Below are 288358 nucleotides of genomic sequence, written 5' to 3'. Positions count from 1 at the left end.
AGCAGTACAACCACACATACGTACAAACACAAAATACACAAAAACACTAAAAACAAACTGAATCAACAAATCCCTCAGAGTTGAGCACAATCCTAAACACATCAGGTAAAACATCTACAGCCAGATGTGGCTGCCTCGCTCCAGGTCAATCACCATCCTCTTAAAAGCGACCAATGAGTCTAGCTCAATAAGTTTCATGGGTTTCCAGACCGATCTCATGAAGTGGCGTATGTATGACACGTCAATTTGTATGCCATTTTGGCGTGTTATCAAAACACATAATCGCTTTTTAGCGTGTTTATCAACGGTGTTTGGCCTCCATTGACTTACATTACCTTGCGATTGTGTGTCAATTTACGCCGTAGCGAGTAGTATGAAATGCCGTAAATCTGCATAGGGAGGTTGGTTGGGGTGGTGGATGGGTCAAACACAGGACTTTCACCCAGGAGACCGGGGATCGTGTCCCGCGTGTCACGTTTACTAAACCCAACTGTCGCTTTCTTCTTTTCCTAAACCCAACCGTGCCGTTGTTGTCCCGTGTCCCGTTATTGTTTTCCTAAATCCAACAATCCCGTTCTTCTTTTCCTAAACCCAACCCAAGCTCCAAATGCAACGTCCCATTGTTTACGCAAAGTCATGATATCATGTTGGGGTTTCTGTAACTTGTTCCAGGTAAACTAACCCCAGTTCAGTTCTAACCTTTGGAACAGACAGAAGGAAAGTCAAGAACAGTAAAGCTACTCATCATGATTAATATTAACCATAGAGGTGGAGAAACTGCACTTATTCAAATAGTCATCTGTTTGCTAAAAGCGGTGCGTTACGTTTAGTAGTATTGTTTTGCGAGAGCACTTCTCTCCACTGGCTACATTAAACATACAGATCTTTGGTGGTTGTGAAAAATAATGAGTGCTTTGAGGCAGGCATATTTTATCCTGCACTAGAAAACCTCTAGTTAGAAAAATTGTCTTTCTATCAGTCTTGGTCAGCGTCCTGCTGTCACAGTGCATTTTTAGTTTTACCAAACTGTCTGTTGGGGTTCGTCTAGCTTTGCTGACTGTAGACTGCTATATCAAAAAGAGCAGGGGGTAGAGTAATGCAGCTCCCTGAGAGGTGAACCTTTTTAACCTCAGCACAATAAAGTGAGGCATCACAATTCAAAGGGCCGCTCTACAGTCTGCACACAGTAATCTGTTCAGTCATGCGTCACTGTCACCCACATTCTTTGTGCCATCACATTTCTGTCTTGTTGTAAATACTTCAATCACAGCATGTCTTCCCTGGAGGAATAGCACTTTCTTGAACCAAAGCGGAGGCCAGGGCAGTTTCACATTCCAGCCAACAACTCATCCATCAGATTGAGCAATAATGGCACCTTCTGTGTCCTAAGAGCAGTTTTTATAAGACACAGAAGACTTGACTTTTTGTGCACGACAACAGTGTATCAAATGGCGCCAGTGCTGCATGGCATGTTCCAGGTGTGTCTGTAAAATCGATTTCAGATAAAAGACAATTTGAAAATGGTACAAAGACGGACGTAGCGTGATGTGATGTCACCCATTCGTTTGCACCGGAGGCAGTTTGAAGCCCAGAGTTGCGGCTTACGCTCAGCATCATCTGGTCCCTCATCCTTTTTCTCCTTTTCCTGGAGTCAGGACCTCCAAAATAAGAAGTGTGGGATATTACATCCATGCTTTGGAAACAATCCCCGCTACCTTGGAGCAAAGCAAAGGCTAGCTTACGAGACTAACTACAGCTACTACTTACTTACTATTGCAGGTAATGTTAATTAAAGGACAAATCCGAAGCATTGAGAACTTTGTAAGTGTACAGACGGTTTATTAAAAAGATAGTTTGTAAAGACAGGACCGTTCACGTAAACATCTTGGGAAAACGGTCACGACCAGTCGAATGACAACCGCCGTGTAACCAGTAACCAGTAACATAGCTCAAGCACAGTGTTCAACTATCTTTTTAATAAACTGTCTGTACACTTACAAAGTTCTCAATGCTTCCGTTTACATGTAGGGACCCTCATTATGCTACTATTGAGCCTTGTTAGTGGTATAGAAATGTCACTGAATAAATACTTAAACTAAGTCAATTCATACCGACTGACGGTCTTGGTCAGCCAACAACCATAATTTAGGAAGGATGTAGTGAGCAGTGTCGTAGTTGCATACAAGTTGAATGTAACTGAAAATGACTTGAATCATCACTGCACCGTGGTTCAACTTTATGAAAGGTTCTGCTTGACAGCATGAATGCATTATCATTTGGCTCTTGTGTCAGAACAGTGCGCTACAGATGAATGGCTTTACATACACCAAAAGGTCATCTCCTCTGAGAAAGGATAGGACAGCGCAAGCCAAAACTGCACTTTCAAAAAAGGACATATGCAATTATTTGCATTGTCACACTTAACAAATAATGGAAGAAATCTTTGTTGACCCTATTTGACAAGATGAGAAATGTTTATACATTTCTCATCTTATCTTATCTCATCATATACATCCGAGTGAGGGTAAGGGTTGCACAATCGGCTGTTTTGGCCTCATTATTTTAGATTCCAACACAAAGCTGTTGCCTCCATGTCACTGCTCAATTCAGGAAACATAACTGAAACAATGTCTTCAGAGAAGATGAGGACTGAGTAGATAGTGACAGAAGAAGGCGTCTGATAAGGAGAACATTTGTGTCTTTGTTTGTGGCTGTGCTTCAGCGGGGTAACCTCCAAACAAATGGAGAGTGATAAATCTCAAATTGGACATGTGAGTCATCAGCGTAGTAGCTCTGCCATAAGATCACAGTGTACAATATGTCTGCCCACACTCAAATGATTTCACCCAAGGGTCTTGCTGCCTTGCATTATGCAAAATAGTCAAACCAATTAGTGCACCACATGTATAGTCACGCCATCTGTTGTCATGGCAATCCTTTCAGAGTGAATGGTATGAAATATTTCACCTATAGTCTTCTATACTTAATTTGCCTCCTGAGTGTGTAAGATCATATAGAAAAGCTACTGTAGCTTGAATTAAGTTAGGTAGACATTATTTCCCTAAATGAGGATTATTTCTGTCTTGATGCATTTATCCCATTTTTTTTTAGCCTGTTGTCCTTAGCCATCACATCCCTTAAATCTTTCATTTGTAAAAGTGGTCAGATTAAAGGCTAAAGGTTAAAGTAAAAGACAAATGGTAAATGGAAAAAAGTCCTTTGCCTCCAATGACATTTTAATAAGATTTTGAGGTATGAAAGGTGTTTTTGTTTGTGCTGTGTTATGTATAGTCGACTGGGTTTTCAGCAGCACTGGTGTGAAGAGTTGACACAAATCTATTTAGTCTACAAAGCCTCTCTTTTTAGGAAACCGATGCATTCATGAATGCCTCACACTCTAAAAAAAAACATTTAAATAAGTGATTTTCCAGTTTATAACCATAACATTAAGTGATTTTTTTCCATTACAAACCTGATCATTTATCCACATAAATAATAGAGCCCATCCCCAGTCCTATAATACATTTCCTTATCCACACTTGATAATCATGCAAAGTCACAATTTGAGGGCCCATTTTCCCTCCCCCACAGCAGTTAAGTCACTTTTCCTTTTCCTCAGGGATTAAGTTGTCAGCTTTATTTCCATTAAATATTCTGGACCACTGCACCATAACCTTCATAACACATTTTCTGTCTTTACATGCTTTTGGTCTTTACTGGGTAAACAAGAAAGACTTTGACTTCCCTTGTGGCCTTCGTGAGCACATTTTTTTGCTTGTTTACATTCTTTAGGGAGTCCTTACTACAAAAAAGATAGAGTTCTATATCTACACAGGAATCTGAACAAAAATGTAAGGAGGGGGGGAAAGCTTGTTTTTGGGGAAAAGCTCTTGTATTTAATGCTCGTATTATGTCGAATAAATCAGAGTATTGTGGGGATTTAGTTAATTAATCAGCCTTTATCATATATTCCCTATTGTGAACTAATTTATATGAATACATATTTTCATCATAATGGTAATATCTGTATATTATTGTTTAATTTATGCAATCGTCAAATCCATGCATAATACACAAAATAACTGGTTCAGGAATAGTATGAAAGTTTGAAAGGAAGGCAGCAGATGATCTTAGTTGCATTTCTTTGCACAAAGCTTGATGAAAGAGGTTCCCTGTGCTCTGTTAATATCCTTTTGGACTGATGGCTTGCACAGCAGACAGCAGCTTAATAAGGCAAAGTCTCTTATTTTCTTGTGAATTGCTGGCTCTAGAATTGATAACCTGCATTAAAATTCATTAGACTGCTAACAACGTGAACATTTGCATTAATTAGTTGTTTACTTTTCATTTATGTTTGACCAGCAGTGTTTTGGAATACAAAAGCATAGCCGAAAACATTTTGCATTTTAGGATGTATCCAGCAAAAATATGGGCTGTAGGCTAACTGTCCTTAAAGGTGCAGTAGGTAAGACTTTCTTACCTACTGAATATTTGCTGAAACTGTTCGAGTAGAACTACATGAAGCAGGTAATTTACAAAAATAATCTGGCTCCTCTGGCACCACCTACAGCCTGTAGTGCGATTTACAAAAATCCACCGCTCCCTGTTCAGATGCACCAATCAGGGCCAGGGGGGGTGTCTAACTCCGTGTCAATCACTGCTCATGCACATGCATATATTCTCCCTTGTGGGGGGAGGGGCTTAGGAGACCGTTTTGGGCTTTAGCAGAAAGGGGGGGGGGGGACTGAGAAGTTGTTGATGTTCAAAGTCCTGGATCTTCACAACACCTTAAAGTATAAAGACTGGAAAGCTGTACAAGAAGGCCATAGGCTAATATGCAAGGTTTATTTTATAGATACGTTAAAGGTAAGGGTGGTATGTGTGTGTGTAGTGGTGGTGGTGGTGACATGTCATTCTCAGTATTTTATGACAAATTAGTTTCCACAGTCTATTGCAATCGTGGCAACATTTGTGTAACTTTAACAATGAAGCAGACAGGCAGTTAAAACTGAAAACATATACTGTATATTTTTTTTAAATTTCAGTGAATCAACTTTCAAGTAAAGCTCTGTCTCACCTGCGTATGTTTTGAGTTTGGGTGTGGTGTTGCTGTTCCACAGCTGGGTGCACAACAGAAATTAACGAACTACTAGAGTAGGAGAGAAGTGGCAGAATGATGGATGATGCAACAGTTTGGAAAGACAAAACATGATTTAATACATCCTTGTAAAACAGTTTTGCGTACTATTTATGTTTTTAAATGTGAAATTAGCAGCCGTGTTCAAAGTAACAAATTGATGGCACGAAACAGTGAATTTTACCAGGGGAGCTTGGGCCTTGACACAGCTGGTTAAAATTTCACACCAGTCTTTGACTCTGCCCTGCACCATTGGACGTAATAACTCGATATGGATGGATTCAGCTGAAAAGGTTGCTGTGACCTTGTCCACCCTCAGCTCTGGTCCATCCTATCATACTGATGTTAATATTAATCTTGTGCTGATATTAACATTTGATAAGATATTAATCCTCTAATGACTATAATATGTTCTATTTAACAGCCTGATTCCAATCTAAAAGCTTCATCATAGCCATTCATTCTCCTGAGTGGTACATTTTCTAGTAACTGGCCTTTTCTTTTTAGTTGGTTTAAACGGTTTTGAGGCGGCAGTTCTTTTTTTGTTGTTGCAATATCTCAGGGATCATCTGATCTTGCTTACAAATCATACTTGAATACCATAACTACAAATCCTACTAGCCTATACTAGGGGTGCACCGGTCCGATATTAAGATCGGATATCGGTCCCGATATTGACAAAACAACTGGATCGGGGATTGGAAAAATGAACCGTTCCACGGGCCGATCCAGTTTTGTTAGTTTTTTTCCCCCTCTGTCGCACGTGTGTCGCATGCTGGAAGAGTTGAGTGTACAAATAAATAAGAATTCAATACGTTACATCTATGTTATTTTGTCTTAGTTAGGAAAGTAATGTTTAGTTAGGAAAGTCTGGTGCCTTTAGTCTCTTCCACATGGTGGAAGGAAGGTATAAGGTGGAAGGTATACAGAGTATTATTAATTCAACAACGGTATCGGATCGGTATCGGGTATCTACAGATACACAAAGCCCAGGCATCGGTATCAGTATTGTGACTGAAAAAGTCAGATCAGTGCATCCCTAGCCTATACCCTATCTTCATGTACAAAACTGAAATACAAAGGAGTTGTTAACCTCTTGTTCCACTTATTTTTGTAATATCCTGAGTGGTCGGTCAATCCGCAATTTTTTCATTATCCCATGAAGGTCTTTTTGTTAGGAGGTTCATTTCTATTTTCATTAGGCATAAGTGAAGGGAAAGGTGAAACAGGCAGCACTGTCACCCTTTTATCAAATGACTAAATACCTATTTCATACATTCTATGCTACATACAGAAATCATGCACTTATAATAGAGGAATAAACCAGTATATACTAGGGCTGCTTGGTTATGGAAAAAATCATAATCCCAATTATTTTTGGTAGATATTGAAATCATAATTATTTAAGACGGTTACTCATTGACTTTTGGATAAGATGTTGCATTTATTGAACCCAAAAAACAGTGAACTACATTATGTTAATATGTTCTGAATTTATTTAGCAATATATTCCATATTCTATTTATATTACATCTACAGTATATATTGATACAGACAAACACTAAGTGCCATTAGTTAATTATATCATAAGTCTGGTGTACACTGTTAACACAGACTTACTAACTCTGCTGCTAATTATTGCTTCATACTGTCTCTTTAACCATACCACTCTCACTTTACCTCGACATTTTCTGTCTACATATGCTCTTTTTCTGTGTTTTTTTCTATTTTCTTGTATATAGGATACCTCCTATTATCTATTCTTGTACTTTTTCTTTTTATCTGTATCATTGTCTTTGTGCTGCTGTAACAACCAAATGCCCCCTCTGGGGATCAATAAAGCTTTATGTTAACTTATCTTATGTTCAATGCTACTCACTACAGGATAGGGTTGGGCGATGTCCCCTAAATTGGCAGTTGACGATGCTCACAGTAAAACATGGCGATGGACGATGATATCGTCGTCGGGGAGTGGGGGGGGGGGGGTTTACAACTTGACCTACTTTCACTTAGCTAACTACAGTGCAGTAAAGTCAATCTGATGTCCGTGATCTGCGTAACGACAGTACAGTGGGACCTAATATACCATCATTACTGAGATTAAACTACATTCTCGGTTATGTTTGCACTGAATAACACATTCAATAAACAGAAACATAACTCTTGCAGCGCACATGAACAGATGCACAATATTAGCTCACACATAAAATAGCACCCTCGTGAATTAGCTAGCCTACTGTTGCTAACGTACATTCATAAATCCTGTATAACATCGTCCCGTAGCTACAGGACATCAGACTTACTTATTGATGCACGCACACAGTAGTGTTGACAAACTTAGTCCAATTAGGGGAGAAAGGAAAGTGTGATAGCGTGCCACGTTAACGTTTTTTTCTCTCTCTCTCGAGACCCCTGTGTCCAACGTTACTAGCAGGTAGAGCGAGTAGAGCAGATAGAGGGGGAAAAAAGTAGCTTCCACTTAAGGGGCCCATCTTGCACCCTGCGCAGCGCAAAGCCCGACGCAAGTGTCTTTGCTAGTTTAAGACCGACACACTTGTCAATTTCCTGTACAGCGCCCGCAACTAGTATTAGTGTGTGTCTGACAGACAGTGGGGCGCGTGGCATCTTGCATTTTTCATTGTTGCAGTTTATTTCAACTTAAGTGTAACCTATTCACGTAAAGGCCCTAACTAAAAATAAGCTCACATTCCTCTAAACTACAGGCATCTATAAGGGCAGTTCAGTGACCTGTGTCTGCAGTGACCTGAGTCCTCTTGTCCTTAGAAATTAAGGTGATATAATCTTTTTGGGGATCTTTTTTGTTTAATTGGATAGATGACAACAGACACAAACAGGAAATGTGTGTAGAGAAAGAAGAGTCAGGATTAAGACATGGGATGGCAGTAACATGACCTGTGCCTTAGAAAACCAAGTCACCAGGATGTCCATGCTTATTTATTTTTTAACAGCTAATTATATTATGTGACAGGACTTACTCTATATTAGGTAGCAGTGAAATGATGTCCTCCACTTTACAACACTGACAGATTCCTGACACATACTGCAGTCCAGCGGCGAGAAGCTAGTATAAAAATAGCTTGTGACATCCTATGATACATACTGTAGGTTGTGTAATGTTGAATCTCTTGTTTGCTCCCACATTTAATCATGTTGGATACATTATATTAATAAAACACTAGTTACTTTCCAGTCAATTTTCTTAATTTTCAGTTCTATTAGATAAAATAACCTGCAGCATAAAGATAGCCTTATACAACACTGCTGCTATTATAGTGTCTCGTCTTGTTTGCTTAAACTGCATCAAGTGATTGACATGGTTTAATCCATGCATGCTTAACCATCTCAAACACGCCCACTTCTGCTGGCAGGAGCTTCTAAGCAAAGCTCTCACACGAGAATTAAAAATGCATATGTAATAAAAATAGTTTTGGACACCATAATTTCTGTGAACAATGAGCGTTAACATCTTGTCTTCCTCTGTGCTTTTTGTTTATATATCACTTTCCCGAGAGACAACTCTGCGAATAAATTACATTTCATTTTGTCATTAAAAAATAAAGTCATGTTTTCATTCTTACCCTACAGTACTCGTGGACCAAAATTGGCAAGAGTGGTTCTCATTACTTTTGTTAATGGCACATCAGCACTAATTAAAACAAGTAGTACTGCTGTTCACTTTGGGCGGGGCTGTTAATGTTATTTGAGGCCAGCAGAGTGAAGGACACACACAGTCTTTGTGATTAACTGTCATTATTCTAAAAGCTGAACTAGCGTGTTCCCAGGCTTACGTTAATGCGGTGTCAAACTACTCACTCCAAGTCATTTCTTTAATGTCAGGCAAATGGCTCGTCATTTTGCATTCCGTTAATTCTTCATTCTTTATTTATGAAACATTATGGCTCCTGCAAATATTTATTTGCACTTATTATTCAAATTTTACAGATTGGACTGATATACTTCATTCAGTGACCGGAACAGTAGAATATGAAAGGCGTGACTAATTGTACTGGCTGCTCTTCTTTACATGCCTACATATTTTAAAAGCAATCAGTACATCAACTTCATCAAATTTGCTAATCGTTTTCAAAAGTGCTACATGTAGCCACACAAGCATGGATCAGTAAGAGATACATGGGCTGACGTTCGCTCATTGTACTTGGACATGGAGTAACATTTAACATTACAGTGTCTGCATTTTTCATATCAGTTTGGTTTGCAGTAGTATTGAAAGAAGGCATTCTGAAGGCATTTTGCCACGTGAAATGTAGTCAAAATATCCTCCCGAGCTTGTTTTCATTGGCTACCGTTAGACGCAGTATGCAATGTAAATTTATTGCAACAACATCTTGAGGTCGTTTGAGCAGCTGCTTATGTAAAGCCAAAGGACCCAGCTGATGCAATGAGTATTTACTGAAGCAGAGAACCACTAACCAAATTTCCCTCTCTGCTGGAAATGCAATATGTAACAGTTGTCATTTCCAATTACTCAGACTGAGTAGGTGGCAGGTGATTGACCCTGTAAACATATTTTGTGCCTGGAGATGTGTGAAACCAGCCAACAACAATGATAACGGACAGCCTGTGGTGGTCTGCCTTTGTCTCCGATGCTTCTGCTGCATTGGAATGATCTATGCTTGTGTGGCACATAGTTGTTGCTTGTTCTCAACTGATCCTACTAGAATGGTAGAGATTTCTCCAAGTGGGTCATTGAAGCCAGCCTTATATCTGAGATACAGGCATTCCCTTGTGAACCTACATTAAAATGAGCACAAAGAGTACCCTAAAAATATTAGTAAGTGTAAAAATGTTTGTGCAAGCAGACCTTATTAACATATGGGAAGGATGACTCAGGGTGCTCAAAAACAGTTTATGTCTTTGGCAATGATGAACACAGTATGTCTGTTCTGGCAGTGACTCAGGAGGTTTTGTTTTGTGCTTTTAGAAATTAGAAATTGTTTTCTTAATGTTTCATGCACAGTGCATTATTGCAGATCTAACCATCTAAAATGGTCTGTTTCAAGGAATTAGATTAAATTCTAATAAAACAGGATCATTTCATTTCAAATAAAGGTGGCCTAATTGGATCATGGGGTTTTAGAGTATTATTGTACAGGGAAGCAAACACTCCATATCTCCCAAAAACATTATCCATAAAGGAAAGACACAAAGCTAGGAATTAACTGATGTCATTTACTGAAATAATCTGTTGTTGAATGTGATCATTTTCACAATTGTCAGATGTCTGGTTGGTTACATTTTTGAGCCTTAGCAGAAACACTTTCATTCATGTTTATATGCCAGAGATGTTCATAAGTCATTTTTTGGAAGTCCAAGTCGAGTCTCAAGTCTTTGAGCTTGAGTCCAAGTCAAGTCTCAAGTCTTTGAGGGGCAAGGTCAAGTCTCAAGTCCATGAGTCCAAGTTAAGTCTCAAGTCTCTGTCATCTGATCTGTCCATAACACTGTATTGTTAAATCTTATGAATTGAAAGCATGTCCTGTAGCTACCATCCATACAGTACAGTATCAAAATCAGTTGTAGGATAACTTTATGGGGTCTACTGCAATGCAATCTGAAGAAACACAAATTAAGAACTCTGTTTCAATTTCATAACTGTATTTTTCAACATTTTGGTATCTGCGCCAAAGAATACATGTTTGTCTGTGTTACTAACTGGCTGTAAAGCCCAACCTCATCATGCATTACATTTTTCAGTGTTCAAAGTTTGAGGGAAACATCTGTATTGAAAGTTAATACACCAACCATGGTGCAAACATATGAGAACTGATACTTTCCGAATTGGTATTTAACAACCTGGTGAAATATTAACCTAAGTCTGTCACATCATATGGATACAACTACAAAGATATAAATACATGAATGAATTTATATTTAAAAAGCAATAATTGCATGAAAACACTCGACACTCGAGTCCGAGTCAAGTCTGAAGTCTTTTGGGTCAAGTCGCAAGTCAAGTCTGAAGTCAGCTGTTTGTGCGACTTAAGTGCGACTCGAGTCCGAGTCTCAGACTCAAGTCCCCATCTCTGTTATATGCTCAGCTCAGATTATATTTAGAATTATGTTTAGTGTATCGTATCTTTGTTGAGGGAAACTTGAGCAGGCAGTTTGTCCAGGCATGTGCTGTCTGTAGGTGATTACGTGCTCGACAATGCGGTGGTTGAGCAGGAGCACTGAACTGGGTGCTTATCCCAATTCAGTATTTTGTTTTTCTCCACTGCTGTATTCATGAAACATTTCATTTTAAATGAAATTAAAAAGAATATTATACAGTAATCTCAGCCATCATGATGGTGAAATACATGTGCTGCTGTAACCTCTAAACTCCTGCATCAAATTTGGTGCAACACTTATTTCGTCCTGTCTGCTCAGACCTGAGCGATCCTTAAAGATAATTTGTCAATTCAAGTACTTTGGCATCAGCTAGGAGTTGTGTCTGTGTGCACACAAGTAAACGGGTGCATTCTCACATACTATTGGCTTTCACACTGGCTATCAGGAAACTTGGTGCACTAATTGATTTGGATCAATTACAGCTGACTCCTGGTTGTCATCAAGAAGAAAAGATCAATATTCCAACTCATGCCAAGAAAGGTCAAAACATTTTGCACATAAACAGTACTGCCAATGTGTGGCCATGCAGAAGTGGTATGCTAGTCAATTCAACACTTAACAAGCCACGGCTTAAAAAAGTAGTGTAGGTCAAATGGATGAGGCAAAGAAAAGCTTCTATTTTTACCTCTCTGGTGTTGAAATAGCTAGGGTAGTTATTTTACTTGTTAAGTCACATACTCATTTCAAGTTAAAAATACATAATGTCCATTCGAAAGAAACCCCACTGGCTGGTATTTGTAACTGAATTAGCAGCACTTGTTAGAGTGACAGCTTAAGAGGTCACAAATCTCCCAAAACTGCTTTGAGCTCCAACAACAACATGCAAATAAGCTGTTCTTAGACAAAAGCCTTGGAAGCTAGGCCTTAGGTTACTAGATGATGATAATGCAATACAAAACATCAAATAGATTGCATCATAGGCCATGCAGATGGATATCAGAACACTGAAGCCAAGTGCTGAAACCAACCTTGAATGGAGGATGTTGTAATGGATCACTCTCTGTATTAACAGTCGTTTGTGCTCTGTAGATGGAGATTTAAAGGACAAAATTGTGCCACTTAGGACTATACGTTGCTAAAGATGACTAACAGACAACACATTACAGATTTCTACTGCTGGGATCATATCCAGTAGGTGGGGTCAAATTGTTGGCATTTTATATTTTGCAACATGAGCACCATTTAGACAGGAACAAAGCATCACAGTAAGAAGAAGAAGAGATACTTTATTGATCCCCAGGGGGGAATTACATTTTTACACTGTGTTGATATACTATATATTGCACATAGGGCCGAAAATACACACACATGCACAAACAGGACCTTAAACGTGCACTAATGGAGAGATGTCAAAGTGAAGGGGCTGCCCATTAAAGGTGCCCCGAGCAGTTGGGTGTTTGGTGCACCTTTGGGTCAAGGGCACCTCAGCAGTGACCAGGAGGTGAATCAGCAGATCAAAACAAACACCGATCACATTCACTGGATCGCCTGTCAAACAAGGTGGTCCATTTGATTTAAGTTGTGGTCTCCTCATACCCATACAGTTCTAAACTGCCTCACACTGATGCTGCCTGGCTCTTTTGTGTCTCTCACAGCCACACAGCCATCCTCTGATCTTGGGTGCTTTTCCCATAATGACGTAGCTGTTCCACAAAACTCTTGTGACTATGACACAGGTCTGTGCCATCATAGTTTACATCATTAAAGATAGAACATTGCTGTTAAAGGCTTAAGGCCGCCCTACATGTTATTGTATTGTTTAATATGCAACTTAATTTTTATACAATTTAATAACATTTTTGCAGTGTAGTAGGGGGTTGTTGAAGACCCCTGTGTAAAGGAACACTCCTACCCTTGGGAAATGCTTTTTGTACAGCCCAGCTTAGCAAAGGACTGGAAGCATGGGAAAATGGTTAGCGTAGGGGCGCTCTGGTAGCTCAACTGGTTGAGCGTGCGCCACATGTACTAAGGCTCAGTCCTTACCGCAGCAGCCAAGGTTTGATTCCGAACCACGGCCCTTTGCTGCATGTCATCCCCCTCTCTCTCCCCTTTCCTGTCTTCAGCTGTCCTATCCATTAAGGGCCAAAAAGCCCCCCCCAAGAAATCTTTAAAAAATATGAAAATGGTTAGCGTAACTTTGTCAGCAGATCCTTTCTTAAGGATTATTTTCGTTGTTGTATTGAACATATGTAGATATCGATTTAAATGTTTCTGGTAAAAAAATAAATAATTAATTGTTCTAGTAGCTGGGTACAGTGACTGCCTGCGACATCTCATATGTCATGTCAAAGCAAAGTTGCCAGCTTTTCACACATTTGTATTTTTGACTAAAATGCAGTGAATATATTTGTGGTTGGATTTTTAGCTAACAAGATGCAATACAGTAGGCTAAGCTTTTCTGATATAAGCTAAGTTGTTTCGCTTTTTTCCAAACTTTGTGCTAAGATAGGCCAAACACACCCTAAACTATGTAAGATGTCAAACACATTTCACAAAATGTTAGTGTTCTTTTAATATTGTAATTGGGCAACTTTCTTTATATGGTCTAATTAGATACATAGATCTGAAAACAATGAGGATGAAAATCACAAGGGAAGGTAACCAACAGTGAATTATCTGCATGTGAGTGATAATTATTGTTGCAGTGTTTCCCCATTGGACTCTTAACTGTGTGGCACATGCAACAGATGGGGGAGAATACAAACATTGGATTCATTCATCATTCATTAAGCCTAAGCATATGTAATGTACACATACAAATATAAATAAAATATTTTCCTCATGACATTACTATGCATATATAATATATAAACATATTTATATGAGGGTGAGAAGATAATAATAGCTTGTTGATACCAGGATAACTGATGTCCACCCACATTCACAATGTGCTTTGTCAGTCTCCTGACCCCTATGAATTAAACGTTTGGTCACCAATAGTGATTAATTCGAGAGCATCTGTGTTATTTGTAAATTACATTCGAATAAAGCCATTTGCTTTCCAATGCAACATAATTTACTATCGCAAAACTTCAACTTCCTGCCTTGTTTGTTGTATTGTATTCATTGTCAATAAATTTAAATACGACAGAATCAGGGGTTGATGCATAGACTGTGTAAGTGAAGCCAAAACATCTGGATCACCCGGCTGGCTGCAGTTTAGGTCATAAGCCCCACCCCCTCCATGTTAGCAGATGGAACATGGGCCAAACCATAGACTGTATTAAAAACAGGGCCAAACTAAAAAAAAAATCAAAGTACATGCCAACATCTTTTTTTCAAAGATGGTTTCTGTCATTTTAGGTAGTTATGATCACGCTTTTGTTCAAGTGTTCCTTTTTTTTTAGTTATTTGATGCTATAAAAACTCATGATTGACAGCTGTGATTGACTCTTGATTGGTTGGGCAGGTGTATAGGTGGGACTTCAATTTCGCAGCTCCACCGCCCAATCACTACTGCTTAGACTCTGGCCCCAAAATTGCAAGATGGCAGCGCCCATGGAATATTTTGGCTTCACTTTTGTACAGTGGGAAGAAGTGAAGACGCATCGTCCGTCTTTATGTACAGTCTGTGTTCGGCTTTACTACAGTATAGGTCCTTTACCATTCTGTCACATTATCTTTTGTAGAATTTCCAGTTGACACTGATGTAATTACACGTGGTTGTGATTTACAACTTTGATTATGGCATGACTGTCTTGTAAAAGACAGTCATGCCATAATCAAAGTTGTAAATTATCAAAAAAAACAGATACATTATTTCATAGACTGCCTGTCTCACAGTCACTGGGTTACTAGACTTAAGTTTTATGCTAGATTTAAAGTCAAGCAATAAGCCTCTAGAGTACATGCTTTCACTCACATGAACACCTACACAAAGACACACTCGCTCATTAATACAAGCTCCAACACAGACAAGCAAGCAATTTCACACAGATAAATGCTATATCAGGGCTTCTATTAGAAATATTGACATACTGTTATACACTTCATATGTCCAGCAAACAAAAGCAGTGAAGAAAATGTAATATGAACGAGATGGAAAAGCCATTGTACCTAAAAGAGGCATGCAGAGTTTAATACAGAATGTTACTGTGAATGATCTATGTACAAGTGAAATTAAGTCAAGAGCAGAGCTGACACGTTTAGCCATTCTGGCCTGGATTCCAATCTTTATGCATAAATATATTATTACTCTAGTCAGAGTTTTATTGGATTGTAGTGCATGCTGTACTGACCCCTGTTCAACTAGGTTTAAATATATATTTATTCTGACCATATTTGCAGTGTGGTGCTTATAGTATTCTGCAGACGGCATTCATCCCACTTTGGATGGAGCCGCTCTCATATCAAAAAATCTGACCAAGTCTATTATCGGTCATAAACCATGACAACCCAAGTTTGATATTAGTAATCAGAGATGCAGTGCAACGCGCTCCTCTGTGCTTCCGTTGGAGCAGTCGCCCACTCATAGCCTAATAACCACGGTGTCTATCCCCCGACTCAGATCGTTTAAATCAAAGGTAAACAAAAGAGGCGTTATACTTAACAACCTAATTGGAATTAAAACTACCACTGCAATGATAGAACAGAATAGGATATTAAATATTAAATCTCTGTCTTCTAAAGCAGTACTGGTAAACGCTTTGATATCAGATAATCAAATTGATCTATTCTGTTTTACCGAAACCTGGCTGTGCCATGAAGAATATGTTAGTCTAAATGAAGCCACTGCTCCCAGTCATATTAATACTCAAATTCCTAGAGGCTCTGGCCGAGGAGGGGGAGTTGCAGCCATATTTGATTCAAGCCTGTTAATTAATTCTAAACCTAAACTAAATTATAACTCGTTTGAAAGCCTTGTCCTTAATCTTCAACATCCAATATGGAAAACATTACAGCCAATTATATGTGTTGTTGTTTACTGAGCTCCAGGTCCGTATTCTGAATTTTTATCTGAATTCTCAGAGTTTTTATCATGTGTTGTCCTTAAATCAGACAAAGTACTTATTGTAGGTGATTTTAATATCCATGTGGACGTTGACAGCAATAGCCTTAGTACTGCTTTCAACTCACTACTAGATTCAATTGGTTTTAGTCAGAATGTGCATAAGGCTACGCACTGTTTTAACCACACCCTCGACCTTGTGCTGGCATATGGCATCGAAATTGAAGATTTAATAATATTTCTGCAGAATCCTTTATTATCAGACCATTTTTTAATAACTTTCGAATTACTTACTACCCAACTATACGAAATCAGATAAAAGCTTCTACACTGGATGCCTATCTGACGGTGCTATAGCTAAATTTAAGGAAGATATTCCAACAGCATTTAACTCAATGTTGTGTTTTAATATAACAGAGGACTCTTATGTTAACTTTAGTCCCTCCCAAATAGATAATTTTGTAGACAGTTTTGTGTTTTGTAGATGGCATTCTACCAAACTGGAAGAATCTCGTTTAGATTGGCAAGACAGTCTGAAAACATATAGGAAGGCCTTCAGAAATGCCAGATCAAACTATTACTCATCACTAATAGAAGAAAATAAGAACAACCCAAGGTTTCTTTTCAGCACTGTAGCCAGGCTGACAGATAGTCACAGCTCTATTGAGCTATTGATTGAGTTATCTATTCCTATAGCTCTGAGTAGTGATGACTTCATGAGCTCCTTTAATGATAAAATTAAAAATATTAGAGATACAATTCATCACCTTTTGCCCTCAACTTCTAACGGTTCACCCTAAAACGCAGGACTGCTAGAAAGAACGACACGACCTGACATGTATCCTTTAACGCCCACTTAAAACAAATCTCAAGAACAGCCTTTTTTCATCTTCGTAACATTGCCAAAATTAGGCACATCCTGTCTCAAAACAATGCAGAAAAACTAGTCCATGCATTCGTTACTTCCAGGACTACTGTAATTCCTTACTATCAGGTTGCCCAAACAAGTCCCATAAGACTCTCCAGCTGATCCAGAATGCTGCAGCGTGTGTTTTGACAAGAACTAAGAAAAGAGTTCATGTTTCTCCTGTATTAGCATCTCTGCATTGGCTTCCTGTAAAATCCAGGATTGAATTTAATATCCTTCTCCTGACCTACAAAGCTCTAAATGGTCAAGCACCATCATATCTTGAAGAGCTCATAGTACCCTATTGTCCCACTAGAGCACTGTGCTCCCAGAATGCAGAGTTACTTGTGGTTCCTAGAGTCTCTAAAAGTAAAATGGGAGCCAGAGCCTTTAGCTATCAGGCTCCTCTACTGTGGAACTAGCTCCCGGTCTGGGTTCAGGGGGCAGGCACCATCACCACATTTAAGAGTAAACTTAAAACTCTCCTCTTTGATAAAGCTTATAGGTAGGGAGTGAGGAATTGCAACGTTCGCCTAGACCGGTGGGGGAGGGTGTGTAACCACAGTCATGGCGCTCCCCTCCCTATCTCTGCTTCTCTTCATAGAAAGCTTACGTTTAGGGAGTGAGGAGTTGCAGTGTTCGCCTAGACCGGCGGGGGAGGGTGTGTAGCCACAGTCACGGCGCGCCCCCTCCCTATCTCTGCTTCTCTGCAGCTCTTAATTATGCTGTTATAGTTTTAGACTGCCGGGGGACTTCCTTTGACACACTGAGCTTCTCTCTCCTCTCTCATTCCATTTGCGTGCATCCATGTCCCAGAAATGTTTGTTACTAACCTAGCTCTGGGGAGCTTATTCCCTGGAGTCCTTATGTTTTTTTTTCACCCAGCATGTTTCCTTGGATTAGGGTGGCACCAAAATCATGGTTGCAGCTGTTGCCGTGGTCCTGCTGCACTGCCTGCTACGCTCTGCGGTGCCCTGCAATGTCCTGCTGCATCCTGCTTGACTGTCTATTATCTGCATTTATAGTGCGTCCTTCTCCTGAAAGAGTGGCTCTGAAAACAACCTTGTATGGGATCGGTTGATTGATTGTTAAATGCTCTCAAGTTCAGTTTCTTGGGTCTCACCTTTGGCTTTTTGTTCATCTTCTTGAAGTATGCCATTGGCAGGATGTTTACCTGTGCTCCAGTGTCAATTTTCATTGGAACTGTTACTCCAGCCACACTCAAAGTTGCTATCCATTCGTCGTCATTGTCATCCATATCAGTCCGTGTCACTGCTTCCACATACAGTGGTTCTCCGTCCTCACTGTCACTTTCCTCTTTTGCCTGCCCAATCACATGTAATTTCTTCTTTGTTAAACAGAACCTGGCAAAGTGATTTTTTCCCCCACACTTCCGACAGTCTTTCCCATATGCCGGGCACTCTTTTGGGGCATGCTCACTCCCACATCTCCCACAGTCTTTGCCCTGTGGTTTCCATATGGGTTTCTGTGACTGCCTATTATCTGGCATCTTTTTGTAGTTTTGAACTGCATCCACTGTGGTTGATTCACACTCATTGTCAAAGGACTTTAACTGTATCTTTGTACTATCAGCAGCCTGGCAAATATTAATTGCCTTCAAACTAGCTCAACACCGCAGGGAAGTTGTCTCTTTCCTCTTCTGAAAAGGCGAACGTGTTGTACACATCCAGCGTGGCACAGCCAGCCACGGTTAGCAACAGAGCTATCTTCCGTCGGTCGTTCCTTTCTTCCAGTCCTATTGCCAGCAAATAAAGCTCAAAACTTTGCCTGAAGGCTTTCCAGTTTTTGTGAACGTTGCCCGTTAGTTTCAACTCATCAGGCGGACGAATATTATTCATTACACTCATTTTCCAGGTTTACTCCTGGTACCATGTATTGACTAGACTGCGAACACCGACTGCCATTTTTAGAACAACTTTATTGCCCGTCTTCTTTACATGCAACGTAATGCAACAACATGTACAAACAGCGCCCTCTATAGGTTGGCTGTATAGCCAGTATCAGTACAAATAGTCTATGCATTTTGACTTTATTAATACAAACAGGAGAAGATACCTTTAATTTATTCCAACAATAATCTTTCAAATCAAATAGGAGAACTTTAGATCTATAAATTGTCATGAACTGGTTCTCCATTTTGCATTTGCCTATAAAACTTTTTCTTTAAAGAAATTATAACCGTGGGGATACAAGGAACTGCAGAAACCTGAATTGCTTTTTGAATTGAACATCTTTAGCTGTGGCGAGCTTGTCTTGGCCAAAAATCTTGTTGATCAAAGTTACACTGCACTCCTGAAGGAATTGTATGAACTCTGGGTGACTTATTGATCACGTAGCTTGCAAGTCAAGTCAAAGCGATTTTTGGCATATATATGCACAGTTATAAACAAGTTTCCTTGTACAATGAAATTCTTCCCTTGCTTTTCACTCTGAATGCCGTTTGCAATGTGAATGCATTGTAAGGCCTCCTGCACACTGCCTGCGTGGCGTGAGCGTGTCAGCTGCGTGGCGTGTCCTTTTTTATTTCGGCTCCCATGTTAACAGGTTAGAGCTTGCACACTGCCTGCGTGACATGCACGTCTCAAAAACACGTGCATGCTAGAAACAGAACCGACGCCTATTTTTCACGGGACACGCAAGCGTGTTGGAAGCATTTCCAGGCAAAATAGAATACGAAAAGATGTTTATGTCATTTTGACGTGAATACATTTAATACATGACATTTTCATATTTGATTATATTAGAGTCTCTAGGTTTTGACATAAATGTAATTTAAAAAAAAAATTCTAATATTGCACCTGGTCAATACAGAACAAAATATTCTGTAGCCTATTTTGTTGTCAATACTGCGGACTTTGTCTTTGCTGTAATCAAATCAGTACATATTTATGTTTAACATGAAGTATACTACTGCTTGAGTGCATTTAAACGCTCCTGATAACAAAGCAGCTTGGAGTGCAGCCGAGTAATGCTACCACGCTATCTTGTGTACATAAGATGTGTGTGAATATGTGTACAGGTGTGGGTCTGTTTAGTAAAAGAGCGGGAGATAAAGCATGCAAACAGGGCAAAGAGGGTCCTAACTGCTGCAGAAAGACACAAGTCCATTTTATCACTGCAGGCATGCAAACTTGGGTCGCCAGCTGTGGCACTGGTCTTTTAACTGATTTAAGAATGCAGCTTACTGGCTTTATACACAGTGCAAAAAACTAACACAAGCAAGGCCCACGGTGTGGGACGACACAATCAATGTAACGTTTTGAGCACACAGAAATGAGCAGCAAGCACAATGATTGAGGTATTTCAAAAAACGGCAACAACAGGACTCAGCAGTCCGGTAACTTTACAGCAGTTCAGTACAGCTTACACAACAATAAAACTTACAGTAAACCCACTTTCATTAACCTGTCTCCGCCCAGACATAAGCCTCTTACTTGAGATCGCTTCAGGTAGCCATTAACATGTGTTTTTGTCTGTGTGGTGTGTCCAGCGGGGTTACTTCATGGTCATACAATGATGGGGACTTTGTATTACTTTGTCAGCAGGTTTAACAGCATGCTGGTCCTCATATGGCAACATCCAGCGAGGTTGACTGTTGCCCAGGCTTAATAAAGTTTTGACTAAAACAATACACCTCTTATAGCAAATTGCGTTGCAGGGGAAAGGGGCTGTTGAGTGGACATGTTGACTTTTATACCGTAGTGATGTCATGGCCACAATCTCGTCCAATAGAAAACCAAGTCTCGCACTCCGGTGAGATTTGCAAGGCCTGACAGGGTTTCATTGATTAGGCTTAGTTTTTACATGTAGGCCTCTCTTTTGTTTCCTTACACAGTGAGTCCCAACACATTACTATAAATAAGAAATTCATATGAGTCAATTTTAGGACTGCACAGGTAGAGCCACTTTATTACAAAGTCCAAGTGGCAATTGCATGCTTTAGCTTTAAGACACATGCATTCAAAAATGCCCTTTAAAACTGTTCTGACGTGAGAATGAAAAGCTTTCCTGTCATGTTGCCATAATAGCCATTTTGAATGTCCAATTGGCACTCTATTTTTAAAGTGACCTTTTTAAAGTATTACATATACGACAGTAATTTTGAGTAGAGTAAGTATTTCGATTAGTATTTTCCAACTACAATAAGAATATACAGTACTTTGATGATCCTTAGTGTTCAAGACATCCTTTTTATTTTGATACCCAAATAAAACATCCACCATTTTTAATATTCCATCTACCAAAATTAGAAATCCAAATACATCTATGGTCTTCACTGAGCTAGACAGTTTATTTAGCCAAAAGCATATATATTTTGGAGACCAAAAGCTGGTAAGAGTACAAACTCTTATTTCCAACAAGTAGATTTGGAATTGGCCTTGACAGTGAGGTGAGTTCCTTCCACACTGGCCAGATAATTGACATTGATTTGTGGTTAAGGCCATGATATCAAAAACAAGTTTCAATACCAGTTGACCTTTTCTGGAAAACGTAGAACTCAATTGCCTTTTATGAGCACATTATTTACTCTGCTGTACCTAATTCAAAGCTTTGAGGGAGCTGAAGAGACCATGACACATTGTCAATAATTTAAAAAAATTTAATAACTTGTATTACAACTTGTATTGACAATTTAGGTAACTTTTGGGAAATGACAGTTTAGTAGTTATCCAGTACTGATCTCAACTCAAGAAAATCCTGATTATAATTCATGCTTACATTTGCAAATGAAATGCATGACAAACAAGTGACAGTGGCTGCACTAATAAAGAAAAAAAAAAAAAGTTGCTGCCGCATCAGCTATCCAGTCACTCCGGAGTATTTTTCACTGCCTCTGCAAATTACAATAGGCCAGTTCCACCATTGCTCTGCAAAGCTTAAAAGAAATGAATGAAAGCCAGTCCTTTCAGAAAAATGCAGAGTTTTTTTGTGATTGTTGCGGGCAAAAATCCTTGATTATGCGGCACGTTTTCTTAAAAACTGCGATGGAATATGTGGGATATTTATGCAATTTTATGCAATGAAATTGCGGGAAATTGCAAAAATTGCGGGAACTTGCAAAAACTGCGGTTTCATCATGGCTTCATCGCGGGGGTTTGCAGCTTTTCGATGATGTTCACGTCGCGTAATTACGTCACTTCATAACGTTCCCATGGCAACAGGGGAAATGGCTGCTCTTGTGTGAAGTAAATGCAACATTTTTCAACTTTCTGCTAAGATATATGTGACTTTTTTGCAACGAAAATGCGGGGATTTTGAAATCATGCAAGCCCTGCATATTTCACGCGGAAATCAGCTGTGAATATGCTGTGAAAGTGCGGCGTATTTGAAAAAATGCGGCCCCGCATAAATATGCGAGATATATATATATATATATTTGACTGATTATGCAATGAATTATATCGATGGGGGGGGGGAGACAGATTTCCTTCAGGTGTTGGTGTAGGTCAAAAATAGAGCTAAAAGAGTGAATGTTGGACTAAATTATTCAGCTAGGTGGCCAGAAATATGACTTCAAAGTAATTCTAATGTTGCTCCATATCTACTGGATGTATAAATGGGCAACTGTTGGCAAAAAAAGTTTGTAGTCTTAAAACCGTGCATAGTGTAAGTTACAGTGAGTACGCCAGTTTAAACAGGTGGGTGTTAAGGTGGGATCTGAATGATGTTATGGTGTCAGACTGACGGATGTGTGGGGGCAGGGAGTTCCAGAGCCTGGGAGCAGTGCAGCTGAAAGCCCTCGCACCCATGGTGCTGAGGCGTTGGAGATGGTTAGGAGACCAGCAGAGGAGGAGTGCAGAGAGCGGGAGGGAGTGTAGTCCTGGAGGAGGTCAAAGATGTAGATTGGGGCTAAGTTGTGAAGGGCTTTGTAAGTGAGCAAAAGGTTTTTGTAATCAATCTGGTATTGAACAAGGAGCCAGTGTAGCTGGATGAGAACGGGGGTGATGTGGTCAGAAGATTTTGAGCGGGTAATGATCCGGGCTGCAGAGTTCTGAATGATTTGAAGCCTGGTGAGCAGTTAAGTGGGAAGGCCAGAGAGAACAGCATTACGGTATTCGATCCGGGATGTAACAGGGCGTGGACCAAGACTTCAGTGCTGGATTGGGATAGGCGGAGTAGAAGTATTTTATTAGTAGGATAACCCCTTGAGATGAATCATCTCATTTTCGAGGGGGTCTGGAGATATTGCGAAGATGGAAGAAAGCAGTCTGGGTGATGTTTTTTATGTGAGGTGCAAAGGAAAAGGTGCTGTCCAGGGTGAAACCGAGACTCTTGACTTGACTTGGTAAACGTCCCTGGTTGTGTGTGTGTGTGTGTGTGAGAGAGAGAGAGAGAGAGAGAGAGAGAGAGAGAGAGAGAGAGAGAGAGAGAGAGTGAGAGAGTGAGTGAGAGAGAGAGACGCGTGAGTGACAGAGAGAGACGGAGGAGAGCAGGGAAAGGAAATGCAGCTGAACGAATGTTGCGTGTTTAAAATAGAGTTAAAAAAAAATGTTTAGTAACGAAACGCAATGTGTGGTGCACTGACACAACAAAGTCTATGTGTGGGAAACACTGGAATACCACTTTTCTCTGTTTTCTCTGGCAATGTACAGTAGCACCAAGCACCAATTTTACTGCATAGCCAGCCCAGTTTTATGAAAAGACCCTCTTTTCAGCAGTAAAATACTTGTTTAAGTAACCTGATCAGGCACCTTATAAAGAAGTGTTGCCTTTGACTAGACATGTGTTTCAGTAGCAAATGTCTGCACATGAAATCACACTGATCCAGTGTCTTATACTGTAATTAGTCTAAGCACATAGACATGACAGGGTCCCTGAAGACTGGCATGCAAGTGGCAAAGTGCAGACGCAGGTGGTAGAACTACAGATGACAAAGGTGCAATTAGAAGGCGTTAAAGCATTTCACTCGCTTCACAGTAACACAATGAAGTGCAACGGACTGTGACATAATGCTTAACAGTATAACAGAGTTTACAAGTTTTTCAGAAACTAAAACAAGTGAAACATGTCACAGCAAAAATTAACAGATAAACAACACACAATAAGCATCGTACCATTTTTGAAAGTGATAGCTTTAATTGGTTTTTCATAGTGAATTAGGATGAGAATAATAATTTTTTACAATGTTTAGTCAGTAACTGTAGTTAGTTAAAAGGAGTTGAATTAGTTAAATCAAAAGAAGTTGCTGACTAAATCTCCAGAACAGCAGGAATATTAGTACCAAACTCGCTAAGTCCACCTCTCATTCTAAGGGCATAAACTGCAGAGTAGAGTGGTTAATGAAATTGTTTATCTAGTATTAACTGGAATTACTTTTTCTTTTTTCTTTTTTTACTACGTTTTAAAATTAGTAGATTATTTATCAAATTCTAACATTTTTATTAAAAGTGTGTATATGAGTGTAGAGACATTTGAATTGTTTTAAAAGAGTGGAGAACTGCAGGATAACAGACAGTATGTGTTGGTAATGGAAGAGGACTGAGAGGAGAGAGATGTGGATTGGAGAGATGCGTTTTTAGTGTAAGCTGAAAGATGAGTACTGCCTCTTTGTGTTTAAGAGAGGGGATATTGAAATGTCATAAGAGAAATGAAAGTTGGGAGGAGAGTATTTGCCACATACAGTGATTACAGGGGCCTGTTCGGTTGCTGTGCACTGCAGGTCACAATATGGAACACACAGGTGTTTTAGAGTTTTAAGTTTATCCTGGTCTATTAATTTTAAATGTAGAAAAATGCATAACGTAGCTTTTTTTTTTACATAGTTTTGCCATATTGTCAACTCATACTTTTGGAAGCCCGCCAATACAACAGAGAAAATAGAAACATGTCATTCCAGACCACATTGTGACATCGTGATTGACAGTCTTCATATTTTCCACACTGGGTCACTTCCTCTAAATTGTGGCATCGCCGTAATCCAGTTCATGGTGGAGGAATAAAATATTAACATATTTGTCATCAATCAAATGAAATGCACTAGACTTTTAGACACATTTCGCAAAATGTACGAGAGCTTGTTGAATCCACTGTAGTCAATTATGGGCAGGTTTGAGTGTAGTCAATAATGGGCAGGTTTGAGTGGGGTAAAACATTAGGCTGTTTAGCATTGAATTTAATGCTCGATTCTGGATTGGTCCTCATCTTCTTTTGTTCGATACAGTTATAGCTTTTCAAGGCTATAAACCAATACCAGTGTAAAAATGGCAGACATTTTGAAAAGATGCTTGACAAAAACATTCCTATTTAGTGCATTTGCAGCTGAGTTTGGAATGCGTATCTTTCCATTTTGCCTTGTTGTCTTCAGTCCTCCTGTTGGCTCAGCCAAGCTGCATGCACACCAGATGTACTGTATTGTCTAAGTTTGTGATTAAGATAACATTTTTGACATGTCAATGATGAGAAGTTTTCATGAAAGCTCATTCAAAAGTCTACGTAGTTTATATGCCTCTGATCTGATTTTGTAACTAGCCATGTTAGAGTTGAAAAAATACATCCATAGTTTTTTGCTGTTCACACTAATTAGAAAACACTACGGCTTCTCATATGAGGGCAGTACATTTTGCTGTTTATTTGCAGCACATTTGGTCTCTGCTGTTTGAGGCGCAGCAGCGGATTCTGTACAGCTGGCTCTAAAAGACAAAAAATGCTGGACTACTTAAAAGTAATCACCTTTGGCTGACTGGTGAATGGACAACCCAACAAACTGTTAGGCCAGGTACTTACTAGAAGATGGGGCCGCCACTTGTCACTCCCAAGTTTGAAGGATCACATCAGCAAGGTCATTATGGAGCCTCATTGCCCCTACTGTAAGAGGGTTAGTGTCCCCCTGCTGTCCCTTGCTTCTGGCCTTGTTCCGGATATACCGATTATTATCAGAAATGTTTGGAATTTTTTTTGACAGTTGTTAAGCAAGTCATGACGGAAATTAGGGTTGGGATTAGCTGTCCTCTGACAAAATGTTGTCTGTGTGTCTACCCTAAGATACAATTGGTTGGAACTAGGGCTGAAACGATTCCTCGAATAATTCGATTACAAAAAATCCTCGATGCAAAATGATTTGCCTCGAAGCTTTGTTGAATCAATGTTACCAACGTTGTATTGCTGACGGACGGTGTTTCCACACGGATCATTATTATTGTCGCACACCAGACGCTGCTCAGTCTGCTGGCGACACATGCCAGAGCATAAATAGTGCGGGGCTAAGAGAAGAGACAGGCTGGAGAAAACGACAGAAAGTTTGGAATCAGTTCAAACGTAATTAAAACGAGAACTCTGTACAGTGTGTCTAATGAAAAACCGAACTAGCTTACCACAATAATATTGCATCAAATTACATTTGTTGTTCAATCTCTAAAGAATCAAATATGGGGTTGTTTCTGTCTCAGACTACAGAACCCGCTTGGGTATTATTAACAAAATGTGATGTGCACAATCTGTCACCATTCACATCATCGGCCACCCTGTGGGACTTCAGTCCTCCCACACTTGGCCACTTTTCAGGTCCAAGTATTGTGTCCATGCTCTGCAATGCTCGTAATTGATTCCATGTGTCGCTTTCTATTGAGTAGAACTACCTCATGATATGCTGATCCAGTGCACCACTGGACAGTCACTATCTCGTCCACAGATGCAATTATGGTATATGTCATGCTGCCTGAATGCACTTGGTGATTGAATGTTTAATGTATAATTGTATAATGATTTGAATGTACCTCCCAAGCATAAATCTTGCAAGCCGCTTGTGTTACAGTATGAGGTCTGGCTTTGCACTATCAAGTTGCATTTTAAGGTCTTTTTTCTGCTAAGTTCGTGGCTCTCTGCTGAAAGGTGCTCACAGCGGAGAGCTACGTGACACATGCCACTATATGGATGAGGACTTGTGGGTTAAATCGGCCGTCCTACACACAGTATATTAGTGTGTTCCATTTACCTCGGAACTCGGAAGCCAGAGCTGGGAATGATGTCACACCCGAGTTGAATGTGTTCCATTTACAAGTCAGATTTTCATTGTTTTCATTAGCTCTAGCCCGGTTAGCCATTGTTAGCAATACCAGTTGATAACGCATTACGCCGTTTTTTGTTTTTTGTGCATACAAACAGCGTAACATGTCCACAGAAGTTGAACATGCCTGTGTGAACGACTGATTTAGTGAGACACAAATAAGACAAAAGTGCTTATAACTTTGTTACTACAGCTTTCACAGCTGTTAAAACAGGGGGCAGCCATGTTGGATTTTGAACTTGGGCTACATGTGAGGTTGTCCCGTTTCGAGCTCGGAAATCCGAGGTCAGGGGGCGTGTTTCCGACTTTCACTTCGGAAAATCCAAGTTCCGAGTACAAATGGAACGCATTATATGCCTGGTAGACACAGCTGACAACTCGCAGGCGGACGGATGTGAACTTGTGTCGGTCGCATGGACGCGCAAGCAATTCCAGGAAAGTGGCTGCATGCGTTCATAACTATGCACGAAACATCGTGGCTGCGCTGTCGGTACAAGTCTATCGGTCAGAAAACAAAATCTAAATTAGCATCCCTAGTTTTATTCACTCAGTTTAATCCTCCCATCAGGACCCCTGTTGGGTAATTGTATACTTAAAAACATAATATTTAAGATATTACAGTATGCTGTCAAAGTTACATTAATGTAAACTCCTTTGAAAGTTTTGGCTCCTCATACATTTTATCTACAGCAGGGGTTCTCAATAGGTGAGGCGCGCCTCCCCTGGGGGGCGCCAAAGAGCCACAGGGGAGGCGCGACACGTGAAGAAAAAATAACTATGCAGCTCTATTGATATCTGTAATTGTGCGTGCGTGTATTAGCTTTAAAGTGCATCGTTTCCTTGTCCCAAGTCAACAGAAGTCAGCATTAAGGGAGGAGACAGGACCCAGCAAAAAAATATGAGGAAAGGAAATATGATCCTGAGTTAAAGTTAGGTTTCACCTGGTCGGGGTCCGAGGCTGCACCTCTGCTGCAGTGTGACAGAGACCGGGAGAAATGCCGATCACGCGTTATGGTTGTCTGTGGAGAGCGAGTTCCCCCAGATCTCCACTAAGGCTATGAAAGTCCTAATCCCCTTCACCTCCACCTACTTGTGTGAGTGCGGGTTTGGCTGCAGGTGGAGGACGACTTGCGTTTATTTCTCTCTGCAGTGCAGCCCCGCATCCAACACCTCTGCGCATCAAAAGCGCGGCCTCATTGTTTCCACTGACAGACGCGGCATCAGCTGATTTTGCCGGGGCTTCAGCCCCGAATGTATTTTGAAAAGTTGACTGACAAATATGAAACCGGACGTCGCTTAGTGTCCACTCTCGCTGTAAAAAGCTGTGCAGGTTCAAGTTTATGGATGCGCTCTGCTGTCGACATGCTGCGGTAGATGTGTCCCGTTTGTGCTCCGTGTATTTCTGCCGTAGTTTTGGTTTTCCACCTCCGATGTAGAGTAACGTACAGCCACTTCCCTAAACTTTGTCTCATTCAGAGACCAGAGACCCAAACGGGGCTCTGAGTCTGTCAGACGGTCTGAGATCTACCGTATCAGCAGAGCAATCACGTAATGCACAGCAGGCTATGGTGCAGGTAGATTATTTTCTGAAATATAGTGACTGTATTTTTGTAATAGCCTATTATCACTTTATTTTTCTCAAAATATCACGACTCCTCCAAATCTCAGAGAACACAGATGGGATGAGATATATTTGAATGTGAATGTGCACAAAGTTTTGGACATGAGCAGAAATCTTGCTCAAACACCTGAAATATTACAGTCCAGGAGTTTATTAATAAATTAAAATGAATAATGTATCATTGAGGTAAATAATTGTCATATGCACATTTAAGGAGGTTACTTCCCCAACAAAAGAAGCAAAAGAGGAGGGAGGAGTAAATGATGCCTCTAGGCTACATGTGTGCTGACTCAGATATAATTAGAAAAGTTGATCTACAGGAGAATAAATAGATGAAAGCAATACAGAATGCCTCAGAGCCTTACTGCTAAATATTCCATTATGTTTTTAGATTTTGATTGTAATCTGTTTCCCTTTACATAAAGATATTTCCAGCATATTGATTCAGAAAAAGGTAGAAATAGGTGCATACAAATTCACCAGAATGCAGGAAATGAAGTATTTAAAGCTCAAAATGTTCAGGGGGTTGACCCCCCCCCCCCATCATAACACATGTTAAGCATGTTTTGTTGACTTGTGGATAGGCCCACTGATGTTCAGTGATTTTAAAAGTAGCCTCAATTAGGCCTGCATGAAGTTAGAAATGATTTGCTGTTGCAAAGAATCGTTTATGAATGCACTTTTTAAAAAGTTGTGGAAATAAAATGTCTTCAAATACAATATTAAAAAATATTTACATTTTATCAGTTGTTATTGAAACTTATCATTGTCTGGGACACACAAAAGATGGCATGTACTGCAGAGGCATGTGTGGGTTAGGGCAGGCGGACGGGATTTTGGGGAAGGGGGGGCTCGGCTGTCCTTAACTACTCTAAGGGGAGGCTCACATTCACCCAATTTGAAAACCCCTGATCTACAGTATTCTGTGTAAAACTAAACAGAATTCAGAGTAATTAAAAAAAAAAACTTTGTAGTGCCTGCACACTATGAATGCAACTTATGCAGGCGGCCCTCTATATTATATCTGCAAAAAGATTAAAGGTATAGTAAGTTAGTATTTCAAGTCATGAAATATTAATTAATTATGAATTGGGATCAGTGCCTGTGTTTCAGTGTTCCACAATAGATACTATTTTGCATAGATCCAGCAGATACAAAGTTGTACATCTTTTGTCTGACAAATTTTTAGCAACACTATAAAGGCTATGAGAGTTACCATGATGGTGACTGTCATAGTCATAATTGCACATAATTGGAGTTATTATTCTGCCACCATTACAGGATATCAACATTTCTTTTCCCCTTGTCAGGGTCACATAGTTACTCTGCCCTGGCACCTGCACGGATAACCTTTGCAGTTGGCAGCTCATGAATAAATATTATTTCAATTTAACAGTTCAGTGATTGTTTAGGGAACCTTTGGATTATGAAGTGTATGAAGCCTTTGATGAACTAGATTGTCCGATTGTGAAGTCATTATTCCATTATTGTAAATATGACTACATCTGTATTAGTGAAACTCAAAATAGTGCACTGAATTTACACTTATCCTTGCATGTGGAATACTGTGCTTCTAAATCCAGGCACTGTTCAGTTGGTACCACAGGGATAATATATTTTTAGACACATCTTTTTGTATTGTTGGAGCCTTGAACGTCCTTCAACTGACTGGATCCTCTGTCGTTGGTGTTCTAGTGGAAAAAGGCTGACTGATGGGGAGGATACATTGATGAGTTCGGCCTCTTTATCTGTGACGGGTCAGGATGAGCCAACATGTAACATTGGTACCAACAAGGTCATAGCCACGAGTACAGAGGGGAACGTTCTGATCATCCATCATATACACGCCAGTGCTGCTGAACCATTTCCTGCCATGCTGTCACACTCATTCCTAACATCTGTTACAAGGAGACGCAGGGGGAAGAGAAAAAATAGATCTGGCTCTTGTCTTCCTTAAATACATATATTTTATTTATTCCTTTTGTTTTCTCATAAGTGTATGTGCCTACTTTTACTTTACTACTCTGTATCAAATTTAAATGTTTGACTGAATTCAGTAACTGCATTTGACTAGCTCTGATAAAAGTATTGAATTATCTTCATTGACAGAAAGGTTGGCTCTCACACTTTCTGCATGGTTTTATGTCGGTTAGCCTAATAGCTGGTTTGATTTGCATTGAGAGATGATTTTATGTAAAGTACCCCATGCCAATCTCTAGGTATGGTGAAGGGTATGTGATGATGTTGGGCTATTTTAATTCCAAAGGCCAAGGGCACTTTATCAGGATGCATAGTATCCTGGACCCATGAAATAACTGGCCTTTAAAAATTAAAATCTGCCTGCCTCTATGGGAATTTAACATAGGGGTGTACTCACTTTTGTTGCCAGCGGTTTAGACATTAATGGCTGTGTGTTGAGTTATTTTGAGGGGACAGCACATTTACACTGTTATACAAGCTGTACACTTAATACTTTACATTGTAGCAAAGTGTAATTTCTTCAGTGTTGTCCCATTAAAAGATATAATGAAATATTTACTAAAATATGAGGGGTGTACGTTCACTTTTGTGAGATACTGTATAAATTAAATAAACTTCAGCTGGAGTCCGATACTATGGCAACACTGTTGACTGCATCAGTGATCTCTTTCCATTCCACATTCTTTCTATAGCCTTTATGTGGCCTGGTCAAGAATGATGAGACCGAACACAAATATAATTATTTTTGTTGTGGGTTTTTATTTCCCGACTGAGCTTAATAAAGAACAGCGTTAATACTGATTTTTTTTATTTTTGTGAATTTAGGACAATTATATTACAATCAAACAGAATACATTTTCCCTACTTCCTTGTCTGACAAAACCGTCAGCTTTATATTGCTCAACTTCATTAAACTGAACCTCAGACGTTAGCTAACTCTAGACAACAGTAGTGGCACCTCTCTAAATAAAGAAAATAAAAAAAAAACATTTGTTAAGCACATTTGTAAAGCCACACAACTCATAGTCACTTCCAAATAAAATACTTCGATTCCATAAGAAATATAAAAATACATTCTTACAATTCAGAAACAATTTTCAGAAGAATATAATTAACTCACTTTTACTCCAGTGTGCAGCCTATGCTCCAAGACACACACACCTGGATTTCAACACACATATATCTCCCCTCTAGATTAAGCAGAAAACATACAAATGGACATAGCTTATTTTAACAGTCAGCATACATTGTTATGAGATAATTCTGCTTATACATGTACTTTAGCATTACTCACGCTAACCCCACTGTTCAGTGTTGCCCTCAGCGTGGCGGAGATACGTACACAAAACTCATTTACAGATCTACAGAAATCGTCAGGAATACAAAATCATCATCCATCAACCTTAAATCTTCTAAATTAACCATTATCCCATCTGCTAACACTTATAACCATTTTCATATTTTACCGAACTTTATATGGATATTTACCTTACACGTAAACAGAAATCCACACCACGGCAGTCAGTCACTTACTGGTACCGCCACTTCCTTGTTTTTGGTGTTTTCGCAAAACTAGGCGCTAACGCGAGATTTGCCTTGCCCGCTACTCATGGTATAACAATGCCCCCTTGAGGGAAAAAGAGCGCTACTACAGTACTAACCCCACAAACAAACTACCTAACACTTCTTAAGGAGGAAACCCTTGTTCACCTGGCTACATTCTCCCCTGCTGCAAGTCAACGTCCACGGTGACTTCTTAAATATCTATCACTCCTTTAAGTTTTGAAGTGTAGAGAACCACACCTGCTAGCACTTGGGAGAATACATCTGGGCTAAGAGAAACAGCATTGCACGCTGACGTGGGCAAGTGAAATGGGTTTTTGTTTATCCCTGCTGTTGCTCTCTGACTTCTGCGTGGAGGGGGAATAGGTACGTCTGTCCCAACTTTTCCCTCCTTTCTCTTCCTTGGAGCAGGCACAGGCCTCAGCTCTGGTTCGACAGCTGGTAGGTCAACACTCTCTGACGTGGGATGTGGACCCAGCACTGGCTCTTCCTCCAGGTCATCATCGTCACTTACATCCTGTTCGAGTGCTTCCTCAGTTTTTTTCACACCCTCAGCTACCAGACCAAGATGGGCCCCTGACTTGTCAGTCATCGGCTCCAAACTCTCGGGTTCCAGATTTACTGCAGTTTCAGTTCCAGATTCAAAGTAGGCTTGTCTGTGGCAGAGGCTGTATGGTGACGTCGCCTCAGCACTGGTACTGATCCCCCACATGGCCGCAGGTTTGATCTATGCACCCTCTTTACCGGCCCTCCCTCCAGTGGCACCACTGCATACGTAGTCCCCTGCACCTCTACAACTTGGTATACAGTAGCTGCCCAGGCGTCTTGGATCTTATTCCTTCCTGGTGGTCGATGGCGGAGGTACACCAATTGACCCACATCCACAGGCGGACAGTAAACCTTCCTCCGTTGTTGGGCTACTCTTTCTGCAGCCTTCCGCTCAGCACACTCCCTTGCTCTTGCATGTGCATGCTGGAGACGCTCCTGGTGCACAGCCAACCAGTCAGGCATGTCATCTTTCCCTTTCTCCTGACCTAACAGTGCGTCAATAGGGAGGTGGGGTTGGATTCCAAAGAGTAAGTAGTAGGGTGAATAGCCTGTGGTTGAGTGTGGCGTGACATTATACGCATACACAAGCTCTGACAGGTGTTCAGGCCAACGACATTTCTTTTCAGGGGTAAGTGCACGCAAGAGGTCGTGCAGGGTTCTATTGAACCGCTCACTCTGTGGGTTTCCCTGAGGATGATGGGGCGTTGTGCGGGTTTTCTTCACTCCATACAACTTGCATAACTCTGCGATTACTGCGCTTTCAAAATTTCTGCCCTGGTCAGAATGCAGGCGTTCAGGCACCCCATATTTCAAGAACCACTCTTTTAGAATTACTTTAGCAGTAGTGTCTGCTTTTTGATCTCGTGTGGCAAAAGCTTGACTGAACTTCGTGAATACATCGGTCATCACAAGTACATTCTCCCGGCCATCTGTAGCACGTTCAAGCGTTGTGTAGTCTACAGCAACTACCTCAAGTGGGCGAGTAGCCAGGAATGGCTTTAGGGGCGCTTGAATCCTGGGCTGTGGCATTTTTGTTAATACACACCTCTGACAGCTCTTCACCCACTGCTCGACATCTTCATGCATACCCCCCCAAAAGCATCTCTGTCTCACTAGACCCAGGGTCCGCTCTATACCCTGATGCCCCATCCGGTCATGCACGCTTTTGAGCACTTGTTCTTTGAGGCAGGCTGGCAACAACAGTTGGTGACACTTTCCGAGATGAACATCCTCCATCACACGGTAAAAGAGTCCATCTTTTTCTCTAATCCAGGGCATCCACTGTCTCAACAAGGAGCGCACTGGTTTAGGAAGAACTGCTTTCTCCTGGTAGGTAGGTTTCTTTTGTTGCCTCCAAAACTCTATTAACACCCAAAAGCCCAAAAATGACCTAAGCTCTTTTACAGTGCTAGGGGTGGGCCACAACTTCACTGCACTTATTTTATCAGGATCGGTGCCTAAACCTTGGGATGAGACTTGGTGACCAAGAAACCTGACCTCCGACTGAAGGAAGTGACACTTCTCCACTTTTACTTTTAGCCCTGTCTCTCTCAGCCTCTTAAGGACAGTCTCTAGTCTCACTAGGTGATCCTGAAATGTTGGTGAGAACACCAGCAAATCATCCAAATAGATTAACACAATCTGTAACACTAGATCACTCATTGTAGCTTGCATTAGGCGCTGAAATGTAGCGGGCGCATTACACAACCCGAAGGGCATCCTCAGATACTCATAGAGGCCAAATGGCGTAGTGAAAGCTGTTTTGTTCCTGTCTTTCTCATGTACTGCAACCTGGTGGTACCCGCTTGCGAGATCAATTGTTGAGAAGAATTTGGCCCCACTCAGAGCATCCAGGCTTTCATCAATGCGTGGGAGTGGAAACGCATCACGCCTGGTCTTTGCATTCAGCCGTCTGTAGTCTACGCATAGCCTTAGAGTCCCATCCGACTTGCGCACCAAAACGATAGGTGAAGCATAGGAGCTTGAACTCTCTTGAATCACTCCCTTTCTCAGCAGTTCAGAAATGTGCTCCCTGACCTCTTGGTATTGATTAGGGGGTATGCGTCGGTAGGGTTGGGAGACAGGTGTCTCATCCACCACAGGGATTTCATGTCTCACCTGATCAGTATATCCTAGGTCCTCGTCTTGAGCTGCAAACACATCTGCATATCTCATCAAGAGCACTCCTAGCTCTGCCTGTTGCTCTGGTGTACCCCCTAGATGTAGTCGGTCCAGTAAGCTCTGCATGCCACTATCACGTTCTTTATTATCCTTTCGGTTGACTGTCACCTCCTCATGGTTAGAGGAAATACGTTGAAACTTCACCTCATAGGGGTCACCCTCCATACACTGACACTGGCTAAGAATACCTAGTCTAGTCTTAGGGGGCAACCAGACATCCTCCTGGGAAAAGTTGATGACTTGGACTGGAAACACATGACTGTTGGGTGAGACCATGGTAGGGACAACTATCAACCCTCCAGGCAGGGGAGTGTTCCCTGGCTCAAGAAGTATGTTGGAGTCTCCATCAGACTGTCTCCTAAGTCCCCTTGTAGGGATGGTGACAACAGACAAGGCTGGTATATGCACTTTGTGTTTGCCTGCTACACGAGCTGTGGACGCCTTTTCAACAAGCTCCGCCTCCTGTACTCGCTGGAAGGCCTCTCTCCAAACAGAATTTAACCCTGCACCTAGAGCTGTGTCAAACTCTGAGAGTACTAACTGTCTGCACCGCTTGGCAATGTTCATTCCAATAATGCCAGGTGGAGAGGAATTCACGTCTTCCCCATCTACTTGTCTGCGAGCATAGAAAGCATGTAACAGTTGTGGAGTAGTGCGCTTCTCTCTAAAGGCCCCCCTCAAGTACGAGAACAGATCACTGGGTTACTTAGCCTGTCCTCCCATACATAGTTTCACCTCCTCTAGGGCTGAACCTTGTAGCAATGAGAGAATAAAGTCTACTTGTTCCTCTCCATGCAGATTCCTTGCTCTCATCACCCTCTCCATCTCCTCTATAAACTCGTCTACAGTGTGAACATCTTTCCCTGGTTCACCACTAAAAGGTACAATCTGTTTTTCTCTTGGAATATAAACGATAGACCTTGTTTGAACATTACCCAAATTAGTAATACTTGACATTACTGCATCATGTTTTTTATTCAGTTCCAAAATCTGTGACTGCAGCTGCGCCAAGGGATTACCTCCATCAACATGTAAAGAAGCAGCTGGATTATCTTCATCCTGGCTGGTTCCTTGCCTAGGAGCAGCTGCCCCCTCGTCTTCCTCCGACATTCTGAAGTGTCTCTTACACTGTCTTTATTGCAGCAAAATAACAGTCACAACTGGTTCGATGTTCCTCTGTCCCGCACTGTCGCAGAATGTGGCGTCGGGTAGTCCTCTCTTCCAGCCACCTGCAGACACCTCTCGTCCTAGCCCTCCAGCCACAGGTCGCAGAAAGACACTCCAGAACACCACATGGCCGACGTCACCCCCTCGGTTACCGGATCTGGACTGTCCTTCACCACTACTGTTGTCGAGATGCTCACTGTCCCTATCCAAACTAAATCCTCAAACTCTAACAGGGGATCCCACTTCTGACACCAAAATGTGTGGCCTGGTCAAGAATGATGAGACCGAACACAAATATAATTATTTTTGTTGTGGGTTTTTATTCCCCGACTGAGCTTAATTTGATTTTTTTTTATTTTTGTGAATTTAGGACAATTACATTACAATCAAACAGAATACATTTTCCCTACTTCCTTGTCTGACAAAACAGTCAGCTTTATATTGCTCAACTTCATTAAACTGAACCTCAGACGTTAGCTAACTCTAGACAACAGTAGTGGCACCTCTCTAAATAAAGAAAATTAAAAAAAAAACATTTGTTAAGCACATTTGTAAAGCCACACAACTCATAGTCACTTCCAAATAAAATACTTAGATTCCATAAGAAATATAAAAATACATTCTTACAATTCAGAAACAATTTTCAGAAGAATATAAATAACTCACTTTTACTCCAGTGTGCAGCCTATGCTCCAAGACACACACACCTGGATTTCAACACACATATATCTCCCCTCTAGATTAAGCAGAAAACATACAAATGGACATAGCTTATTTTAACAGTCAGCATACATTGTTATGAGATAATTCTGCTTATACATGTACTTTAGCATTACTCACGCTAACCCCACTGTTCAGTGTTGCCCTCAGCGTGGCGGAGATACGTACACAAAACTCATTTACAGATCTACAGAAATCGTCAGGAATACAAAATCATCATCCATCAAACTTAAATCTTCTAAATTAACCATTATCCCATCTGCTAACACTTATAACCATTTTCATATTTTACCGAACTTTATATGGATATTTACCTTACACGTAAACAGAAATCCACACCACGGCAGTCAGTCACTTACTGGTACCGCCACTTCCTTGTTTTTGGTGTTTTCGCAAAACTAGGCGCTAACGCGAGATTTGCCTTGCCCGCTACTCATAGTATAACAATGCTCCCTTGAGGGAAAAAGAGCGCTACTACAGTACTAACCCCACAAACAAACTACCTAACACTTCTTAAGGAGGAAACCCTTGTTCACCTGGCTACGTTTAATAACAGTTTTCAGGCTGCCAAATAGTCCACACGTTGGTGCAAATGAACCTGAGATATCAGGGTTTCAATCTCCACCTGTGAAAAGTGCCGCTTCTTAGCTGGATTACGTCTCGCCATGTCGTGAATTGTAGGGGTGAGGCCTCAAAACCGAGAATACATTGGGGCGTGATATTTAAATTACGATCATTTCCAGCTGCTGCATTTATCACTGTACGACCATTCTTACGCTCTGATTGGTGTGATACGAACGTTTCATGAATCACATGTGAAGCCTGCTGTAAGATGATTTCTGCGTGCATATCTGTATCAAAATTGTTATTACAGTGCTTCTTTTTTACAGTATAAAAACAAAAATAAGAAATGGAAATAAGGATAAATAAAAAAAAATTAAAAAGAATTTACAAATGAGAGGCCCTAATCCCTACCCGCAATACCCCACCCCTGGGACTGCGATCAGGAAACTACTTGTCCTGTAAGATAAGATTCCAAAGGTCACCAAATGTTCTCAAAGTCTTTTAGTTGGTCCTTAAGGATGTTCTGCGTGCATATCTGCGCTGGTTTCTACGTTAGGTTGATAAATGAGGGCCCATATGTGTTGTGTTTGGATAACAAAAGACACCAAAACTCTGCTGTGATATTGGATCCTATGCATGACATTATTGGCTGTGATCACATTAGAGTTTTGCAAACCTGTAAACCTGTGAAATAAGAAACTTTGCTTATGGCAGATTCCAGTTCCTGTAACTTTATACAGGCAGGATGGAGTTGTCTGCACTCTTTACTGTAATGTGCCTTTCCTACTGTAAACACCAGTTGAAAACGTTCATTGAATTAAGAAATATCACTTTCCCAATCCCCTTAAAAACCACATTGTCCTTTTGGTCAGATTAGCAGAGGTGGGACAAAGTCATTGTTATGCAAGTCACAAGTAAGTCTCAAGTCTTTGCCCTCGAGTCCCGAGTCAAGTCGAGTCAAAGATGAGGCAAGTCCCGAGTCGAGTCACAAGTCAAAGCCAACAAGTCTCAAGTCGAGTCCAAAGTCCTACCATTTTAGTTTCGAGTCATTTCAAGTCCTTTTACCACAGAAATAAAATTTATACAAATCATGTATGTCTGTAAGATTTGTATTTATTTAAACCTCTTTTTATACAATGACATTAATCAAATAAGGGCCCGCATGTTTTGCAAATTGCAACTCTTTTTTTGTCGACTACCTCGTAATTTTTATAGCCAAACGAAACTATCTTCGGTATCATTTTGCCAACTGGCGCGTTGTTGCTTGTGCTTCATTGGTTGTCTTGCAATGTGCCTGCTTAGATGCTGTCGAATCAAAACAACGTGGGACTACAGTGATTGGATGTTGTGCAGGCAGCGCGCGTGCTCTCTGCATGCATACAGGTGGTGCACATTTTTTTCACAGATGCAGATAAACTGAGAGCAGCGCGGCCGTGTGAACATTTTCTTCCCCAGTTTTCATGGGAAGTAGCAAGTCTTCTCGAGTCAAAAGGTGCAAGTCCAAGTGAAGTCACGAGTCATTGATGTTAAAGTCCAAGTCGAGTTGCAAGTCTTTGTACATTTTGTCGAGTCGAGTCTGAAGTCATCAAATTCATGACTCGAGTCTGACTCGAGTCCAAGTCACATGACTCGAGTCCACACCTCTGCAGATTAGGTCCTAATATCATGCAAACCAGTTTACTTGGAGGACTTGTGGGTGTCTCGGTGTGATTATTTAGTGCCATCAAAGTTAAAATGCCATTTCATACATGCTCAAACAAAAGTAAATGATATCGAGGTTGAATAAACTGGTGGGATCATGCACACAGCAAGTGAGAGAACTACTATTTTGCATTTAGTCTGAAGAAATAATGTTGGGCAGTCTGGTTCATCGACTGTTGTACAGTACAGCTGCATTTCAAGGTGCCTGTAACAAAGTACCAACAGTAAAAAAAAAAAAAAAACATTTTTAACAGTCTTGCCCTAGTCCTACCAAAAAGTTTACCTCGGTATACTATTGTGGGATATTATACTGCACATGGTTTTGTTTTAGTAGACATGTTCGTGGAAGTAATTACATTGGTAATCATCACTCACAGGCAGACCATAGGCAGAGACATGAAAACAATTCCTTTGGTTTTATGTTTCACTCTGCCCGGTAAACCCTCTGGTAGGTCAAATGAATGGACTACTAATAGCCATATACACTGTTGCAGAGTAATTCATCTTGAAGTTATCAGCGATCTGACTTAGATTGTGAAAGGAATATGAGAATCTATGAAACATTTTCAGACAGCCTCATTGGCTCGGAGAATTATTGATTACCAGTTCATACCGATATTCCCCGTTATGGAAGAATGAGCATTGTTACACAGCTATTACAGTCTTACATGTTGTGGCTACATATAATGACTGAGACAAAATTTGCAGCGGTGCCTGTTTTTCATGTAAAGCTATAAAAAAAAAAAACAGTCAGCTACATTCGAGTCCTCAATTGTTTGTGTTCTGCAGCACTGGGTAAACGGCATCCAAATACTAGAGCACATATGGCTGAAAACCACATTTCTATGGTGGCACGTCTATGCCACTTATGTTGACATCATTGAATGCAGAATTGTAGCTTTAGAGGGCCCTGTCATATCAAGGGTAAACACTGTATTTTCTGTTTTAATAATTCATGAGGCGAGCTGTAAACAAATTGCTCAAGGTAAAGTGTTGATGCATGTTAAAATTCCCACATGAAGTCTATTTTTTACTTTGCATTGTACATGGAGGACAGGGAGAACCCTAAGCTAATAAATGTGTTTTATTACTAGGGAGACGGAATATTTATTGACCCATCAGTGAATCCAATTGTCTTTGAGGTGTAGAGAAGTCGCACCGATATTGTTTTGTATCTCCATTCCCAGTCTGACAGTGCGTAAGCAGTACAAGCGCTAAAAAATGAAATTTGCCTTGCCAGTCAAAACCAACCAGGTCTATTCTCATTTTGCCAAAAGAACCGTCTCATAATGAGATTAGATACCTCAGCTTGGGAAGACATCTTGAGTTTCATTTTTATTTATCAATCATGCATGAGGTCGCAGAGATAAGACCAAGGTCAGCACTCCCCTGGCAAAGGGACTCTCCTATTAATACTACTACGCTGATCCGTCTTTCACACTCACGCCAGCCATGCAGTAGCTGCCTTGTTTGAGGTGGAGACTGTCAACACAATAGCCATGCAATTACATGTGCAAATAGTGCTGCCGTATCCAGAAACATTTTGTTTCACAGAACATTTCATACTAGATGAATGTCAAATTTCATCTTTACATTTCATAATATGAAAATGATAAAAATAAAATATATTGTAGATTGCTAGTTTAAACAAAACCTCATTTTACTTATATAGTTTGGTTAGTTTTTTAACCAATAATAAACAAACTGTATAGGATTTTTTTGTTAAGGTGTCCAGTCAAATGTATTTCAAGATACCCACAGTTTCCTAATATATGGGTTTGTAGCATAGTTTTTCAGATAGGGTTTTACTCTTCTGAAAGCTACAGTAATATTAGAACAAACAAAACAAGGACAGCTCATTGGCCCGGTCCGTATACAGATTGGGAGACAGTTGGCCTGGCCCAAATCTTGACAGGTTTTAACCTTCTGTGGCAGGAGGAAGCCCACTTTCCATGTGACAGACAGCCAGCTGGTTCAAACAGACGGTAACGTGTGCATACATTTAGAATTTGCAATTATTTGCAGATTAATCTCACGAGAGTGGCAGCAAAGATTACACATGTAATATGAACTCTGATGATTTTCTCAGTAAGTTTAGCCTAAACACAATGCTCAAAAATCACCTGCCTGTGGACTTGTCACACTAAATAACTCTGACTAGTCATGCAAAACAAGATATGCTCAAGGCAACACTGTCTGAATTAAGAAGTCTTGACTACATTATAATTGAGCACATATGGCATTCATTTGATTGATTTGTCTAGTGGCTTTGAGGTTAGTATTAGCACAATCACTGGCAATTATCAGATAAATCTCAATATACAGAGTTCCTTAGATGTATGTAGCTGCCTGAAAAACTGGCTGAAATAATGAGAGCACAGCAGAGCTGCATTTAAGAATTGACTTCCACTGGAAACTAACAGTAATGCTAATAACTTACACAGATGTCCATGCAGTAATTTTAAATGTGTCTAAAGTATAAAGAATGACTTGTTTTCTGTTACAAGTCCTCCAAACCATACAAAGATATACGTAGGTTGTTTATTCCTACCCTCTAATACAACCCACAAGAGCATTTGATAAATTAGCCCAGCGGTGACAGGAAATGCGACCCACAGGAGAGTTTTCCGTCTGCCTAAACCAGAGAATATAACGGTCACGGTTTTAAACATGTCATTAACGTTGTGAAACGGTCGCAGTTTGGTTAGGTTTAGGCACCAAAACTAATTAGTTAAAGGCCCCATATGGTGACACTTAAACTTATATCTGTACCGTTTGTGTCTATTAAACACTAATTTAATAGTGTTAACAAAAAAAAGAGTTGGGATGATTTTCCCACACTTTTCTGAGAGCCTTTTTTGTCCCCTCCCAGCGGCACGAAGCCAACGTTGGGAAAAGGGGGTGGGGCTAGGTCGATTTTGGAACACAACACCCATTGGTTACCCGGTTTCTACGTAGCAAATACATCAAATTCTAACTGGCCCGTTTAGCTGGGAGGCGCTCTAGTTTTATGGGGGGTGGAGAAATGGCGTCAGTGAGCGATTTCACATGTTCACAGCTTTTAATTTACACCCCCGAGCCTATATGACACACAGATGACACCTTTTAAGTTTAAAAAAAGATTGTGATTTGGGTTAAAGTCAGATGTTACTTCACTTTCTGTTATGCACTTGACCCAGAACGTGATGTAGTTCTGTTTGTTCCGTTAAGTTAAAACAAACATTGCCGTTTATTTTTATTTTCAAACAAGACGTGAACCCTGGTCTCTTGGGTAGGCCTGTAACAATCCCAAAATTTGCTGCAAAAAATTGCGATTAACAGTCTTTTTAGATATAGTGAAATAATACTTTTTTTTTGTATTACTTTTTTTAAACAAATGAAAGTTTAAAAGAATCCCAGGATACATCTTTAGTTATATATCACTGTTATGTGACCCAGATCGTTCACAGCCTACGAAGTAAACCACACCTCTTTATTATCATAAAACATTGTATTTTTTGCTTAAATGAACAAAAAATTGAAAACAGAACATTCATTCCCTTCAATAAAATACAAGGCATTAATCATACACAAAAAACCGAGCATGTTTAATTTCTCTAAATTCTGTCCTGGGCTACTGCCCAGGACGTTTGGAGTTGCTATGCCGCTAGCATAGCTTTAGTTAAAGTGTCCGACCAATAATCACTTATCATCTAAACAAAATCAACAATTACCATCAACAGTCATACCCTTTAGGACCTTAGCAAAAGTTAACAAACAAGTTGTTCTGTACAGATTAGAAAAATAAAAGCACAAATCCCCATGGAACTACGTTAGCATAATGTTAATGAATGACGGCCATTTCCGCCACGGCGTCGTCATTTACAGTAATGTTACTAATTAAACAAAGCACCATAGTAGACTAAACACCACAGACGGACTAACTACATTACTTAAACACATGTAAAGGTGCTTTAGTGAATTTTTAACGTTCGAAAGCCGACTGGACTTGCAACTGCGGGTTGGGGCGTCCTAGGAATCCATAGTATCATAGGCTAGCTAACATTACTGTTAAGTGATGCTACGCAGATATTGCAAACGTGTTTGATGGATCCAAACAATAGTGTGACCAATCTCATAAAAAATGCTCTCATGCTTTAATTGCGGTTATACAAAATAGCTGTGATTATGTAAAAAAAACCCATTGTGGTTAGACAATTATTTAATAATTGTTACAGGCCTACTCCTCTGTGAAAGTCCTGTGTTTGTTTGACTCATCTACCACCCCAACCGGCCTCCTCATGAGGAACTTGGTGCTCTTATACTTCGTCACCTTACTTTCTGCTTTTCTCCCGTCATAATTACTACAGCCACTAGAGAGCGCCGCTCCTATAAACGTAAATATGAGTTGTAATTGTTGCTTGAATAAACAGCTTATGTGGCGTTTTTTTCGGGGGAGAAAAGTCTTTCCTGTAAAATATTGAGGGTTTTCACTGTTTTTTGAGTCTTGCACAATGACGGTGAGTCCATCAGAGTTGAATGACGTTTTAGAGGTGAGGGGCCTCGAATTTAAGCAAGTCCTATCTCTGCCTTTACTCGAGCAATTTCAGCACCCGATTAGAGATACCTCTTCTGTTTCCCCTTAAGACTGGAAGGTTTAAGCCGCCATCTATTTCCAAGCATCTAACACTGTCAATATCTCCCTAATTCCTCTTACCCTTCTAATGTTCTTTGTTTTTCTCCATCTCTTTCTCCCTCTATCTCTCTCCATCTCTCTCCATCCCCCTTTCCCTCTTGTATTTGTGCTTTGGAAATCACTGATGTGTCTACAAGCAACGAAAGACGCTGCCGGTGATTATCCTAAACCACTGGAAACAAAATACTATTAAAATGTTTTTAGCTTTAGGCCTAATAAAATCATACTTGGTAACCAGAAGTAACATCACAGCAAAATGACCGTCAAATGCACGCAATTATAAGCACATAATAATAATAATAATAATAATAATAATAATAATAATAGCAAATGCCCTCTGTTGTGCTGTTGAAACGAAGACAGCAGAATGTGCAGGAAGAAAGGATGGAGCATAATATAGAGAAGGAAAGCTAGGCACACACCACAGCTTATAATGGTAGTTTTACTGAAGTAGAAGTATAGATTTGACACACCTGAACTAGTAACCACCAATTTTGTCCTCATTAGCGTCCTCATTCGTCTAACCCTTACCCTCACAAACCTTTCATCTTCTCACAGCATTTCAACAAACTTCTGTCTCACAACCATATTTGACAAAATGATCCTTAATTTGACATTCACTTTTCATGCATGTCCCTTTTGCTCCTGGCCCTTTAATATACTGTATAAATAGAAATCCTTAAATATGGGCAAACAGTAGATCACTAAGACAAAGCTTGAAAAATCCATTTTCTCTCCCTTAATTGCATTTTTCCTCTGCTCTCATATTTATCTCTCCTTCTTTGCTCTGTGCATGTCTGTTTGATCAGTTTAATAAACACTGGACTCTCCTTGACCTACAAGAACACGAAGCACTGAATGTATTCCCAATCATCTATTATGCATAAAAAATAATTAAAAACTAGTGCTGTCTTTTTCACATTTAATTTGCCTTTTTTTACTCTCTAGAGTTCTGTAATGCACTTACCAAAAAGAGCACTTCATTCCATCATTTTCATAGACAAGTACATACTGCAGTATTTTGTCATCACCGTTGATCAGGGGAGAGTTAAAAGGTTTGTAGCGCTTGCTATGAACATCTTGATGAAGATGAACTCGATGTGCGAGTAATTTTCTGACTCCAGGGACTTGGTGGCAGTTTTTCATTCAGTCTCCCTCTGGCCCATGTCTGTTTTTACAGCTGGCTAATGTAGTCTTTTTTGTGGATGCAGAAATAGTCCACTGAAAACTGATCTGATTGGAGAGCTTGCTGTATTTAAAGGAAAATAGCAGATAGATAGATTGAAGATACTTTATTTATCCCTGTGGGAAAATTCGAGCTGGTGGATGATATAGAGAAAGGCAATTGGGCGTGATGCTACACCAGCAAATTAGGTCAATCGGCCGATTACAAACACCAGAGTGTTCTTCGGTGGCTTTCCATCAATGCATAGTCTCTGCAAATGTGAACATTTTAAAACTTGTTGTAAATAATGCTTAAAACGTGTCGAAGGTCATGCTGCTCTGCGACTAATTTAACCATCACTCATGTTCCACCATGTTGTGGTTATTTAGTCTTTTCTGAAGTGTACCTGATCAAACCTCAACCATTTGACACTCCAGTATTTTACTTCTTTATACTTGGGAACATTTTGGCTGCTGATCTGATGATGTGGTCAATTTGGATGCAGGATGGTAGAAATATAATTTTACTAGGCAGCCACTAACAGTATTGTTTATTTGAGTACCTAAAAAGGATTCAAATGCCAAATAGCTAGTGTAGTTTCAATAATGCAGTAAAGAGCATGCACGTACACTGATACAGTTTATGATATTTTCACTTGCAACCAGATGAGCATATGGGACCAATTTTCAGAGTAATGTTCAGTTTGCAACTCGTAGTTGAAAAAATATGCATCACAACATTAAAGTAGCATACACACTGTAAAAAAATGACACTGTGACACAGTGATGTGCTTGCTTTTCTGACGGCTGCTTGCTTTTTCTTCTCCTGAATGGATTAAAGCAACACTAGACAACTTTTTGTAACTTAAAATAATGTTTCCAAAATCATTTCAGTGGTTCATCAACTCGTAATGTCATTCCCCATCTCTCTCCCCTTTCATGTCTTCAGCTGTCCTATATAAATAAAGGCCTAAAATGCCACAAAAAAAAAACCGAGATGTCAATTATTACCAAAAATGTTGCAAAAAGTACTACAAAAGCAGATTTTAATATCTTACATAAAACTGCTTCTAATGTTGCAGGATTTAAAGAGCCAATACATAACACATGCTTTCCTCCACTGATATTTTCCCTGTAGTCTAAGATTATTTGTGTTCCTCAGAGTTAGATTTAACCCATCTTAAATCAGAGCCTTTATTATTCCAGTTGTTGGCAAAGAGCAGGTTGGGACTGTCTGTCTCCAATGAAATGTTTTCTCAGCTGCTCTCTCTGCATTACGCACGCCTCCCCAGGCAGCGGACAAGAAGCAGGGCCCTACCCCCTCTGTCAGGACAAGCCCCTGGCTTCCACCCGCGGGAACCACTTGGATTCAGGAGGTTTATTAAACTGGTTTAAAGGATGTTGTACTTTCTGTCCGAGTCTAAAATAGTCCTGCACTCTCCTTGTGAGTGTGGTAACCTCACGACTGGCGGCTGGGGGTTTTGACCTTATCATGCCCCCCCCCTCCCTTCTTCCTCTTTTTAAAAAAAGGACATGTATTTGTTCTGCTATGGGATTTTTCTTTAGGAGAAGTGATAACCGATAAGTGTATTTCACATAGTTTTGTTTTTCTCCATTTGTGGTTCCTCCATATTCTTTAACCCCATTACCTTGTTATCAATAGTCTGTTCTTATTGTCCTAGTGACGGAATTACACTTCCATTAGCTGTGGAAGAGAGATTTTTGGATCAGCGTAAAAGGAAATATCATCTATGTCTGGTGATATTGTTTTTTTTATAGAGTCTAGTTTTGCAGTCATTTAGTGGCGGTCACAATTCCTCACTCAACTTATCAGCTTTTAAAAACCGCCACACGCTCTTATCATCTGTTGACTATTTCAGCACTTTAATTCGTTCCAGCTTTCCCACATTTTTAGTATTTGCAGCTCATTTTATTGAGAAGTTATTTACACCTTAAATTAAATTGGTGACCTTCTTTGCAAACGGTGCTCTAATGCTTACATCAATATCACAGGACATTTATGTTTGCAGGAAACGGAAAATGTTTGAAAACAATTTCCTGAAGACCAATGAATGCTGTTGACCAAAAGACACCTTGGGAACGGCTGTAATCATTCCACTACACCGGGATAGACGTTGCGTGTGAGAGGATGGCATAATCATCAAAACCCTGGAGGCTGTTGTCAGAGGAGAAGGCTTATAGCAGAGGCGGTTTTGAGCCGAGATGCCCCAACTGTGTCACGAGGGTTTCACTTCGGCCACGCCTCTTTAGGAGACCAGGTCCTGAGTGTACTGTTTCCAACGGGAGAAGTGAACGTGAACACAGATTTTGACCGATTCTTTAATGTAGGCTACTGATGTACAACCACATCGCGCACTGTAAAGTTATTTTATGAATGAAATAGACATATTACATACCAATTTGGGGTCGGTTTGGAATCATTTACAATCCCGTAATTGTCTCCATCTGTTGAAAGCCTGACCAAGCTGTGGCTCAGGTTTCGCCCGTTGTCTTTCACTTTCCCTTTTAGCTTTAAGTTGTTCTTCATTTATTTATTAATAGATAACTTCTAAAATAAAATTAAAATACAATTGGGCCTCTATAAAGAAATCTCCTGCTACCTTTTACCTACATACCCACTAGCAAAGGCTTTTCGGCTGGTACGCCAAAATCAAAAAAAAAAACATTGTTCTTTTTACTGTTAGTCTCGTTTGCTGTTACAAGTCTTTCATGATCATCAGATGAAAAATTATACAGTTTCAGAAACATTTAAAAGTTACATATAGTACCTTTAAAGTTGTGAATTTATGAGAAAAAAAGGAATGTTTTCTGAGAATAAAGTTGTGAATTTTACAAGATAAAACTTGGCTATTCTCTGGCATTAAAGGAACACGCCACTGTTTTTTGAAATAGGGTTATTCACCGTCTCCCCTAGATTTAGATAGGTGGGTCTCAGTGCAACAAAAATATAGTCCCAAGTCAATATCTGCCTAGGAAATTGTCTAGTCTTAATCTGCATTGCTATTTGTCCTTGTTGTGAATTTCGCAGGCCACAAGAAGCAATAGGTAAAAGGATTTTTTTGGCTCACTTTTACTCACAACATGCTTACCGGCAACAAAGGATATGAATCACCATATTATCATAAGCACCCAAACTTTAAAGAGACATCAATGTGAATTGTGCTCCAAACGAGTTGAGGTAGGTTGAGGTAGTAGAAAGGGTCTTTTCAACATTAAATGTCAACCCTTGTGTTCTCTGCTGCCATTATTTCTGAAAGGCCTTTCCTTTACACTGGTGACTCTCTTTACAGCCATCGGAAGGCAGCAGGTATCTGATCCATCTGCATCTCTAACTGAACTGATGATGTCACTGTCAAGCCAACTACGCACGGCAAATCAGCTGGTTACATTTTGTGTAGTCTCGCTTTGCCAGACCCTCTCCAAAGCGCACTGAAGGAGGTTCTGGCTACTCCACATAGCATTTGGGAATGGGAGAAAAACATGCTTTGGTTTAATGGCAGGTCTTTAAACCAATCAGAATCGTCATGGGCAGTGCTAAACTTTGCACCGTACCGCTGCAAAATAGCCGTGTGAGAGAATACTCAGATTGGACAGATAGTCAACCAACCATTCCAATTTACCCTGCAGAGATCTGAGGAGCAGTCAACCATAGTCCTCATAAATCCACCGGAGTTTAAAATTCCAACACAAAGAAAGCAAAAGGAAACGGAAAAGACATGCATCCGGCGGAATTTCCTGCAGCACCGGAGAAAGCCCGGAAGTGTAACGCGAAGGATGAAGACTACATTTTGTGCAACCACCATTAGACTGTTGTAAAATAACCACAGATCCCCCCCCATGCTTGTGTGCACATCAAACGTGTCTTTGGATGAGTTATTCAACAGTTTTTTGTGTGTGGCGTGTTAAAGACTGACGCATTGAAAACAGTTCACAGAGCTCCACGAAAACTTCTCACTCTGCAATAAGTCCCTCCAGACCGTTGGTTCCTGCCGGTGTCTCCGTCCTAAAGAGAGTAACCTAGATAATGATTTTATAAATCTGATCTGAATTTGTATTCCAGTGTATTCTCTTACTCCTTATAATGCTATTTTTTTATTTATTTAACCTTTATTTAACCAGGAAAATCCCTTTGAGATTAAAAACCTCTTTTTCAAGGGAGTCCTGGCCAAGAAGCAGCAAAAAAGTTACAAACATACAATACGATTACATATACATTATGAAAAACAATTACAAAGGATCGACTCAAGTGCTCTCAATCTGGACTTAAAAGCGTTCAATGAAAGTAATTCAATCAATTTCCAGTCTTTTTGCAACATGTTCCATGTGTGGGGGGCTGAGTGAACAAAAGCCCTTTTTCCCAGTTCTGTACGGGCAAGTGGAACAGTGAGCAACAAAAGATCATTTGAACGCAAACAGTGAGAGCCAACACTCCTCCGTGAGATTAAATTACAGATGTAGGAAGGCAAAAGACCAAGCATGGCCTTATAAATGAAAGTATACCAGTGACCCAGCCTCCTGGAGGACAAAGAAGGCCATCACAATCGAGAATACAGTTCACAGTGATGGGTCAAGACCTTGCAATTAGTAATGAACCGCAGAGAAGCATGATATGCAATATCAATCTTGTGGAGACATTTAGCAGAAGCATTCATGTACAACAGGTCTCCATAGTCTAAAATAGATAAAAATGTTGCATTAACAAGGCGCTTTTTTGCCTCAAAAGAAAAACAGAATTTATTTCGAAAGAAAAAGCCCAATTTTAGTTTAAGCATTTTCACAAGATTGTCTATATGGGGCTTAAAAGTCAGGGAGTCATCAAACAAAATACCAAGGTACTTGTAGATGTGAACCATCTCTATGACATTTCCCTCAAGAGTGGACACAAAGGGGATACGTTTTTTTTTCCACTCTGTTCCTTTAGTCGTAGGCCTACTACTGTATGCTTTCTGCTTATTCTGTCTTAAATTGTTCCACATTTTCTTAATTGTGTTGTGAAGGATAGTGCATCATTTTCAAATATAGCAAGTATTAGTGATAGCGGTAGTAGTAGAACAGGTAGCAATAGTAGCTATAGTATTAATATAAGGAGTACACGTTTCAGGGGTAGTAAAAACAGTCGATGTGCAGTAAGAGTGTAGCAGTACTGTGCATTTAGTAGTAACACTCTGAACAACAGTAGCACTGTCCGCTCAGTGGTAGAGCGGTTGCCTGCCAATTGGAAGGTTGGTGGTTTGAACCCTGGCCCTGCAGTCCCATGTCGAAGTGTCCTTGGGCAAGACACTGAACCCCGAGTTGCCCCCGATGCTGTGCATCGGAGTGTAAATGTGTGTAAATGTTTATCTGATGAGCAGGTGGCACCTTGTACGGCAGCCTTGGCCACAGTGTATGAATGTATGTGAATGGTTCCTGTACTATGTAAAAGCGCTTTCAGTAGTCGTTAAGACTAGAAAAGTGCTAATACAGTCCATTTACATTTAGTAGAAGCTAGTAGTACCAATTATAGTACTGAAGCATGAATGAAGGAATGAATTGTTTTATTTTCGTGTCTGGCCCCTTACACGGCCCATCCATTATAGGATAATTTAGATACATTTTAAATAAACACTTTCCTAGTGCCGGCACAAAACTAAATAAATACACAAAGGGTACAAATATAAAATTGACAATTCAACACAAAAAAATACAAGTAGGGTACAAACACTGATTTAACATAAAACACTTTTAGACCAGAATAAATTATGACACAAGCAGAAAATTAACAGTTTAGGCAAATACTGTAGGTATTCCAAATAAGTAGTAAGAGAGGACTAACTGAAGAGAGAGCAAGAGCGAGATGGAAAGAGATTAGCATTAGTATTAGTACTAGTAGTTACAGTTATGGCAATAGTAGTGATATAGTAATGTATCTTATTAAATCCTGTATGACAATAAAGAATGTAGAGAAAGAGAAAATGGTCAGAGGGAAACACTGAAGCACTCATTAGGTATAACAGACTGAAGGACGTTGTTATGATCTCCCTGGAAGACTCCAGGCTTCTCCCTACCATTAGGCGTATGCGCAGCACCCAAGCCGAATTGATGTAAAATCAATGGGCCTCATTCATCAAACGTTCTTAAGAACAAATGTGTTCTTAAACCCCACTTGCACAGTTTTCACGAAGATTCTGGCATTCACCAATGTTTTTCTTATTTGGGATTTGTTCTTAGGTAAGAACAGGATCTACGCACACTCAAAAGCACTCTGACGCACAATTTAGAGCTGACATGTTTGTGCAAAACAAGTAGCTATACCGTTTTCATCCGTTCTAATTTAAAAATTAACATTTCTCTCCATTTTGTAACTAATTATTTTCATTATTTTACACCCAATTATACATTTGTTTGTTTTAATAAATACACACTCCTGCTCATTTGTAAAGCACTTTGCATTGCCATTGTGTATGAAAAGTGCTAGGCCTATATAAATAAACTTGCCTTGCTTTGCCTTCAATTCCCATCAATTATGTTAACAGGGAACTGTGCCATCCAATAATAAGTGATTGATCATGCTGTTTATACGCCAAGAGTACCTTTTTTTGCCTCAAAATTTCAGATCAAACCATTTCTTTTCTACTTCATCGGTTCTGTGCCCCTCCTCCTCTGGATACAGCGTTCACTGCAGGAGTATTTTCATTCCATGCATTGGTTTTTTATTTGCTGCTTAGTATTGCTGCTTAGATGTTTCGTTTTTCGTTAACTTCTTGCAGCAGTACCTCCACTTTTCCTTTCTGTTGGAGTTGAGGCCTCCTCTGTCTTTGCCACGTCTTTTGGACATTTCCACAGGACACGGCCCTGCCATCTCGTGCCCTTTTATGGGACTTAACGGGGCGTTAACCTATGCTAAATATCCGCAACGGGCACAAGCTTTCAATTTACGAAGACATTGGGATTCATCATTCTGAGAACACACCTGTGAACAATTCTGCTGTTTAAGAACATGTCATGAATCAGATGTAGACTTTTCTTAGGGACTTTCTTAACAACGTATTTAAGAGAAAACTTAGGAAGATATTGGTGAATGAGGCCCAAAGTGAGCATCAAAACTAACTAAATGACTTTTCTGTTCTAGGTTTTCCAACGTTTTAGACACAGGCATTGTAATAAAATGATGTGAAATTGCATTTATTTTTTTAATTGAAAAACCTGTTGAACATTTTCTAGAGGGATGGCCCCTAAACCCCCCGCCAAATACAATATGTGCACCTAAGTCTTCCACAAACCTAGGGAAAACACAGGACTCTACAGTTCATAAACACTTGCCAATTTCTGACATTTCTGTCAGGAACATTGTTCCCATACTGGTCTCCTTTACAGATGTATACTGAGTTACTTTAACCACTTTCAGGAGTGCACTGCACATTTCACATCAAATGGCCATGCTGTGATTGATCAGATGTGTGGTTCCATTGCCGAGGTAGCCTCTGTAACAAGGTGGTGTGTATAGTGTGTCATGTAAGCTCCCAGCCATTATCTCCCAGCCAGTACAGACGACCTCGCTGTAACCCAAGCGGCTCTTCTGACCCGAGGCACTCGGCTCGCCACTGCCCAGCTCCCACTTGGAAATTAGTCACTGTCTGACAGGTGGGGATGGATGCCTGTGATCCTGGCCAGATTCATACGCTTTTTTCACCCCCATCTATCATCACCCACGGCTCCCTTTGTCTCAAACTCCCTCCTTCACCATTCCATTTCTGTTGTGGACGGTTTACTCTCTGGACATGAGTTGATTACCGCTGGTGTTTGGCACATGAAGTAATGAACGTAAGAATGTTCATGTGCATGGATGCTGCCCATCCTCATTATTTGCTCTACATGTGCTCACTTATTCACCTGTTTCCAACCCCAAATACATACAGTGCAACTCTTATAAGACTTGAAAGAAATCAATGAATGTGACTTTGCTGCTACTCAAATTATTATAATGCTATATTTCACCCGTTTCACTGTGAAGCTAAAGCTGTCTTAATGTTGAGGAACATACTCCAAGCTACAAAACTCAAAAAGACAGAAGAAAAACACAGGTTTCGAATTGTAGACAGTCTTTTTTTAGTTACAAATTAAAACAGGAAAAAGCATAATTATCACATAAACATAAACTTTAGATTCTGGTGGTCTATTGTCAAAATGTGTATTTAAGCCAATATCTTTTATGTACTCGCTAGTACTGTATGATGCAGACAGTCTGTTTTGCTTCATGGTTATCACTATAAGCTGTGTGTGTGTGTGTGTGTGTGTGTGTGTGTGTGTGTGTGTGTGTGTGCATATAACTGAATGTGAGTGGGTGTAAAATGAAAGTGCAATGTGAGTAATCAGTCATTTTTCACTTTATTAATGAGATGTGTTTTTAAGTAGCTTAAATGGATCTGTCATTTTCTGGCACTCTGTGCAGTGTTCAGGGTGCATTTTCTCTCCCACCTATGGCAATATGGCTCTTTTGAGATTCACACAGTGTGGGCTGATTATAAAGAACTGAGTGTTTCACACCCTCTTAAAGGACTTTTTCCTCTTAACATAGTTGTAATCAGTCTGTGTTAAGTAAGAATACATAATAATAATATATATATGTCAGCGTGATTACACAGCGGTTACAATGGATTCCAATAGTGACTTGGAAATAGGGCTGCAGCTATCGATTATTTTAGTAATCGAGTATTCTACCAATTATTTCATCGATTAATCGAGTAATCGGATAAGAAATATTTAGTAAGAAATACTTAGTAAACAGCTATAGTAAATATTTATTATTGCTGTTTACTAAAAAAAAGGAAACCTGTCTTTTGTATATATACAAATACACAAACATTTTTTAGAAAAAGCAACATTTTCTATTGCCAAATTCCAAGACCCTTAAAAAAAAGTACATTTTTGGTGGCCCAAATGTTAATATTTTTCACCCCCTTCCCCTTCTTGCCTCTGGCTCTTTGCACTGGATATGCTAAAGAGCTGTTCACTAACCAGAGGGTAAATGTGACTGTACAAAGCTTACAGCAGGGCTATTTAACTACACTGTTCTGGGGGACACATTTTAAGAAGCCTAATACACAGTGAGGAGAAAGAATAAAGAATGTAGACATCACCGGCATGATGACGTCATTCACGTGCATATTAAGTGGCCATGCTGGGGTGTCTCCGGCAGCAGCTAAGTTTCCAAAGATTAGTAGCAAACTAATAAACAGTTAGACTACAAACCGACAGCTCTCGTTTTAGCTTGTTGGTAAAACATTGCTATTTGCAGAGTAGCATGCTGTAGGCTAGTTGTGTAAAAATTGCGTGGAATGGATAAGGACACTGGATGTTTTCTACAGAGATGATGTAGCAGCATGTTTGCAGCTTAAAATGATCCCAAACTTTCTGTTGTTTTCTCTCGCCTGTCTCTTCTCTTAGACCCTCGCTATTTTCGTCTTCCTTCATTTGTAATCTGGGCCATCAGTCTTGTGTCTACAGAAGCGTCAACGTGTTGTGCGCTAGTAATAATCCTCCGTGCGGAAACACAGTGAGCCGTACAACCTTAATTACATTGATTTAACAAAGCTTTGAGGCAAAGAATTTTGCTTCGAGGATTTTTTGTAATCGAATTATTCAAGTTATTCGAGGAATTGTTTCAGCCCTACTTGGAAAGTCGTCATTGCAGAAAAAAAGGACCATTCCCCCAGCAGCATCCACTTCTCCACCATCCATTCATATGATCAATATTTTCCAAAATCTTTGGGCAAACATGTCTAAAATACCCGCTTTCTCCTATTCCCCCGGTCGAGCTTGTGAGAAGGCGCATGCAAAGGTTTCGGCATGCAGTTCATTCGTGTTTTATTCTCAATAGATACATTTTGTGTGGAGTGTTACTTTAAGGCATACTGCAAATACATCACATCTGGGGCAGTGAAGTCATGCATTGGGATATGACCGCAAAAGCTCAGCTCAAAATCAGATGCTAATGAACTGTGGCACCATTAAACAGAGAGCAGAGGGCTACTTTTTCACCAAAATGCATAAAGAAAAAGCCCTTTTTGTGTAATTCACTTGCAGGAGAAATTCTCAAAAGCTTGCTTTGGAGCACAAAAAAACCCCACCTGAGCTGCCTGGTTTTTAATTACCTGGTCTTGAGCAAGCTAACCCTTTGACTTAAAGAAGCCACAGATGCAACAGCCTCCTCTCCCCCACTTTTGGTTCCCCGCATCTTCGATTAGTATTAACTTGATCAAAAGACAGTGGCTGGCCCGGGGCAAGCTAATATGCTCATTAGCATTGACGAGGGTTCCTGGGAGCAGTTCATGTGCATTAATGGAGTAAAGAACTGAGCCAAACAATCGTATCCAGCTAGCTTTGGAATGCACAGCCAGCCACACGCCGGGCTCCCTAATGACCTGAGGATCTGAACTTGGGCAGAATTCAATAGCCCGTTGTAAAATGGCTTTGTTCAACAGCTCTGTGCTGTTATCATGTATGGCTTATGGTGCTTTTGTAAATCCTGTGAATAATGTTCAACTGCCCCAAGTCGGATTTTATTTTCAAATGCAAACAAATGACAATGGAACAGCCTCCCCTAACTACATATTGTTCCACTTGCAACGCAAGAAAACACTGAAAGAAAAAGAAAAAAAAAATAACAATTTTCTCTGCATATTTAGATATGTTACCCCAGGGATATGTTTAATTTCCATGGATGAATTGCCCCTCACATTTTCCCTTCCTAAAACTGACTCACTGAAACAAATTAGTTTTCCCTCTTTTTCTTGGGGATAAGAGGTCATTTCATTACATTTTCTATCAACACCATGGATATGCTGTGCTTTATATTCTGCAGCCAAGATTATTTGAATTGATTGACCACTGACATTTTGCAGTTCTCTGTGATGCAAATTTTAACTGTAGGAGATGGCAAAGGGCATTATTTTCAAAGTATTCACACCTGTCTCTTCCATCTATGGAGCCAGGCTGGGGGCGCAGACTCGCCACGGGGCCATAGTTTGCCACATGACCGTTTGAAAGATGACTTTATCAAGGCCATCTTCAGTTGTGAGTATGGGTGAGTGCAGACAGCGTTCAGGTCAATTGTTCCCTGTGTCCATATGTGCTGCAAGGTATCTGGACTGCCATACAAATTGCACTCTCCCTCTCCTTTTCACCTCATCACTTCCTGTATCTATCTCTCTTTCTTTCTCCCTGGCTTTCTCACGAATACACATGTGCACAAAAACTGTATACAGTGAGGAAAAAATATAGTATAAACAAGGCTTTACAGCTTAGAAGCAATATGCAGATATCCCCACAGCAAAATGTGTAAAGCTGACAAAATATTTTTGTGCATCTAGATGAAAAAAATATATATCCTATTTGCTTCTGTGATGAAGAGCTATTGGCCTTAAAAATGAGAGGCTTTATGATATCGAAAGCAATTGGAACGCCTGTGTGTGAAGTGGTGATAAAGCTTGATGGGTGCATGAAAATGAAAAAGTCATCTTTCATCAAGAAATAAAAATACACAAATGCTCTGCATGCTTCCACTATCTACTGCTACTAACCACCATGTGGGGCCTTGTTAGTCAGTAGCTACACCAAAGTGCAAGCAGCATGCAACCTCATTTGGCAGACACACTAAATTAGATGCCTTCCGTTCTTTTTTTTAAACCGATGTTGCTCCAACCAACAAGTTGCATTTGTGCTGTAGCTCATAGAAAAGATAGAGTCTGAACCAAATGATGGATTTTGGTTCCACCTGGCTGACCTTTGGCCGAGGTTATCAAGCATTTGCAAAGGTGGTGCTGGTCCAAATTGAAATGAGAGAGCAGAATGGAGCTTCCCCAAGCATCATGACCTTTGCTAGCCACTCCATCAGCTACTCGTCACCGTAGACTCATTTATCAGACACGGCGCTCTCTGAGGAAGCTCACAGGTGCTGCCCTGGATGGGGTCTCATGACATGTCGGGTCATCTCACACGATCTTTGCTGGAGGCAATAAGCGAGTGGGCGGAAGCACAGTCTTCACTGGTCAATACCGAATGGGATTGAGCTCTTCTGCATCGGTGCTAATTTGGTACAAAACTCACATAATGGCAGATGCTGTTTTTTTGCGGATGAAAATAGTTTGTTTCTGCCAATCTCTGACTAGTTGTCAACACAAGGACCTTTCGATTGTTCAAGGATTTGAACTCGATGCAGGGAAACTGAAGATTGAAAAGTCTTAACTCTTTCTGACAATCTTGCAGCCTCTCTGGAAGTATACATACTGTACTACCACAGGTTTCTTGTAGCACACCTTGCTTTGGGGGGGTCAAATGTAAAAGATAAAACAAAACCACAGAAGACCATATTGTGTAAACTGCAGGCAATGAGGGAACAGTCAGTCTTTCACAGAAAAGATATTGTTGCAATTTGCATGTAATCTTACATAAAATACTCTGCATATAACTATACATGTATTCAAACTCTGTCTGCTGACTGAGCATTTTATTTGTGCCACTGAATTGTATTACAGAATTGTGTTATGCTGGGTTGTAGCAGTGAGACTGGCTGAGCAATGGATAGATCACATACAGTACTATATCTGCCCACTGCATCCTGGAATAAGCTTTAACAGGGAAAATCCCTTCCCTGGATAATTTAAGGTTTAACTACAGTATTCATGGGGATTTTCTTTTTTTTTTTGTTACAAATTTAATATTTACAGTTTCACATAAAGGCAGAAAAACACTTTAGAGTTATTGAAACCAGTGTCACAACATACTAAAATCTGATCCTTGAATAGCTATAAAACAGATGGTGGTTTAAAGCAATCTGCATTATAAATACACCATTTTAAAAATGTCCCATCTAAGTCACACCGTTTCCTTTTTATAATGCTGTATTGTTTATACATTTCTGACAGTTTAATTAGACATTTAACCTACGATTCCAGACATGTGGATAAGTCAGAATTTCTTTTTTTTCAATGTTTAAAAAAACCCAAACAGTACCAGTCAAAACATAGCTGATTTTACTTCGAAATAATGATCTTCCTTCAAAGTAGTTTAAACCTCTGATAAACGTGTCAAGCATTCCCCCTTCAATGTATCATCATAAACTAAGACATCAATAGCATTCTTATAATTCTTTCATCATCTACTAATGTCAAAGTCCTTATTAAGCACGGACAATAATGAGCCGCTCAACATAGAGGACAGAGCTCCTTAACGGGTATTTTTGGCTGTAATTAAAGTAATTACTGACAGGAATGACAATTAGCAGTGACCCCACACAGTTCAAAAGTAGCAAGATATATAAAGTGAGAATGGCTGTTCATGCTATGAAAATTATATTCAAAACCATTTATATCTGCTGGTGACTGGTATTCTAATTTTGAGAGCGCACACATGCAGACTTGTAAGGTTTAGGTTGGTATTGGTGACTCTGTATACACTGATTCACACACACAATAAAAACCACGGTCACACTCTGTGAGGCGCTTTGTCTTGTGCACAGTCTCTTGGCCAAACCATTTATAAACTGGCTCCATTGAATGCTAACCATGAACACATGGGGCAAGCTCAAATTCCACTCAAGCCCTTCCTCATACTGCTGAATACTCATACTGTGGTATCAATATTGATGTTAAAATCTGGGCTAGTACTAAATTAATAACTCAAAATATGGAGAGAAAAAAAAGCAGCTCATTAAAGATGGTATCCCACAATGGCAAAGATAATAGACGTCGTTGCTTGGTTTCAAGGCATCCTCAAAGGTTGTACATTAAAGTGCCTTTGCAGGTGACTGGAACAGAACGATGATTTAGAAGTGCTAATGTGTCCTGCATGAGACCTGCACCTGCCTGGGCTGTGTCTGGGTTGTAATTCAGGTTTTGAAACTGGAAAACACATGGTTGTTGCCATTGATATGATATACTTTGTGGCTTGTTTTCTCAAAATAGGAATTGGTGTCCGAAATAATTTGACAAATGGGATATGGGTACTTTTGGATCTGCATTGCCTATTTGAAGTAGTTTGTCATGTGTTGGAAGAGTTTAGTAATTGTCGTCATCATCAGACAATTACCCAGCCAGCTTGCTGATTTGACTGGCTTTAGCTGCCAAGCTCAGTTGATTAACAGGGCTTGTTTTCGAGGCTTATACTCCATGAGAATAACTGATCCTGCAAGATTTAGGCTGGCTCTGCTAGGTTATGTTTGTGCTTCTTTAGGCAAGAATTAAATGTAAACGTATCCTTGTTTTGCCAACCTAAGCCACCAAGTACAGCAGATTGGATTAGAGCTAAGCATTCCCATATCTAGTGACTGAGTCAGATCTATGCTACTGTGGATGGATGCTTAAGGTCTGAAAGCAGCTATTGACACGTTACCTACCGGAAGTGACATCAAATCAAAATGTATCTTTCAATAACAAAACTGCCTCATTATTAACAGTGATCAAGTGAGTGTTTCATCCAAAGAAAGCTGGAGCCACGAGATAGGGTGCCTTAATCGTCTTTTTAGCGCCAGTTTGGTGAGTTGTGTCATGTCAGGTCCACTGATACTGTGTTAAATTATTTGTGGTTATTGAAATGACTTTTTCCTGCTGCATTGTTTTTAGATTTAAAAGAGTAATAGATGGTCAATAAATTCAGCTGCAAGCTTTGAGAGGACCTCAGTAAAGTTTGAAGCGTGCTGCTATTGTTTTATTATACTAACACAGTATCTTTAAGTCTGTCGATCAGACTAGAGTTTGCAGTTGGTGTCTTTGGAGACTGTCGTCTAGGTAATAACTGTCCACAGGTGGATTACTTGCTGCTGTGTTTATGTAACTTTAATGTAAGGAGACCAAAATGTAGGAATAGAAGATGGTGGTTCAACTATCAACCAAGACATGCAAATTTACTATAATTACTGAATACTCACTTTCACGTATACATGCGGGCGCCGTCTTGGGAAAATGGTCACGACCAGTCGAACGACAAACAGCGTGCAACGTGAGCTGAACTGTCACTTGAAATCTCCCACGGTCAGGGGTTTCCCAATGGGTCGATAGGAATTACATTTGTGAAATGTAATTACATGGAAATGCATGAATTATATCTGTTTATTAAAATATATGGGTGGCGTTCGTTGTTCAACTGGTCGTGACTGTTTTCCAAGATGGTGCCCGCCTGTATACGTGAAAGGTGCTGCCTTTATGAACTATCTTTTTAATAAACTGTCTGTACACTTACAAAGTTCTCAATGCTTCGGTTTACATGTAGGGACCCTCATTATGCTACTGTGGAAGTGTGGTGCTATTTTGAGCCTTGTTAGTCGTATAAAAATAGCGTTTTCTTTTTACTTTACCCTCTGCCCCAACGACTAGCGTTATAAGCTAATTAGTAGTTTGCGCTAAAACTGGTCACATTTGATTAGCATGAAAACATATCCCAGAGAACGGTCGACTCGGTACACGTGTTATTAACCCCTAGGTTCATTTTGCGCCGGGTTTGTTCTTTAAAGCAATGTTGTTTTAAAATTTAGCCTTTCATTGGTATTTTAACTGAAATTAAGTATTGATTTTACATCAAGACAGTTGCTGATGGAAATGTGAATGTTAAGTTAGAAGATAGTGTCTTTTTTGTCAATTAAGTGACTTCAGAGAATGAGTCGTGCTTATGTTGTTATTAAAGCCTTAAGTAAAAGCTCACACAGTAATATGACATACCATAGCCTATGATCATATATGCTGTCCATGATGCCATATGTCACAATAAAATCCAAATAATAGTTTCCTTCCAGCCACTAAACAAAACATTCATAGAACAATAAAACTTAAAGATAGCTTCATTGTGCTGCTTACTTTCTAAAATGCAATGTAGTATAGCGTCATGTCTTCCCTATTTATATTGCACACACTTGCTTCAGTATCATATTTTTGGAATACATCTGTTCTTATAATACATTCTGTGTCCACAGCCTGAGGCATCACAACCCATATGTTAGGCTGTGACTCAAATCAACCCCTGTAAAAGTAATGATGGGCGGTTCGTGACACGCATGAAGACTCTGTTACGGACCACACTCATTTACAAGCGAGCTGCTCAGCTCCCCTGTATATGCCCGTCATAACTCAGCCATTTTGTGAGGGACGGTGCAGTGAGGTCAGACCACAGACGCTGCTCACTGGCTGATAATAGCTGATGCCTTTGAGTGGTCTTTAGAGTGGGATCTAAGCAAAAAAAAGAAAAAAAAACCTGATTACATTCATATTCAGATCATACACCATGAACTCATCAAAGGCCTTTTCTTTACCTCTGAATGAGGCAGCACTCTGCTTGGAGATGGTCTCCTTCAATTGTCTCTGATCAATTGCAGATGGCTCAACAAGGATCTAAGTCTTTCTTCTACAACTGAAAGAAATTAGATGAGAAAAAATTTAATATTCTTGCACTACTTTATGATGACGTATATGTGAGTGTCCATCAGGGGCGGAGCGAGGCGGTGGCTTTTGTAAGATTGTTTTTTGGGGCATTTTAGGCCTTTATTTTGGAGACAGATGGAGACATGAAAGGGGAGAGAGAGGGGGAATGACATGCAGCAAAGGGCTGCAGGTCGGAGTCGAAACCCAGGGCAGCTGCGTCGGGAGGTAAACCTCTATATATGGGCGCGCGCTCTACCAGGTGAGCTACCAAGGCGACCACGAACGCACCAAATCTTTTAGGGTTTTAAAATGACTGCGTCATTTGCCCTCAGTCTCTCTGACTGGATCGGCAAATCAACGGAGCAGGAAATATCTCGGAAATATCTCCTTTGTTTCAAGATGAGTAACGTCGTAGTCTCGCAAAAATGTGCTCTGGTTTATTGGCATTTCTTTAAACCAATCACAATCATCTTGGGCAACGCTAAGCCCTGGACATAATGCCTCTGCAAAATAGCCTCGGGAAAGATCTATTTTTGGTGGAACGTGTACGTTCAAAAGTTGTTTTAGTCGTGCAACAGAAAACTCAGATTGGACAGATAGTCTAACTAGCTGTCTGGATTTACCCTGCAGAGATCTGAGGAGCAGTTAACCATAGTCCTCGGAGGTTAGAATTCCAACACAAAGAAAGCGGAAGGTGACGGACATCCGGCAGAAATGAGGGACATCTGGCGGAATTTCCAGCGGCAACTGTACAATCCCAGAAGTGAAACGTTGTTGATTTAGACTAGTAACGCTGCTTTCGCCAAATTCCTACCCTGCCTACGTTATGTAACTTCAAAATAGTAACATGAAACAAATCTTTGCCTCTTTTTAGATGTCAGGAGTGAAAATAAGACATCCTCAACATTTGTTGTGTTCTGGTTTTAGAGTGATTAAGACAGCTGGAGAACAATTAGATACAAAACAGGATGTCGGCTCTACAGGATCAGACCGATTTCATGAAGTGGCGTATGTATGACACACAATTCGTATGCCATTTTTGGCGTGTTATCAAGACGCATACTCGCTTTTTAGCGTGTTTATCAATGCCGTTTGGCTTACATTACCTTGTGATTGTGCGTGAATTTACGCCGTAGCGAGTAGTATGAAAGCCCGAAAACCCATGTAGGGAGGTTGGTCGGGGTGGAGGACGGGTCAAACACAGGACTTTCACCCAGGAGACTGGGGATCGTGTCCCACGTGTCACGTTTACTAAACCCAACCCCGTTCTTCTTTTCCTAAACCCAACCCGCGTGTCATGTTTCCTAAACCCAACTGTAGCTTTCTTCTTTTACTAAACCCAACCGGTTCTTCTTTTCCTAAACCCAACCCGTCCGCTGTATACGGCGCTCAAAATGTGTACAGATAACACGCCACTTGGCTTTAGAAAGTCATGATGTCATGTTGACAGGATGATGGTTTTCCTTGGCAACTATCACATTTTTTCCCAAATGATATACATATTTTAAAGCATTCTTTTATCTCAAATGGTTAGAAAAATAGTGCAAACAGCTGACCCCGGAACCCCTTTAAGTTTGTTGGTTTCCACCCCTGTATGAGCTAATTTATAATTCTGTATAGCATCCAGCATATTTGCATGCATCAATGCATAAGCTGCTGTACTTTTCCAACAGCCTGCTTCTGAAGGTGTCTCTGGTGACATGCTACAGCTATTTTCTGCTTAGGGCCACATATTAATAAATGTCAGTAGTGGTGAGCTGGCTTAGGCACTGACTTAATGTAGTGCTGAATTGGTGAATTGACCTTAGACCCTGACACCACACTTCAGCTCCTATTAAGACAACATGGGCAGGGCGCTGAACTGCAACTTGATTTTGACGGACACGCAGTCGTTATCTCTGTTGGCGTTCACTAATCATATGCCTCTGCAGAGTAATGGCTCAGGTCACAGGGATGACAGAATTGCAAGGGCAAAACTCACCCAGCATTTCTGTTTCAGACCAATAAGCCAGCCAGTGTGTTAACCATCACACAAAGCACAATGTGACCACAATGACACAAGGTGCAATATTCTGCAGCATTATAAAGTCAATAAAAGCCTTAATAAAGGGCTTAATAAAGGGCTCAAGTAAATCTGTCCAACGGTAAAGACTGGATGACACTTCAGGGCGCTAACATTATCTTAAGGCCCACGTAATTGCATAATTGCACAACACAGCTGAGAACATGCTACTCTGTAAAAATAGTTACCCCCTCATGTCATTCTTTATTTAGTAGTATGACCTTACAGGATTCCTACTCATTCAACTTGACATGAATACTCTACAGGAAAACAAAACTGACTATTTGTGTTTTGCATGTAAGAAAGAAAATTTCTATGAGCTAAATTCTACAACCTTTGTCTTTAATGGACAAATCCTAAATAAATATATATAAGATTGTAATTGAAAGGCATGTTATTATCCTTGTATACTGGATTACGCTAATATAAGTCGAACCTAAATGTATTTATGCATGACGGACAAAGCTAGGGCACATGGAAATGCTCTTAATTGTTGCAGCTTCCAGAAGAAAAAGTTGTTAATTGGGTTTGTGTAAGGCCATTTGTCTTCAATCAAAAAACTGTCATATGTTTCCTGAGGGCTTTAACAAGGACATGTTCACTAACAGTGGAAATCAACACTATTAGCACATAAATTCACAGACATTTGACAGCCCAAATCCTTTTTCTTCCCTTTGCATTTTTCGTTTCCTTTTTCCAAGTCTTATTTTTCCCTCACCTCCGTAAGCATTACTGACACTAGCTCTCCTGAGGAACGAGAATAGTCCGATTGGAAATTATTGCCTGCTTGTCCTTGTTCCCATGTCTCCAAGACTTTCTCACAAACATTTCACGTTATCGTCATTCACTGCAGCAATCTCCTCATCTGCATGGTGGCAGCCCTACTGCCAGCACAAGGACAAGAAATTGGACCTCAGCAGGGAGCTAAATGTGCCTTCAATCTCAACAATCCTTTTAATCTTTCATCAATCATGTGGAAGCAGCCCGGAGTCCTGATCCTATTACGGTGTGAGGGGAATAGCTTGAATTGACAGGCACGAGAACTGCAGTGAAAGTTTGCCATGCGAGAAAGTTTTGATGGAAGCTGGGGTTGGTTTGGCAATTTGAGGAGAAAACCCTAAACTGGTATGCTAAAATTGAAAACAAACAAACAATTGGAAGTGGTATTCCACTTGCTGTCAACACAAGGATCTTGAGAGAACATGAAAATAACAGAGAAGGCTCTAAAAATTATTTTCTTCAGCAGCACTGAACGTGGCCATCTCCGAGGCAGCAGGTCCAAATGAAATGTAAACCCTAAACAGGGTCTAGATTTACAATGTCTGCTCAGGCCAAGTTTCTCTTAAGTGGCCGATTTAGGAATAATGCTGAAGAATAATGGGCAGTTCATCACAGCTGAAAGTTACTCTAACAGTAATTTACCAAACATTTTAGGTCCAAATGTGCTCCCACATCAAGACTAATGAGCTGGAAAGGTGATTTAGAGTTAGTAAGGGTGCTCTTATTACGGAGATGGTGTTGCTGCAGTGAGCACATCACATACTGTACTTGTTGCCTCAAGTTTGTATAGCAGAGTGTAACTGAGATAATGGTAGTTCTTAGAAATCTTTTATTGGGTTCTGATATTGAACCGATAAATAATATGAATTCCAAACCTCATCAGTTTTAAGGGGCAATGCTAAATGCCGAGTTGAAGGAACTGAGGGTTTTCTTTTTGAACAAAAAATTCTGAACAATTTTGGTTTTTAGTTTCAAAGCTAAATAACATTGCTGGAAACAGCCTGCTTATGTATTTATTATTTTAAGCATCCCCTCTGATATAATACTTACTACTAGCCTGACTCCGCCCTCCTACGTACTTCCACTCAATTTTCATTTTCCTTCTGTACTCCGTCTGGGTTTGTGGTATATTCGCGGGTTTTCTCCGACCAAATATTTGGCGGTCCAATCAGCGAAAAGAGGGAGTGGCTGAGAACGATGACGTTGAGGTTGTGTGCTAGTTTGAGTTGTAGTTCAGTAATGGCGGCGGAGAAAGATGCGAGCAAAGCCATTCGGTCCGTTGTGGCAACGCTGCCGAATATCCAGAAGTTATAGCCCGAGCAAGAACAATCTTTGCTGAGTTGTGTTGGTGCCCATGATGTTGTGGCCCTCCTCCCCACGGGGTTCGGGAAAAGTTAGATTTTCCAGCTCGCTCCGTTAGTGGTGAAGGAGTTAGCTAAGGCTAACACTAGTGATGCTAAGCCGACGTCACGACCAAGCGATTGGTTATGGCAGATCCAGAGTGGCTCTGGGCAGATCCAATAGTTTTAAACTTCAACAGAGTACCCGCCTTCAAGGAAGTTCTTCAAGAACACTTGTCAATGGAGAGTGGCCAGACTCTCTGTACAAATGAAATGTACCAGAATTTGGTAGGACCAGGCTAACTTATTACATGGAACCTCTTCAAAATTGGATTTTCTGTGCAGTTGTGTGCCACGGTTATATTTCAGTGTCATCTTAACGTGTGCTCTTTCTTCTTTTCTTACAACCATTAAAGTCAGCTGTGTTCAAACCGACATGTAATATTAGGTATCCATTCAAGCACAATCTTAAATTGATGATGTAAAATATGACTGCTGACTCAAATGAGAAAATGTAATCGCAAATCTGTCTGTAGCAGTACCGGCATATTGTGGAAATTGCTAGCCTTACACTGTTATTAGCATTCTTGCTCCCAAACCGTAAGGCAGCCATCACAGTTTTGACACTAATGCACTGAATCTCACTCATCAAGAAGAGACTATAATTTATAAATTATGTGAGGTTTTATTAATCAAGCTGAAGAAACACTACGTCATGTAACTGCTAACAGAACCATCCCCACATTTCCATGGGGCATAAGCCTTTGGATGCTAAAATGTAAGCTCATGTGTACACCAGATATATTGGTGGCTGGATGGCTGGTAACAAGAGGTAAATGTTTGAGATTTGTTCAGTTATCTTTTAGCTGTTTTATACAAAAAAAAAACTCCAATGTAGTTTTAAGTCCAGTGACAAATATAAATTGTACTTATATCCCAAAATATGTTGTGCTGTGGCAAATAAGATGCTATACAACAACATTCGTTACAGTGTTAACACATCTCAAGAATGAAGAACCCCACATATGCTTGTGTCTTCTAATGAGGAATTCGTTAACAAAGAACTAGGAAAGTGAAAAGGAAAAGAAAAAAAGAAGACAGCGAGTTATGGTACAGCATAGCCAAGCATCCCATAATTAGGAGTTTTATGGGGCATATAATTTGAGTCACAGCACTAAGCCTTGATTCAAAAGCAAACGCATTTTTTTTCTTTGGATATTACAAGAACACAGTGCTGCAGACTGGAATCTCACAAGTTCTTTGCCACTAAGTTATTCACAAAGAAACTGAAATCTGCTATATGCTATTGATTAACAACAGTGGGAATGCTATGTATATGGCTTTAAACAGTTTACAATTTATATTGCCTATAACACATTGAATAATTCTGACAGTAGTTTGAATGTCATTGATCTGATATTTGATAACTATCTAATGACTGAGTGGATTTGGGTCTTCAGTAACAGTTAAAAGATGCGTTCAGTGCATACTGTCTCCATCCGTATTCAGTGTACAGTAGGTTCCAATTATAACAGTGATTTGAAAGTAGACAACCATAATTGGCACTTGTCTGAACAGGTACTGTATCTCCATCTGGAGTTCTGATGAGAACAGCTGTCCAGCTGTGATATGAATACATTTGTTGATGTATAGGTCCTTGTTCTGTCTTTTGTATAAGTTTGAAGCTTAGCACCGATTTCGTATTCTCAGTATGTTATACATATTTCATTCATCTTATTCTTTCCTCTGTTTGATTGTGCTGTAGTTCTGACTGCCAGCAGGACAGCCTTATGTCCAGGTGTAGGACTTCCAATTGACAGTCTATTTTCTAGCCATAACTACTGAACTATTGAAACTAATGGAGTTACAGACTTCATTTAAGATCTTAAGGGGATGGTCAAGAAATCAATTAAAAATTAAGTGACAGGAATAATGTTCAGTGTTGGCAGAGGTTTGCACTCTCTAAGTGCCTTCTAGTTTCTGCTGTGGATATGTTCTGCCGGTACTTCTTAAATGCAGTATTGCTTAACGTCTGCCAATGTTTTTACTGTTACCTGTCTACGTTCAAATTATTGGTTTATTCTATAATTTTTATTTATATTCTATTTCCTGTGCTTTTTCGTATCACTCTTTGCTGCCGCAGTGGCCCAATTTCACCTCAGAGATCATTACCGTTGCATTTTATTTTACTTTAAACCTTCAATAACATATTTCTTTTGGCCATTTAGGGGCAGCTGGAAATATAGTGACACATATCATCACCTTTAAAGTTGATATGGCCAACAGCCTGCAAACTGTTGCTTATTTACACTTCCAGTAGATGTAAGCAACATTATCATTCATTTGAAGTCACATCTCTGGCCATCTAGCTGGAAAGTGAAGTCCGATATACTTTCCTTTTTTAGCTTTGGTCTCTGTCAACTCCAAACCAAAATATCTGTCTCTGTAGCTGCTGAATGCTTCTCTATGTTCACCAGCTAGTCTCTACCGTCTGTCTGCCGCTTATGGTGCTGAGCAGGTAGTGTTTTTTTTTTAAAGCTATTTCTCTAAAAACATCCGCCTTTGCGGTAAAAAAAATGGCGCTATGTGAGCATTGTGAGTGAACCAAAACAGTGAAGTTGCAGGCCGTACGGATAAACGATGAGCTTAAACTCTGTATAAAGCTCTGTAAAGCTGAGGGGAGCTGCAGAGTTCGGGTGATAAATCTCTGCAGGTTCATCACTACCAGCGACCCCTTTCACAGTGTCATTGTTTACACATTGTCATTGATACAATGAAAATAATGATTACAGAAGCTTTAATGACGGGCCTAGACTTTTTGAATTAAGCTTTAGTGTGTAACTTTTTTATATTAATGAATGTCTGTTACATCAAGTCATTGCCAAATGAGTTGATACAAAGCTAGAGGGGTTGGGGTGCGCGGTCGTGGAAGGCCTGATCATGTGGACGCGCCGACAGTGTTATTAGTTAGAATTCCTCATGGGGGCGACAGAAACTACGCACTATAGCTTTAACTTAAACAGCAAAGTTCCTTAAAGGAACACGCCGACTTATTGGGACTTTAGCTTATTCACCGTAACCCCCAGAGTTAGATAAGTCAATACATACCCTTCTCATCTCTGTGCGTGCTGTAACGCTGTCTGACGCCCCAGCATTAGCTTAGCCTAGCACAGATCATGCAGGTAACTGGTTCCAACTAGCAGACTGTTCCGAATAAGTGACAAAATAACGCAAACATGTTCCTATTTACATCTTGTGATTTGTAAGGTCACATGAGACACAGCCATATTGTAACCGTATACTAAGTGGGAACTATATTCTCCTAAAGTGGAAGCACTGCTACTTGGGCGGAGTGATTAGCGCAACGCCGAAAAGCACAGTTACTTCCGTCAACAAAACCAATATGAATAGCTAGTTAGTAGCGAACGTGGTGATCATGGCATTATTTGTAGACCCTGTGACTATACAAATCACAAGATGTAAATAGGAACATGTTTGCGTTATTTTGTCACTTATTCGGAGCAGTCGGCTAGTTGGAACCGGTTACCTGCATGATCTGTGCTAGGCTAAGCTAATGCAGGGGGCGTCAGACAGCGTTACAGCACGCACAGAGATGAGAAGGGTATGTATCGACTTGTCTAACTCTGGGGGTTACGGTGAATAAGCTAAAGTCCCAATAAGTCGGCATGTTCCTTTAAAGTGCTCATATTATGCTTTTGTTTTTGCTTTTTCCCTTTCCTTTATTGTGTTATATATATTTTTTTGTGCATGTTATAGGTTTACAAAGTGAAAAAGCCCAAAGTCCACCCCAAAGGGACTTACCATCTCCAACAGAAAACACTGTTCACAAACTGCTCCAAACAGCTCTATTGTAGTCCAGCCTTTACTTCAGAGACGAACGTGGTCACTTTGTAACACACGTTATAATGCTCGCCTAGCTGCTAGTGTGGCACGCCCTCATACTCTGCTTCTGACTGGCTAGTAGTCCTTACCTAGCTACTGCGCATGTGCGACTCCCAACAAAGATGGAACGGAAGTGAGATGCCTCACTCTGTAGCTAAAACAGAGAGCTCAACACACGGGGTGAAAAGGGGAGCTGCAGCAATGTGCAGTACAACAAAAATATGGTGTTTTTTGAAAATTAAACCGTGTAAACCTATTCTGGTACAACCTCTAAATACAATTATGAACCTGAAAATGAGCAGAATATGAGCACTTTAAAGCAAATGTTTTTGATCAGACACAAAAATTGAAGTTTGTTGTTGGCTGAATGGAAACAGCCCCGTAGGTGTATCATGCAGGTAACAGCTTTACTCAGCCTTTAAATATATTCTGTTTATTTACATTAGAGCTTTAAAAATGAATCCATCGCCATCTATTTTGATAATCGATTAATCGGATCAGAAAGAAAATGTAAAATTCTCTGATTCCAGCTTGTTGAATGTGAATGTTTTTTAGTTTCTTCACTCCTCTGTGACAGTAAAACTGAATATCTTTGAACTTTGGGAAACGCTGATCGACATTTTTCCCCATTTTCTAAAGACCAAAAAACAAACTGATTAGTAGGGAAAATAATAGACTGATTAATCGACAAGAAAAAATAATCATTAGTTGCAGCCCTATTTTCAGATATGATGTGAAATACTCCATCAGTCCTGTTTGATGGTTGAGTATAGACTACCTCTGTAAGCGACAAGATGTAACCTGCATCAATTTACTTTTCGCACATTGGGCCACATGAAAAGTGATGCATAACCAGTGAATTACAGCCTACCACCTGCAATCATAAGTGTGAATGCAGCTTCTCAAACTGAAACGGGCCCCTTTCCTCCTGTTGCCTGGGTCAACGGCAAATCTCACATTCCCACAATGACACCCCCACAATACCAGGCCAGTCTTCAGTTTTACATTTGAAAGCATATTTAACTTTTCACTCATCCATTCACAGCCCGTGAGCAGTAAGACTCTGAGCCTGGCCAAGATTAGCTTTTGGCAGACAATGCAGTGAATTAAAGGCCACACATGGCCCCCCTCTTGTTCTCTGGGTGACCAAACACACTTCCAGGGCCAGGAACTCTTGACCAGTCTTTTTAACCCACAAGGAAAACAAACTAGGAATTGGAGATAAGTCTATGGCAATGGATTTAGGATCAGAACTTGGCCAGACAAAAGTGTAGTCAGATGGAACAAGACAGATGGTCTTTTTCCTCGCTAACCTACCAAATTGTAGTGTCAGAGGTTTCAGTAGAGGTTGAAGAAAACACTTGGGCATATTGTCAAATGCTAAAAAAAAAATAAAAAAAAATAAAGTATTTAGTTGTGAACTCAAAGATTTAAGGACAGCCTGTTAGTATCTTGATGCTAAAACATGTTCCTGCAGACTATTTGACCAAAAACCTTCCAGTTTAAACAGAAAATAGCTCATACATCGCAGTTAATGGTAAGCAGATGTTGCTGTTCCTTCTTACATGTTTATCAAGAATTCACAAACAGGTCAAACATGTACAGCTAATTATACATTAACCCCTGACATTTAAGTAGTTAAATAAACAAAAGAATTACCAAAGCACATCCCTGCCAGGTAAATAAATAGATATATGGGGGGGAAATGTACAATAGTTAAAAAAAAAAACATTCTCAGTAATTATTTCTAAAAAAAAAAAATAATAGCACATCAAAACTAGGACTTTGTATGATGTTTAATTCATGTTTGGCAGATTTTTTTTTTTTTTGGGCTTTTCTATCTTTATTTGATAGGACAGGTAGGGGAGAAAGGGGAAAGACATGCAGGAAAGCGTCACAGGTCGGATTCGATCCCTGGACCTCTACATCGAGGCATAAACCTCTCGGTATATGTGCGCCTGCTCTACCCACTGAGCTAACCCGGCCACACATTTGGTAGATTTTATAGAATGTTTGTTGAAAAGCTTATTTTGGCTTTTTAGAGGAAATTCCCCATTAGTCAGTTAACAATTAAACCCATTACAGAAAGTCATTTCACAAGAATTGCGGGCACCCGACCTGTCATAAAGGTATGACACAATTAAAGTATGCAACACCAAGTCCAATTTTGATTTATTATGACCTTATAATTGGCAATAGTTATGCAATACTAAGTCCCAATTTTGACAAGTCTTAATAGGAGTTTAGGCTTACTCCACTCAGTAAGTATGTTTGGAAGCAGTTCAAGGTTTTGGCCCCCCAATTTGTTCAGCCATTTGTATATTTTCTATATACTACTCTATTTTCCTAGATGGAAAGGCCTTCCATATATGGGGGAAATAATACAAAACAATGTGTTGAAGGTTAATAACGTTTTTTCTTTAGCGAGGAGAAAAAAACGGAGAGGAAAACCAGAACAGGGCAGATATTTGGAGGGACTATGGCTTAGTACCGAAGGGGGCGACCACGCACAGCCGCACACTCATCCCTGCTCTAAACTCGTAATTGTACATCGTGAGGGACCACGCAGTCATTCCCCAGCATATCGGCCGGCGTGGCACCTTATCTCCCACTGTGTGTCCGGGGACTATTTCACATATTTCTCCCGAAGGATTTTCACGGCGTTCAATTTGGTGCGTGCGTGCTAATGGACGTGTTGGACGGCTGCCTGTCTCATCCATGTGTGGCTCTGTGAGTGCGCTGTAAGCAGCAGCAGCACCTTGGAACAGCAGCAGCAGGAGGCGGAGGAGGAGGATTTCTGCCCTGCCGTACCGTGTCGTGCACAGTGGAAATACACTCTGCTGCTCCGGGTACTACCAAAACGGAAGGGAGAGGAGAAGGAGACGAAGTAGAAGCATAAGGGCTTTTTGGGGGCTTCTCAGACTATATTGGTGAATTGTCAACGGGACAGGCCTGCTACATTGGATGTGTCTTCAGAATGGTAAGGCTCATTTTAGTGAGATTTTTGCCGGTGTTGCAGAAAAAAAAACCAGAGCTGCACACAAGCATCATGCAGTAACGTCAGCGGAGCAAATACGGAGAACTAACGTAGGGAGCCGCGATCACTTTCACTACACACGGTTGTATTTTATTTGTTTTTTTGGCATTAGTTTTTGTTGTTACATTTACACTGTATGTTTATGCTGTCTTGTTTTTTATTTTTATTTTTTTTACATATCTGCCCATTTGCCCGCACGTTATTCCAATCCTCGGACAGGGAGAGATTTACGGCGCAGCACGGTAGCCTACCTGCTCCTCGGTTTTCGGCAGCCTAAAGGGTTTGTAGACCGCCTTAACATCCCACTGTGTGCATTTGATAGCTAGTAAGGGATCAAAAAAGTCCACAGTTGCCTTTCAAAGCAGGCTCAGGAATAGGAATGGCCGCAGCGCGCGCTAAATTATGTGGGATAGGTACATAAATAACGGATGAAGACTGGGAGGACTGGCTTTCTGAATTTAGAGGTAGGTTAGAGTGCCCTGCTGTATGAAGACCGAATATGTGCACACACCTTGTCTTCTATGACTGTGTCTAGGCTGCGAGTTGCATGACTGTAAACGTTGCTGTTTTTACTTAAAGGCGTAACAAGGGAAATGTAGATTTGTTATGGCTGGGGTTTGGACTTTAGCCCCCACCCCCTCCCTTTTTTTATTATACAGGTGAGTAAATATTCAACTTTATAGTAGTTTCTATATCGTAGTGTGATAGCAGTACCAATCCAGTAGATTGGGTAGTGTCTGCTGCTCTTGTTTTAAATGGAGAAATGCTTGGCAAGGATTAGGGGAAACTGCATAGCTGATAGTACAGCATAATATTAACAATAATAAATGATACCATTCACAAACGGGCCTTCTTCCAATAAATACTGTGGTTTTACCAACATCACAACAAATAATAAATCAATAACTAACTACATTATTAAAGTCATCCTACATTACATTTTAGATTTACCATAATTTGATTAGTTTTTTATTTTTTTAAATTTTTTTTACGATTTTGGCTTGTTAAATTTATGAGGCAAAGCCTTAAAAACGGCATCATCACATGGGGTCACAATCAAACCAATTAAGTTGGATGAAATAAATGAGGAAACCTGCCCATTTGAATGTTCTGCAGTTCACAGACATTTTCGGCTGGACGAGTAAAAGCGTGAGTAGGACCCGTGGGAGTCATTGTTGGGGCCCTACACACAGCTCAAACCAGCACTGCACTCTGATTGGCCAAGTTGTAAGACTAACACACACACACACACACACACACACACACACACACACCTCTGAGTGGAGTGATGTAGGAGTCCTCATGTTGGTAGTAGATTTTGGTTTTTATGCTACAGTGCATTACACCAATATAGACCATTGATGTTGGTTATACGTATTAATGGAGAATTTCTTCAGCGATAAACAAAAGTATACTTAAGAGTCGTGTGAAATGTTAAGATGGTAAATCAAGGGGAACTGATCTTTAACTAAAGAAAAGTTTACACCTTTGTGTCAAAACAAGTCAATCAAGAAAGTTCCCATCGTGATCTATGTGAACGCTTTAAAGATTTATTTTAAATTGAAAAAAAAAATAACCCTGGGTTATTTTCAGTCTGTATAAGTAGTCCAACTTTTCCCAGGACATGCTGCAGACATCAGAATCACTAAACAACTACTTTTTGTTATGTGTGGGTCATTTCTTTTCCATTTCCAGAGCTTACAAGTGCCGCCAACGGCCGCAGCAGGTTGCATGCCCTCAGATATTAGAGGTTAAATCCAAGGGAATCCAGGGGCCCTCTGTTCTCCATGGCTAAGTGTTTGGTGGAGTCATCAAATGAAAAAATCTGAAGTTGTTAGGTCCTGCCGAGGTTAACCTTTGTAGAACAAGGCTGCATTCTCCCAGTTGTCTTTGTCGTGCTGATGAGCTCTGAGAAGCAGCCTCAGCTCTAGTTCTCTGCATGATAGTAGCCTCCCTTTGTGATCACAAGTGAAAAATCTGTAGCTTGTTTTTTCTCCTTTTGTTGTTTTTTTTTTTTTTCCCATTGTGAACTGAACGCACAGCTAATTCTCCAAAGGAGAGATTTCTAAAAGAGAGATGACATGTAAGTGGCAGTTGGACCTTGTTATATTCCATAAACGATGGTTGTGTTTGGACTAACGTTGGCAGCGTATGGGGGCAGAACAATGACAGAGAGAAAACAATGAAATGCCTCTGTCCCTTTGGAGTTTTCCAGGGGGATATTGTGTATTTCAAGTAATAATTGTTATGAAAACTGAACAGTCATCCAGGGAGGGAATGGCTGCTTTTGAGGGAAATAGATACTGTGGATGGTGAAGACTTCAGTATGTTCTCTGTGATCTTGTGTGGCTCAGTGGGCAGAGCATGACAACATAAACGATGTCATGTTAGTTATAAATAAAAGATAAGCAGCATTTAACTGCTTTGCATGACAGAAACCCTTAACAATTAAATTGTTCTCTGTGTCCTTGAATTGAAAACTACTATATTTGATATTTACATGTAAATTGTACATCGGGTTTTCCCGTTACTTTGTCCAGTCAGTGATCCTTAAGTACCTGCTTTTTCAACGTAGCAGCATTCAGTGCAACAAAAGGAGAGGGTGAATGTTCTAGCCCGGAGCATTATGTTTAGTTGAAGCTGCAGTCTGTCATCTTGTGATTTATCACACATAGAACTAATGGGTAGCTGTCAGAATTACACCACTTTATTGGACATGAAAGCTGGGCACTGCACCCTCTCTCTCAGACACACACACACACCCACACACACACACACACACACACACACACACACACACACACACACACACCAATTTTTTTTTTTAAATGTTGACAGCACAGCTCCAGACTTTGTGTGATAAGTTGAGAACACTGCAGAAATCAAAAGCATGTGGTGTTTTCATGTTACCAAGTGACCAACTGATTGTTGCAATCACCATTTTCCTCCTCAGTGCAGTTGCCTCCGATAGCCCCCCACATACAGATACAGAAACCTCAGATTTATGTCTGCAACATTGCAACACTTCTTTTCTTTGTGCTTTTTATGCTGCATCATTCAAATTGGAAAAGCAGAGAACTAAAGTAAAAGTTATTTTTGTGGCCATTGTCGACCTGACCTGGGTTTTAAAATAGAGTTCTGTTTGTTTGATGCAGTATGTGCGTTTTGTGTGCCTTAGCTCTTTCAGAAATCGTTATGGATTCCTTGTGAGATGGTGAATCACAAAACGGACTTTTTTAAATAACTAAAGAGCCTGAAATTGTAATGCAGAACAGCCCCTAGTCAATTTCACCTTGGTGTTAGCGCCAAAATAAACGTATATCAAGAACTTAACTTTTCTGTATTCATACTATAACACTGGAAACATTGGAAACCACATCAGTGGTTAACCAAAGAGAAATCCAAATTCTCTTGGAAATGTTGGATTTTGTCTCATTTAATAGAGAAAAAATGAAGGGAAATATGAAGGGAACAAAGAAACATTTGATCTCACACCTAAACAAACCCAATACTTGATTTTTGTTTTGCATTTTGATAAGTCTTTATAGTCTTTATTAACAATAGCATTAAACAACCAATAAAAATATGTTAAAAATAAGATTAAACATAGATTTGGGTGGATTTTTTAGGTCTGTCTTCACATTCTCTGTATTCCTGGAGAATTGCAGTGCTCTCTAACACTATCAGATCCATTTTTCAAAGAACTGGAATCTTACACCTGTTTGGTGCCCTGAAAGTCAGAATCACTCAAACAAAGTACTTGAGGAGTGAGGTTGGGGTTGAAATTGTGCACTCGAGCCCCCAGACACAGTGTAGTATTTCTCCTCCCGGCACACAGCAACAGACTCCCCTTTGTGTCCGACATTTCATAGTACGCATGTAGCAATTTTAAAGATGACTCTCATTGCTGCCGCAGCTAATGACAATCTGCAGGTGTGGCACTCATTATCCTTACATACGCTGCTGCGCTGCTGCTTAAAATCCGCTATGCTCCCCATAAAACTTGAATATTTCACAGAGCAGAAACATCATCCTCAGAGTAGAGTGGGGATAGTCAAAGTGAGAGCACATCTACAGTCATGGCCATTGTTGGCAGTCCCAATTAATGCATTAAACCTGCAGCTCTTACATTATTAATGCAAACAGTCCTGACAATTTTGTATATATTTTTGAAGTAAAGTTTCTTACCAGTTGCCAGACCTGCGTTGTATTGGACGAAAATGTGTTTTTTCACCAAACGCTTGATTTTGTTTGTGAAGGATGAATAAATGAAGCCCTCAAACAGATGTTGTTAAAGAAAATACAACCTAATTGGCTCCAGATGTTGCTCCTTGTAGGTCCATTCCCTGCTTCTGTGGGTGTGTGGGTGACACATCAAGATCACCAACACTTGTACTCTGGAAATGCTCAGAATTATGTATGACAAAAGGGTGTGTAATAATAATGGCTGAAGGACATTCCTCTCAGATGTATGAAATCTTAGACAAACAAGACAGAAAAGAAGGGGGAATTCTCACATGCAAACACCAGAGAAATGGCAATTCCAAAGGAAGCAGATTCAGATGCAAGTGGTTAGAGGGGCAGTTGTGAAAATGAAAAGTGAACAGTGGTTAAAGAAGCTGTGGATTCACTTAACAAGGTAGTTACTCTCCAGTCTTAGAATTACCCCTGAATTAAATCAAAGTACCTTCTCTACAGTCTTAAAAAAAGAACGCTTGTAGGTTCAACAGGGCTGCACAAATACAAACCCACAGTGCATTGCCTGTATGTATCTTTGAATCTTCTAATTTTCTATCTAATAATTTGGGGTGTGTGTGTGTGTGTGTGTGTGTGTGTTTGTTTTACTATATTCGTGGGGTCCAAAAACCGGGGAATACAGTATACTTGTGGGGTCTGCACAGCCTTGTGGGGCCCAAAATGCTGGAGCCCACAAGTTTAAAGGGCTGTTTGAGGGTTAAGACTTGGTTTTAGGATTAGGGTTAGAATTAGGTTATGGTTAGGGTGAGGGTAAGGGTTAAGGTTAGGCATTTAGTTGTGATGGTTAAGGTTAGGATAAGGGGCTAGGGAATGCATTATGTCAATGACGGGTCCCCACAAAGATAGTGAAACAAACGTGTGTGTGTGTTTGTGTTTGTGTTTGTGTTTGTGTTTGTGTTTGTGTGTGTGTGTGTGTGTGTGTTCTGTCTTTGAAATATCTCATGAACCGTTCATCCAACTTCACACTTGGTTTCCTAGGTACCCAATGAACTTGGGGTTTGGCTTTTGGAGCCATTTGGACAGCATTGGATATTAAAAACTTTGAATAAAACTAAACGTCCGAACAATAAAGGTTGAGGAGAAAATTGACGTAAAAACAAAAACAAAAAAACGACTTGCTGACGCAGCACACAGCAGGCTCTTGACACGCTTTGGACAGCAGCGGGGGTGGGGGAGGTCTACCGGCTTTGACTGCGGTTCACTTTTTGGCTGCTTCCAATGTTACATGATTGCTGGATATAGGCTACCAAGCTAACTTTTCTTCACGTTCATGGAGCACGAGCAGATAGCTGACAGGAACATCGCAACTGTTGCGTTGAAAAAGGTTGGGGGAAAAAAGGCGCTACGTAACGCTGGCTTTTCCGTGTGTATTATTTCGCCAAGAGGAAACTCAATTAAAAAGCCATTTGCCAACACTATATATCAAACAAAAGCCAGATGCTATATCGTATTAAGTTGCTGTGCGCTGTAAATTCGCCACTTCTAAACAGAGGCAGAACATAACGTAATCTCTGAGCTTCCTCCGCAGCAGTGTGCAGAAAGGTCTGGCAATGTTTGGAAATGAACACCTGTGCTCAAGTGTTAAATTCCTTAACGATAATACGAAACAAGACAACACCGCCGCCATAAACGCTCACTGTGGCGATATCAACATGCAATATTGTTGACGAAAAAGACAACACTAAAATGCAGTTGAACAAAAACTCTTTATTTGCATTGCCTTCCACCTTTTCTTTCCGCCCCTCTATCTCACTCTCTCTTTCTCTACATACACACACACACACACACACACACACACACACACACACACACACACACACACACACACACACTCGCATGAATGTAAGTCCGTCTCTACTTGGTCCGGTTCTGGTGGTTGACTAACGCAGATATGTGCTGATTAGCTCTCATAACGAGCTGGATGGGTAGTGCACTGCCGTGAGCAAAATGTCTGGGCAAATGTCTGATTACTCCACATTTTCATTGGGATATTTTGTGATCACATTCTGAATCTGCAATGTTCTCTGTCAGGTAAATGTAGTAGTACAATGTCTTCCTCTGATGTAGACGTAGCATACACTGTAAGTCAGTAGCAGGCTATACAGTGGAGTTTCATATTAAGTGGTTTGGGGTCCTTCTGTTAGTAATTTGGGGTACTATTTGGTTCTGGAGAATTCTACAAGCAGCAATACCACTGGCCAAGCAATCGGTCCGTTCCAAACAGGCACATTTTCAACGGGCACTGTACCAGTCCATTAGAGCAGTTTGGAGGTAGAAAGCATAACAGTGCCTTTGACTGACAATGTTGTGTTCCCACTTTTAAACATGGTTCTGGATCAGTAATGGGATGGGCGGCCATCTTGGGAGGGTCATTAGATCTGATGGTTGCCTTGCATGGTTGTTAAAAGCCAAATAACATAAGGCCATTTTACAGGACCAGGTGCACTCAGTGGTGCACGCTGGTCTCTTAGCATATCCCCATATTCTCAGAAGTAGTAGTTTACATGCACTGCAGAGCTGTAAATCAAATGTTGATGATGTTAGCTAGATCATAATCGCACTAGTGTTGTCAATTTCAGGCATGACTGGGCGAGGCTTACTAAAATTGTACTCTTCGATATTACAGACCATTTGTAAGGTTTTTCACAGTGCTTGTGAAAACACCTTGCCAGATCTCATGCTAATTTGTTGCTGTGAGTTTAAGCTATGGTTACTTTAAAAGAGGTGTTTTTAAAGGCTAATGAAAGTGACTAAAACATTTTTGGGTGTTTGGCAGATTTTGCTCAAAAATGCAAGTGAAATGGTTGACAAATGTGCAAATACAATGGAGACCTGTGGCAAGGAAAGTCTAAAACCAAAACAATGCTTCAGAAATTAAATGTCAAAGTAAATGTCATCAAACAATTTGCTCTAATAGCACAGAATTGGCGTTGCTAGTGTTACAAACCTTTATGTTGGATTGCCTATCACGCATTAAAAGACTGTCCCCTGATGGAGAGAAATTGAGGCTGATCATTTCAAAGTGCTCCCAACTACTGCTCACAGACGGACTCTGACCAACTGTCGGGTCAATGTGTTTTACACCACTAGAGTTAAATGCACTGCAGCAAATTGCCCCACTCCCGTTGTTTGTATACACTGTGGCCTGCCGCAGCTATGGACAGCAGATAAAGAAGCTAGCAATTTAATGACTGAAGTTCAACTCTTGTTCAACTTGAAAAAAGCAACAGAAAATAAGTTTTTTGAAGGTCACATTATGATGGGGATTTAACTGACAGGCATCACATTCCTTGCAGCTATCAGACTAATAAAGTGGCATTTTATAATTTTTTTCTGCATCTTTGAATCCTCCCATCAGAACCTTCTCCCTAGTGGCATTTCATCATGACCTGGATAATCTTATGCAAGATAGTGAAACGGCAGTTAATTTGCAGGTAATTAAACCCTAGTGATTTACAGTTACAGTACAAAGCAACATACAGTAAGGCTGCAGTCAGTATGGCTGTGTAATGTTAGAATATATGATAATATGGCTACAGCACTATCAGGACTTTTCATTTTGTACAATGTAACAATGAATGTTTGGCAATGCAAACTTACTTATATCCAAAGCAGGATAAGGAATTTTTGAGGAGTGTTGGCAGCTCATAAAAGTTGATATCTTCTGATCTTCTACTGATACGGAGTTGTGAATGTGGCATTTTCCCTATCACAGCAGTGAGTGGTGGGTTTAATAAACGGCCGGGATGTCTTCATTTTCAGCAGAACTGTCAGCTCGTCACAGGAACATAGGATTTTGTCGTAGAAGCTGCGATTCTTTTTGCATGATTGAGGGAGTAATTGCTTCTGTAGTTTGTAGTTGAAAAAGCAAAGGATGTTTGGAGGTCTGTGGCTCTAAAAAGGAAACTGATATTGTAAGGATATGCGAACATTTTACAATGGGGTATTGCATTCATGGTTTCTGTTCAAAATATACATGTTGGCAGACTACCCTAATGGGAAAAGGCCAAGTGCATGACTGTGTCATGAAGGAGTCCTGTCTGAATCAAACATGGCTGATATCTGGTCAATGCTGAACACTGATGTTTCAGCTGTGTATAGTGCATGAAATCTGATCTGTTGCTTTTTTTTTTTTTTTTTTTAGTAAGTAACCCCAATACAATTAAGTTGTTTTGATTATTTAAACATTGTGTAGCTTTTGCCGTACACATAGCTGTGTTTGATTAAAAAAAGACACTCATGGATGTTTGGATATGTCATACCATCATGTTATAAATCTTGGTTATTTAAATCTTTATAACATGCTATAATTTAACTGCAAGCATTTAATCTGGAGGTCATTCATGGTTGTGGCAGTGGTTACATTAGATGGACAAACAACATGCAATTTTTATACGATCATAACACATTAATGACTATGCATGTATTTGGTTCTAGGCTTTCAAGTCTTTCAAAGTAGACTTCATGAAATGTTGCAGTGTTGTCAATTTCAGACATGACTGGGGGAGGCCCACTAAAAAAGTACTCTGTGTTTTAGACCATTTGTGAGGTTTAACTTAACACAGTACTTGAATTCTGGTCAGATCTCATGCTAATGTATTGCTGTAAGTTTGAGCTGTGATTGCTATGCCAGAGTTGTTTTTAAAGGATACATTACAAATCATGGCTACATTCAAGGCAAGGTGCAGGACATTAAAAAGCTCATCATACTCCTCACTGATTAAGCCCCCTCTTAAGACATTAAAACATTTTCAGATCAGAGTTGTTTTTTTACCGTATAAGGTTGGCATCTGCTTCCTGTTGGTATCTGTTAGTACCTTGTCTTCCAAATGTCATGCGAGTGATTTCACATGCTTCTAAAACTGTAGTGAAAGTTACGAAGTAGGGCTGCACAATTAATCGCAATTTTATCAAAATCGCAATATGAACTAGTGCAATATCCAAATCGCAGGGGGGCGCAATATTTGTTAAAGGCAAAATATGTGTCAAACCATTCTAAAGTAAAGTATTGTGGTGCTGCAGAGACATCCCGGCCTACAAATCGTATCCTACGGACTAAAGAAAAAAATCTTTGTTTGGTACAGATCTTCGCAAAAAATCACACTTCAATCATTTTTTTTTTATATTTTTCAATGAAAATGAGAATAATGATACAAAAATGATCATTCCCTCCAATATCATGAATCATATCGCAATATCAGTCAAAATAATCGCAATTAGATACTTTCCCAATATTGTGCAGCCCTATTACAAAGTAATATTACTATTTAACATGACATACTAGCCTATTTGTATTTAGCTATGATTAAAGGGATTTGGGAGGTTCATTTCTCCTTTTTCCCTATTACCCAGTTAGACGATTACACATATTTTTTTTTTGTGTCACTGGATGTGCAGCTTGAAGGCATGTTAATTCAGCTCATGGATGTCTGTAAGATAAAGTATCAGCTACCTTGAAATACAAGGAAATACACCTCCAACACAGGGGTTCATTGCCAGCTGCTCCCTGAACCCTTAAGGCTTAGACATGTAAGGAATCGACATAAGAAGGGCATCTTGGGCGCCCGGATGGCTCGGTTGGTGGAGCGGGCGCCCATGTGCGGGGGTTTACTCCTCGGCGCAGTGGGCCCGGGTTCGGCTCCGACCTGCGGCCCTTTGCTGCATGTCATTCCCCCCTCTCTCTCCCCTTTCATGTCTTCAGCTGTCCTGTCAAATAGGGGCCTAAAATGCCCCAAAAAATGATCTGTAAAAAAAAAAAAAAGGCATCTACTCGTTTAAGAGCCCAATTGGAAAGAAAACTAGTGATAAGCTCTCAAACTGTATGTTTTAAAATCAAATAGGATAGAGCTCAAATATGAAATCGAATACCACAATATTTTTGACCAAATCATCAACGTCGATATTGCGGCATTATTGTAGGATTGACAATTGGTGCCTTCACAAAATATTTACAAAATGAGATTTTTTTTATAAATAATCACGTTCAACGTGGATAAAATGGCTAAGTGGGTAAAGGCAAACATAGAACAGCTAGAACAGTCTGGTGAGTTCAGAAAATGACTTCACTTTACTGTAATGCAGCCTTTAAAACCAGGAAACTTGTGTCATATTACGATATTATGATATCCAAAATGTAATACAATATCTAGTCTCATATATCAATATAATATCGATATACTGCCCAGCCCTAAGCTAGGCTAAAAAGTTAATTTGAACACCAAAGTACACTTGGTAATCATACTGCAGTAACCGCAGCATCATGGGATAGCATAGTCTGCCTGTAGCCATGAGGATGCCTCTGGAAACGTTTATTTGGCCAAAAGAGTGATGAAATAATGTTGCGGTCTGTATTCTGTGTCTCACTAATCCAAGCAATCAGATAGCGTCTCACGAAGGAAACGGTCTCCCTTTGATTATGTCCATGTGCATGTCACTCCACGTCAAGGTTCAGCCGTACAAGTGTTTTAAGTTTGACAAGAGACAAGTTACATGAGAAGATTTTTTTTCTGTACTGTAGAGGTCCGGGGCCAAACTTTTGCCTGAAAACTGGCTCAAACTGGCTGGCTGCGCGTGAGACATCAGAATGCTGCCAACAGGGCCTGTTCTTTTCATCCAACCAAACACCAGGGTGACATCCATGACATGATGTCATGGTTGTGTCTCATTATTTCTATTTAGTAACAACAATTTTCAAACCCAGCTTTGAAAACTGACTTCAGCTTCCCCAGTTGTGCAAGTCATTAAATCAAATGGGAGCAAAAGTCTTTTCTTTGTTTTTGCAGGAAACTGACATTTTTGAAACCTGCGTAGGAAGGTTTTCAGGGGCAGGGAAGTACTGAAAAGGAGTTGTCAATATATTTTGCAAGTGTAAGGCAGCAAAGTGGAGTGATAGCTCTCAGCGGGGCTGGCCTTTAGCTGTTATTCTATAAATATTAATAAAACCCAGTGGCCTGCCTGGAAGGAAGCTAACAGTTTGCTCATGTCACAGTCTCACTTCAATGTGACAAGTTGTGAAAAGAGTGATGAGATGACAAAGAGGTAGGAAGATGACATTTAGTGGCAGGCCTCATTTTTCAAATATGAAATGGCCTCACTGAAAACAGAAGCTGAGTCTGCTGACCTCTCCCTCACAAAACTGTGACCCAGCAAACAGTACCTCCGGTGGGTTTTTTGTTTTGTTTGTTTAGTTATTGATTGATTTATTCTTCAGTCACATAGATGATTGGAAGAAGTTGCCAAAACATTAATTGACTGATCAATTTTGAATGCACTTGGAGACGACTCTAAAGAAATGTAAGATGCGCTGGTTCATTTGAAGAGAATGTTTGGAGCAACTTGAAACTTCATGAAATATTTTCCGGATTTCATTTCTCAAAAAATTGCAAAAATACAGTACACAATATGATTACTCTTAGATAAGTCTGCCAATTTATTTCAAACATGTTTGAATAATCCGACAAGTAACCTCATGTCTGACCTAAAGCGTCTGCAATCTGTTTACTGTGGTTTTTACTTTTCTTGCAATCGGAGTACTTGAATTTCACACTGGCCTGTTTATCCACATGCCATGCAATGTAGATTATACATGGAAGGTTTTGGCTGCTGCTGACTTTGCTCTGCCAAGATGCACTTCTTGAATGCAACCAAGACTAAGCAGCAACCCAGTGTTTTTGGCATGCTAATAGATGTAGAGTGTTTGCTTTCTTTGTATTTCTTTCATGCTCTGCAGTACATGCAGGTATTGTTTCCGTGAGAGAACAACACATTCAAAACTATCTGTGAGAGCAGTATTGATAGTCATACAAAGGAAATGAATTGATATTTATGAAAAAGTCGCAACTGCTGTAAGTGGGATTGTTTGGGCTCCAGTTGGCCCCAATGCTGGCATTACATCCAGCCTGCCGAAGTGTCAGTGAGCAAAACACATTAGGGCCACATTCAGAGGCACAGTTCTGTAGCCAAGAATAGAAAAAAAATGTCAGAAATTAGGATACCATTGCACTGTACCGTAAATGTGCTAAATGCAACTTTTGAGACCTGAAGTATAAAGGGTTGATTCATGTTTCTCACCTTTGCTTGGTCAAGTTTCTGCCACATTTTCACTGTTCTTTGCTGCTTTTGAATGTTGTTGTTACTGGCTTGCATCCAAGTCAGGAAGCTAGCTTAGTAACATGCGTTATCAGTAGAGGTGTGACGAGATCTCGTCCCCACGAGATTACACGTGACGAGATTTCTCGTTGAGGTAAAAAGTGTCCCGCGATATTACACAAGTGCAGAGCAGCAGCCTTGAAATTAGCATAGAAAATCCCCCGGACATTTTCCAAAATTTGACTCCGAATTTACTTTTGCAGAGCGATAGCGGAAGGAGAAAGCTGCCTGTAAAGCCCAGCATTAGAACGTTAGAGAGTACCGCCTCTCTCCCTCTCTCTCTCTTGGCCGAGACACACACGCGTCAGCAGCGTGCAGTTCACCGTGGCGCTGTCTCGAGCAGTTTCTTTCTCTGTTAAAATGAGTCGGGAAGCGGACAGAAAAACCTAAATTTACTGTTAATGATATTAAACAAAGAGAATGCTCTCCCTTCGTCCTATAATGGTCATAAATCGATACTAGAGTAGCCTACTTCCTTGTTTAGTGCTGCAATTAATAAAATGCAGAGGAGAAAATAGCATCTGTCTTCACAGAAATCATTATAATAATTTATTTGTGCTTTAGAACCTAATCATTGTGAAACAATAGTAAAATAAGCTTTATTTCTCTCTGTCTACTGTGCAATGACAAATTCAAGTACAACTACTGCCAGAAAACGCTTAGTTATGTTGTAACCTTGGTTCTCTGAGTGAAGAGGCTATCTCTCCACCGTACATATGGAATAAGTTACAGTGAAACTGCTAGTCATACAGGAGAGAAGCCAGTTATCGGAGTTCATGGCAAAACCTTTCAGTGTTCGGTTTTCATTTTGTGACTTTCGGTTGAATAAAGGACTATTAGACAGTCTTATTTCTTCATTGAAGTTTTATGTAAAATAGTGTTAAAATCTCGTCTCGGCTCGATCTTGTGAACCCAATCTCGTGTCTCGGTGTCTCGTCACACCCCTAATCATCAGTAATCAGAAGAAGTAGTCCACCAGGAAGATTCTGGCTTAGTAGCAGTGTCCTCAAATTGTGTTGCAGGATACATTTTAGCCTATCAATTTATTTAATAAATATTCAAATGGTAATGGTTGTTATATTAAAAATAATACAAACTCAAAATGTGTACTATAGCGTGGTTAAAAGTGTGTGAAAATATGTGGCCTTAAGCTCGATAGAAAGATGAAGTTGCTAGGAGGTTATGTTTTCAGCTTGGTTTGTCTGTTTGTTGGATTGTTGGCCCGATTTTTATGGAATTTGCTGGAAGGGTGTACCATGGGCCAAGGAGGAACCCATTACATTTTTTTTTTTTTTGCTGGGTTGTGGCTTTATAGGTAGCTCTGTATATTTTGGCTGTTATGTTTGCAGCTGCGACCCAGGATGCCACAGATAGACACTCAGCGGCGATGTTTAGTTGATGAGTTTCAGTTTGTGTGATTGATTATCATTATCATTTATAGGACCGTTACACAGCGTCACCCTCATAATGTGCATTGTGCAATAAGTGTAACAGTGGTCCTGACTGCTGGTTCTGCTGATAAATACTTAAATAGTGATCACAACATAACTTTAACCCTCTGGGACCCACAGGACCGCCGACGATCTGGGCCGACATCACTGTCTTTAAGACGCTGTAGCTGTGGGCTCAGTTTTAAAGCTAGAGTGAAGGAATCGGAATCATGTTGGCCTTGGCGGAGTACTGCTCTCTGAGTGCCTTCTAGTCTTCTGTTGCTTCTGTGTATGTCAACAGTAGCAGTGATATTAGCTTTGTTCTAGCATGTGCAGACATCTCCTGTATCCTTGCTTTTCTGCAGAATTTTGACGTTACAAAAAACTAAAATAAATCTACATGGGGTTCCTCACTATACATTACTTCCTAAGATTAACTTCTAAATAGTAATATGCCACGTGTATAGTAAAATAACACTCATACCTGTCAGTTATCAAAAGCCATTCATGAATTACTTACATTTTGATTTACCAGTGGACTGCTATTAGGCCTGTCACGATAGTCAATAAATCAATTAATCGCACGATAAAAAAAATGAGCTTGATAATTTTTACGGCCGCGATAATTGCCATTTGCATGCTTGTTTGTTTTCCTTGTCTCTCTCTCTCTCTACCAAAGAGACTGGAGGACCACGCTTGGTTCCTTAGCGTAACGAGGAGTGAACCCTCTTGTCAGTCGCATGGTCTTTGTGTGGGCGGGACTCTTGGCGGAGAGAGACAGAAAACGCTAGTTGTTTGAGCAGGGTTTCCCGCAGCACTTTGCAGTTAAGGCTCCGTCAAAAAAAAAAAAGTATATGAACGATATCCGCCATGTTACTCGGCGTCCCATTTTCTCCCTTTCATTCCTAACCACAGTTGACAACATGCAGGTGGAGGTGGTGGAGACAGGCTCGGACATACACGCCGCTGTGGCCTTGTCAGTCTCACAAGCGGTTTCAGGAAAGTGGCTGCATGTGTCCGACAATGCACAGAACATTAACGGTACAAGCCTACAGCTGTCCGCGGACACGGAGTGCGGAAAGTGTGTCAGAGTTGCGCCAGTGTTTATGTGTGTGTGTGTGTGTGTGTCAGCCCGCCCCCACGAAGCTCCGACCTGCAGAGGAGCAGAAGCTGCACCATCGCCAAAATGAAGGCTGAAAAACAGAACTATTTTGGTACAAACATTTACTTGCCATGTGGCAAATAGCCATATAGATAGATTTAATTTATTAATTATATATTATTTAAATTTAATATTTAGTGTTAAATAATTGTTAAATGTAGTACAGAGTCTGTAGTCTATCGCACAAACACTCGACAAATGCTGCAAACATTTGACAGCCAGTATGAATTGCCAACAGTGAAAGACGACATACTAAAGGAGATCAAAGACATATTGTGTATATTTAAAATGTCTTCCAGTTCCAGTGTTAAATATTCTTTAGAAATAAAAGTGTATTGATCTTTGAAAGGGTTTACCTGCATTATTATGCCATTATCATTATATTAGATGAAAATGGTCTCAGAACGACAATATTATCATTTATCGCAATAATTTCTGGGACAATTTATCATCCAGCAAAATTTGTTATCGTGACAGGCCTAACTGCTATGTCAGTTCATTAGGCTTTAGGCTGCATTGATACATTCTCAATATTTACCATTTCACTTACTCACTATGCCCTGAGGTTATCTGTGGAGCTGCTTTTAGACAGAGCCCATGTTCATGTTTGTTTCCCCCAAAACCAGGAATGCAATTCTTTTATTTATTTTTTTGGGGGCATTTTAGGCCTTTATTGACAGGACATCCTAAGACAGGAAAGGTGAGATTGACATGACATGCAGCAAAGGGCTGCGGGTCTGCGGCCGCTGCAGCAAGGACTGAGCCTCTGTACATGGGGTGCACGCTCAACCAGGTGAGCTACCCAGGCGACCCTATGAATGCAAATTTAACATAGCCAAACCAAACTGCAGGACATTGAAAGATATATTTCTCTCAATTGTCTATACATTTTTTCTACATTTCTTTTCATATACCCATCCCACATTAATATTAGTGAACCAAATGAAATTGTCTTTGTCTATAACAGCCTGGTTATTTCTTTCCTCAGTGTTACCGTTTGTACATTACATGGGTCCATGATTCAGTTGCTCTTATCCACTGATTAAACAGTTGCATTTACAGACATGTCTTTGAATATGGCAACCATTATGCAAAAGCCTAGTTCTCTCAGCTTATGGTATCCAAACACATTTGTATTAATGGAATTTTCACACCAGTGAGGAGATAATTCCTGTGTGGTAAGGTGTAAAATTTAGCAGCTTTGATGTCGAGCAGTGTATTTAAGATTCAAGATGAGGGTGTTAATCAGTTGACAAAAATCTTTTTGCTTCTAAAAGCTTTTTTTCATTAATCCCTCTGGCCTGAGATCAGGTTGCTACATTTCAGTTTAAAGAAAGCCGATATAAACAACGGTAAAGGCAGTCTATCTGTATACATTTTTATTAATATTAAGATCACAAAATCATCTTTAGGCTCCCTTATTTTTATTACATTCATGTTCAGAAACTTGCCAATGTGACTTGGATGTAATAGAACATTGCTTATACCAAATAGCTCTTTGTAACTAGGTTGTTGGGTATGAGTTGTGTATGGAATAAGCCATTTCTCATGAAGGCATCCACTGTCAAAAATGTGGAATGCTAAGACACTGTAGTACAATATATATGTATATAAATATAAGCAGCCATCAAGGTAGACCAGTAAGTGGTAACATTTGACCAGACCAACTATCCATGGCCCTTTTGTGGATGGTGAAAAACCTGAGTGTATCATGACAGCTAAATACACCGCAGGTCCAGCTGTGATATTTAAGAGCTCAGGGAATATTTACCTTGACCACTTGTCTAGGCAAGCAGTTCCCAATGTGCTATACAGGAGTACTGTACATAAATAGAAGGGAACAATTCCTAATGTACCATGTAACTATGCCAGCCCTGGCTTTTATACTGAAAAGAAAGGCTTGTGTGTTAATAATAGCAACATGTAATACAGTGTTCCATACTCATATATTGTCTGTACTGAGCGAGTCGAGATGGAGATGTTCTTTCATAATATTTAGAGGGAATGCCGGGCAAAATAACAACACAATTCCTAGGTCGCACATACTGTAGCAAAGCAGCTAATGAGAGGAACTATGGCCACATTGAATGTTAAGTCCATTGTCTAGCGTACCCACTCTCCTTTCTAAAAAAGATTGTGGATTCTCTAACAGCAGATATTCATCCTGCTGGGCTCCTGTACTGTGTCAGATAATGAACAACCATGATCACAATGCGGACACAGCACTGCCATTGTTTCCACAAAAAAAGGCAATAGACTGCTTACTTTGGTGATGTGATGGAGATAAAGTAGTCCAAACTAAGTCCCTGCACTTCTTTCTGTAACCGTGGCAATTTTAGCTGCATTGTTTCTTTCATTCATTCCTTCCTCCAACAGAAAAGTGAAGCTCATGGAATGTCTTTTATTTGTAAGCATTTACACTTACAGAACACTTTGTAATAGCTCACATAGCAGGGGGTGAATCAGAAAATAGAGCTGCTACTATCTGTTAGACCAAATTAAGAACTAGGAATGTAGCAGTAAAACAAAAGAACAGAGACTCAATACACATTACGTTGGAGCAAAAAAAAAAAAAAAAAAAAAAACACCTACTGAAATCTAAATATACCGAGTATCCACACAGTCCACATGCTGCGCCAATCCATGACGTCCACAGAGTTTTGTTGATGGCAGGAACCCATCATGGCTTAGCCATTCTCCCAAGGACCGTTATGTCGTGCGTCAGCGTGGTCACCCCCTGCTGTGAGGATGCAGTGCAGTTTTAGAAGTTAGTGTGCAATATAAAACCAATGGAAAAACAACATTACAGTTGCATATCATTAGCCACTTTTAAATCTCCAGCTGCAAGGTCTTATGGGAGTTGTATAAGTAGCCTATGCAGGGCGAACAATAGGCAACAGCTGAGCCAGACCGTCAAAGTGAGAGACTCGCGTCTTACTCACCCTGGATCTGTGTTGCTGCATTGCATTCTGTTCCGATGAAAACCTACGTAAAAGTTCCCATTGTTAATGAGGCAACTGCAAGTTTTTTTTTTTTTGCTATCATATTTCATTACAACTACTCTGCAAAGAATTTAATGCAATGTCACATCTTCAAGCGGCATGGATAAAAAAAAAATAATAATAAATTGTCCAGAACAGCTGTTTTTTTTTTGGATGGCATGGTTGCATATTTTGAAATATAAGCAGCTTCAATGTTTTCACATCACTGTGTGTGTGTGTGTGTGTGTGTGTGTGTGTGTGTGTGTGTGTGTGTGTGTGTGCGTGCATTAAAAATCAGCGATGAAGAGAGAGAAAGAGAAACAGAGAAACGGCAGCTTATAAAGTGCTTGCGTCTAATTTGTACCTCAGCGTCTTGACAAAGACACGACAGAGCTGGCGCAGGAGGTAATTCAAACAGGCCTAAGGGTCTTAAGCGGCATTTTTTATTTTATTTGTGAAATTGAATAAAAACACGGTTACTGACGACCAGTGTTTTTTCTTCTTCAGTGAATTCATCTAAATGGCAGAGTTTGGGAAAGCTCAGAGGACTGGCATGTTATTTACTTCAATTTGAGCTCTTTCACAGAAGACAGACACTTCTTTTGGTAGTGTAACATGTTCAACAGCCTTAATGTAGGTATTTCTGGAAAAATATTGAGCGCAATAGTACTTAGTGACAGTTCATTAATGTGATTTAGGATACGTGAAAAGAAAACGCATTTGACGAACATGAGGTTTTGAGAAGTGTGCGGACATTGCCTTCTGTTGTCTGTGCTGAAATTTTTTGACAATGTGCTGTATCTCACGGGGTACCCAGATGTTACAGTGCATGAGGCGACAGATTGCTTACCTGCCTGTGGAATAAAGCTAGGACCAACTGCTTCCATGCTATTTTTTTGTTTTGATATTTATATACACTTAGATAAAATATAGAAAGCATTACTGAATTTTTTATGAATTGCACTTAAGCATAATGTAACATTAGATTATGTTATTGCACTTGTGTAAACGTGCAGTTCATCAGAGAGTTTAAAGATTAAACTTAAGTATCGTGCACTCTTAGTTATTTGAATATCAAACCCTCCCTGTAGGCTTAAATACATTTTCTTCATATAAGATTCAGTGTAAAGTTGCTTTAAATATTAAGCTGACCCCTACTTAAAGTTGCAGCTGATCATGTTCAGAGAATGGAGAAATTGCCCAAATGATTCCACCAGCATTGATGTGTTGAGGGTTGTTTTAAGATGTCAACGAATCCATAAACATTTCTTCATCAATGGAAGCGTTTAGCGTTAGTGGACATCAGCTCCTGAGTATATCTCATCTGCTCTGGCATCATTTCTGTTTTGACAAGTGGTGTGAAAATTTTCTACATTTACGGTAACAGTAGTTTGAATGCTTTGATTAATTGAACAACCTTTAGGGCAGAAAACACAAATAAGCTGAGCATCGCTGTTGCAGGAAGTTACTGAGCATAGAGGCCGTTTGACGGTCCTCTGCATAGGCGTGTGACCTTTTGCACAATAACGCACTGTATTCTTGGATCAGAGAACATATTCTGGATTTCACAGCCAGCTTGCATTTTCAAATATCCTATACTTGCATGCTCAAGTATTTTGCTTTTGTTTGATATGTAGTACATGTGCACTGTTGAATAAGTAATGGGGTTGCCACAGCATGCATGCATTAACAGTGTAGATCAACACAGTTGCTCAATGCACTTCAAACCCATTGACTCCCAAGTGCCCTTACAGCCTTTTCAAGTTGGAAGCATTTAAAGCTGCACAAAGTATTTTTATGTTAAAACATACATACATGTAATCATAAAGTGGCACTGCAAAATAGCAAAACGCTTACTCTGGTAAAAGAGATGGCATACCAGGAGAGCGGTAAATATGAGCGAGCTGTTTGCACTTCATTGATGTCACTTTATGGATATACTGTACATGTATATCTTCCTGCCTTTTGTCCTACCAACCTGCAAAATCCGTCAGTGCAGCTTAGGGCTGGGTGATATTAAGAAAATCAAATATCACAATATTTTTGACCAAATACATTGATATCCATTTTGCGGCGATATTGTAGTGTTGACAATTGGTGCTTTTACAAAATATTTACACAATGAGATTTTTGATAAATAATCAACAGTAATGTGGATATAATGACTAAGTGGGTAAAGGTAAATAAAAGAACAGTCTGGTAAGTTCAGAAAATGACATCACTTTACTGTAATGCAGCCTTTAAAACCAGGAAAAGACAACACTTATGACATATTACGATATTACGATATCCAAAATCTAGGATGATATCTAGTCTCTAATCACGATATCGATTTGATCGATATATTGCCAAGCCCTAGTGTAGCTTATATATGTTAGTTTTGGTGATCTGGCAGTTTTACCTGCTGATTATATGATTCACTGGTGATGCCAGGTATTCATGTGCTCTAGTGTAACATAGTGGATACTGTTTGATGCAGCCTCTTGATCTCCATGGTTGCCATGTGGCACCATTTTGATTGTGAATCTATTGTTAAAGTCACTCCATATCCAGCCGCTACTGGTTGGAGCAGAACAACAGGTCAGAGGCCGTCTGCTCACAACACATGTCCAATAGAAGCTGATTTGAGAATTTGAGAAGAAAAAATGCCACATTGCAGGTAGAGGTTTAAACATTAGCCAGTATTCTATGCGGCTCCATTAAAATGACTACTTGTTTTGGATCAGCTTAAGATTAGGGAAAGTAAATCAACAGCCTCAATTTTGTCTCTTATTTTTCTGAACATGAAAAAAAGAGCTGTATTAATCAGGAGGGAAAGAGCTCTGGCACATCTCTGTCTTTCCCTCTTTGCCCACTCTGCCACCCACACACTGCTTCATGTCTCTGTTGCTCGGCTTCCCATTGTTCAATGCAGTGTTGTGTAAAATGAACGACTTGGTGGAAATGCTTTCTTGCTTTTTGGGCTCATTTTAAAACAGGGATTTTGCATTCCTCCAGTTTTTCCTGACTTAAGTTTAGCTCTGTTTGGGTTGTAACAGTAATATGAAGCAAACATGAAAGATATCAGTTATTGTGCATGGGCCAAGTGGGCCGGTAGCATGGGAAATTTGCTATCCCCCGCAAAAAAGTACTCTCTCAGTTTTCATCTGAATAGTGATGGTAATCAATAGTGATGGCTCTGATGTATGTAAATGATCATCAAGCCAAAATGTGTCACAGTAATCATTTTGTGGGGACATGTTACGCATAGAATGAATTATTCCGTTATTTCAATTTTGTCACCTGCAAGTAGGTTTTTTCACTTTAAATGTAAAACAGGTGTTATACAGGTCAACCAGCGATGCATTTGATGCATCATATCACACGTCTTACTATCACCTGATTCTATTTCATAGATAGGCTCTATCTTTCTCAATCAGGCTCTAAAGGTCAATGCACATATGCTATTGTATTTGAATGCATAAGTTATCTTTGAATCAATGTATTATGTGTTGGGGTTGAGCTGTTAATTGGTTCTTTTGCGTCAGTTTCTATATTGCAATAACCTAAGGTCGGTGTATTTCAGAAGACTTACAAATGTGGCACACGTCCAGAAACAATAAAGACCAGATGTTACTAAGGGCGCTTTCACACCTGCCTCGTTTAGTTCGGTTGAATCGAACTAGAGTTGGTTTGCTCCGCTGGTGCAGTTCGTTTGGGCAGGTGAGAACGCGGCAATCAAACTCTGGTGCGCACCAAAAGCAGACCAAACAAGCGTACCGAGACCTGCTTGAAGAGGTGGTCTCGGTACGCTTTCAGTCGAACTCTGGAGCGGTTCGTATGTGGTGAGAACGTGATCCGTACTCGAACCCCACCAACTATACACACTCCGCAAGTCTGAGCTAATGTCTCCTGTAGTCAGGTGTGTTTAGCAATCTGCGATGCAGAAGAGCAGCAAACTGTAGCAGCTTGCAGTGTTTCTATCACAGAAATAGACTGCGGTCAAGCTCGCCGTCCGTGAAGAAGAAATGCGCACTAGTCCAGAACACAGGACCTTCTTTCTGTATTTACTTGCTGTTCATAACACTATATACCGTAGGTACCATGCTTTATAGGGGTGTGCAAAAAAATCGATTCACATTCGTATCGCGATTCAAGCTCTACTGATTAAAAATCAATTCATAGAATTCCAAAAATCGATTAATTTTTTTTTTTTTTTTTTAAATTGTATGTCTACTGCAGTCACATGGGAAAAGTAACTACATTGACATACTGTGAATCGTTTTTTTTTTTGTAAGATTATGTTTTTGGGCATTTTCAGCCCTTATTTGGATAGGACAGCTGAAGACATGAAAGGGGAGAGAGAGGGGAGGACGACATGCAGCAAAGGGCTGCAGGTCAGAGTCGAACCCGGGCCCGCTGCATCGAGGAGTAAACCTCTATATATGGGTGCCCGCGCTACCAACTGAGCTATCCGGGTGGCTGTGAATCTTTTTTTTTTTTTTTTTTAATGAAATCGATTTTGAATCGAATCTTGAGCCTAAAAATCGATATTGAATCGTGACATTTTCTGAATCGTGCACCCCTAATGCTTTAGATGTGGTGCTAATGTCTGTGTTTATAAAATGTGCAAAGTGAAAAGAGTGTGAGACAGGAGTAGGGCTGAACGATTTTGGAAAATAATCTAATTGTGATTTTTTTTTCACCAATATTGCGATTACGATTTAATATGCGATTATTTTTTAAGTTCTTTGTCTTCTGTATTATTCAACAAAGACAAACAATAAATAATGACATTATCTGCTGTAGCCTATTATTTAACAAAGACAAACAAATGATTGTATGACATATAACATATGGCAATTTAATTGCAAATGCAACTAATCGTTCAGCCCTAGACAGGAGAACGTATGAAAAGGGTGAGCTGTGAGTAGAGCTCTGTATGTGCTTGAAATGTTTTAGTTTGAGCCCGACCAAGCAGAAACATTGAAGGAGCTTATGTGATTTAGATCAGGACTGGGAAGCCTGCTGTAGTGCTTAGCTGGAAGAATATCACAGTAAGGAAAACTGCTGTGCTATAGTCCACCGCTTGACCCATAGCAGGGATTATTTATTGCTGTCAGCTGAAAAGCTCATAACTCCTCTTTTAGTTATTTATTTTTATTTGTTAACGTCAGTTCAAGGACTCTGTGTTGCACTGTGGGTTGAAAACAATCTATGTCTATGAACGTTTGAGTATTAACTTCCCTAAAAACAAAGTGCATGGCAAGATAAACTGCATTTAATGTATTTATACCCAACATCAGCGAGACTGGTCTAGAGCTGCAAAAATGAATCTGTTAATCGATTCGTTTTCAACTATTAGATTAATCGCCAACTATTTTGATAATCGATTAATCAGTTTGAGTCAATTCTTTTTTTCAAAGTCAAAATTCTCAGATTGCAGCTTGTTGAACGTGAATGTTTTCTAGTTTCTTCACTCCTCTGTGACAGTAAACTGAATAGCTTTGATTTTTGGACAAAACAAGACATTTAAGGACGTCATCTAGGGCTTTGGGAAAGGCTGATCCACATTTTTCACCATTTTCTGACATTTTGTAAAACAAACAACTAATCGATTAATCAAGAAAATGATCGACAGATTAATAGACAATGGAAATAATAGTTAGTTGTGGCCCTAGACTGGTCTATAACTGTGTTTGTTCCCTCTGTCCGTCAATTATCTGTAAGCGCTCATCCTTGCTGGGGGCTGAAGCCAATCCCAGCTGACATTGTGCGAGAGGCTGAGTGGGTACACCCTACCCTGGAGGACAAGTCACCAGTCAATCACAGGGCTGACACATAGAGACAAACCAACATTGATGCACACATTCACACCTACGAGCAATTTACGGTTGCCAGTTAACCTGACCTGTATGTTTTCGGACTGTCGGAGGACATTGACACGGGGAGAACATGCAGGTTTGTTCCTTATTATAGAAAAAGGAAATCTGAACAGTTTGGGCTGATCTCAACTAAATTAATTCATATATTAATAGTCATAGCATATCAGTTAGTTGATTTGTAATGTTTGCCAAGCAGCTCAGGCCCAAAAAGAGGAGAGAGATTTGCGCGGAGCTGACCGTCTTAATTAGCTTTGTAGCAACTCATTTGGCAATGGCTTGAATGTAACAAACGTTCATTAATATCAATAAGTTATGCACTAAAGCTTTAAGTTATAGATAGTGATATTGGGCCTGTTTCTGCCAGCAAGGTCTAGTCTGATCTGATCTGCTAACTGTTTCTTAATAGAAAAAAAAGGATTGCATTATATGCATTATAAGTCAATAAAAGTGCTTCAACCATGCTTCAAATAGCTCTCTCCTCCAAATAGTCATTGAAATTGGCCTTTTATTCTACCACATGGCCCTGAAAATGCCTCAGTAAAAGTAATCTGTATCACCGGAGTCTGTGGGCCTAAGAAGTGATGTGGTTACATTAAGTGCAGAAAAAAGGCAACAAATCATTTCAAATGCAAAGATGTTCAGAGAAATGTAAAAATCTATCCTGGCTATAATAAACGGTGTATTTAAAACGGTATATTTAAATATGTGTGGTATTGCACTAAGCATCCACAAGCAAACAAATGTATTGTGTATACATTACTGTAGTAGAGTATAGGCTACTTCAGAATTAGTACAAAACATCATGCTGCATTATGAAGATTTACTGTAGATTTTCCACAAAAAGTTTCTCGCCTCAGCCTATCACACTTCATTTTAAAAATGATTTATCGATGCGGAGTTGTTGTAGGAAGCATCTGTCTCATTTCTTGAGTAGTTGTGGTGTGTGTCCTTTATTGAACTACATGTGTGAGTGATGATCTGCCCGAGTTCATGTTGTAATTTCAACATTGGATAAGAACAGATCAGTCTGGACTCATAAAATCTGCTTCGGTGAACATAATCTGCTTTCTGTTGACTGTTTTCTTGTGTTGAAGGTGAAAGAGCAAATGAGCCAGCCAAAGAAAAGATTATTAACATTATTCAGCTTAATTAAGTTGGCCAGAGAGGGTGTCAAATTCCTTGTACATGTGTCGTGGTAGTCACTATTAGTGCTGAAACAGTCATGAGTAACAAAGATAATCAAGAAGAGGTTCATCTCTGCTGTGTCATAAAAATACATCTTTGCATGTACCAAACACACTTTCAATTCAAATATCCAGCCTTTGAAAAATGACATTTCCTCTCCAATGTTTTTTTCCTTTTCCACAGAACTTGTATAAATGAGAGGCTATTTTCTTGCATAGTTTTGATCCTGACATGCATGGCCATTTTAAAAAAAATTAGCTCATTATCGAGTATGAAGGCAATTATGAAACAAAGGATGGGTTGCTGATTCATAATTACCTGACTTTGAAGCATAATATGCTACAAGTCTTGTGTAAAAAAACAGCTACAGACTAAATTCATACAATTGCATCATATAGGTAAGTTTATCTAAAGGGGCTTTGCCACACTGCTTCTTTTATCCTTCTGCTTTTTAAATCGGGGCAGTGCCAGGTGTAAGTTCTGTACAACCGTAATTGTTTGTTTGATTTAAGTAATATGTTTAATATTCATTTCATTTCAGGGCCACATCTGTCTGCATGCTTTCATAGCAAGGAAGGGGAAAATGTTTAAACTCTAAATGTAAATTAGAGTGTAATGCAAATGGTTGGCAAACTTTTAAGGAAACAACAGAGGTAGGATAAAAGGACAAGCCGATACTTGGACAACAGCCAAAACTAATGTTACTGGAGTAGTCAGCGGTGGCCTTGACACTCAAATGTACTTTCATGTTAACACAACACTGAGACACACTGCACGAATGGGATGGCTTTTCAAAGGTGCATCGTTGAACTGCGTGTTTCTTCCTAATTTCATAGGAGGAATTAGCAATGAGAGATATATTGACGTGTACCCTATCTTAGACATTTAGATGACCGAATTGAGTGCGTTTCAGTCCATTTAACGTGAGGCAGCACAGAGAAGAAAGAGGAGCGTAAACTCCGGGATTCTCTCCTGCTGTCAAGGAGAGGTTAAACACACTCCAATGAGGATTTGAAGGAAACCCCTGCTTGTTTCCAAACTTGTTAAAACACAGAGATGGTGTTAACATGCTTTGTTCCAGCACTATTGCACAACCCCCACCTCCACACACACACACACACACACACACACACACACACACACACACACACCCTCCTCCACTACCATATCCAAACACTCCTCCTTTCCAAGTTGAGTAAACCTGCGGAGTAACAGTGGAGGAAGCTTGGCCCTGATTTCAGTGCAATGGAGGAGCTGGGTGGGCCCAAGGGACACTCAAGTTACCAGCATCAAATCCAGCAGTATTAGCAGGTCACAGTGAAATAACAGCCTGTCATCTGGAACCTATGTGGAAGCCATCCTAGCCTTGCAGCGTTCAATCACGCTGGACTCAATTGAGTGTTATTTGTTCAGTTTTTTTTATTCACGTCTTCGTTTGCCTCCAGATCTTTCTGTCTCGTGCAGTAATGTATGCCGCCCCCCCCCCCCAAAGCTCTGTGTCAGATCTGGAGCGATGGCTAGAGTTTAGGTTTTCTCAGCAGGTCCTCCACTCTATATCAGCTTTTCCATTAAACTTTAAGCATGTCCACCTCATGAGAGGTTTCAGGAGAGAGCATCTTAAGTGCAGGGGGATAAAGGCTTGTCTTTGTGCTGGAGAGATGCTCCGTGGTATGCTGGGTTAAGAGGCTGTTTTTTGGTGAGGCTTCATGCTCATGACTCAATGTGGTCTTTCTTGACCCCACTTTAAAAGGAGACAATGAGCACCCGTGAGTAGGTCCTTCCTCTTTTGAACCTTGATGCTCCTCACCATCTTCAGTCCTCAGGGAAAATGTTACTACAGGTATGCTATTCATCGTCCGTGTGCTTTTCTGACAACAGTTAAGATACATAAAGTTAATGTCCTCTTAACCAGTCCTTATCAAACTTGTTCATGTCAAGGACCCTTAATCCGGCACAGATTAGACCAGGGACCCCCATCTGATAGGCTTTTTGCTTTTAGATGTTTTATTACAGGTTGTGTATGAAACCCATGTCCAAAATACTTCAGTACATTATACATTCTGTCATTGTGTCACTTATAGATGGAATAACTGAAAATGAATTATTCCCCTTTTGGCTGAGGACTCCCTACAACCCCCTTAAGGACCCCTGGGGGTCCACGGAGCCCACTTTGAAAACCACCGCTCTAAACCACTGGTAAAAAAAGGCAGTATTGGTAGACTTAATTATTATAAAGATCAACTTTTCTTCATTGACAATTTGTAAAATGCTCACAATCTTTTTCATTCCCGGGTTGCACTATATTTACTTTTCCAAATCACAGTTTTACTTACTGGAGACTTGAATTAAAAGAATCAAATAAGATTCAATATCTCGCATATAAAAATATATATTTTGAAATAAACTTATATTTAAAAAACTGATTTTTTTTTTTTAAATCATTCATAATCTGTATTTTATGGAAATATCATTGGTTTGATTGGAATTAATTGGTTTTCTATCAATTGGACTTGTGATTTAAATCAGACCAGACAGTATTGTGGATTTGACTTAGAATGGATCCATTCTACATGTGAAATCAGTATTAGTGTTTTGAAACATGACTTTGGTCTGAAGCAAACTTGGTAACAATTCTCTGATAGCAATTCCAAATGTCGAGTATTTCAATTTCAAAATCGGTCTCAGTGGCTACATCAAACCTGCAGTTATTACACTTTACAAAAAGTAAATTTTAATGGCAGTTCCTGCCCACTTAACTCCTCACAAATTGGATGTGGTCTTCTCAAGTGGTCTTCTTTCAGCAATTTCTGGATTTCTTACAAGCGAGGCAGAGGTTTGCTCGCAGGAATGCTTTCATCTTGTGGATGCAATTAGGAGCAGTATTGGGGTCTACTCTTAATCGGGGTCTATTATTGTGACTTCAGCATGGGGGGGGGGTGTAGCTCTCAAGTGTAGCTCTGTTAAAAATGAGGTAGAAAAATGTAATGTCATGAATCCAAAAAAAACAGAGAAATGTCACAATGCATTAAAAAAAAGGAACAAGCTATGGAAAAACGGGCAACGCTGTGGTGTGAAACTGACATGGCTTTTAATTCAGTAGTTCACATTTGCAGTTAGTATCCGATAATATCCATTCACGTTCCCATCCTGAGTTCATCCCTGCTTTTCTAGTTTAGTTACCAAACTGATCTGTCTAGTGGTCGGTATTCTCAAACTTCATTGGAAGTTGAGTTAGGGTACGTGTCCACAGGACCGCCATTTCCATACTTCCCGTTTGTTGTCTACGTAAGCAGACGTGCAATGCATTCTGGTAGTGTCATGGCAACTTTCGAAAGATGAGGTGTTGAGTTGCCTGGTCCTCATTTGCAAAAAGGTGAGGTCTAGGCTACTTTATGCAAATTGGGGGTGTCTAGCTCAACATGCCGCCTTTGAAAACTCATGAAAGTCTTTTAAACGGACCGTTGTCGATTTAAAATGAAGACAGATTCAGCAGCTGGATAGCTTATTTCTTGCCTAACTTTTTTTCAAAACCACATTTCAGCTAACTTTCAAATGAGCCGCCATGTTGGTCCGTTTTAAAATCCGGGAGCAGACAGCCAACGGGTGAGGCGTTTGTCCAATCAGGTGCAGCCATCACAGTTGTAGGAGGGTGGAGCCTGTTTTCTTTGCTTGTTAGTGGTCATTGAAGAGAATGAAATAACTGCTAGTGGCGAGCCCATCAAGCATCCGATGCTGGGAACGGGGAGAGATCCCTCCCGTCAAAAAACGCCACAGTGGACAAGTACTGTCAGAGAACATGCAATAGAAATGCAAGAAGTAGATTACAGGAGCTGAGGAATGATTACATGTTACTTTAATTGTAAGAAAAACTAGATATAGTACATACGTTAATAAACAATGCTATGTAAAGCTTTTAGTTAGGATTGACATTTTAAAATGTCTTGAATTCACAGAGAATCAACAAAAAGACACTAAACTGCACATAATGTAACAGCAGCCTGGGTTGACTGGAGATTGATCTCTTCCACGTAAAAAGAACTAACTATGAATTTGAATTTTTACATTGCAGCAACTACCAATTATGCGTAACTAATCAGTAAAGTTTTATCATTCAGAGATTTCATAGTTTTGTGCTTTTTAGGTTTCATGCTTTCTCGCTTTTAACAATTTCATTGTGGCTCAAGAGGTCTAGTTTGTTCTTTATGCAGGCAAAATATGTAAAGGAAAGATGAAGCTTAGGGGGGAGAAAGTATGCCGCTGTTCTAATGGCGTGGAGATAAAGTAGAGGGGATTATTGGTAGTGGCGTCCATACCAGTTTTAGCCCATGAGAAAATAAAATAGGCATTTTTAACTTAATGTATTCGCACAGCCTATAAAGTTTTTATTTAGCTTATTTATTTTTGTAAAGGATGAGTGTTCATTTTAACCGTGTCTGTCACCTGCACCACAGTCAACACATGTCAGCTAAGCCAAAAAGAAATAAGAGGCTATGAGCCTCTATCTTATCTGTATTTACCTTTTGTGATGAGTGAGCACTGGTCAAAAATTGCCCGGTGTTTTGTTGCACGCTGTCAGCATGTCAAGGTGCTGGTGGGGTGCCAAAGATCCCAAGGAGATACAGGCTATGCGATTGGCATTTTGAATCCTCTACTAAATATCCCCTGCTATCAGCGACAGGCCTCAACAGGAGAGTAGGCTTTTAATGGCCGTAGTGACACATCTCGGGAAAAAAATCCACAACAGGTGACACGGGGAGTGCTGCGGGTGGCTCCTGAGCACGCTGTCATTTCACAGTGCTTTCTGTTTGCACACGGATAACAGGATGCCATCACTACTCAAATATAGATGATGTGTTAAAAATGTGAAAGGCTAAAAAACAAAAAACCCTGCATGAATCAAATCATGTTCTTATACTTATTAATATTGCATTCCTCAACCAAGAATTGTACATTTTATCTTAAAAAAAGTAGTCTGCATGAAAACGTACCTACATTTTACAATAACTTAATATCAAATGGAGAAGCGGATTTCTCTCTGCCTATGTTGTTAGCATATACCAAACAATTTCAGTTCTAAAAACAGTTTACCCCTGTATCCATTTGGTTAATAGATCCATTAAGCAGCATGGCGTGAGTGGAGTGCGGCTGCTGTGTGGAGTGCAGAATGACGTGTTAATTCTGGGTAATTTATTACCCTGGGTGTCGCCGGGCGAGGAGCTCCTGACAGATCCTGTCTCACTGGGATCCAGAGCCAGCCAGGCTTCTATGGGCATCGCCTGCTTAGCAGTGACTCAAGCAGTCGCTGCTCACATACGCTGATGCAAGTATGATGTAAAACCCTTAGTGCAGGAAAACAACAGCAAGGATGCACAAAGTGTGGCATTATATCAGACTGGCAGTCATTGAAGGAAGGAGGCTAAAAGCACACCTGTGGAGAGGGAGAGGGTAATCAAATTTCCCACCTAGTGTTATGGGCACTTGCTGGCTCTCATATGGTTTTTATTTATGGAAGTATCCTTTTCTGTCTAGGGCCGGGCCCTGATCAGATCATGGATGCTGATTGTGGCCTAGAGCTGTGGTGATCAATCCTAATTTACTTGGAGAATTAAATTTATACATTGGAGGATGCAGTGCCCTGCCCTGATAGATGAAAGGGCATTTCCCTCTTATGCATCAACAATAAAGATGACAGGGAAAGAAAAAAAAGACAACATGTATCTTTGAATTTGTGTTGTTGCATGTTTTCGTAACATGTGGCTTTCCATAGGGAACAGAAGTTGCATTAAAGACTGACCGTTGAAAGCCTGAAAACTAAATTGCACAGGCATTTGTGCATAAGCCTTTGCACCGTCTAATGTTCAGCCATCGGGATCGGTGAGGGCAGACCTCTAGTTCCTTAGAGGCAGAGGAAGGGGATTGTGCAGGTCAACACAGCACTGCCAGGCTACCCATCAGCCATTTCATGTCATAATCAGTTAGGGGCAAATCAGCATACACCAACTCTCAGTGCCCCAGGAAAATCCTCTCAGGATTGTTGTCTGTACTGTAGCACTGAAAGGATGACAGAATTAATTTCATTCTTCGTTCTCTAGAAAAAAAGGTCTTTTTTTTTTTTCTTTTTTCTTTTAGTGTGATGTTGTGATCCTCTGTTTTCAGCTCTGGAAAACAAGCATTGTGTGTTTACAGTAGGCCACTGCAGCAGCCACGCCTTCCAGGCATAGCATCTTTATAGCCGGAGCTGTCGTCCAGTTGATGATGAAGCTACAGAGTGATTAGCCCCACCCAGACGCCGCTGAGATGGGAGATGTGGGAGGTGTGTGGTTGTCAAAGCAGGGCTTGCGGAGATGACTCAGTTAGGCACTTAGAGTAAGATCATTACCATGCAGGAACCCTCCGTCTATAGCTTTGCTGTGTGTGCTTTTTTTTTTTTTTTTTTTTTACTGTTAATATTGAACAGCCTCTGGTTTTATTGTCTCTAACAACAGAGTTGTGCTTGCTGCTTGTTGTGCATCGGGTTATCACATGGTGCTCATGTTCATATCGTCTCAAGCCCGCCATGTTAGCTGATTTATTTCACTAAGCCCAGCTAGGATCCATAGTATTGCTGTTGTGGGGAAACCTAATTAGTCCAGTCTATGTGGTTGATTGACGCTTTTACTTGAAACAAATACAGCGCTCACCTACTGTTTGGTAATTTACTTTGATTGGGGTTGGGGGGGAGAAAATGTCATTTGTTGGTGTATATAGGTCTACTGTATATAAGTCATTGTACTAGGGCTGCAACTAACGATTATTGTCATTGTTCTTTAATCTGTTGATTATTTTTTCTTGATTAATCGATTAGTTTGGTCTAGGAAATGTCAGAAAATGGTGAAAAATGTCGATCAGTGCTTCCCAAAGCCCAAAATGACATCCTCAAATGTCTTGTTTTGTCTACAACTCAAAATGTTCACATTTAAGATGCTGGAGTATGATAATTTTTACCTTTTCATATTCAAAAAAAATTACGTAAACTGATTAATCGATTATTGAAATAGTTGGCTATTAATTTAATAGCTGACAACTAATCGATGCACCTTTGCAGCTCTACATTGTACTGTTTCCTGCAGCGTAGATCAGTTCACACACTGTGACTTGATGAACAGCAAAAGCCATGCTTTTAAAATTTAAATTGAACAGCTAAGTTACTATATATGATATGATGCACAGAAAAATCCAGCAAGGATATATAAGGAAAGTAAATTTGAAAAGAAAGAGCTAGTTCTCTTCGGCGGTAGGAACCCCCTGCCTATGACAGTGGTGATTGATGATTGGAGGATCTTACTTAGTCTGTGATCTTTGCAGTGCGCTTCCTCACTCCGGGGCCAACACTAGTTGCGTATCATGAGAAAATCTCAGGACCACCATTGTAAGTGAGTTGTAATTGGTATCTGGCAGTGCAACAGTACTATCTCACAGTCTCTGGGCACACAGTTGCCATGTTTTGCCTTTCATAACCTGGAGGATGTGGAACGCGGGCGGATTTCCACTGGGCAGCTTGACGGTGGGATTCATTTAAGTCTGCGACTGTGGTCACACTTGAAAGAAAAGCTTATATTAGGTGACCTGATCACGAGTGGACAGCTTTAAATACAGGTGTGACTAGTATTACACCCACAAGGCTTTGGGGACACATTTCACATTGAATATGTTGGAGCTACTTTTGGAGGAATTCAGGGATGCATGTGACAATGCGCTGTATGTTGTGCACTATGAATACAAGCTTCATTTGTAGTCAGTTCTTTTTGGCCTACAGAAATTGAAGTGATTTGCATGGTTGTTTGCATATTGCAAGTGAAATCCAAACACAAGTGTTCACTTGGGACACATTTGAGACCAATTCTGATGCCCTGAGTCAACTGAAATCTGGCGTGACTCAGTCTTGACACTGTCTGGATTTGCTGTGCCGTTCATGTATATATTTGATTGGGTGAAGCATTTTAGTTTTTTCCTCTCTTTTTCTTGTACGCATTTCTTGTATTCTCTTCATGTAAGCATGTGTGCAGGACAGTGATTGACACCATCTCTACTTGGATGGGTCAATTATTTATTTCCATTTTTCTTTGAACAGATGTTTGTTTCCTAATGGTTTAATAAGTAAAAACCTGAATTCAAGCAGAATTAGTGGAATTTATACCTACATCCCTGAGTTACTCTGCTGAACATTACTCACGCACCATGTTTGGATCCAATAAACTGCAGGATCATTAAGGTTTGATAACATCAGTGACTAATTTTGTGAATATTGGATTTTCCAAGAAACTGCAGACATTTAATTTTAGTATTTAAATATAATGACAATAGCATGGGAGTTACCTGCTTTAATTTGTGTACCTTCAGTACCGCTCAGTGTGTTTTAAATTACCTAGGTAGCCTTCTCTCGGGGTTGAATGGAAAACAAATAATGTGCTGGGGATAAAAAACAATAAACATAAGCTTTCACCTCATTTTGCATCCTCTGTTAAGTGGCGACATAAATTGCATGAATACTTGAGGCCACTGCAAAGCAGGTCTGTACGATGCAGCCAGTTATGTTATAACGAGACCAAGGCAAGTATTATTTAATAACCTAGAATTAACTAGAATTTTAGAAGCTAAGCCAAATGGAAGGGGCAACATTACATTAAAATACAATGTGCATAAAAAATCCATGATGCACAGTTGGTGCTATCATGAACATTTGTCTGGAGCTCTTCTGTGCAAAATTACAATTAAAAATGCAAGCTACTATAAGAAAAAAGATATCTATAAAAAAAGTGATTTTATGGTGTGGGTCTATATCCATTCAAAAACGTTGAGACAAAGGAAAGCACAAGCCACACTGGTTTGAGCTCACTAACCTGCCAGCAGGACATTTTAGCAAAATAAATGAATCATTTTAACTGTTACTACTAGCTATAATGTGGAATGTGTACACATCATGTTTGTCTACAGTAAGACAGTGATGGTATTTCACCAGTTACCAAAATTGAATAGTTCCCAAATGGAGCTCCTAAGTTGATCTAATGTCCAACAGGAAAATTGCTCATTTTTATCAGTGATGATCAAAAGCAAAATGAGAGCAGATCTCAGCTAAAGCAGTCCAAATAAAACATGAATTAACTGTCTCTGCTAAAATATGTTCAGATGGCCAAGTCATACATTTAGAAATGTAATCAGCTGTTCCCAGCCACTGTTGCCAAATAGCAGAGGACCTCCAGTATAGCTCCCAGAAAGCTTACAGTGTCACCTGGAATATGTTGAATGTCTGGCTGTTAGCTAGAGGAGTGTGTGGTCCAAACACGGCTAGAGGAGACTGGAGGTAAAACTGGAGTGCAAAACCATGTACTGTACGGGCTGTCACCACATAGGATCTTAATAATATTTGATGTTGTCTGTTTTTATCCTCACCACTAAGTTTTGGGGGTTATATATGCGTATATTATAATTTTTACCTCAAGCACTTACTAGCGATACAGATTTTTTTTCTTCTGCAAAGACCCTGAGATATGTGTCTCTGTGATTTCTGCCTCCAGCCCAAATACAGTGGAGGTAAATGGAGTTTTGTTTGTGGACCTGTCCATGTGACGGACCTTGCTGTCAGCAGTATTCAGGGAACCAGGTAGTTCCAATGAAAACTGCTGACACCAAGGTCTGACCATCATTCAGATAAATTGCATTCTGGGAAGATGTTGCTGTTCATTTTCTTAAACTGTGAGCACCAGAAACTAAATTCCGTTCTTCTCCATCTCCATTAAGTCTCAATGGCAGCTATCTTAAAACCTGGCATTTGAAACAAACACAAGTTACAGACAAAATGTGTGTAGAAAATGTGTGTTTTTGTAATTCCAGTGAACCAATGCTCAAGGCTCGGGAACAAATGTAAAATATTTTTGTTGAGAGCATCATTTATTTGCAGCATTTCAGTCCCATAGACCGTCCTCAGGCTACGGCTGCACAACTCCAACATTTGTAATAGTAAGTTTGATAGAAGCAAGTTTACAGTTAAGTTGATTTTTTGCTTAGTTGGTATTAGGTTTAGTTTCCCCGCAGGCCAAACTATAAATCAAACTCAGGTCTAGCCTTTGCAGGATAATGAGCATTATTCGTGGAGTAATGAGCGACAGGTCACCACTAGGTGACCCCTGCACTCCCCAGCCATGCTTGGGAACAGAAGCACTTCAGCCGAGTGGAGAGGTCCTATTTTCAACCTTTATGAACCTCACATTCTTTTGTCTCAGTTGTTCCTCACTCAGTATTAAAGTTAACATTATCCACAGTCCAGATTTCTTATTTCCATCAATTCAGTTTTGGATTCAATTCTCACATGCTAGCCTTTTTGGACACCTATACTGCAGTGGCGAGCCGGCAAAGCACACAAATGTATTTCATTGTGTTTAAGCATTGATGTTGATAAGTGGACATTTCATCCTGACATGCTAACATTTAGCCGTTTATTTGGCCAAGGTCAGGGATGTACATCAATGCAGAAAGTGAATAAATAGACTGCTTCTCCTTGTTATTTACCAGGCGAGTTTAACGGCATTATTCCATTGCCTGCTCCCTCTGTCAGAACCAAACCTTGAATTGCTTACAGTGATTAGTAGCAGGGAGGGTGCTGCAGCAGCAGTCCCAGGCTACTTTTGTTAATGTTAAGGCTTTTACACATTCTGTTTTATTCGCTGGTGGGGCTCGCTTTTGATCCCGGAAGGAGGCGGCTGTGCTGATCCCCCCCCCCCCCCTCCCCTCCCCAGGTTGCATTAGCACTACATAATTCAGTTCTGTTTGGCAAGCTATTCAGCCCCTCCCCCGCCCCCACTACCCAAGTCTTTTTTCCTCTATTGAAAACACACCTTTCTGTTGACCGAGGAGGCTTTTCTATAGAGCCCAGGCATGTGAAAGATTTCCAGAAAAGAAGTAAGTGGTGCCTGTGTGGAGCTCTCCTTGCTCTCAATGGACCCTGTAGACAATGTTGTTGATATCTGCCCAAATTTCCTCTCTGTTGTGCTACAGGCTGCTTCTGTGTGTAGATGTTTGTTCTGCAGTGTTGTGAGCCAACTGTCACTAATCCTTTCACTACGTGACCAGCTTAGATAACAAAAAAACAGATTGGATTTATTACGTGATATTAACATTCATGCTTATTCACATAAATGGTATATCAACGTTTTTGTTTGGTTTCCTTGAACCGAAAAGCTATAGTCCTCCATATCAGCAGTCGTTTGTCTAAAAATGTCATCACTCATCAGTAACACATTATGTCTCAATCTTAGCGATAGTAATTATTAATAATACTAAGTAATTAGGTGATTTCACAGACAAGTAATCTGTAATCATTTTAAATTATGCTCCAAGGAATTTGCCAAACATTGTGCATGCGTGTTACTTGTCTTTCCTAAGAATGTTAGTGTTTAGTTTTAGATTTTGCATGGACAATCTATGAGGTGTAAAGAGCAGCAAGCGGTTAATTATCATGGAAAACAGGGTTGTGTGCAGAGAGAAGGCTAGATTTATATGCAGCAGCACTGAATAGCAATTCTCAGCACACTGCTAATTGTTTGATGGATAGTACAGAGCCATTTGCATTTATATTGTACCCCAAATGCCTCCCACGTATTTAGATCCCATATTTAACTAGCTCCTGACACCGGAGCAATGGTCACAACGATCTGCCCGGCAAAAACCTCGACGAGTGTTTTAACAGGGGCTTCTGTAACCCGCCGTTCACACTGTGGGGGTGGGCGGGGGGTTGTTTTATGGGTTGGTAAGCACTGGTGCTACAGAGGTTGAAAGTGTTGTAGCACAGGCGACACAATTGAAGCATGAGTATAAAAGTATCAAATAAGTCTATTGTAGTTCGATTGAGAGTTCTGTTGGGGGAGTTTAAAAATTCATTGTCCATGACCTTTCAAATTAATATTGTACTGAAAAAAATGCAGACATTGTTTTAAATATCTAAGAATATAATATATTATTCAAGCACATAGCATGGACGGGGGAAGTAGCGGTGCTGAGGGGGTGCAGCAGAGAGAGAGAGAGAGACTTTAATCATGAAGCCGATTGTTGCTGTACAATTCTTGGGTTTATATGAACTACACTGCAGTGCAGACTGAAGTGACCGCTGACTCATATGAGCAAGTCCAACACGGGTTGAATGCACATCGGCTGGTCCGCGTCGCATATGTCTGGTGTATGAAATGGCTGTATCTTCACTGCTCTGCATTATTATAAACACACCTGACGCTCGCATCCAGGTGCCGTCTCACTGTCGCACAATAGACCACAAGAACCAAGTAGAATAGCGATCGGTTTTTAACCCTCACCTTACACAAACAAGCGGCTCTGTCTCACACACTCGCAGCACAAAGCTGTATCGCACGGGTGCTACTCTGGAATTTTACAATCATTCTTTCATTCAGTTATTTCGCACTGTACAACCCTGTATTAACAAGTACATTGTTTGCATAGCAAGCATAAAGAATAGAACTGGGTTTTGGACAATTGGTCAGAAAAAACAATTTTAAGATGTAACCTTGTCCTCTGGGAACTCATAATGGGTACATACATGAATACATGTACATACATGAATACATGTATGTGGTTGATGGCTGAGGTTGTTACTTTCCTTTGGCTACTGGCAGCAGTTTTACGATTTTCACTGCTGCAGCATAAGCTCTGCTTTCTGTCCGCTATATTCAACTGGTTTTAATCTTTCATCATAGGCGGTGAACTCATACACACAGCAGTAAACTGTCAGTACCAGACAGACAGTTACTGATCATATGCTCTCCGTAGAAATCTGATTCGTACGTTTTATGGTATTCTGTGTGTACTGTACAACCAAATGGTCATGAACTTATCTGTGATGACCTATTCAGAACATGAATTGGCTTAACATGATTTTTTCTTAGTTGATTGATGCACCATTGAAACCTTGCAAAGTGCAGAATAGGTCAGATGGTAACTTCTACCATGGCCAACGTTTCTCAGGTGATTCACACCGGCTGTGTTGTTCAACCTGTTTTTCATTTAGTTTGAGTCTGCAGTTACTGCCTCCACATACACTTTTCAACAAGGATCTTATGCAACATCACCGTATCTGTTGACTCCAATTGACACAATTAATTTTTCACTGCTCCCTGCGACACCTTCTCTGCAGAACCACATAATTACTCTGCTCACAGCTGCTATACATTTGCGTTAACAACCACAGACAAACCTGACTCTACCCTGGCCAATTGGAGACAATGCAATTGAAAAATGTGTGCACTTGTTTTAAAGGGGAAAACAGACCATCCATCATTTCTTTTGTCTATCCAGAGAGACCTCAATTGATTTTGGATCATTTCATCGATATGCAGTTAACTTCTTTTGGCACTGCTCGCACTCTGCAGCCTTAGAGGAACTTTGTCTTTGAAATAAAAGCACATGATTGTTATCTTCATTTCAATCCATGGCATGGTCATTTTTCACAGGTCTTTGTAAATAACTTCTCTAACTGAATCTTTGTGAATGTACCCTCATTAACCTTCTCCTTCAGTGTTTCATGCTACTTCTTTCAATTCCTTGTGTCTTACCGTGAGATGATAATTACACTTGGTCCCCATATCACTTAAATAGTCCTATCACTTCTTACTGTTGAGACATCTTGGTTAAATTAAACCTTCTGTTATTATCTTCACATATCCAGAACATTAAAATAATATGTTTTGGATCCTTGTCACAGGATTTAGATCTAGACACATGAACAAGAACAACAGCTTTGCTCTCTGGCGCTGAAACACAATGATAATACCAGATGTAGCCTATTTATGAAGAACAACGCTGTTTAGTTTTACAGTATGCTTTGTTTTCAAAGGAATTCTGACAGCTGCACCTAAGGTGGATATGTTTTCGAGGACCTAACATTTACATCCCATATCATCTGTCATCGTGTATGGCCGGTTGCTTTTTTGAAAGACTCCTCTGGGTTTCCCATGTCCTCAAAGGTACATCTCGTTGCATACCAGCCGATAAATAATGAGGAGGAAGGGCTGTGCAGAAGGGAGATGGCCAGAGCCCTGAGCCCAGTTCTTTGGAAACAAAAACAATGCACTTTACAGAGCATTCTTGAAACTTTAGAAAGCTGCTTGTTGCCGCTCTCTCGCATTTGCATAGTATCAAGGATCTTGAGCAAAAAAGGTAAAAAATTAGCAACCCATGCAAGAGGCATCTGAAATCTTGGGAGCAGCTGAAGTGCTCTTGCGGCTGCAGAGTGGGAGCATCCCCCCCCCTCTCTCCCCCATGTGGCTGAGGTCCTGCTATTGAGGCCCCAAGTCATTAATCACCAGGATCTTTTCAGCTGTCAATACATACAAAATAAACCCCCAAACCCAACAATGCTGTCTTCAATAAAACGTTTCTTTGTTTTGTTTTTAAGCTGGCGCAAATATAGTTCACAAGGGATTATTGTTTATTGTTGATCTCATACAGTATTCATAAAGAGCTTATCTTAAAAATCCTTGTCTGAAGAACACAGGCGTATTGTCAGTAAAAACTCACAGATTTGCCAGGAGTAGTTTTGATCTCTTTCTGGAAGAGCTGTGTTCTCTTATCCAGTGACTTGCATCCCATTTTTTGCTTATAGTGAAAAACACATTCAAGTGTGGGAGCAAGTAGTATAGAAGTAGAATCCTGCAGCATGAATGATAAGGTAGTCAACTCTTTTCAGACATTTAATTATGGATATATTATCATGGCATTGGATTTGGAAGAAGCGGGGCAATATATTATATTGCTGCAATATCTGGCTCACTAATTCCCTATGCTCTTTAATTGAGCTTCAAAGTAATCAGTGACCAAGCCTTTAATCAAGTTATTATCCACATTGACATTTGTTAATCCAGCTCAATATCTTTAAACCACGTGTTCACAGAAAGAGCTGTTTGCCAGGCATCGTCAGTTAACTACTGTTATATTACCCATTCATTTACATTAGTTGCACTGATAGAAGAGATAACCCACACAATTAGACCTATGCAGTGTTTCACTTTGATTAGATCACCTTCATCAGAGCATTTGGTCTGTTAGACCATAAGCTAAAAATAAAGACCAACACAGCAGAGATCTAAGTGTGCGGATATCTCTTCTTTCAGCTTGGACTCATTGATGCTTCCAGTGCCTTAGCTAAGATTAAGCCGGGTTGGGCGGTGGTCATCCTGCAGTATCATGTAACACTGAAACAGCAAGCTCTCCATTCATTTCTTCCCCGTTTTACCTTTTTAAATGAGAGTATTAGTAGGCCTATTGTATTTCAGTATATTCAAATAATTTTCAAAGTATGTTTCTTTAGTTCACTTCTATATTTTGTCCTTCGAGGCAAGAAAATAAAATAGCAGAATGCTAAAATTCCCTCTCTCTATTGATCTTGTACTCTGTGTGCTATTTGACAGTTGTGGTTTTATGTTTCAGATTTTAATCATCTCTGCCGGTTTGGCGTAGTCCTAGATTTGTTTGGCTCCTCCATTTTCAGCTGGTGATGATTTGTAACTTATGAACAACACAATTCATGGAAGGACACCTGCCACTTTTACAAATGCTGGAGGCCCAGCATTTCTATACGGCACATAAAATTGAATATTTGTGGGAGACTTGCACCGTAAACTTTATAGCTGCAAGATTTGTTGTGCCATATTTTATTAAATCTAATCCTGGTGGTTTTTCGTGCTCTTCCTGTGTGTGCTGAGCCATGCATACACTGCTGCTGGTTCGAAACATGCAGTTGCATTTTATTTATTCCCACAGTTACTTGATAGTGTCTGTGTGGTATCAATGAATTCTACTTTAAAATGATCAATTGTTTTCAACATGAACTAGCATTATACCTCTTAAAATCATAGTTAATCATGGCTGCAAGTGATTATATGTTGAAATGATGTATTTTGAAAGGATTACATTTAAAAAATTAACACTGCTGTCATATTTTTACACATTTTCGTACATCAAATATTCAAATTTTCTCTTGGCTGTGTTTTTCTTTTGCAGAATCACTCAAACTGAACTGGCAGTGTAACCCACATTTAATGTTGACAATAGTGCGGAGGCAGCCATGGAAGTGAAGGAACGTAGACCCTACCGCTCACTCACTGCCCGGCAGGACACCGAGCGCCGTTACACCAGCTCCTCTGCAGACAGCGAGGACGGCAAACCCAACCCCAAATCCTACAGCTCCAGTGAAACACTAAAGGCCTTTGACCATGACTCGAGGATGGCCTACGGGAGCCGCGTCAAGGAAATGGTTCATCACGAAGTGGACGAGTTCAACCGGCAAGGTTGGCCTCAGCTCTGCCAATATTATGAAATACTGTGCTATTATGTCAATAGAAGAGGGTATCATCATCATTCGTGTATAAAAACATTAGCAGTGCACAATGACATGAACAATTCTGTTATTAGGTTAAGGGCACGTTACTGCCTGGTCTCAATATATGCGCCATTGCTTTTTAATGAGGAGTCTCTAGGTAATTCACATTCGGTCGCTGTACAGGTCACTCCACATTTTGACTATTAACAGAGGTGGCCAGGGATTGAATTTACCATGCCGGTGATAAAAACTGCATGGAAGACAAGCATACCATTACCCGCTCTTTGAAATATATTATCGATCATCAAATCAGATGTGATGACACTGTCGAGGTAGCCGTAACCCCTTAGCATTCCGCCCCTTTTTCTAGGGGGGTAGCAGTGGGGGACGGGATGTTAGCAGGTCAACAGTAGATCACACATCATCATCACAGGAATATTGCACTCATTGAATCCCCAAGTCTTAGCTTTCCAGTCATACCCAATCTATGCAACTACCAAGGATCCCCAGGATTCAGAAATAATCAAATACACCATTTTACAGTAATATAGGCGAAAATTAACACATTTACTGTACACTGCATGAGCATTAGCATGAAGTGGGCATGTCTGTAGAGGGAAGACTCGTGGGAACCCATAACATCCATTTGAATTCAGATATCTTGAGGTGTCTTGAAGGTATTGAAAATGGCTGTTTGGAACATTATTTAGGTTTATGGTTGGTACCATTGGAGTGTTCGTCTAGTTTCATAAGATACCAATATATTCACTCCATCTTCAACTCTGAGCCTGCTACAGCCTCTGAAAGACAAAAAGGTCTACCAGGCTCGCCAGTGGGCTGTCCAAATGGCAAATGGGTTAAATCCAACTGAAGCATGTCAGAAATTTTAGTAAGAAATGTGAATTTTTAATCATAATGACACCGGGCATTTCCTTTAGGTGGTGCACTGAAGGAAAGAAGCAAAAACCTTGTGTCTTATTACATTTTTAACAGTTACAGATCTAGTGAGATTCTCTGTCTGACTTGCAGTGGTCATTCGAAGTAGTAGATAACTTAGAAGAGGGGAAATGGAAGACAGATGTCGTAGTTTTCAAATACTACATGTAAAGACATAAAAGCTGTGAATTTGGTTAATTGAAAACTGATGTTTCTTATGAACAAAAGACTAATGCAAAACATCAATTGTATTTACTTCCAAGCCCCAACGTGTAGGATTGAAATTGTCCGACTCCTCCTGTTAGGAACAAGACTCAGATGTGACAGCAGCACATTGAGATGAATGTGGGGAAAGCAACATATTGAAAGATGCTAAAGATGCTATAATCACATAGCAATCTTATACATAGGAGCTTTACTGTAAATACTAAATTAACCTGCATTTTCACGGTGCTCCGAAACTATTGCATGTGGAACTTTTACTATAACTGCACCTCTCGAGGCCAGGTTATTGCTGTCATCTTTCTTTCTGTAATGAATACAGTTCATTATGTTGAGTGATGCAGTAAGTAGCATAATTAATTACCACAACTTGGTATTTATTGGTTTGCTGCAGGGGCAGACTTTAGAACTTTGTATTTATTGGTTTGCTGCAGGGGCAGACTTTTCCCTTCGAAACCTTGGCTTCGGAGAGGCCCTCCCATCCCACGTAGCCACGTACAGGTCTGAGCTGGGGATGCCACACCGCGAGTACTCAGTCAGTGTGGGCTCAGATGCAGACACAGAGACAGACGGTATCATGTCCCCGGAGCATGCAGTCAGGTTATGGGGCCGCAGCAACACCAAGTCAGGCCGCAGCTCGTGCCTCTCCAGCAGGGCCAACTCCAATCTAACTCTCACTGACACGGAACACGAGAACACAGAAAACGGTAGGACATTTTTCTCTTTTACTTTTCTCTGCCGGTCCTTCAAGTAAGCTGATTTTCTTTTTCGATGTTGATTTGATTTTGATGTCTAAATAGAATATGATTTTGTGTGTGTGTGTGTGTGTGTGTGTGTGTGTGTGTGTGTGTGTGTGTATGTGTTTTAAGCATGTTCCTTTACACTAAAGCAGAATTACCTGTTATGTCTCTGATATGAAAAAAAAAGCTAAGCTGCTCTGATGATAATGTTGGTTTGGACTTGTTTAGTTTTTGACATTGCTCGACTGAAATCTCATACAACCACAAGATGAATTGCGTCTTTTTTTATGTCTTTGTAAATGTCTTGGTACATGTTGACACCCTGGCATGATTTTGGTCTGACCAAACTGAAGTTGACATTTTCATTAAGCTTTTCAAATATATGTTTGCATTTTTGCTTCTGAATATGGCTAAAGACCAACACATTTAGGATTTTACCTCTTAAAAGAAACGACAATTACCAGTGTCTCAGCACAGCCAGGGATTTGGGATACCATTACTCCTGCTGTTCTTCATTCCTAGATAATTTCATTCTTGCTTTCTTCTTTTTGTTGCTGTGTGTGAATCACAGGGATTGTGTGGTCTTAGATAGGAAATGGTTTGGCAGGTTTCTTGGTGACATCAGTGCCAGGAAGTGGGAAGCCATATGTATTATATTATATTCAACTGTCTGTGGCTTTGGTGTTTTCCCCAAAGGCCAGATGAGCCGGTGTGCATGCTCATAAGGTCACTTGAACTCAGGGAATATGTAACTATGAACCATGGCAAGTGCCAAAAAATGGCAGAAGATAATAGTTTCTTTAAAATTGTTATTGCTATTAAGTCATGATACTGCAAAAGCAGAAATTCCATTTGCATATTCAGCTCAGTCCCCTAAGCGCGGTAAACTCAGGCACAACTTATTAATTGCTTGGATAGTGTATACACTGAAAGAAAAAGCTATTGGAGAGAATTTAGTGCAGTGTGGAGGCAGAACCTGGCAGACAGGTTTCCTTTACCTACAGTACATATCCCTTTTGTGTCCATAATGCCTACTCCTTACTGCATTCGTTTTCCTGAATATCTGCCAAAATGGAAAATTTTCCATTTTTCTTTTTGACACAGAGGTGCTATGTGGTGAAATTTAACTTCTGTTTCACATTATGCAAAGTTGAACTCAAACCTAAATCGTGCATATTAACTGGCAGATTTATGATACTGTTCCCAGGATACTTCAGAGATAGAGGAACTCATCAAGGGCCCAGCGGCAAAATTGTAATTGCCCATACACCGCCTTGCAGAGGAACTTTTGAATAGTTTTGCATTTTAGAGTGTGTCACATTATGTATTAGCTTCTTATTATAACTGACAGAAATGACTCTTGGAAGTGGAATCCATTTTCCCGAATGACTCAGGGAGAGAACGTGGCATCCCTTTGCTTGATCATCTCAGATGTCAGGGGACTTGACTTTGGCTGCATTGTACATAATTAAAGAGAATCTCCTTAGATGGCTGTTCAGGGGTTGGTACGCTGCAATGTGTTGAGAGCACCCGTAGCTGCAGCATCATGCGACATCCGTGACACCCAATCAAGATTCTAAGTAGCTTTTTATTCAACTCACCCGAGCAGAAAGAGCACTTGAATTTAGCATTTAATTCAGTAATGCCTGATAACATACAATTTATATATGGCAAGTTAATTACAATCCATTGAGCGGGCTTGTGTGTGTGTGTGTGTTAATCTCTTTAAATCAACAAACCATTTACTCTGCTTTAATGTATTCAAGCCGCTGGGCAGTTCTCCCCCTCTTCACATGCGACTTACTTGACCCTGGTTTTAATGTATGCAAATAAGCAATAGCGATTTGGGAAAACATTTCTTGATGCTTAAGTGATTCTCAGGAACCTCCATAAATACTATAATTATAAAAGCCCTTGCTGATAATAACATGCTACCTTTACTCTTGGTCTAATCTACTACATGATGGGTAGATAAGTAACAAATGAAAACATAAGTAAAGTTGCAAAGTGTTTCACTATAGACTGTTCACTTTCAATCGCTGGAATTTTGTACTTCATTTTTGGATTTTTGGTCCAGCACCGATTGTTAATGTGTTTATGTATGCATTGTGTACATGGACGCCCCATCCATAAATATAATACTAATATGTACTTTATTAGTAATGGTAAATGGACTGCATTTATATAGGGCCTTTCTACCTTATACTGGACAAAGTGCTTTACAATTTGCCTCTCATTCACCAATGCACACACACATTCATAGGCCGATGGTGGCGGAGCCATGCGAGGCGCTGGGATCAACTTTGGGTTCAGTGTTTTTCTCAAGGACCAGGAGGAGCCGGGGATCAAACTACCAACCTTGGGATTAAAGAACACCCGCTCTATCTCCTGAGCCGCAGCCACCAAAATTATCTTTTATCACTCCGCTGTTATTTTCTCCATTTAAACACACAAGCCTGAAATACATGCACACAAAGGACCTACAGACATGCATTCATGTGCAGAGACGGTGTGATGATGGGGCTGCCGCATAGTACGGAGTCCTGAGCAGTTACTGTGTTCAGTGCCTTGCTCAAGGGCACCCCGGCAGTGCCCAGGAGTTAAACTGCTACAGCTACCAGTCCAAACCCTGTATCGACTGGCCAGTGTTGGACGCTCTATGATGTTTTTTGCCTCCAACGGCGCCTTCCAGGTAGCTAACCCTAACCTTAACCCTAAACATAACCATTGCCGCGCTGCCTGGGAGGAGACGTTGGGGGCAAAAAACACCAAAGACCGTGCTGGACCTGAACCGGCTACTCTCTAGTTCTAAAGCCAAGTCCCCACGGACTGCTCCTACTGCATGTGTATGGGTTGGTTAGCATTTAAAACGCATTCATGCAGTGTGTACAGGTATGTGTGTGTGTCTACTACCCAGCATGCCTCTAGTCCCTAGAGAGCCCCTTGAGGACACTTCCAGCAGGCAGCGACTGCTGAGTCATTGCACATCCTCCAGAGGCTGAACAGCAAGGAGGCCAGTCCAACCTGCTGGGTTTGGGAGAGGGCTGCTGTTCTTGGGTTTTACCCTCTTACAGCTTATCCAGATGTGTGCTCTAATCCCAACTTACCCCCACTGTTATGGCTAGACTATTACGTTTCTGTAAGCATGAGAACCGGCAGTGGAGATAACCACAAAAGCCTGCTGAGGGACTGTTGTTATTCATGTGTTGCATAACCTGCAGAGAAAAATAATGCGACTAAGGCCTACACAGTTCCTGTTGATAGAAAAGTGCTTGTGTGAATGACACTGGTATTTTTCTACAGACAAAATGTAATTAGTTTCAGTGGCCGGTTAGTTGTGTACTGATTTGGCTTTACCTTACTCTATCCTCCTGGGAGATCTGTTCTATATTGATTAAGGAGGAGATACAAGAAAATGTATGTGTATATATATATATATATATATATATATATATATATATATATATATATATATATAGCCAAGCTTTGATCTTACACTGAAGTGCCATTTAGCAATGCAGTTTGTCCCTCTGAATTGTAATATTATTCAGAGCAGAATTGTTTTATTTAAATATTGTAGGTAATTTTTAATGCCAATGAATGGCAGAAAATCATCAGTGTGGGACTCATCTGTGTGATTTTTAGTTTTAGGAGTTCATTATTTTTTATTATTGCTCATTACTATATACTGGTAGCTTTAGGCATTGCTTCAGGGCAAATTCTCTAGGAACTCCAGTGAAATCTTCTTGTGAAAGTCCATCCACTACCTTTTAGAATCAACTCTTATATTTGTAAAATTCATTTTAACTTTTATTAGCACACAGCCTTGAATGTTGGCTGTGTTAGCACCAACAAAATCATCACTTTAGTAGCGATACTACAACTACTACTACTACTACTACTTTACCATTTATCTCCAAATTTTTTTTCATAGTTTTTATAGGGGTGTCACTTTCGATTTTAAATCGAAAATTGATCGAAATGAGCTTTCGATTTCGACTAGTATGTTTTATCTCTCCACCCCTACCTACGTGCACGTCGGAAGAAAAAAACTGCTGGTAGCATGCAGCTAAAGACACAGTGTAACGTTAGCTTAGCGGTAGCCTGCAGCTTGACTTTTCCAGACACAGTGGCCGCTGCTGGAGTCGGAGATGACGGAGAATCAACGGAACAGAAAATCCTCCTGCTTCCCTGAAGTCACCGCGTGGCAACATTTTGCCTTCCTCGTGAAGTTATGTAAACAAGCAATAATGGGACTCAATGACGCCTTCAGGTACAACTCGTTAATCTAATGGTGCAATTGCCATCCAAAAAAACCTCTGAGAAACTCAAACTGTTGTTTTAAAGTACCCTTCTGCCATCTAGTGACTCTTATTGTGGAATACCCGTTCCTGTTGAAAAAAAATGTAATCAAAAATGTAAACAAATCGTGACCCAACAACCAAAAGTCAAATCGAATAGTAGATTTGGAGAATCCTGACACCCCTAGTTTCTATGTATTTCATTCTATGCTATATTAGTTTATTTACCTCTTATTTATTTATGTTACACTCTATACTTACTGTATCTGTATTTATTGCTGTTGTTTCTGTTGTACTGCTGAAACAACCAACCCCCCCCCACTAGGCTCAATAAAGGTGTATGTTAATTTTAAGGTCTTACCTTTGCGACCGTTACAACTGAAATATATAAGTGTTCTTAGCAAGCAGGGTGGCAAGTCTTGAGCGATGGACCCAGATCCATCCGTTCTGTTGATTGATTGATGGATTTTCTTTGAACAGCAGCCATTACATACATTTAAAAATCACAAAGGATAAAAAAACAATAAATCCGAATTTCCATTGTGGTCCTCAAATAAAACACTTTGCAACAAGTGCAGGCAATACAATCAACATAAATAAATAGCAGGCGGCCGGGTAGCTATGTCAACATTCTTTAAAAAGACTCTTAAACCTGATTCAGTAATTCTCGCAGGTATCCAGAGGAATGATGCAAAGATTGGTGTGATGTATTCTAGGTGTCGGTGTCAGTCCATCTCTGGCTGCTGCACTGTGGATGAGAAGAAGAGTGGCTTCATGATAACGTAAAGGGAAGTGCATTCAAGTAGACTGGACATAATGGACATAGAAATGACAATTTCCAATTGTATTTTGAAGAGAGGACCAATTTGAACTTGGAAATCCCCCACAGACTGAAAGAAGCATGTTTGTTGAAAACATTATGGTATGATTATTATCTTAAATAAAATAGTACCTGTTTTTGTATAAGCCTGCAGTAGACTTCATAAGAAGTTTAAAATCTTCAGTTTGTCCATACTTGTCAGATAGCCATGTTTTTATCACACCAAGCAAGTATGGGAGCAGCATAGATTTAAGGCTCCTCCACTGATACATGAGTACCAGTACAGTATGAATGATGGTTGGGTTTCTTAATTCAATTCTGTTTTTTGTTCTCCATGATTGAATACGAGTCATTAATCAGCATTTTTACCTTCTAAGAACACAGTGGCTAATGTGCTGATGTGATCATGCTTTTAGCTGGGGTAAGAGCAAGGCTTATTGATGTTGAGTTGTCAGATGAAAAGCTGAGTGGCTTCACCATGCACAGCCCATTTTCAGCATTTCCATACAGATTTGTGTACAGCTGTCAAGATAAGATTTAGTTCTGCCTTGCTGCTAATAACCTTACATTTTTATATTGAGATATAAAGTGCCTTACTATTATTCAGGTTGTAATATGTTAATGCGGCTGGTCTGCTTTGCATATAATGACACAAATCCTAAAACTACTAGTATGAATAATGGCTATAAATAACTACGTGTAGCAATATTTTACTAAAACAAACAAACTACAACTTCTGCAATTTCTTCTTTTATTCTTCTGTCTTCTAATCTATATCTTCTTAATACAGTAATAATAATTAGTATTGCTGTTCTTAACTGAGTTATAAAACAGACCACAGAACAAAAACTCTTGCAGTAAGTGCAACCTCCTCAGTGACGATGATTTATTCCCTTCCTGTTGAAAGATTGAGGTTAGCTCCAGGGCCGTGCTCAGTTACTGAATCTTTGAACCTAGCATGACTGTCTATGAGGGACAGGTGTTCCTCGTAGAAACATGACACAGCCCCAAAATGCTGAGGGGCTTTGAAAAAGCAAATCTCTCACAGATTTGAACCTGAGTGGAGCGGAGAACATCAGCCCTGGCCATCAGACATGTTGATAGTGATTGACAGCCACCTTTCCCTTGCATAGAAAAGCACCTATTGAACTTGAGGGTAATTGTCCAATGTATTTATTATGAAGAATCTACAGGTTTTACTGAATGCTTAGACACTAAAAGTGAATGCTTAGACAAAAGCATCAAAACCCCTAACTTTTGTAACCATGTCTTAAACCAGGGATCTTCAACAGGGCGGCCTCCAAATTATTGTTAATTTTTGAAAGTTTTTTCAAAAATGTAAAAAAGTCTTAACATGAATCCAATATATTATTAGCAAATATAAATCCCCACTGCTTACTGGCCTATAGTCAAGGTAGTCACTAAGGCCATCCACAGATGTGTGCCACATGTATGTTTAACATTAAAACATGATTTATAAAATCATGCCAACAATTATTAGGCTATTTGAATAGCTTAGTATTCTATGCAAGAAATGTATGTATAAAGGTTTTAGGCCGCCCTTACAACTTATTGTAGGCCCAGTTTAATATTCAACTTAATTCTATACAATATATGTAGTAGGGGGTCCCTGCTCCATCTCTCTTTCAGATAAGGGGTCTTTGGCTTAAAAAACGTTGAAGACCCCTGCCTTAAAGGACAAATCAGGTGCAAAATGAACCTAGGGGTTAATAACACGTGTCTGAGTCAACCGTTCTCTGCTTTTCATGCTAATCGAATGTGACCAGTTTTATCGCAAACCTCTAATTAGCTTATAATGCTAGTCGTCGGGGCAGAGGGTAAAGTAAAAAGTGTGTATTGTTTTGGTGAAAGAGTCAGTTTTTCAAAAGACAGAAGACAGGTTTTGAATACAGTGTTTAATTTTGCAAGGGAATTGTGGAGTTTTGACAAAATAGTTCTTTTCAGTTTTGTGTTTTGAGAATTTGAGCTATAGTTACAGGAAGCATTGTGAAATACTGGAATAGTACATGTTTTTCTGTTGAATGCAGTGTTTTATTTCTTAAATAGACCCAGGCAAAGTAAATATCAGAGTTTGCAAAAGACAGAGAAACATTAGTGTTGCAATGTCTAAATGTACATTGTTTTGTAGCGCTCCCACAGTATGACTAATCAATGTTTTCTAGTTTGGTTCTTTGGATCATTATTCCCTGGACTACACATGAGTTATGACAGATGGATGAAAATGAGGAATCACATTAGTCCCCTCTGCATAATGACTCTAGTGATTTCTCAAAGTAACCGTGAACAAGCCGCATTGTTACACTTTGATACAAAACTGTGCACCTTAATCTTGTACCTCATAGACTGTACAGCCTACAGACAAACCAATGCTGATGGCCACACCCTCCTGAAGTAAATAAGCACGTTTATTTGATGCACACTCCACATTTAAGATGTGTTTATATCTTTGAACTGATTCCCCAGAGCTTATTGGAAGCCTGTGGGGTGTAGTGAAATCAGACTTCCAATTAGACAAGCTGCTTCCTGTATTACAGGGCTGGATTCATTAGGGCATGTTTAACAGCAGTGTGGTAGGACCACAGAGATGGGGTTTCTTATTGTGACCTTGGAGTAGAAGTAACATGTTTGCACATGCACACACACTCTCTCTCTCTCTCTCTCTCTCTCTCTCTCTCTCTCTCTCTCTCTCTCTCTCTCTCTCTCTCTCTCAATTTTCAGTTTCAGTTTGCTTTATTGGCATGACAAAAAAAAAAAATCATACCAGCAAAATCATATTTAGCTGCTAGCCATGCAGTGTTTTTATCTTCCCCTAATAGAAAAGGAAGCTTTTCGTCCTCACTGTAGGTAGTGAAGCCTGGTATATGTTTTTCAATCTTTTGGAAATATTTGGTTTTTAAGTCTTCACATTTGGGACATGTACATAAGAAATGTAATTCTCTCTCTCTCTCTCTCTCTCTCTCTCTCTCTCTCTCTCTCTCTCTCTCTCTCTCTCTCAATTTTCAATTTCAGTTTCAGTTTGCTTTATTGGCATGACAAAAAAAATACATCATATTTAGCTGCTTGCCATGCTGTGTTTTTATCTTCCCCTAATAGAAAAGGAAGCTTTTCATCCTCACTGTAGGTAGTGAAGCTTGGTATATGTTTTAAAATGTTTTGGAAATATTTGGTTCTTAAGTCTTCACATTTGGGACATGTACATAAGAAATGTAATTCTCTCTCTCTCTCTCTCTCTCTCTCTCTCTCTCTCTCTCTCACTTACTCACACAATCGTCTTGGGCGGTGCTAAGCGCCGGACAGAGCAAGGGGGCCGCTGCAAAATAGCCTCAGGAAGGAACTTGTTTTGGTGGAACATGTGGACGTTCAAAAGTAGTTTTAGTCGTGCAACAGAAAACTCAGATTGGACAGATAGTCTAGCTAGCTGTCTGGATTTACCCTGCAGAGATCTGAGGAGCAGTTAACCATAGTCCTCAGAAATCCACCAGAGGTTAGAATTCCAACACAAAGAAAGAGGAAGGTAACGGACATCAGCGGAAAGATATGCATCCGGCGGAATATGGGCTTGAAAACCAATTATCATATGTGAGAGCAATATTGTTATCAGGTCTCCCTGGTTTTTGTTTAAAATAAAATTGACAAAAATTCCCAATCCATGCAAAACAACAAACATTTTATTGGTGTTTTTTATTTGAATGATGCATTTGATAAGGTCTGTAAAGCCTGTCTTGTTTCAATCATTATTGTTTTTATACAGAAGCATTTAATAGTAACATAAAACCGTTTTATGAGATGGTCTTATGTTAGTAAATTTGGAGTTGTTACAGCTCTAAGCAGCATCAACCTTATTCTGCTTGTGTGTTCTGGTACATGTTGCAGGTCGCAAAATATAATATATACAGAAATATCTGCATGTTTTCATGTTAACAGAAATGACAGAATGAATAAATATCATCACCTGGTAACTGTAAAACATTTAATAAACTATTTCTCTTTAAATAGCTTCTTTTCATAACATATGGGTTTCATTTTTAAAATGTTTATTTTATTCAATGTACAGTGCTGCTTTCCATAAGAAATCACTCCCATATAAAAAATGTCAGGGTGCTGGTTCGAACAAGTCGCACGCTTGTTCAAAGAATCAAGATCAAATGAAGTAAAACAGTAAGAGCTATTTATACAGATGATAATTGCCTCTCTCTGACAGACATCTTTTGAATTTGCTAAGTTATAAAATAAGTGACAAATGTGTAAAATAGAACAATATGTTATAAAGAACCACAGAAGCAATCACATCTTTTATACAGAGGGGATTGGTAATTATATCCGTTTCCCAGTAGAGACAAATATAATCACTTTTGTAAAACATTGGCATTTTGATGCATCAGTGCTAGAGACAGAGAGACTGTGATCATTTGCTACAGGGAGACAGTACTTTCTGTAATATTGGGATCTGTAATTTCACTGAATCCACATTGAGCACAACATGAGAGCTTGCTCTGAAACGGTCACGGCCATCGTAGCAGCAGAATATCAGGCAAAAATGATGCTTCAAAGAAATCACTAGTGGCTTCCCAGCTCACAGTCGTGCTTATTTCCTCCCGCAGTATTTCTTGTGAAGTTATTTATTTGTTTACTTTTTTTGGCATCTCGCAGAGTCTCTGCTCAGATCATGGATTAGTGGAGATATTCTCTTGCTCATTTGCAAGCTAATTTGCTGGGTTTAGAGGCCCTTGTGGACAGTTTTGGTCTGTTATCTGTGGAGTTGCATACCCGCTCCCTGCCAGTGCCTCTGACAGTCTAAACCAACAGCACATCAGGGCCCATCTTCCCACCAAGGCTCAGGGGCTGCAGTACAGCTCAAAGCACGGCATGGAGCAGGATGAGCCCTGCTCCATGGAGGATCATCCTAACCCCGTCTCACAACTGCTGTCCCTCTCTTAGCAAGATTCATTTAACATACAGTCAGTTATCTATGCTCATGTTATATTTATGTGGTACAAATAGCAAGGCACTGATTTAATATTCTGGATCTCTAGCGGTGCACATACTGACCTTATTACAGTTTTCTTTTTCAATCGCTAACAAGCATCAGGCAATGGACTTTTTTCACAGCAGACATTTTGACTTGTCATAGTAGGAAAAGCACAGCTGAAATTGATAACCTTAACGATGGCTCAATTCCATCAAGTGTCCCAGTAAAGCCTGGTTCACACGGCAGGATAATTAGGCCGATTTTAGCCCCGATTCACCCCTTCCGACAATCTTAAGGATGCTCAGATTATCGTAAAATAATCTGATCAGATATTCCTGCCGAGTGTGGTGTGTTAAGACTGCTCTCGTCTGCTCGGAAGGACGTCGGGACCGCTCCGATCTCAAATCGGGGATATCCAACATGTTGGATTTATTTGGCCCGATTTCTCCTCGTGTGTGGTGTCCCCCGGGGACAAACGAGCACGCAGCCTGTGGACTGTGGCGTGTAGCCAATCAGAAAGCGAGGTGACGAGGCGGCGAGGAAAGCACCGGGAAACAAAATCAAAACAGCTGGCTTCACGGCGCACCAGAAAGTCCGGTGGACGTCGGAGAAAAGTATAGCAAGTATAGTCCATGCTTGCGTTGTCTCCACTTCTTTGACCATCGCTACAAACCAACTACAAACTATCGCCACTGCATCCTCTTCGTCCGCCATGATTGTTTACTCTGAAGTCACGTTTGATCTCGAGGGATTTTGCAATATTTCCCGTCTGACCTGGGAATGCTCGGGAGTCAAATCGGTCCGTGTGTGATGTGTTGATTTTGCCGTGTGCTGCGCACCACACACTGTACGACCAAAACTGTTAGACCTGTGATTTTTTATCGCCATGTGTGGAGTCTCTCAGGATTGGAAAATCGGCTGACAATTTTAAAATCGTCCCGTGTGAACCAGGCTTTAGCTATTTCAGTGAGTCAGCATGCACAATACCAGGGCCTCTCCTAAGTGGAATGCAGCCATCATTAATGGTTTTGAATACACATGTGCTTTTCCTACTATGACATGTCAACATGTCTGCCGTGAAAAAGGTCTATACTGAAGCCATGCTCTTCAAATACTCAGCATTACTTCCATGCATCTTGGCCAAACAGTTAATCTCACCCCCAAAACTCACTCCAACCAACAAAACACTTCATACATGTCTCAAAATAAGCTCGGTGGACCAAAACACTGGCAACACCTCTCACTCAGAAAGCATACATCGTCATCCATACCACACTAGCCTAAAAACCACTGATAACACAGAGCATATTACCTAAATGGTCAACTTTGAAATTTGAATGTTTTTTTTTTTTGTTTTTTTTAAATAAATCCATATTTTATTATAGAATAATAACAGCTTTTCACTTTATTGACTGTTCTAAAGTAGCCTATATGTAACACAAATGAATCAGAAATCTGCTTTAATATCCTTTTTTTCTATATTTTTTGCACATTTGCACATATTTTGAACATGTTTTAATAATATATATTTTTCTGAGTGTATATATATATATATATATATATATATATATATATATATATACATACATATAATATATACTCAGCAAAAAAAAATTTAAGATTTAGTTTTTTGGGCATTTCAGCCTTTAATGGAAAGGACAGCTAGATATGAAAGGGGTGAGAGAGGGGGAAGAACCCTGGACCTTCTGCGTCGAGGCATACACCTCTATATATGTGCGCCTGCTCCACCAACTGAGCCAACCAGGCCACCGTCCTGCCACTTCCAACTGCTTTTATATTTTAAGCAAACTTAACATATGCAAATATGTGCATGAACAACAGTTGTGATTTAACAACAAAGACATAAACTGAACAATTTTCACAGACATGTGACTAACAGAAATGGAATAATGTGTCCCTGAACAAAGGCGGGGGGTGGGCAAAATCAAAAGTAGCCCTCAGTATCTGGTGTGGCCACCAGCTACATTAAGTACTGCAGTACATCTCCTCCTCATGTACTGCACCAGACTGGCCAGTTCTTGCTTGTTTTTGCCATCCTGTACCTGTCCCGCAAGTGTGATATTTGGATGTACCGATCCTATGCAGGTGTTGTTACACGTGGTCTGCCACTGCAAGGACGATCAGCTGTGCTTCCTGTCACCCTGTAACGCTGTCTTAGGCGTCTCACAGTAGGGACATTGCAATGTGTTGCCCAGGCCACATCTGCTGTCCTCATGCCTCCTTGCACCATGCCTAATGCATGTTCACGCAGATTAGCAGGGACCCTGGGCATCTTTCTTTTGGTGTTTTTCAGAGTCGGTAGAAAGGTCTCTTTACTTTCCTAATTTTCTTTTAACTGTGACCTTAATTGCCTACCGCCCTTAAGCTGTTATTGTCTTTTCGACCGTTCAACAGGTGCATGTTGATTAATTGTTTATGGTTCATTGAACAATAATGGAGAACATTTTTAAACCCTTTACAACGAAGATCTCTAAAGTTATTTAGATTTTTACAAAAGTATCTTTAGAAAAATACAACCTTTTGGTCTGTTGCATTTTTCTAAATAAATTATTGCTTGCGTAATGGTCAGTGTGTGGGACTTTCTCTAAGCTTTTGATCTGCTACTTTTGATCATATCCTACGTGCCTGCCCAACAAAAGAGGTGTGCAAAAAAGCTTTCCTACGTTACAAAAGTATCTTTAGTGTCCTAAAAAAGGGGCGTTTCTTTTTTTGCTGAGTTTTATAATAAATTAAAAATAACCAATAAAGAACATGTACATCTCATCACAATCTTCCAAAATTATTGTAAGTGATTCGAATAAGAAATTCCCATGTTCAAAAAGGAGTAGGAAAAACTTTTCTGGTCTATCCCCTTTTTCTATAATTATACTTTAGTTAAATACAAAACAATTTGACGCTTCACTTATTCATACATGTTTACGTACACATACATGTACTGTATCTCTACCTGAACGCACATAAACACATGCATACATACATGCATACACACACATACACACACATTTACACGTTTTTCTTTTCCATCTATCTACTTCGTTTCCCTCTATCTACATCAAACCGAACAATAACCCATTCAAACTAGACTTAGTATATAAGCCCAGGAACCATACAGTCAGTATACAATACTTTTACCTCAAGTCCTTTTTCGTATCCATTCAATATTTTCATTTTAAATTCATTTTAAATAGTCTCGTAAAATTGCTCATTGTTGTACATGGTTTCATCTCTTCACTGCAGCTGTTCCATGAATATTTTTTTCATTAAGTCAACAACTGTTTGTTATATAATTGGAAAAATGTGATTTTACAGGCCTACAACAATATCTTAAGTCCTCACAAACCCAAAGAGACAGTTGGTGTATAAACACCTCTCCACTTGTATTTATGAAGTGTGGTTAGAGTCCAATCATTTCCACAGAGTGAGGTAAACATATTTTTAATTTAAAAGGAAAAAAGAGCACTGGTATCAGATCAATATTGGCCTTTACCCTGACCGAAAAGTGTAATTGGTCCCTAGATACAAATTAGTTGCGCTCCTGTCCGTGAAATCTTTGGTGTATTTTTCCCTCATACCCCATTCCACTGAGCCACATTACAAAAAAAGTAGAATCTTATCACATCTTAATTATCATTTCTTACTTCTATCTATTTTTTTAAAAATGTTTTTTAACATGGTACGCTATCTTCTCTGAACAACCAGTTATCTCTAGTGAAAGCAATTAGCGGTTGTTAACCAGGCCGAGGAAGCAGAGATCATAACATGCTGTTGCCCTCATATCAGATAGAAATAATTAAACTTCCATGCTGAGATTTCTCTCATTACCGGTCGCCTCGGATATGTATAAGTCTCTGATACAAATCCAGGAGCAGAGCGTTCAGGCTCGCTTGATTTACAAAAGTTTCATCAGTAAACACCATCTCTGGTAATGTAAATGATTTTACTTTTGTCGGTCACTTGATCCAAAACTGGATAATGCTTATGTGTTTTAGGGTTAAAACATACATAAATGCAAGTAAGATACAAAATTTGTTTTTATCATGCTTGTGTACATATTATCTTCATATGCATAGCATCTATGTGCAGACTATTTATAACTGAAAAACTATAACAAGTATCTAACGACAAAGTGTGAGTATGATATAGAGGTGTGAATCTTCACTGATCTCCCGATTCGATTATGATTATCATGTCTTCGATTCGATATCTCGATGCATCACGATGCGTCAAATACATTTTTTTCTATTAAAGCCATATAGGATATTTAATTCATAGCTTTTCAAGCTTCAAAAACAAAACATTCTGCAGTGCTCTAATACTAAATACATTGGATACATAAAACTACAGCACTGAGCACATGGCACTTCCTGAATGTGCAAAACATAACAGAATATGTAAACAGAAAGGTTGTTAGGCATACATTAAATTGTAAACAGAAATAATCGATTATGGCCCGGCCGATTATCGATGCAGCATCGTTCATGTCCACGATTCGATGCATCGATTATTTGATTACAGCACAATAAAATTGTAAATGTTCAGAAGGTACAGATGCAAGGTGTGACAGTAACTGCACAACATCCATGCTTCTTTTTTTGTTTTTTCCAAACTGCATGGAATACAAGATTGTCTGTGTGATAACTCAGACGATCGTCTGTGAGCATAACGGTAATTTATCATTTGCAACATTCCCACTTTAGTTCTCAGGCTTTGTCAGAACTGCATGATTCAAAGTAATATAAGCACACTTAAGTATAGGGGTGGTGCACACATATGATTTTCACATACATAAAGACCCTGCAATTCCAGAACCTTGTTGTGCTGGACAGCTCCAGTTCTTCCTGGATTATTTCTCTCCCAGTGAAAGTGGCTCGGCACAGGGAAATTTCACATCCTGTGCATTTTGAAGAAAATAGCTCAGGACGTAAGCTTTAGATTTTTTCCCCCTCTGCCTTCAGTGGTTCCTCTAAAGTACTGCTGTCACACTGGAAACACTAGTCTTATCTCAGCTGTATGAATTGCCAGCTTCTGCAGCAGGTCACACCACAACTGCATGCACTCTGTCTTCAAACCTCAATGCTTGCACTGTGCGAATGACCACATTTTGGCATAGACAGCTATTTAGTTGATTTAAACAGACTAGCTGAGCAGTTATGGAGGTTGATAGTTGGTTGGATGTGTAACAATTTTAGCTTTTCATTTCGTGCCAACGAGATGTCCGGGACAGTCAGAAATTTTAGACAAATTTTAAATTAGACAACTGATTTCTGTCAGTCAGCTTTCTGATAAGCAGTTACATAAAAATAAAACATACATTGGCTGTATGACCCTATAGAATAAGACTGGTGCAGGACTGAGGTAACACTATTGTAAGGCTTTTGCAGAGATGAACCTGGAAAGTGAGGACAAAAGAGCAACTTTTTTCTTAACCTTGTTTATATTGTTGAAATGGCATTAAACTGATTTTGTTTTCAAGTCTGAGAGATGACCCTGACATCCCTGATTGCCCAAAAGTCTACATGTAATTTTGACTTTGTGGAAGTTGTAAAGAATTATCTCTGTATAGTTCACCTAGCAAGAGGCTGCAGGTTACAGCTTGTTAGTGAACACCACTAATTGGTTGCTTGCCACTTTCGATCCTGGGTCAGAGTTTAATTGTTGTGGTTTTTTAATTGTACTCAGTTGCCACCCTTGTAATAGATCATCACATCGTCTTTTTGACTGCTGGAAAGACCGTAAAGATGCAGCATTGAAGATGCCGCATTGAAAAAAGTGATGGGAAGGGCCTAACATAATTCAACCTTGGACTCTGTCTGTGATGATATATTTCAGTTCAAACTTCACAATTGCACAGCTATAAAAAGTGATTTGATTAGGGGTCACAAAATGCTGCAAGGCCAGGATTATATTTCCATTAATTCAGTGAACTTTTATCTGTACAGGATGGTCCAGTGAGAGTTGTTGACTGTTGCATGTGCGCCCTATGTACACAGGACAATAAAGCAGAGGTATTACATGTTGCATTTATGAGTGCAAACAAGAAAAGAAAAATGTGTATTAAAAAATGCGCAATTAAAATGTAATATGAAAAAGTAGTATAAAATTAGAGTTGTTATGCACCCTGCTGTCTTGCTCAATCTGTACACATCCAAGAGAAGTGTCAGAGAATATGGCATGTTTCATGACGAGATACCTGCTTTAATTAGTCTCTGATACTGAGCCTGCTGTCATTTTTAAGCATTCAGAAAAAATACATTTATTAAAGATGCAGAACATTCTAAAAAACTCTGACAACACAATGTATAACGGGTAACAACACAACCCACTGCAATGCAATAAACAAGGGAGTGTAAATGGATCAGGCTTCATACAGCTGCTACTGATCAATAAAAATTTGGTCGGCCTCGATTCTGATCCTGCAGATCATCTCAGGACATCACATGTACAACAACATGTACATGCAAAAAGAACCAAAATATCAACACAAGTTGATGAACTGGCTTTACTGAGGTAAGGGATATCTATGCAGAGAGATACATACTTTAACAGGACTAATATAATATATTGTTTCAGTGTTGTATAGTATTCTGTTTATTATGTGGTGAGTGCAGCATATTGGTGCTCCTGACTACAGTTACCATTATTAAAAATAGCATGTTGATGTCCAATATTCAGCAATTGAAAAATACATTTGAAATGTGCATTCTGATTTATCACTGGTTTGACAGAGTATTAAAGGATAGTTCTTGTGATCATGTTGTTGCGCATCTCCAGTTGCTAGGACTCCATCTGCCCCTGGCAACTTTATTTCTATTTATCGCCTCAGTGGAAATTTGTAATTGAAATGGGCTTACCTCGTTTGGTCCAAAGTCTCTAAAATTACCCTCCGGAAAAGGTGTTCTCTATCTGCATATAATACTATTTCATTATTACTTTGTAATATCTGTGTTGAATACATACTTGGAATTTATTTCCGAAAGAGAGGTAAGAGATGCACCTAAATGGTTGCAGAATGCTGATACTAGATCAAGATTCCTATTTCTGTTCAAGTGATGCAGCCAGTCTTATATTACCATAGAATTCTTCAAACTACTTCTATTATAAACACGCCTTATTTGCCATGTTTTAAACTCAGTGGCTTGAATTTTACCATGGTTTGAATTATATAAGCACTTAGAAACACAAGCCTCTTGGCAGCATGTATTTTAAATAACCCTTTGCACTCAGTGAGAGCTGAGAGACACACCAATCAATTCTTTAACGCTGACAAAGAGTGAAATGAAAAAAAACAATGGGCTCTTATGTAAGCTATGGCGAGAGCATGATGAGAGGAGGAAATAATGTTTCGACAGAAGTATGCTTCTTTAAGCATACATATTATTATGATATTCATGCAAAACATAGCAAATCTGCACAAATTAAACAAAGGTGGCCTTCTAAGTACTCAGTACCACTAAAAGTTTGATTACAGAAGAAAGTTTGGAAAATATGAAGGTTTTCAATCGTTTTTTTTTTTTTAAAGGCAATGCTTAAGCTCTTCACTGTCTTTTATTGGGAATGTAGCTGTTTCTTCTGGGTATACTTTAGAATTTTATTAGGCCAGGCCTAGAGTGTGCTGAGGAATGACAGGATTGGGATGGTGCCATCTTTGTTCAGCAAGGCCCCAGGCAAGCCACATGTAGCCCTAATGAGTCACTTACAATTTCAGGCTCTGCTTGCTCTCAAACACCAAAAGTAAACTTTTGTCTTTTCCCCCCCTCACTATTCGGGGACCTTAAGAGGATTGTGGGGTCATTATTTATTCATGCCATTGTGTTTATTCGCCAGCTTCTGTGTGTGATGGGAGAGGGAATAGAGCAGCCAGTGCAGACGGAGTGAAAGCTGATAATTATCCGCTATTAGCATTGTTTTTTCGTCCATGGTTTAAGTCGGCTCAGTTGATGATCGAGCTACGATAGAGGTCCAGAAACATCCATTTAAAGCAGATTACCACGCGCACGTCTTTGAAGTCTGGAATCCTCTGCAGAGGACTTGCTGAATGGGTGTGGATGCATTTATAAGCCGGTTTTTACGCCTCTTTTTCTGTGCTGTTAAAGAAGCTATCCCGTCATGATGTCAGTTACTGGTGTTGACCAGGAGATCCTTAAAAACAGCAATCACAAACTTGCAGGATGTTGTTAACATCGAGAGGTGAGGAGATGGGAACCTTTATTTTTTATCCTAGAACAAAGACAGCCCCAGGGATGCTTGAATGGGGCTGCATGGAGGGATTTAGCGATGTCAGAGCTCGTCAGAACTAACATTGATTCAAAAGACTAGTGAAGTAAAGAGAAAAAAAAATTTGGACGGGGGTTTTTAAGACGAAGGAGTCTCGAAAATGAATCAATTAGTGATTACTCAGTTCTAAAAGAACAGTTAGAAAAATTGTCTTTATTGTAGTGCGTCAGCTAAACTGCCTTGACGAGTTCAGCTGGGCTGCACATTGTGTCCTCCATTTATCATAGGTGTCCAATGAGCATTTCTTATGGGTAACACTTAAAAAGTTGCTTCTCTCGGACTTTTCTCTATGAAGGTGGCAGTGGCTCAGTAGTGAGGTTTCTCCTCAAACAGAAAGACATTTCAGTTTGTTTATGATTTTGCATTTCCAGTCTGATTCATTCTTCTGTTTATCACAGAGGAGTCAAAACAGATGGTGTCTTTCGGCTGGATTGCAGGGCACGCACACAGAGAAATGGAGTGGACTGAATGGATGAGAGTGGCAGAGGCCAGGCAGGGATGTGGGTCGAGGATGACTGGGGAGGGAGTCTGTGCTTATAATCACCCAGAGAAGAAATGCTATCTCTAGTCTCAGTCACTCTGCCCCCCTTTTCATCCTCGGAGGTGATACTCTTGAAAGCCACTGGTATCAGTACTCTGCTGTGTGCTAAGGCTTGTGTGCTACTGCTGCCTTATTTTTCTCAACTTTAGTTGGATATTTTCCTCCTCCTCCTCCTCCTCCATGCAGAGGAATAGATTAGCACCGAGTGATTTCATCCTTAAATTGGTGTAATTTAAGTTGTGGGGTAGAGGTTTGATCTATCTGAGGCCCACCGCCTGTGAACATGTTTATGGAAGTTGTGGCAACTGCTAATTTGATTTAAGTCACCCATTTCTTACTATTTCTACCATCCAAACTCTTCTGCAGGCACCACAATATCTGTATTAATGACCAGAGAATTTTTTTGCTTGTTTTCTGGATTTATTCTCACCACCCGTTTATAATTCGGCATCTATTTAAGAGCATACAGTAGTTGTAAGTAAAGGATGCTGGGTTTAAAGTGCTGATAGAAATGTTGTGGGTAAGCCTTAAATGGTTTTGGTGCCTAGAGTGGTAATGTTTTTTTTATTACACACAAATATAATTTCCATTTTCTCAGTAATGGTCATGTCTATAAAAAAACATTCATGGGTATTTACAATTTGTTTTCAGCCTCATTATACATTATGTTCACTCTCCGTTATTGTGATATTGATTCCTAGCAGGTAAACAGCACTGTCAGAGGAATTGTTATCATTTTTCCAATGTTGGATCATAAAAGCTCATTTCCAGCTTCCTCTGCAAATGTGTCTATGTGTCTGTTTGGATTTTTTGTTGCATAGTTTGGGGTAGGGTGTTGGACTATGTGCAGTGTCCTGCAGAATTACAGTTTGCCTGACCAATGAATTACAGGGCATCACCTTGGGACATGCTTGTCATCCCGCAGCAGGCATCGTTTTAGCATAACCTTGTGTAGATGATAGAAGTGAAAAACAAACATTGTCTAAAGACGAAAAGGCAGCTTATCACTTGCGTTTGCTGTATTAGGCTTATGACTTTTTCAAAACCGTCCCTTTGAGCTTCACACTGTCTCATTTGGGTTTTTTTTTTGGTGTGAGATGAGATCACCTATCAAGTGTTAATTTCATAAAAGGCTAGTTATGGCTTGCAGCTGTGCAATAGAAAACAATTATGTCAATTTGGGAATCCTTATAATGCATAACCAGAATGAACCATCTTGTTTGTATTGCCTGGAGAGAGCTGATAAGAATAATTATTACCTGAGCACATACACTTATAACTTACAAGCACATCAGTGTTCCCAAAACATAGAAGTAAACAAAAACCTTGAATTCATTTTATAAATTGTTCAGGCACTATAATGAATCTAGCTCATTTTATAGCATCATCTCAGTTTTTGAAGCAGCATCATGTTTACTTGCCATTTCAACGGCTGTTACTTTGTCTGTCTGATAAACATATAGTATGTGAATTATTGATAAATGAAGTCCATTGCCTTTATGATAACATGTCCTCAAGGAATGTTCTGCAAAGAGTGTGAAAAGTCTGCCTCAAACCAAATGTACAGGGAACATTGACATTAAAACATATTCGTACTGAAGAGTGGAACATTTAATTTCTTACTCTGAGGAGACAATCAGCCTTCCTGTCACTCTGTATGTGTGCAGTTGTTTTGTTAACATCATTTCTCATTGCTTTTTTGCATAGTGTTGTTATCAAGCCATTAACAGTGATGAATAGTTTTCACTAAATTTGGGAGGGTTCGTGCAATTCCTTCTGTCGCTGAAAGTGACCTACAAACAGGGCTCAAAAGAAGCACCATTTACCAGCCAAATACTTGTAAAATATGCAAGTGGCTGGTAGTTTTGCTTCACTCACCAGCCAAAAAAAACCAATGGTTATCTATTGAATGGCTGGTAAAGTTTGAACAAGTACTAGCCATTTGGCTGGTGGACGAAAAAGTTAATTGAATCCTGCGTACAAATCACAGGCTCAAAGCCAAAACAGAATGTACAATATAAAGTAGCCAAAACTAAACCAGAATTAGTTCTGCTTTGTCTTATAACTACAAGTTAAGACACACTGTAATTCAAGTCAAATATAGTCTTAATCTTTGCTGCATAGCCACGATTATATATTGTGAAAATGTACATTTTCTGGACATTTGATCGAAATATTATTTAGAGGTAAAATAACCAGTTGGGAACCAGTGAATTAAATACCTGAAACATTTCTTTTTTTAAGTTACTAAATGTCCTGTATATCTAATATCACCTTATTGACTTGCAATATTGCCCATAGTGTCCCAATACACCAAAAATATGAATTCGCAAAATCTCTGATGTTTGACAGTACACTGTATATAGTCATGTCACCCAGCCCTATCCAGTGTGTTGGTCTGTGAGCCAATACGCACCACATCTTTCATCATGTTACATTGCAGAAACACCACTACAGGGCTTTGGTTCCTTCATGCACAAAGACGTAGAATTTCTAAGACTGTCAGTGACACAAAGGCCTGACTAACACTGCCTTTCCACAGTCTTTGAAGTTCAATCCAAACCAAGAGCAGTGATATAGTAGGCAAGAGGGCACATTTAATCAGTCATGGCAGAGCTCAAATACTGCCAGTCAGTTAGAAAAAAATCAAAAGGGCATCAAACCTTTCATGGGTTTAGCAGCTGCAAAGCCCTTGTATCGCCCAACATTTCTAGGACATCTTGATCATGACTAGGGAACATTTTTGTTGCAGACTTTAAACATGGTCCCCAGAGCTGAGCAACAGGACATCATTAAGGGGACAAAGTTGAAATGCTGAAAAGGGAATTAATGATGCTCAGGCAATTTAAAAGCTATTAGATATCCAATTAAGGTACCTTGTCGGCCAAAGTACCTCGTAGGTAAATATAACTCAATTAAATGACCATTATTTGTATTAGGTTTGGCATGATAAGCTTTTTTATAAAACCAACTGTTTTCTTTCCCCCTTTGAACAGACTTTCAATGCATCCTTAATGCTTCATCGCATACTCACACTACAGTCTGAATTAGTTATTGTGACTTAGTGTTCGAGTAAGCAACTAATGGCCTATTTTCACTAAGAACTACAGAATACACACTGCTCATGATTCATTATGATTACTATAGGGAAAAAATAAATTGCATGGATTGCATGTAGGATTAACATTAACAATAGACGATGCATTCATAAAAGAGGTCTCCAACACTCTAGATTTTTTTTTATTCCACAAACTGTGCAAGATTGCCAAGAATACTGAGATATAACTGACCAGTTTAATGTGCACAAGAACACAAACGTTTGTGTGCCACTAAAATTAGACACTGCTGAAGGAACTCATACCTGCCACCATTTACATATCTCCAAAGGGAGTTTAATCAACTGAAAGGGAAGGCCTTCATACATGAAAGACGTCGTTGCTGATGCGGACAGATGCTGGTAAGAAGCAGACATTAATCTTTTGCGTGCCTTCCTGACTTCGCTCCCATTTCTTTTATCTGTGCAATTAGATGTCTGCTGATTGAAGAATGTATAATGAAAGTGAAGCAGACATAAAAGGGGTCTGTCTGATTTTGGAGAGGGTTGTAAAAGTGCACCTTCACCAATTAGTTTAAATAGCACAGAACACAGGTGCAGGAAGTGGTGTGCTTGGTCGGAGCATGCAGGCAGTGGACGACGCAAAATGTGGTAAATCTTGATACCAAAATTGCAATACGCTGCTGTCGCACATTGGTGATTTGCACTGCAAAATACCAAGCAGACACAGGTGAGGAACAAAACCCACTGATCCTTCGGAAATAGCACTTTACATGATGTACCCTGTGCCCACACAAAAATAGAGCCGCCCATTTGGCTTTGACCTCCACATGCAAATCAGTACTGTAAGAACAGTTTCAAGAACATGAAGGATCAGAATAACTGTTCACAGTCTGGCCCTCGATGGTGGTCAAATTCAACAGATTCAAACAGCTGAAAATATGACAAGAGCTTTATACATCACATCTTGGAGTGAATCCCACTCCACCTACACTGGATGGCAAAATTGGTGCCAGGAGCAAGTTACGCAACATTTCACTGACCTGCCAAACTGCCAACCTTTCACACGCCCCTGTCCAAATGCTACTACGCAACTGTCCAAGTCAATGTAGTAACACACAGTATTACAGATTGTTTTTGTGTTATTTGCCCTGGCGTCATTGTAGTGAATATTAAGATGTGAATTTAGCATCAGAATCAGCTTACATAGCCAAGTAAGTGTGAACACGTACAAGGGATTTGACTCCTTGCCTTTTTGTTGCTCTGCATTGGCATTTTACTGACTAAAAATGTCCTTATCTCGACGACCTGAATCCCAGATCCAGACCGTCATGCTTTGCGCTAAAATGTAGATTCAACACAATCTGTGTTTTACAAGAGAAGCAGTGTGATGATGACACTCAGTCCCCGCTGAGACTCTGAGTCATTCCTCTGCATCCTGTATGCTTTGTGTGCCACATGGCATCAGTTGATGGTACAGGACAGGCGCCGAGATATTTTTTTTTTTTTCTTTCTTCTTCACTGTTCATCTGCAAATAGACTGCATTTTTTTTGTAGATGGTGCCTGCAGCTTTAGTCCTTGGGCAAACAGATAATTCCTGTTGTCACGGTCAGGACACACATCTGCTTCACCTTGCTCGCCATAGTTGGTGTGCAGTACATTTAACTAGGTAGTCATAGATTTTGTTTAACAGGTTGTGTATTTGAAGAATGACAACCTATTATCTCGTTGAATATTAATACATTTTCATGTATATGTTCAGAATGTATAGCAATTGGAGGCCAAATTGAAAAGATCGGCGAGGTACAGAGGGACAAAGAGAGAGATAGAGAACTAAAAATCAGGACTCTCCGGATGAAAGATGTTGACTCTTAACAGTCAATTTTCTTTTCACTTGAATACATCCTCACTCTAAATTATTTTCTCTATTTACCCGATTTAATTTCTCTCTCCCTTTGCCAGACAAGCCTTCTCAAATAAAGGCATTTTCAAACATAAATGTTCGTACGTGCATATTCGTACAGTGATAATGACTGATTCTGCCTCTCTGCCATGCAGAAAGATGATCATTGGGATTAGGCTCATAGTTTCCAACGCATGATTCTGCATTACGGTCCCTACATTAATGATTGCGGTTAGCGTGGGTCTGTACATCTTAAGCAGGCGTGCTGATGTCTCCTCCTGCCTCATCTCGTTAGTCAACACATATTCCCAACCAGACGCACACAGACACATACACCGATTGATCACATTAGCATAATATACAGAAGTTGTCAGCTGTCTTCGGAGCACAAGGTGTATCCACAAATCCTTTTGAAGTCTGTAATTATTTATTGATTTTAGCACTGAAGCAATTAGTTGATTCATTGATTGGTTGATTGACAGAAATAAACTATTTAAAGAATTGAGTAATTGTTAATGTCATTATTTGAAGCTGGCTCCAGCTTTTGAAATGTGAGGATGTGTCTGTCTCTCGTTTGTCTATAATAATATAATCTAATTGAATATCTTTGGGTTTTGAACTTGATTTTTGACACCTCAGCTTTTGTCCATAGTAGGACAAAATATCTAATTGCGATTTTTCTGACAGATATTGCGATAACGATTTGATTTGCGATAAAAAAAAAAAAAGTTTAGCTTAAGTTCAATATTCACTGTGTAACAGATACACCATGTTATGGCACATTATAACATGAGACACCAGCAAAACTGCTCTATATTCTTAAGCAAGGATGAGAACAATAGCTGCTTTCCGACCGGAGGGATTTTTGCAGTTCCTAGAACATAACGTTCCTAGAACCATTTTGTTCTCGTGTTCCAACTGGACCAATTTGGGGATTATTAAGTTCCTCTGGCCACAGTTCCTGTAACTCTTTCAGCTCCTACTTCAGGACAGGGTCTTTTCTGCATAGTGGTGGTTAGATGGCTGTGTTATAATAACAAAAGGTCAGTTCCTATGGCCACTTGGCCAGTGTGAATGCAAATGGGAAAACCGTTTTTGGGGGAGAGTAGTTAGTAGAACTGTTTAGAAGTGGACTGTTCCTATAACTACGTTCCTGTAACTACTTGGTCGGAAAGAAGCTATAGATGTGAACTGCCAACAATAAGTGTTTTTCCTTTAGAAAACATTTAACAGTCAAACAGAACATTTATCACAAAAGCTAAAGTTTTAATAATAATAAAAAAACAATTCCAATAAAAAATGAAATCTCTGATCTGCGTCAGTACAACAGCAGCATCTACATATGGCACCTTCTACCATCATATTAAATAAAGTTATAAAATATAAAGGAAAAATCCACTGAAAATAGGACATTTCTGTAAACAATCTGTGATATGTAACATTATTCCAGCATTTAACTTATGAAAAACAGTAAATCTAATAATAAAGAGGAATACAAAATATTAAACCAAACGTTACACCAAACATTCAACTAAATATTGCACATTCGATTAATCGCGGTCTTCTCAATTAGCTAATCGCATTCTTTCAAATCACGATTTGAAAACGATTAATCGTTCAGCCCTAATCCATAGTATAAATAACTGTTAATTGCACCCCTAATTTTCTTACGAAGCTGTATGATTACTACTAAAGTGACAGTGACGTTAAAGGTGTGCAAAGACATACTGTAGATACAAACTTTCAATGACAATGTGCTTGGACATTGATTTTGAAGGCAAAACATGTTTTATATTCATGCTTCGATTGGCTGATGGTTTACCAATATCCAATACTACGACCTCTTTAACAATGTAGCCTCTCCCAGAAACTGATTCTTGGTGCTTTGGGAAGCGTCACTGACACAGCTTCAGGCTATACAATATATAATGTGAGACATGAGAACTTTGTAAACCAGTATAGTTTTTCTTTGCTTTGTTCTTTCAAAACTACAACGGTAGCTATCCCTTCAATATCTGTAGTTTTATTATACTGTTGCAGTAAATCAATTAACAGGACTGCTTCATAATTATATTTATATTCAGTATTTTTTCACACGTTAGCTGAAACAAGACATTCCCATCTGGTTATATTACCTCTAAATTATCTCTAAATTGTGGCCGGGTTGGTTCAGTGGGTAGAGCAGGCGCACATACACTGAGAGGTTTATGCCTCGACGCAGAGGTCCAGGGTTTGAATCCGACCTGTGATGATTTCCTGCATGTCTTCCCCCTCTCTCTCTCCCCTTTCTCGCCCAGCTGTCCTGTCATGTTAAAGGCGGAAAAGCCCAAAAAATAATCTTTAAATTATCTCTAAATTGTGTTTCCAGAAAATATAATATGTCACAATATATATTGCTACATGATATAAAATAAATATAGAAGATTATGGAAATATATATTTATCATATTGTCCACCACTTTAGGTCATTATATTTACTCTGCATTGCAGCCACTGTCTCGTTATAATATCAGGGTGGTGCCATATCAGGAGAAATGACCTGCAACCAAATGATCTCACGCTGCTTCTCTGCAACAGCCAATGTTTGCGAGTCAAAATGCCATGTGTCCTCTCATAGTTTTAAGCACAATGTAGAGCACCTATTTCATGGAAGTTGAAAGGTTGCAAAAATATGGATGCCTGGCTGTCCGCCCACATTCGCGTGCTTCTGCTGCTGTTGAGCTTGTGTTTCTCTTACCAGTACCACATACTGTTAGCGTTTTCCCCCTCGTCATTCTTTAAACTCTGGCTTTGATGTAAGGTTTACATCTCTTGAATTATTGCTGCCTGAACCACTTTTCTTATGTTTTACAACTTGATAATGTGGAACTATGATAAAAGTTTGAAATTATTGTTATTTGACAAGTCATTTTGAAATTAATCTTATCAAAGTGACTCTAATTCAATAGTGTTCAGAATGCAAGTTGTCATTGAATCTTTAGTTATAGAGTTAATATACAATCTCTGTTGGATTACATTGTTACACCTTTAGTAGATTCCTTTGAAACATCAGTTATATTCCGAAATGTATTACAAGACACAAATTCAGCAGTTTCTCTTGGGTAAAGGTGTTGCACTGAACACTACATTATCATTAGCGGTTACCCTTTCACAGTCACCAATTTATTTGTTCATTCCTTTAATTGAGCTGCTAATGAGTTGATTAGGAGCATTAAAGCAGTGGGTGGTGGTCTGTGTTAGCAGTCAGGCCAGACCAGGCAGTCATTGTCACTTCCTGGAGCTGTCAGGTAGTAAAGCAGCATGGTCCAGGGGCTCCTAAGTAAAGCTCCCCTTTTGCGGCTGTGATATAGTGAGTGAAGGCAAAGGCAATCAACTCTGTCAGCCAGGGAAACGTCTCTGGCCATCTCAAGCTGGGGCTTCTCGCCTGTGACTTTAGGTGCGTGTGGCTCGGGCATGAAGTGCACAAGCCAGCATTAATTAAACACGGTGAGACAGTAAAACCTCTGTGCTCAAGACTAATGGCTGCCGAGCAGGACTACCTTGACCTCATTTAGGCTATGACTTTGACCATTTTTAGAGGACTTTAATCTTTTCTTGTCTCACTGACGACTGTTCTCTTTGAAGTAAATGCTGTAATATCCAGTCCAAGACCTGGTGCAGCTCATTTATATCTTTCGTGTCAAATATTTCAGTCTTGCCTCTGGTGCTTCATAGCGGCGGATACTTGAGTTGTGCTGATACCGATACCATAACTTCTACCATCACATAATTTAGCAACAAAAAACTACTTTAAAGTAATTAATTTAAGTCATTTTCCCGTTATGACTGACTGTCAAACTGGATAATAAAAGAAAGTTCTATGGCATTCATTCTCTATATTTCTTTTTCGTGTTTTACAAATGGTTTAACCTGAGCCAGGTCGTATAAGAATGATAGCAATCACATCACATCCATACAGGGTTAGTAATATACAGCTGTTATATTTATATTTAACACACTGGTATTGAATCGGTACTTCGTATCGGCCGATACGCTATATAACCAATATAACCCTAACCCTATGGGGAAGGAAAAATGGTATTGGAGCATCTCTAGCAGATACTTGCTCAATTGAGTGGTACTCTGTTGTGTTGACGCAAGTGTCTTTGCTATTTTAAGACCGTCCAGCGCCCACTTCGTTTAAATAGCAAATGCACCTGCGCCCATCTGTGCGCCCATGGGCGTGCTGGTCTTACAGGGAGGTGTGTTCAGGTGACTCAGGTGATAGCGTATTGCTATCTTGAGGCAGCGGGAATTGATCGAGCCATTGACCGACAAAAACCTGGTCTAAAGTCAATAGTGCAGCATTTCATTGTTATTTTAACAGCCCATTAGCATGCGCCTAGGCTCGAGCACAGCAGACGCACACTATCCTTGTTACACACACACAGGGACGCGCAGCAGCACACAAACATGCAAAAGATTACACATAAAAATATTACGGGGTAAATCCACCATCATAATAGCAATGCTCCGAGGTCCAAACGCGTCTGGCTTTTAAAGGGAATGGGAGATGACACTCTGATTGGTTTATTGCATGTTACACCCAAAACACACCGATGAATTAATGAAGACACTAAGTACAACCCTTTTGTACTAGCAAAAGTGATAATTCGACACGCCCTAAACGCACCTGCGCCATGCGCTTCACGCCGTGCGCTTAGATAGTTAAAATAGGGCCCTAAATGTGTTGTCTTAGATGTATCTGAGGGATTCTGGGAATGACTCTAATGATGCTCTTTTTAACAGCTTCCTTTACCGGTTGCACATTGCTATTGCTACATATATAAGCACAACAGTGTCACGGTCATTAACCTATAGCATGGCCACTGGGCCTCTGCAGCCATTACCTGCACCAGCATTAGAGGATTGAGAGAGAAATGAAGTGTGTGGTGTGAAGTGACTCTCTGGGGCAGTGGACATTTGCTGCTTGTGTAGGGCGGTGGCTGATTTGTTAATATTACTAATTGTTTCCTAATTAGATGCAAGTCAGTGAGTTGTATTTTAATGCTCTTCAGGGATCATTACAGAGTGAGAGGAAATTTATTTCTCCTGATGGATGGCAATCCAGTCAGCAGGAATTTCAACATCAAGACTGACGGACTGATGGGAAGATGGGGAGAGCACCAAACTGATGACTTTGTGCGCTGCAGTCGTGTTCTTTAAGTATTCCATTTTCAGCGTGGCGCAGAGCTGCATCAAAGTTAATCACACATTAATAGGAGCTCTGTGGAGATTTAACATTCCATGACAGCATGGGGATTGGAGCCAATAAGCCTGAAAAGAAGAAATGGTATGGTATTCCTATGTAAGAATTAGGGTTGCGTATTGGTATATAACAAGGGTCTATAAATATTCCAGATCCAGTCTGATCCCTGCTGTATTTTAAATTACTGACAAGTAGGAAAGCTGAGATGGACACAGAGTACAGAAGAAATAGGAAGGATTGGTTCAGGTTGGATTCATTTCTTGGCTGGCAGGTCTTATATGTGTTTCCACAGGAGGGGGCATTAACAACCCCGACATATGTGGAAACATAGTATTCATGTTCCTTCTGCACAGCACACAAATTTAAATCTGCTAGTGTAGTTTTTGTAGTTTGTTGAAAGGCAGCTTTGTAAAACGGTGTTATTTTTAAAAGAGTTTTTAAACTGAGTGGAATCTTGTTGTATTTCAGTTGATGTTTCTGACTTAGGCTATAGGATATACTTTAATGTATGCATACGCCCTTATCAAAAAAAGCTCTGCTTTTTCCTTCTCTGTTCTATCTTTTTTGAAGGTTTGCACATTCTAACCTGAAAGTGTTCTACTTTTTTGCATTGAACATCCCCAACAGGTGTTTTGTTGTTTTTATTTCTCTAAACCAGAGCTAAGCATTTGCCTTTTCGATTCTATCTCAAAGTAATTTTAGTTGTTTGCATTGTTCTCCCCAGCTGGGGGGAGGTGGCGGAGACAAAAGCAGATGTTTCCCTGTTTGTTTTTGAAGTGTCAGAGTTAAGTCTTGCGGGTGTGTGTGTGTGTGTGTGTGTGTGTGTGTGTGTGTGTGTGTGTGTGTGTGTGTGTGTGTGTGTGTGTGTGTGTTTTGCTCCTATGTGATGCTGCCTGTGTTTGGGTGTGTTTCATTCCCCCCCCCCCCCCCCATGTGTTGTCTCTGTTTGTGGTCCACAGGTCCTCCGCTGCATTGTTCATCCGCCTCCTCCTCCCCTGTTGAGCAGCTCCCATACCCTCCCCCTTTCATTGCATCCAATGAGAGCCAGGGAGGGTTGCTAGGTAACTGTGCGGCTCAGCCAGCCCAGGACTCTGACTCTGAGGATGAGTTTGGCCCCAATTCATTCTTAGTTAAAACTGGCTCAGGGAACCTGTTTGCTCCTGGCACTGCAACTGCTGATGGTGAGTTGGTTTTCAAACTACTGTTGCTTTCTGGAGGTTAGCCTTCCCTTGCTCCTGGACATGTTGTGTTATAGGTCATGCAGATGGCTCTGGGCAAGAATATGTCCCATTTTTTTTTCTTTTCTGAGCACCATGAGAGAGAGAGTTGAAACTTTGAGTCGATAGCTAGCCTCAGGAAATGCACAGAACTCTCTGAAGCTAGGTCTGCAAAGTTCAGAGCATCACTCAAAGAGATGGACGGTTTTAGTTCAGTAGGAGATTTTTGTCACCGATATTTCTCCTCAGTTTCAATGCGTGCTGGTGGGAGTAACCATCTACAATTCTACTATATGATTTTCAGAAACGGCAGCCCTGCATGCATCCTCAGATAGGAAGTAAGCAAGAAATAAAGACAGTTACATCATACCAGGTGCAAGTCCATGTTTAATCATCATATATCACTGCAAGGACTGGCTCCTTTGAAGTCATAAAACAGTGTTAGACCCATTGAAGACAGTGTTTTTTTATATTTTGATATCTTGAGTTAGATTAGGTTTGAAAATCCCCTATGTGGTTTCTCATTAATAAATGGCAGCTACTCGTTCCTCTTGAAACACTCAGTGTCTCCTGCTGTTGACTTAACACTCATTCAGACTGACAGAATGACATTTGCGTGCAAACTGCAAACATGGTGTTGACCGTTGAGAAAGAATCAGTGACTGTAAAACATATACAGTACATTTACTAAGCAGCAGTTAAAGTGTGTTACACAAGAACACACACATGGAGATTGGCATGTAACTGCACACTAATGAATTGTGTGTGGCAGAGAATATAGTTTGGTTGGTATATGGGGTGACATTGTTTTGTTGAGTTGCTATAATATTATTGGTTTGTTGCTGTATAATCCATTGCTATATATTTATAGGCATATTGTGGATTAAATACTGACTTGGAAGGCCTTAATTCTCACTCATTCCATAACACCACAAACACTCACTGCATGGCATATGAAAAATGGATGGACATAAGAACATTTCAAGTGTTTCCTCAAGGTTACCTTAGGAAACCGGATTTATTACGGTCGCAAAATGGAAGTGTAGCAGGTTATATATTCCTGTTTATGATCCATTTACATGAAAATATAAAATGTTGTCATTGAAATTCAGCGATTTATGCCGCGTATCTCCCATAAGTCATCACTTTGCATGCTGAACAGGGTCTTTTTTGATATTGGAATGTTGATGCCTTTCAAATACAACAGCTACTTGCTTCTCCCACTGGCACGGCAAACACAAAACAAAAAAATAAAACGCTCTAAATAATTGATCGAGCTTCCAAGTTAACTACCCAAAGGGTTGAATTACATCAAACTCCAAAGTGCCCAAGCTGCCTGCTCAGAAAGGCCGGAGAACAAGTTATTAATCCCATCGCAAATCTCCCCTCTCCTAATTCCACAGTAGCTACACGCTGGTCACCAGCAGTAACATGACTGTGCTTAAGGGGACATGGGTGGGGGAATGGCCTTTACTGCGGCAGATTTGTCTCATAACAATGACTCTGATTTGCATAGGTGCAGCATTTAGCTTGGCCTCGGGCTGTCAGAAAGGGGTAGGAGCAGGAATGTCCTCAGCTCTAGTTGCAACCTTAGTCATCCAAAGGCTTTGTGAGATTCCTTTTTAAGTTCCAAATTACAGCATGTTTCTGTGTGTCTTTTCTAGGGGTGGGGGAAAAAAATCTATTTTCTGTGGCAATACTGTATCGATACACAGACGCCAAGTATCGATCTATTATTATATATGTGTTGGTCAGTCTGTCTGCTTGACAATCCCATTTTGCAGCAATAAAATTGAAGTGAGATGAACAAACTGAGAAACGTATATTTTTAGATAAAACAGATGTTGACAAAGTTTCCTTTTGGGGACATAATTTGAAATTGGGAAACATTTGAAGTTGGAAAAAAGGTAATAAATTGCAATATATCCCAGAATATTGCAATATGTTTAAAATCACAATAATATCGTATTGTGACATCAGTTTCGTGATGATATCGTATCGTGAGGCCTCTGGTGATTCCCACCCCTAGTCTTTTCCCACTTTTATATCTCAGCAACATGAAATGAGTAGTCTTGCTAGTGATGCTCTTGTCCATTCTGAAGACCTTTCACCTTGCTGCAGTTAAACAAAGAAAGAAAAAACAAGTTTTACTTTGAGATTCTGCAATGAGGTTCTTCATTCATTAGTTCTAGACTATCTCTGACACTAAGGAGCCAATTACAATCAGATAAAGAACAGAGGAGAGCCACCACGGTTTGTTCATTTAAATCACCTAATAAGCTTGCTCCATGCCTTCTTGCACATTTTCCACATCACATCCAAATACTTTATAAGCTTGCAGGTTTTGTTTATTCAAATCTGCTTGTCTTGCATTTTGGGTTTAGATGTATTTTGAACACAACACAATGTGCTCCCATTGGCTGTTCTTTGAATCCGCCGCTTGAATTTGATGAAAAAGGGACTTAAACAGTTTGCATGGTTAACCCTGATTTAAGTTCGCTATTGTCTTGTATTTTTAGTGTTTGCTTTGGTTAGTTTGTGTGTTGATTTTCACAAAGGGAAGAGTGATGGCTCTCTATGTAACATATTTCCATCCCCACAGCTAATGTGGAAAATAATATATATAACTTATTACCTTAACCCAGGCTGGTTTCCCCATTTCAGTGAATTGAAGGACTTCACTAAAACTTGTTCCCTTCAGCAACATGAACCTCATTTTCTCAAGGTGGCAAAACCACAGTGAGCCAGATGATGCTGTGTTGTAGATTTGGCATACAGAACAGGGGCTACACTGCATAGCCAATGTGATTACAACAAAGATCACACATTTCCTGAATTGCCTAATCAAATTTATGGAAAATGTATTCTAATGTGTTCTGTTTCATGCAGAGGTAGGAATTGGAAAAAAGGCGTCATGTTGCCAAATGCAGTGTAATCTGAAATTAAGTATGCATCTCAGGTTTTCAGTGAGAATTACATGAGCAAAAAAAAGAAAATTTTCAAGCCACCTTGGTTAAAAAAAAAAAAAAAGAGCCAGAATAGCAACTCAAATCTCTTTGACATGCAGGTCAGTTATTGAAGAAATATTCAAATTCAGAGTTGACACGGTGCAGAAAATATTTACTTTTTTTTTTACTGTCAGTAAACAACCACAGAAAACGTGTATGCCTAAAATAATTGGCTCACCGTGTATCTGTTGCACTGGAAAATACAGGTGGCTTTTTATCTCTTCAGATTACATTTGCTCAGGGTCATCTTTGAGCCCACATACAGGACTTAAAATGTTATGCTGGATTTTGAACAAGTAAATGTGCTCAGCAGCATATCATTATTCACATTAGTACCCTCCAAGGCTGCAGTGTTTATTTATGTTTTTCAGGATCTTGTTTCCATTTGGAAGAACAGTAAGCCAGAGTTTCTGTGAGGCTGACGAGGCCGCTCGCTGAAGCCTGCAGTCCTTTTTGTGAAGCATGTGTTTCACTGTGGCCTTCAGCTTTCTCTGAGGGGCTTCTTCCTGGGGAGACTGCCAGTGGGAGCCCGCTGCCATGCTGAGCTGCAAGATCTGAGACACTGCAACCTCCCCCGTATTAGCATTTCTTAATGCAAAACAGCATGGGGTCGACCAGTGTCGGCTTTCAGCGCAGCCGCGCTCCCTGGTGAAAGGGCCAGCACACCACCACCTCACAGCTGACCAAGCAGGAATGCTGAGCCGGGTGGAAGGCTCGGGGACGTTGTTGTGTGTGGATTCAAATAAGTCTTCATTGCAACTGCTTAATCATCCCCCCTGTGTCCGCAAGGTTGGGGGAGATGTGGTTAAAAGAGGTCGCTCCAGAAAGTAATTTATCCAACAGGCACCATGAGGAATGAACTATCTGAGGCTGAATAATAATTTAATGAGTAGCACATGGCACCCTGCATGCCATGCCCCTGTTTTTCACAATATGTGAGATTTCAGTTCTGAGTTGACGTATCAAAAGGGATCGCTTTCTTTCGATGTTGATGTTGAGTTATCAATGAACTGGAGCCAACAGACAATTTGTCCACTGCCATTCAACTTGCTGTTCATCAGTGCACAGGGACCATGGATAATGCATTTTGCATACCTACATATCTTCTTTTCATTGACATAAATTGAGATGCATTGCTTTCATTCCATGATAATTGCCAACCATCTGTGCCCTCTAACAAAATCTTGAACCTCTTGATGGATATGCAGCAGAGTGACATACAGAACAGAGCCCACATAACCACTTGTCTTGTTCCTGCAAAGGCAGCCCAAAGATTGACAGAAAATCCATTTGATCTCAGAAAGGGAGACAGAAGCATATGCCAGGACTAGTCCTAATGGATTAGGTTGCAAACAGCAGTAAACCTCAGTTTGAAAATGTTTCTTTTAATTGTTTTCTTTTTGTGTCATTGTGCTATTTTATATTTCTGTTTACTTATTCAAAAAATAAGGCCTTAAAAGTATTACATTTCGTTTACAAAGGTCTTTACAGGTTTTTTCTTGTCCTTTTGTAGGATTAAATGAATACTTTAACGTCATAAATAAATATTTTGTGTGGGTAACATTTAAATTTATTTTATTTTGTAATTTTAGTTTCATAGCATATAAGAGCTCCACATTGGAGTGCGGATCTGGCCGTGTTTTTCTGTCCGAGCCCGGCCCGCGTCCGACAGAGCAGTAACCGAACCCGGCCCGAGCCCGACAGGCATTAAGATATTTATGTCCGAGCCCGACCCGAGCCTGACACAGTTAAAATCTCATTTTTTTTCTCATACTAATGACACGTGCACGTTTGTTTGTGTGGAAAGCCCGCTTTTATTAAGCAACTGTAGGAAGGCATTCGGAAATGTCAACAGATGACACGGGGCAACAAGGGCACGTTAACACAGGCGCGCACCTACATAATAAGCTTTTTTAAATTAAATTTAAATTTAAAATGTTCAATGCCTGATGTGACCGAGCCCTACCCGAACCTGAACATCATTTCTAAATATCTATCCGAACCCGGCCCCTCATTCGGGTATCCATCCTCTACTCCACATGCGACAAATACTTTATTAAAGGTGCTCAACCTGCCGACCTGTACGCATTTTGCGTAGTATACGCAGACCGAGACACAAAGTAAACACGCCTCTCTGACCGGTACCGGGGGGATAGCGGTTAAACTGAGCAGAGGAAGTGCGGAATGTGTCGGTGTCTGTCGGAACCTGGCTGGCCGCTCAGTGCCTTCAGACAAAGCTCAAACTAACAGGTTAACGGCTTATTATCTGCAAAGATAATAATCCGCATTAATCTGCTCGGTGTGCGTCTTATAACAAACAGAGCGAGCAGCCGCTGGACTCTAACATCTGTTGATCCGTGCAGGACTTCATTGTGAGCGGACTGTTTAGAGACGATGTGACCAGCAGGTAACGTTAACAGTTATCTGCTACTGTAGCTGAGCTGCAAGTAAACGCTGAACTGAGCTGTGTGTTTTCAGGGTAAACACTGCTGCAGGTATTCATGCACGACTGTTGTTGGTGATTTACAGAGGTGGAAGACTTACTCACATCATGTATTGCAGCAAAAGTAGAAAAAAACAGTGTTGTAGAGTTACAAATTACTTGTCAGTTACAAGTCCTGCATTCAACATCTTCCTTAGTAATAGTATTCATCTTAGTAATAGTACAAAAGTATTATCAAAATATACTTAAGTACCAAAAGTAGAAGTGCTTATTATGCAGTGTAATATCTTATTTTATTGGATTATATTATGATCCAATACATTGTATTAAATATGACTGATAATTTAAATGTTTTATTTAATTCAAGTAGCCTACTTGTACATCATTATTTTCTAGGGTTTAAAATGTATACAGATTTGACATTTTCCCCTCATACTTCTGTTGGAATGGGTAAGAAGTTGAATTTCATTTGAAATGGTATTAAAAAGGTCTTAAAAAGCCTTGAATTTAAGTTGGAGGATCCTGGGGGTACCCTGTTATTGTTCGTGTTTGTTTGTTAAACGTGACTTTTTCATTGTAGCCTAGCCATCACGGTAAAAAATTATAGGAATTGTATAGTAGGCCAATTTTGGAACAATATTATAGTAATTTTATAGAAATAGGCTACTATAGGCCTAGTATTTTGGGACATACTTTAAAAGTATTACAGTATTTTGGAGACTATTGTAAGACTGTAGGCTACTGTGGGAACATTAGGAGGGTAAGGTTATTATAGAGATCATAAGTAACCTGGGCTATGACTAATGACTACGTCCTAGGACCAGGTGAAGAATACATCAAAGACAGCGGTAATGGCACATTTTTTTCCACGTGCGTGCCGCCGTGTTCATGAAATGGAACTTCGACAATAAGTTGCTACTCAAAAAAGTTTTTCAAGGTTGGCAGGTCTGCATGATGTAACGCATTTTTTAGGCTACAACATTTTTTGTCACATACAGCAAACATCTCCTCACTATCTGCGAGCTGCCTGTCCCCTGAACACACTGTAAAAAAAACACGCTCTCTGTAGAGAGCCCAGGCTCCACAAACGGCAACAAAAACTAACTGTACAACAGTCTTCCAGCGTTCCAGCCAATAACCGACAAGAAGGATTTGGGGGTTGGGAGGTTAGTGTGCGGAAGGGAGGAGGAGGGGATGGGATGAGGAGGAGGGAGGGGCGAGCTAGCCTCCGTTTTGTTTGACAGTACTTCGAACGTCAACAAGAAGTGACGTCACCCAACATCACTTAGAGCATGTTTAATGTTATGTAATGTATGTGAGTACAAACACACTTCACAAAAATGTTTTATTAAATTCAGGTAATGTTACTCGGTAACTACTTCTTTTCTCCAGCCTTAAAATCCACACTGTTTTTCCATTATATGGCCGTGAAGTTGGCATTCAATTTCATTCTAGGTGGTATTAAAAAGGTCTTAAAAAGTCTTAAAATGAACTTGAAGAATCCTGGGGGTTCCCTGATTTAACTCCACATGTGCATAGAATATATCGAAATAAACTAGTTATTTTAGTTTCATACCTCATTTGGTGTTGTCGGTGAAAGGTAGTGCCTGGATGTTCTGTACAATAGCAGGTTTTTTCTCCTCCAGTTAGTGGTGAAGGTGAGCTTATATTCGGATTCAGAAGGCCCCCTTATTCCCATAGCTCCCACTCTAAGAGCCAGTCAAGAGCTTAACGTTCTACCCACCTTGTGTTGTTTGTGGTACCTGTTACCTCTCAAATGCGTCCAGGAAAGACAGCTAGTATTCCCGCATGGCTCTTCCCTTCAAACTTTTCTAATGGTGTAGGAAACAGAAGGGCCAGCAGAGAGAGGCAGCTTCAGGGAGCCAGGAGACGGTGCAGCTTCACTGCCTTCATGACAAATTCTATTTGTATTTTTATAGACAAATGCTACTCAACTGGAAATTTTGCTACTGTGATTAGCCATAGGGTTTGTAGCAGTGAGCAAGATTTAATGATTTATCTGGGCGCTGGATAGCTTTTGATTAATTCTGTATCGACTGGCTCACACCTCAGTGCATTGACTGTCTGTGGCATGTCATGTCATATCATTTTATTTCATCAGGTTTGACCATTGGTGTTATCCACTGTCCTCGTTCAGAAATAGACCTTCTCCCTGGACACTGCACAGAGTGGCAAATTAAGTCGGAACCCAGCGTTCCTCCATATGTAACCAAATATGGCAAAAATGAAGCCACTGAATTTTTTTTAATTGTATTTATTTATTTAACAGGGACAATGCTCATTAATCAACAGCAAAGCAACTGTGAATGAGCCAGATTTAGCTCAGCAGGCTAATGTTCATCTGTTGTCCCTGGCCAGCTAGAAAATGGCAACCTAAAAAAAAAAAAAAAATACAATAAAATGGCAATACAGCCAATACATAAAATCAACATACACAGACCAACATAAAAAAAACAACACACAACAACAAGTAACAAACACAACACATCATCATACAACAAGCAATCTGCAGGCAGGCAGCAGGTTAAAGGCCCGGACACACAGAGCCGATAATCGGCCGTTGGACAGTCTGGCGAGGTCGGTGACTCGAGTCTGTTCGGTGTGTTCCGTGCCGTCGTCCGTCTGAGGGGCCATCGTCCTTCATTTTGGCCGATTTGACATGTATAATCGGCGGGGCGGGCACTGCCGGCAGTTGGACTCAGATGACCCATCTGATTGGTAGAGTGCTAACCCGGAACCCAAAATCTGACGAAAATCTTTTAAACTGACCTTTGTCGATCTGAAATGAAGACAGATTCAGCAACTGCATGTCCTATTTCTCTCTTAAAATGTTTTCAGAAACACGTTTCGGTGAACTATTTTAGTAAAATATGAGACCGTTTTCTGAACAGAGAAACCAGACCCACGTGATGCGTTCGTCCAATCAGTTTGCCGGTTTTCATTTTTGGGCGACAATACAGATTAGTGCCGCCTGCTGTTATGGAGACGTATTACGTCTCGTCGCTTTGGTGTGTTCCGAGGCACTTTTTTCACCAATTTGGGGAGACTGATCAGTCTAACTGCCTTTTCTGCCGACGTTTGGCCGTCAGCTCTGTGGGTCTGGGCCATAATGTGCATATATTTACTTCTCTTATCTGTATTGGCAACATATTTCAATGTCTTTAGATGCTGTTACAGAGAACACTGACTGACCGAAAGCACTTCTTCGAGTGGGAATGATACAGTCCCCTCTTGTGGTACCTCTGGTAACCTGAGAGAGTGCTCTCTGAACAACAAATGTTTTCAGGAGTGGCGGAGCAGTGTTGTGTAAGATCTTATAAACTAGACAAAGGTTACTCTATTTAGTTTAGATTTTCCCAACTAAAAAGTGTGTCTATTTAACATGTGACAGCTGTGATAACGGTTGGGTTTCTGATCAAGAACTTTTAGAGTACATTTATGCAGAATTTCAAGTGGTTTCCTTGTGGATTTGTCAGCCTGAGCAAAGCTAGTCAAACGATAAGTAAAATGTGAGATAATCATGGCATTCATATACGTAATAGCAGTTCCAAAGCTTTAAATGGTTTCTGTGTAGTGTTTCCCATACGTAGGTTCTACTTGGGCGCCCCGCCCAGGTAGATAAAATCCGAATAACATTTTTTTCCAATCAACGGTGTATTTTTTACAGCGCGCAAAGACCAGCGGCCTCCAGCCCCTCCCCCTTGTGAAGTCGCGCGTTGCGTGCATGACAGCGTCAGCGCTACACTTCAGGCTCGGAGGCTGTAGCTAGTTAGTAGTTGTGTGCTGCTGGTTGTCTTGTGGGTAGGGTTGCACGATATTGACAATATGGCAATATCGATTATGAATATTGTGATATAGATATTAATTTAGATATTAGTTAACATATGTAAAATTACAAAACTTATGGGAAAACGAATCAAAATAGATTCATAACAAATAAAGCAAGTTTTCTTACAACACAAGGTTTATTTCAACTGAAAGTCATATTGGACTGGTCCAACATGAATAAATAAATAACGACCATGTCTACAGAACACGTTTCACTGCTCCTACAGTATAAAAACAATAAAAAAAAGAGAACAGGACATGGTTTACTGGTTGTACAGTATAAAATATAGAAATAAAGAGGACAGGACACAACTTTTCTTTCGCTTCTGTGATTCGTTAGGTTTTGTTGTCTCTATCAATTTCTTCACTTACACTGTCACTCTGTCGAAATATGCACACACGTGGTACGCTCCATAGGGTTTGTCACATAGTGGACCCGTGCGCTGACGTGCAATAACATGTGCAAGTGGCACGGTAACTGGCCAATGAAATGATGATCATTATAGTGTTTCAAGCGGGCTCTAAATCGAACACAAGTAAGCCACACAGTCAACGGACGGGACTTAATCAATTTGACATTTGACATAGCTTACATTGATTGCTCCTTACAACTTAAGTGCTGCATACGTACTGTACAACAGCTACCATCTGGTAGCTAAGTATCCAATAAAATACAGTAAAATAAAGGCTGGTCCTTTACATATAGATTTACTGCTTGTTTCCATGACTACTGTTGCTGATTTTAGTCAGGCAGGACAGCTGATGTGGAGGATGACATCTGCAGGAGTACTTCTCAGTGGTAAAGTGGCATCATTACTGACAAGTCAATGTTAAAATGCTATAGTGCAAAAATGTATTCCCAGAAACAGGGTTGTCTTCTAACTAACTCATGCTAGTTGTGTAACTCAGACAGTTGGCGTTCACTGAAATCACTGACACAAGAAAATGTACTCCTCATATAAAAGTTTAAACATTCTTAAGCATTCATGGCTGTTCATTCTACATTTTGATTGAAATAGCTGAATTGGCCAAGTACAGTAGAGTACTACACGCCTGTACCAGTAAGAGATGTATGGCCATCCCATGGATGAATCAGACTAATTATCAGATTTATGACATTTTGAATTATTTATTTGATGGGCTTTGTTGATTTGCATCACCTTTGGATATAACGCGATACATCCATCGGTACTCCATGCTCTAACCATATTTTGAAATGTCTGGTTCGGGATCTGCATCAAAACACGCACAGTAATTCCCTATCATGGGGTACACGTGCCAGATCTTTTTAAATTTAGGTAAGTTAAGTAGTCAATGAGCAAACAGTGAACATGCTCAGAAAATGTCAAAGTTAACAATTACTTCTATTCTAACTCCTCAACCAAAAGAAAGGAGCGTGTTCCTCAATCCATTTTTGTTTGTTTGAAACATCCTGTCATGTTCTGTTTTCGTGAACACCTTGTTTGATACCTCACAAGTGGGACAGTTGTCTCCCAGACCTTATACCGCCTTACCATTAGACAGACATTGGTGTTATCTCTCATGGTGGGGGGTGGAGGTGTCTGGCTAATGAAGTGGATTTGCCTTAATTACTTGTCTAGAATAGTGTCAGGAGGCCTTAACCAGTGCATACATCTATTAGGAAGAAAAATGAAAAACCCACATTCTCTGACTGAATGGATATCTTTTGGCTTCTGTTTTGAATGCCATGTGAAAGTTTGGCTATTGTAGCAAAGTCCTCCTTCTCTGTCTCTCCGATAACAAATGAATCTCCCTTTCTTGCCAATTTCGTTGTGCAAAGCAGGTCAATAGAAAACCATTTATTTTGTCTGTCCTTTGGATAGTAGTGAATAATTGTTGCTGAATCAACACATCTGTGGGGGTTGTGTTGCTCTGCGCTTTGTCTCTTATTAACTGTCTCGCTTCTCGTCTTACTGTTCATCTCCACAAGAATCACCATGACTACTTACCTGGCTGTTACGGGGTTGTTGGTGGGACAAGGGGAAACATGCATACAGTCAAGTAGTGAATTTAAACCACGATGCGGTGCTTTTTCAGTTCTTTTTCTGTAGAACATGTTCTACAATGCATTGTAATGGTGATGGCTTATATGCAAATAAGTAGGCCAGTTTACAGCAGCAACACTTCTGTGTAGACTGTAGCATTCTGAAAGCACTGCATGTGTAAAATTAGCTTAGTACTTCACAATAGTGCATGGTTACTGAAAAATTATAAAGCATCTGTACTCTTTTATTTTCATTTCAAAAATAACTAATACAAGTAAATATACAAACTTACAGCAAATAGCAGAACTGTATTAAAACTTGACTCAATCCAGGCACATTTGAAAACTTTATTTAAATGTGGATTGGATTGTAATCTAATATTTATAGACCGTTATGTTACCTCAGCCTGCAAAGCAATTCATTTACATGCTAAAATAACCAGAGGAGTCTACAAGTTTGACTTTTCATACGTTTTCAATATGTCATCTTGCTGATACATCCAGTTTAATAATCTAGTTGAATTTAGAATGAATACAAATTATTTGATACATTCTCAAATGAAATATATAAACAACTAGTTCCAGTTGTGGTGCTTTACGAGGCAGGGAGTGGACAAAATAACAGAAACACTTAACAGTATATTGATAGCCCACGCAACAGACTTGCAATAAATACTACTTTTTGTAAAGCTTACAGTTTAAAACAATATATATAATAATAATAATAATAATAATAATAATAATAATAATAATAATAATAATGTATACTTTATTAATCCCACAAGGGGAAATTACAATGTTTTCACTCTGTTGTTATTACACACATGGTCTGAATTATACACACATGCTCAGTACCAGTACCTATACATGCACTAATGGAGAGATGTCAGAGTAAGGGGGCTGCCCATGGAAAGGCCCCCCGAGCAGTTGGGGGTTCGGTGCCTTGCTCAAGAGCACCTTGGCAGTGCCCAGGAGGTGAATTGGCACCTCTCCAGCTACCAGTCCACCATATATGTGTGTATATATATGTATATATGTATGTGTGTGTGTGTGTGTGTGTGTGTGTATGTGTATATATACATACACATATATATATATATATATATATAGACACACACACACACACACACACACATATATATGTATGTATGTATGTATATGTATATATATATATATATATATATATATATATATATATATATATATATATATGTATGTGTATATATTGCAAGAATGGTGTTACCAAATGTTTGAAAAATAAATCAATTGTTGCCACACATTTGCTAGATGGTCATGGGAAGTAAAGTATTTGTTTACCGAGCAGTAAATGCATTCCAGAGCGGTGATGCATTTGTCCTTGTGATAAATTTCTCTGTGTATGTCTGTCTGTGCTGTCCCTGTATCGAATTAGCATAACCTTATTAATGGCTTTAGGGATCAGGTACATTACTGAGCAGGAGGGAGGTCATCAACAACGATGTGGTTTTACTTCACATCAGTCTATTGTTCATCAGGACTGTGGTGTGCCTCTCGCACAGCGGCTCAGCTAATTACCAGGGCAGCATTGTGCAAAAGTGTGCTCAGCATGGAACCATCTGTCAGTGCGACACAGGCATGATATAGCACTCTCTCCAAAATGAAAAAGAAATAAAAGCTATTTCTGTCAGTGGTTCATCCTATAAAACATGTGAGCCAGGTTCAAAATAAAGCCTAAAAGTCAAAATTTGTGTTCTCTCCTTTTTTTAAATTTCTGAGCGACTGATCCTCCATTGTTTGCACCTCTTACTGTTATAAACGTGTGTTTTAGGTAAAGCCTTAAAGCTGTCTGAAACCCACTGTCAGATTTGTGAAAGCTTTATTCCTTTTTGTGTAAAAGGCAAAAAAATTGATTTCACTGTTTTTTCCCCACATCAAGACCAGTGAAATCTCCCTTTATTGCATTTTCATAAAGAAAATACAGCTTTCACAAGTCTGAAACTGTTTTAAAGTGCTCATATTATGCTTTTTGGCTTTTTCCCTTTCCTTTATTGTGTTATATATCTTTTTTGTGCACGTTATAGGTTTACAAAGTGAAAAAGCCCAAAGTCCACCCCAAAGGGACTTACCATCTCCAACAGAAAACACTGTTCACAAACTGCTCCAAACAGCTCTGTTGTAGTCCAGGCTTTACTTCCGTGACGAATGTGCGTCACTTTGTAACACACGTTATAATGCTCGCCTAGCTGCTAGCGTGGCACGCCCTCATGCTCTGCTTCTGACTGGCTAGTAGTCCTTACCTAGCTAATGTGCATGTGCGACTCCCAACAAAGATGGAACAGAAGTGCGATGCCTCACTCTGTAGCTAAAACAGAGAGCTCAACGCACAGGGTGAAAAGAGGAGCTGCAGCAATGTGCAGTACAACACAAATATTGTGTTTTTTGAAAATTAAACCATGTAAACCTATTCTGATGTAACCTCTAAATACAATTATGAACTGAAAATGAGCGTAATATGAGCACTTTATAGAATCTTGCGCCTCTCTGGAATAATGTAGTCCTGATTTGACAAGTCTAGGTATAGTGGTTTTCAATCTGGACCTGGTCCAATGTGGTCTACATTTGAAAAAAATCAGGGTGGTCTCCCTTAATTGCATTTTCACAAATAGAACAACGCTTTCAAAAATGTGTCTAACACACTTTCACAACAGTAAGAAGCTCAAAAAAATGGAGGATCAGTCGTTTAGCAATGTAAGTTAAGCTTTCCTTAATCTATATCAACAACGTTTCATTCACGGGATAGTTCCGGTGCCGCTAGATGTCCTTCATTTTCGGCCGGATGTCCTTCACCTTCCGCTTTTTTGTGTTGGCATTCCAAACTCCGGTCGAGTCGGGAAACATCCTCCGAGCTAGAACCGACAATCAAATCATATTCATTTTTTTTATTTTTGAGTAAAATTCTCATCACACACTTGACAGCCATTTTAATTCCAGAGCTCACCTCCCTACATGTTTCGCCAAAACAAGTTCCTTCCCGAGGCTATTTTGCAGCGGCACCGTTGCTCTGTCCAGCGCTTAGCACCGCCCAACACGATTGTGATTGGTTTAAAGAAATGCCAATAAACAGAGCACGTTTTTCTCCCATCCCAGAATGCTGTGTGGACTAGTCAGAATCTCCTCCGCAGTGCTGTGGAGGTCTGGCTATGCGAGACTATGCTTTCCTTAAACTGCCGGATTGGACGCTGTGAATTTAAAAAGCTAACTTCAGCGTAGTCAGGAATATATGGTAACATGTGCTCGAGGAGTAAATGCAGCACACTACATTTTGGTCTTGTTTTTCCATGCTGAGCCATTTCGTTAGCACCTAGTTACCTGAGAACACAATGGGCTCTCTTTCCACTTTCCTAAAATGCCTCAGGCACTGAAGCTTAATGCTACCTTTCTCAGTACAGCCAGTTTTGCACCTCAACAATTTGTTTATCAATCTGCCTTGCCTGACACATGTTGATAGAGAAGCTCCATGTTCCTGACCCATAAAAAAATCTGAAATGACACTAAGCTGACTGGCGGCAGTAGATATCGCTTTAATAAAGGCGCTGATTATACAAAATAAGCCTTCTGTGTGTCTAAATTGCACACTCTCTGCTGTAAATTGGCAATTTAGTGTTGGGGATATCTGTGAAATAAAGGAGGCTTGCTGCTATAAAGAAAAGCCACTCTTTCATTGTGTGTAAAGCCAGGAGTTCATTGATTGATGAATGGCTTAACAGATGTGGAAATAAACGGATACAGAGGGCACAAGGACATTGGTCTTCTATCTTGAGGGCAGGAGAGTATCACAGTATCATAGTGCATATAGGACCACTAGTTACAATCTGTTTCTATATACTTCATAGCTAATAGTTCCAAATCCTCTGATGTAAAGTGACAACTGAGCTGGTAAAAGATCTAAAAAAAGAAACCAAACCAAAGTTGCTAACAGCTCTGGAACAGTATCTGACCACGTTAATCACTTCTAATAAGGATGGACCACTGCAAATGTGATAATGACATGCATTGCATAAATGCAGATTGTTAGCAAAACAAGTAGCTAATGGTGTTACTTGTTGGTTTCAAAACTTAGATTTGCTTCAGTTGAGCTGCAGTGGTGGTAAAACATTTTACACAAAACAGGGGGAAACAGGCTATTGTTTATTAAAAAAAAAAAAAAGACAACGCATGCTCAAACATCCTTCCCTGCCCAAATAAATGTAATAAAAAAAAAAAAAAGTTTGTCTGTTTACACAGGAGCCAGTGTCCGGTCTGAGTAAACTTTCACAGGTCTCTGTGGGAGGCAGAAGGCACACTTTGATAGAGACCAGTTTGGAGAAATAATGAGCAGAAGTGGGACTTTATTTAAAAGGGGTTCGTGTAAGGGCTTTGCAGCTCTTCAGTGAAATTAGGCTTTAGTTTAGGTGTTAATTTATGTGCTGTTGGTGAAACTATGGCAAATAATTCATATACACACACACACACACACACACACACACACACACACACAGCACGAGCTGAGGGCTACACCCTGAAGAAGGCTGTTTGTGCTGCTATGCGTGGGTTGTTACTCAGCTCTATTTTAACATGTACTCTCACAATTTCAACATGAAATAACCCTCTAAATAAAGGCTTTTTAACTTTTTGCCAGAAGAGTGCCTTGGAACTTTTTTTTTTTTTTTTACTTTTGTGTTGCCTTCCAAATAGCACCTTCATTATTTGTTTGAAATTCAGAGCACTCCGGACCTTTTCTCCTCTATTTCTTTTTAATTCCTCTAACATGTTTTATTTCTTTCTTCTTTTGCTTTCAGACGGAGCCTTTCAAAACCATTCACGGCTGCGGACGCCTCCTCTACCGCTCTCCCACTCCCACTCGCCCAATCATCAGCACCATGCGGCCTCCATTAACTCCTTGAACAGGGGCAACTACACACCGCGGAGTAACCCAAGTCCCGCGCCCACAGACAGCTCTGTTCCTCCTGAGGGTCCGGCCAGTGGCCACGACACACAGGACAACTGGCTACTCAACAGCAACATCCCCCTGGAAACCAGGTACTGGGCAACTTGTCTCCCTGACTACCGTATGTATAGAGATGTTGGCCACCCTATGCCTGAGCTGCTGCCATTGAACACAGCTTTTCATGCTGTCTGCTCCATATTAAATTGCCACAGTGCTAACAAGGAGCAAAGCAATAACATGGAAAAGATCCTGCTAGGGGGCAAAGGCTTACATTTGTGATGAACAGGATTTTGTGGCAAACAAGAGAAAAGTGCTGCTTTTGGGTCTTCGTCCAATTTTAGCAATCTTAACAATGGCAGCTATTGAGTTTAAACAGCAGGGTAATTATGATCATGTTGGATATGAAACAGTTCTTGCAAAATTACATCCAGGCTCCCGTGAGCAGGCTTCATAGCTCCTCCACTTCAGCCCTGAGTTTTATTTATTTCATATTAATCAGTACTCAGTTCTCTAGCACATTTCTCAATAGGAGGCCCTTGTGTGAAGTACTGTAGATATGTCAAGTGTTATTGTAACAAAGGGAATATCTGTTGCATTTCTTTGGCTGGTCTTATTGCGAGGCGGTATGAAATCAAGAATAGCAAGGCATCTTATCTCAACACTCATAATGATCACATTATTCTGCTAAGATTACAACGTTAGAAAAACTCCTCGAATAAACCCTAACTTCTCTGTATGATCAGCCAGCCTGCTGAGCAAATTGAAATAAAAGCCATTGTGTAGCCATTTTGAGGAAGGCGTTATAGATTTTTAGGTGATTTGATTTTAAGAATTTGTTCAAAGCAAGCCAATGAAAAACTTAGACCACACTGTTGTCCATATTGTATATAGTAAACACGTTGCCATAAATGAAACTGTTGTTGACAGGAGAATAGCTAATAGCTAATTTGGCATGGCTAAACACCAGCCATGAACAGAACCACTGTCTCTTCCTTTTGTTTTTGTGAGACGCTTCAGTCAACAGGAAAATGAGCATCAATTTTAGCTGGTAGAAGGGCAGTTAGTGGTATAATGAATGATTACATGTCATCCCGCTCCCAAGTTAATCCTGCACAGGTATTCCCTGTGGAGCAGGAAACAGATGGTGAGGAGAGTACGTCTGCAGCAGGCACGAGTGCCGCTCAAACCACATATGTAGTCTTTATGACTTATTGCCTTGAAAAAAAAAAGATCAACCGCCAAAAGTTCCAATAATGAATTTGAAACCATTAGTAAAATCCACATGGGCGCGGAAATATTTCATGTCATCTTTACTTGGTTAATAGTATTACAATGGCCCTCTCTCGTCGCCTTTGTGAAATGTAATGGCCCTGATAAATTCTGCACTTGTAGGTCTTATCCTGCTCCGCCACTGGAGAGATGCCAGCAGTTGGATGGTTCTATCCAGTCTCAACATTTTCTTTAGATATTCTGCCAAGCATCCCTCCCTCTTTATTAAAAGTTGCGTTCTTCAAAAACAAGGCCTTTCTCTTGTACCACTGAACGTGTTCAGCCTGCCCATTGCATGTGGACAGTTCATTCCTCCATTGCATTGCTGCAGTATTTCCTTATGGAACAGAGCTCTCATCTTTCAAACTATCCAGTTTGAAAACTATGCAACTTTAGAAACACATTGATTTGTAATTAAAAATGCCGTTAAGACGTTTAAAAAAAAGGTGTTTTGTCTGAAATAAGTGTTAGAAACCTTAAGGTTCTCATTTGTAAGTGATGCATTGTTTTCTTCCAATCACAACCTTAAAGGAGCCAGAATACTCTAATGTTTATCAGAGAAGAGCAAGACGCTTGCAGAGAAGGGCAGGGCTCGTACAAAACAAGGTATGGCAGTGCCCAAATGAGGGGAACCAGAGAGGTAGATGTTATTTGTCTCACACCTTCAGTTCGTAGAAATAGTTCCATAAGGGCCTTGGTTTCTTTGTCCCACGCTGTCCGTCTTGATCCCCATTTGTCAGTTGTTGTTGTTGTTGATGTTGCTTGGTGATCACATACTGTATTGGCATTTATGTTTCTTGCACGCACATCTCACACTAGCTTCATATCCATCTTTCCACCTGTATGTAGAAACATAGCAAAGCAGACATTCCTAGAGACTTTACAGGACAACCTCATTGAGATGGACATTCTGGCATCAGCCCGCCACGATGCCTCGTACAACGACGGGTATGTTGCATGTTTGCTATCTGGCTCTCACCCTACTGTCAGAATCTGCTTTGCCATGAAAACAATAGTGATGCCTGCTCTATTTTTTTTCCCCATCAAACATCCTCTATTTTGAAATGTTGACATACACTTCAGTCTGTCTCCTGCAGTGCTAGAATCCTTGCTGTACTTGTCCCTTCCCTGTTTGATACAACTAACAATTTGCACTTAGTCACATTGTTGGGTTGTATTGCTTTTGATTAATGTTAAGCATGACCGCTTTACGAAACACAAATGCCCATGTTGTCCCCTATTGCGAGAATAGGACATGTCAGAGATTTGTCCTGATATTTATAAATCAAAAATATGGTCGCAGTGACTTTCCACCACATACATCGTAATGTGATATTCAATCACGCACATGTCACTGTCGCTCAGGAGCTTCTGGTAAACTTGTCAGTAAAACGGCCTTGACAACAGCGCCGTTGCCACTGACTCTCTGATGGGCCCATCATACGGCTCTTGGACATGCAGCTCTGCACATGTTTTCCGACATAGCCAGCCATGTTCTTCAAGGGAGAATAAATGTGCTCCACTCTCTGCTGCAACGTTATATAGTGCATCTCTCCTGTGGACAGCCTTGACATAGTTACTGGGAATTACTTTTCGCCACGCTGGCATGAATACGTAAACAAGAGCCAGCTGCGGTCACAAGTCCTGTAAATTAGATTTAATATTGATTCACAGTTTCCACAGAGCAAAAGCCAGTATGCTTTAGTATTCTTACTAATCTAACAGGAGCGTGACTATGCTTACAGTATTAAATGTGCTTGGAAATTACCTACCAGTGGAAGGGACTGCACTCGGATAGACAGTAACCTACACTTTTATGATGATAGATATCCCTGAGAAATAAGTGTTTTCTGTTAAGAATTTAAAAAAAAAATCATATTTTTTTTTCCAGACACTTCCTGTTCAAACCAGGTGGAACATCACCAATGTATTGCACGACATCACCAGGATATCCTTTGACATCCAGCACGGTGTACTCGCCCCCCCCACGCCCTCTGCCTCGAAACACCTTCTCTCGACCCGCCTTCAGCCTGAAGAAACCCTACAAGCACTGCAACTGGAAATGTGCTGCTCTCAGTGCCATCCTCATCTCAGTAACACTGCTCTTCCTGTTGGCCTACTTCATCGGTGAGTCACCTCGGGTGCTTTCTACACACCGGGGGCGAGCGCCTCTACCTACCCGCCCCCCAGCACCACCCTTCACTTAACTGCAGACACAGGATGAGTCCATGCTCTGTTGTGTTCCCTCTATCATCCCTTTTAATAGTGTTGAATCTGCACTCTGCGCCTCATATGAGCATAGTTATATAGGGACTCATAGATTGATTCCTCGCCTGCGCACACCTCGTCCGAAATAACATTATCATTCATAGATTGGGTTGACTGAGTCTGCAGAGATGGGCAATCCAGTTTCTTGCTCATGTGAATAGGTCAGATAGGGAGTGAATTAAAAAGACATCAGCAATCACACATGAAAGAATATTCATCCCATTTGATTTCTTCGATTCCCAGACCACTATATCCAGGTCCCAGCTGGGTAAGGACTATCATCTGTGATATGCGAGTTATGATATTAAATCTGTTCTGCTCTTTTTAACTGCTGTCATTCCTGAAGGTAATGATATTCATATCTGATGATACAGTCATATCTCTGTGATGTATATACAAGACACCATTTCACTTGTAAACAGTCAAGAGCCAGTTGATAAGACACAAAATGAAAAACTAGAAAGGGGAGTTGAAAGTACTTAGTCAGTACAAGAGTGGATTCTGCAAGTAACTGCTGTGATGTTGTATTTTCTCCATAATTCTCAGAGATCACATGTTCAACTGTGTCCCTAACTCTCTGTTCTGACTCGGATTTTATGTTGATTTTCTTTCTGGTCTGTTTAACCTTCCCGGCTATCACTTATGCTAGCTACCCAGTTCATCTTTTGTTTATTCCAAGCAAGCTGCTGCTCTGCCAGTAATACTAGTAACACTTAATGAGTCGCACAGATAAAGTTTTTATTTCTTCACAAAAGTTAAATCACTATGGTTAAATAAGTCAGTGAAAGCATTGCAAAATACACATAGACAATATTTCTTATTATTAGGACGGCAACTAATGATTATTTTCATTGCAGATTAATTTGTCAATTATTTTCTTGATTTGTTTTTTGTTCTATGAAAATGGTGAAAAATATCAATCAAAGCCCAAGATGACGTCCTCAAATGTCTTGTTTTGTCCACAACTCAGATATATTCAGTTTTCAGTCACAGAGGAGAGAAGAAACCGGAAAATATTCACAATTAACAAGCTTTTTCATAAAAAAATGACTCAAACCAATGAATCGATTGTCAAAATAGTTGCTGATTAATTTAATAGTTGACAACTAATCGATTCATCTTTGCAGCTTTAGTTAATTATTAATTTAAAAAAAAAACCCTAACCCTAAAGGAACGTTTGAGGTCTGGATTTGAATATTGTTGAATATATGTGTTGCCTCGATTTGCAGAAAGTTCCAAGGATTTGGTGATCTACATGGAAAAAGCTAGCAGGACCTTTTTTATTTAAGTAATGAAAGTTTTGCCTGGTCCATTGTTACAAATTCAAATAAGGATTTGATACATACTTCTGTGTAATATATATGTCCCCATATAATTGTCATATGAATGGCTTTGAATACCTTTTTAACATATAAATGGTTACACTGTTGAACTCGTCCTGGCACAGATTAAGAAATTAAAGGATGTGAGATCGTTGTATTTCATATTCATTAAGTCAATGAAAGAACAGCCAGATCCTTTTGTATGGCCTTCATCAGTGAGATAAATGAATTCTTCATTAAGGACATTTGTTATAAATATCCATTATGCCGTAACAATCACAAAATCAATCGTTTCTGCCTCTCCTCGAGGCCAAACGAACTAAAATCTGATTATAAATTTTTTTTGTCACCAGAGCCATTTAAATTGCTTAATTTGGAATTCAGAACAGTGCTGGATTAAAAGAAAAAAGAATCAGCTGGTTGCTGGTCATGGTGATTATCTACGTATCCAGCAATTTTTAATCAATGATGGTTGGTGTGAGAAAGTTCTGGATACAGATACTGTCTAGATACAGTACGTGTCAACAGTTTACTGCTTTGACTTGGCCAAAAGCCAGAGAGCCCCATCAGCCTGATAGTGCTTAATCAGACTGTGTAATTATACCCCGCCAAACTCAGACCATCTCCAGATGCACTGCAAGCAAACATGTTGGAGACCAAACCTCACCCAAAGATCGGAATTTCCAATCAAGAACGAGAGCCATATTTAATTAAAGGCTGATGAGAAAATACATTTAATTTCAAGTGCAATTAATTATTGAGGCCTGTAATTGGGAACTCTGGGTGAGATGTCTAATGAACCCAATTATGCCTCATGACAGATGTTTTGACTTGCAGCATGGTTTTATTTTGTCACAGCTTTGTAGATCGGCACATTTTGAAGTGCAAAAAAGGTTGGGGGTTTAAGATGGCTCCATTTTCTCGGTAGTCGCTCGCTCATTAGCACATTGTTATATGATGCTCATTTTAAGGTCATCAGTATCCTCTTGTGTTCCCGTCTATTCACCCTGGGTATCTAGCCACGGACAAAGAGGTCGGGCCCCAGAAACTTTTTCACTGCATGATCATCCAACCCAGAAAAAGCTTCTCTGCAACACATATTTTACCTGTTTGTCTGCCAGTACTTATATTACTGCTTTGTTTGATTTGGCTTGGATACAATTTGTAGTTTGTGACTCTTTGTAGTTTGGCTTATTTGAAGCTAATGTGCTTGCACTTGATTCTTGCTGTCCGGAGTTTTTACTTTCATGGTTGAAAGCACTTAATTGGAAGTCGCTTTGGGTCAAAGCGTCAGCTTAATGACATGTAATGTAAAATGTAATGCTTTTCATTATCCCAATGTGATATTTTCATTATCTAGATTGCTCAATACTGATGAAAAATGAAAAGTGCTCAGTCGGCAAGAAAGTATTTACGTGTTGACAGGCAAGCTTTATTCACAAATCCCAAACGCAGGCCTGACTTTGTCCTGTTGTGGTAGTTGGAACGGTTGACTGTAATTGTGATATGGTCAGGGCACAGAAAATATGGCTCTGGATTGGCTTTCCATATATATTAAAGGTATGGTGATAGGGCTGAAACTTAGCATTCATACTAGAATACACTGTGGCATTTGTCTTGAGCTACACTGAACTAATTCTCAAGATGTAAAGGCAAATCAAACTAATTAAAAACCATTATGCTTTCAAATACCTACTGTATATGCCTTCCCATTTTGGTTGTATCCTTTATCAGCCATTTCTCACTGGAGGGATACCAGAAGAAATACTCCCCATTGCATCACAAGTGTAAAACGCTTGTTTGATGATATACTAAAAATTAAAGTATCAGCTGAAGCTTAAACTGAACAAAAGCATAAACTCCAGTCAGTTATATAAGATGTTTTAGCAATTTTTTTTGGAGAAATACAGCATGGCTGCTATATCTCAGAACTAGAAACCAGTTAATTTACTACAACAATTTACAAACATACATGGAAATATATAATTTCTCTAATAAAGTTCTTCCCAGCATGGATATTGAAAAGATTAGTTTACACCAGATTTTTAATGGCCCAATTCTGATGGAAGGTAATACATTAGGCTAAAGCCAGACATCGCCAAAACTTACATTTGGTGTCCCATTTAGTCTGTCATATGTTTACCTTTTTTACAATGCTTTGTTTTGAATAAATACAGCATGTCAGTGATTGAATTCTGTGGTGCTAGAATGACGTGTGGCTGTAAAAGTTATTTGCCTCAACGTTATGATCATATCATAATGAGAGAGTGGTGATTTACAGCATAGACTGCCAATGTAAGAGAGGTGTAAATGCAGTTAGGTGAGAAATGAGCAACTGATGGCTGCCATGTTTAACACCTATTTAAAAGAGATTAATTAACCATATGGTTAAAACATGTTTCAGTCCAAGGTGTAAATGAGACTGCAATCTATGCTGGCTTTTTTTAAATACCTCAAGATAGAAGAAGATGCCTTTTTTAGATGCTCACAGTATTTGATGATTTTGACCAGTAGGATGAGAAGAAATGACTCTACTCATCATAGCTTCCCTTGAAGTGTGCACTAGTTGGAAAGTGCTCTTCAGATCAGAGGATAGAAGCACAGGAATGCTGGCAGATGACCCATAGCATTAAGTGCTGACTTCCTCAGATTGGCTTAGAAGTCTTCTACTACAGTAACTCTGTTCCCTAATTGGCACATGGCATGACCCAACTTCCTGCCAAGAGATAACCGAAAGGAGGACACAACATGTGCTCAGGACAAAATGGGCGATGCTACGAAGTGCAGTACGCTTGACAGGTCAGTGGCATCGCTGGAACACAGACACAGCTTGTCTCTGCCAGTGGCCATCTCATTAGAAGTAGCTTGTTATTCTGACAACCTGTCTTCACTTTGCAGCCAATTGCAGCAGCCTTCCGAGTGTCTTTGCAAAATGTTTGCAAAGTTGGAAAAGCAAGCAAAAAGAAATCAGGAGGTTCTTCACTGGCTCGTGTCCAATGCTCTGCATATCATAGATACCAAGAAGGCATTGAAGTTAATCTTTGGATTTAGGATGGGAGGGGGAGGCCTCTTCAACTATTTTCCATCAGAGGCCTCAGGGACGGATGGGATGAAGGATGGGGCTCAAAAAGACGTGATTACTAGGACACTTGGAATGACAGCGTGCTTGGTGACTTGGTGTGTTGGTTCTGCCAGCGACATACAATGACTCTTTTTCCATTTCGCCAGTCAATGTAAAGCTACAAATCAAAAGGAATGTCTTTCTGCAGCTCACAAAATGACAAACAAAGCCATCTGTCTCTTCACTGGTTGTCCTCCACTGACACTTTCAGGCACTTTCACAGGCACTGGACAGACACAGAACAGATGCTGGTATTGCAGTTGAACTTTCATCATCTTAGGGACAGTTTGTGTTGGGTTTTGCCTGAAAACCACACTGTTTACTACATATCTTTTTTTCACAAATCCATCCAAATATGTCACTAAACACGTGGTACTGTTTGTGTAGTGTGCATCATTAAAATATTAGGTATATTCTTTGAATGTTTGTTCAGAGGTCCTAATCTTGGGCCAACTGCTCATAGGGATCTAAATAATAAATTCATCAGACACTATGGCTTGGTTCGATCTGCACTCGTCAAGTTCATATGGTGGATTCAGTCAATTTGAAGTTAATAGCTGAGCCTGGACAAGTAAACCATTTTGAAGTGGAGAGATTTGATGAAGCAACTTAGGGGCTTCAGTTTGGTATTAATAAAGCACTTTTTTAGACTTTGTTGAACACTGTAGTGTTGAAACATCAGGCTGTTTGCACTATTAAAGGTTGCAGATCAATCAGTGTGCTACAGTCCTTTTTTCATCTGAAATTTGCCACCTCTTTGAGAAGCACCTGATTTACTTTGCAAATCGCTAGAAGATGCACAGAGAAGCACCTTTCGTTTTTTTTTAAGTGTTTCCATTAAGAAGTTGCTCAACAGTTGTGTGCAACATATTCCGTAAATAAAAACAACAATAAGAGCCAGGGATGCAGTGATTTATCGGCCGATACCGATGTTCTGTCGATAAATCACTGCATCCCTGGCATATTCGCCTTGTTGACTGCCATCGGCCTGACGGGAAATAAGATGACATTCACCGATGGCAGTGGCCGAAGTTTATCTGTTGTGTTGCATCAGTTTTGCGCTGGCTAAAGGTTGTGTTGGTTATATGCGGTCAGCACTCGGACAGCAGTTATAGTGTATGCTGCACCTGCAGCTGCTGATTTGGAGAAGAAGCAACTGGCTGGACACGACTCTGGCATTAACCACATGTGGTTTGTTTTTGCATTTGTTTTCAGTGGACGGCTGTTCAGCTCTCCGTCTCACATCTTGGATGGGAAGAGAAATAGACTCAGCGCAAAAATGCAGAGATGCTTATCTTTGTACAGACGAACGTGCATCTGACTAAGAAGTAGGCTGTGAGGTGCCGGCGATTTTTTTCTTTTCATCATTAATATTTGGTAGAGGGGGCCCACTGTATGGGAAGGCTGTTTCTAAGAGGCCAATTTTCGTTTTTATTAAGAGGCCCATGTTCAGCCCCATGTTCCAGCCTTCTGTGGGTTTGTGCTCAATGGAAACACAAGACAGTTGTAGTCTGTGTGGAAAAACTCTATGAGTTAGTTTAAGTTCCCTGTGTCTTTCCAGGCTTTTAAGGAATTACAAAATATTTCATTAGCAGACATGAGACTGCAGGAAGCGGAATAGGTGTGTGTGTATATGAGTGTGTGTATGTTGCTGATGGCCAAACTAAATATTAAGGACCCCAGTCATTGTGTTCTCACCACACTCTCTAACTTTGTGGGATGACTGTGACTGCTAAACAACATTATGTTGAACAAAAACACTACATGAGTCCATTTGACATTTTTCACTAAAGGAATTCAACACAAATAGGCAAAACTATGCTTGTGAACCAAAGAAAATACACTTTAGGTGCAATCAAACTCTGAATTCATGGATAAAAATATAGGTTGTTCTAATGTATCCTTGTGTTGCAGTGGTACAATAATAAGACCTGTTGAGATAAGACGGGTCTAAGTTTAACTTAGTCTAAGACTAAGTTTGACCTGAGCCACTAACATTAGTTTTTTTCTATGTATCCAAGTAATGACAGGTTTTTTCTGTGTTGTCTGAACAGTCACTGACAGGCTTATTGGTGACATAAAGTAGTGCATGCTGTTACAAAATGAAAAAAAAGGAAAACACATTTGAAGAAAACAACATTGAGAGGACTGGCGAGGTCTTACTCCCAGATCATTTCACTCTTTATAATTGGATTGCGTGGTTATTTACTCGAGGAGCTTAAGAGAACCAACAAACCAATAAAATAGCTATATTGAGTTTCTGGGCCTTTTCTGCTGAATGTTGACTTCCAAGGTGGCTTTTGCCTCGCTAAGCTGATCTTGTCCATTTTCTTATTGGTGATCTGTCATGGTCAGCCCCTCCTCCTCTGCCCTGCACTCTGCTGCCATTGTTCCAAAGGACAAGTCTTTTGTCGACCTTGTAAAATATCAGCATGCCTCATCCACTGTGTTCACATTGAAACACCCGGGTGTCTCCCTGCTGATGTGTTTTTTTCTTCTTTTGTCCCCTAGTTTTGCAAGGGAATGGAAAGGTAATGGGGTTTGGAAAAATGACACAAGGCACTGGGGATGGTCCCTGCCTTGTGTTGGTGTGGTGAGACAGATGTTGTCCTATGAGGTCAGGATAGCATTCATCTTCTGATCTCACTGCTCAGCACTTTGGAAAGAAAAATGCCATTAACCATTAAACCGTGTATTGTTCTTTGGAATTTACTTCCTGTGACTTTATCTCACAGCTGACACCTTTGGATAACCTTTGGGGTTGCTATGTATGTCATTTAGAGAGTATATGATTTTGCTTTGATGAATTGCAAAAAATGAAATCAATTCTGAAGTTGTCCTATGTTTAATATTTCAGCCATGCACCTATTTGGATTGAACTGGCACCTGCAACCCATGCAGAGACAGATGTACCAGCTGTCAGAGGACAATACAAGTGGCTTACCTTTTCCTACTGACCTGAGCTTGCCACCACTAGGCAACACAGGCTTGGAAATATCTGACCGCAAGGGAAAAGATGAGAGTAAGTGCAATTTTTTATAAGGATAATGTATTTTTATTCACTACACATACCTGTTTTTTTCTCCAACTAACACTTAAGTAAACCTACCTAAAGGCATCTGATATTTTCAGGATGATTTGCGTGACTCTTAATTCATTGTCATGAACTGTTGCACCCGTGTCAGAAAAGAACAACATTGCGCAAGAAAAACAAGTTTTTTTTTTCAAATCTTAAAGTTTACAGATGACATTTTATGAGCTCAAGCAAGTTTGTTATTTATTTTGTCATCCAGTTTCACATTGTGTTCACTCGTCTCCAAGGTATGCAAAGAGATCTGCATTGTAATCCTATGAAAGTTGTTGTAAGTGGGAACGTGTTATTTGTTCCTGGAGGGAGAAAATGGGGCAGCTGAAGGGACTGAGTATCCAGGGGCTGAAAGGGGATTAGCCACTCTGTCCTCTTCAGAACGGATGTGATCCTTTCATCTCCTAGTCTGGGCTGCCTTTCCTGGCAGCCAAAGAAAGCATGTGCTCACGCCCATGGTACCAACTGCTCGACTCGAGGAAAGTTTGCTCTGTTCCATTCCTCGAACAAATGGGCCCAGATTTAACCATGTGATTTGCCACTGGCAGACTACAATAAGTAGAAGATGGGGTCATTACCATATAGATGAATCCAGGAGTTGTCTTTTTCATTTACCAGACAGCAGAAAGTGTGTTTAGCTAACAACACACATGACTACAGCTGAGCTTAGACCCTGCATGGCCGCCGTTTGCTGATAGGAAATCAATAGCCATGGTTTTCTAAATAAGTCTCATTCTTCAGTGCTGTCACCAGAAAACAATGATGAGCTATCTCATGTTTTATCAAGGCATTGCAGATGTGCACCGTGTTGAAATTCAGACTAGTTTCTCTCTTTTGGAGTCTTGTCTTTTCATCAAAGCATTGTTGTAGTTCAGCTTGCAGAATAACAGCCATTTATTTAACCATGAGGCCCATTATCACTGTTCTCGGCTTATGATTTATTTAAACAGCCTGATGAGTACTCTCCATTAATGTGCTGCATAAATACAAACACACCCCAACATGTGGGAAATGAGTATGTGTGTTGTCACATTATGTACAGCCCGGATCTGGGAGAAGGGGAGTGTGTCCTGTCTATTCTGATAAAAAACCCATTGCCACTGATGGACTTTTGAGAACACTGCCATCTGCCGTACCACGTGTAACCTAAAGCTGTGTCTGCCACCAAGTCCTGGGGGTAGCTTGTATGGACGTCTGCTTTAGCAGACATCGGTGCAGAAATTAGCTCATCTACATGGGCAAACAGATGTTGCCATTTCCACCGAGTCCAATATAAGGTGTATTATGGAGCATATGGACAGTTTTTGGCAGTGGGTGTGCTAGTACCTGAGTGGCTACTAGCATTGGAGATCCCTCTTTACTATAATTACAATTTTCACTTTATTGCTTTTACTTCAATTATAACTGTATTTTATCACAGTATTAAACCAGTTGCATTTTCCAAAGTATTTTTCGTACCATTTTCACTCCATATGTTCAACCAATTTAAATCCTACTTTTTAGAACCTTTCACTTTGATGAAGATTTATGAAATGGTGTACAGATCATAAAAAAAAACAGACTTGCCATGTTTGAGCCAGCAAACTTCATAAAATGTACAAAGCGTGATCCCAAGGTTAATGATGGGATGAGGCTTTAAAATAATCAATGCTACCATGTATTTAAACATATTTCATCATTTAATTTTAAACAGACTTTTAAATAATGATTTGCCATTTGAGAAAAATCAACACAAGTCACTTCGGGATGTAACTAGAATTGTGTTTGAGGACCAGACTGATTCAATTGGATTATTCTTAGTTCTGTACTCCACCCCACTGGAATTGGGACTGGAATTGCTGGCAGTGGTCAGAGGGGTCATTCATAATATTTGTTCCTTCCTCTCGCTGTCAGGGATGTGATTGAATATCTGTGATATGGTCAGACTATCATGCTTCGGCAGTCTGACTCCCTCTGCCCTCCACATGCTAGATTAATGATGTGATCTCTTTGACCGATTTGCTTTGTGTGCAATGCAGGCAAATTGGACAGCTTGTTCCCAGATGACAGCTATATAGATATGGGCGAGATTGACGTGGGGCGCAAGGTCGCGCAGCAGATTCCTCCTGGTATCTTCTGGAGGTCCCAGGTCTTCATTGATCATCCCATGTACCTGAAGTTTAACGTGTCCCTGAGCAAAGATGCCTTAGTGGGAGTCTACGGAAGGAGAGGCCTACCTCCGTCACACACACAGGTGGGGAACATTTGAATGTCTCTTGACACTCATTCATTTGTTACTACAGTTAATCTACCGCATTCTATATGAAAATGAACATTTTGAAAATCCAAATGTTTTGTGGACTTTAAGTTGTTATACTTCTGTGTTTTCTGTAACAAATCACGATGTCTTCTTTGCGTAAGACAACAGTGCTTTACGTACAATAAATGGGAGGCTGCGTGAAACAAATTACAATCATGCCTGCATGGTATAAGGATTCAACTTATTTTTCCATTCTTCTTTCTGCCACAGAATATACATTGGAATATTGTTTAAAAACATATATCTAAACATGTAGGAAGGTTTCATTAATAAAAACCCATTCATAAATCTCTCTATTGTATTATGAATCACTTTCTTGCAGAAAAGGATTTATGGCAAATTTCTTTCAGGTTCAATATCACCAATGAATCACACAAAGATATGGGACTCAGGGGCCAAGAAAGGGAGATTTTTCTTTACACTAATTTCCCATCTATGAGCAGCACAGAACCAGATACATCATATTATTTATCATGTCTGACTGCTTGGTTTACAGAGATTATATTTCTGCTCTAAATGTAACTGGAGTTCTACAAATTGCTCATAGCATGATTTTTGTTTGCATTTAGGTCCAACGTAATTTAGTTTCCTGTCAAAAGATCTTGTTTATCTCTTTTCTCTATTTTTGCTTCAAAGGAAATAGTTTAGAGGGAAGTTTTGGTGCTGTGTCTGATAACACATAGTGGCAGATGAGTCGAGAGTCCCTTCCTTATGTAGATCAAAAATGAAATGCTGTCTCATTGGTATTCATTGAGTCATTACTGATATGAAGCAAATCGTTGCAGATGGTATTTGGTAAACACTAACTTACATCCCACCCCCACCCAAGTTTCCATTTTCTCCCTTTAATAGTTTTACACAAGGCTTTCATATAAGATATGTGGATTAGGAAATTATCACAGCCCATCCAGCCACGATGTGCCAGGACTTACTCAAGCCCCACTGGAATGATGAGTTATTCATGCAGCACCAAATGATGCTCCGCTATAAAAAGAGCTGAAAGCACTCAAGTCTCATATGTCACTCTTAATGGCGTGTCTGCGGTCCACCTATCAGTCTTTCTCACTTTCTGTGTGTCTGTCTGCAGTTTGACTTTGTGGAGCTTTTGGATGGGCGGCGGCTCCTGGCCCAGGACGTCCATGGTCTGGAGGGGCCTGTGGCTCAGCAGCGGAGTGTGGTACTCATCACCACACACGACACGGGCTTTATCCAGTACATGGACTCGGGCATCTGGCACCTGGCCATCTACAACGACGGAAAAGAAACTGAAACTGTCTCCTTCCTCACCACCGCCATAGGTGAGCGCCCTGGGCATGACCTGCTGCTGAAACCTGTAATAGCAATCCACATAATCCCTATAATACCAACCAGCAGAACCCCACAGCAAACAGCCCAGACTTAGGGCATGAGTCAGAGGCACTTTTTTTGGCAGATTTCAATAGCCAAGGAAAGTGCAGGTTAATCAAGGTGAAGCTGAATATTACAAAAATCAGGACATCAGTGCTATCCTGCAATGCCCCTGAGTAGGGCATTTAGAGATCATAATATCCTCATTAGCCTGAGTGTCTTCCGAGCGAATCAGGGGTCCAGCTTCTGGGAACCATTTGCATACAATTCAAAGTATGATTGTACCCTCCTGCTAGTGCCATTTTTGATCATGATTTGCTCCAATTTCCATCTACTTTCCATATATCAAAGTAAGATATTTTTCTCCTCTGATTAACTGTGTGTGCCATGCAGCTGTGTTTCAGACATACAGTACGTCCTCCTCTTGTGGAGGTGATTCCGTTTTGTACGCTCCTCTTTGTTCTGCCTAAAGCGCCTTTGATTGGCACTGCTGTATCAAGCAAGGTGTGAGAGGGCCCGAGGTGTCGACTTTCACAGGGATGGCAGCTGGGAGCTGTTCTCACATGCTCTTTAATTAAAAGCTCCTGGGCCAGAGTCCATCTGTGACAGGGGCCGTGCCAGGCAGCAGATCGATAAGAAGCTGTCCTCAACACTAATGTAACACCAAGTGGAGACAGGCAAGAGATGCCACCCCCCCCCCCGTTGCTGTGCCAACAACAGCTGTAATTCAATATTTAATATACGATATGACACAAGGAGGGGGTGTCAGGGCTGCATGTTTACTTTTCCTTTTTTCTTCATGACTGGGTTTGCATGAAGGCCTCCTGTGGTTTGCATCAGAGAAAACACAACTAGATAAGGTGTTCTGTGCAACAGATGGGAATGGGGAGGGGCGGAGTTAGTCAGATCTAAAATTCTGCCTCTGTTCGTTTGTATCAGAGCTGATCTGCCCATAGAAGCTCAGAGGCAGGCAGAGGGGCCCTTTCTAAAATGGGTCACCGGTTAAGTGCCCTTCAGCAGAAATTGAATCTCACCAACTGCCTGGATTGTATTGAGCCGTGGAGGGATAGCGTTGACCTTCAAGTGGAGCAGCCCAGGCATAGAAATATATGCGAGCAATATCTAGAACAGGCGCACTGAGAGACACAAGCAGCATTGTTTATAAGACACTAAAGCTACATCCACACTAATACGTTTTCATTTTTAAAGGCTCTGACACACCAACCCGATGGCCGACCTTCGGCAGAAAAGGCAGTCGGACTGACTGCCTCCCCGAGTTGGTCAAAATCAAAGTGCCTCTGAGCACACCGAAGCGACACCAACTTCAGCGTACGTTCTGCGCGTGCGCGAGACTTAATACGTCTCCATAACAGCAGGCGGCGCTAATCTGTATTGTTGCCCAAAAAATGAAAACCGGCAGCTGATTGGACGAACGCGTCACGTGGGTCTGGCTGCTCCCGGATTTTACAACCGGGCATAATGGCGGATTCGTTCGGAATACGATCTCATATTTTACGAAGACAGCTCACCGAAACGTGTTTCTGAAAACATTTTAAGCGAGAAATAGGCCATGCAGTTGCTGAATCTGTCTTCATTTCAGATCGACAAAGTTTAAAAGATTTTTGTCAGATTTTGAGAGGCGTTAGTCAGGCTCATCCCGCTCGTCATTTCCAAGTTAGCGCTCCAACAATAAGATTGGCCATTGAGTCCGACTGCCCGCCTTCCGATTCAACATGTCGAATCGGCCCAAATGAAACGACAACGGCACGGAACACATCAAACAGACTTGAGTCACCGACCTCGCCAGACCGTCCGACGACCGATAATCGGGTTGGTGTGTCAGGGCCTTTAAACTGCGTTTCCAAGCCCCAAAAACAGAGACTTTTGAAACCCCTGGGATTTGCGTTTTACTCTGTACAGAGAGAAACATAGACCTTTGGAAACAATGAAGCAGACACCCATGATTGGTTCTTATCAGTCACGGCCCTATCACGTGACCCTTTTCCGCAAGAAAATAAACTACATCAGCCTTGACTACCGGTGGTTCCTCCATTCACCTTGATGTCGATGCTAGCAGCTGTTGTGCAGTTAAAGTCCACATTTTATAATGCTACTGCCTACATGCGCAGGAGGCAAGCTATTATTTGAGCAATTTGCGACAATTCCCGTGTCCAGTGGCGTTATCAGCCTTACTGGCACACGCATGCCCAGTGTATGGGAACAGTCTGTGATATGTGTTTTCAGCCATGTTATTATGGATGGAGATTAGTTGTGAAACAATGCTAAAACGCTCATGAGGACCGTTTTTTGTTTTAAAAATGAAACCGTAGTTTAGTATTTTAGTGTTTCTGACAGTGTCAGTAAGAAAAACGGTCTTATTTTATCGTCCGTGAGGCACCGCGTGTTCCTTACATGTATTAAATGAAAGGTTTGCTTGTTGCACATAGCCATGCCATACTACATCTGGGGGGATGGAGCATCCCTGTCTTTAATCTGGGCTGCTTCTCATTACTTGGCTGTGGCTCCATGGCAATGTGATATGTGTCCCACTGAATGTGTTGTATCGCAGCCCTCTGGAGCATGAAGCCATTTGTCCCTGCTGCCTGGTGCCAGACATGCTTCAACCCAGACATGGCTTCCTATGCAGGGGAGCAAAACGAAAGGAATCACAGAGCCAGCACCAATGTCTTACTCCGTATCCTGTCCCACTCAATGGCAGAGCCTCTCTCTGTACACAACCGCCCATCATTCAAAGGTGCTGAGCATCCTCGGAGAGCATGGCAAGGCGCTGATTAAACCTGCCTACTGCACGCTACTCTGTCCTCACCGACTGGAGAGACTCACACAATAGTTAGCTCCCCTGATGTGAAAGGGTAATGAATTTCAATGAAGCTCTGCTTGAATCCATGATTTATGCGTTGGCCTATGTCGAGTATGTGGCTAAGAGATATTCATGGCCTTCTCTCCCTGCTCTCAGAGGAAACGCAGCCAACAGACATGGGAACTGCGTAGTCTACTAAACTGTGTCAGCAGCATTCAGAATGGGAGCACTGCAGTTCACGATTACTCTATTTAATATGTTCAATTTGACCGTTTGCTGTTCACCAAAGAAAAACCCATGATGGGGCGCCCGGATAGCACAGTTGGTAGAGGTTTACTCATCAACGCAGCAGGCCCGGGTTCGACTCCGACCTGCGGCCCTTTGCTGCATGTCAATCCCCCCTTTCTCTCCCCTTTCATGTCTTCTGTTGTCCTATCAAAATAAGGGCTGAAAATGCCCCAAAAATCATCTTAAAAAAAAATTATTTATTGTAGAATGCCTGTCAGAATATGTTGATATGTCAGTGGAATGCAGTTTAACTTGGATCTTGCAGAGCCTTGGTTGGTGGACACTTAATTACAATCTGCTTAGGTTTTTTATTTATTCATTTATTTATTTTTTTGTCCCTATATACGTGAGCTGCAAGACTCACGCCAGAAATCTCTCCTGCATAATTGTACTTCTGGGAGGAATTTCTTATGGACACACACAGACGCACGCACGCACACACGCACACACACACACACACACACACACACACACACACACACACATACTCACACGCTCTCGCTCTCTCTCTCTCTCTCTCTCTCTCTCTCTCTCTCTCTCTATGTCTCTCTCTCTCTCTCTCTCTCTCTCTCTCTCTCTCTCTCTCTCTCTCTCTCTCTCTGCTGGTTTCAATAGCTTTGAGCAAAAATGCCCAGCTCTCCTACTGTAGGTACATGTTCATGTTGGAATCCATCAAAACCCAACCAAAATGCTGATTTGCCTCCACCACCTCGGAGGATAGTCTCCCCTGCATCCCCTCACTATCCCTCCATGGCAAATCAAGCCTGCAGCACAGAAAACATTAGCAGCATGTCTCTGTTCACTCCCTACCTCTCCCTCTCTCTCTTTTCACTGTATTTCTGGTCTGCCTCTATCTCTTTCCCCCCTCTCGCTCTGTCTCTTTGTCTTTTCTCTATGTCTTGCCTTGCATCCTCAGTGCTGATTGACTCTCCAGAGTAAAGGCAAGCTGAATCCATGGCTCACATTTCTAGCCCTTTTGGGGAGCACAAGAGATTCTTTGTTCAGTAAGTTTTGCCTCAGAGCCTCTGTTGCCTGATAGCAATGGACAAGACTGAATATTTTTCAACACCATTTCAGGCTTAATTCAGTGAGTATCATGTTTCAGAATTTTGCTGCTGTCAAGCGCCTCACTGGTCAATCTTATTTCTAATAAAAGTGTCATTACACAGTAGTAGAAATAATTATTTTGCCTTTTTTTAAATTTAATTAGAGGGATGGATAAAGAAAATGATGGAGAGTGTTGTGCTGATTGTTTGCATCACACAAAAACGCTGTCAAACACAGAAAGATACAGTAATAAAGCCACTAATCACCATCAATAGGAGGCAATACAATATGTAAACAACATAATGCTAAATACAGTATAACTTCCGTTGGAATTGTATTGGATTCTTTTTATAGAAAACATGTATTTCCATGCAAGTGTTTGTAGAAAAAGGGGAGGGGGGACTTGTTAATTCGTTACGTTTTTTAGCATATGATATTCTAAGAGCATGAAAGATAAAGAGGGGACGGAAGGGAAAGCTTAAAGGGGTGCTATGCAGTTTTGGCCATTTCTTCGCTGTTTTCTCGCTTTTTGCTGGCAGGTTTCTCTATAGAGCTCCCCCTACAGCTTCAGAATAGATATTTGGCAGGTCCTATGTTTACTCGTGTCTGACTCCTCGCTCAGTCAGTCTGCCGTTTCCTCTTTCTCTGTTCCTCCGACAATGCTTTCCTAGCTTTCTGCTTCTATTTTGCCGGCTCAGCCATGACAATAGTATGAAAAACTCCATTGCCCTGAATGGGCGTATGTGTGCTGTTCAGTTAAGGTAAATTAAGCTAAAAAACTGCATAGTTCCCCTTTAAGCTTTTAAAATATTTATTGTAATGGCTTAAAAGCTGGACACAGAACAAAAATCATTTCTATGTTTAATTTGAATGTTCCACTATTTTTGCAGTTCTAGCGGTTGCATAGTAATTTTTTTTTGTTTCCGAAGACATGCTAAAAGACAATACAGCATTGTGTCTTAACAGTGCCTGTTCTGTGCATATGGTGAAGCACCAGTGAGTGTGTGGAAAGTGCTTTTTGATCAGAGTGAATGGCTGGGGTCTGGGATAAAATCACACTATTTGATTGGAGGCCAACTACATTTAGAAAAGGTGCCAAGATACATTTTTTATATTCCGTTAAATTTTTATCGTTTTCCTTCAGTTAAAAAACATTTTTTTATACAAAACTGGTGGACAAGTTGTTTTCAAAGACCCGATTGATAATATAATAAAAGAACACATTAAAAAACAGCGTATGTCAATGGCCCACAAAAGGACATATGCTACACACTATAGTTTGGGAACTCAGGAAGCGATGCAGCAGTGACGTTGTGGATGGCTAGCAGAAACAAACCTCCTGGAGCAGAAATGGACAAAGAAAGGGGTCTTTTGAATGGCAAGTTCAGTGTCAAAACCCTTCCAGATGGTTCTCTCCACAAGACTACAAGTTATTTGCATGCAGCAAGCAAGCAAAGTTTATTTATATAGCTCCTTTCACAGACACCAGTCACAAAGTGCTGCACCTTCAAACAATACAACAAAACAAAATAAAATCCAATAGAGTCAAGCAACAAAGCAAAGAGAAAACACCAGACAAAAATGTACGTGTTGTGTATTAATGCCTGTCTGAACAGATGGGTTTTTAGCTGCTTTTTGAAAGAGTCCCCAGTACGGTTAATGTGCTGTACGTCGAGTCTCAAAAACCACTTGAGCAATAAAAACTTGAAAAATATCCCGTTAAAGTACACTTAGAAACAGATAAAAAAGGAAACAGGAGCACAAAGCAGTCTGCCTGGCCTGCTCATTGTCTCTACCAATACCTAAAGCAGACTGAAAATCCGACCATTACCCATGGCAGTGGGGAAAGACAGGTTCCAGTCTTCAGATCGCCTGGTTTCAGTGTGCCATCAAAGCATCAAATTGGGTTTGTCAAATGATGCGTGTTACTTGTTGCATCCAGTGCATCTGGAAATTCTGAGAATGTATTGGCTTTATGAGTTTTGGTTGAAGCCCAGGTGATCAGAAGGTGTTTACTCTTTTAGTGAATTCTACCATTCGGGTGAAATATTAGTAAGGCCGGTTACACACTGCCTGCGTGGCGTGAGCATGGCGTTTCTGTTGTGTGTCAGCTGCGTGGCGGCTGCGTGGATTTTTCTGTCTTTACACACCAGAAACATGTCTGACGCCGCTGCTGCTGCTAGCCTTGTCTGTACACATGTATGTTTCCCATTGATAAAATGAAATGTCATGTTTAACATAAATATAGACTGATTTGATTACAGCAAAGACAACTTCGGCAGTATTGACGGCAAAATAGGCTACAGAATATTTCGAAAATTTATTTATTTTTTTTAATTACATTTATATCTGCATTTATATCAAAACCTAGATACTTTCAAACATCAACATGTCATTTATTAATATGTATTAGTGTCAAAATTACATATAAACATCTTTTCCTATTCTATTTTGCTTGGAAGCGCTTCTAACACGCTTGCGTGTCACGGGAAAAATAGGCGTCGGTCTTATTTCTAGCATGCACGCGTTTTCGAGACGTGCGTGTCACACAGGCAGGGTGTAAGCTCTAATCTGTTAACACTCAAACATGTTTTGCAGTGAAATAGAAATGTTGACAGGATTGGAGCCTGTGCTTATTACTGTCATTAGCAAAGGCATAATAATCAAGCCAAAGAAAATGAGTGGGAGGAAAGTTGTTTTTTCAAACCACATTACTCAGAAAAGCTCCTGATTGCTGTCTTGCAGATTCCATTGATGACTGTCCCAGTAACTGCTTTGGAAACGGGGACTGTGTTGCTGGAACATGCCACTGCTTTTTAGGATTCAAAGGACCAGACTGTGGGCGAGGTAAGTCACTCCCATAGCATAATAATGTCTTTATTGATCTACATCATTCATACATAACGTTTTAAGGGTGCCGACCGAATTATATTCACTGCGTGACCAGAACAAAGCCATTACAATCTTACAATTAATTTTTATTGTACTTCAGATCTTTCTTATTAAATTAGGCAGTTCTCCTGCAGACGATTCATTTTAACGTCTATCTTTCCTAATGGCGTATTGTGTTGCACGTAAAAGAACTCTTGAATAGCTGTATAGAGAAGAGGGCTTTAGATTATAGGGCTGGTATTGAATCATTATTTCAATTAATGACACCAAGGCTGTGTTCATTTTCCACCAAATTAACAACTTAGAATGATAGCAGTTTGTTTTAGTTGCATCTTTGCACGTGCTGCCATGTGTTATTCATGTGTTGATTGGCACCACATTTTACACTTTTTATTCAACAATTTTTTTCAACAGCTGCACAACAGCCATTGTGTTGCTATAAGATATGTGTTGTTGGTTTTTGTTAGAATTGGGTCACATCTGCACTGGATGCCAAAGTGCAGTAATGTGTGCTGCATGTTGCGCACGGGGAAAGGAAACCTTTTAACATTTTGGTCAGAAGCTCATTGTCAGATCGAGGCTTTAGCACATACTTACTATTCTTTGAAGCTATGGTTGGAGGGGTCCATTCAAATGGTTGTATGCTGTCTGCTCTTTTCAAAGCTGCCTGTCCAGTGCTATGCAGTGGGAATGGTCAATACCTTAAAGGTCGCTGCATGTGTCACAGCGGCTGGAAGGGCTCCGAGTGTGACATTCCCACCAACCAGTGCATTGACATCACATGCAGTAGCCACGGGACCTGCATCGTGGGAACCTGTATCTGCAACCCAGGCTACAAAGGGGAAAACTGTGAAGAAGGTGATTATTTGATAAGCGACGGTAATGTATCCTAAATGTATAAATTCCTACATAATATGGCTGTTGTAACCACCATCATAGCTTGTTAGTGCTAGATATTTTAATGCAATCCCCATAATGGGAACGGCTATTAAGTGGGTATGGCTTATTTAACAGTCTATCCAGTAATATAAAGGCAGGACATCCTTTATGAAGATCGTTACAGCCATAACACTTACCAATATGCATCCTAGGTGACTTTTCCTGTATAAATCATGGATATAAGGCATTGCGGTAATCGAAACAGTCCATTTACTGCCTGAAATTCAGACACAAAGTCTGATGTTAATCCATTAGGAACTCCACATTCACGATGCTGGATAAGGCTTGACCAGATAAGATTGAAGGAGCCATTGTGTTTGCCAGCTCTTGAAGGCTCTCATTTCAAGATGAAAAATGGCCCTGGGAGTTTGATAAATGGGGGTTTGTGACATCCGTAGGCCCCCATTCTATTTTAGGTGGAGTGTAAGCCATAAGGAGTGGAGGGGGAATGTGGACGAGGGCCCTTTAACATTTTTACCTTTCTTCCGTGCGACCTTCAGCCGCAATGATTAATTGCCAGGAGAGAGTTTCTTGTCAGTTAGCCTCTGATCTTTGTGCCTTGTGCCCAAACCATCTGCTAAGAGGCGAGAGATCCTGTTTGTCTTACTATGACGGCCTTTATACCCATTTATGTCATGGTTAAGGGGAGCTGCCATGGCGCGGCCTGCCGCTCTCAGTGGCTAGACATTGCTCCTGCTTGGGGCCCATTTGCCATCTGCGTGTACCATGCAGATATTGTCTGGTATTAAGAATGTTCTTATTTTTGATTGTATGCTCCCACAACTCCTGTGCCTTACAAAGTGAGCATTCATTTAATAATATGTCAAGGGAAGGGATGCTATAGAAGCAGCTATTAGTTTGATATGTGCATACCAATTGAACTGATACACTGTGTACTGTGTACACTGATGCAGTGCACAAAAAAAGATGCAGCAGAGGGAAGCCAGGGCAAGGCTTCCTCAGTCACAGCGATCTTCAAATAGTCTGTAAACTAGTGTTGAGGATGCCTAAAAGAATTTTCCTTACTTACCCGTTTTCTCCTTTACATTCTGGTAATGTGGGTTTTGTTTTTCATCATCATGGCTTTCATTTTCGAGAAATATGCTTCTATTAAGGCACCTTCCCTCTTCAGGAGGAGTTTCCATTATGAGTTAATAGGACCGTGCCAGCAGGAGCGTGGGCAGTACTCCTAGTTTGGTACCATAAGCCTCAGTGTGATTTAATTAGTTTGACTGTAAATCTTGTCTCGGGTTTTAGAGAAAGTATGCTGCCATGCATCGTTTTCTGTGTTCCTTTTTGTACATTCATTGTACTTGCACTAAGGCAGCTGCAGCTGAGCTGCGGCCCACTGCAGTTGTCATTCTACTCAGGCTCAAATAGAGACGCCAGGTTGCCTCTGAAAGAGGGAAACAGCAGGTGACTGGTGTGTCTGACGCTGTCTCTTTGGAACCCTTTTAGTGGACTGCTTGGATCCGACATGCTCAGGCCGAGGGGTGTGTGTCCAGGGAGAATGCCACTGCTTTGTGGGGTGGGGTGGGCCTGGATGCGAGAGCCCCAGGGCCTCCTGCATGGACCAGTGCTCTGGACACGGAGCCTTCCTGGCAGACACGGGAACCTGCAGCTGCGATCCCAACTGGACGGGCCATGACTGCTCTACAGGTGAGTGCTTCCCTCAGACGAGAGTAAACATTGGCAGAATTTCCTTTCACAGATCAATGCTGATGTAGCTTTGATTACCAAGTAGAAGCAAAAAAAAAAGTCAATGCATTCACAACGTTAAATAAAAAAAAAATGTTGCAGTTTCTTTGCTGTTTCCAGCATTTAGGTCATCATCTTATGTATTTATTAATGTACAAAAAGCATTATATAAAAACAAAACATAATTTAATTATGAAGTAAAGTTTTATCACAGCTAGTGAAACCTCAGTCGTATCCATATTTGTAGTTATACACTTCTCTCTTGTGTAATTCTTACATGTATCGATCCTCAACTACTTTTTTTTTTTAACAGTATCTTGTATACAGTAATTTAGTAAGCTTCAATATTTACATTTTTATTTTAATACCCCACAACTGACAATAAACAGCGACGTGTATTAACCTTGACATCTCTGTCACTATATCTGGGATAAAATCCTTGCCTTTTTGTCAGAATTTATTTCACTGCTTGATTCAACATAACTTTGATAATTGCCACGCCCCTCACAGAAGTAAACATTTGTGATTATGTTGAAATAAAATGGCCCACATGAACGCCTCAATTATTCACATCGTCAGTTGGAGGTCCACAGCTAGCAATCAAACTCTGGTTGATTTTGCTCTAAATTGACTTCTTTTACGAATGGCTTCATCCTCAAGCTCCACACGGTTAGCTGGCAGCCAGAGTAAAGAGGGAAACACGCATAGCAGGGGTATTGTCAGGGGAATGATCTAATGCATGTTAATGCTCTTTCTTGAGTTCTGGCTTTCTTCACGTTGGCACAAGGCTCACAGCTGATGATAGCTTTTTCTGCTCCGGAGGAATGTTCCCATTGTGTTCATTTTGTCCATGGGGAATGTCTTCTCTTGGTAGTCAAGAATAGGCTGAGCATAAGATACAGTTTTACACCTAGAATTTACCTTTTTGAGGCAAGGATATTCAATTTATGTTTAGCTGTGACAGCCAGCCGCCTGCCTGCTCACATTCACCAATGGAGTATTTTGCTGAAAACCCTCAGAGAACTCGAGCTACATCTACACTACTTTGTTTTGGTTTAAAAAGGACGTTCATCCATGTGCACGTGTTAATATGAACGGAGATTAGTTCTGCTACTGGAGCTAAAACTCTTGTGTGGACGGAGATCGTTTTTGTCTCAAAACGCCACTTAAAAATGAAAAGGCAGCAGTGTAGATGTAGCCTCAGTGGTGGATTGTTAAAGAGCTATCATATGTAGGTATCTAACATCACTTACTTGCAGTGTTGGCAGATGCAGATGAAAGCAATTCCCCTCCCCCACATATAAATGATCATATGAGACTGTATTCATGTTTTACGGTTATTCTCTGGCAGATTTACGCTTTGGATAGGCAGTGACAGCTGCAGCCTTCAGCTGCTTTCATTTAGACATCATTTGTATTCTCACAAATATTTCTGATAATGAGAGTTTTAGTCCGGCAGTCTCTTGGATCCACAAATCCCTTTATATTCCAAGCAGACACAATGACCTATTAGGTAGTCCCAGGGATTTGGAGGGAAATGGGCAGTTAGTCTGAGTTTGCCTCGTAGAGAAAGAGCTCTGTAAATGATGACGAGTTGGCTCTTTATCCGCCTTTATCCTGGTCATCGTAGAGCTTTCTGTGCTCTAATACAACACTAAGCTTGGTGGTGGGGTAGTTCAGCTAGCAGCCTGTAACCTTGGAGACTGGGGGAAGCAAAAGATGGAAAGCTTTCAATAAGTCGTTCAAGATTCTTTAATCCCCCCTCCCCAATACTTCAGTCACAAACTCATTTTCTCATGTGGCTTTGGAACAGTACAACCTGGGTGTCCACAGCTGGTAGTAATGTTGTTACAAGCCATAAAACAATGCCTGAGGTTTTATGTCCTTTAATATGTGTGTTTTTATGTCATTTTTGCCATTCTCTCACCCAGAGGAAAGTTTGTTTACACGGCCCTTTAGTGCAAATGGTAACGGCCATCAGGGGGATGGGGTATTTCTCACTGTGGACTCCTCTGGCCACGGATAATGAGGGTTTGCCCGCAGGCTATAATTGCATCTTTCCCATGTTAAAGGTTTCTCCTTTGTTCCGAGTGACCGAGTTTGAGTTGTCTCCCAGTCAGTTTGAGTCTGTTTTCTCTGACCATTATGTGTTCTAACCATTCTGAGAAAGGAACTGGTAGGGTCAGTTTTTGCTTCTTCTTTTTTTTTTTTTCAACTCATGCGCTAATGAGATCACTCAAGATGTTCATTGTGTTAATTAGCACCTCCTATTTAAATGTGTTAATATTGTCTTAGAAGGCATGATTCCACAATGAATAATTATTATATAAAATGACTGACAAGCAAACCTCTGTACCTGAATCCTAATCTGATTTTCTATGTTTGCGTGTGTGTAATGATGTTTGTTGTTGTGTATGTTTTAGCAGTCATAGGGGGCGCTGATTTAAATGCTGCTAGCATACTGTGCCTCTAAATTAAAAGTCAGATGTAAAATTAGCATTTGCAACAAAGTGCTGGGGAGAGTGATTTAAAAAAAAGAAAAGAAAAAAAGCTTTTTGAAATGGTAATGTCATGTTATGGTTTGTGGCTGAAAATACCACTCAAATGTAATTTGTAGCAATGACAAAATAGGCACTGTAAAGACAGTAATTGACTTATTAAAAGATTTCTACCTCCAGTTTGGCCTCCCCCCCTGTAGTCATATTTGAATTGGCTCGGTTAACAATCCAGGAATACATGGCTATTGTTCCTCATTGCCCATACAGTACTGCTAAGCCCCTTTCTTTTTTTTTTTTTTTACATAATAGTTAATAAAGAGGTTAACATTTCAATGAGTTTCATAATAAATCTGTCAGTGTTTAATTTCTTTGAGCTTTCGTCTTGTCATACTCTCCCTGGAGTTCATGAGACGTGGGTAATGTGTCACAGAGGTCTTTCAGCTGCCACACAAAAGCTCCAGCCGAGCTTTACTGTGGCTCTGTCTTTCAGTCTCCTTCATACTGTGAATGCACTTCCTCCTCTGGTGTACTGAACCTAAATAAATAAATAAAAACAGCATATTGACATAAAATGCCTTGAATACATTTGTGGAGCCTTACTTCCTGCCTGTTGCCCATGTTGTGGCTTGTTGCCTGGAGGTAAAATAGTTGCCCCACAATGACAAGGTTGGCGGATCAATCCCAGGCTCCCTCTGGCCACATGTCAAAGTGTCCCTGAGCAAGACACTGAACCCCAAGTTGCTCCCCGGACGCTGTATGTGTAGCTGTCCACTGCTCCTAATAGCCTACTTAGGATGGGTTAAATGCAGTAATAGAATTTCACTACACTGTGTGTATGTGACAATTAAGGAACAAAGTTTGTTGTTTTGTTTAATGTGGCAAAGCTATGAACACAGCATGTATAACAGAGGATATATAGTAACTTTAATAGTTTAATCCAAATAATGGTGCTGATGTCGTTGTCATTGCTACAAGAAGTTCCAGCTGTGGATCTCCTCTTTACCCCCTTTTTTGTCAGAAAGAGGTGAATTTACAAAAAGGAGAAGAGGCAAGGGCAATAATAAGTCTGCTTAGGCCTCCACATTCCATGTCTTTTCTTTATAATGGACTTATTAGATTTGTATTGTCAAAAAGGATTGGCCCCTTATGAGGTGCAGGAATTTCTTTTCAGCTGCCATCAGACAAGGTAGTGGAGCGTGGCTGCCTTTCCTTGACAATAACTTCTGGATTTGTCTTTTCTTCACCCCTTGTTGCCTTGTCCCATCAACGCCTTCTTTTCCCTTTCCATCCCATTTCCATCCCATTTCCCCCCCCCCCCCCCTCCTTCCTTTCTGTCTGTCTTCCCCCACTCTCTTTTTTTGTCTTTTTCTATGCCCCTGTCTCCCACAGAGATTTGTGCAGCGGACTGTGGTGGCCATGGCATTTGTGTGTCGGGCACCTGCCGCTGTGACGACGGCTGGATGGGCACTGGGTGTGACCAGAGGGCGTGTCACCCTCGCTGCAACGAACATGGCACTTGCAGGGACGGCAAATGTGAATGCAGTCCCGGTTGGAACGGAGAACACTGCACTATTGGTAGGATGAGAAGAGGATTTGACTTTGTGTGTGTGTGTGTGTGTGTAAGGCCAACAAAGGCGTAGGTTGTCTGTCTGTCTGCGAGTGTATGAAGCGCTGGGTGTGAGGGGAAGGGTCCATTTGGAGAAGAGAGAGGAAAGCATGCTTAATTGAATTTGTGCAACTCGGTAAAGCATGAACAGGTTTACTCAAGGATCTGAGGCTTGCCTTCATGCATTTTAATGTGGGAATGTGCTAAGGTGTCCTTTCATTTTGCTCATCCTTTTCCTCATCGCTTTCTTTTCTCCCTTCAAATTTACTATTAATTTCAAATGGTGACACGTGAGTCATTGTGCGCAGGTCAACCACCACTTTTAGCTCAAAAACTTTGTTCATCTTCTGTTAACGCTTGCAGACGTTTTCAGGACCTTGACTGAATGTCAGAGCTTTCTGGAAACCTTGGCTCACTTAAACCTAAAAAAAAAGTTTTGACTGAGTCATTAAGTGTTCTGTGTTTTGCAGAGTATGCCAGCAGTGGTTCAAGGGTTGATATAGTTGGCTCTTTTTATTTATTTTGTTAAAATCCCTTACAGAGAAAGTAGTTAAGAGACAGAATGAGCTGACTAAAATTTGAGAAGTGTACAACACACTTTATATTGAAATTATACTTTCAATATGCAATGTTTTAATTCCTGGAGAGGTTGGAAGTAGTGACTGCAGTAATAGGTAAATATTAGCAACAACAGACGTAGCCAAGCTGTAATCAGAAGTAAGCAGTAGTTGACCTGTTTGTTCCCTGTCTCTGTTGGGAATGCCCACTGGAAGATATTTCTGAGTTATGTTGGTGGATGTTCTGAAGTCTGACAGTTTCATTGTTAATGTGTAACTTGAGGTCATTAAGACAAGTGTTTTAATGTACTTAGCTTCATGATATTTGATGTCTAACCTCCTTTGAACATCAGATGAGACCATCCACAGCCCATGCTATGGGATGCCTGCTTTGCAAGACTTCAACTTTATCATTCTTTACCTGTTTTGCATCAATTCTCTTCTCTTCACCTCTATCATTTTTTCTATTTCCTTTTTATTTCTTTGTTTTGTTGGTGGAAAGTAACAGAATGCATTTACTCAAGTAGTATAATTAAGTACAGTTGTGAGATATTGGTACTTCACTTGAGTATTTCAAATACATTTCTTTCGTCATACTTCTACTCCACTATATTTCAGAGGGAAACATTTTTGACTCCACATTTATTTGAATGTTGTGGTCATCAGTTAATGCATTTGCATGCTAAATATGTGGCAATCATAACATGTGATGCATTCATCGGAGTTAAGCTACCCAGCCACTGCTTTGTTGACAGTTGCCAGCTAACATAGTAGCTCACTCATTATCATTCTATGACCCGACCAGTCAAGCATCAGAGAGGAAGCCAGAAAACAATGGATATCTCTTCCCCCTCTGCCACAGCATTTCACTGGACAGAAATGAAACAGAAACTCCCACACATATAAGTCACTGGGGACATGGGACAAAAGTTGAGTAGTCTTATATTACATATTCAAATAGATGAAGATAATCTTTCTCACAGTATTCTCGTGCATATCTTTAGAACAGAGCTGCTTGAGTACAGAGCCTTGACTCAGCCTGTGAATGTTTTATATGCCCGCCTTACATTATTGATGGGCCTTTTATAAGTGCCATATTGAGATCCACACTCCCTCGACAAGAATCTTCCTCAGTGTCATGCATTAAGAAGCCAAAGATCTCAATTTAAATCAATTTTCATTATTGAGACGCTCTGCGTTTGGCCCCAAGCCCCATGCTGTGGAGCACAGGAGGTCCAATTCAGCCCCCCGTCATTGCCGAAGCCTCTGTTGACCTCATCGTCTGTAGAGCTGTTTCAAGATTAAAAGTGCTTTTTGTTGAACATCCTGACCTCCTGTAGGATATTGCTTGAGAGATTTAAAGGTGGTAATATGTGCATCAATCACGCTGCTTTTGAAATACTCCCCTGAGATATTCTGCCGATCCCGGCAGTTGATAAATGGGGACAGATTCAAATGTTCTTTCTGAACATATCCCTTTTTTTAACCTCTCTTTCACTCTTTCTTTATTTCTCTCTCTCGTTCTCTTTCTCTGTGTTCCACAACCCCCCTGTCTTTTTTTTTCATCTCCATCCCTCTCCCTTTGTGTTGGATTGTATTTGTTGTGTTGCTTGTAATGCATGATTTTGCTTCATGCCTGCACTTTTCCTTTTTTTATTTACCTTTTGTAATGTAAACTAACACCTTGCCTTGCTGTCTTGTCATGGAAGTGGCACTGTTCAAACCTCCTTTATATGTCCTGTCTTTTATCTCCCAAGCTCACTATCTGGATAAGGTAGTGAAAGGTATGGCATTCCTCCTTCCTTCTATTTTGCCCTCCTCCCATTGTAACTCCAGCCAGCATTAACAAATCATGCACACACACCATGCTCTTCCCCTACATTGACATATGCAAACACTATGCACCTCTTGTCGCCCCAAACAACTCATTCTAAAGATCCCCACCTCCCATCAACTTTTTGCCATATTGTCACACAGTAAATAATCTCCACTTAGCACTTTCACACCTGGCGAGTCAAGTTGTGCTGCTTTCTATACGTGTTGAATATTTGGTTTGTGTGCGGCCTCGCTTTCTCAAAAGGAGAGAGAAAAAAGGGCTTCATAACCTGTGCCATGCATTATGGATGAGTGCGCAGCTGTGAGCAGGGCCTGATAGGTGCTGAGGCCGCATCCTCTCTAATTAAAAGAGTTCATGGTCTGGTTGGTGCAGGGCAAGCAGGGGGTGGAGGCTCTGCAGCAACCCTGCCTTTCTGCCTCCAGCACCCTCGCTCACTCTCGCTGTGTCCTTGGTAATGGACCACCTGGCATGAGCGTGGCTGCCAGAGGAGTCCTTTGGACACGTGCAGCCTCAAGTTTGGAGCTGTTTCAGGCAGGGCTCAGCAGGGGCTCATCTCTGAAAGGGCTGCCAATTAAGTTGAACTGGGGCCAGCAGAGAACGGATCTTTATTTATCCTTGTGATAAACATTCGGAGCTTACTAATCATCTGTCTCCACTGGTCTAAACCAGAGTTGTTTTGTCCATTTGCTCAATAAAGGACGGCTAATGTCCAAACGTGTCTAGGAGGCAAGACACTTTGTAATGGCATTAGCCTTCAACTGTGGGTCCCTTTCTTCAGGGTAACGAGAAGAAAATTGAGACAGGATAATTTCTTTTTCTTACCATTTTTAAATGCTCCACAATTTATCCCCATGTTAGTTACTATTTTCTTTCATTTCTTTTTTTACATAAATTCAAAGGAGCACTTGCCATGATTCGTTCTTGGACTATATATATATATATATATATATATATATATATATATATATATATATATATACAGTGCTGCTCATAAGTATTCATACCCATGCTAAAGTTGACTAAAAAAAAAAATCATCTTTTGGAAATTGATCTTAATGCCTTAATTAAAAAAATGAGGAAAAATCCAATCTTTAAGGACACCAATTTTCTTTGTGAATGAATAATGTATTGTAAATAAATAAATGTTCTTCCTTAAAATACAGGGGCCATAATTATACATACCCCTATGTTAAATTCCCATAGAGGCAGGCAGATTTTTATTTTTATAAATAAATAGCTGGTTTGATTTGCATTGATATGGATCTTATCTCAGTTAGCTATTAGGCTAACTGAGATAAAACCATGCCAATCTCTATGGTGAAGGGGATGTGATGATGTGGGGCTACTTTAATTCCAAAGACCAAGGGAACTTTATCAGGATGCATAGTATCCTGGATCCATGAAATAACTGGCCTTTAAACATAAAAAATCTGCCTGCCTCTATGGGAATTTAACATAGGGGTATGTATAATTATGGCCCCTGTATTTTAAGGAAGAACATTTATTTATTTACAATACATTATTCATTCACAAAAAAATTGGTGTCCTTAAAAGGTTGGATTTTTAATTAAGGCATTAAGATCAATTTCCAAAAGATGATTTTTGTATTCCTCTTTTTAGTCAACTTTAGCATGGGTATGAATACTTATGAGCAGCACTGTATATATATATATATATATATATATATATATATATATATATATATATATATATATACATACGAACACATGAGAACAGAAGGGAACCACAGATAGGTTGGAGATATTATTTGGCAATATTTTGTCAGAGTTGCTCCAATAACCTGAAATGTCACTAGTTCTGTTTTTACTTTTTTAAATCCCCATTTATGAGGCATACATGTGCAATAATATGCATAAATGTGGATGGTTCATTGGTCCATGGCTGTATTATCGCTACAACTGATGCCTTCCTCAGCTACCCATCTATTCTTGGTACTGCTTCTATCTTTTTAGCTTCCTAAGTACTTATCTCCGTTTCCTTCTCATCACTGTTTCTTCCCTCATCTGATATTTCTCCCTTTAATACATGCCTCCCATTCACCGTAACCGTTTCTCTTTCTTTCTAGCTCGATCGTTCTCCCACTCCTATTCTCCCTGTGTGATGTAAGAGCATTGAGACAGCCGCCCCAGTCTCTTTAGTTGATAAAATGGGTCACCCTAGCATTCTCCCTATCAAGGCAGCTTGCTAACAACACAAACTGTGACAGCCTTGTGCGTTTGATATCTTGAGATGCTACCCTCTGCCTCAGCGAGGGGATATGAATCACGAGCTCCCAGATAAATGCCAAGCAGCCCTAGAAAAATGGGCAAGATAATCCTCTGATCTATGTCCTTGTGAAGACCTATCCAGAGAGAAGCAGAGGAATGTCTCACCTGTCGGTCTGCTCCAGACTGCTTTTAGATCCCCTGGGATCACATGCCCGGGGAACACAGAGCAAGCAAAGTCCTCCCCTGCATAATGCTATCCAGCTCATCCTTATTCACATTTTATTTAGCATTCTGCTTCGATTAATGGCAGAACACACACTCTCCCTGAAGGGATGATGCTATTGATTGCTAAGGAAAAGGTCTGGAGACAACTTATCAAAACAGAAAGCAAATGATGATATTAAGCTTTTTTTTTTCAGTAACTAATGCAGTTTTGTTTGTTGCAGACAACAAAAGCAGAAATGCTATGATCATCATAATGGCCACATTGGAAAAATCACATAAAAACGGATCCAATTCTGTGCAGGAATGCCAGCATCGACACCTCTGCTCTCATTCTCCAGCTGTAGTAGCATAGATCTACTGTAGTAATGAGTGAATATTGATTTAGAAGATCCCTCTTATCTGACTGGACTTCAAAGGGATATTAGAAGCTTCACAAAAAGGTGTATTGAATTAATCAACTTCAGCTGGGAGTCATTATAGCAACCCTCACCCGTTTACAATCTTAACATGACTTTAGTGTTGTAGTGACCCCTTTGCCTATCAAAAAAAAAAGGCCAACACGGCGGCTGATTGATAGCCTCTTTGTTTAATAATAATTATAATAATCCCGTTTTATTTATATGGTGCTTTTCTACTCAAATACACTTTACAATAAAACATTAAGTACATTAAGCACACAACAAGCAAATAACTGCAGGTGAAAAGTAATATTATGAAATGTTGAAGGCTAACCCAAAGAGGTATGTTTTAGACGCATGCAGTAGATGACCATATAGGTATACGTGCAGTTTAGTCTCCCAAATTATTTTCCAAAAACTTGAGTGTCCCAAATGATGAGGGTCTTATTTGAGACAGGTTGCCCTAACCCCAACCCAAACACCTGTTAAACAGGTGGTTTAGCAGGTTCATAATTAAGGACATTAGCCTCTTTCCGACCAAGTAGTTACAGGAACGTAGTTATAGGAACAGTCCACTTCTAAACAGTTCTACTAACTACTCTCCCCCAAAACCGGTTTTCCCATTTGCGTTCACACTGGCCAAGTGGCCATAGGAACTGACCTTTTGTTATTATAACACAGCTGAAGTAGGAGCTGAAAGAGTTACAGGAACTGTGGCCAGAGGAACTTAATAATCCCCAAATTGGTCCAGTCGGAACAGGAGAAGAAAAGGGTTCTAGGAACGTTATGTTCTAGGAACTGCAAAAATCCCTCCGGTCGGAAAGCGGCTATTGTATGGGGAATTTGGGACACTAAACTGCACGTAGTAACTCCCATAGGGAATTTGGGACACTAAACTGCACGTATACCGACCATATGTCCAGTGTTAACAATACAAACCCAATTTATCTCTTATCGTTCATAATCAACAGAGTACAGCCGCTTTATCTCTCTTATTAGTCTATTTCCAAATCATAGACAAACAAAACGTACCGTCATTACCGCATGGTTAACAAACACTTTGCTTCTCCAGTGTCAGCAACACCTGTGTGCAGTTACCTCTATAATAATTATACCTTCAGTGTAATTGACAGTGCGCCAAGTGGCAGGAGGTTCAAAACAAACACAACCAAAAAACATGAACCAAAATGGCTCTTACAAGTGTATTGCTATCAGAGAAATATTAGCAACACATACTATTGTCATCAGCAAGCCCGCATTGTTGTCGTATTTTGATTGTTGGTGTTTGTTCACAAACAATGTACAGTAGGCTGTTTAATCTGTTCCCCGTTAAACCGGCTTGATTTAATATTCAGTGCTGATCTCTGTCATTGTCCTTTTTTGTTACACAGAGGGCTGTCCTGGTTTGTGCAATGGAAATGGTAGGTGCACTCTGGGTAACAATGGCTGGTACTGTGTGTGCCAGCTGGGCTGGAGGGGCACTGGCTGTGACACCTCTATGGAAACTGCCTGCAGTGATGTCAAGGACAACGATGGAGGTAAAATCACAAACAGCACACAGCAATGCCTTCTGACACTGTCCAGACATCAGCAGGGGCTCTTAGCTAGACATGATTAGACTTCTAGAAAGAAGCACCTCTGTGCTTGAGAATATACTGTACCCGCTTCAGGCTTTCCGGTTGTATTCGTATGCAGGTGAGGATGAGGAACTCAGTCAGTCAGTCAACTGGACAACAGGTTTTTATTAAAAAGCAGAGTAGCTGGCCTGAGGCCTCGAGCGTGCGCTGGCCCCAGGAGGAAGTCCCTGCTCTGCCCTCTAACTAGCCCCGAGCAGAGCCAGGCACACACACAGACCCAGCCAGGGGGCTGCGCCACTCAGGGGGCCAAATGGAAGACGTGACTTCCTTTTTTCCAGACCTTATTCTGGGTTTGAGCAATGTGCTAGAATCCCTTATATATACAGGGGCTGTTTGTCATCGTCCCCCCGTCCGTCCCCCGTCCCCCTACAATCACAGTACAGGGCTCTCCCTGGCAAGGAAGGGGTGTTGCTGGGGATTTGACTGACTCCTGACAGCAGGGTTTATTTTTATCACCCATCTGGCCAGATAGGCCCCTGAAAGCAAAGGGTAGGGAGTCCAATGACCCACTTTAGTAAAGTAAAGTGCATTGCACAGCAGCTCTTTTTTCTTGTCTTGTGTTATTTCATCCAAATTACACACAGAACACCGCAAGCAATTCTAGAGGTGTTCAAATGTTCTCCACAATGAGATGTACATAGCATGGTTCCAAGTATGTCGTAAGACAACAGCCAAAGTGAATAATGCCCCAGTGACTCCAATATATATATCCTTAGTTTCTTTTGCCAGGTGTGTGTCCAGGCTGTTGTTTAATTAGAGAGAGTGTGTGTGTGTGTGTGTGTGTGTGTGTGTGTGTGTGTGTCTGTCTTGTTTGACCTTGTCAGATGGCCTAGTGGACTGCATGGATCCAGACTGCTGTCTGCAGGCGACCTGTCACACCACCTCTCTGTGTGTTGGCTCCCCGGACCCCCTGGACATCATCCAGGAGACACAGATGTCCTCTGCACAGAGCAACCTGCAGACTTTCTATGACCGCGTGCACTTCCTGGTGGGCAGAGACAGCACCCACGTCATCCCTGGAGCCAACCCCTTTGATGGAAAGTGAGTGGCTTGTGCATTACTCTCACCAGACACCCCAGAATTCTCTTTTTTTTTTTCTGCATCGTCATTTGTTTTTCATGCGTCGTGTTCTTGTGAGATCCTTCTCATTCAGTTGAGTCAGTTAAATTAGTCATTGCTGGATTTAATTTGTTCCACGTTTGAATTCAGCTACTCAGGATGCTTGACATTGATTGTATACGCAGTTGTGTAGCTCTGCTCATTTCCATTGGAGTAAACAGTAATCTTAACTGAATTTGCATTATAGCAAACATCCCTCTTCTTTTTTTTTTTTTTTTTAAAGTAATGATATTTCAGATGCAAGCACAAATCACTCGGTGGTTTTCATTACGAAGGCCAGCAATTACAACGCTATTGTTATTGCACTGACAGATCTTAGCGAGTGTAAGATATTTGCTTCTTTTTTTTTTTTTTTTTTAAACCCAGAACAAATTGTCTGTGCGATGGAGGGGGAGGCAGCTTTAGTCAGTGGAAGCTGAAATGGGCAGGGACTGGTGGCATGCATAGCTAGAAGGATGATGGACAGATGATGATGGACAAACATAGAATGTGGCAAAAAGCAAGAAGCGTTCCCTTGCACGACAGGCATCTCATATTCATGTATTGTGATTACTTTTACTGTAATCCATCTGAGTCCCACTCCCAGAGGCAGAGCCCACGACACCCCAGCCATGGAATCTGAGGCGCTTTCATATCAGGCAGGAAGGCTGTCAACGTCCCATAAGATTCCCCTGCCTCTCTTTTCCTTTGTCTCCTTCTCTTTTCATCTTTAATCGCTTGTGAGGCTTGTGCGTCACCTTATTTGCATCCCACTTGCTTATGGATCTCTCTCATCTCGGCCTATTATGCTCCTGTGAAACAAACAGGCAGCACTCAAAACAAAAATAAATTGAGAATAAAATAAATTGAGTATATATTTCTCTGGTGATACATTTTATAAAATGGTGTCAAAAACAGCACACAAATCAAACAAACTTCACAGCGTGGTGTTGTTATTTGATGCTTTTTTACTTCTTTTTTTCAAAGATATGGCAGAAGGTTGTAGTTAAGACATAACTATTTTTAGTCCAGCAGAGCTGTAGCTCTGTTCTTGAAGGGAAAATTGATTTCAAAAGTGTCCCTACTCAGCAGGATCATTTCCATTGGTATCATTTGCAACAGAACACATTAGTATTGCTATCTAAATGTGAATAATGTGCTGTTAGCCACCCCACTGCTGTCCATCTTAGCTCATTGTTTGCAGTAAAACATGTTTGTTTTTTTGTTTTTTTATCTCTCCACTGTCCGTATTCAGCATGTGGCTCTTTTATTTCTAAGTTAGTCGTTTGCATATGATCAGACATCAGTAGTCAGTTTGCAGTTGGAAAAAGAAAAAGAATATCTATATGAATTACATCATCTGGCATCAATCTCCAAAGCCTGTTTTTAAACTATTTGTGTGGTAGTGTCAGCCGATACATGAAAAAAAGGTGCTTGTAACACACTTAGTGACATTTTCCCTCATTGACATTTTTCTGGCTTTCAAGAACCACTCAACATTTTGCATTTCTTCACTGGACAGGGGGAGAGGCGTTGAGTGAGGGTTGAGTAATACTCTTGTCTCTCTCACAAGAAGCTGCAGCCATAAATAAGTAAAATCAGGAATCCAGAGACGAGCTGCAAGATTGGAGGCCTCTGCTCACCTAAAAATATCAGTGATGATCTATTATTCATGCTTGGTATTCATTCCCCACCCACTGACAGATATGAGCGGTTATGACAGGGGGCTCTGGGCTTCAGATGAGCCTTAAGGGCGCGGTCTCAGCATCTTCCTGATATGCCTGCACTGGTCACCTGATCATCCCTTTATTGATCCATGAACCACTTCCTCATGCTAGTAGACATGTTGGAGTGCTATTTCTGATGTTTCCCACCACAAAAAGCTGCAAAGGTGCCACTGAATAAAGCATCTGCCACTGCATAAAACCTCTCAACTCTCCACCGTGACACATAATACAAGAGACTGCCAAGGCCCAGCTGTGGATGCTGACTAGAATAGTGAACAGGAACTTAGTCCATGGAACAATTTGGGCAAAGATTGATAGCTGGCTTATAAAAGCGAGGCAGAAGCCATTCGCTTTACAGGCTTGCACGTTCATCATTTTATATATAACTCTTTTGTTAGCATTAGGCCATTAGTGTCAGAAAATCTCTTGTTTGTTTTCTTCTCAGTGAGCTCTATCCTTTTTAGCAGCGTTATATATTTGGAGAGCTCTACATCTCTTCGTTTTACACTCTTCTGTGTGCTGGGAGAGGGCTGCAGTGACATGCTTATATTTGCATCAGGGTTTACCCTATAATCAAGTCATTTGTGTGGTTAATGATGTTTTTTGTTGCTTCTGCGGTGATGGTACCATTTATTAGCCTCGCTCATTGAAAGTTCTCTCTACTTAAGTCTGGCTTGCCTTTTTTATTTTGTCTGAAATACTACTGAACAGTTTACTTAAAATTACACGCTGATAAAGGGGGGTATTTTCCAATTTTGCGACATATTTATACTGTGTGACTGTTCAATTTTTTCAGACCAAAGGTTCAGTTTTATTAAAAGTCCTTTGTTTTCCAGAACTACACACCCACCTCTGCTGAAACAGGCAGTTTGTGGTTCATGAGCAGTAGGAGTAAAAACTCTTCTTCCATGTGCAATGACTCGGCTTAATATGCACATGTAATGTAGAATTTTTTAGAGATTGCTCCTGTGGTGTAAAATTGCGTTGTATATATTACATACATTTTACAACATTTTTGTACTTCATGTCTTTGTATTGGTGTCCTGTTTATTTGTATGTTGTTTGAATGTGTGTTTTTACCTTGCACTCCTGACTGCAGATCAAGTTTCCCATTTGGGAAAATAACGTGACTGAACTGAACACAGCGAAAAGTTGAGACAGATTCAAACTTTTAGAGAAGCGCAACCTGACGTCATGCTGCGGTGGCCAATCATGTGACCGGCGATCCGACTTGTCGGTCCGTTTTGAGGCGCCGTGCCTTCATGTGCGGTCGGAAATGTCGAGATCTATGAACGATCTGACGCAAAACAGTAATTGTGAAATATAAAGTCTACTTGTGCTACATTGGGGGGTTAAATAACAGGATGTCACATAAATGGCCCTTTTAAGTTACACTCCCACCAGTGTAAACCCTGCGGCGAATTGCCGGATCACTTTCTTTGGTCTAAACATGTGTGCCATAAGCATTACTAGCCCTCTTCATATCCAAACAACATACAACCTTGATCCTCGCACTCAATCAGAAGAGGTAGATACAGATAAAAAGTTAGTGAAGTGGTGCGGGGTACCAGTGTCATACGTTAACATAACTTACTTGACTTGACTAGACTAAGGCTGCGTCTCATTTCTCTGTCTTACCCCTTCCCCTTAGTTTTGCGCGTTCACGTGAGAGTAAGAGTAAGCCTTGCCATCCATAAAATTCCCTCTTTAAAAAACATAAACTAGAGATGATTTCCTGCTGAGTTCATTTATCACTACATGTCCTCCCTTTTCCCTGTATGATAAACTGGAGCTTGGAGATATTGTGAAGTCCCTTTCGACTTTGCGAATCCTCTTGGACTAGTAAAAATCTCCTACGGACGGGAAGTTTCTGCAGCGAATGCTTCACGCTTCCTTTGCCGCTCTTTCTCTCTGTTTGATGTCAATATTTAAATCATTTGTCTTGACAGCGAGGAATCATCTCCCCATGTGGCTCACAGAGGCAGGAAGGAGATAGTTCCACTTTTGCAGCTCCATCTGAAGAAAATGGGGATGATTGCCTCTTCAAACAAGACTCTAAAATAAACTGTCGGCATGAATGATTAATCATAGACAGCCAGGCCAGTGCTAGGTTAACTTTAGTAGTAATTCTATGTAAATACATCCAGATAGATCTTTGGGTTTGGGATTCCGAGCAGTATCCCCTTGCTTGTTTACAGTGCAGTGGTGGACAGCCAAGGTCTTCTGAAGGAGACCCGGCCTAATTAACATAAAACTGGGTTTCTGGGGACCCTGGGTAGTGTGGGGTGAATGCTCTTGCCTCTGGTAAGGACATGATGAGGGCAGCTACTAACACACTAGTGTTAATTGTTTCCAGTACGTGGCAGTGTTTAAGACCCAAATGTATTAAAAATAGCCATGGTCTGATGAAGAAGTGGCAGTGAGGCATTTGTTAGGGGACCCATTTTCTGCAAACGACTACAGAAACGGTGGCCGGCCATGAGTTGGGCCTTGCTAATGACACGGGCAGAACTCGCCGCGAGAGACGTGATACAGCAAGGTCTCAACTCATCAGTTCGGTAAGATTAAGAGGTGAATTTGGATGACTTCCCGCTATTGATTGGTGGGGACTGATGATCAGATCTAATTTATGCAGCTTCTGGAGACCTGATGTCAGTCTGGAAATCTGTCAAGGTCTTGATAACCAGCCAAGCAAGTCTTGCAATCTGCAGTCCTATTATTTCCCTCCCGTGCATTCTGTAATGGAAAAGATAAATCCTCTTTTTTTTAATTAGAGCGAAAGCAGAGTAAAGCTTCCTTATCTCATTATCCTTTCACCCTGGATAGAAAAACCTTTAGCGACACTCTAGGAGGCGTTAGGTTGTTCTGTTTCTGTACGCCTGTTTATTGTGTACAGTATTTCCTTATAACATCCATACTTACTGTATGTTGTTTTTTTTTTGTTTTTTTTTTACACTCTACTGTTCTTGGTTAAATTTCGAAAAGTCTCCATCATTGTAACTGTGTTGGTCTTTCTCACTCCCATGCAGCCATGCTTGTGTCATTCGTGGACAAGTAGTGACATCGGATGGAACACCGCTGGTTGGCGTCAACATCAGTTTCATCAACAACCCGTCCTATGGTTACACAATCACTAGGCAGGATGGAAGGTAAGAGCCCTTAGACACGCACATTCACACACGCACACACACACGTACACACACACACACACACACACGTAGGCACATGCACGCATACACATACACATGCACACACACACATGCACACACGTACAAACACGTACCAACACGTACACCTACGCACACACGGACACACACACACACACACACACACACACACACACACACACACACACCGAAACAAGGGATGCAATCCACATCCCACTAACCACTGCCTAAATATGTTGTACAAAGATGTGACAACGATATTTATAATATTGTCAAATAGTGTAGTTTAGCTGTGCTGAATTCTAATGATGGAGTAAAAAAAAAACAGTTGCGACTGCAAACTATGCTGCCATTGATCTGCTTTGTGCTTTCATTTGGTCCAATTTCCCAGTTCTCGGCTCAATTCCCAGAGAAACCAAACAAAGCCTTTCTGGTACACTCATAAGTTATGCTTCAGTAGCAGCAGGGAGGGCAAAGAATAAAATATGCCAATTCAAAGCAGCTCACTGGGGCTAGGAAACATAGTGCAGATGGACATTATTTATTTGACAATGGAAGATTTAGAGAATTAAGTGAGACATTGAAGTTTAGGCCACAGACCTGCTATTCATTTGCTTCGCATCTATCTCCTCTCTTGTTGTGGCTTAAAAATACTTTTTTGCCGTAGATGTCGTGGGTGAAAAAATAATCCTAAAGTTAATCAGTGGTTGTTATAAATCTATGTCCATAAAATAATACAAACAAATGCACGGATTGACGGAGATCATTACCACTATGTTCCTCAGGCTATTCCACAAACCTTCTGCCTCTGCAAGACACACACAACCTTGTCAATGAACTCATTGTCAAGATTCTTGTTGTTTTCTTTTTATCACAGTAACACAAGAACCCCTTTGGAGAAGTGTTGAAGTGTTCTAATGAAACAAGTGGGAAAAGTCTGAGTTTGCCTTTCTTTGAGCGACTCTATGCCAGCTAGAGTTTTTCAGCAATCTAGACAAAAAACTCAGACTCCTTTCCACGTGTTTCTTGGCGTGAAAGACAAAGGCCTGAGAGAAAAACGTTGGGTAGCATTGAATACGTTAACATGCACGTTCCACTATTATTCCAAATATGATAATATTCCAGATTTGGTACGGGTCATGTAAACAGCATATTCTGTTTGGATATTCCGAATAAGGCCTTTTTCCGAATATAGCATTTCCTGATTAAGACATGTGGGATATGCCGGTATTATTTAGGTTTTAGAGGCAGTCTTTGGACATGTATAGAGCACATTCGGAATCTGCGTCCTAATCATGGTTTTTACTGCAGTTTGTGACAGTTTACGGCCTCTTGCCTGTTTACGGCTTGCGTTCAGCTCTGTGCGTTGCTATGGTTGTTGGACACAAACCAACTAGCCAACAGTTTGCACGGCTGCGGTAGAGATGCATGCCCAAAGTAAAAGACCACACCTCTGGTCGGAATGGAGAAACACAGCTGCTTTTAACATTATGAAAGACTTTTTTCGATATGCGCAAACATCGCAACGCCGACCTTTTCTAGAAGGTGGTTAGAGCAATGAAAGAGGGAGGCCGTGTTTGCACGGTCGAACAAGTCCACCACCGGTTTTGCTGTCCTGTTTTGCACGGCTGCATGTAAACGGGAATATAAATTTTTTATTTTCATTAGCCATCCAAACGGAATATTGTCTATTTCGGAATAAGGGCAAACACTGGAATACTATGTGCATTAAACGTAGTCCGTGTCTCTATAATTTCTGTTCTTTTTTTAATATGTTTTTTGGATCAGGTTGCACACACATACAGAACACACTCACAACCTCCAATTCCTCCATATCTCTGATAGTAGTCAGTGTTAGTAAGGCCTTGTGGCAAACCAAGCCTCTCTATCACAGCACAGCATGAATTGGTGTTTGCTCTCCAAGCCCCACTTCCTCCTGACACTTTTATCAGTCACTGACACTCTAAAAGCCCACATATTGCCGCAGGTTTGATCTTGATCATTTTTGCTTCTCCTCATTTCTTCCATCTTTTTATCAGTCTCCCCTTTTTCCAACTTTTATAAAAAAAAAATCTCTCATCTCCACTATTAACCTTCCTTACTTATTTCATCTGCTCTCCATCCCTTCACGCTGTTCCTCCTCCAATCTCCCACTGCCCTTAAGCCTTTCCTTTCTGGGCACTGCTCTCTCACTTATGTCCTGTGCTTTCCTTAAGCCCAGGTCTCATGTCCTTTCCACTGCACTGGCTTCCCTCATCTCTATCCTTTTCCCATTTATGTTCCTTTTTTTGTCATGCATCACTCCGTTTTTCCCTTCGCAAAGCTCTATACTATTTTCTTCCTTCCGGCATATGTGTAAACACTACTCCATCTCCCAAGTTCCCCTGTAAACATGCCCTGTCTCCTACAACTCCCCTACAATCACTGTAAACTGGCTCAGTGCAGCGTGAAATCAGAAATGCACCTGTTCAGCCACTTAGAAATGGGAAAGCTGTCTCAACTCATTTTTATGATGTGTTCTTTATTGTCCAAGGGCTTAGTTTTTAAATTACCTTTTCCACTATCTTGAAAAGTTTTCTGGCCTAAATAAGATAGGTTAGTTTAGATTCTTTACAGCTGTGTAGCTATTTTTTCTGACTGGCTAAACATTGACACACACCTAATTCCTTTTATGTTTTTCTCCAATAATGAGAAGCATGCTGACGTGGATTCCAGCTTATTACATTATTGCATACATGCTTGCAAGAACCTCTAGTAGCCATTATATACATGGGAAATGCAGTGTACACTTGACTACTTGGCAATTTGTACAAAGATTCACCCTAACGTCCCAAGATGGCACTGTATAATGGCCACATCTCACATTTACTCATAATTATTATACTTTTTTGTTTCTTTTGTCATTGATTATATCTTGTATACACATGGCACCTTTGTCAAAGGGGCAGCCTGGTCTCACAGAATTCCGTGAAATGATCATGAACTGTTAACACAGCATTACGTGGTGGTGGCACGGAATGTATGAAAATTCCGTGTGGCCACCACGGAAAACAATGCCAATGTAAAGTCAATGAGAAGATGACGTAGCATTAGGAGCGACTGCGGTAGCGAGTAGTATGAAAGCCCGAAAATCCGCGTAAGGAGGTTGGATGGGGTGGTGGATAGGTCAAACATAGGACCTTCACCCAGGATACCGGGGATCGTGTCCCGCTTGACACGTTTCCTAAACCCAACCGTCCCGTTGTTGTCCCGCATATCGTTACTGTTTTCCTAAACCCAACCGTTTATTGTTTTCCTAAACCCAACCATCCCATTCTTCTTTTCTAAGCCCAACCGTCCCGTTGTTGTCCCGTGTGTCATGGAAATGTAAGCCCACCCACGACCTTTTCTTTAACTTAAGGGGCCGTGTTCATTTCATGGAATTCTTCCGTGGGCCCATCATGGAATTTTTTGCGATTCTGTGAAACGGCCACAGATTTTGCGTTAAGGGGCCGTGTTCATTTCACGGAATTCTGTGAGATCAGGTTGCAAAGGGGACACCAATGTGTTTACGTTTAAAGCGGAATTTCTCTATTTTTCAACCGGGACCATATTTTCCCATGTTTTTGTTTCTAAGTGACTAATGTGAATAGCATTTCTGCCTTTTAATAAATAAATGGTTAAAATGGCTACTGCAGAGCTGATGAACTATAAGGCGCAGTATATGGACCGGAGTGTTAGGATCCTTATCGTAGCTGGAGCACAACTAGCCACAACTTCAGCCTGATCGTATCCAAAGGTAATGTCTACGAAAGGCTGTGTGAAGTGTAGCTCGACATTTTGTTAGCCCAATTCAGAAATGCGCAATTGAACCCCTTTTTAGATAACACAAAGCTTCTCTTTCTGTTCTCCAAAACAACAAACTCACCCAGAACTCCTCTCTCCCCACTCTCCCACTGTCTTCAACATGTCACCTCGCGAGATTTCAGAACGAGACTTCACCATTTTCCCCCCAATTTAGTCAGACACTTAGAATAATAACGTGACCCTGTCAGTGGCAACAACAAGAACTTTAACGGTGCGCATATGCCCTATAGGGTTACATTACAGCCCTGTTCACGGCTGTTGGCTACAGGGCTATACTGGACCAATTTCAAAAAATGATGTTCCTGATGTTAGTCTCCTAAACACAAAAACATGGGAAAATAGAGCCAGGTTAAAAAATACCAAAATTCCCTTTTAAATACGGTTTATAAGTGAATGCGAACATATTGTAGTGGAGGCCACACTAGTGAATGAGGCCATAACTGAGGTTTTTATTAGTGAGGAACTAATACTAGTGTACTCTCACCCACTTCAAACACACATAGAGTGCCTTCCTCACCTATAACCATAGCATTTATGCAGTTTGTATTCCCCCCCTCCCACATGTGTGTCCTTGATTCACTTGAACATCAGTTAGATACTGTCCAGTTCATTATAAGTATACAATGGCTGAGAAATGATTGCATATAATCAGCATGAGCCACGCTGAGTTCATTGGCAGGGTTAACTCTTTGAGTCTGATGCATTCCCTGAGGGCACAAGCAAACAAGGCTGTTGTATGTAGTCTAATACGTTTTGTCACATGGCTTAAGGCTGTTGTCATGAGTGATAACAGCCAGTGAATCCCTTCATCGATTGGCCACGCTGCCCATGGTTACCTGTCCAGATGTGTTTTAAGCGTGTGTAGCCTTAGCCTGCGAGGTGTCATGCAGACTTACCGGCTGCAGTTGTATGGCTACTGACTGATCACGGCAACACAAGGGTGCGACTTTCACAGCCCCTCAATCACCACTGCAGCCTCTACTAATGGACAAACCCACACCCAACCAAGAGCGGACCAACCCTTTGTTTATTGCCACAGCCAATCAGATGTTTAGCCTCAAGGGATGTTCCATTGAGCAGATTCTTTATATAGTAGCTTAAACCAAGAGGGAAGTTACCGGATTTAGAAGCCACTATTTGGACCTGCTTCTTTACCTTTAATTTTGAAAAAAAAAAAGAAAAAAGATGCCTCCCGTGTGAGCATAAGGCCCTGTCTCAGGGGCCCGTGGGTGACCAGGTGCTAATTGGCTCTAAGAGAGAAGTGACAAGAGCTGCAGAAATCCAGTGCAGGTGCAGGCGTGCTGTTGTCACCATGCGGCAGTTAGAGAGGATGAAATCGCCACAGTGCAGCCTGTTTACTGAGACCCACTCAGGTCAGACCAGAGGCAGAGGCCCTTAAGCAACAGTAGATGGGATTGCATTGCAGGGCTTTTAGACTGATGTTAGAGTGGACAGCCTTCATCTAAGGGATCGATAGAGAAGTGGCGGCTGCCTCCATCCTGCAGCACAAATCTCTCTCTCTCTCTCTCTCTCTCTCTCTCTCTCTCTCTCTCTCTCTCGCTCTCTCTCTCTCCCTCTCTCTCTCTCTCTCTCTCTCTCTTACACACGCACACACACATAAATGTGAGCACAGGGGCAGTGCATTACACACGCAAAACAGTGAAACGGCGAAACAGTCATGTCTGAACTTACAGAATGCATCTACTATTTTCCGTTCTTCAAAGAAAACCTACAAATTATGATGTTAACTAAGAGATGGGCTTCTAACATTGTGATTAATCATCCCATTGTATGTTCAATGTGTGTCTGAAAGATAATGCTAAATAGTGGAACAGCATCCTTTCTTAACATCCGTCATTTAATAAAGCATGGAATGTATTACTGTTTGATCTGTTATAACAACCCTTAATTAGAAAATAATCATTATATTCACAAGTAAATTGTTGGTTTAATCCTCAACACACAACAGATTCCATGCATTGCTAATGGGATTTTTCACAGTATTTATTTTTGAAAGAACATATAATCCATCTTCACTGTATGTGAATCCACATTCCTCCTCTCTGACATTGTGCACATCTGTGTTCCAGTTTTGACTTGGTGACCAACGGGGGCATAGCCATAGCCCTGCACTTTGAGCGGGCTCCATTCATCACCCAGGAGCACACTCTCTGGTTGCCATGGGGACGCTTCTTTGTCATGGATACCATTGTCATGCGCCATGAGGAAAATGACATCCCGAGCTGTGACCTCAGCAGCTTTACCCGGCCCAGCCCCGTCGTGTCCCCGGCTCCGCTCACCGCCTTCGCTGGCTCCTGCTCCGAAAGGCGCACCGTCGTACCCGAAATCCAGGTGACTGCTCCGCTCTGCACCCCACCCTCTTCGCTGCCTTGCAGGTTGTGATCTACATGGGTCTCATCTCCAAATGATTCATGCCACACATCTGGGAGAGACCTTGAAAACTATTCATCAAGTACACGTGTACTAGTAACTCTGGCTCGTGGCAGTGCTGTGATTTTATCTCTCTGGTGTAATTGGTCTGTGGAACTTGGGCGATTTACAATGTGCATTGTACTGTCTCACTGCAAAGTGATGGTGATTACTTCACACACAGTAAACAGCCTGGACATTTTTAATTTCTCCTGGGTTGGAGTCTCCTACAGTAGATTAAGCATACAAGTACCACTGGAAAGGATTTGCTTTTAGTGTATACTTATGTCTACAGGTGCAGTGTTTTCCCTAGGTTTGTGGAAGACTTAGGTGCATGTATTATTATATATCCTCCCTTAAGAAAATGTTACGTTTTTCAATTTTAAAAAACAAAGTGTGATTTCACATCATTTAGGACCATTAATAATACCGTAGCTGTGTCTAAAACGTTGGAAAGGCTAGAACAGATAATAAATAAATAAAAGTTTAAAGACAAAACTTGCTAAAGAAGTCCACTGGGGACCAACTACAACCATTATATCTGAGAAAAATCATTCAATTAGTTTTGATGCTCACATTGATTTTACATTCATTCAGCTTAGGTGCTGCCCAAAATGGCTTGGGTGCTGCACCTAAGCCTTATAATGGTAGGGAAAACCCTGATGTGTAGTGTATGTGTCTTGTTTGTGCATGCACACACTTGCATGGGCTCGTGTGCTCAGGTCAATGTGTGTCTGCTGTATGTCTAGAAGGCATCTCGGTGCCCTTCTCTAATTACTTTGTCTCTGACTTTGCTTCAAAAGATTAATGGCATATCAGTGAATTTAGTATGCAGCCCTGTCTATGTATAGTAGCCTTGTTTTTGCTATTCCTTGAGCTGTAAGAGTAAGAGTACCATACAGGGACATCATCCTATTTACACTTGTCCTCATAAAATGGAATTCTGATCAATTAACCTGGCATGGCCACACTGTGAGTATTTATAAAAATAAAAAAACACATAAGTGGCATGTCCTCTGACCAATGCACCGTTGGGGAGATGTTTAATTGTTACTTGACATCTTGTTCTGTACCGCGGAGACAGGCGACAAGAGGTCACTTAATCAGAGCAAAGAGAAGTTGGTCAACCAAACCAGTGCTGTCAACCCTTGGTCTGAAATACAAACACTGTACAATGACTGCTGACACCTACAGTACTCAGCCCCACTACATTGTATGGCTAAGGTGCAGCACCTGCTTTTCCAACGTTTTAGACACTGACGTGGTAGTAGTAATAACGGTCCAAAATGATGTGAACATTTTCTTGAGATGTTCACGAACCGAGAGAAAACACTGGTACTGTTGAATCAAGAGGTTACAGGTCTGACCTCGGTGGAAATGCCCAAGGCCACATTGTCTGTTGTCTCTTTCTAAACCGATTTATTACTCCTATAAATTATCGCAGTGCCAGCTCCGAGCTCAAGGGCACTCCTGTGATGCCATCATCATATGGATTGCAAGGAAGACTGTTGTCCTAATGAAGGACTTGCCGTTATTAATTCAATTATGAAAATACTCACTGGAGTACATAATGAAGAAATCCTTCACTGGATTCCCTGTAACGCATGAATGTAATTGTCCTCTAATTGATGTCTCTAATCTTCCCATGGGTCCAGCTATTTGGCTGGAGGCAAGGCTATGAAAATATGTAACAAAGGTTGCAGTGGCCACTGACCAAAAGGAATGACAAATTGATAATCTGCGTCAAATAAAGGACATGCAGAGGCATGTTATTAATCCTACCTTCGGCACTGAATAAATGAGATTTCTAAGCTCTTTGATATTTACATTGTTTGCTTTCTGACATTTATGAGCTGCCTTTTCTGTCCACAGTCTCTGCAGGAGGAAGTGCCCATACCGGGGACAGAAATGAATCTCGGCTATTTAAGCAGCAGGACTCCAGGTTACAAGTCAATATTGAGGGTGACCCTCACCCACTCCACAATCCCTTTCAACTTGATGAAGGTTCACCTCATGGTGGCTGTGGAAGGCAGGCTGTTCAGAAAGTGGTTTTCTGCAGCCCCCAACCTCTCGTATGACTTTGTGTGGGACAAGGCTGACGTCTACAGCCAGAAGGTCTATGGCTTGTCAGAAGCTTTTGGTAAGTTACTTCTTACTCTGCTTCTACTGTTTCCTCATTGCAAGTCTGGGTTTAGCTGTGTGTGTGTGTGTGTGTGTGTGTGTGTGTGTGTGTGTGTGTGTGTGTGTGTGTGTGTGTGTGTGTGTGTGTGTGTGTGTGTGTCTATGCCCATTCTGAAATTCTAGTACTGTATTTGCAAGCTAAAGGTGTTCAATTTCACTGTCCAGTGCCAGTAAATGATTTTACAGCGGCAGAGATTAATTGATTAATCGATTAGTTTTAAACTATTAAATTAATCTGCAACTATTTTGGTATTAGATTAATCGGTTTGAGTTAAAAATCTCTGATTCCAGCTTGCTAAATGTGAATATGTTCTAGTTTAACTATATTTGTGGGGGTCCAAAAACAGGGAATACAGTATACTTGTGGGGTCAAAATGCTGGACCCCCACAAGGTTAAAGGTCTGTTTGAGGGTTAAGACTTGGTTTTAGGATTAGGGTTAGAATTAGGTTATGGTTAGGGTGAGGGTAAGGGTTAAGGTTAGGCATTTAGTTGTGATGGTTAAGGTTAGGGTAAGGGGCTAGGGAATGTGTTATCTAATGTGACGGGTCCCCACAAAGATAGTGAAACGCAGTGTGTGTGTGTGTGTGTGTGTGTGTGTGTGTGTGTGTGTGTGTGTGTGTGTGTGTGTGTGTGTGTGTGTGTGTGTGGGTGGGTGAGTGACATTGTCTCTGTTTTTATAATGTTAAGTCTTCAGCCTGCCGCTTACACATAATCTCATTGTGCATGTGCCCTGCAGATAAGTACCACCATGTCCACTCAGTGCCTGGCTTAGATGCTTTTAGTGTAACATTGAATTGATATACAAATAAAGTTTGTTTGATTGATTGATCGATTGATTGATTAATAATGCATTTTTATTCAATCCAAAATGTGTGGTTGACTAATGCTAGCTTTATCGTTGCTTCTTCCCCTAGTATCTGTGGGCTTTGAGTATGAGTCATGTCCAGACCTTATTCTCTGGGAGAAGAGGACTGCTGTTCTACAGGGCTACGAAACCACGGCCTCCAAACTGGGAGGATGGACTATAGACAAGCACCATGCTTTAAATATCCAGAGTGGTGAGTCAACTAGTGATCCCTTCTTCTTTTTTTATTCCTGTTCATAGCCACTCGTTCATTAAAAAGTCTACTCAAAAGATCATTTGATATTGCAAGAAATCTTAATTTTAGAATGTATTCCATACATACACCTGTGTGCCATTGCATTTGTACCTGTTTAAGGAATCTTCTAAGAATTTGCATCGGCGATGAAAAAGAACATGGCATAATGCAGATCACTACGTTAATATCAGCGAAAATCAAGAGACAACTATTTATGTTGATTTACATTGGAAACAAGCATCTGGCATGTATTTAACTAATAATGAATTTAAATGTCATTCAGACTCAATAAAAGGCTTTACTTGTTAAGATGGAAATATTGCATGGTGTAAGTCTTCACATTTTACACATACAGTCTCATTGTGCATGTGCCCTGCAGATAAGTACCACCATGTCCACTCAGTGCCTTGCTTAGATGATGCTTTTAGTGTAACATTGAATTGTCCTCCCTGTCTCCACCATTTTTAGGCTTTTTCAATTCAGTCATGTAGCCTCAGAAAGACTTTTTTATTACCACTGTCCGCTTTTAGGTGAGGAGGGTCAATTTTGTCATTGCAAGCAAATTACTCCTGGAAGGCAGGAGTAGGAATGAAGAGAGGAAACCTTTGGGCAGCCCCTGTCACTAGCTAGGCTTCACAGTCTGTTTGTGTGTGGAAGGGCTAATCAGAGGAGATGAGGCATACTCATATGAAAATTGCGCAGGAAGGTGGCAGTTTGATCCGTCACACTAAACCTGCTGAGTCTGAACGTGCTGTCCGGAGGAGGGAGAGAGCGGCTCGTTGCCCCCTCACCATCTCCACCGCCAGTTTGGCTTTGGCACGTCCATGTCTTGTTCATGCCCAGCATTTTAAGAATCATCCCTAATTTAATTGCTGTCAGTCTGCTACTCCCAGCAGCAGCAGCCCCACAGATTAAATCAAGTCCCAGGAAGGAGATGCTTGGCTGATCTTTTCTGATAGACCAAATGCTGTGCTGTTCAAAGAACTCAGGTCACCAAGAACCATCAAAAGTATGAAAACTACTGCAGACACGCAGATGCTGCATTTCAAATATGATTATATTGATTGGGCAGCAGGAACATCTTTACATTAACATATTTGAACATTTTCCAAGAGTTGATTGGCAACGCTAATGGAAACATAGCGTGCATGTGTGTGTGTGTGTGGGTACATGCCCGAATGCCTTCACATGAACTGCACTCATATGTCTCTATATTTGTTGATGCGCAAAGCAGGTCAAGTTAGAAATTCAGGCACAATGCCATTTTTAATCGGGGAGAGTCATTTTTTTGTGATTGTGCCTGTGTGGTCATTTTCTATTCCACTTGTGCCAAGGGCTTTTTGTTCCCTATTTTGTTATGAAATTGTGCCTGTGTTTCCATCTGCTAAGACCACCTCTTATGGCAAACAAGGGCACACAGAGCAATTTCTATGGCTTCAGTTGGCAGAGGTGCACAAACAGACCTATTCAAAATCACATCAGATTCTTGGCTGTGTGTTGACTTTCACTCTCTTTTAAAAATGTTCGTCTAATATACTTTACTTAATTACTCACTACTATACTTTTTAAACTGCAATAAACAATATGGAGCCACTGGGAGACAGAGACTTGCAGCATTACAGCACTAGAAAAGTCTAAGTTTCCCAAGTTCTCATCAGTAACGTGTCAGCAAGCAGAAACAGAGCGACATAAACATCTTGTTTTAATCCTTTTGCCTCCCACCTGTCAAACACACATCTTGCAGCATGGGTATGTATAATGTTTGCAAATTCCATGTCAGAAGATTTAATCAATTAATGAATTGATTAAATCTTAAATCTTAAATTACACAGCCCTCTACGCATCTCTACACACCAGACTGGAATGCTATTCTCTACAGATTCCAAGTTTTTATGCAGATTTCTGCAAGTATAGATGGCTGCTACGTGTAAATGTAGTAAACAATTTTATTTAAGCAAAACTCCAAACAGTAATTCGCCTCTACAGTCAAATCAGAGCTCTGTTGTGTGAACAGGATTAATTTGGATCTGTTGGCTAATGCAATTATGTGAATTGCATGAACAATTTGCAGAAGTGGAATTGATATATGCATGTACAGTAAACATAACAAACAAACTAACAACAAATTGGTTGCTACCTTTGTAATCACTGTGGTAAAAACAGTTACTAATGGTAACACTATTTTTTGTAGTTGTATAGTAAACTAACTGTATTAATATAATGTTCTTGTAAAAATAGGTTTGTGTACATACATCTGGACACATCATCTGTCATTAGTAACATATTTTGGGTGCTGTATATTCATTACTAGGCAGCTGTATAATAATGCCTCTTGAAGAAGGTTTTTCTTGGGAGAAACTGGCCTGGATGCACTTTCTGACATATTAGGAAACACTCTGCTTCAAATAAGATGAGATAAACTGATTTAAGTGCCTATTGTTTAAGCCACCCTCTGGTTTCCAAAATTGCAAAAAAAAAGTAGCCATAACCAGTCAGATCTGTTGTCACTTGCTCCACTAGTCTTGCTCCATGGCACTGCATCCCATTTAAGAAAAGCCTAAACAGGTTGCATGTGTTACGGTTCCCTGTGCCCTCATCAGGTATTCTTCACATGGGCAATGGGGAGAACGTCTTCATCTCCCAGCAGCCTCCCGTAATCGGCAGCGTGATGGGGAACGGGCGCAGGCGCAGCATCTCCTGCCCCAGCTGTAATGGCCTCGCTGACGGAAACAAGCTGCTGGCCCCCGTGGCTCTGGCCTGTGGCTCAGACGGAAGTCTGTACGTGGGCGACTTCAACTATGTGAGGAGGATTTTCACCACGGGGAACGTCACCAGCGTCCTGGAGCTCAGGTAACGGAGTAGCCTACCACCATTCACCCAGGGCCGTGAGCTTAGATGGGCTCGCACACAGGTCATAAACCACTGAGGTCAGTTGAGATAGACGGAAGTGCCCTGAAGCCTCAGGATTATTGGTCCTGCCTGTCTCATCCACCTGTATCAGCTGGAGTTGGGCCCTGATACGGGCTGAAGAGGATATTAATGGGGTCTTAACAGAAGATGTTCCAGGGAAAAGATTAATTTCCTTGTTAACGTCAGCAAAGACGAAGGTTTGAGTAGATAAGAAATACAATATTTTGTCACGATTCTCCTTTAATTAATTATGTCCGCTAACAACTGTTTTACTTAATTCTATCCACTAACAACTAACATTTCCTCTCTGTTCTCTTCCTCTCTCATTTTCTGCTGCTTTTGGCAAACAGAAATAAAGACTTCAGGCATAGGTAAGCCATGCAGTATTTGCTTAAATAAAAATAAAAACGGGTACAGTCCACATACTTGATGTCAAAGTGCCCTTTTCAGCCCATTTTTGACATGCACTTTTGAGCAGCGAGAAGATCTCATCCTATAGTACTGACTCGCTGCGTAAATTTCATCTTCATAAAGCCGTAGATTTAGTGGTTAATTAATGGTTTATGAGCTTACTTAATCACAGTGCCAACTTAATCACAGTGCCATGTTCACTACAGGGTTTTTGCATCCGTATGTGTGATTGCAAAGAGAGAATGCAGCTGATTGTTGGCTCAGTAGAGGCTGCACTTTTCCTCAGGATTTATTATGGGGGTCAAATTACATGGACCAATATAGGTATATAAGTATTGAGTAATCTAGTATTATGCTTTCTAATATATCCGTTTAATTGAAGTGGTTGTGGAATTGCCATCTGTCAAGCGTTCTCAACATTTCGAAGTGGGATATAGAACATATGTTGCATTGCCAGTTTGTTAGGAACACCTTGCTCATTGTACATGCATTCCAACACTACCGCACTGCAAGAAATCCAACCTTTATGAAATGCATCACTTTCAGTTTTTTTGTCAGAGAGGTGTTAATGCAATTCTACAGTCAATAGGAGAGTGTAGTTTAAGTTGCTGAATTATATTGACAAGTAAAGGGTGCCATAATTAATTTGCTGTTATAAAATACAGATCAATTGCAATGCACACTATAGGTAAAAAATGATCCCCAAGTTAAATCAACACCTTTCTGACAGTCTGGTGTGGAGAGACTGAATATAACAGTTTAAATGAATGTAGCTAGGTGAGACTAAAGGCTCTGACACACCAACCCGATAATCAGCCGTCGGACAGTTTGGCGAGGTCGGTGACTCGAGTCTGTTCGGAGTGTTCCGAGCCGTCGTCAGCCGGAGGAGCCGTCGGCCTTCATTTGGGCCGATTTGACTTGTTGAATCCGGTGGGCAGTCGGACTCAATGACCAATCTGATTGGTAGAGTGCTAGCCCTTGACTAGCGAATCAGTGCACGAGAAAACCGGAGCTGACAACGCCACTATCTTCTTATTACTAGCCATCGTATTTTCTTCCGTTCCGTAATGACAACAACGATCCTTATTGACTACTGTCAACACTCTCTGATGAAAACAATGACTGACGACAGCGTGCACTGTGTTTACTAGGTCTAGAGAAATGTTCCGTCATTTCCGGTTTTCATTTTTTTGGGCGACAATATACAGATTAGCGCCGCCTGCTGTTATGGAGACGTATTACGTCTCGCGCACACGCAGAACGTACGATCAAGTCGACGTCACTTCGGTGTGTTCCGAGGCACTTTTTTGACTTCGGGGAGCCGACTGATCAGTCCGACTGCCTTTTCTGCCGACAGTCGGCCGTCAGGTTGGTGTGTCAGAGCCTTAATAAAATGTCAACTCAGTGTAGATGTTATCAGTGGCTTAAGATACAAAGACCTCATTTTCCTTGTCAGGTGTTGGTGAGGGAAATCTTTGCGTGCTGTCCTTAGATACCATGTGTCAGGCAAAGAGCTATTGATTCATTTTCTATCAGAGGGTCACGACTTCAGCTGGGGAACATGTAGTCAAACTGAGGATGAAAAGCCAAGTGATGCTGGTCAGTGGCCTCTATTTTCAAGAATAACCACGTTAACAAAACACTCAGAAGCTCTCTATTGCTTTTTCTGTCTCTCTACAACTATCTTTTGTCAGTCTTTGTATCTCAGTCTACATCTACACTACTGCGTTTTGGTTTAAAAAACGAATATATTTTGCTATGTTTGGGCCTCACGTCCACACTACTCCAGCTTTTTCTGAGCCCCTAAAACGGAGACATTTGGAAACACTGCTGCCGCCGTTTTGGTTTGAAAACTCTGTGGTTGCTTTGTAGTCTGGACGGGCACAAACGGAGACCTTTTGGTGAGACTGATGCACGTCAGTCAGCCTTATCGGTTAGGTAGCTTGCATACCTTTCAGTAACAGTTCCACTTCGTTGTCAGTCTAAGCTAATAAATCCCTGCTCTTACTTTTCACCATGGTTGTTCTTTCTTCAAAATAGTTTCTGTATTTTCAACTTACACATCCATCATTTTCAACCACAGAGTAACAGTCAGTCAATCTGCTTCTTGTTTACACTGGCACGCACATGCCCAGTGTGTGAATGGTCATGTGATCTGCATTGTCAAACGTGTTAATATGGACGAAGATTAGTTCTGCTACTGGAGCTAAAACCCTTCTTTGGACGGAGATCGTTTTTGTCTCAAAATGCCGCATAAAAATGAAAACGTAGTAGTGTAGATGTAGCCTGGAATGCCTTTGTGCTTCCCTACACATCATGCCCTGTTTGCCAGAGCAAAACAAAACAAAAAACGTCAAAGCTCTGTCCCTTTGCTCTGTCTTTGCTCCGAGTCCATTTACATATTAAAAAGATTTATGTTGGAAAACACAGCATGTGTCTGTATAAAATGGGTGGCTGCCTCCTGTTCATGTGTGAGCTAGCGATTGGACTGGGAGGTGGCTGATCTCACTGCCATGTTCATTGACCCCCCTACTAAGGATGTCCCCATCCACTCCAACCGTGCTCCCTTCGTTGCTGCGCCAGCATGCAGCAAAATCCAATTATCTTCTACAAACTGGATGTTGTCAGTGAATATAGATAGATGGAGTATATGGCCGTAGCTCAAGGTCAGGGAATAACGCCTCATAGTTTTCAAACACTATGGGGGACCAACACCGTTCTACATGCAACTGGGAGCCGATAAGCTATCAGCCGATTGCACATGGCAGATAGAATGCAAAGTAGAATCCAGTTATCGAGGCTTGCTACTGACCTACTCGAAGACAGCAGTTGTTTTTTCCCCGCCAGCCGGTTGTACCTGCACCTGTACTATGGACGACACATCAGTCAACGTGGTCAGTGGGCTGACTGTGACACGTGTGTGCCTGCCGGAGGTTTTGCTGCAGTGTCCTGTCATCACTGATTCACTGAAGGTCGATTGTCATTTAAAATTATGTACCGGAGTTGACAATTCCACAGACCCACTTCTCGTTGTGTTATAAAAATATAAGCTTTGGCGCTGTCATGCCGACCGTAAGCCCTAAAAGAACCCTCAAGGTCAGAGTTGAAATTCTGTCTTAATCCACTTTGAGTGACACCCTGCTGACAGGTTTCTCTGTAATGCTTATCAGGTCTGGCAGAGCTGCGCTGTATCCTGCCCCGATAGCTCTGTTCATCTTTAAGGTGGCACTAAACACTACAGTACATTGCTAAACTGCTTACTAAGTCCTTGTTTTGTCAGACCAACAGTCAACAACGACAGGGAAATGCAGCAAAATTATCGCATTTGTAAAGCTGGAACCAGCATGCGTTTTGCATCGTTACTTGATAAACGGTTTAAATTATGTATTGGTATTATAGATTAGCCAAATTGTTGTTGATATATTTGGTTACACTTTACTTGAAGGTATCTACATAAGAGTGACATGACACTGTCATGAACGTGTCATAAACATTATAAACAAGTCATAATCGTTTATGACATAACGCTTCTGTCATTAAGTGTCATTCGGTTTTTTAGTTAGTTAGGGTTAGAGTTCATGTGTCATGACAGTGTCATGTCACTCTTTTTTTTTTTAAAGATAATTTTTTGGGCATTTTTAGGCCTTTATTAACAGGACAGCTGAAGAAATGAAAGGGGGGAGAGAGTGGGGGGAATGACATGCATTGCATGCAAAGGGCCGCAGGTCGGAGTCAACCCCGGGCCGGCTGCATCGAGGAGTAAACCTCTATATATGGGCGCCCTCCCTTCCAACTAGGGGTGGGAAAAATAATCGATTCATAGATGCATCGCGATTCTCTCTAGAACGATTCGATTATCGATTCTGATAAGTTAATAATCGATTTTTTTTTTTTTTTTAAATGTGTGGATTTTTATTTAAAAGTTACTGTCTCCTGACAAGTACAAATCAGAAAAGACTTAGACTTAGACTTCTCTTTATTGATCCTTTTGGGATGACTCCCGCAAGGAAATTAGATTTCCAGCAGCAGATTTTAGCAGCTTACACAAAACAGAGTGATAGAAAGAGGATGGGATAATGGACAACAACTTCGAGTTTAGGCAAGAGTGCAGGAAAAAAACACACACAACAATGGCCAAAAGGAAAAAAAAATTCAATTCTGTATATATACACATGATCTAATAAGACATACATAAAATAATTAGGCAAAACACGTATAGGCTGTTCATCTACTTTATCACGTTACATCTGACCACCTCATGTTTCATGTTCTAAGAAGCCAATTCTCCACCTTTAAACATGACTGAGCCTCTGACATGGAAGATTACTGGGAGAGAAGGGGACTTTCACAAGCACGTTTAAGGCTTCAGCATGGAATGACTACAAAATAAAAACCTCAGTAGACAAAACATTTCATTAAAACTTGTGCGTGACAAATACTGTATATGTCAAAATCTAAGCTTTGTCTAGCTGCTTTGTCTAGGAAGTGATTAGCAAACTAGGGATGTCCCTTTTTTTAATGTAGGTGGCACCTTTAGAGAAATAACCTATTATCCAAGTACAATGTGAGCACAATAGTCAAAACTGCCACTTTCAAAATACGATCCTTCCTGCATATAGTCACAAGCATCCAGTAGTGTATAGTGCCATTGGGCTTAGGTGTTTTTAGTTACAATCTGTCATTGTTTGATTTTTCACCAGAAGATCATGTGTATATTATATATAGAAATAGTCATCTCTGTCTCTTCATTTGTACTCCCATGGGTTTGTCTACAATCATCTTTGTTTTCTGTGTTCGCTGACACCTATTCTGACTACGAGTGTGCCAATAGATTGCATGCGTCCCGCCACAGCAGGATTGGTTATATTTGGTTCTATTGTCTGTCTGTCAAGTTGGGGAACCTCCTGTGGATACGAAGGATTACTTTGCTGACTCGGTTGGAAGTTCAATAGGATATTTCTTTCTGAGCTGTTATGTCTGCCTGATGTATGCATAGTGCGTTGCTGCTTCAGCTATGCATTAGTGTTTCTCTAAAAGAAAGTACCAAGGAAAGAGCAAGACATACTTGTTTATACTTCTTTTAGCAATAATCAAAAAGATAATATTTAAAATTAAGATTTCTGTACCCCAATGACTAAGTCCCACTAGACCCTGGTTTCTCTTTGACTTCCAAACTCTGCAACCCCTCCAGCATTGCTACTATTTCAATAAGTTGAAAGAAACTAGACATCTTTATCTGTATCTATACATATTCAGTATTTTCGCATATGTCTACTGTGTATACGCATACATTCAGACAAGTGGAGTTTCCACTCTCTTTTGACAGCAGGGATTTCTAACTAAGCCTGACTGTATTGGAGATGAGTTTTAAGCGCCGGCATTATGTCATGTTTAATCTCATTTTATTTTGCCATGTTTAATCTCATTCTATTTTTCTTTTTCCATGTCTGTGGTTAAAACTGTAATTGTTCCCATTTGACTCTCTAAATGGCTTTTGAATCCATTTTAATTGTATTAAACAATAGTTCTTATAGAAAGCGCTGTACCCCTTCTAGCTTTATTGACTTGGGCTTGTTCCTCTCTTTCAGCAACAGCCCTGCTCATAAGTACTACCTGGCCACCAGTCCAGTGAACGGTGCCGTGTACCTTTCGGACACCAGCAGCAGGAAGGTGTTCAAGGTGAAGTCGCTGAATGTTGTAAAAGATGTGGCCAAGAATCTGGAGTTGGTGGCGGGCACTGGAGACCAGTGTCTCCCATACGATGACACTCGCTGCGGGGATGGAGGAAAGGCCGTGGAGGCCACTCTCACTAACCCCAGAGGTATTGTATGGATGTTATTATAATCAATGTGTGCACTTTTAAGTCAGTTTGGGGTCTCATCTCCTCTTTTTTATTTCAAGTAGACTAGATTGCTGGATAGTTGAAGACAGAAGTCCCAGAGGCTGGATCAATACTCTTCAGTTTTCATGCATTAAACTATCTTATCTTACCTCCATCCCCTCCCTCTCCAAAGTGTCTCCCCTGTGTTTTCTGACCACAGTCTGAAAGTTGTTCACGGAGAAGGAAAACCCAGAAATGAGTAGGGCGAACTGTGACGCTGCCAAGGCCGAGCGGACCAATCACAGTTATGAAGCCGCGACGCTTCACAGTTGTGAAGTTACATTTCTGGGGAGTGGCACGTCAGGCACGTCTACGTGTACCTACACACAGCGTAGATTTAAGGCACAACCATAAATCTTGGGCTTAAGCCCACTGTGTGCTTGAAGAGAGGCAAGGCAAGGCAAGGCAGCCTTATTTGTATAGCACATTTCAGCAACAGGGCAATTCAAAGTGCTTTACATGAAAACAGATTAAAAAATTTAAAACAGATAAAATACAAGAATAAAAGTTACAGTGCAGTATAAGAAATGAAACATTGAAGAGCAATTAAAACAGTTAAATATATAAAAGCAGATAAAATCGGAATTTCTCTTTATATGCTTATATAGATTGTCATACAGTGTCAACAATGCAACTTCAGTATAAGAAATTAAGTTATTTAAAGAAAGGCAACATCAAATAGATAGGTCTTCAGCCTTGATTTAAAAGAACTGAGAGTTGCAGCAGACCTGCAGTTTTCTGGGAGTTTTATGTGGAGCATAAAAACTAAATGCTGCTTCCCCCTGTTTAGTTCTGACTCTGGGGACAACAAGCAGACCTGTCCCAGACGACCTGAGAGGTCTGGGTGGTTCATAGTGTACTAGCAGATCAGAAATGTATTTTGGCCCTAAACCGTTTAGTGATTTATAAACCAGCAAAAGTATTTTGAAATCAATTCTTTGATGCACTGGAAGCCAGTGTAGAGACTTCAGTACTGGAGTGATGTGATCCACTTTCTTGGTCTTAGTGAGGACTCGAGCAGCAGCGTTCTGAATCAGCTGCAGCTGTCTGATTGATTAGGGAGACCTGTAAAGACTCCGTTACAGTAGTCTAGTCTACTGAACATAAAAGCATGGACAAGTTTTTCCAAGTCTTGCTGAGACATAAGTCCTTTAACCCTTGATATATTTTTAAGGTGGTAATAGGCTGACTTTGTAATTGTCTTAATGTGGCTGTTAAAATTCAGGTCTGAGTCCATGACTACACCAAGATTTCTGGCTTTGTCTGTTGTTGTTAACATTATCGTTTGAAGCTGAGTGCTGACTTTTAATCGTTCCTCTTTTGCTCCAAAAACAACCACCTCAGTTTTTTCTTCATTTAATTTAAGAAAGTTCTGGTCGTTAATTTGTTCAATGCACTTAGTCAGTTGTTGTATTGGACTCTAGTCCCCTGGCGATAAGGTTATATAAATTTGTGTGTCATCCGCATAACTATGGTAACTTATTTTGTTGTTTTCCATAATTTGAGCCAGTGGAAGCATGTAGATGTTAAACAGGAGAGGCCCCAGAACTGAGCCTTGGTGAACTCCGTACGTCATATTTGTATGCTCAGATGTATAATTCCCTATAGACACAAAGTAGTCCCTATTCTTTAAATAAGACTCAAACCACTTTAGTACTGAGCCAGAAATGCCAACCCAGTTTTCCAATCGGTCTAGTAATATGTCATGGTCGACCGTATCAAATGCAGCACTGAGATCAAGTAATACCAAGACTGAAATTTTGCCACTATCTGTGTTTAAGTGGATGTCATTAAAGACTTTAACAAGAGCTGTCTCAGTGCTGTGGTGTGGTCGGAAACCCGACTGGAATGCATCAAAACTGTTGTTTAGTGACAAGAAAAGGTTCAGTTGTTGAGAAACCGTTTTTTCAATGATTTTACTTAAAAATGGAAGGTTTGATATCGGCCTATAGTTGCTCATTAGTGACGTGTCTAAATTGTTTTTTTTTAAGAGTGGCTTAATGACTGCAGTTTTCAGGGCCTGTGGGAAGATACCTGAGAGAAGAGACGAGTTTACAATCTGTAGAAGATCTGTAGCCAAACAATTTGCAACATTTTTGAAAAGGCCCGTTGGTAGAATATCAAGGCAGCAGGAGGAGGTTTTCAGATGTTGTATAATGTCCTCTAGGTTTTTACGGTTAATCATATGAAATTGGGTCATATTGGAATCTGTTTTGCCTGGACACTGTGACAACACATACCCTGTACTCGATATGGAAGCACTGACTGTTTGTTTAATTTTCTGAATTTTGTCATTGAAGAAGGTGGCAAAATCATTGCAGGCTTTTGTGGATAAAAGTTCAGATGCTACTGGTACTGGAGGGTTTGTTAACCAACTATCTTATCTTACCTCCATCCCCAACAGAGGAGGAGAGGAGCAACAATGGAACACATGATCAAGCTTGCCCTCTCTTTAAAGGAGGATTCATCCAGCAGATCAGGAGGCAACTGCTTGGCTCGAGAACTTAATACATTAAAACTACCTACATGTAGCTCACTAGCTTCAGTTATTTTTAAAACTCAATTTATTTTTTATTATAGCGTGCCTTTCCTTGTGTTTCCTGAGGTCTTCTTTGTCTTGGTGCTTCCATGTTTGGATGATGCATTAGTCACTAGATCACATGCTTCTCATACTTGTTGGGATGACATTGTGAGTCATGCTGTATGTACTGAAATAACACTTAAGTCCCACTAAAAAGTGCAGTATGTACTGTATAGTCCAGGCTTGCGTTGAAAGTAGAACATTTTGCCGTGATAACTGTAGACTAGATGTTCATAGCTGCTTGAATATTGTTTGACAGACCCTGAGGTAATAGAAAAATACAGAGACGTGCATTAGAAAAGGTTGGTATTCTCAGCGTCATTGTTGTTTGAGGCTGAGAGAGCATAAGAGAAAGAGCCTACACTGATGGAATTATAGTTGTAACTGAATCAATACATACAGTGCTCTTCATCTATTTGATGTGTCTATTGTTGTCCATTATTGATTTAAAAAATCAATCCTAACATTAGCCTTCATTGCCGTGATTAGTCTTTAATTTTTATCGCAGTGAATAGCGCTACATTGTAATTTAGTGGTGTTCCGTCCTCACATAAAGTCACAGATAAACAAAATAACTGATGGATATTTTCCTCTTCTGTCCATTGGGCGACTTTTATCTGCAGGCATTACGGTGGATAAGTACGGTGTAATCTTCTTTGTGGATGGGACCATGATTCGCAGGGTTGATCAGAACGGTATCATCTCTACTCTTCTGGGTTTCAATGACCTGACCTCGGCCCGACCTCTCAGCTGTGATGCTGTCATGGACATCTCTCAGGTACCACCTCTCTGACCTGGGCAGCCTGCATGTGTCTGCCTGTCTCTAAACTAGGGCTGCACCATGTGAGGAAAATATGCAACATTCGATAACGTTGTTAAATATCGTGATAAGGATATTACATGTGATAAATAGTATATAAGTGTACTCAGTTCTGCTGCTTTCAGTGTTCTGCTAAAATACAACAAATTGCTTGTGGAATTTAAAACAAATGAAAGGAAATCAAACTTTCTTTTATTGAACAAATTGAACATTGAATTGAATATAAAGGGCACCACTAAAAATATGTCGCAGCCCTTTAAGATATGTTTATTGCTTTGGTTAATATTGTGATGACAATAAAAAAAAAACGATATATTGTGCAGCCCTATTCTAAAGCTATACACCAGCCTCCTCGACTGACCCTCGTCTTCAGGATGCTAACATCTATGTGTGAGCTTTTGTTTCTGTAGCTGGAAGCTGCGGCCGGGGTCTAGTGGCCCTCGGCTTAGTTTTGATCCACATTTGTTTATCAGCTGCATGGTGCCAGCTTGTAGATCCACAGGACTTGCAAAAGAAAGGTAGGGGAAGGCACTTAGACCCAACAGGCATCTACAGCACTCTGTTGGGATTCCACTGCCAGTTTTCAGACTTTGAAAGAAGATTGACAATTTAGGAAAGCAGCCCCAAACACAGCTGTACTAGCCCCGTGAATTACAAATGTAAATCATCCTTTAGTTAATAATAAGTCAATACAAAATGAATATGAGCAGTGGGCTCAGGGAACACAGGACCTGCAATCAACATAGCACCGGGGTAAAAAGCCATGCTAAAATCAGAGGTGCCAATGTAGTCCCCGGAGCTTCCCTGTCTGTGTCAAGTGGCCATACAGCAGCAAATGCAAAGGGCCGTTGACCTATAGCTGTAGGGGGATGATGAGGATGACCTGTAACCTCACTGGCTCTCCATTCACACACACATGTTCACTGATGCACGCAAACACACACACACACACACACACACACATATGCACCAGATTGCTACCGCAGACAGAAAACATTCCCCAGGCAAGGCCACTGCACTGAGGTCACATCACTCTCTAGCTCAGTGACTTCCCTTTGGAGGTGACGAGACTTTTTCCATACTCTAGCAGCCTTCTCATGTTTTTTCCTGACATTATAATTTTCAACCCAAGTAATTAGCGTTTGTTTTGCTGTTGTTGTAATTAGCCAAAAAAAAAAACACCAACACCCACTAACATCTGGCTTTTGTCTTTAATGGGTAAGGATATAATCGGCATTCATTCCCGCCACAAATGACTCAGCCGATTTGGCACTGACAGAATCATGACACCCGGAAGGACACGCTAATTTTGGCCCCTTTTCCGGCGCGATGCTAGGACGCATGTCACCTCCATCGGTAACTTCCTTCGTGTCGGCCACAAATTCCGTCCGTCTCCGCCCCAAGCAGCACTTGGATTTTGTTCCAAATTAGTCGGCACAGACTTTGAAAGAGAGACTGAATAAGTATCCGATTTAAAAAAAAAAAAAAAAGCAACCGCTCATCAAATTGTCACTAGCCTCCATGATGCTTCCTAGTGTTTACTAACCCTGTTTTCTGCCGCGTTCGTGACGTTGAACGTGACACACCATGAGAGACACCAGATAGGCAATGGGAAAGGAGTCTGTCGGCTATTTAAAAAAAAAAAGAACTGCATAAACAAGCTAATTTTGGTTGAAAAAAGAGTACTTGTGTATTGAGGTGGAATTTCCAGATAATGAACTCATGCTATGTAAGTTGAGACAGTGGTACCCAGGTCTCATTCAAGTCAGTGTCCAACATAAGCTCATAACCTTTCCAGGCAGAGGAGTGCTTCAACTTTGTGCGTCCATAGATTCAGGGAATCTCGACAGCTGCCTGATACAGGGATGTTTTGTTACAGGACTGTCTCCTTTTGGAGATCGGTGGGCCTGCCACACTTTTGCATACTTCCCAGAGAGAGAGAGGCTAAACTAGGCTTTAGCATCTGTGTTTTAGGCACCTGCAATATCGTTGTTTGCTTTGAAGGTTCAGCTCAACTTTACGCCTCCAGCATGATACACCTTCAGGAAGACAGGAACGTCAGGGACTTGGGATGGCACCCACACTGTACTGTATTTTCAGTCCTTCCAGAAAAATGTGGAGTTTTTTTGTGATTGTTGCGGGCAAAAATCCTTGATTATGCGGCACGTTTTCTTAAAAAATGCGATGGAATATGCGGGATATTTATGCAATTTTATGCGATGAAATGGCGGGAACTTGCAAAAACTACGGTTTCATCATGGCTTCATCGCGGGGTTTGCAGCTTTTCGATGATGTTCACGTCGCGTAATTACGTCACTTCATAACGTTTCCATGGCAACAGGGGAAAATGGCTGCTCTTGTGTGAAGTAAACGCAACATTTTTATAACTTTCTGCTAACATATATGTGACTTTTTTGCAACGAAAATGCGAGGATTATGAAATCATGCAAGCCCCATATATTTTGCGCGGAATTCGGCAATTCTGCGGCGAAAGTGCGCCGTATTTGAAAAAATGCGGCCGCCGCATAAATATGCGGACTTTGGCTGATTATGCATTAAATTATGCGATCACATAATCGCGTTTTTCTGGAGGGACTGTATTTTCCTAATTTCTCCTCAATTGAGTGCTCATTAAATGCTCCTGTGTGATTCATCAGGGTTTCACATACATGAAGAACACGTATAAATGAGTTATGCTGCTCCTGAGTTTTTCCTTAACATGTGTTTTGTGGGTTGTCGAAAGTACCTATAATTGTTTTAGTTGTACTATGTACTACTTCCATGCGAAGAGCATTCCTGGGCTTTAATGTTTAGATTTAATTGATGTCTCAGTCCTGCTCCCTGTGCATGCGCTGGTCTGTTTCCTACCCCATCGTGTATGTGAAGTAGTACGACGGGGCCTCGGATGCCAGTGGAGAGAAGCTTTCTGTGTGTCTGTGAAATGATGTATTCAGTGGAGGGAGCAAAGCCTCCAGCTGCCCATTTCCAGCCCCGGGGGAACTCCACCCCCCCGCCTTCATGACCCGTGCTGGCTGCTCTCTTACCCCCCCCTGCACACAAACACAAGCACCTATAGATGCTCACTATCAGTGAGACTGGCTACAGACTGGCTGCAGCTCCACAACGATGACAAATCGCACCAGCTCTGCCAGAGACACTCAGTCAGTAAAAAGCATCCATTAAAAATTCATCCAGGGCACATAGCTTCCTACTTCAAACACTCCCCAATCCCTCACTTAGGACCAGAGTTTCTCTAGAGAAGGCTCATCACAGTGGTCATTACTTTTGCTGTAGCTCACCTGTTCGAGGCAAAAAATAATGTCAGATTTCTCTCTCTCCTCTGATGAGGTTATTGTTATCTTACCACGCCATCTGTGCAGTGAGCGCACTGCAGCAAAATTCACTCTTAATTCCATGTGCAGCTCCATGAGCTTTCCTTCTTTTAACGTTGTATTATGATGCAAAAGGACAAGAGTTTGCCTGCTTTCAGTAATCTTTTCATGTGTTTATACCTTGCTGTTTCAGAAATCTGTTCCATTTTATGTTTCTCGTGAAAATCTTCTCTGCCTCCCCCTGCTGAGTTCAAACTTAAATAGAGGGAAACCAAGTCTTAAAACAAGATCACTTGAACATATTTCAAGGGTGTTAGCAGCTTCAGAAAGCTTTATAAAGACTGACTGTGACATTCAAGAGGGACTTCAAGTAATGACATATCACTTCTTCAGACAGGCATCATGCTGGTCGGGGCAAAGAGTTGAAGAGATTGCTAATGGAAAATAACTTTATAGTTCTAATACAAGTTCAAATATATTTAAAAATAGTTTTGTGTTGGTGCCAATCCGTGGCTTGCGTCCTTGGCTGATGAGTGCAATTTTTTATTTTTTGTTGGTGGCGTCTGTGTCAGACAGGCACTACTGACAGCTGCCCCACTGCATAAATGGGAGGGTCCGATCGGGTTACAGCATATGGGACAGCAGCTCGGGAAATATCCCCTCATCAGTCAGAGTGGCGTAAAAACCTCCTTACAGGCAGCTCCCCCGAGTCACTCCACACTCTGGCTCATGAAATATTTAACCACCAGTGTTGACAAGAAATAGGTTTTAAGAAATTGAAAGTGTGCCCTTCTTTTCCCAAGTAAATGCATTTTCTGCTCCCTGAAAGATGACATGTATCCACCGCCAGTCCCCTGTTTGTTGTATGTGCCCCGAGATTTGTCCTATTATATAAAGCTCCTATGTTTTGTTTGGGGACGATGGTAGGTTTATGGGATGTGAGCTGTGTGTGCGATGCTCAAATCAGTTTTTCAATCAAAGGTGGACAAGTGCTCTGCTTGTAAAGAGTGGCAGGGATTCAAAAACATGACCAATGTCAAGAGTCAAGTAATCATCTCCATAGAATCCCCCAGTCAGCTTTGGATGAAATATTTTGCCAGCATTGCCCTTTTAAATTATAATTAGGAATGTGTGCTGGTAGCAGGTAGATACAGGGCATTATATGGCTGGCAGACTTTTACCAGAAAGATGTTGGTTGTTAGCAACCTGCTCCTCAATGCTCTATTGGATGTCATATATTGTGTTTCAGGAACTCTGTGGTTTGTGCTGTGTAATGCAGAGTAGCATGTCAAAGGAGCTGAATATAATGTGTCAGTCTTGACTTTTTTTCCCACATGTATCAGTGGAAACCATTTCCCTGAGCCATTTTACATCAAGATACCTTGATTTGTTTATTGAAAATTGTTTGTAAGCATCTCTATTATCCCTTTTTTTTTACTTTAATATACACTCTTACAATGAACTCAGCATGTTGCATTGGTCTATTTCTTTTAGCTTTATACTCACTTGGTTTACCTAAAGTATACAATTTATGTAGTTTCTTTTATAAAACATGTAATTAAAGAGCAGGATGTGGTGGTCGAGGTAACTATTTCTTTAAAGTGCTTATGTTATGCTTTTGGGATTTTTCCCTTTTCTTTATTGTGTTATATATCTTTTTTTTGTGCACGTTATAGGTTTTCAAAGTGAAAAAGCCCCAAGTCTGTTGAAAACTCTGTTCACAAACTGCTCCAAACAGCTCTATTGTAGTCCAGCCTTTACTTCAGAGACAAACGTGCGTTTGTAACACGTTATAATGCACGCCCTCATACTCTGCTTCTGACTGGCTAGTAGTCCTTAACTAGCTAATGTGCATGTGCGACTCCCAACAAAGATGGAACGGAAGTGAGATGCCTCACTCTGTAGCTAAAACAGAGAGCTCAACACACAGGGTGAAAAGAGGAGCTGCAGCAATGTGCAGTACAACATAAATATGGTGTTTTTTGAAAATTAAACCATGTAAACCTATTCTGACTGAGAATGGCCGGGTTAGCTCAGTTGGTAGAGCGGGCGCACATATATAGAGGTTTACTCCTCGACGCAGCGGCCGCGGGTTTGATTCCGACCTTTGGCCCTATGCTGCATGTCATTCCCCCTCTCTCTCCCCTTTCCTGTCTTCCTCTGTCCTGTGGAAATAAAGGCCTACAAAATCTTTAAATACAATTATGAACCTGAAAATGAGCATAATATGAACACTTTAATGTTAAAGATTGCATGCCTGATCCTCAGGAGATTTCTCCCTTGTCAATTCTAGTGATTAGGTGGATTCTGCAATTTGCATTTCCAGGTCATTAAGACAAATGAGTGAACCATAGTAACAGCTACATGAATTCAATTACCTTTCCCATTTCCCAGATATTGGACAAAGTATCCAAAACAATGCTAAGGCCACTCTGATCTAATAGGTTGCCTACAATCTAAAACTATTCTGCTCTGCATTTTGGTCCAGGTCTCCTTTGTTGGTGCTCCAAGGCTTCTATTGAAATATGGCACTTCATATTATGTTCCCAGGAGATCCCCCGGGATCATAAGTGAGCGGGAGGCCAGTAAATTGGATGAATCCAATTATTCCAATTTGTTAAAAGCCTGATATATTGTTAGCAGAACAATAATTTAGGAGGCCAGAGGCAGGCTAGTCTTTCATTTGGTAAGTGTGCTCCAGTTTCTTTTCAAGGACTCGTGCAATCTCTTGTCATTATATTATTAATAACCCAAAGCAAGGAACAACAGTGTCTCTGTAGAGGTGAAGGATGCAGAAGCGCAGTTGTTAGGTGTCTACAGTTCTCATGATGAGCTGCAGTGTGTTTTTTTTCAGTTAATCTGATCACTGATCATTTGAATGATCTCCTCGTTTTGCCCTTCCTCACCGCTATAGTTATCATTTTTGATCTTAAAAATCATGTTTTTGTGTTTCCCCTTTTAAAGGTACGCCAGCCGCTATTTTCCTCCTTATCAGATAATAAATCGTTTCAAAAAAATGTTTTTGCTTCCAGCGCGAGCTATGAGATAGCCTACCTTTTTCACAGCAGCATCTTTTTTTGTGAACAGTTTTCAATGATTCTTCCCTTGAGGGACTGTTTACCTCTGATAAAGTGAAAAATGTGTAGATCAATAAGAGTATGGTCTGTTTTTGTGACCCAAAGCTGATATTCTTGTGTGTTTTTTTCCTCTTAGGTGCGTCTTGAGTGGCCCACAGACCTGGCAGTGAGTCCAATGGACAACTCCCTGTACGTCCTGGACAACAATGTAGTACTCCAGATCTCAGAAAACCATCAAGTCCGTATTGTAGCAGGGCGGCCTATGCACTGCCAAGTGCCTGGGATTGACCATTTCCTCATGAGCAAAGTAGCCATCCATGCCACCCTGGAGTCCGCCAACGCCCTTGCTGTGTCCCACAATGGCGTTTTGTACATCGCTGAGTCAGATGAAAAGAAAATAAACAGAGTACGACAGGTGTCCACCAATGGAGAGATCTCCCTGGTCGCAGGGGCACCAAGTGGCTGTGACTGCAAGAACGATGCCAACTGTGACTGTTACTTTGGCGATGAAGGCTATGCCAAGGATGCTAAGCTGAATGCACCCTCTTCTCTGGCGGTGTGTCCAGATGGAGAGCTTTATATCGCCGATCTGGGCAACATTCGTATTCGCTATGTGCGCAAAAACAAGCCCTATCTGAATCCCCTCAGTATGTACGAGGTGTCCTCTCCCATTCACGATGAACTCTATCTGTTCGACTCCAACGGCAGCCACATTTTTACTCAAAGTCTGACCACAGGAGATCACCTCTACAATCTGACATACACAGGAGCCGGAGATCTGAGCGCCATCACTGATAGGAACAAAAACGTTGTGAACATCCGACGAGACACGACAGGAATGCCTCTGTGGCTGATGGTCCCCGATGGGCAGACGTTCTGGTTCACCATTGGCACCAACAATGCCCTTAAAACTGTCGCTGCCCAGGGTCAAGAACTGGCTGTAATGACCTACCATGGAAGCTCAGGACTCCTAGCAACTAAGACCAACGAAAACGGATGGACAACCTTCTTTGAGTAAGTAATAACATTTTACTCATTTGGAAAACCCCTTTATAATCCTTATACCCAGAGTCTGCATGCCAGTTGAGCTGATTATAGATTACTCCTTTGACCCAGAAAGCAACTTAATAGATCTTTTAAATCACAAACATACTGTTTGTCATTTCTGGAATACTGTATATGAATAGTGACATTTTTTTTTCTCAATATTGTGTCATGCATAAAAAAATATGCCCAGGCCAAGACACCATTATTTACAAAAAAGGACCAGATACCAAAGTAGCAGCATAAATTACATGTTATATTAAACTTTAAACTTTTTGGTTTTTCCCATGCTTTAGAGACTAAGGTCGCCAACTTATACACATTCAATTTAAACAACCACTCTACTAAAGCTTTAGTGCGTAACTTTTTTATATTAAACGTCTGTTAAATTCAAGCCATATCTTCTTGGATGTTTTAAAATCTACCAACTTCAAGGGCAAGGATTCCTGTTCTCAACTGAGCCACTAACGACTCTGACTCCTCGATAAGTTTGCTGTAACACAAAGTTCAGGAATACCTGAACTGGAAGCTCTGTATTCGTGGTGGTACTGAATGCTAAGGTGCTTTAGTGAGTGAATGTTTAGAGTTGAAGAGCTCTTTGACATCTGACTTCAGTATTTTGGCACAGGAGCTATCTTCTTATGCGTTGATGTCGATGTCAATCGCACTACAAGACCTGTGGAAGTATGGGTGTAATCCTATTTGCTATTATCATACCAAATAGGATTACTGGATGATATGTTACTCATCTGCACCCTTGCTTGCAGTCACAGACTGCAGACCATCGCTTGTTTGGAGTCGTCGGGTACAGGAACAACATATTTCTGCTGGCAGGCACATTTTACCTGCAGGACTGCGACGAGGCCCGGCAATATAAGCATAACGGAATAGCCAGAGGTAGTAATTGATCGAGGCACAGCACACATTGTGAGGGAACAATTGAAAACACTCCCACACGCTGCAGCATTGAAGGCTTAGGATTTCATGTTCTTGTGACTTCTATGGAGCAATCTGTCCCTTAGCTTAATATACTGTGCCAAGGGATACTGTGCTAACTGGATGTCATTCCAAAAACGTGTGATTAAGCTGGTCAGACATCTGGTACACCTCGCTGCAGAAATATAACACTGACACATAATCAGACGCTCTGTTTAATCTGGGCAGACATTTATCACCTGTGTTTGATTTGGTCGTCACCTGAGCAGTTGCTTAGGCATTTCTCAAGGTGTAGAGAATTGCCTAAGGCTTCAACCAATCCAGTGGGTGGTTGGAATTCTGGAATTATTTCTCTTTGACTTGCTCTGGTTTCTGTTAATGCTGTTAATGCTGTTAAGATTTGAAAACAATCCTCCCTATTATGTAAAGAAAAGATATTATAGCACCAGTAACACAAAGGGGCTTTTTCAAGATGAAATACAGTACATACAGTGGATGCCCATCTCACCTATACTTAACAACATAGAAAATAATGACAGCGTTTTCAGGATTTGTATTCAGGGTTTGAATTACAGATTTTGTTTAATAACATCACAGAAATAATCTGGAAGAAATAGGGATACTGTGGCATGTCATTCTAGAGATGTTCTGTCATAGCATCTGTAATGAAAGAGCTACAGTATGTATATCAAATGTCAAAATGGGCAAAAGTGAGAAAATAGTGTTCAGGCCTGTAGTACATACAGAATATTGCAGGAGGCCAGTTTCCAAGAACAAGAACAAGAAAAAGAAATGTCAAACTGGTTGTGGAGCCATTGCCAATTTCCTTTTATAAACGTGCATGGCAGAGAGTACAACACACTTTCCATCTAAAACATGCTTATATGTTTAGCGATATATTACAGTTTAAATGAAGAAAAGGAATTATTCAATGTTCTGTTTTTCTCTTTCAAATTAAACGACTTCATATTTACCTACGAGGAATACTGTTCTCCATGTTTCATTTAGACCCAATAAAGAGTGTTTGTTTTTCTTGAATAATTAGCATTAAAGGTCACTCCACCACCTGAGGGTCCAAACCATACAGTAATTTGCTATCAGAGTGAAATGAAAAGGAACCTCCATTTATCTCTGCTCAACAAAGTGCACTGCTTAAAGGACAAATTCAGCGCAAAATGAACCTAGGGGTTAATAACACATGTGTACCGAGTTGACCGTTCTCTGGGATATGTTTTCATGCTAATCGAATGTGACCAGTTTTAGCCCAAACCGCTAATTAGCTTATAACGCTAGTCGTCGGGGCAGAAGGTAAAGTAAAAAGAAATCGCTATTTCTATACCACTAACAAGGCTCAAAATAGCACCACACTTCCACGGTAGCATAATGAGGGTCCCTACGTGTAAACGCCGTGCTTGAACTATGTTACTGGTTACGGATTGCATGGCGTTCGTCGTTCGACTGGTCATGACTGTTTTCCCAAGATGGCGCCCGCATGTATACATGAACGGTACTGTATTTCTAAACCATCTTTTTAATAAACTGTCTCTACACTTACAAAGTTCTCAATGCTTCGGTTTACATGTAGGGACCCTCATTATGCTACCGTGGAAGCGTGGTGCTATTTTGAGCCTTGTTAGTGGTATAGAAATAGTGATTTCTTTTTACTTTACCCTCTGCCCCGACGACTAGCGTTATAAGCTAATTAGCGGTTTGCGAATAAACTGGTCACATTCGATTAGCATGAAATCATATCCCAGAGAACGGTCGACTCGGTACACATATGTAATTAACCCCTAGGTTCATTTTGCGCCGGATTTGTCCTTGTCCCATATAAATTCATGTGTACTTGTGTCCTGTTGCCTGTACATTCAAATCAGTGTGGATGAATGCAGAAACAAAAGGCAAAGGACTCACTTGAGAACAAAAGACATCTGCTACACTGTCTTTCTGCTGTAACCCTTGGCAACCTCATTTGCTCTGACTGTATGTACGCAGATGCTCTGCTGACCCCCTAATGTTTTTGTTGTAATGATAAGTGCTTTGCGTAAGGGTAACTGTAAAAATATTAACTCATGTAGCATTCTGAAGACTTATTCTCTTGGCCTCTAATTAGCAGGGAAGCAATCCTTCTAGTCACTGGGTTCAAGCAAATGTTCTGAGGTTGATTTAATACTCAATCAATAATAACAGTGAAATCATGTAAAACAACTGTTAATGAAGTTGAAGCAATCACATGGCTGTTGCCCTTATATCATATGCACAGTCATCTGTCACTTGTGTTCTGAAATTCCCAGGCAGCGAGAGGAAGGGAAAACGTGAGAATAGCTGTGCATAAGACTGAGGTTAGCTATGCTGGAGGGGACGCTGATATGAAGTGTCTGGCCTATTGTTGGGCCCCAGCGTGAAAGGTCATGGAGCTAGCATGTGACACAGAGGTGATACAATCCGAATGGACTTATGGCCATCCAGGGGGAAAGCAGTCCTCTCCCTTCTGCTGAGCTCCCTGCCCCTGCATGCCCCTTTTCTCCAGAGAAAGCAAGCTAATAGGCAGCTAAATTGAAGCAGGCCAGAGCCATTAGATGCTCAGCGGTGAAGCCCGAGGAATGGCTCTAGCTCAAGGCCCTAATTGAGACTGAGAGAGTTTGGGTCAGTGATCAAGCTGGGGGCACGCAGCATCGCTCTAGAATGAGATTTCCGTCTTGTGGACTCTGTCTTTTGTGCCAACGTGAAGGCAAACAGGAATACACGCCTTGTCCAATGAAGTGAACAGTTGAAAAGTGGTACACTGCACATACAGTAGCGTGAAACTTCTAGTGCTTTCACTGCAAAAACTTTGATTGTACGATGAACACAGGGAGAATAAATCTTGCTGATAAAATATGAGCAGTATCAAAAGAAATGAAATGCTTTAGATATGAATTACTCTGCTATTTAGTATTTCCTGAAGTGGAAGACTTAAGTTGAAATGCATCTATGAATTCCAGTCCCTAGTGCAGTTAAGATCAGATAACATTTATCTCTGGGAGATGATTCCTCTCCCACTCTTCCTTTCCATCTTGGATATTTGAGATGGCAGCGCTGAAGAAATATCCGTAAACCAGCACCCGCCATCTCATTTATTAGAGGCTTTATTATGGCAGGCAGCAGCATTGAAGAGGGCTTTCCAATTTGTATTCAGTGCGCAGATTAAAGTCTTCATTCTAAGTAATGCACCGTTCACTCACTCCCATTCTGGAACACTGGCGATCTGAAAGATTTCAAATTGTTCTATGCTTACGTGCTCTCTGAGCGAAATGAAACAATCTGGCCACTCGTGTACTTGTATGTGATGAACTGACTGATTTGTAGGCTAGTGAAATGCTGCATCTCTCCAAGGATTCACACCTCAGTGCTCCTATTTCATAGACTGTATAATGAGATTAGGTGATATCACTAATCTTTTAAGCTAATAAGCAGTATTCCAAATGTGAAAAGGTTTGTGCTTCCTCGTCTTGGCCATGACAGTTTTTCCTTGTCAATAGTTGATTTTTTTGTTTTTGTTGTGTGCTTCCATCCTTTAAAAGTTACTTACAAATAGAGATGGCCCGATACCATTTTTTGCTTCCCAATACCGATTCTGATACCTGAACTTGCGTATCGGCCGATACCGAGTACCAATCCGATACCAGTGTGTCATATATTTTATTATGTTTTAACAACTATATACTACTATCCCAGTATGGATGTGATATTATTTCTATCTTTGTTGTCAGTCTGGCTCAGGTTAAACTCTTTGTGAAACAATGCATGCCACAGAACTTTCTTTTATTATGCAGTTTGACAGTCAGTTATAACGGAAAAAGAATATAAATAAACTACTTTAACGTAGATTTTCTTTAGGGCTTTATTACGTGGTATCGGATCGGTGCATAAACTCCAGTACTTCCCGATACCGGTACCAGCGATTTAGGCAGTATCGGAGCCGTTACCGATACTGGTATCGCTATCGGAACATCTCTACTTACAAACTGAGTACCGTTTACTGTATATTACATTCACATCCTGTTGCAAAAGCTAGACGTCCAACTTGTTAGTGCTCCCACTCTCTATTCATGGATAGCGAAATGCTGTGGACATTGCACAACTTTCTAGAAGTTGTGTTGGTTGTGCTTCAGTGATTAGATCTGATAGTTATGAGTTTTATTACCTCAGACTGCCAACATCGATGGCTTCGCTGCTGTGTTTACTGCCTGTGTTGACACATTTCCACAATTTGTGGCACCAAGTGGGAAATATCAGACTCTCAAAAACTCCAATTCCTACTTGTAATTACCACTAGAACAGTATATCCTAGATAGCAACTCATAATCACAGTAAATCTGAGATGACGCAGCATTAGTCACATTTATGTACCAGTTATGCATACCTGACCTGCATTTATGCTTATGATTGCCTCCTTATGATTTAACAAATCTCAACAAGGCTCAGTATTTTTTCATGCCACAGCACTGTTTATGATTCTGCACTAGTTACTGTTCATACACTGTTTCAGATGACATGCCCCTCTTTGCCTTCTTTGGCTCACGTCAATGTATTTCTTTGTAGGTATGACAGTTACGGGCGTCTGACTAACGTCACTTACCCCACGGGCCGTGTGAGCAGCTACCGCACAGACAGCGACAGCTCAGTCCGCATCCAGACAGAGGGCTCCAACAAAGAGGATATTACCATCACCACCAACCTGTCAGCCTCTGGCACCTTCTACACACTCATGCAGGGTACGTGTCTGTTTTTTTTTTTTTTTAAAGGTATTTTGTGCCAATGGAAGCCAAAAGCTTTGCTTTAAACAACTAAACATATTTGTTTCTGGTAGGGCTGTTAGATTATGGAACGAATCATAATCACGATTGTTCTGGGCAATATCGAAATCACGATTATTTTACACGATTGCCCGTTGACTTTTGGAAAGATGTTTCATTTATTGAATTTACTAAAAACTGTAAAACAGTTAAACAAATCAACAGTGAAAATACCTTGAACTGTGAAATTTTTGTTTTTGTTTTTTGTTTTTTGTTTTAATTTTAATTTTTTTTCATTCAGAAGACAAAATAAGAGTTTACTTGCAAAACCAGGTACTGTAAATATCATAAAGAGGATCTTCCTGCATTAACCATATCAGAATCTCTACTTTATGGGATAAAGAGGTTTGTGTGTCCTTCTGATTCTGGAAGCTGTGTTTAAGAGGCCCCCAGGTCCTTGTAGGATGTCCAAGACTATCTAGTGTCAGACAGCAGACAGTAAGCGATACAGAGATCTCTGTGGACTGTCACTTTGGGGTGGGCCCTCATTGAGCTATTGACGCCCAGTATGGGAGCTTGGCATGGCAAGCACCTTCTGGTGAGCCCTGGCTGGTTCTATATGAAGGTAAATATGGTGCAAAAAGGGAGAGCTTGTAGAATACAATGTGAGAACTTGCAGAACAAAAATCTGAACTTGTATGTTAAAATTTGCACTTGTAGAAAATGTTCACACACCTGTATTCTGAATGTGAAGTTACAGAAAAAAATATTCACAAATGTGTAGATTGATATTTACATGACACAATGACAGCTGCAAACTTATAATGCAACATTTACTCGTATACTTTTTTTTTTACTCTGGTTCATTTTCCATCACAACCACAACTCAGTGATTACAACCTCTCGAATCTGTCACTGCAACTTCACATATGTGCTCTCTCGCATCACAAAGTGGCGAATCTGCGCACCTCGACTTTCACAACACTTGACGATACATTTGGTGCAAAACTAATTTGTACCTGTGGACTTAGGCTGTGGAGCTCTGAGCTAACAGAACGGGAAAAGCCTTCTTATATACAGTCTATGGGAAAATCAGGGTTTCTATCGCCAGATGAGGGACAACTCTGTCCGGCTTATTTATGTAGCATGGAAACTTGGTGGATAGCATGCTAGCGTTAGCTAGCTAACTAACAGCCAGCCCGCTTCTAAATAAATACCTTTTAATTATCTAAACACTTTTTAACAGTCAAACTAAAACACTGGCGGTGAGCTCCAGGGCCTGCAGCCGCAGACGGACCGTCATCAGTGGGGATCGACCAGCGTAGCAACACTGCTTTTGCCAGAAAGCTTCGCTGCCGACCTCGACCTGTAGTCGGAGCTCCAGCGGGACACGGAGAGCCCCACATCCGGTAGCAGCGGCCCATCCCCCGGCCATGACCAGAGCTTGCTTTGCTGATGTTGTGCATCCCTGCTAAGAATTGCACCCGCTTGGGCAGAAACAATAATTTCTGCAGAATTTATTGCTGCCGAAAATTGCATCTAGGTAGCAAGGAAATGCTACTACAGAGTCTGATAAAACATTGATGTCTCTAAACCTTCTAAAATCCTAATCATTATTGATGAACATGACAAAGAGATTTACTATTGCCTAGTTTTTAAACAGTACTTTGCCTTATAAAATCATTATTTTCCCTAGTGGATGCAATTCTCGGCAGGGATGCGAAACTTGGCACCTGTTACCCACTGATGACAGTCCGTCTGCGGCTGCAGTCCATGGAGCTCACCGCCAGTGTTTTAGTTTGACTGTTAAAAATGTTTAGACAATTAAAAGGTATTTATTTAGAAGCGGGCTGGCTGCTAGTAGCTAGCTAACGCTAGCATGCTATTCCACCAAGTTTCCATGCTACATAAATAAGCCAGACAGAGTTGTCCCTCATCTGGCGATAGAAACCCTGATTTTCCCATAGACTGTATATAAGAAGGCTTTTCCCGTTCTGTTAGCTCAGAGCTCCACAGCCTAAGTCCACAGGTACAAATTAGTTTTGCACCAAATGTATCGTCAAGAGTGTTGTGAAAGTCGAGGTGCGCAGATTCGCCACTTTGTGATGCGAGAGAGCACATATGTGAAGTTGCAGTGACAGATTCGAGAGGTTGTAATCACTGAGTTGTGGTTGTGATGGAAAATGAACCAGAATTAAAAAAAAAGTATACGAGTAAATGTTGCATTATAAGTTTGCAGCTGTCATTGTGTTCATGTAAATATCAATCTACACATTTGTGAATATTTTTTCTGTAACTTCACATTCAGAATACAGGTGTGTGAACATTTTCTACAAGTGCAAATTTCAACTTACAAGTTCAGATTTTTTTTACAAGCTCTCATGTTTTTTTTCTTTGTATGACTTCAAATTCAGATCACATGTGTGTGAATATTTTTTACAAGTGCAAATAAAATTTTTACAAGTGCAAATTTTAACATACAAGTTCAGATTTTTTGTTCTGCAAGTTCTCACATTGTATTCTACAAGCTCTCCCTTTTTGCACCATATTTACCTTCATAGTTCTAACCTGACACGCCACATGGTTTGTTAACGATGCCGTAGGTAGGATTGCAAAGATCCAGGACTTAGCCAAAAACATTGGAACATCGACAAAACGGTCTCCTCAGCACCTCCCCCCCACAAGGAAGAATGAATGCGTGTGCCTGAGCAGTGATTGACACGCAGTTAAACACGACCCCCCCCCCAGCCCTGATTGGTGCATCTGAACAGGGAGTGGTGGATTTTTGCAAATCGCACTACAGGCTGTAGGTGGTGCCAGAGGAGCTGGATTTTTCTTTTTTTAATTACCTGCTTCATGTAGTTCTACTCGAACATAGGGTCAGTTTCATCAAATATGACAGCAGGTTGGTTTTATAACTCCGGATTTCCAAAAAAATAGAAGCTCTGCGTATCTGTTCCAGAGGGCTGCGGACCGCCGGAGCTGGGACGCAGTCGGAACGTAGCCGTTCTGCAGTCAGTGGAAATACACACATTGACTTTAATGGAAACCTAATGACTCCAGAGCCGTTCCGGAGCCATTCCGCAGCCGTTCCGCATCCAGTGAAAATTGGGGGTTAGGCTTACCTACTGCACCTTTAACGCAGAACCATCTGAGAAACCATCGTTGGATACTGTTTGGAAAAGAGCAGGCACTTTCAAAAGCTACCTCGTCCGCCATTTGAATGAACAGTCACGGCCGTCACACACACCTAAACCCCGGCCGTAGCTGCCAGTCGCTCCTCACCGGACGCTGATTGGTTCTTGATTACTTGAAGCCTGACAAGATGGATTTTCGTGTGATAAGTGATCTTGTGATATCGCGATATTCCAGCTGCTGGGCAAAGTAAACTGGGTTCATCCTGAAGGAGTAATGTGGGCTGCCGCCATGTGGGCTTGCCAACAGTTTTAACTGAGAATACTCAGAAGGTAGTTCCAATGAAAACTGTTGATAGTGAAGTCTGTGGATTATCTACATTAACAAGGAAATTGTTTCTGAACGGATTACATTTTTGTTTCTCAAATTTCAATTTCCAGTGTTTTGAGCAGCACAAACAAAATTCCATTCACTTCTATCTTAATGCACTGAGGTGGAGTCAGACGTTGCACATACAGACATCTAAAAAAAAAAAAAACTTAATACATAATTACAAGTTGTGTGTTTTGTGATTTGGGTGAGCTGGCCTTTAAACGAAGATGTAATGTCTGACTACTTCAGTTACGGAGCTTATTCACAGTAGTATTTGTTGCCCCTCTGTTGTTTTAATAAAATGCAAGACCCATTTACCATAATGGAAACATATATTGACTTTCTGCCATGAATCACAATTCATAAAGCACAATGCTGGTGGCCCATACAAGATCCCCCAGGTTTAGAACATTTAGTGAAAGAGATGGAGGCAGAGGGCGGACTGATGTCGTGGCTTAGTCCACCAGATTTGTCTCACACATTTAGGCATTCGGATATCCCGTTTTGTACCTGACAAATTGCTTCATTGATTACCCAATAATAGCTTTGAACTTCCCCACCTTCATTTTTCAAAAGACAGCCCCACACACACCCTTTCCACCTCTAACATTCGATTCAGATGTGAGCGTGTCCTCCATCCTCTGGCCCTCCCGACTCACTGCAAAGCTGTGTCTGAAACAGAAGATGACAATCTCTGGTTTCTCGCCATTGCTCAACGGACTGGTCACCTCCGCGCTGTGACCTTGTCTTAGACATCTGCTAGTGAGAAGAGCGGCGCCAGGAACTCAGCTGTTAATTAATTCACAATTGTCTGCTTTGTAAGCTTGCAACTGGGTGATCACATAACACATGAATGCACTGCCTTTGAGATTACTTTCTGGTCATCTGGTTGTGTTTCTGCCCTCTTATGGGCATTAACACACGGCAGTGTCGTTAAGGATGTTGTAAAGCAGGAAATTAAAACTAATTTTATTATTTAATTGTATTAACTCACTAGGCTCATAGTATTTTTATTCTTCGACAAAGACATCATTATTTTTTTATTGATAACTGAAAATAGTGAGCCTGATGGTCTGGTGTGCTGTTCCATTTTTTTTAGGGATACAGTCTACTCACCGTTCAATACGATTCACGATTTAAGTTCACAATACTTTATTCTTTGCGGACAAATTCTTATCAAAAGTGCAACTGAAATTGTATTTTATATTTCGAAATGACTAATAAAATAGAAACAAAATCTCTTCAAATAAATGAACTAAGAAGACGTAGTTACGTCTGAAGTCAAACGAAATAAAAAATCGATTATGCCTGAGGCCGTTTAAAAAATTGCAATCACGATTCATTTTTTTTATCTCAACCGGTTGTAATCTTAACATTTATATAAATGTTTTACCAATTCACGTTGCATCGTTGCATCCCAAATTATTTGTTTTGTTTTATGCAGACTACAGCCCTTCTAAATGTCAGTGCACGGCTCACCCCTCCCCTGCTAAACAGTATGCATGCATTTGCGTGAACTGCCTAATTCAGCAGTATTTCCAGCTTCCTCTGGTCTCAGTGGCCTCCTTTTGCCCGGGTCGGCCCCAGAGGCCTCTGGTCAACCCCTGAAGTGTCTGTATGATTGAGAGAGGTAAGGGCCAGTGCAAGGTCAGCCCTGCCTCCTCTGCCCATTTCTCTTGTCTCAGCAGCTCATCAACACATCCCATGGCACTCTGTGCTAAAGGAAAAGCTACAAAACTCCATCGACTCACAAGATGTTTATTACTGTATAGTGTTTGCTGTGCAAAATTAAAAAAAAATAATGGTCACAGTCACTTCAACCTTGACAAGTCAGCACGAGGAAATGACAGTGTGTGTTTTGATTTTAGGATAATTTTTTTTCTGTTAAATGAAGTCAACTTGTTAATGTAGTGTTTGACAAGCCATTCATTTCCCCCTGTTCTTAATGAGAATAATATTCATCCTGGTCCCTGTCAGTGTACTGACAGGAGGCAAGAAGGAGACACTCTCTGATGGATGTACATGAGATGCTCAGTGGAAACATTAGTCACTGGTCTGGAGCTGGAACACAGGCTGTCGTCACCTAGGGACAGTAACACACAGGCTCAGATTTATCCCTGTCGTGTGTGTGTGTGTGTGTGTGTGTGTGTGTGTGTGTGTGTGTGTGTGTGTGTGTGTGTGTGTGTGTGTGTGTGTGTGTGTGTGTGTGTGTTTTCACCCTGCCTTCTCTGTGGCCACAGGCAAGCTAGCAGCTTTGATAGTTTTCATTCCCCCATATCCTCGAGGCTGCTGCAACAGCTGTAAAACTTTACTTTACTGGCGCTATGAAATCTCTCACTATTGATCTTTGTTGTCACAGACCCAACATTATCGCAGGGGTTCAGCTAAATGCTGTGGCTAAAGGCTTTCTTTTTTGCTTAGCAGCCATTTTAGGTCATTACATTTGTGTCTCAGTGAGATGAATATTAGATTTAGGGCGCTTTCACACCTATAGTTTGGTAGACTGCGATTCGGGGGTGACATTGCAACATTGTTGCATTTTTCATATGGTTTGGTTTGCGTTCACTTTGTCAAGAGCACCAAACATTGTACACAAATGTCACACGTTCCAAACAGTTGCTGGTCTATTGGACGGAATATTGGAGTGAAAACTTGCTGACACTTAAATTTATAAAGTCTTGGGTTTTCTGGTTTTGCTTTAGCGTATCTAATATTTTAGAAGAAGGCGAACAATACAAGCAGCTGACAGACAAGCGAGTGAAGGAGAGCTTGACCCTAAAGAGAGAGAGATGATGATGTGTTGTCACACAGACGACGAGTGATGCATGGTCATAATAGTTTTGGATTCGAAAGTTATGCCTTAAATCATATAAAGTCTGTAAATTGTGTGCAAGGTTGACATTTTAAGGCTACAACTGTACATGAACAGTTGTTTTGGTTCACTTCCTATATTTGGGTCGGATTGCATTCTAACCTGAAGTGAACCGAACTCTAGTGCACTTGGAAGCAAACCGAGACCCCCGTTTTTAAGGACGCTTTTACACCTGCCTTGTTTTTTGTTTTTTTTTGGCTTTTCCACCTTTATTTGATAGGATAGGACTAGGTGAGAAAGGGGAGAGAGAGGGGGAAGACATGCAGGAAATCGTCACAGGTCGGATTCGAACCCTGGACCTCTGCGTCGAGGCATAAACCTCTCAGTATATGTGCCCCCCTTGCCCCTTGGTGCAGTTCGTTTGGGCAGGTGAGAACGCGGCAGTCGCACTCGGGTGCGCACCAAAAGCGGACCAAACAAGCGTACCAAGACCTACTTGATGAGGTGGTCTTGGTACGCTTTCAAACAAACTTTGGAGCGGTTCGTTTGTGGTGAGACCGTGAACCGACCTCGAACCGCACCATCTACTGTATGTGTACTAGGGTTGGGCATCGTTTGGATTTTAACAATTCTGATTCCAATTCCGATTCTTCCTTTCAATTCCAGTTCTTATCGATTCTGATTCTTTGAGGCGTGGAGTTGAAACGGGGCACATGTTTAAATCACAGATACGAGGATAATGTTATTTTGATTCAATGGTGATTTACAGTTTTACCAGGCTTTGACAACGTAAAATAAAGCCACACTTTAGAGCACCGCTTACCGTGCTCGATCGCTGCAACCACCTGAAAGTACGGTGGCTGCTACGGAAAACCAAAACTTGCGTGTCTTAAAATTTGGAACCGATGATCCAATTCGAAACCAAATTTTCCAAACGATTCCAATAAAAAAAAAAAACATTCCATTGTAATTTTAAAATGATTCCAGGTAGGAACCGGTTCTCGATGCCCAATCCTAATGTGTACTCCACAAGTCTCACCATCCATCACTCGCGTTTCCGTGGTCAAAGCAGCAGCCGCCGCGAAAGTTAGGGACAGACACCGGCAGAGCAGAGCTAAGTCTCTGTGACCAGAGCAGACAATGTCTGATTATTTAAATGAAATGAGCTGGTTTGATTATGTAGATGCAAGAAATCTAGTCCTAGCACTAGTCCAGAACACAGGACCTTCTTCCTGTATTTACTTTCTTGCTCCCGCCCCAGACACATCCGACCAATAAGCGGAGTGAACGTTCTTGCGTGGTTTGTAATGACGCATTTTGGTAGGCTTTGATTTTTCCAGGTGTGAAACGAAACCGAACCAAGGGGAAATCACTCCAAGTTTACAAACTCATCAACAGATTTGGACCAAAGCAAACAAACTATAGGTGTGAAAACACCCTAAGTAGACCAGAGTTTGTTGTTTGGTTTCAAATGAGCTTTCACACCACCCCAAAGGGTTCAGTTATAACAGACCAAACCGCTCAGGTGTGAAAGTAACCATAGTCCTCTTACATCAGCTACAAGAAGCTCTGATTGTTTCTCTTCTTCTAATCCTAACCATAAGCATTTTGCCCTGTGTCCCCCTCTATATCCTCAGATCAAGTTCGGAACAGCTATTTCATTGGTCTGGATGGCTCGCTGCGGCTAGTGTTGGCCAACGGTATGGAGGTGTCCCTGCACACCGAGCCCCACTCGTTGGCCGGCACAGTCAACCCCACAGTCAGCAAGAGGAACGTAACTCTGGCCATCGACAATGGCCTGAACCTGGTGGAGTGGAGACAGAGGAAGGAGCAAGCTCGTGGCCAGGTCACTGTGTATGGCCGCAGATTAAGGGTAAGTATGGCGGATTGCTAAGAGTGACTCGTGCTCACACACCCTTAAAAAAGACCGGTTGGGAGTGAGAACAATTTCTATCTTGCTCAAAATGGCATTGAATTTCAGCTACCTCCTTAGCATGACTCCACTAACTGCGCAATTTAGTGAGACCACTTTGTTGGCACAGCGGGGTCCGAAATGCAGGATCATTTGGAAAAAGTATTTAACCTGGCTCAACCTTTTGCTATTGTTTATCTTGCAATCTCTGACACAGAGCAGAAGATTATTGGCAATATAATTAATTTCCCCAATTCTTTGGGTCTGAATATGACCTCAGTAGAGTAAATTAATTAAGAGTTAATTAAGTGTTTGCTGACCCATCAAGGGCCGTCAGACCCAGAACTCCCCCCCCTCCCCAAACTAAAGAGTATAGTGACTAACTAGGGGCGTTTTCACACATACCTCATTTGGTCCGGACTTTCGGACTTTTCAGTTTGATCCGAACCAAAATTACAGGTGTAAAACCTCCCCCGGACCACATTTTGGTCCGATAAAAAGAGGTGGTCTCGGTCCGGACCAAACTGAACCATGATCCGGTTCGTTTATAGTGTGAAAGCATTTTTTGGATGGTTCGGACTTTCGGACCAAATACAAGAAGCTCTGGCAGGCTCTCCTTGTGTTACAAGACCAGGGAAGCTCCTTTAAGGAATAGCTCAGTGCTTAGGGCTACATGAGAGAGTGACGGTGAATGCGCTCAGAGCAGACAGCTGTCGGCTATCAGAGCAGAGAATACATCAGCAGTTTATTTGTTAAGTGGTTGTAAATGTACAGTGTAGGTTTCCGTTTGTCTCTGAATAAATTCTCCAGAAAGTTCCCGTGTCTTGCTTCTCAACATCACAACAAAACAAAAAGAGCCGCAGCAGTAGAGGAGAGCAGCAGTCAGTTGAAAAAACTCAGATACAGAGAGAGGATACGAGAGGACGGGGGAAGCCCGTCAACAAACCAACAATTATAAGTATCTGGAGACGCAACTCACGTATGTGATGACGGCAGGACGTAGTTTTGTCACGTATAGATCTTTAGTGCGCTTGCATAACTGCAGTGTGAAACCAAAACTTACTGGATCAAATGTATACAACGTAACAAAAACATAAACCTTGGTCCGGACCTTGGTTCGGACTTTCATGTGTGAAAATGCCCTAACAGAAACAAATCCGCGAAAACTAGACTTCCAGACCTCCATCCTCAAAGCAACAAAACACAAAAGAAGACAAAAGAAGAAACGGTGATCAGAGTTGCTTCAGTCTCAGAGACCCGATCCCTGTCTCCCAGCCTTCCTTAAACAGTCATGTGTAGACCTAGAGATTGGCATGGGGTACTTTCCATAAGATCATCTCTCAATGCAAATCAAACCAGCTATTAGGCTAACTGAAATAAAATCATGCCAATCTCTAGGTATGGTGAAGGGGATGTGATGATGTGGGGCTATTTGAATTGCAAAGGCCAAGGGAACTTTATCAGGATGCATAGTATCCTGGATCCATGAAATAACTGGCCTTTAAAAATAAAAATCTGCCTGCCTTTATGGGAATTTAACATAGGGGTGTACTTACTTATGCCCCCTGTATTTTAAGGAAGAACATTTATTTATTTACACTACATTATTCATTCACAAAGAAAATTGGTGTCCTTAAAGATTGGATTTTTTCCAATTTCTTTTAATTAAGGCATTAAGATCAATTTCCTAAAGATGATTTTTTTATTCCTCTATTTAGTCAACTTTAGCATGGGTGTCCTAATTTGTTCACGTGACTGGATACAGGGGCGGGGCCACACTGACAATCAGAAATCAGGAACACCTGAGATGAATAGAGAGGAAAAAGAGAGCAGGGCGGGGAGCGCATAACACCCCCACCCTAAATTAGTGACTATTATTTTTACTTATTTTTTACAAGAGAAAAAAATATATATATATATATTTATCACCAACATTACAACATGATTACAACAGTGACAAAGCATCAGCTACAAATGTGCTAAATCATAATGTTTTTGTCGCATTTTATTCTAAAAGAAAATGCAAAACCGGTCAGATTTATCAGACATTTACAAGATTTTACAGCCTATTCATATATGATTCCGGTCTGGAGTAGCAATAAGATAATCACGGTCACTTAACCTACTTTCTTAACCTTCGCTAACTCACAAACACAACGCAGCTTAAAATGAAAACAACATGCATAGTCCAGCAAAGTCTGGGGCTCAGCTTCACCCAGCCGTTTTTCTTTTAACAGCTTCAACGGGCCACCCACAGAATGAGTGAAAACAATTTGAGAGAAACTTAACCCCAAGGATCCCTGTGCAACGTCTCTTGCTGTAAACGGCATCAAATGAACTCCATCATCCCATGGTTGTTTTAACTGCAAGCAGCACGCATTTAACATTGACTTGAGTGTCTGAATACTCGAGTGAACGTGACCTATTCTAAGCTGCTTTGAGAAAAAGTGCGGTGACTTGAAGTTTGAACCTTGGTCAATTTGAATAACCTTAGGCAACCCAAACAAAGAGAAAAACTTGACCAACGCTACCAATCACAATAGGGGCAGTTATGTTACGTATGGGTATAGCTTCGGGGAAATGTGTTCTTGCACACATGATAGTTAACCTGACTCGCTACGAGGAAGAGGACCAACACAGCCCACACTTTTCGTATTATGATAGGAGAAGTCTGTAAAATACTTGTGGTTAAAATTCAGAGAGATAAATGACCGGCTAAATGGCCTCAGCAAGCTAACCTTGCATAGCTGACAGAATTACACACAAAATATAAACAGGTTCCTTTTCATAATGAGATAAACACCCAATGTTTGACCAATAAGCATCTTGAATAACCCACTGGAAATGACTATTAACACAGGGAGCACCTATACAAAGGAATGGATCCTGCTTGATTGGCTTGTATTGTTTTTCTTAGCTTTGTTGGTTAAGCTGCCTTCCACATTCTCTGGGTGGTGACACAGCTAATGGGGAGGTGCCACTTTGTCTGTCATTGGCTGCTCATTTAATGGCCCCCGTCGTCCCCTTTGGTAGCGAAAGCTTCTAATGTATGTTACAGACAATGGCCCCAGGGGGTGAGATAGGAAATGGGAGCAGCCTAATGGCAAGAACAGAGCTGGAATCATTGAGCGACCTTGAGTGGCATGTCAAGTGATATTACGTGGGTGGCTGGATGAGTGTGTGGCAGAGCACGGAGCACGGGGGGGGGGGGTCTCAAAACACAGGGATGCATGACAGAAAGAACAAGGGAGGCATTTGTGCTAGGATTAGGGCTGGGTATCGTTAAACATATTTCGATACCAATACCGTGACTTCGATACCGTTTCCTAAGCGATACTTTTTTAGATACCAATTTTGTAAAATCCATTTAAACAACAAAACAATTACAACATTACACATTATGGCACAAATCCATTTATTTCTTTTTCAGCTCCTACTATGTGAGCCCTGTCTCTTTGTGTAACGTAGAGTTTTTCCTGCGTGCCTCTACGACGTGTAACGTTAGACAGCCAATCACAAACATGATTAGATCTTGGTAGAAGCATGCTACATTCTTATTGGCTCACTGACGCAGAGGTATTGAAATTTGGTATTGAATGACGAGGCATTTTTCGATACTCGATACTAAGGAAGCAATGCGGTCGGTGCCTAAAAAGTATTAAATTCAGTACCCGGCCCTAACTAGGAATGACGACGGAGAAAAAGCAAAAGTGTTTGGGTTGTGACTCTTAACCCCTAGTTGCTCCAGAGGTGTGTGACCTCTGATATATGTAGCAATTGTAAGTTGCTTTGGATAAAAGCGTCAGCTAAATGACATGTAATGTACATGTGCATGTCTTTGTTGTATTGCACTTTTCATGTCTTGAGGCTAAAAGGGCCATTGATGGTCGTCAGTTTACCCCTTCCACAACGGCACCTGCCACTCGAGCTAGCCCCTCCCAGCCACGACAACGTTGATGATTTATGATGCAGAGGCAAAGTGGCTCTGTTTCTTCCCATAGAAACAAACCCTCCTCTCAGATTGAGTAGTTTGTAAATGTGCAGTAAAGGGAGAACCCTTGTGGCTGCCACTCCGCCATAACAAGAATCGTCAACCCCTTCAATGTGGAATTTAAAACCGAGACAAAGCTGATATCTCTGTATTAGCATTTTAGTGTCATCAGAGTGTCTTCCTGTATAATGTAGGGTTCAAAAGAGATACAAGTTGGAAAATGAAAAAGACAGAATTTTTCTTTGATTACAATGTGATAATAAACATAACTGATGTCATTGAAGAAAAGTAATTGTGAAAAGTAATTGTTGAATTAAACACAAGAAGCGATGAAAGACATTTTCCCTTGTCAAACAGATTGATATTGTCATTTGACCCACATGCCACTGATATTGATTGAGAGATCAGATGTTGCTGTAATGTTTAATGTTTTAAGACAGCTTAAAATGTAACATGTTAAGTCTAATGTAATGTAGTAGTCTTTCTTCTGTTTCTGCACATCTACTTTCTTTGAGAATTTCCTTTTAGAGACAATGTCCAATTTAAAATAATTCCCCTTGAGTGGGTTTCCATTCTCATGGGATCTTGGAATCTCTGCTGTGAGAGGTTTTTTCCACCCTGTTGAGTCTTTGGTGAAACAGATCCTGGCACGAAGAACTCTCTCTCTTTCGGATACCTTATTTCCTGTTGGAAGCAATCTCAATACAATCTTTTTGAACGGACAGCAGGCCTGTGCTGCCTATGAAAGAGTCTGAGACAGTGCTTCCAGTGTTTTGGGGAAATGCTGGAGCGGGAGGGGGTTAGGGTTAGTCTTTGATATCCAGTCACTTATCTTTAAGAACCTAGGTAGTTTTACAAATGACTATTTGTCATAAATGACTATCGCAGTGTTGTAGTAATTTAAATTTTTGTCAGCGCAGTCTGACACTTGTTATGACAGTAAGTTAAAGTAAAAGAGGAGATAACAAATGTTATCCCCCTACCCCCTCTTGTTCTTATTCCTATCTCCGAGCCCTACCCCCTGTCACTCTTGGGGCTCAAATTGCATGTGCCGCTCCAAACCGTCATGTAATCATGCCCCTCAGGAATCTGGTGCTTTAAGTGTAAAGTAATCCTCTCAATTAGGTACCAGTGACATTAATTGCCTCTTGTGTAATTGTCCCTTCACAGATCAGAGACCTAAGCATGCTTTTCTCAATGTGAGATTGAAAAAGGAAGGCTTTTGCAGTAAGCCCCCTGCGACCGGCTATGTGCCATTCATCTGGAAAGTCGCCAGAAGCAGCTTTCTGAGCTAAGATGTTTTTTAAGCTTTGCCAAGTATTTTACCCAGCCACACAGTGGCACATCTGAAGAGAAACTATGTACCTTAACAAAAACACATCATAAATATTACTTTCAGTTGCTTTCAGGAGTTGACTGTAGCTTTTACCGTTATTGGAAGCCCTGTTCTGATACAGACAGAACCAGGGGGGTTAGTTCTAATAAATGCCAGAGACTTCTATGACCACTAGGGCTGGACCCGAATATTTGACTATTCGGATATTCGTTTGTTGGGTTTATTTGTTGTTTTCTTTTTCCTTCAATACTGTAATATCCGAATCCTAATTTATGCAGCACTATTTCATCCATTTCAGCCGAGAACGGAGAAATGTGGAGTTATAACCAAGCAGTCTGATGTGCAGAGATCTGTGTGGTTATACTGCAGCAGCCTGCTGTGCGCTGTGGTGAGGTGGTGCACTGGCTGGCTGAGTCCTGATCAGAAATTTTGAATATTTGCTATTGATTTGTATCAAAGCTTCAAAGCCACAATGGAAATAAGCCCCAGGGCTTTATTGTGTTATCCTGACTTTGTTTTTGTTTTTTTAAATATGGTGCAAAGCTGTATCGTATCTTATAACGAAAGGGTCAAATAAAATCAATCAATCAATCAAAGCACATAAAATGGTATTCGGGACAGCCCTAATGATGTTTAGAGTAGTGGTTTGTATGGGCACTTACTCTGACCTGTACCTTTGTTGTGTTTTCTCTTCTTGATTTAATTTATTTCTCCTCTGTAGTTTCTGCTTACGACGCGGCTCACTGAGAAAACGTTGTGGTAGGGCCTGGACATGGTTTTTAAGGATTACACTCTTCAGAGCACCGTCTTTCTGCTCTGATCACAGTGAAGCCAAGGGTCACTGTGTGCAGCCTCATACATTCAAAAGAGCCAAACAATGTGAAGTGTCATTGAAACAATGTTCTGAGTCACACAGGAGAAGAATTGATTTTTTTCTCCTCTTTCCCAATTTACGGAAATGGCTAAATAAAATGAGTCATCTGCGCCTAGTAATTCTTCTCAGTAAGCAGTGAAAATGAATTTAATGATCAATGTGGCTCTAATGTTTCTTGCATGAATAGGCATACTCTAAGACTCCACTGACTTTTTTGCAAAAACAAAGAAATATGGTAATTCTTATAATTTCATCACTTTAATGGCTCCTGCAGTCCTGCGATACAGCTCCCCTCTTGTAATTTAAAGCTATAAAAAGAAGAATATAAAATAATCACTTTGTGATTAAAGCTCAGAAGAGCAGTGCACCAATTCCTCTCAATCTCTTCAAACTTCCAAACATGTTTATTCCTTTTTATTTATCTCTCTCTTTGTGGAAGTGCTGTGGTCAAAATGAAATGTTTCTCTCCTATAGGTTCACAACAGGAACTTGCTGTCATTGGACTTTGATCGAATCACCAGGACTGAAAAGGTCTACGACGACCACAGGAAGTTTACGCTACGGATCCACTACGACCACGCCGGCCGGCCCACTCTGTGGGCGCCAAGCAGTCGCCTGAACGGAGTCAATGTCACCTATTCTCCCGGAGGCCACGTGGCAGGTATCCAAAGAGGTACCATGTCTGTACGCATGGAGTATGACCAGAACGGCAGAATCACCTCGCAGATATTTGCTGATGGGAAATCGTGGAGCTACACTTACCTCGAGAAGGTATGAATTGTTGGCGCTGCAATGGTGATTAAATGGTTTAAAGATTTTTTTTAAATTCAACATAAGACGGTAGAGACATGTTGTACAGAAATATTCTGAAGGTGTATTTGTTTAAGAACCTTGACGGGAGATTTTAGACTGGAGTTAAAAGTTAACTTGTAATACTCCAGCAGTGTTTGTGCTGCATTATCAGGCTCCAGCACAGATATCAGCAGAAATGTAATTAAAACCTGTCTGGTGCACCGCAGACGTTATACTTTGTTACCAGAGTCTGACAGCAAAGCTCAACCTGAAATAGCTCTGATGAGAAGAACAGAGTGAAATTCACCTTCTACTCACTAATTGAAGGAAAAGACTGTTGGGGGGAGGAGGTGAAGAGCTGCAGTTGTCCAGCTTAGACGTTTTATGTGAAAATGGCAGACAAACACCTTGTTAATAGCCTGTTGTGACAGCCTTTTAACTGACTTCTAGACATCATTTATCGGTCCGAGAAAGGCGTAAATTGGAATTTTTTGATTTGCCGAAGGAGTCTGTTTGTGAAATCATCTCTTAAGGATGTCTTAATGTCAGAAAAATATCAGCAGTTCCACTTTCAGGATGGGAATTGCATTTGGTCTAAATCAGACTTGCATGCATAATGTGTTTTCGCTATTGACATTTTGCTTGTGCTTTTGTGGTATACCAGCCCAGTGTCTTGTACATTCCCAACCTACACTTAGTGTAGTGTAAGTACACAATATAATGTAAAGGAATAGATTCAAAGTAACGTTTTTGTTTTTATATTTTATATATCATTTTTATATTCGTAAATGTTTATGTAATTGTAATTACTGATGCTAGACATAGATTAATGGCTATATTTTAAATCATATCCTATTTTAGTTTGAATCTTGTCTTATTTTGTGATATTGTGTTTATCCAAAAAGCAAATATAATGAATCTTTTACTGTATTTAAATTACTCTAAGAATAATCTGATTGCTTTCTCCTCTCTTTACAGTCCATGGTACTGCTGCTCTACAGCCAGAGGCAGTATATCTTTGAATTTGACAAAAACGACCGTCTATCCTCGGTCACCATGCCCAACGTGGCACGGCAGACCCTAGAGACGTCCCACTCCATTGGCTACTACAGGAACACCTACCAGCCCCCTGAAGGTAATGCTTCAGTTCTCCAGGACTACAGTGAGGAGGGCCACTTGCTGCAGACCACCTACCTGGGCACAGGCCGCAGGGTCATCTACAAATACGGCAAGCTTGCCAAGCTGCTGGAGATCCTCTATGACACCACGCGCATCGGTTTCTCCTACGATGAAGTGGCAGGCATGCTGAAGACCGTCAACCTACAGAGTGAGGGCTTTACCTGCACCATTCGCTACCGTCAGATCGGCCCGCTGATTGACAGACAGATTTTCAGATTCAGTGAAGAGGGCATGGTCAACGCCAGATTTGACTACGTCTATGACAACAGTTTCCGCGTCACCAGCATGCAGGCTGTCATCAACGAAACGCCGCTGCCAATCGACTTGTATCGCTACGATGACGTGTCGGGCAAAACTGAGCAGTTTGGCAAATTTGGTGTCATCTATTACGACATAAATCAAATCATCACCACAGCCGTGATGACCCACACCAAACACTTTGACGCTTATGGCCGGGTGAAGGAGGTCCAGTATGAGATCTTTCGCTCGCTCATGTACTGGATGATGGTGCAGTATGACAACATGGGAAGAGTGGTGGCCAAGGAGCTAAAGGTTGGTCCTTACGCCAACACCACCCGCTATACATACGAGTACGACGCCGACGGTCAACTCCAGGTGGTCTCCATCAACGACAAGCCTCTGTGGAGGTACAACTACGACCTGAACGGTAACTTGCACCTCCTCAGCCCTGGAAACAGCGCGCGCCTCACGCCACTCCGCTATGATATCAGAGACCGCATCACCCGCTTGGGAGATGCCCAGTACAGAATGGATGAGGACGGTTTCCTCAAGCAGCGAGGGAACGACTACTTTGAGTACAACTCGGCGGGCCTGCTGGTTAAGGTGTACAACAGAGTTAGCGGTTGGAACATCAAATACCGGTATGACGGCCTGGGCAGGAGGGTGTCCAGCAGAAGCAGCACGGGCCACCACCTGCAGTTCTTCTATGCTGACTTATCCAGCCCCACTCGGGTCACCCACATGTACAATCACTCCAGTTCTGAGATTGCGTCACTGTACTATGACTTACAGGGACACTTGTTCGCCATGGAGCTAAGCAGCGGGGATGAGTTTTATGTGGCCTGCGATAACATAGGCACCCCTCTGGCTGTGTTCAGTGGCTCCGGCCTCATGATCAAGCAGGTGCTCCATACGGCGTTCGGAGAGGTTTACCTTGACACCAACCCCAGCTTCCAGCTCGTCATCGGCTACCAAGGAGGCCTATACGAGCCTCTCAGTAGACTGGTCCACATGGGAAGACGGGACTACGATGTCCTTGCCGGCCGCTGGACAACGCCTAACCATGATGTCTGGAAACGTCTCAACAGCAACCACATTGTGCCGTTCAACTTGTACATGTTCAAGAATAACAATCCTCTCAGCAACAACGAGGAGATAAAGTGCTACATGACCGGTAAGTTCACTTTAACAGACTTATGTTTTGCAGAGATGAGTTTTTTTTTAATGAAAACTCCACAAATATCCCCCTAACCCTCCTTAACAGAGGATTGGATTCCAGTGGTAGCCCAGAGTCATGGCAAAAAAGTTAACTTGTTATAAAGTTTCCAAAAAATCCATAGGAACTTCTAAATCCACAGCTGTCATCCTCTGCAAGCGTAAAACTGTTATTGCTTGCAGTTTAACAAACAATACTTATTTCAGGTTTATTTGTCCAATTTGGTCTATTTTTATTCTAAACAACAAGCCCCAAATGAAAGAACAGACAGTGCCAAAATTAAATTGAAAAGCAGTGTGTTAGAGAGGATTTTAAGAGCTTCCTCACAGGGACACTAAGGATGTTTTTCTGCTCTGGCGTGCATGTTTGTGTGCATGCGCGCGTGTTTGTGCGCACGTACGTATTTGTGCGTGTGCCCCGTTTTGAAAGTGCTCAAAGGGAACCATGCTGTATGGCAAAGCCCCCTCTGTTGTTGAACACTCAGGTCCCTTCCCAGAAATAGCACATCATTTTGGAAAGCTTTGTGGTAAGGAGGAGGTAAAATGGCAGTGAAAGCACCCCAGTGGAGAAGGCGAGCACAATGGAGCCATACAAACCTTAGCCAGGGCCGGTTGTATCAACGTCTCTTTGGCTGGAAGGAAAACAACATTGTTAAGGATACTCAGTGAATACTCTGTGGTTATAACAATCGGCCTAAGCCAGGATCTCATTCACAAATGGGAGATTTAATTCTCTATGTTCATTCTGCATTGTATTTACTTGATAATTTGTGTGGTGGCTATCAAATAATTCATTTTGTGGTGGCTATCAAATAATTCATTTTATACCATTTATCCTTTAATTTACAATACTGTCCAGGTGGAAACTAGGCCTCTACTTCTTTCTGTGCAACAAAGCCATTTAGCCGCCTGCCAAACAGAAAGGCGTTCAGCTTCACAGTCCACCATTAGGGGCTGACTGGCATTTGAATGCTAAGCAGTCTGTTAGATATACTGTAGTGGGTCTGCCTCAAGTGTGATTGATGGCACTGACATTTCCATTCCTTTCACTAAATTATCAGGCTCCTTTCATTGTCCTCAAACAAATTCTTATTTAAAAAAAGCTTTGTCAGGTGCCACAATGTGGCAGTGCCAATCTGTGACAAACTTGCCCCCCAAGTGTCACAGCGATGATTCCACTGTCCATAACAAACACATTAAAAGGGCCAAGAAACAAATGGCTCAGATTTAACAGGCTTTGCTTCGAGTCATGTTCTCCGTGATATTCAGAATTAATGACAACTTATCACAGGAGATGGCAGCAGCACCTTTAACCGCAGCGCTGGTGGCTGCTATTAGATGAACCACATTATCGTGATTGCATGGATTTGAAGCCCAGACACGTCACTTTCCTCAGCATCTCATTAGAAAAAAAAAACAAGTATTGCCGAAGAACCCGCTGAGCCTTCAAAATATCTCATGTTGAAGTCTGAGCTGCTTTGAAATTACAGTATATAATTATCAGCACAGCAGACACTCTCAGATGCCACTTGGCTTTTCTGGGATCCAGCTGTGTGTCATTAGTGTGGCACCTGCAGGAGTGGACATGAATCATTGTCACCATCTCAAGTGTTTATTATAGCCTGTCCACTCTCACAAACAAATCAAGTGCTCAGACCGAGTGATGAGTATTTCAAGGAGACAGCCACTTGACCACAGAATGGCAACTGTTAAAATTGAGTCAATTCCTAGCGTTTTTTTTTTATTATGGTTTCTCTGGAGCCAGAAATGACATGTCTATGGAGATGACAGCATTCGTGAATCAGTTAACACTTACAAATAAATGGTACATTTATAGTTAATTAAACTTTAGTTCATATTTTTTTTAACTGTTAACAAACAATGAAATGATAATTAATAATGTCAACTGATTAATAATAACACTACAATCTATGTTGTTTTAACATTTTATTGTTGCACACATCATAACATTTTATATATTATATTAAGTATTTGTTAATGATTAACAAATGATTTGTAAATCATTAAGAAGCCGTTTGTAGTGGCCAGGTTAGCTCAGGTGGTAGAGCAGGTGCACATATATAGAGGATTACTCCTCGATGCAGTGGCCGTGGGTTCGACTCCGACCTGCGGCCCTTTGCTGCATGTCATCCCCCCTCTCTCTCCCCTTTCATGTCTCCAGCTGTCTTGTGAAATTAAAGGCCTAAAATGCCCCAAAAAAATAATCTTTAAAAAAAAAAAAACGTTCGTAAACCGTCAATAAACTTAATTTGGATGGCTAATATAAAGTTGCAACTGATGATTATAATACCCTGTTAATGGTTAATTAGTCTGCCAGGCTAGTCCACATAGCATTCCGGGATGCACTTTTTTTTTTGTTGCAGGCTGGTAGGGGAAGACTCATCCCTGATTGGCTCGCCCTGACATTCTTACCCTAACCATAACCAATCCCACTCCTCTTGCCTAAACCTAACCAACCCAACCAGAGCAGGCAACGAGTACTAGCCATTTAGGGATGAGTTCCCTAATGAATATTCATGAGTCTTCCCCTACCACCCTGCAAAAAAGAAATTTTGCGGATGGGAGAGAAACATGCTCTGGTTTATTGGCATTTCTTTAAACCAATCACAATCGTCTTGGGAGGCGCTAAGCACCGGACGGGGCCACGGTGCCTCTGCAAAATAGCCTCAGGAAGGAACTTGTTTTGGTGGAACATGTGTACGTTCAAAAGGTTGTTTTAGTCGTGCAACAGAAAACTCAGATTGGACAGATAGTCTAGCTAGCTGTCTGGATTTACCCTGCAGAGATCTGAGGACCAGTTAACCATAGTCCTCAGAAATCCACCGGAGTTTAGAATTACAACACAAAGAAAGCGGAAGGCAACGGACATCCGGCCGAAAAAGAGGGACATCCGGCAGAATTTCCGGCGGCACCGGAGCAATCCCGGAAGTGGAACGTCATGGATATAGACTAATGGTTAATAAATAATCTGTAAAACATCTATAAACATTATTTTGATAGATATTATCATTGCACAATCATCTCTTTTATAGATTTATAATAATATACTTATTTTAAAAAGATTTGATGGGGCCCAATTTATGTTACTTGATGATTTATAAACCACTTATTGATCATTAACTAGTTGCATTTTTATAAAATCCATAATTAGTAAACATTATAAATCATCATGTATTGTTTGTTAAACAATAGAATAACTATTAACTAAAGTTCAATTAACCATCAATTTACCCTTTATTAATGATGGGTATTATAAAGTGTTACTGTAAATCACTATTTCACTGTTTTGATCCCTCCCCTGCAGATGTGAACAGCTGGTTGGTGACCTTCGGCTTCCAGCTGTACAACGTCATCCCTGGCTATCGCAAACCCAGCACCGAGGCCATGGAGCCATCCTACGAGTTAGTCAGCACCCAGATCAAGACGCAGGAGTGGGATAGCACTAAGGTAAACCTGTCACTCTCGCCTATCCATCTCCCATGTCCCATTCACCTCAACACCGATCACCTTTTCAACTCTGCTCAACCTCCTTTTCCAGCATCATTAGCAAATAGACATGCTCTGCGTAGCCACAGTCCCAGAGGAGCTGCCAGCTATCAGGCCAAAACACAGCCCAGTGAGCTGGGTCCCTGCCCCGAGTCCTCATCCTGGGGAATGGGGTCAGGCTAAACATCTCTTGTAATTGTCCTGCCATTAGGGAAATGCACTCTCCATTCCCTCCACCACCGGCCATTGATTTCATCTCAGTCTTACACCGTTAGCCAAGGTCTGAGAAGTAGTAGACATGCTCTAATTCCCGCGTTTATCAGCCCTTTTAAGTTGCCTCCAACTCCGCTGAATTATTAAAGAGGCCACTGTTGTCTGGGGTTTGGTTACAGCCAGACGAGTGAATGCCACCCATCAGGAGGCCAGACTCATGTTGAGTGACACTCTGGCTGCAGTGGATTTAAAAAAAATATAAATATAACCGAAAAACTGCTGGGATGATACAATACAAAGTTATCTAAATCTGTGACTTCTGATCTGGCCAACCAACCATAATAAACAGGCACACCAACTGGGCATAAAAAACAGAGAATACAGTGCTGTAATACTATCTACTATTTAATTTAAAGCATTTAAAAGAAAACATAAAAAGCAAAAACATGTACGGTATGTTTTCCATTTAATAGCCTCAAGAATTTCATTTTTGCTGCGTGTGACTTTAAAAATAAATGCATCTAATTTTAGTGTCAGTATAGCCCGCATTATTTTTTATTTATTACTATTTTTTGTCAAGTGTGTGTCTACAAAAATAGCATGTGAATACATGTGCTAATGTGCTTTATATACATTTAAAGTAATGAAAGGAATCTCAGTGTTGCTCTAGCATTCTAGCATACCGTGGTCAATGACACATGAAATACAACACCTGTGAATCCACACTGGTATTTTACAGGTCATACATGAAGTGTAAAACCATAACAGTAGGAATCCCAGTTATGTCTACATCTAACATTGTCCACTTATGGAGGGTTACTGTCAAAGCCTTCTGGGGCTGACTCTTGCTTGCTGCTCATGCCTGACACCCCACTGAGAATCTCTGAACTCACCCAAGGTACCAATCTACAAAGGAGCTGCAACAGGGGAAACGTGTAATTGAATCCAAAGACAACGAAGATCTTTCCATTTCAAATGTTTGAGAGTAGATATGATGGAATAGTGTCAGTGTGTAGCAGGGACGGACTGGGGCTAAAAAACAGCCCTGGACTTCCTCCCAAATAGGCCCATCATCCGGCCATTCGCCCCTAGGCGTGCGCAACAGTCACTAGCCAGGATGTCCTGATACTATGCCACAATATAGTCTATCAGACAAGATATTCACAGCAAGTAACATCTCAAAACCAATGATGATAATTGGGGTTGTGTTTATTAATGAAGCCTCGGCCTTCAAATAAAAACCAAAAATGTACAATGCCATTACATCTGCATTGAAAATAAAATATAAATAATGAAATGTCACTGGCTACAGAAACCCTAAATTACACAAACTTGTAATTATAAAACATCTAATCTAAAAACAGGTTTTTAGGCTTTTGCTGAGGGTGGTAAGCAGTCCACAGCCTGGAACAATTTTTTGACTTGGGTCGTTTGAAATATTGTGATGTAGAGCATCCTGGGACATCCTGGCACTTCCCTGCACTCTCCCTGTCATCTTTTGTGCTGCAACTATCTTCAACCTGAATAAACAAATGATTTTAAAGATAGGTTATTAGCTATTATTGATGCTATAATATGTTTTGCTTTGTGTTAAAGAATTAGCATTGAATAACCTATTTAATATTTTGTCAATGTCATATTTCACTTTTGATTCCTATTAAGGCTGTCGGTTGGACGGCCATTCTGGACTTTTCCCGAACGCACAGACAGTCCGTCCCTGGTGTAGATTAAAAATAATAAATGCAACACACTTTTTTCAGACACACAATTGCAATTCTGACTAAATCCATCGTCCCCTCAGACCTCACAATTCAATCAACATTTTCAAATGCCAGGAAACCATTTATCAAAAGGCAATTTTAACCTTTTTTTCAAAATGACTTAAGTTTAATTGCGAAGGAAATTACTCTCTGTATGATGGTCAGAGAGAAAATAAAAGTCATCATCATCATTTCAGAGAGGGTAACCCCACCACAGAAAGCCAAGATGACAGGTTGCTTACTTTTTATTTACCACCAGTCCTCATCAATCTTTGGAAGCACTCTTGATAGGACTTCTATTACGCTAAAATTAAATGAGTCTTGTGTTTGCTTCACACAGAAGCACTCAATAGAAGTAGGTCCATTTGAGTAATAATGAAAAGCTATTTTTACATCTACAAACCCAGCCTTTCATCTATATATTCAAGTTAAACCCATGATAGACTGGAATATCTTTAAAAAAAAAATCATGTAACTGATGCTTTAAATAGCAACGTTAGCCTAGTTTTTAAGGTTTTACTCATGTTTGTGAGGGAGCTCTTCCTTCAGCACGACTCTGGAGTATATACTGTAAATAATATGTATGGAAAGATTGAGATAATTAGTCCACGTCTGTGCATGAGCCGAGGCATGATATTCTTATCTAGAATTCCTGCTTCAAAAATGGTGCTCTGAGCTGGTAAATGCTATGTTGATCCTCACTGCAGATGGCCAGACCAGCGTCATTAAATGAAGGGTTCTTTGAAGCATGAATATAGCTTTAAAACTACACGTATATATCCTGTACACTTGGCATTTTATTTTATGTCATACAGGAGCACGCCTGCCTTTCTATCTCTTTTCATTTAAGCCCCTATTTCGCCATGCTGCTGAATCCGCACACAGATTGAAAAATGCCGTGAGGGGCCGGACAGATGAGGTTTGTGCTGCACTAGGCTTGATCTCTCATTCTGGGTTGTGCTGGAGGCTGATTGCACTCCATACTATGTGAATGATGCCTCTCTGGGAGTGTCCCAGGAGGCTGTTTTAGTAAAGTGGAGGACATTGCCCCCCCCCCCGGGACAGCTGACCAGGTCACACTGTTGGCACGGTGAACAAACATGGAGTGGCATGGTGTGAAGTGTCCCCGCAGGCCATCTCTCCTGAGGGGCCCAACAGCAAAGCTGTCCTCCTCATATGTTTCCTCTTCATGCAGTATCTGATGTGGTGTCATGTCAAAGAGCGGGCAGATATGGCGGTCACTGCCTGCTCCACTCTCCTCAGCCCCACCCAATCCCCCAGTCTGTAGCTGCCCTCTAACAGAGAGACAGAATTAGAAACTGTCAGGAGGACTTTGGATGTGAGTGGTTGGCTCCTCGGGATGCTCACAGCCTCTTATCTTGGGCGATGGCAGGAAGGTACAGTGTTTGAGAGCCTTTTTGTTGCTGCTCAGATGCGTTGAGGCAACTGTCTCACTGCTGTGTGTTAGCCAGATTCCATTTCATATCACTCTCCTCATTTTAACGTCTCTCTTTCTTCCCGAGGAGTGTCTCTTGTCAAATAGTATTAGGACAAAGTATTAATTTTGGCTCAAAGGAATGTGGTATCTATACAAAGCTTTGATCCCTTAAGGAATGATATATATATATATATATATATTTGGCACAGCATGGCTGTCAGAAGACTGTAATTTCACCCTTTTTCGAAATATCATGCCTGTCACAAATGATCAGAGAGATTTCCATTTGCTGACAAACACCTCTGCCTCTACCTTGACTATGTGTGCGAGATTCACAGCTTCAAAGCATCATGGATTTGTTGTTTGCCATTGATAATGGATGTGAGGCAATTGCATCATTATTTATATACAGTACATAATACTATTTACTAATACTAAAGATATTTTATCAATTTTCTTTACCACCCTTAAGCTTTTATTGTTACACCTTTCAATGTAATGTATGTATGATGACACCATTGGTGTTCTAACTCCAGACTATGGCAAAAGACCTCCACGAAATAATGTTTGGTTAAACTTTGATAAACTAGTTCTTAAGAAACTCAGTTTTTTAGCATTGGATGCTTATAGACTTTTGGTTTTGTTTTATTGTTTTCCTGCAGGTTTTACAGCGTATGTTAGACTCAGATCATCCTTTTTTTGTTGTTGATCACATTAATTACACAATTAAAACATTCCGCAAATGGTCTCATAAACATGTAACATAAAAAAGAATGGCCTATACTATATGTAGTAGGGTCGGGTGTCACGATTTTAAATCAAAATGAGACTTCAATATCAAAAGCAGGATTGGGTAATGCGTAGCTTACCGGCTCCTTAGCATGCAGCTAAAGACACAGGGTAACATTAGCTTAGCGGTAGCCTGCTAAAATCTTCCTGCTTCCCTGAAGTCACCGGTGTGGCAAGAGTGGCAGAGTTTTTTTGTGATTGTTGCGGGCAAAAATCCTTGATTATGCGGCACGTTTTCTTAAAAAATGCAATGGAATATGCGGGAAATTTATGCAATTTTATGTGAGGAAATTGTGAAGACGACAGTGACTCTTCCGCATGCAGTCTAGAATTAAGGTTAAGCCAAGGTGTGAGGTAATCAGAGGTTTGGGTAAATGAATGTCTTCAAGAAAACGATTGAGCGATATTTTTTAAATCCATTTCTTGCTCAGAGAGCAAACTATATAAAACTTTATAACAAAATACTGTATATATTTAACTGTCCATGTAGATGCTGCGGGGGCTGTGTGACTAAACAGCATTGTCTTTGTTTTGCAGTCTTTGCTGGGCGTTCAGTGTGAAGTTCAGAGGCAGCTGAAGGCCTTTGTGAAGCTGGAGCGCTTTGGCCAAATCTACAGAGCCAAAAGTGCCGGATGTCCTCAGACTGAGGACAAGAAGATCTTTGCCTCCGGCGGCTCCATCTTCGGCAAGGGGGTGAAATTTGCTATCCGAGACGGTCGCATCAGCACCGACATCATCAGCTTAGCCAATGAGGACGGGCGGCGCATGGCTGCGGTGCTGAACGACGCATTCTACCTTGAAGCCCTCCACTTCACGATCGCTGGAATGGACACCCACTACTTTGTCAAATTGGGCTCAGTGGAGGGAGACCTGTCCCTCATTGGCATGACGGTGGGCCGGCGCACGCTAGAGACCGGCGTCAATGTGACGGTGTCTCAGGTTAACACTGTTCTCAATGGCAGGACTAGGCGCATTACTGACATCCAGCTCCAATTCGGCGCGCTGTGTTTGAATACGCGTTACGGCAGCAGTGTGGATGAGGAGAAAGCTCGTGTGTTGGAGCTGGCCCGGCAGAGATCTGTCGCCCAGGCTTGGGCCCGGGAGCGCCAGAGACTGAGGGACGGAGAGGAGGGCTCACGCAGCTGGACTGAAGGAGAGAAGCAGCAGCTGCTGGGCTCAGGTAAGGTGCAGGGCTACGAGGGATACTACGTGGTTTCAGTGGACCAGTACCCTGAGCTGGCAGACAGTGTCAACAACATTCATTTCATGAGACAGAGCGAAATGGGCCGCAGGTGACATGAACACGAGGCTCTGGAGTGACAGACTCACATGTAGGACATGGGACTTCTTGCCAAAGACAGTTGTGTACATGACCACTTTTCTTTCATTTTTTTTTTTTTTTTTCTTTTTTTTCTTTGACTGTGCTCAACTTGGTTTTTAATATACTGTAAAAATAGAAAAAGAAAAAAAAACATGGTTGCACTGTATTAATTGACGATTGCCCTTCTCCTTTTGAAGATTCTTTAACAGTCTTTGCCCTCCAAGTGCGGCTGCTAGAGGATGAAAATTTGCGATGTCTGCGACTTATTTTTGTGACTACATTTCCTCTTTCCTGTTGATGATTCTGTTCAAAGAAATCCAAGAGGAGTATTGGTAATGCATTATGTTCACTGGCTCACTAAGCTGCCAGACTTGCAGATTGTTATTCACAAGCTTGCTCCATTCTGCCTTTTTCTGCGCCTCAGCCAAGGAGATTCCTTCTCTTTTAATCACTTCTTTTTTATACTTGAAACCCTCATAGCCCCCCAGTCATCCATAAATAATGAGAGAGATTTCTGTTGGCGGTAGAGACCTTCATCAAAACCCCAGCTGAACTTGTCAAAGCACCTTCATTTGTGTGATGTCTTGTGATTTTTTTTAAGAAGGGGATTGATGCTCATCTGTGGTTTTAGCCTGGAAGGCTTCAGTGCACCCTGACTGTGCATGTTGACGGCCTTCTTTATGAACTATAAAATTAGCAAAACTGCTTAATCAAGCTTAAATTGTATGGTTAAGCCAACAACAGGGGTATGTGGTCACTTTTATTTTTTATTTTGTGTGCATTTTATTTTTTAACTGGAATTTATTTTCCAAGGAAAAAAAAAAAAAAAAGGAAAACATTGAATTGTTATCTGCTCCCTTTTATTTGACTGTGGTCAAACAACTCGATTATGAAAATAGTGAAGAGCCAATCCTGTAAGAAAAATACTGTGGAATTAATGTCTGTATTAAACAAAAGGTATTTTACAGGAATGGTTTGGAATTACATTTTAGTTTTGTTTTATAAATAGCTATATGAATTAACAGTAAAACAAATGTGAATTTAAAAGAAATGTGAACTATTGTCCCTTTTATTGTTAATTGTTGTACTTGAACAATACTTAAGGGTGTTTCAACACATGGAATAAACTATGAAAGGTGGTTTAGTTAAATCAATTACTGTGTTTTTCATTAGACCGACTTCATTTTACGGATCTCAATTGCAGATGAAAGCCTGTGTTTGTTTATCAATGAGGTTAAGTCAGTATTCCTCACCACAGTGTCCAATCACAAACAGCTTGGGATGAGACTATTTTTCAAAAGTGAGAGTACAAAGATGGTTATAAAACCCAATCTCATCAGTGATATATACAACATTAACATATTGGCTGCAGAGATAGATAGGCTCTGCATTGTGTTGTGGGTGAGATGAAAGATACAAATTGCCTTTGCCCTAAGGGCTGCCTGCAGGTCAGCATCGAAAGTGCTTTCATTCTCCGGAATAGGGATCGCTTGGTCCCATGGCTGACTGAAAGGCATTAGACCTGCAGATGTACTAGTTGCCGTTTACAGACTAAAGGTTGTCTATACAAGCCAACCTTGGAAATAACCCACATGGACACATTCTAGCTCCCATATGTCCGTGTCTTCCTCAGTGGAGACTGCAAAGGACAATTCTGCTCATTCGACAATGTCATTATGGGAAAACTCGAGAGGAATCAAGACTATTTCGGAAATGATGACATTGATTTGACTCCTGGTACTTTTTGAACTATGCCAAGCCACTGCACACTCTTGACTTTCTTATCATTTCTTTCCATCTAAATATGAACTTGTTTGTGTGTGTAGGGCTGGTGGGAGCATGAGTGAGGAAGTGTCTCAATCTGTACAAATGATAGAGCAAACAGCACACGGTTATTTTTTGTTTCTGCTGCTGGTTGATTCAGTGATGTTTTGTCTCCAAAAAACATGTATGTTCAACAATATATGAATGAAGGATATTTGCATTGTGGAATATTGCACTGAGAACTGTTGCGTCAGAAGACTGTATCTTTTTCTAAAGTTTTGGACTCATTTTGAGTTTTGGTTTGTTCTCAACACTGTGTTTTTAGCGCTTCTCTCTGACCATGTAAATATAAAGACATCCAAGTAAGCTGTAAATGAAATGCAAATGTAGATACCTCTTAGAGCTACATCAGTAACCCTGTGTAGTCATAAGGTAGAAAAAAAATAAAGGGAATATTTTGTGTTTATTTTTGGTGTTTTGTTTTATATACTGTATATTCTATATAATACAGAAACATATTTTGGTTTGCTTCATCTCAAACGGAGACGTGAGATATATTGTGTAGATTTTAAAGGGTAATTTTCCCATGCATTGGTGTCCCAAGTGACAAGGTTGTTAGTCTAACCCGCAATTTCCACCAACTGCGGAACGGCTGCGGATCCGCTCCGGAATGACTGCGGAGTCATTAGGTTCCTGACACAATCGTTAGCCTATTTTTACAAAAACGTCTGCTACGGAGCCATAACGTGAGGTACAAGGTAATGGAGCATTTTATACATTGTCGTGTTTCTTTAGAAATAAACAATGGACAAATAGAGTCTTTAAACGCTTCAGATGTAAAGTTATTCGCTGTCAAAGTGGCGCCAAAATGAATGGGAGTCAATGGGATGCTAACGGGAAGTGATGGCTTGGTAGCATCAAAATGGCGCCATAGGAGGTTCGCGTTGTGAGGAGAAGCTTACCCCCTTCAGTCATGGCCGCAGCCGTTCCGCAACAAATCCGGACCTGGTGGGTATAGAAGGATGGTGGAGCACGGAGCGGATCCGCAGCCATTCCGCAGTTGGTGGAAATGCGGGGTAAGTGTCTGACTACATTATGGAAAGTACCCTAACCCAAAAGAGCGAGAACTTTTTGTTAAAGAGTAAGGTCCTTTTTGTTTAACCAGAAACAGCCCTGAAATCGCCACTCACCAGACTCCATTTAAATAAACAATACTTATAGCGTGTATAGAGCCAGCATATTTTCACATGTAAATGGGTGAGGGTTTATTTCAACCAAACCAGAGAGGTGATTGTTGGAACAGTGAAAAGATGAACCAAGACAGCTTTTGATATTGAATGAAGTGTGTTTTAAAGCGATAAAATTACTGTTACTGTACTATTTAAATGGAGTCTGGTGGGTTTGGATGCAATTTTGGGCCTGTTCCATGTTAAACTAAAAGAATCTTACTCTTTAACAAAAAGGTCGACCTCTGTAGAGATCCTTTCCATAATGTTGGCAGATACAACAGCAGCTTGTTTCGCCGCTGTCGACTGGCTTGCTTAACACTGGACCAGTTTCAAAGATGGTTGTTCCCATCCAGGTTGAAAAAACAAAGTTCCCCTTTAATATTACACATCTTAGAAATTGCAGACATGTTTTACTGTTCATCTGCACCTCTAGTATATTATACAAACGTTAATTCTCACCTTACAGCACATTTCATAAGACGTTAATAAGGCTAATATGATGCAATATGTTAATGTAATGCACCATGTGCCGTTATTTAGTTAAACATGCGCTACCACCCGTTAAGACCTCAAATCTATTAGATTCTCACATGGAGTGAACATGTGGCTGGATCACGAGCACATAAAATGCAGACTATTAATAAAATCATCTCTACAGCAAATGTTTTTTTTCACTGTCATAAGACAGGGAAGCCTCAAGGGATTCTGTGCAAAACTTGACTATTAATTAACCTGTCATAGTTGAGGACCAGTCCTTTGGTGATACAAAAGCTACCAGGAGACTGTGTGTTTTTAAACTTGATAACTTTGTTGAAACAAGTGGAGCTCAGGGGCTAATCCTGTTAGCAGGCGGGGTGGCTCGGGAGTTAGCTGCCAGTATGTGGTGGCGGCAAGGGAGCCTGGGACATTTACACTCACTGCAGGCAGAGCTGAGCTCCGTGGCCAGAAGAAAGCCGGCTGGCCTGTTTTACCTTAGCAGACAGTACTCTCATTTGTTCTTCTCCACTCTGCATCAGTGTGAGAGGAATATACCGCTGATCTCTTTGTGTGACGATCACTCCCTAATATTTGCTTTAGTCAGTTTGACTACACCAGTTTTTTTGCAAAGTAAATTTCAATAGGTGGCTCTCGTCTTTCCTTGAGACAGCCTCGAGCCCCACATGCCTCCTGGAAAGAGGATTTCTTCACAGGGAACAGAAAGTCGTCCTCGCAGAGAGCCTGTGCAGAATGGATTTTTGCCGCAGAGAGGCAAAATGTTCTTTAGCCTGGAGGACTGTAGTCTTTGGGTAGAATCATAATAACAAGAACTTCACCTCAGTTGCCACTGTGATAATGAAAGATAGAATATATTGTATTTTAAATACATTTTGTCATTAGAATCAGGCCTAATTAAGTACAAGCGTTTGCTATTACTTTTGATCTATTTTGGGAACAATGGACCTTCAACAGCCATTCACATAACTCATGAAGCCGAATGTTTGCAAGACAATTAGGTTATCAAATGAATTGGGTCCAAATGACATGTAGTTAATGGATAAATAGTTAGCACATAGCTAGGGCTGGGTACCGAATTCAATACTTTTTAGGCACCGACCGAATTTCCTCCTTAGTATCAGGTATCGAAAAATGCCTCGTCATTCAATACCAAATTTCAATACCTAAGGAGTAAATTTCATCAGCGTCAGTGAACCAATAAGCATGCAGCATGCTTCTACCAAGCTCTAATAATGTTTGTGATAGGCTGTCTAACGTTACACGCCGTAGAGGCAGGCAGGATGTTGTAATTTCTTTTTTGTTAAAATGGATTTTATAAAATTGGTATCGAAAAAAAGTATCGTTTAGGAACCGGTATCAAAGTCAGAGCATTGGTATCGGAATTTTATGAACGATACCCGACCCTACGCATAGCACCGTGCTCCACCACTGAGTGGCTAAAATGAGGGTGAGGGAAACAGTATGTGCCGGAGAGTGTTGAAAGTAATGGCTGACTCACTGGTATTGATGAACGACCGTATTCAAACCTTGCAAATTTGCCGTTGTCATTTGTTCTGTGGCAGTGAAAATCTTTCTAATTGCACTTTTAATGGATTAAAGCCACACATCATGATGGCTACAAATAACAAATGATCTTTTAATTCTAATGCAATTCATAGACAGCACAACACAGACCAGTGTCTTTTTTAAAATGGGTTCACAAAAGATATTCATGTCACATAAATCAGGAAAAAAAAAAATCATTTTTAACTCTTGTTGTTTTCGTGTTGCTCTCGTGCTTGTTTGTCTTTTCTTTGTTTTTTTTCCGACAGCTGCGTCTGCAGGAATTGGTTTCAGCATTCAGTCGGGAGTTTAACAGCTGCTGTACACCATTTCTGTCGCATGCAGCCGAACTCTGAATTTGATCCCATATTCACTTAACACCTAGCACTACATTCACATTTGAATAACGCCTTCCGGATATTTATATGAGAGGACAGAGGAAAATCCTGGTTTAAGCATGATTTCACAACTGTGACAGGGATGGAAGGCAAACTTTTTCTCTAAAAACCATGCATGAACTATTTCCCCATTACCTGTGCTGAGTCTGATGCAAGATATATCTTCCCATTGCTTTCACACTCCACCTGTTTCACCTCACTGATAATTTGAACACTGAGTGTTGGATAAACACTGTCAAAGGTATTTGCTGTTAAATCAGCAAAATGTTGAATTCTGCTAAGGCCCAGCAATCCATTTCCTCAATAAATCCTAGAGGTAGTCTGAAAAAAAACATTAAAATGAAATACCTGTTGTCTCTCGTTTTCCTCTGTCTGTCAATTTCAGGTACTGTTATTACATGACAAGTCAAACAGCACCCCCTTTGCCATACTATTTCTTTCAGTTTCCAAGTATTCTAACTGGCTACACTTGTTCAGGTTTTCCCAACAGCCATAACATAACTGGTTGGTATGACGGTCCACATCTGCTGTGTAGTCTGATAACACCATATGCCTGAATGGATAGAACAGCCTCGGATTATGTCTTTAATCATTCAGGTCCACATTCCCCTCTCTACCAGTTATGCAAATGGTGGACCAATCATAAAAGCTAATGGGGCAAGGAATGGTAAACCAACTGGCCATAGAGAAGTGCGGCTGAATTCTCCTCAAGGTTTAGGTCTCATTTGGATGCCCACCATGATGACAAAACACAGCAGCAACAGAAGCACTCAGTAAAGTGCAAGCTTCGGAAATGAAACCGAGGTGATGGTTTCCAAAGTGTCATATTTCTGTGGGTCACACAAAGGCCAGCGTTGCCTCTCATACAACTGACCTGCAAAGGGAAAATGGAAAATGTGCAGTACTAGCACCTTACACAGTATAATGCTGCATGCTTGTAATATGAGAGGCATTATTTTCCAAAAATGGTACTTAAGAGCCAGCTGTGAGAGAGCCTGTACTCCCCCATTGTAGAGCAACATAACAGTTTTGAGCTCGGTGCTAGTATGAGAGGGGCTCATTACGTGGCTTTCAGTGTTTGTTTTCTTCATTTTCACTGAGATAAACATCATCACCAAGATAATCAATAATCTGTGAACTAGAGCCACATCAAAGCTGGCCCCACAAATTCACAGTCTGTAGTTTCTCACTAGAAGTTGGACTTACTGCAACATTAGACTGAAACTACGAGAGGGTCACAATCTGTATTGTTTTTCACCTCGTTTGAGTATTACAACAATACATATTATTGTAAAATTTATTTGCTTTCATGTCTTTGAAAAGCCAAAGACATGCAAAGATATAAATGAATGTAACTCATTTGTAAGTTTTTTATGGTTTTCTCCTTGGTAACCCCAGCTTGTGCAACTGAGAAATTTGACAATTCAGTTTCTATTCTCACTCTGATCTCCATGGAAGTCTGTTTAGAAGTCCATGGGAAAATGAGCCTACTTCTCACTTGATTCATTACCTAAGTAAACATTTTCATGAGTTTATCGTCTGAATCGCTAGTTCTTAAGTCTTCTTCAATGCAGCATGATGTTCATTTAGTAAATTATGGTCCCATTTATTTTAAAACAGACGATAAAGCAGGGGATGCTTTAGGGGCGTGGTTATACGCCAACCTGTCAATCAGGACAGAGGCTTAGCGATGCTAACCACAGCACTGTGAACATTCAAATAGACCTGAACTTGTTTTTGGGTGCTCACTGTGTGTTTTCACTTCGTCAAAGTTAATTGGAACATTTTGGTCGCCTAAAAAAGTCTTGTTCAGCGTTCTGAGAACTAAGCTTGCTGGCTGTTGCTAGCATTAGCTGGTAACTTAAGGAAACGTTTACAGATTTTCTGTACTGCTGTACATGCAGGTTAATGGCGCCAGTACCCTAACCCTCCGCGTTTACCTGCCTGTAAATCTCTGTGGATGATTCCCTTCAAAGGGGTTGAAAATCAGCAGTTTTCCAGGGAAAATCAGCAGTTTACCCTCTATAGCTTAACGCCATTGCAACCATACACAACGCCCCAGCTCCACCCTCTCAACAAAAATCATCACCTCCGTTTTCAAAAACCAAGATGGCGGCGGCCATATTGACAAACTCAAGGCTTCAAAATGGCAGTCCACATACCAATGGGTGAGTAAAATTAATGGACAAAGCGAAGGATATTAGAAGCACTTTTCCGGTGATGGCTGAGCATTACTACGCAGCCTCAAACTGAGCTTGATGACGTAGATGTGACGTGAGCAATCTGTCTGTAAGTTGTAAGTCTTCTGGTAGCTGTGCCAAGAGAAATGTCAATCATTCCCAATCTTGCAGAGATGGAGAGCGTAGGTATATGTTAGGAGATAACATAGGCACAGGCTAATTATTGCTAACTAACAAGCCATAACGTGAGATACAAGGTAATGGAGCCTTTTATACATTGTCGTGTTTCTTTAGAAATAAACAATGGACAAATAGAGTCTTTAAACGCTTCAGATGTAAAGTTATTTGCTGTCAAAGTGATGCCAAAATGAATGGCAGTCAATGGAATGCTAAAGGCGGGTGATGGCTTATTAGCATCAAAATGGCTCCATAGTAGGTACGCTTTGCAGAGGCTGGCTTACCCCCTTGTGGGTGAGGTCACGGATGCTACTACATCACCTATTTCTACAGTCTATGTGTGTACTGGACTCCAGCAGGGTCTTGGTGGTCTCGACGGACTCACTGGAGGCGAAAGCCGCAGCTGCAGCTGCCGTCTCCCATCAGATTTCCCCTGACAGGTGTGAACAAAGGACCCAGAGAAATGTCACTGCAGCATTTTTAAGTCTCTCGGACACCGCTTGCATTCAGGAATGAAACTGCCTTTGCACATTATGCAAATCATATTGACAGCATATCTAATGCTTTTATTAGACTAATTATGCCTAAGGTCAAATTTGTCCATAGCAAAAGATCAGTACACATTCAAAGTAAGTGTCTGGAAGTGTTTGGGTTGACTGAAAGGTTAGCTAATGCTTAATGTCTTAAGACAGCCTATCATGTAGCACTTTATGTCCGTGAAAAAATAGATGTTATTGATTTCTGTTTATGACATGAGCACCAGTCAGTTAATGTTTAGCATGACAGCAGTGATGAATAGGAAAGATATGGAAAGATGAAAAATTTAGGAAACAAAATTCCCTCTGCACTCTTTATAATAGGCAACAAGCTGCTTAAAACATTGACAGAGCCACCTCTCTCCATCATGTGAGAGTGTGATGAAAGAGAGAGGACATTTATCATACACAATGGCAAAGAGGAGCCACAAAGGTAAGGTTTGTCCTCCGAGGAGATTCTCTGTTGTCAGGGCATATGTATATTTAATAGGCTTGAGCTGCAGCAAAGTATTGTAACAGCAGGCCATATTAAAAATATATAAAGCAGTAGGAAGGGTTGTATATTGTGTAAATTAGTCAGCTTTCTTTAGGTCAAAAGGTTACATTTCTGTCAGGATGTTCAAACCCCTTTGTCTATAGTACTAAAGTGGTTTTATTAGTTAGAATGAGCCTCATGTGTTGGTCAACTGAGGTAATTTAAGCCTTAAGGCAGGGGTCTGCAACCTATAGCTCCCCCGTCCCGCCCCCCCCACCCTCCTCCAGTCGCTCCCTAAAGCTTTGACAAAGAATTATATGTAAATGAATAGATAGTATGAGTTTCTTTTTTTTTAACATTTTCATTTTCATTTATTGTTGTAGGCCTTAAGTGATTCTTACATACATAATACATTTACCTAACATGTCATGATAGTACAATGTCTGTCATAGCTTACGTGCCTCTACGGCCCCTATTAGTAATATTGATAAGCTAATTTAAACTTAAAGTGCACCTATTATGCTCATTTTCAGGTTCATAATTGTATTTTGAGGTTGTACCAGAATAGGTTTACATGGTTTAATTTTCAAAAAACACCATATTTTTGTTGTACTGCACATTGCTGCAGCTCCTCCTTTCACCCTGTGTTCAGGTCTCTGTTTTACCTACAGAGTGAGACCTCTCACTGCTGTAACATCTTTGTTGGTAGTCGCACATGCGCAGTAGCTAGGTAAGATCACATCATCTAGCTAGCTGTTTGTTTCTACAACTTACAAGGCAGGATTAGCCGGGAGACTTCTTCTAAACGAGGGCACACGTCCAACTTTGCGTGGAATACCTGCAGAATAGGGACATGTAAGTAGTTCTGTTATGGTGAAGTAGTGTGTGTTGTAGCAGTGTTTTGCCATTCGGAACGAGCTAGCATGCTAGCGCTAGCATGCTACGGTTAGCCACCTCGTTTTGGCTAGTGATGTAAAAAGCCGTGCAGATTTTGAACAGCTCACCTGGAGACTGAAGGCAGGACACATTCAGAAACCCGTATCTCACTCAAAACAGCATGGATGTTTTTTTTTCCAAGTTTGTATATGTGTGGAAGCACCAGAGACACAAAATAACACTCCAAATCCCAGAAAAAAAGTGGGGTTTTTTTTCATAATATGGGCACTTTAATATACTGTGTTACCTTCATTATAAGGCTCAACTATGTTTTGTGGCAGATTTAAAAAAAATGCTTTTTTTACACTAAAGGTTGCTGATCACTGTTTTAAGAGTACAATTGATCCATTGATCATCAGTGACAAACATTTGGTGGAGGAATAATTGAGACGAGTTTGTGCTAGCTTGACTCAACAGCAACTTTGCACCCCCTAAATCTGTCCTGTTACCTGTCTCTATGGCTAAAATTGTATAATTCATGACTTTCCTTTTTTTGCCAGGTGATACAGGCAAAATATAGGCACGTGAAGAAAAACCTCCACTTTGCTATGTGTAAAGTCATTTTTACATTACATATGTAAATATTAGAGGTAGCGATTAAATAAATACTCTGCGATTTAAATTGTTTTACACTTTTCACCCAGACAATAGACATCTATGTGAATCAGTGGGAATGATGCCTTGCTTAAGGACCACAGACATATAGCAGAGATTTGGTTTCTTTTGTCCTCCTTTGAATCCAGCTGCTGTGTGTGTTTTGGTTACAGAACCTTTGGGCCCATTATGAATACTATTATGTAGATCAGACCTGGGGAATGTATTTCCACATTGTGCATTTGGATTGTGACACGGCTGGCCTCTCACTTCATTCACCCATTCAAATAAGCCTGCCAGTCCAAATGCTTTAAAGGTCCAGTGTGTAACGTGTTTAGTTGTTCATTATCAAAATCTGTGTTGCCCGTTCACAAACTTGTCCTTTTTCATGAATATTTACCACCACCATCAATTCCAAGTATTCCTTTTGGCTTGAAATTTTACATTTGCATTCACATGAACTGTGGTAGACGCTCCATATTCATGCGCCATCTTGAAATTCGTTAGCCGGTAAGGGACGTACAGGACATACTGCTCCGCCTTTCGCGTTTTCGCTGTCACATGATAAACTCACAGGTGCTGCTAATGCTGCTTATGGGTATCATAGCTTCCCGGCCCCGGCAAGTTTGAAGAAGGAAACATGGAGGACCACACGTATTCAAAATTCACATTTCAGGAACAGGAGTCTTCTTCTTCACCCAGAAAAAGAAAAAGGATATTGAAAAGAGCAAGAGACCGGCTTTTTGAAGCATGAAGGCTACCATAGCTGTAATACGCACTTTGAACTGTGTGGTGCGAGAGAGTTGATTGCGATATATGAGCTCAACGCTAGATGGGAGAAATTCCTACACATTGGACCTTTAAAGTTGTGGAGAATCTTTTTTAGCACATTTCACAGAGAGACTTGTTTTCTTTTCTTTTTTTCCCCCAACCAAATCCCCCCCACCCCCACAGAACACCCCTCTTCCACAGGCAGAGCAGACACTGACACACCACCACACTGCTGGCAAAGCACCTAATGTTTTCATAGTCACTTCCTATTTGAAAGCTTGAATACTGCCATTGTGTGACATACTGAACATCATTTAGATTTAAAACAGGAAGACAAATACAGACACATACAGAAACCCTTTTATTGGACGACTCGGATTTCTATGATCGCTCCTGGCTCATGTGGAGTTTTTATACACTGTTGTTCTACATGTGCAAATTCATTGTTTACTGGCAAGACACCTCAGACCAGTACATGTGCATGCAGTGGAGCAAAATCCAAATTATAATTCTAATGCACACTCCAAGCTTTCACCGCTACCCTCGATGTAACTACTGTAAAAGTGCAAACATGAAAAACACTATATTTATCTTTCCAAGACACTCCAATACACTACCACTGATTTTTGGCAACAGTCGGGCCATGAAAAAGACAATAAGTAATAGCTCTGTTTTGATGATGTCCCCGTGCAGCAAAAAACTGCTATTACAAAGGGGTAGTGTCAAAAAGAATCAAAGATATGCATACAAAATCCTACACAAAAGGAAGAAGAAGCAACTTTCAAAGGTAGGCTTTACCACAGCCGGTTCGGCTTTTTTTAACTTCCCCTGACTGATGAACATGAACAACCTGATGGGATAAAAATGGAATTATATTGTGAAATAAATGAACAGATAAACAAAAAGCTGGCATTTAAAAAAAATGTATCATTTGCTGTAGAAAGAGAGTGACCAGAGAACTGTGTTTGCTGAATACACAAGACACTCTTTTTAATGCCGTGATGTTTCAGAAGTAGTGCCAACTCCCAGGTTACACTGCACGTGTTTTGTTTTATCAAATAAAGAAATCAAACAGTCAGAAATCAAATAGAAAAATTTAATAAATTGTATCCAGAGCATATAGTTAGAAGAATAATTAAACTTTTTAATAAATGCATACTGTAGATGGATATGCATGCACACGCACGCACACACACACACACACACACACACACACACACACACACACACACACACACACACACACACACACACACACACACACACACACACACACACACACACACACACACACACAGTGGAGCTGCCCCCTCTTTTTTTGTGTGTTTTGTTGCTGTCTTATTTTCTGTTATTTCAATTTCTTTTTCTTTTTTCTCTTCCCTGTTGTGTGATGTGTTCCCCCTGTTCCCCCTTTGTGTTTCTATTGAATGTTAATATGGGGGGGGGGAATGAAGTACGATAAAGAATGTAATGCTTTTTGCACTTGACACTAAGAAAAGTACTACAATTGTCATGTCTAGTCCCTGTGTCAAGTTTCTTTGTTTAGTTGGTTCATGTTTTCTGTTTGGTTTTCCCATTTCCTGTTTTATTTTGAAGTCTGTCTTTCCTCCCTAGTCTCGTCTGGTTTTACTTCCTGTCTTTTGGTTTTCCCGCCCTTGTGATTGTCTTATGTGTTCCACCTGTTGTATCACCTGTCCCTTGTTAGTCCTTGTTACCTGGTGTATTTAGTCCCTGTGCTTTCTGTGTCTGTTGTTGGTGGCTTGTCATTTGTTTTTAGTCGGCAGTCTTTGGTGTAGCGTCCTGTTCTGTTTGCTGCTGTGTTTTTGTGCTCCTGGATTTTTACCCGTTTCTTCTGTGTTCCTGTGTTTACAAGTTTGTAAGTCTCCTTGAGTTTTCAATAAATTACAATTATTACAAACTGCTGCACTCTCCTTGCCTTCCTGCATTTGGGTCCAAGCCTGCACCCTGACAACAATAAAGTAATAAAAAAAAAAAGAATTACATGTAGGTTCAGAACGCTGAACGAGAGATTTTTAAACGACCAAAGTGTTCCAATTAACTTTGATGAAGTGACAACACACAGTGAGATGGTCGAAGGTTAAGATGAAAACATAGATAACACAAAAGAACAAGTTCAGGTCTATTTTAATGTCCACACTGCCATGTTTCTCTGTTGCTATACAACAAAGGGTGCTTGAATGGGAATTGACTGCATGAATACATCAGATTCTGCTGGAGGACAGCATCATGCTGTCAATGAAAGAGAGTTTGGAAATATTTTGGTTTTATTAATATTGTCTACTCTGTGTATTTTTTTTGTGATCTTTTGTCGTCATTTTCACAAAATGTGCAGCTCGGATATGTATAGACGGCCCCTTCATTTTGAGGCATCATTCAGGCGGGCTTTAATTGTTCTATAATTAACACAACAGCATATGGGCACAGGCCTTTGTTTTCATAAATACACTGAAAAATAGAAAATACTTTGGTTGAATACCCACATCTTCAGTGTGATGCAGTGAGCGAGTGTAACTCAAAAGCCCACATGGAAACTCAAGACATTACCATTCATTGTTGGGCTAATTAGAGGGTAGTTGGTGTGTCTGGATAAACTAAAGTAATTAGTCATAGATTTATGGTTGGAAGTCTGCTGAGACAGCAGTTGCCAACATCTACTGGAAGGGATTATTGCCTTTTGTAAGGAAGCAAAAGAAGAGGAGACTGACTGCTTTATAATGTGATTTAATAAAATATATAACTTCGGATATCTCCAGAACGGGACAGTAGGACACAAGAAGGACAGACACATGTGTTCCAGTGCGAACGCAAGTCATATAACACAGCAGAACATTACTTAACTTTCCAAACTGTCCTTGACAAAAACACTGAACTGCCCCAGATGTACTGTATCGCACCGGTTACTTCAGCACTCTGACCTCTGTGATTAAATGTACATTCTGAGATATTCTTATGTCAATGTCAAACTGGACCTGCTGAAGTTTCCACATTCAAATTACGTTGTGTGTCAAGGCTAATAAGATATTCTTTGTCTACTGCAATAGTGTTGTGTTGTCAGGGATGAAACTAGTTATCATTCTCTTAGCATCAGATCGTTCCTGCTTAAACAGGGGCGGCGATGAAATAAATCAGCGGGGGAAGGACACATTTATGATTGGGCTGCGGAGGACTGTTCCCAGACAAATAGAAAACAACAGCTCCCTCTGCTCATTTGTAGTTTGCTGTTAGTGAATTGTTGATCTTTTTTTAAAGATTATTGTTGAGACTTTTTTGGCCTTTATTAGATAGGATAGCTGAAGACAGTCACAGGGAGAGAGAGAGGGAGGGACGACATGCAGCGAAGGGCCACGGGTCAGACTCGAACCCGGGCCACTGCAGTAAGGACTGAGCCTCTGTATATGGGGCGCACGCCGATCTGATTATTTTACTGGCATTCTTGAAATAGAACATTGTGTCTGCCCAAGAAGCACTTAAAGCGTAACTCTCGCCAAAATGCAACCTAGGGTCTTTTTGTGAATGTACCCGAGTCAAACTTTCGTTTAAAAGCATAATTAGGATGGAAACGCCACCATATTCTTGTTTTCGGTCAAATGGCTTTTTGAATGGGAGAGCTAGGGGCACTAGTATGATCGCATCAAAATCGCTATTTTTAAAACACTAAGAAGGCTCGACACAACATGAAACTTTGCTCCAAGTATCACCAGGGGCTCTACACATGAACTCCAGCATTGAGAACATTGTTTGTGTGCACAGTTTACTAAAAAAGGTTTTGAACGACTCACGTTAGCAGCATAGACAGCATATAGAATGGACCAACAGATCCCGTTGCTCTGGACGGAGACCAGTGAAGGCCATTAGAAGCACTTTTCCGGTGAGCGCTGAGCGTTACTGAGCAGCCTCCAACTGAGAGAGACGACGTAAATGTGACGTGAGCAACTTGTCTGAAAGTTGTAAGTCTTCTGGTAGCTGTGCCAAGAGAAATCTCAATCATTCAGAATATTGCAGAGACGGAGAGCGTAGGTACATGTAAGGAGATAACATGGACACAGGCTAATTATTGCTAACTAAAATGCTAGTTAACATTAGTAATTAAACTTAAACAGCTAATGTATGTCGAAACTGCCTGCGAGCTTCTCCTGTACTATACGGTAATTCCTCTACTATGCGACAGTAAGTCGTGTGGTTATGACACAATCGTTAGCCTATTTTTATAAAAACGTCTGCTATGGAGCCATAACGTGAGATACAAGGTAATGGAGCCTTTTATACATTGTCGTGTTTCTTTAGAAAAAACAATGGACAAATAGAGTCTTTAAACGCTTTAGATGTAAAGTTATTCGCTGTCAAAGTGGCGTCAAAATGAATGGCAGTCAATGGAATGCTAACGGGGGGTGAGTGCTTGTTAGCATCAAAATGGCGCCATAGGAGATACACGTTAGCAGTTGTTGTTTACGCTATCTGTCATCTTGTCAGTCAAAAAGTGGAGGAAATGTCATTGTTATATGAGGCTCCTTTTTCAACTACAAGGTCAATATTGTTTTTCACTAACGACAAAACAACAAATTATCCGTGCGTTTATATGGAACTAAGCTATAGGAGCTTTCCATCTTTACTCTCCTCCCTATTACGCTGCATTCGGAGATCGACTATTTTTGACTGGCTAGATGGACGGAAAAACCAACAGCTACAGTTGTTAAAACCTTTCTTTTTAGTAAACTCTGTGCACACAATGAATGTTCTCAATGCTGGAGTTCATGTGTAGAGCCCCTGGTGATACTTCGAGCAAAGTTTCATGTTGTGTCAAGCGTTCTTAGTGTTTTAAAAATAGCTATTTTGATGCGATCATAGTAGTGCCCCTAGCACTCCCATTCAAAAGGCCATTTGACCGAAAACGAGAATACGGTAAATCTTAAAAGTGGTGTTTCCGTCCTAATTATGCTTTTAAACGAAGGTTTGACTCTGGTACATTCGCAGAAAAGACCCTAGGTTGCATTTTGGCGAGAGTTACGCTTTAATAAAAAAGGACTATAGCTGTCATCTGGAAGAAAATGTTGGCACATACAATTGGTGCTTGGATCAAGAATATGGCGCAATGTGTATCCATAGAGAGATTTACATTTATATTAAAAAACAAATTGGGGGTGTATGAGGAAATCTGGAAGCCATTTAACCAATTCGTGATGGGGTGGGGGGACAACACAGGGGAGCTTCTACAGAGGGGAAAATGCGGGACAGGATACCTAGGATTCAGGCAGGTGGGGGAAAGGACTGAGACCTGTCTTGGAGAGTGAAGGTGCAACTGTTTGTTATTGGTATTTAACTTTGCTAGTGGTACCATTGTTCTGTGTAAATGATACTGTCATATAATTTGCTTTCTGTTTTTGTTTTTTAGTTTTTTGGCTCTTATAGTATAACAGATGTTAAGAGAGAAGTTTTATTGTAAGTAAACAAAAATCAATAAAGACGTTAAGAAAAAAAAGGCACTTAATAGAGAGCAGAATTTGTCTAAAAGCCTTACTGTAATAATGCTCCGAGTTAGCTGTGAGTTAGTTAGCAATGATGGATTATTTGGCCAGTCATTTTGTTTTGTACAAATACAGTTTACCACCACATACAAAGAGACAGACAAGCAAACACACAAACAAACGGATGGATGGATATATACAAATACATAACCTCTCTGGAGGAGGTAATAAATATGTATATGGTTCAGGTAAGGGACAATCTGTAACCTCACAGCAGTTTGCAGCAATGTGAGACTGAGAATAATGTGAGACTGAGAATAATGTCCTGAAAGAATTGTAAAATCTTCAGTTGGAGTTACAGATCATTAAACTCCCAAGGCAGGCATTTTCCTTTGCAAAACCTGAATGACATAATTTTGATTTGAAAGTTATGTGCGCTGAATGTTTTCAAAGTCATCTCTGTGAGACCAGACCCAGACTGGCAAAGCACGAGGTAAAGGAAAATACAATTTCTTAGACTTTAAGGTGTTTTCTATACAGATAATTAAATTTCATTATGACAACACGTGGTCAGACAATAGGCAGCAAATGCTAATTGTACTATGTAACTATCCACACGCAGACGTTCTCATACTGTAGCCCTTACGAGGTAAGAAAATTAATTCCAGATTTATCTGGGGTGACCTAGATATAACTAGAATTCCTGCATCTCTATTGAGAGTTAACATTTAGGATAATTTGTGCAAATGATTCTGTAAATGAGGATAAAGGAGCTCTATCCTTATTGGATGTTAAATTAAAGAACCTAAGGGAAATGAAGCAGAGCCCACACACTGTATCCTCCTAACAGCCGGCTCTGACAAGTGATGCTGCCGTAAAGGGCAGAGTGTGGATGAGAATGAATAGTTTCATTTGACTGTGGCCTGTGTGTATGGGGGATGAGAATAACACTCTTTGATGAGGTACAGTAGTTTGATATCACTTCTCTGCTTTTCTATTTTTCAGTATCTATTCTTAGCCATCTCAGGAGAGTCTTGTCTTTGACTATTTCCGGTGACAAACTGTTTAACTGTTAAGGTTGAAGCTGCGATATTGTTAATTTTCCTAATGACACAACTCTATCTCAGCACATGAGGGGAATTTCCTTTCACTGCAAAACTGAAGCATGAAATAAATACCACCCCAATCTGAAAAAGTGAAAAAGTTGTGAGGAGTAAAATCAAAACGTATACTGAACAAAATTATAAATGCAACACTTTTGTTTTTGCCCCCATTATTCATGAGCTGAACTCAAAGATCTAAGACTTTTTCTATGTACACAAAAGGCTTATTTCTCTCAAATATTGTTCAAAAATCTTTCTAAATCTGTGTTAGTGAGCACTTCTCCTTTGCCGAGGTAATTGTCATCTGTAAGGAGAATGCCATCGAATGTGAGCATTTGCCAACTCAAGTCAGTTACGACAACAAACTGCAGTAGAGAGAGAGAGAGAGAGAGAGAGAGAGAGAGAGAGAGAGAGAGAGAGAGACACCCTAACACCAGATACTGACTGGTCTTCGGACCCCCCCCCCCCGGATCTCCCCAATACAGTAAAACTGCACATTTTAGAGTGGCCTTTTATTGTGGCCAGCCTAAGGCACACCTGTGCAATAATCATGCTGTCTGATCAGCATCTTGATATGCCACACCTGTGAGGTGGATGGATTTTCTCGGCAAAGGAGAAGTGCTCACTAACACACATTTAGACAGATTTGTGAACAATATTTGAGAGAAATAGGCCTTTTGTGTACATAGAAAAAGTCTTAGATCTTTGAGTTCAGCTCATGAAAAATGGGGGCAAAAACAAAAGTGTTGCGTTTATAATTTTATTCAGTGTATGTTAACCTGCAATCACCACCCTCGCTACTGCAGCACTGTTGCTTCCCAAAATATGCATACTCTACATGAATGTTGGGTACTGATTTGAGTCAGTGCAGCAATATCACTTCGAAAGCATTTCTGTAAGTCACACAAAAAGAAACAGATATGAGAACAATAGTGTAATCGGAGATATAACTAATTTGTTCAAACCTTCAGAGAGTGAATGATATGAAGGCTTGAGTGCACATCCAAGATCCTGCTCAGCTCCACAGGAACTTGTCAAGTTGGACTCAGAATTGGCAATAACAATTTCAGAAGTGCAGGCGTTTTTTTTGTTTAAAAAAACTTTCTAAATACTTTATAGAACCGCATGCTCTCTTTAGAGAACTGAGCTGTAAACCAAATGACACAATAGTGGTAGCAAATGGTATTTCAAATCCAGATCGGAAAATCTATTGTCCATCTCAAGTTGATGGAAATGTTCTTTCACAAATATGTGCTCATTCATGTGTAATTACTTCCACCAACTAGTCAAAGTATTCTCGTAAGGGTAGAATCTGCCATTCAGAATCATTCAGAATACATACGGGCGAGTCGCTCCAATGACGGTCGCCATGTAGCGCCTCCATCTTTAAAATACATTAGCCAAAGAGGGACATACCACCGCCTTTTGCGCTTTTACACTCAGTGGCACTGTGACGAATGCTAGCCGGGAGATTACTCGCAACTGCCGGCAGATTTGAAAGCCTGTTGAAGATGGAGGATCACACCTATTCTCGACGACATGTAAGGGAGTTGCCTCGTCATCTTTGGAGAGTGTCTCTTTAGTTTTTCTTTGCCTCACCGATCCACTGCCACCTTTTGGTTTTTCTTTACCTTATTTCCCGCTTCCTTTAGCTTTCCCTTGCACCTCCGTCGCATCAACTGATCTCTGAGTTTGCTCACGGAGAAAAATATGTAGCCTACGCTGTAAACATTGCCTTACACTATTAATCTCGTACAATATACAGAACAGACAAAGTCGTACTGGAAGCCATGTTAATCTTGGCATATGGCCACCGTAGGAGTTAAAACGCGCTCGGAATGGGAGGGGCTAGAAAGTAATATTCAGTTGGTTGTCAAATACAATTTCACCGCTAGATGGGAGACATTCTTACACAATGTAGCTTAAAGTCGGTTTCATTTACTCTTGTCTGTCAAGCAGTCCTCATTTCTACATTTTGATTGCAGGGTTCTGCAGTTCTGCAGAGTGCTCTGCAAGTTTCACTGCACAAATTAGGGTTGCAACTAATGACTATTTTCATTATTAGTTACACAATTAATCGATGAATTGAGCTTCTAAAATGGCTAGAATAGTGAAAGTTTCCCAAACTCCATATATAATGACTTTATGGTTTAGTAGAAAAAGCAGCCACATCATAATTTCCAAACAGTGAATGTCTTGAGCGCTGTTAATGGATATTTTCTCTAAACTGCAGACCTCTGAAGCTGGTCCATTAGATATCCACCGACACAAACACAGTGGTAACTGGAGAGTCGTATGGTGAAGCAGTGCAGCAGCCCAAATCTTTTTCACTGGGGGTTGTTAGTTCCTTTTGATTTGTTTGGCCGCCTGTCACCCAAACCCATTCCCTGAAATCACATCACTATAATGGTCTAATCAGCACTTAACGAGCCATGTTACATAAAATCAATGCACCCTCCAATTTGAGAATGCAGAATATTTTGGAGGAGCTGACGAAGGGTGGTGGAAGGGGCAGGACATGCTGTCGATACGGGGCTGTAATCGGTGGACAGGCAGGCCTGCTGGGACCACAGGATGCACTTGCCCTTTAAGTTCACTGATCCTCCTGAGATCCAAGCTTTTACAGCAAAATCCTTTGTTTTGCTGACTAATCGAGTATTGATTTTAACAAGTTGTTAAGCCCAAATAAGGTTGTCAGGCCACTGCCAAACAACTCCTCTACCTGTAGAGGCTCCGAGAACAGAGAGCTGTATCTCCCACTGGAAGTACCATTTGACTCCTCTTCTTCATTTATTACATGGAGAGTGTAAACGGTATAACACTTTACTTTGGGCTGTTTTTTTTTTTTTTTGACAGCCGAGCATACTGTTCTCACCTTGTTCCATGCATACATTGCCTTGTGGTTTGTGGGGGAGGAGGATGTGTGTCTGTGGAAATGTAAATACATGCGACACGCCATCGAGCATCACTCCCATGTGCAAGTTGTCACGGAATGTGTCAAGCCTGCAAAAAGGGGGGTGAATTACAAATCATGTTAAACACTGGGGGGTATCTCAACCTCACTGCTCCTAATGATGCGTAGCAAACAGCTCCTGGATGCAACCTGCATTCACTAGACTGGACTATCATGCTGCTGCCGATGGAAGCCAGCAGGTCCTTTGTATTATTCTTGATAGAACTGCAGAGAGAATATAACGATGCCAGCCTGTTTCTATTTCAGTAGACCTTGGAGCTGCAAATGAATAATATATTGTAGGCAACTCAGGGGTAAATGAATAAATCTTCAGTAGGTGGGGATCTGGAAGGAGGAGTAGAAAGTGTCATAGAGCTACAGCACTACTTTGTGGTAAAGTAAGATATTGCACATTATGATGGAAGAAAGCAGATTTAAGTGGCATATTCCTTTAATAATAGGCTACATACCATTCATTTGGATTCATTTTTTAAAAGGGGTATTGTTTTATTTAAAAAAAAAATTTTTTTAGTCATCAAATCTTTGTGGTTTCGTGGCAGATTATTTTTTTTGTCATTAAAGTTTTTATTTCAACATACACACATAAACATACAATCAAACTCGAGAACAAACACTGACCCCAACATCAACAGACAGTATATCCAGCATACTATACATACATAATTCTTCATTGTTAATTCTAGCCAACATGTGTTCATATGATGCAACTTCTGACATCATTTCCATCCATTTTTTAACATCTGGGGCTCGTGGCAGATTATTAAAGATAACCTTCTTCTCCTGATTGCTTGTCTGATAGTCACCATGTTTTAACTTTGCTCTAAAGACACAGAAACACATGATACAGACACCATGGCCTCAACAAATCCCCCCATTATGTTTGGCAGTCTCTGTCAATGAATCGGAAAATAGATTAGTTCCGCTCCCTATGAAGACTACACCATGTGCACAATTGCCCCATCCACGCTGGGCATAATTAATATCGATGACCCTGCTGACTTTTCAAATACATCATGTTGGCTTTAATGATGATGTGTCATAAGCAGCCGGAGGTGGAGACACCCAGCTCTGTGTTTGCTGGCAGGCCCAGACCAGGGGCTCCAGAGCTGACAGGCGAGACCAGGTGAATAATAGTCGATGGCATCTTATTACATTGCTGGTGTGATCTGATTTACTCCTGCAGCAAATGGTGGGAATAGACCCAGTGCCGTTGTGGGTATTGGATTAACGAGCTTTTACGCACAAATGGACCTCACACTGACGGCAGATACATCATATAAGATTAAAGAGGGTTTCCATGTGGTTGTGATAGCTGTTCTGTTTGCTTCATTACACTATTGAATCACTCCACATGTGTTACGCTTTAGTGTTGAAAATATTTTTTCCAATGTGTGGTTTTGTGAATGCCAATCATTGTCATATTTTTTTGGGACTGTAACGTAATATATTCCTTTTGGCAGGACATACAGTACATAGGGTTATAGAGAGTGTACTTGATATTAAGATGCCGTTTAGGTTTGCTATTATAGGCCAACCTGCAAAAAGTATTTGTTTCAAATCATTTTGACTGCAAGTATACGATCTATAATAAGAATATGGTTACAGCC

The 288358-nt window shown here is 40.6% G+C and overlaps 1 protein-coding gene across 12 annotated transcripts; it reads left to right on the top strand.

Moving 5' to 3' along the window:
• Positions 1-72072: 72072 nt before the first annotated feature.
• Positions 72073-268324, top strand: tenm4 (teneurin transmembrane protein 4). Of its 12 annotated transcripts, XM_036001169.1 has the most exons (33): positions 72073-72522; positions 113648-113934; positions 115559-115831; positions 145978-146199; positions 162358-162598; positions 164307-164381; positions 164625-164723; positions 165667-165902; positions 173344-173508; positions 175590-175804; positions 176958-177168; positions 184119-184220; positions 184929-185123; positions 186663-186863; positions 190790-190975; positions 193321-193347; positions 197643-197789; positions 198713-198929; positions 203743-203862; positions 209817-210078; positions 212029-212296; positions 213253-213396; positions 216039-216288; positions 216699-216719; positions 222348-222580; positions 225845-225999; positions 232587-233464; positions 239015-239187; positions 247165-247400; positions 254115-254411; positions 255411-257025; positions 260392-260534; positions 265311-268324. In XM_036001169.1, the coding sequence occupies exons 2-33, from the start codon at positions 113712-113714 to the stop codon at positions 266067-266069; spliced, it is 8589 nt and encodes a 2862-aa protein (XP_035857062.1). In that variant the 5' UTR covers positions 72073-72522; positions 113648-113711; the 3' UTR covers positions 266070-268324. The 12 variants fall into 12 exon arrangements, with proteins under 12 accessions (XP_035857062.1, XP_035857066.1, XP_035857063.1 ...); XM_036001173.1 differs by lacking the exon at positions 164625-164723; XM_036001170.1 differs by lacking the exon at positions 216699-216719.
• The last annotated feature ends 20034 nt before the right edge of the window (positions 268325-288358 follow it).

This window comes from Sander lucioperca, chromosome 5 (genome assembly GCF_008315115.2).
Source record: "Sander lucioperca isolate FBNREF2018 chromosome 5, SLUC_FBN_1.2, whole genome shotgun sequence".
Classification (NCBI taxonomy): domain Eukaryota; kingdom Metazoa; phylum Chordata; class Actinopteri; order Perciformes; family Percidae; genus Sander; species Sander lucioperca.
Note: the sequence above shows the minus strand (reverse complement) of the source record. Positions and strands in the feature narration are given on the sequence as shown.

Coding starts and splice junctions, on each gene's coding strand:
- tenm4 (XM_036001169.1), top strand. CDS start 113,712: ATGGAAGTGAAGGAACGTAGACCCTACCGCTCACTCACTGCCCGGCAG. Junction 186,864..190,789: donor GGGCCATGACTGCTCTACAG/GTGAGTGCTTCC, acceptor TGTCTCCCACAG/AGATTTGTGCAGCGGACTGT. Junction 260,535..265,310: donor AGGAGTGGGATAGCACTAAG/GTAAACCTGTCA, acceptor TTTGTTTTGCAG/TCTTTGCTGGGCGTTCAGTG.